The sequence below is a fragment of the Lethenteron reissneri genome, chromosome 37, assembly GCF_015708825.2.
Source record: "Lethenteron reissneri isolate LAM-NWPU_2019-01 chromosome 37, ASM1570882v1, whole genome shotgun sequence".
Classification (NCBI taxonomy): domain Eukaryota; kingdom Metazoa; phylum Chordata; class Hyperoartia; order Petromyzontiformes; family Petromyzontidae; genus Lethenteron; species Lethenteron reissneri.
Window position 1 is genome coordinate 11,125,479 of NC_083815.1, and position 288,358 is coordinate 11,413,836.

General features: G+C 50.2%; 2 protein-coding genes and 1 non-coding gene across 7 annotated transcripts; all 3 read left to right on the forward strand.

Annotated features, from left to right (window-relative positions):
* Window positions 1-2,797: 2,797 nt before the first annotated feature.
* LOC133351464 (inositol 1,4,5-triphosphate receptor associated 1-like) lies at window positions 2,798-122,988 on the forward strand. Of its 5 annotated transcripts, none has more exons than XR_009756180.1 (24): window positions 2,798-2,869; window positions 15,710-15,807; window positions 51,988-52,125; window positions 54,995-55,142; window positions 57,643-57,769; window positions 61,760-61,841; window positions 63,463-63,588; window positions 67,853-67,959; window positions 70,367-70,452; window positions 71,341-71,520; window positions 71,982-72,050; window positions 75,660-75,755; window positions 84,178-84,215; window positions 97,740-98,195; window positions 108,937-109,033; window positions 109,592-109,700; window positions 110,230-110,257; window positions 110,923-111,063; window positions 112,422-112,553; window positions 113,172-113,325; window positions 116,323-116,378; window positions 116,828-116,920; window positions 119,207-119,303; window positions 121,123-121,204. XR_009756180.1 is itself a non-coding variant. In XM_061566693.1 (24 exons), the coding sequence occupies exons 1-24, from the start codon at window positions 2,857-2,859 to the stop codon at window positions 121,274-121,276; spliced, it is 2,829 nt and encodes a 942-aa protein (XP_061422677.1). In that variant the 5' UTR covers window positions 2,798-2,856; the 3' UTR covers window positions 121,277-122,988. The 5 variants fall into 5 exon arrangements, 4 of the variants coding, with proteins under 4 accessions (XP_061422677.1, XP_061422679.1, XP_061422678.1 ...); XM_061566693.1 differs by having other exon boundaries at window positions 119,203-119,303; window positions 121,123-122,988; XM_061566695.1 differs by having other exon boundaries at window positions 70,367-70,440; window positions 119,203-119,303; window positions 121,123-122,988.
* Window positions 20,967-21,070, forward strand: LOC133351552 (U6 spliceosomal RNA). The gene has a single exon (XR_009756194.1). It is a non-coding gene; the product is annotated as a U6 spliceosomal RNA (small nuclear RNA).
* Window positions 122,989-137,604: 14,616 nt separating the features above from the next.
* Window positions 137,605-140,756, forward strand: LOC133351403 (achaete-scute homolog 2-like). The gene is made up of 2 exons (XM_061566570.1): window positions 137,605-138,542; window positions 139,333-140,756. The coding sequence occupies exon 1, from the start codon at window positions 137,655-137,657 to the stop codon at window positions 138,525-138,527; it is 873 nt and encodes a 290-aa protein (XP_061422554.1). The 5' UTR covers window positions 137,605-137,654; the 3' UTR covers window positions 138,528-138,542; window positions 139,333-140,756.
* The last annotated feature ends 147,602 nt before the right edge of the window (window positions 140,757-288,358 follow it).

The following is a 288,358-nucleotide window of genomic DNA, read 5'->3' on the forward strand; positions in this document are numbered from 1 at the left end:
CCGTGTGAGGCCGCTGCTAATGGCGGTGAAGTGTTTTCGGCCGGTGCAATTAGCCGCAGCTGAGAAGAAGCCATTAATTACAGACCCCTGCAATGAATGCCCTTCTTCCTCGGCGCTGTCGTTGACTACCACTGGTTACTGGGACGCTCCCATTGCATGCGAATATTCCAGCGATGTGTTTAGCAAACTAAGTAAGCAGACAGTGTCTCCTTCTAGATTTGAAGCTTTCGTGACTGCAAGGATTCATATTCTTAGGTTTTTTCGGTAAAGTCACGTAGGTAAAAAATTAAAGTTAATAAAAGTAAAATAAAAATAAAATACTTTTATTAACTTTAATTTTTTACCTACGTGACTTTACCGAAAAAACCTAAGAATATAGTGTCTCCTTCACGTATACTCTGGGTCGCGTAAGAAATCATCTTACATTGTTCATGTGCAGGCACTGGCATTGGAAGAAGACGGACGGCCCGTTTGTCTAGTTAGTTATATTCACCACAACTGACGCTCGTGATAATGCAGTTAGCTTACTTGACACCCTTTTAGACTTGGATTTTTTTAAAATAAATATAAATGAATGGAAGAATTGTGATGTATGCCCCTTGATAATACGTCAGTAATAACACCAAGTGTGTGAATGACAGTTAGCTGTAGGCTGATGTATATTTAACCGCTGATGTCCTGGTAGTTCTCGACTTACAAACACCCGCACTTACGAAGACCCGCACTTACGAACCAGCTACTATGAAGTTTGTGTTTTTGTGTTTTTTGAAACATGGACTTAAAATGCGAGCTCGCACTTGCAAAGTGAATCGTGGAACTATTTTGTTCAGTGGAGCGATCCTCAGTGTGATGTAATAAGTCAGCCTCGCGCTGGGAGTGTCTGTGTGTGTGAAAGTGAATGTGTGAAAGTGAGTGTGTGAGCGTGTGTGTGTGAACGTGTGTGTGTGTGAACGTGTGTGTGTGAGCGTGTGTGTGTGAAAGTGTGCGTGTGAAAGTGAGCGTGTGTGTGTGTGAAAGTGAGTGTGTGTGTGTGAAAGTGAGTGTGTGAAAGTGAGTGTGTGAAAGTGAGCGTGTGTGAAAGTGAGCGTGTGTGAAAGTGAGCGTGTGTGAAAGTGAGCGTGTGTGAAAGTGAGCGTGTGTGTGTGAAAGTGAGTGTGTGAGCGTGTGTGTGTGAAAGTGAGTGTGTGTGTGTGAAAGTGAGTGTGTGAAAGTGCGTGTGTGAAAGTGAGCGTGTGTGAAAGTGAGCGTGTGTGAAAGTGAGCGTGTGTGAAAGTGAGCGTGTGTGAAAGTGAGCGTGTGTGAAAGTGAGCGTGTGTGAAAGTGAGCGTGTGTGAAAGTGAGCGTGTGTGTGTGAAAGTGAGTGTGTGAGCGTGTGTGTGTGAAAGTGAGTGTGTGAAAGTGAGTGTGTGAGCGTGTGTGTGTGAAAGTGAGTGTGTGAGCGTGTGTGTGTGAAAGTGAGTGTGTGAGCGTGTGTGTGTGAAAGTGAGCGTGTGTGAAAGTGAACGTGTGTGAAAGTGAGCGTGTGTGAAAGTGAGCGTGTGTGAAAGTGAGCGTGTGTGAAAGTGAGCGTGTGTGTGTGAAAGTGAGCGTGTGTGTGTGAAAGTGAGCGTGTGAGCGTGTGTGTGTGAAAGTGAGTGTGTGAGCGTGTGTGTGTGAAAGTGAGTGTGTGAGCGTGTGTGTGTGAAAGTGATGGAGTGATGTGGTACAGGAGGACGTGGAGCTGAGTGGACTTGCCGATGACTGGTACCAGCGGTGTCAAGATCGGCCTCAGTGGAGGAGGCTCGTGAAGGACGCTACTGGGCAGTTGGAGGCAGTCGCCCTCCAACAACAACGGAGGGCGGAGGAGCGACGCTCACAACAACGAGCGGAGCGCCGGGTGGCTAAAGCACAGCAAGTTGGCACAGTAGGGGGCACAGGTGGTGCATCAGCCAGTCATCTCGGTCATCTCGGTCAGTCGACCAGTGGCACCTGGGTCTGCCCCGTGACCTCCTGCCAGCGGGCTTTCGACACTTCACGTGGCCTCAAGGTGCACTTGGCCTGGCACAAGCATCGTGGTGACGTCACCGCCACTTAGTGGCGAATGGCGGTTGTTGTTGTTGTTGTTGTTGTGTGAAAGTGAGTGTGTGAGCGTGTGTGTGTGAAAGTGAGTGTGTGTGAAAGTGAGCGTGTGTGAAAGTGAGTGTGTGTGAAAGTGAGCGTGTGTGAAAGTGAGCGTGTGTGAAAGTGAGCGTGTGTGAAAGTGAGCGTGTGTGAAAGTGAGCGTGTGTGTGTGAAAGTGAGCGTGTGAGCGTGTGTGTGTGAAAGTGAGTGTGTGAGCGTGTGTGTGTGAAAGTGAGTGTGTGAGCGTGTGTGTGTGAAAGTGAGTGTGTGAAAGTGAGTGTGTGAGCGTGTGTGTGTGAAAGTGAGTGTGTGAGCGTGTGTGTGTGAGCGTGTGTGTGTGAAAGTGAGGGTGTGAGCGTGTGTGTGTGAAAGTGAGTGTGTGAGCGTGTGTGTGTGAGCGTGTGTGTGTGAAAGTGAGTGTGTGAGCGTGTGTGTGTGAGCGTGTGTGTGTGAAAGTGAGTGTGTGAGCGTGGGGGGACACGGGGGGGAGGGAGAAAGAGGCTCGGGAGGGGGAGGGAGGTGGAGACGCGAGGGGGGAGATGGGGACACCGGGAGGAGGTTGTCGAGACGTGAGGAGGCACGAGGAGGGAGCGATGGAGACGTGAGGTGGGAGGGGGAGGAGGAGGAGACACGAGAGGGAGGAGGCGGAGTGCCCAGTGAGGAGCTGCTCCTGCTGCTGCTGCTCTGGGTGCGCCACTTATCGGCGCTGCTGCTGCTGAATCTGAGCGCTCCGCTCCGGGTGTCCGCGCCGCGTCCATGAACTCAGCAGGTACAGCGCCTGCTGCTGCTGCTGCTCCTGCTGCTGCTGCTGCTCCTGCCGCTGCTGCTGCTTCTGCTGCTGCTCCTGCCGCTGCTGCTCCTGCTGTTGCTCCTGCTGCTCCTGCTGTTGCTCCTGCTGCTGCTGCTGCTGCTTCTGCTGCTGCTGCTCCTGCTCCTGCTGTTGCTCCTTTGCTGCTCCTGCTGCTGCTGCTCCTGCTGTTGCTGCTGCTGCTGCTGCTCCTGCTGCTGCTGCTCCTGCTGTTGCTGCTGCTGCTCCTGCTGCTGCTGCTGCTACTGCTGCTGCTGCTCCTACTGCTGCTCCTGCTGTTGCTCCTGCTGCTCCTGCTGCTGCTCCTGCTACTGCTGCTGCTGCTCCTACTGCTGCTCCTGCTGTTGCTGCTGCTGCTCCTGCTGCTGCTGCTCCTGCTGCTGCTGCTACTGCTGCTGCTTCTACTGCTGCTGCTGTTGCTGCTGTTGCTGCTGCTACTGCTGCTGCTTCTGCTGCTGCTTCTCATGCAAGGCTATGGTGTGAACCTATTGGTGTGAAGGTCTGAAGGTATATAGTATATACAGTATATTGTATATACAGTATATAGTATATACAGTATATCGTATAAGGTTATGAAGTGAGGGTCTGAAGATAAAGGTGTGAAAGTATGAAGTGAGTGAAAGGGGTGCTATGTGAGTGTATGGCATGAGGGTGTGCTGTTGGATTATGGGGGTAAAAGTGAGACTCTATGACGCGAGTGAATGGGGTATTCGAGGGTAATAAATAACTAACAACTATTTATTTTAGCAGGTAATACCCACTGAGCTATATCGATCTTTTTCAGATTCTACCTGTCCACAGATGATAGCTCAACGAAGTGGCTTATCGCCGTGTGGAAATTTATAGCAGCAGAAAATACTCTAAACGCGTGGTGATGTCGATTCTAAATGTGGAGGGAAAAACTGGAGGACCCGGAGAAAAATACACACGACCACACGGGGAGAGAGAGACACGCAATCTCCAAATCTACAGCAGCAGGGGTCAGGGTAGGGATCGAACCCACGACCTCCTGCACACCAGGCGAGGTAGTCAACATCTCCTAGCCACCGTGACGCTTGTGAGGGTAATGTGTGAGTGTATGATGGTGTGATAGCGTGATGGGGGTGTGAGGATATGCTGTTAGGATATATGAGTGTGCTTGGTTCTTTCGGTAAAGTCACGTAGAATGGAAAAAATAAAATAAAAATAATAAAACAATGAAATGTTATTATTATATTATTTTATTTTATTATTATATTATTTTATTGGTTTATTTTTATTATTTCCATTCTATGTGACTTTACCGAAAGAACCAAGAAGATGAATCCCTGCAGTCACGAAAGCTTTAAATCGAGATATCTGAGTGATTGTTGTGATATCGTCACCACGATACGACGATTATCGCGATTATTGCGCGTGGCCCGTCAGCCTTGTAAGGGGGCAAGTGGTGTCCGGTGAAGACTCGGCACGCGAGGCTGTCGAGTGGCCGGCACCACGCCCGCCTTTGTCTGTCCCACCACAGACGTTTACGCACCAGGCACTGCGCTCGTTTAAGGCCGAGTCGACGTAGGGGAGGGCCCCCCAAGACCTTGTGCGGATGTTGGTCTCGGTGCCGTTGTTGGGGGTCGTGAGCGGGGATCGAACTCGGCTCGTCGGGGTTCGTGGCGCGCACGTGGTCACTGGTTTGAACGAGGGCTCTTTATCTTCTTGGTTCTTTCGGTAAAGTCACGTAGAAGGGAAATAATAAAATAATAAAAATAAAACATAATAAAATAATTCTCACGACGTTTCGGCCACAACGCAAGCAGCCGTCCTCAGGTGAAGAACAGGTCTGTCGGGAAGACAGCGTCTGAATGAGCTACTTTACTTGCATCGTGCGATTATAGCTTCACGTGATGTGTCTCGCCATTAGTCTGTGCAGGAAATCATGATACAAAGGGTTAACTTGATTGGTAATTAGTGCGCAGCTAACTGTACAAAACAATTGTATTTATAACACTATGTAACATGATTTTTGTCCCTGGGTAGTAAGTGTTATTTTTAAATTGCTTATGCCTAAAAAGGTATAGGCAATGGCGATTATTCCCCACATTTTTCCTGAAGAAGACGACGGCTTGTGTTGCGATCGAAACGTCGTAGTTTTTTATTATTTTTTTTGAACCTATCTACGTGACTTTACTGAAAGACTCAAAGAATATGAATTCATGCAGTCACGAAAGCTTTAAGTCAAGATTCCCCACATATTTAGCTTTTGTGTCCAGGACTTTATGTGAAGGAATGACACAAATGCACACCACGTTTTCTCATTGAAAATAGGTACATTTTAAAATATCAATGTCCTCCATAATAGAGGTTTTTGGGTTAGATCGCGTAAATATATGAATGTGTCGTTAAAACCCGCCACCACCCGACACAGCCAACTAGTAAGGGTTGTCACGTAAACAGAACGTGGCCAATTCTTCACTAGTACAGCACTAGTGTGTAGTGTATAGTGTAGTGCATAGTAGTGTATAGTGTAGTGCATAGTGTAGTGTACTAGTACAGCACACCAGTGTGTTGGGGAGCCAAGCCACAACATTTACAAACTGAGTACGACGTTTCGCCAGTAATTACAACGAGCTTCATCGGGCAACAGCCAGATTTGTGGAGAAGTCCACCTGTTTCGTTCCTTATATCAAGGCGTAGATATGTGGACCACCCTTCTGCGCTCTTGCGCAATGTGACAACCCTTACTAGTTGGCTGTGTCGGGTGGTGGCGGGTTTTAACGACACATTTATCTGTTTACGCGATCTAACCCAAAAATCTCTATTATGGATGATATTAGTTGCGAAAGTCCACGTATTAAATATCACTGTCCTGGTCACAAAAGCAAAGTTTGTGGGGAATAATAGCCATTTTCTGTATTTTAGAGGCATAAGCAATTAGGAAATAACACTTACTACCCAGGAACAAAAACTAATTTTGTTACAGTGTTATTAATATGAACTTTACGACTAATTCATGTTTCGGTCTCGATATAATGCTTCAACAAATTAAACGAGCGCGGATAATCGCGACGTTAGTTCACAAAGCGTACCCGTAGGATTCTCGTGGTCCCCGATCTTACGACGGTGTATTCCGTGGTGTCGCTGTATCGTGTAGAACCTCTCGTGGTGGTGGTGGCCGGAGGGAGGGAGGGGGGTGTTATAGGTGATGGTGCGATTCTTGATTCCGCGGGCTGCGTGATGTTCTATTAGCTACCATGTTTGTTTACATTTTAACCAGGTAAAGCCCACTGAGCAATATAATGATTTTATTCAGAAGCGACCTGGCCACAAATGATAGCTCAACAAAGTGGCTTAACGCGAGGTGGTTTATAGCAGTAGCCAAATACTCTCAATGGACGTTGATTCTAAATGTGCAGGGAAAAACTGGAAGACCTGGAGAAAAGTCCACGCGACTACGGGGAGAGAGAGAGAGACACGCAAACTCTTTAGGAGCACGCCGATTGAGGCGACATCCATCCTCCTGTAACCGCTCGATGGTGGCTGCCGACTGCCCGTGCGTAATCCAGAATTGGGGAGGCAGTGGAGGATTTTGGGTTGATGGCAGAAATGTTGTGACGCTCCCATTTCTGTGCGGGCGTCTCGGAGGTGCTTATTCTCTGGCTTGCCAAGAGGAAGGCAGTACAGCAAGTGGGAACTAGTCTCCATCTGTTCCGATCTGCATGGGATAGAGTGTTGCCCCCTTCCACGTGTGGGTGTTTTTGTTGTTGCCGGGTGCTCCGGATCCCTTCCAAATGTAGCGACATCGTTGGATGTCACTTTGTGAAGCCGACCTGGGAGAGGCACGGCGCGCGGTGAAGGTGGATGCACGCAGCCCGGGGTGTCAGCCCCTACAGGATAGAGTGGAGGTGTCAGCCCCTACAGGATAGAGTGGAGGTGTCAGCCCCTACAGGATAGAGTGGGAGGTGTCAGCCCCTACAGGATAGAGTGGGAGGTGTCAGCCCCTACAGGATAGAGTGGGGGGTGTCAGCCCCTACAGGATAGAGTGGGGGGTGTCAGCCCCTACAGGATAGAGTGGGGGGGTGTCAGCCCCTACAGGATAGAGTGGGAGGTGTCAGCCCCTACAGGATAGAGTGGAGGTGTCAGCCCCTACAGGATAGAGTGGGAGGTGTCAGCCCCTACAGGATAGAGTGGAGGTGTCAGCCCCTACAGGATAGAGTGGGAGGTGTCAGCCCCTACAGGATAGAGTGGGAGGTGTCAGCCCCTACAGGATAGAGTGGGGGGTGTCAGCCCCTACAGGATAGAGTGGGAGGTGTCAGCCCCTACAGGATAGAGTGGGGGGTGTCAGCCCCTACAGGATAGAGTGGGAGGTGTCAGCCCCTACAGGATAGAGTGGGAGGTGTCAGCCCCTACAGGATAGAGTGGGGGGTGTCAGCCCCTACAGGATAGAGTGGGAGGTGTCAGCCCCTACAGGATAGAGTGGGAGGTGTCAGCCCCTACAGGATAGAGTGGGAGGTGTCAGCCCCTACAGGATAGAGTGGGAGGTGTCAGCCCCTACAGGATAGAGTGGGAGGGTGTCAGCCCCTACAGGATAGAGTGGGAGGTGTCAGCCCCTACAGGATAGAGTGGGAGGTGTCAGCCCCTACAGGATAGAGTGGGAGGGTGTCAGCCCCTACAGGATAGAGTGGAGGGTGTCAGCCCCTACAGGATAGAGTGGGAGGTGTCAGCCCCTACAGGATAGAGTGGGAGGTGTCAGCCCCTACAGGATAGAGTGGGGGGGTGTCAGCCCCTACAGGATAGAGTGGAGGGTGTCAGCCCCTACAGGATAGTGTGGGAGGGTGTCAGCCCCTACAGGATAGAGTGGAGGGGGGGGGGTGGTGCCAGCCTCGGAACGGGGTTCCAAGAGGCCATGGCACTATGATTGACCCCGGAGGACACGTGACCGTAGGTGTCCACCCCGAGACCCCCAAAAGGGGGGTTGGGGGGACCACGTGTCCAGGTGGAGATCCTCCTCGAGGATTCCAGAAGGGGAGCGTGGCAAGGGGCGGGGCGAGCCCCGGCACGCAGGATATCAGCCGGGTCCCTGAGTGGGACCGGGTCGTTGTGATGGGATCCTGAAGAAGGCGTCATGCACGTCCCACGCGCTGCGTTCTACAAGACGGCGACTCGGACCCGAGTGAGAGTCGAATCCGCTATAGCTACGGTGGTTAGCGTCGAGAGCCTGGTGGCCCACCACCACCACAGCGTGTCATCTGGTAAAGGGGCAGTTCCCCCTCGTGTTAGCGTGTTAGTGTTGCCTCCACTAGAAGCCTGAGTCTCCGTTTGAGCTCACTACACAAATATAAACACTCGTTTCGATTTAAAGCTTTCGTGACTGCAGGGATTCATCTTCTTGGTTCTTTCGGTAAAGTCACGTAGAAGGGAAGTAATACAATAATAAAAATAAAACATAATAAAATAATTCTCACGACGTTTCGGCTACAACGCAAACAGCCGTCTTCAGGTGTTAAGTGGCCGATACCACCTTCACATGGAGGGGACCGCAAGAGCTTGGGCAAATGTTGGAAAGGCCGGCGACGCACCGCGTGGCTGCTGCTGCTGCCTTCCTGCTCGTGTGTGGTCCCTCCTTGCGCCTCTGAGTCGTCTTCCGTCTCGTCAAGAGTAGCCGAATACTGGCCAGTGGCACGGTGCGAGTTTAAATGATTGTTATTGTTATCATCATCAGCATCGTCACAGCGGCGATACACTCCGCTGCTGCTCCTGATGCAGTTGTTCTGGCTTGACCACTGCGTGGGCAATTGTAGTTGCTGCTTTGCATCTACATCAGCCGTACAGTAGAAGAAGAAACGTCGCCACGTATACATTACCCAAAATTAATGCATGATTAATCCTTATTCGCAAGTTACAAGCGAATCGGATTGCGTGACATTTATACACCTCGAACGGTACTTTAATAAACACAACACATGTTCAGAGAGAGATAGATATGCTGTCCTTTACATGATCCAGGTATTTAAATGGGTCACCGTTTAATGAGGTGGGCGCCACGGTAGTGAGATGTTAACAACCTCGCCTAGTATACAGGAGGTCGTGAGTCCGATCCCGACCCTGATGCCTCTATATTTGGAGTTTGCATATCCTCCTCATGGTCGCGTGTTTAAGAATATTTGGCCACTATAAATGTCCACTTGATAAGCCACTTCTTTGAACTATCATTCGTGATAGTTCAAAAGGAGCGATATGGAAGCTCAGTGGGCCTTACCTGGTTAAAATAAAATACATAGTTTTGTTTTTTTTGGTTTTGAGCGCATAATGTTTTTTTACAAGAATATTCCGTGCTGCTAAGCCACCAATGCAGTAGCCAGAGCTGCTCGTAATTGCTCCCTGTAAGAGCGGGGATGTTTATTATTACCCACACAGCAAGAACTCACTGACAGCCACGCTGCACAGGAAGGAGAGAGGGCGAGAGAGAGAGAGGGGGGGCAGCGCTGTACTTGCTGGTCACCACTTCTGCGTGCACTGAAACGACAACAACAACAACACAAATAACGCGGCACATTCATCAGTGTATGACAGGGCAACGTTTCGGGTGACGGCCCTTCTACACAGCACATAGGTCAGAGGGGAAGAGTCAAGGCTTACACGTTTAGAAGTCTACAAAACACCCATATCTGCAACCCCATAAGCTGCGTAGAGTATCAAAACTCAGTAAAACGCGTTGTTTTCACGTATATATTTTTAAAAGTGTACCGTCAATTAAGTTTTCTGAATGTTTCCAACATCAATCTTTTAAGGAGAGCCACTTGGCCACTTGCTACCCCCTGCGTGTCTATATTTTGTCGACATCAACTTGGGGGGGGTTCATGCCGCTTGGTTCCCACTCCTTCAAGGTACGCAGAGAGGCTTTGGTGGTTTTGTACTTTTCCCCAACGCGACCCTCCCCCCCCCCCCATTTGCGCCGCCCGGTGTCTGCGTTTGGCTCATGAAAATTTAGGCTGATGTAATGGTCAGCACAGAGGACTTGCAATCCAGAGGTCGCCGGTTCGATGTTATCTCCCGTAGTGGCAGTGAAAACAACGGGGCAAGTTTCTCTCATAACGACGTCTCTTCCCCACCCCCTGTCCCTGTCCACCCAGCAGCTGTATAAATGGGTTCGTTGCAGCCGATCGGCAGGCTGCGTGCGGTGGAGAGAAGCGTGGGCACTCCCACCACCTCCAAGGTGTGTCGAGCCAGTGTAGAAGAGTCGGCCAAAATATCCTCTCTGAGGGGCTCATCGGAGCTTCCCTTTGTGAAGGCCCTTCCGCCGGCAGTGGCGTGGGCTAGCAAGTGCAGGGCTGCCCCTTTATCTCATCAAGCTCGTAGCAGCTCTGTGGGAAGAAGGCATCCATATATGTGTTTGATCTCAAAATCTGGGGCAGCGTCATCATCCGACGCCTCCTTCATCCGACGCCTCCTTGGACGCCAGCTTCATTCTCGACCCTCCATGTCTCTGGCTGCGGCTGGGTGACACGCTACAGTTTTTGTCTCATTTCTTTTCGTGACCAACAAATGTGTCCCAACTCTCATAGCAGGAAGTGTGCACCGATCACACAAAGATCCTTCCTGCAGCACCATTGGGACGTTACTTTTCACAAGTTCACCTAAACAAAAGTAGTCCAGCCTGCTCTCCTCCACCTATACATTTGAATCGTTGTGATTCTGGTCCATCTGAAATCAAGTTCAAGTTCATTTATTAGGTATAGCCCTGTGAGCCATTCGGCTCTTGAATCGGGTGCAACCGCAACAAACAAACAAAAACAAGAAAACATCTTAAAGTGACTATGTAACCAAGTGCAAACAGAAAATCCAAGAAAAGACAGCAAAATATTTCTGAAAAAGCACCGTACACTAACGCTGTGTGCAAAAATCCCAGTGGGATGCAAGTCAAACAACAACAACAACAACAACCACAAGACAACTTAGATTAAGGCCATCAGTTAGGTCCCAGGTTCTGATAAACTCTTGTTGTCCCGCCGACATGTACCTCTCCATTTGTTTTGTGAACTCGTTGTGCGTGAGGTTTGCTCGTATTTATCCCGAGCCCAACTTTGCAGCCTTCTTTATTAAATTATTCGAACGTTTCCTGCAGTTTATTTCAAGTGGACGTCAGAGTAATGACTATGATTGTCACCTCTCTAAAAAAAGACGTGCGCAATTAAATTACAGCCGAGTAAAATCGAACGGCGGCAGTGAGAACCAAAGATCGAGCCGCTGGTCCTCAGAAGTTGAAAACTAAAATAAAGAGCCATGTTTTCCCAAGTTGTATTATTATTATTAATTCAGTAAAGTACATATACAGAGCTTTTCTCAATCCACTGCTGGATGACTTCCTCGCTACACTGTGCAGGTTGTAGGCAATATTAACCAAACTTTATCACGATGATCAGTGCGGATTGGTGAAAACAGGAAGCATAGAAGTACAGCACAACGATGTAATTATGCAGCCCTCTACTTCCTGCACACCGCTCAATCCTGCAACCTATAACACCTGTTATGCAGGGTGGCTGCCCATCGAAGCACTATGGCTCATTCCCGTTAGGCTCCCAGGATCTGGTGAGAGCTGTTGCATTCTGGGTGATTTGGTTGCAGTAATGTCAGCCACTTTTATTCACTTTTGCTGGCGAGTTATGATATTTTTGGCAAATTCAATTCAACTTCCAGACTGATGCATACACGGCGAGTCTGCGATCTCATGTGTTGGAACGCCGTGTTCCACTTGTTTTTATTGAGCCAGCTTCCTAAATCTTTATTTTAAGAAAACCACTTAATGTAATGAATACGCCTGCCACAGGAAACACTGCATACCACGGAGCAATCAGAATCCGGGTCTCATATCCTGAAGCTGATGTAGTCTGAAATGAAATCAACTAACCCATGACTTCACTGCCCAACTGTCTCTGAACTTAGCATTCTATGTAATATGGGTAGTCTATTAGTGGATGGCATGTTCATTAATCATTGTCATCATCATCATCAATAATTCATATTTTTATCTTGATTTTAATCACCACCATTATTATTACTACCACCATCATCATCATCATCCTCACCTTGCGGGTGCAGGGTGACTCAGAGGTCAGAGTGCTGATATGTTTGGGTTCGAATCCAGGCAGCTTCCCGTGATTAAGCCGAGTCATCAAGTGGAGTGACTTGCTGATCTCAGCACGGTTACCAAAGTCTGCAGCAAAAAAAAATAGTTTGATTATCATGCGATGAAATGTTTTCTCTGTAGCGGGATTAGTGGGGCAACTGCTGCCCTCTTAATGTGGTTAAGAGCTGACATGGAGATATTTCAGAAGCTTTCTGTGACGCCTCCTTCCACGAGCCCTTTCTGTGGATTTCTGCTGTCCCGTGGTCACATCAGGTAACACGTAACACCGAGACAAGATTAAACACCAAAAAAGTGCAATAAAAAGTCAAACAATAACACGGAGACAGAATTACATAACATCTCGATTACGATTATCTATTCCGGGCAACGGTTTTATTGCGTTTCGTGTCGCGGAGTTGTGGTCATGCGGAAGGCTTATGAGCAATGAGACGATTACATCGCTCGCGTGGAGGCGGCCGTATCTCATCCGTGACGGCTCAGGCCACGATCTGGCACGGGGCTTTATTTAAAGCTTCCCTTTCCCATAAACTCCGCGTGCATAATCAAGTTATGGCTCCACCTATGACGTACTAAGTAATTGCAGTGCCGTTGCCATTAAGCTTTGGCACACATGCACACACACACACAAAGAATTGGCCTTTAAATTTGCACTTAAAAGGGAAAATAAATAGAAGCCCAAGTCATTATCTTGCCAGAACACGAGGACGTATTGCACATGCGACGGGCGTGTTGACGTCTTCTTGTGTTCCTCGTGCAAATGCGAGATCGTTTTGCATCATTCTAATGAGTTGTAAAACAGGGGGGCAGGAACAAACCCCCCCCCCAAAAGACAAATTAATTTTTACCCGTGTGTGTGGAGACGAGCGCGGATCAGTGGAGATGTGCGCAGCGTGTGTGCGGTGTCTTTGTGCGCGTGTTTTCATCACGCAGCTTCGTTGCGGCACGGCAGCTGTGCCCGCCACTGGAAGTGTTCACTGAGGAGGGAACGAGGTTGCGCACTTGTGCATCATTCATTACGTCTACCAAGGCAGAGAGACTCGGCAGCGCTACGATTCCACACACAGGAGGCCGTCAATCCCCTCCGATAAGCACGGTTTTGGCTACATAGGGTGCGAAAGTAGTTTGCGCCGGATGCAGAACTTCATACACAGGTAACCAACCGTGCGAATTGGAGGTGCGACAAAATACAAAGTTCTAAAGGAACGAGTTTTCAACGTAGATTTCAAAGTGCGTAGCTCCGGTGGCTTCCCAACATCGGAAGGAAGAGCGTTCCAGACGACCGCATGAGCGCGTACATTCCCCGCGATTCTCACGGTGCAACGATTCTCCCCAAAACGACCACCGTTCACCTCTAACGTCGCCACCGCTGTAGACATGGGACCAAGAGGCGACTGGGGGCCCTTCTGTGCTTCCAGCTGTCCGCCTCTTCTCATCAGTCCACTGGGATTTTGGTTGCTGGGGCCTAAACATGACAATTTCCCGTAGTTTAAAAATAAACGATGCCAAAGTGGTTTCCCCACGTGGACGAGCGCAGGACGGCGCTCGGCCCATTCGTGCAGCCACCTCGAGGCAGTGGTGGAAATTCCACATTGCCGTGGTGGGGCTGAGTCGCGTGAGTTTGCCGAACACGTTTTTTTGTAACACGCCACGCGATGAGCCGCAGAGCCACGGCTTACGGGTCATCCCGCCGAGTATAAAACAAACAACAACAACAACTCTTTTGGGTCGAACTTACTCAGCCTGCGGGCGTTGTTGACTCGTGTCTTTAATGACGCCCCTTTGGGGGAGACAAAAGTTTAAACCCTTTCCGACCTCTTCTCGGCCTCGCCAGCAGAGTCAGCAGGCTACTCATGCTGCCTGAAGTTACGGGCCTAGGCAGAGTTTGACTTCTATATTTTGTGGGGGGTGGGAGGGGGGGTTCGCGTTGTCCCTCGCATTCGGAATCGCGGATGCATATAATTAACTAATTAAACAATCTTCATTGTAAACTACTGAAAATACATCAATGAAGGTGTCCAGTTTGGGAGGGGCGTTGTCCCCCCCCCCCCCTCGTGCTCCCCATGCAAACTCGGCTCATGGTTATGGGCCAGAGAGACAGGCACCTCAACGGTGGGGCCTGTCCGTGCAAATCGCGCTGCGAACAACAACAACAACGAAGCACCCTCGCTCGAGATGCTGTTAGCTCACGCCGGTGGGAGTACGCACACTTTGCACCACCGCGTGCAACCTACCGATCGATCGACTGGGTGGAAAAAGCACGCCGTTTTTATATTTGAAAAATATAGATTTTTTTTTGCGCTGTCGCAGAGCGTTGTCAGTATCAGCATGAACAAATAAATAATCATGTTTGTTCAGGCGGACATTTGCTTTTCATTTGTTGCCCAAAATGGTCTGCAACAGAGCGAGATGAGTTTTAAATGAGTTCGGGACGCGCACGTTCCATCGAAGATGCTGTTTATCGTGCCGAATAGGAGGCAAATCTAAAATTGTGAAACGTTGCAAAAAATACACTCCGATTGCATTGGAGTGGCAGCCGTCCCACAATAAACCAGAAACAGACGTTCGCTGTGGGCATGGCTTCAGACGGGAATTGTCGCGTGCTGCCACATTCGGTCTGCCGAAGTGAAATTCTCTGGAACGGCACCAGCTGTGGCTGCGTGCTGCGCCTGTGGACATTGGGGTGTGTGTGTGGGGGGGTGTAACACCAGTGACGATTAAAGTCTGGCTGTTGCCTGACGATGCTAATTGTAACTACTGGCGAAACGTCGTGCTCAGATTGTAAATGTTGTGGGTTTACTCTCCCACACAACGGCGTGCTGTACTAGTGACGAATTGGCACGTTCTGTTTACGTGACAAACCTTACTAATTGGCTGTGTCGGGTGGTGGAGGGTTTAACGATACATTTATATTTGTGTTATCTAATCCAAAAAGACCTATTATGGATAATATTGGTCACGAGAGCCTCCGTGTTCAACTGAGCAGTGGTTAGTGCACTGCGCTATGAACCTAACGACCCGAGTTCGATTCCCGCTGACGGCCTCGCGAGTTGGCACAGTGGGGAACACAGGTCGTGTATTTGCCAGTGATCTCAATTGGTCGACCCATGGCACCTCAGTCTGTCCTGTGACCTCCTGCCAGCAGGCCTTAGACACTTCACGTGGCCTCCAAGTGCACCAAGCATGGCACAAGCGCCTTGGTGACATCACTGCCACTTGGTGGCGAACGGCAGCACTTGTTGTTGTAACACCAATCAACTTCAAGGACAGTGCATATCATTATCAGAGTTGTTTATTTTTGTTTGCATTTTGACTGCTTGTGTTGTGATTATTGCAAACATGATGCCTTGTATAAAGGTGTCAGTTTGTGCATCAGTTGAAAGGGTAAAACCCTATTACTATATTTTGCCACTGGTAAATGAGGTCTCATAGTGTAACACCAGTGATTATTATTATTATTTGCACCAATCCTGGACATCCGCTCGTTCAACTCGGCCTTAAATGAGCCCCTGTTACGCTGTGTAGAACATGAGCACTGGGGAGAGGTGACAGCGGCCGGGGCGTGGTGCTGTCGCATCCACCCTCGCGTCTCTCCGTGCCTGCCTTCGCTGACAGCTCTTGTCCCCAGCAGTGTTGTGCGGCCATTCACGGGGGAATCTTTACCTTTGTTCCGTGGGGTGTCATTGCAGGTCCAGCAGCGAGATCAGCGAGGGTTTCGGTCGGGAGGCTGCGCGTCCCTCCAGCCATGGACGCAGCGGTTCCGGCTGCCCAGGAGGCTCCGCCGCAGGTGAGCAGCGACGCGGGCCTCTCGTGCCGCACCACGGGGCGACCTGCCCGCGGATTAGCGCGAGCTCACGGTACAAACCTGCGGAATCACCCTCACCGTGGACACGGGGGGCCATCCTCCTCGATCTGGCGCGAGATTAGTTCCGGAATTTCTTTCTCTGGTCGCACCCCCCCTGCCCCCCCGTGATCCGTGGATCAAAAAACGACCGAAGACGCCGGCGTACGGCAGCCAACAGCAGTTCATGTGAATGCCGTCGCAAGAGGTCAAACAACGTTTGACGCAACGGACCTTCGCTGACTGTGCGTGATGATTGAATGAATCCTTGCTCTTTCCCCCCGACAACTCGCGTCCCACAGTTTTTTTGTTGTCTTTAGTTTGTTGTCCTTCCCCCGCACCTCCGATTCGCAAGGACGGCTACGTACCGTGCGAAAGAAGTTCAACATCCGTGCAAATCACCATGAGGCTATGTCCTCTGCCTATGATCCAGGAGTGTCAAATCCACGATCACATGGTGGTTGTGAGTGCCGGTCTCCCACGGGGAAAGGCACATCTGTGTACTTCCGCTTGTAAATAGTTACATGCATATTTGCACGTGCACGAATGCACCCTCCATCTTTACAAGGCTGCTCGCTCATAGCTCTCTCGTCGAAGCCAGTGCGCAAGTCGCCTCTTGAGCCATCAAATAATTCCTTGGCTTTGTCCATTTTCATGATAAAAAAGAGTCGTTGATTTGTTTTGCCAATAGACCCTAGATGGCCATGTGGGAAAGGCTGCTTACAATACAAACTGTGCATTCACTGCTTCTCAGCGAGGTAGAAACGCAGTGATGTCCTCCAGGCGTCTCTCAGCCTGTGCCCAGGTGGCTGACTCCGAGTGTCAGCGGTTCACAGCGCGACAGGGCCGTTGCCGTGGGAGCTGCGGTACACGGCTGTGTGTGTGTATCTGTGTGTGTGTATCTGTGTGTGTGTGTGTGTCTGTGTGTGTGTATCTGTGTGTGTGTGTGTCTGTGTGTGTGTATCTGTGTGTGTGTGTATCTGTGTGTGTGTATCTGTGTGTGTGTGTGTGTATCTGTGTGTGTGTATCTGTGTGTGTGTATCTGTGTATGGATGTCCGCTGGGTTTCTTTCCCACCGTACGCAGCCAACCGTTCTAATCGGAGGTGCGGGCGGTTGTGCCTGCCTGGATCGCGTTTTGTCTGCAAACGTCCTCTCAGTTCCAGGGCAAAGGAGAAGAGAGTTGAGAGTTCTCTTCTCGTGCGTGCTTTTTGCGTGGTTTTTGTTTGTTTTTAAATTACGGTTGCCGAGCACAGGCTCGAACGTCGAGTGGTTGCACCGCTCCGCTCCTCCTGACCCAATGTTCTGGCTCGGCCGCCTCAGTGTAGAATGACGAGGGGGAGGAAGGGCAGGCCCAAAGGCCCCAAATATCGGTTCATCTATTTGGCCCGCGCCGACTCGACTCCCCACGCGCGCGGTGAGTGAGAGACTCGGGCAATTGCTGTACCACGTGCAGCACCGCGGTGGTGCGTGACGGATTCTGTGACTGTCCAGAGGACAGCGCAGGCAGAGGGTCAGGGGGCAGAATCGGACATGTGCAGTCTGGCTCATCATTGATTTTGGGGTCAGATCGCTATTTGAGTAAAACGTGTCGTACACCCTCCTGTACACAACAACAGCAGTAAACAACAGCAGCAGTGCCATACACAACAACATCAGTAAACAACAGCAGCGCCATACACATGCGCACCTAGGCTGTGGTCTGCGCTGCCAACACCAGACTAAAGTATTCCTCAATGAGAAAAAAAGACTGAAATCATGACCAACGTACGTAAATGTTTGTGTGTTGAACTTCTTTCGCACCGCATGTAGCCAACCGCGCTAATCGGAGGTGCGGGGGAAGGACAACAAACTAAGCACAAAAAGCAGTTATAAACAAACTAGTTTTAAATCTCGATGATTTAAAAGTGCGTAGCTCCAGTGGCTTCCAAATATCGGAAGGAAGAGCGTTCCAGACGGCCGCAGAAGCGCATCTGAAAGTGCGCGATGAGGTGACCGTCTTTGTTCGATGGTTAGCAGCCAAAAGCCGCCGTTGCTGTGAGGACGACTAGAGTTTGCGTGATGATTTATGCTCCTTGACGATTATCAGCACGTGATTGTGGTTCATTTGTGAAATATTGTGGTCCTTCGGCTGACACAGCCAATTGACAACGTCGTCACGTGATGAACAAACGTGGCCAATTCACCACTGCTTCAGCAGCAGCGCCACCGTTGTGTTGGAGAGCGATCCACAACACATTCAACAATTCTGGTACACAAACATGTGCACGCGGGCAGACACGTGCACCCAGCTGTACTATCGCAGGTCTCGCATGTTCGGGGTCCATCTGTGTGCCCCCTACCCTCACCGCGGCGGTGGTGATCCTTGCGCGTCGCGACGTATTGGTCTCCGCCACCCTGGCCCCGCGCCACCAGCTGTCGCTCTCGTGGAGGAATCATCGTGCCGAGCGGAAGATCATTCTTGAGAGACGTTTCTGGGGTTCAATCCCATGGAAACTCGTGAACAAAGCCCTTTATCTTTCGAGGGTTTTCAGTCAGGTGCGTGCCATTAACAGGGCGCAAACTCAACTCTTTTACGCCCCTATTGGTATTTTCCGTCGGCTGGCGTGCCAGCCACTGGTATGCCGTGCCAAGTCATTGACTCGACAAGAGGATTGAGGCTGTCGTGGAGAAGTCCATCTCGCTCCTGCGAGATCCAAATTTTAAAACACTTCCCCCGCAAATGTCCCACTTGCGATGGTACAGAGCGACCATCCTCCACCTGCTGCGAACATTTGGCAGGCACTCTTGAAAGAGCAGTCGTGAGACTGTGTAAACATGCCAATAATACATTTGGTGATCCAGTGGGGCGATGTTGAGTTTGCTTAAGCTCATAAATCTCTTACCCAGACGATTTGGTGGTTGGCACAGTTTATAGTTGCTATTTTTGGTCACATCGTGTAAATAAAATGCGTGTCGTAAACCCTCCTGCAACCAACACAGCCAATCAATCAAGATGAATGTATGTTGAACTTCTTTCGCACCGTAGCTAGCCAACCGCGCTAATCGGAAGTGCAGGAACGTTGTCACATGAATGTTTTGGGTTTACTCTCAAAGACACCGGTGTACTGAACTAGTAACGAATTGGCACATTTTTTTTACGTGACAAACCTTATTCATTGGCTGTATCGGGTGGTCGTGGGTTCAACGACACATTTCTATTTACGCGATCAAACCCAAGAAAGTCTGCGTGTTAAACTCTCACCACCAACTGTCCACTCACTCACAACCCATGTTATTAGTGAAGAGATCTGCAGCAGAGATTGTGAAGGGTCTGTCAGGAAGATCAGCCTATTTGTGGTATCATCCTTCCAAAGATAAAACTTACCATTTGTTCATTTGCACACATGAGTTAATACTGATCCATCAGCGTGGGATGACGTTTTGTACGTGGTAGGATTTGTGGTCGTGGTGCCACATAGATTCTGAGACATTTTGTAAACATTCGTTTTTAGCGTATACATTTTAAAATAAATATAAAAAGCAAAAAAAACTACTTTCTTTTAGCTTGGGGTCATCTACGGTTTCTTCCCAATGGAATTTTGTTGCATGCTGCAAAAACACCAGGGCTGCGTTGAGGCCCTGCTGCTCTCTGCTCATGTGACGCATCGCCAACAACCTAGCGGGTTGGACTGCGGTCGTGACGCACGACAATCGTCGCTCGCTGCTTGTTTCACTCGTACATGACGTCGTTCGCATTTGTGGATAAAGCGGAGTTCTTTTTCAAGCAGCACATTTACGCACGTGCATGTTCCCACAAAAGTTGAAGCTCGCAACGGTGGCCGTGTGCAAGGCCGCAGTCGTGACGTCCCTCACTCCAGAGTCTATTGGCCAAGCTGTAAAGAGACGGCACGGCACGCTGCACGGAGAGGCCAGTGACTGGTCGCGTGCAACGACGGGTGATGACTTCGCTTCACTCTTACGGCCGTCGACGATAAAGTAACGGGCCCCGAAGCAAACCGCTTGGCGACGCGGCAGCGTTAGCAGTGGTGGCGCGCGCGCACAAAGGGCAACAGACTCGACACGTTTGTCAACTTGCGCGCTGTGAAGCAGGCCCATTGCCCAAAACGTCGTCTGTGATACGCTCTTCCTTTTGAGGGACGACACACCAAACGCATTTTGTGTAACCGGATCCAGTCTCAACATGAAACTCTTTTTGTGCACGGAATCAAAGAGCGCCAACACACTTACGCATGCAGTGTTTTTATTTCACTAATCGCTGAGCATTCAGCTTTGCTGCAAGTCAATTTACTTGCCCTGATAGAGGAGATTGTTTTTCAAACCACGCCGTGCATCGGCAAGCGAATGAGCTGGCGGTCTCAAGAGCGGCGCCTGAGGAGGTGTCGTAGCGCCGCGCTCGGACGTTGGAGTCACATTCCATCCGTCTCCTCCCGCTTCTTCACCAAACATGGCCAGGCAGTGTCAACGATCCTTCCAGGCTGTTCTCACAGCAGCGTTTCTGCGATTTTATAAACACAGGTCGTATATATATATGTATCCGCGGTTTAGTTTAGATGAAGCCGAACACGCCCTCGTACTGGACCTGTAAGCCGACAGATGACGAGCTGAGAGCTGAGAGCTTGGCCTGGCGGCTATGCGGCGACACAGCGAGCGGCACAGAGAGAGGCACAGCGACAGAGGCACGATTGGGGTTTGGCAGATCGACAAAATTCACGGATAGGAGGAATGTTCAGGGTTGTTTTGCGTCTGTAATACAATCATCCTCTTTATCCACCGCATGAGGTGCCGAGTGTTTCTAATTTCTGATGATTTTTTTTCTCCCGATTATGCTACGGCTGTTTAATTGGGGATCATACGGCAAGGCCAGGCAATGTTTTATTGGGAATTCTTGCAGCCAGCAGTAGTGCTGTACCACCCTCGTGTCAGAGAGCGGCTCATGGAGAGGGCCCTCCCAAAGCGTTACAAGGGGCACGCATTGTCACAATTCCCTTTCTTCACGTGGCAATCATTGATTGGCAGGGTGTTTCTCAAGACAGATATGAAGGCAAATTCAGTGACAGGACGCATTACAGCACAGTCGTTGGCGACCGGGCGGAGACCATCAACTCACTGGACCGCAGCGCGTGTCCAACATTGACAACGATGCAGACGAGATTCGCGTGGCCCCTGCGCAAGGGTGAGACGCAAATTCGTGAAGCGTTCCAAACGTTTTACAGAGAGCGTTTAGTGAATTAGGAAGCCACTGGAGCTATGCACTTTCAAATGGTAATTGCAAACTTATTTATTGAGGGGACTGATTTTTGCGTGGAGGCTGTCGTCCCTCTACCGCAGCTCGGATTAGCATGTTTGACTATGTACGGTGTGAAAGAAGTTCAACATACAGACGTGCACACATACTCGAGGATCGGGGTGGATGATATCCGGATCCAAACCCAGGATCTCGGCGGCGCGGGCTCATTGTCCTCAGCTTGTTGATGCCACAGCATGCCGTGTCAACCCACGCGGTTTACGCGTATTCTTGTTGAGCGAAATTGAGTTTTCGTGTCCATACGGCGTGATAGGACTTTGTAGGACTTTGTAGGATGTGTAAGGGGCACGGGGGTGACCAATAAGGCGTGTAATAAGGTAGGCGACCCCTGGTAAGGGGTTGACAGGCGTGCCACCGCTTTGGCAGCGGTGCCACAAGCACAATTGACAAATAGCTCGACACGTTCGTCAGCGACACTGTGGCCTCATCGGCGGGGGCTTCTTCATAGCCCATAAATAGAAATGCTGGAGAGACAGATTGGATGATAATAAGGGTCGGAGACTGCACTTTACAATTTAAGAACTTGTCATCAGAAAACGATATAATGAGCGGTCTCCAACTCTGATTACCCACCCAATTTTTTCAGAACTGCTATTTGCGTTTTGTTTGTTGTCCTTTCCCCACACCGGTTGGCTACATGCGGAACAAAAGACGTTCAACACACACGCACGCATACGTTGGTCATGACTTTGGACTCTTTCTTTTTTTCTCACCGTGCACACGGGGCGTCTTCCTCGATCTGGCACGAGATTAGATTCGGCATCCTTGCTATGGTCGCCCTCCCCCCCCACCGTGATTCGTGGATCAAACAAATTACTCGAGACGCCGGTGTATGGCAGCCAAGAGCAGTTCATGCGAATGCTGTCGCCAGAGGTCACACGACGTTTGGCGCAACGGTCTTTCTCTGACTGTGCGTGATGAACGAACGAATCGTTGCTCTTTCCCCGTGACTACTCACGTCGACGTTAGGAGGCCACTGCAGCTATGCAGTTTTAAATCTAGCTACGAAAACTCTTTCATCTAGAAATTATTTTCGTGTTTAGTTTGTTGCCCTTCCCCCGCACCTCGGATAAGCACGTACGGTGCGAAAGAAGTTCAACACACGTACATATTCGTGTGCTCTGAAGAAAGGCCATTGACATTACATACGATTCCTTTAAAGGCGGTGAGATGTTAACTCCCTCTCCTGGCATACAGGAAGTCGTGGGTTCAGGTTCTCACATCGTTCAGGCTCTCACCTGGCCCTGCTTTCTACCATTCAGATGGTAACCTGCTGAGGCCCTTCCCCGTTCAGGCTTTCACCTGGTTCAGTATCTAACCTGGTTCAGGCTGTCACCAGGAGCAGGCTATCACCTGGTGCAGCTTCTCACCTGGTTCAGGCCCTCACCTGGTTCAGGGTGGCGTCCAAGGGACTTTGAGCTCTTGCTCCGCGCCTGATTCGCGAAATACATGGACGCGTCATAAATCGTCTTTATAATAATTTGTATTGTTCAATACGGTGTTTTTAATGTCATATTCGATTGCGCCAGCAGCATCACTGATGTCACTGCTGCAGTGCTCCGCAGGCAGGGAGCGGAGCCACTGAAGGCTTTTTCGCCCTTCCTGCATTTAAACGACTTCTCAGAACCACCGCAAGTTCAGCGCTCACCGAAACCATGGGCAACTGAGGCGCACACGTGCGCCGCGGTGGCGAGGAGATGTTAACTACCTCGCCTGGTGCACAGGAGGTCGTGGGTTCACTTCCGACCCTGACGCCTGCTGCTATATATTTGGAGTTTGCGTGTCTCTCTCTCTCTCATTATCATCACGGCGGTAGCTAGGAGATGTTAACTACCTCGCCTGGTATACAGGATGTCGTGGGTTCGATCCCGACCCTGACGCCTGCTGCTGTATATTTGGAGTTTGCGTGTCTTTCTCTCTCTCCATGGTCGGGTGGATTTTTCTCCGTGTCCTCCGGTTTTCCCCTGCACATTTAAAAAACGTGCGTTTAGAGTATTTGGCTGCTATACATTTCCACGTTACGATAAGCCACTTAGTTGAGCAATCATTTTTGGAAAGGTCGCTTCTGAAAAATAGCTACGGTGGCAAGATGTTGACTACCTCGCCTGGTATACCGGAAGTCGTGGGTTCGTTTCCGACCCTGACGCCTGCTGTATATTTGGAGTGTGCGTGTCTTTCTCTCTCCCCCGTGGTCGCGTGGGTTTTTCGCTGTTTCCCTCCACATTTAGAATCCACATGCCTTTAGAGTATTTGGCTGCTATAAATGTCCACGTGATAAGCCACTTCGTTGAACTATCATTTGTGGCCAGGTTGCTTCTGAAAAAGAGCCACATAGCTCAGTGGGCCATACCTTGTTAAATAAAAATATTAAAATCGTAATAGTTTTTGCGGTTGCGGTAAGTACGAAGGCCCATGTGTAGGCCGGAATAATTCTTAAGCGGACATTTTAAATCAATCCTGGATGTTCACAGGAAACCAGTGCGGTGATTTTAAGAGCGGAATAAATGTGGTGTGAGCAACAGCATGTGTATGCACCCTCGCTGCCGCATTTACAACCAGTTTCAGCCGACCGTCGCTTAGAATCAGGACGGTCAGCAAACAAAGAATGGCAGTAATATATAACTGAGAAGTAACAAAATCACTGATCACCATCGCAGAGATATCGCGGTCGCTACATTGGATTCTTGCATCCGCGGTAAGTGCATCGAGTTCAAGAAGCGATTTATTTAAGTCTCATAGTTTTGTTTTTGCTTTTATTCAAATCGCACCATGGCGGATTCCGCAGATGCACGCAACCGCACCATTGGGTCGAAACCAGGACCCCCAAAAGATCTTGGATTGGGGTGGGGGAATCGTTACATCCCAAACCCCGTGCCACTCTGGAGCCCTTTTGGAATTACACCGGATGCCTCGTAATTCTGCCGGTGCCAAATATGGAAGTTGGGGCCAAGTGGGTCACCGCCCGACTGGTGCAGGCCATGCCCAGAGCGCCGTAGCAACAAGGGGTTACAGTGCGCACGCGTGCCATCGCGATAGCGGCGCAAGAGGCGGTGAATGCTACGTTTAAGATGCACTGAATTGATAATTCCTCTAAGAACTGTACGGCGAGCCCCGCTTAACAAGCAAAGGCCTGGTCAGGATGTCAAACCGAGAGCGTGTCTCAAAGTGCATCGGTGCTTGAAACGGCAACATGTTTACAGGAGGGCATCGCATTTCCGACCGCCACATATCCGCCCGCCACATATAGGCCCTGCCCGATTATGGGTGGTAAGGGCAGCGCAGTTGTAACACCAGCGCCTCGCAGCAAGAAAGACCTGGGTTCGATTCCCAACTCGAGCACCTTTCAGTGTGCAGTTTGTATGTTCTCCCCCTGTTCTCCAGAGTGTGAGAGTGTGCAGTTTGTATGTTCTCCCCCTGTTCTCCAGAGTGTGAGAGTGTGCAGTTTGTATGTTCTCCCCCTGTTCTCCAGAGTGTGAGAGTGTGGAGGTTGTATGTTCTCCCCCTGCTCTGCATGGGTTTCCTCCGGCTCTTCCGTAGCTAATTAAGCACCCACAATGCCAGTGGTGACACCTCCAGGGATTGTGGCACGGAGTGAAACGGCTGTCCAGCAAGGGTGCAGCAAGCCTCCGCCACAGCAAAAGTACAGCCACACGACGGCTGTAGGTGTTGACCTGTCCCGCACCGTACGTAGCCAAGCGCGCTACTCGGAGGTGCGAATGTGCCAGCCGCGGCCGGTGCACGGCACGGCGGAGCGCGGCGGAGCCCCTGGACGCCGCCGAGCCGCATCTCGCCGGCGGTAGAGAAAGGCTCCAAGAAGCCGGGCGGCAGCCCGTCCCCGCCCCGGCGACGACGTCGCGGTTGCCGGCGACGGTGGGAAGCTGCGCTCCCTGGACGCGAGTTCACGGTCGCGTTGTGGGCCCGACGGACGGGGCGAGGCGTGCGTGGTGTTGTCCGGGTAGGACTTCTGCTGCGGACCTCCGCCGGCGAGCGCCCGCATTTCGCTTGACTGCGTGCCGTCCGTGTTTTTCATCTTGCCGCATGCTGGCGCGGGATGTCACGCGGCTGAGGGGACCGCTAGCTTCTCGATGCGCGATCGTACCACCGCGGCGTGATTGAGCTGCGCGAGTCGTGCCAGTTCGATGTGGGCAGTTGGTCCGGACCGCGGGCGCAGTGGCAGCCCGGCAGGCCCCGAGACGCGCGCCGTTTGTGATTTGGAGCCGGCCGCTTCGCTATACGAGACAACTTCTCCGCTCTTTATCTTCCGAGCTACTCTAGAGAGGAGGTGTCTGTGCTCGAGCGTGCGGCCTGGGGTTACCGCGAGCTACACTGGCAGAAGTGGAGTGGGCAGGAGATGCGGAGGTGGGCCGGGGGGACAGTGATGGGATGGGTTTTAAAATGGAGTGGTTTATTATTGTGTTTGGGCACATTCCGTTTAGTTTACATCGTATTTGGTCGAGTGCTGCTCGACCAAGTGAAGAAACGATGATTTTTGCTTCGCTAAAGAATATCTCCTTTGGTTTCCGATGTGCACGCACCGCGCTCCAAGTTGAGAGGTCGTTGGTGAGGGTACGGTCAGTGGTGGCTCAGAGCCAGCGTGACTGAAACTCCAAGTTGGATGGTAACTCAAACTATTTAAAACTTTCATCATTTAACAAAAATATTTTACCAGGTAAGGCTCACTGAGCTATGCAGCTCTTTTTCAGAAGCGACCTGGCCACAAATGATCGCTCAACAGAGTGGCTTATCGTGTGGACATTTATAGCAGCCAAATACTCGAAACACTTGATGTTGATTCTAAATCTGAAGGAAAAAACCGGAGTGCCCAGAGAAAAATCCACGCGAACTCGGGGAGAAAGAACACACAAACTCCAAATTTCCATGGGGTCAGGGTCGGGATCGAACCCACGCCCTCCTGCGTACCAGGCGAGGTAGTTAACATTTTGCCTCACCGGCATGGAAATCGACTCGCCTGTTTCACAGTGAAAGTTGCGTCTTGTGAGCTGTGCCGGGCTGGCTGGGCGTGACCTCGGTTGTACGGTAAAAAATACAAATATGCGATTAGACACCGAGATGCAAAATGGGCCGCGTGACTTACACGACTCGCAGTAACCTACTGTGAGGACGTTTAAAATACATGAAAGCCCAAAATTCCAGAGTGGCACGGGGCTTGGGATGTAACGATTGCCCCACCCCAATCCAACTCCAAATATACATGGCGTCAGGGCCGGGATCGAGCCCACGATCTCCTGCGTTCCAGGCAAGGTCGTTAACGTCTCGCCACCGGAGCGCCCAAGGTGGGCGGCTCCCAGTGGAGTGAACCGGGTTCTCAAGTGCAGCGAGTTCATGGTCTCATCCCGGTCACTAATCACTGCAAAACGTATCGTCTTGCATCCTAGCGTGTGCACTTCGTGTGGCTGAATTCCAGCTCCGAGTGAACACATCCCAATTTGTCTGTCATGTGGCAAATCGTGTCGCGGCAGAAGTACGCGGGAGAGTGAATTCCCTGCTGTGTAAAGCATAACACGACCACTTGAGACTCTTCGTCTGTTGATGCCGACAGCACAATTGAAATACATTGGGGGGGGGGAAGGACAAAAAGTGAATAACAACAAAAGAGAGGAGAGCGTAGCCCGAGGCATCATGAGCCGCCGTGTAAAATTCGGTTTAGCGGTGGCATGGGGATTGGGTACCTCATCTAGAAACACTGTTAACATCTTCTTATCCGTCACCCTCTTATCTGCGAAGCATCTCATCCCGGGGGGGTGTTTGCAAATCTTTTACGTTTGCAGGATAGCCCCAGCTTTTGCAAAAAATGGAGAGAGAAAAAAACCCCACTCCCAGTTTAAGCCTCTGATGGCACACCGCTCCATCTCTCTCTCAGTGCAACTTTTTTGATCGATGCGACGTCTAAAACGCGATCCCATCTTCAGCAGCGAACGAGGAGACGTGGCCCCTCGCCGGGGGAAATGTAATTCATTTGTACGTGAGCGGAGCAGCTGCCCCCAACGGCGGGGTGAATCGTTTCGGTTTCACTCCCTGCCGTCACCACCCTGTGACGCCGTTTGTCTCGCCCGCCGCCCATCGACTCCCCTCCGGCCGTCGCGGGCGTCCGGCCCAGGCCCACGCTGTGGCCTCTGAGCGCACACCTCGAAGGCGAGATGTGAACTACCTTGCCTAGTTTACTAGAGGTCGTGGGTCCGATCGCGACCCTGACGCCTGCTGCATATTTGGAGTTTGCGTGTCTTTCTCTCTCCCAGTGGTCGTGTGGATTTTTCTCCGGGTCCTCCAGTTTTGCCATTCACATTTAGAAACGTGCGTTTAGAGTATTTGGCTGCTATACATTTCCACGTTACGATAAGCCACTTCGTTGAGCGATCATTTTTGGAAAGGTCGCTTCTGAAAAATAGCTACGGTGGCAAGATGTTGACTACCTCGCCTGGTATACAGGAGGTCGTGGGTTCGCTTCCGACCCTGACGTCTGTACATTTGGAGTTTGCGTGTCTCTCCGCCGTGGTCGCGACGATTTTTCGCTGGGTCCCCTAGTGTTTCCCTCCACATTTAGAATCAACGTGTATTTAAAGTATTTGGCTGAAATAAATGTCCACATGATAAGCCACTTCGTTGAGCTATCATTTGTGGCCAGGTCGCTTCTGAAAAAGAGCCACATAGCTCAGTGGGCCCTTTCCTGGTAGAATAAAACATCGTTTAGTTTCAACTTCGTTTCGTTTTCACGCAGTATCTGCCAGCACGTGTGAGCGGGCAGGGGCCTCCTCAACCTGCACGCAAACGCGTGAAGCAAATGCGTTACCTTATTGACGGCGGTTTAATGCGGCAGTGGCGGCGGTTACAGAAACGTCTCTTTCATGGCGGGTAACGTCCCGATACGTTTGTAATGAGAACTCTTCGGCCGTTTCTGTTGTTATAAAACGCGTTAACAGAAACGCCTCCTTTGTACCGCAACCGACATTCGGAAAGCACGGTCGAGTGTTTCACGTTGAGTCGCCATGCGCGTTGTCAGACGGCGACTTATGGCGAGTTTTAGACGGTGATTAGATCCGCCGTTAATTAGACCGGCCGTACATTCCATAATGCACGCAGTGCATCACGTTCCCCGCCAAATATAGCCGTTCCTAGCAGCTCGGCTTCGTCTTGGCATCGGCGCCGCTTCAGCCTCACGCCCGCCTGGCAGCGTCCGGGGGCCCTCTCGCATTTCTAAAAATTATCCAGGTTGTGCAGCTATTGGGCATCGTGTCACGAGCCGCAGCATCCATTCGCATCTCTCGCAGAGCAGTCCACACCTGGTTGTTGGGAGAACGGCCCCTGGAAGTGGATGTCGCAGAACTACCTCTGGGATCTGGGCGAGCGACCTCTGTAACGAACAGCAGAAGGCAGAAATTCACCCCGCCCAAGACGAACGTGAGAGTATTGTTCATTGCGTGATAGTAAAAAACGACGTTTGAATTCTCGGAGCTGGAGTTTAGGCAAATTCAGTGCAGAACCTAATTGTATCTGATGGGTTTTTGTGTGTGTAGCCGTTGGTGAGCGGGCTGAGACCATCAACTGACATTTTATCACAGGCTGCTGAAACTCTTTTAAATGTTTAACCTTTATTTTACCAGGTAAGGCCCACTGAGCTATATAGCTGTTTTTCAGAAGTGAACTGGCCACAAATGATAGCTCAACGAAGCGGCTTCCCCTGTGGAAATTTACAGCAGCCAAATACTCTCAATGCACGTTCATTCTAAACGTGGAGGGAAAAATCGGAAGACCCGGATTCAAACCCAGGACCTCAGCGGTGCCGCTCAGCGCTCCGACTGCTGGAGCCACCGGGCCCCCTGGACAGCATCGCATGGAGCACATTTCAGTCAACAGCTCTTACAGAGAGACATCCTGCAGTCTGCAGCATGGGACGCACCAACACGTTTACCCCTCTGTATGTACGCCGACGTACCTTGAACCTCTTACGTACCGTACGTAGCCAAGCGTGCTAATCGGAGGTGCGGGAATCGGCCCCTCCGAAGGCTCCATCAGCATCCCTTGCCCAGCTAAAGATGACTGAGAAGGTTCGTAGATTCACGGGGAAAGAGACCATCTGCTAGCGAGCCGTGGCGCCGGCTGGTAACGTCCCAATAACGAATGTCGCCATTTTTTGTTCAAGAGACGATACATTTTTATGGAAGTGGAATGCTGCTAAAAAGTTATTCTCTCAAGCCAAGCGTATTTATTTTTATTCACAATCCAGCTTTTTGCCCGTTTGTGCACATTGCAAGTTGTTTTATTTTTATCGGCGGCTTTTTATAACTTTGAACGGGCACGAGGCACCGCGGGCATTTAGCTCTGCCTTCCGCGGCCCTGTTGTGATTGGCGTAACCTCAAGATCCCTGTTGTGAAAGCGAATTATTCACCAAGTTTGGTAAGTTCACCCGCGCACACGCGGAGAGCCAGGACTGGCTTGACGGTACCCCTGCAGCGAGAAGCGTGGACTGATTAAGCAATGATTTGTCCGCGCGTGCTCGCGCGTGCGTCTTGGCTATCCGGGCGAGTATGCGTGCGTGTCCGCTTGGGTGTCGGGTCACGCGCATTCGTTCTGCGCGCAGACATCTGAATTCGTTGTGTGCGTGTCGAGCTACCGCGTAGGCATGACGGGCAACGCAGCGGGCTTGCAATGCAGAGGTCGCCGGTTCAACCGTCGGACCGCGACGATTGTGAAACATTTCGATTTAAAGCTTTCGTGACTGCAGGGATTCAGCTTCTTGGTTCTTTCGGTAGAGTCAAGTAGAAGGGAAATAATAAAATAATTAAAATTAAACATAATAAAATAACATTCAGACGCTGTCTTTCCGACAGACCTGTTCTTCACCTGAGGACGGCTGCTTGCATTGTGGCCGAAACGTCGTGAGAATGATTTTATTATGTTTTGTTTTTATTATTTTATTATTTCCCTTCTACGTGACTTTACCGAAAGAACCAAGAAGATGATTGTGAAACAACGGTGGAAGTTATTTTTTTTATATCCCCCCCCCCCTCCTTGCCCAGCATGTGACAATTGGTACACTTCGTCGATCGGCCGGGAGCGTGCACTTACAAGCACAACACTTATTTTAAATTTACCAGGTATAGCTCATTGAGATATTTAGCCCTTATTCAGAAGCGACCTGGCCACAAATAATGTCTTAACTCAGGGGCTTATCGTGTGGAAATGCATACTCTGAAACGCACGTTGATTTTAAATGTGGAGGGAAAACCCGGAGAAGCCGGAGAAAAATCCACGTGACCACGGGAAGAGACATGGAAATTCAAAACATTACAGGTGTCGTCAGGGTCGGGATCGTCTAGCTAGCATGGAAGAGGAGACCAACGTACGCGTTACAGGGGCTGTCTAGCGCGCGCTGTGTTGGAGGCTCTATGGTGCAAGTATCTTAAATCCTCTCCCACCAACGCCCTCTCCACCCGGCAACATAACTGTGTACAGCTCAGTCGATCAGCAACTAGATGTGTGGCGGGGTAATTGGTGTGGATATTCCGGCCTCTTCTGCTCCGAGACGCCTGGGTTATGTCAGCATGGAAGAGAAGGGCACAAAAACTCCGCAGAGCCTCCCCCCAACGAGTGGAGCTTCTTCCTCCACCAAGTCGACATTTGACTTGGTAACTGCTGAGATTGGATTGGAACCCGGGCCCTCGGTGGCCCCTTGTGTCCGCACGTGACAGGAGCCCTCCTGCCACCACCCGGCCCATCTCCTGCATGCCTTGTTTTGAATTGCCCTGTGACTTTGATGTGTTCCACATGAAGTTCGTTGATTTTTTTTTTTGCTGGACGTTTGTCTCTCTGTTACCCGTTTGGTATAAAGACAATGTCATTGGCTAACCTAAGATGGCTATTGCTTATTCTCCTGTCTTCATTACTCCAAATCACCTTGCTGATTTAGTTTTCCAAACTTCCTTGCAGCAAACTCAGAGTGGATGATGTTTACTGCGTGACAGCTATATCATCCCGACAATCCACCGGCTCCCGCTCCAATCCTGAGTCAACCAGCAGAACACACGCTCAATCCTCAAGATCCTCCAGCCACACTCCTACCTCTCCCCTCTCATCTCACTCTACTCCCCTCCACGCACTCTCCTACCTCTCCCCTCTCATCTCACTCTACTCCCCTCCACGCACTCTCCTACCTCTCCCCTCTCATCTCACTCTACTCCCCTCCACGCACTCTCCTACCTCTCCCCTCTCATTTCACTCTACTCCCCTCCACACACTCTCCTACCTCTCCCCTCTCATCTCACTCTGCTCTCCTCCACACACTTTCCTACCTCTCCCCTCTCATCTCACTCTACTCCCCTCCACGCACTCTCCTACCTCTCCCCTCCCATCTCACTCTAATCCCCTCCACACACTCTCCTACCTCTCCCCTCTCATCTCACTCTACTCCCCTCCACGCACTCTCCTACTTCTCCCCTCTCATCTCACTCTACTCCCCTCCATGCACTCTTCTACCTCTCCCCTCTCATCTCACTCTACTCCCCTCTACACACTCTCCTACCTCTCCCCTCTCATCTCACTCTACTCCCCTCCACACACTCTCCTACCTCTCCCCTCTCATCTCACTCTGCTCTCCTCCACACACTATCCTACCTCTCCCCTCTCATCTCACTCTACCCCCCTCCACACACTATCCTACCTCTCCCCTCTCATCTCACTCTACTCTCCTCCACACACTATCCTACCTCTCCCCTCTCATCTCACTCTACTCCCCTCCACGCACTCTCCTACCTCTCCTCACTCTACACCCCTCCACGCACTCTCCTACCTCTCCCCTTTCCTCACTTTATTCCCCTCCACAACTCTCCTACCTTCCCCCCTCATCTCACTCCATTCACTCCCATCCACGCAAGTCAAAGCCTTCTCTCGGAACCCAGAGTCAATCTCCACTCAGATGTAGGTCGCTTCTTCTCTGCTGCTGCCCCAGAGGAGCTCAGACTCCCTCCTCCTGCCCTCCGTGCTGCCCACTCTATCCCCTCGTTGACGACTATGCAAGACACTTGCGTCTTTTCCTCTGCCCATGATGGACCAAACTCCATATGACAATGCGTGCAATCGGCGTGTTTCTGAATTGAGCGGCGTGAAGTATAAACCCAATACCACCAGAGCTTTTGGATTGGGCATATAGGTCTCTCCCGTGCCGTCTGCCCAGTCGTTGGAAGAGTAGGCCAAAGGACCGTTTAGAGGGGGCTTTCTAGGGCCCCCCACTCGTGGAGGCGCATTCCGCCAGCAGTGACGTGAGATAGGGGGGCCACGTGCTTACATTTGAACGAGACCCTCTGAAGTGTGTGCAGTCGGCCGGTGGAATAAAAAAACAAACCTCCGTTGTGCTCAGCGTTGCTCGCGTGGAGGATTGCCATCGGGAATGTGTGGCAATTTATTTCCTCCCCCTGTTCTTGAAAAAAAAAATAATCTTACGTAACAAAAAAAATAGAAAAAACTGCCAAACGATAACAAAAGTTATTTTCGTAGCGTAGCAGCGGAAGAAGAAGAAAAAAAATCGACGGGCAATTTGAACCACCCACCAATGCCCACCGTGGAAAGGTTCACTCTTTAGGGTTATCATCAGCACTGAACGGGCTCATGCCCACACACAGCGTCCCTGGCTCTGACAGTGGACCAGCCCTCCACACCGACTGCAGCCTCCGTAGTCGCAATGTCAGCCTGCAGTGCCGCATCTTACGTGCGTCTAATGTTGTGCCAATTCATCTTCTATTTTGGCTCCGGCGCACTCTCTCGGGGCTCTGACTGAAAGCAGTGGCAATTTGACGGAGTTTGGGATTCAATGACAAAAGCGCATTCCATACGCGCGCGCAGGGATAATGAGACAACGCGACGCTGTGCAGTCCCCAAGGGCCTCTTGGGGAAGGTAGCGTCAGCGCACGGCTATGGGGGAACCTTCCTGTGCTTAGACATGTACACGCTGGAGACATGTACACGCTGGAGACATGTACACGCTTAAGACATGTACACGCTGGAGACATGTACACGCTGGAGACATTTACACGCTTGAGACATGTACACGCTGGAGACATGTACACGCTTGAAACATGTACACGCTTGAGACATGTACACGCTTGAGACATGTACACGCTGGAGACATGTACACGCTGGAGACATGTACACGCTTAAGACATGTACATGCTGGAGACATGTACACGCTGGAGACATTTACACGCTTGAGACATGTACACGCTGGAGACATGTACACGCTTGAGACATGTACACGCTTGAGACATGTACACGCTGGAGACATGTACACGCTTGAGACATGTACACGCTGGAGACATGTACACGCTGGAGACATGTACACGCTGGAGACATGTACACGCTCGAGACACGTACACGCTGGAGACATGTACACGCTGGAGACATGTACACGCTGGAGACACGTACACGCTTGAGACAGGGGCCGAGGATGAGTGGCATAGTCACCGCGAAATTAGACGGGAGCCGGATTCGGAGGGGCGGAAAGAAAAAATGCTCGTTTAGGTCGCCTCTTATGTTTGTATTTTCTCTATATCAGGCGTGTTTAGGTTGTGTCCCTCTGTCTCTCCTTGTCACCCCTTCCCCCCTGACTTAAAATAATGTCACCCTTACCCCGTTCGGTGGGACCCCCCCCCCCGCCCGTATGGTGTGGGGCAGCGAATCCATTCCCCATCTATCTATATCCCCATCTTTCTATATCCCACTGCCTTTCCTAACCGGTTCGGCTTCTGTTGACCGTGCGTGCATGTGCGTCACAACGTGATGTATCGGGGCCGCACATTGCCTCAATAAAAATAAATATATAAAACATATATATATATATACGTACACACTCAGGTGGTTACGGGGTGTTGATTTATAGATACAATTATCCTGCGGGGGATGGCAACCGTAAGCCGTGCACGGTCTCACGGTAACGGCGGTGACCCGGGTGCTTGGGAGGTCAGAGGCGGCTGGGGCTGGCGCCGCCGGGTTCCAGAGCTCCGAGTCAGCCGGTGACGTTTGCCGACATTGATTTTGATGGGTGACTTTCAGGCAAGAGGAGAGCGATGCAATGTGCTTTAGGAACTGCCGACGGCTCTTTTCTTGGCACGCTGCGCCGAGGCGGAGTGTTTTGCTGCACGCTGTTTGACATCCGGGGAGTTGCTGGTGATTACACCGGGTTCTCGAGCGGCGATTTGACGATCTCAGCTCGCTCACCAATTATTATACACAAACCAACAACAACAACAGGAACGTTTACATTTGGTTCTAGGAATTGGAATGTCGGGTTTGTCTCGGTGGCAGAGCAGGTGGGCAAGTGCTGCTCCATCTCTGTGGAGCAGAGGGCGCTTGAAGGGGTTTCGGAGGAAGCTCTGTGACATCTGCTTCCGTGGGGCCGTTGTCTCGTGAGAAGCATTTGAGCTGCTCTCTGAGAGGTCCCAATGGATGCTACTTCGCCTTGCAACATCTAAATCGGAGTAACATTGGGACGTTTGAGAAAATAATATCAGAAGCTCCTGTGGTGTTTGCATGTAATGTGGACAGAGCTTGTGAGAGAGAATGTAGTAGTTTGGATAGTTCCATCCATGATGGGTGCCGTGGTGTCAAGATGTTAACTACCTCGCCTGGTGTGCAGGCGGTCGTGGGTTCGATTCCAACCCTGACGCCTGCTGCTGTGTATTTGGAGTTTGCATGTTCTCCACGTCGTTGTGTGGAATTTTCTCCGGGTCCTCCGGTTTTTTGCACCACATTTAGAAACGTCTGTTTTAGAGTAGCTGGCTGCTATAAATGTCCACGTGATGATGAGGAGCCACTTCGTTGACCTATCATTTGTGGTCAGGTTGCTTCTGAAAAAGAGCTACACAATGTAGTTCAGGGGGCCTTACCTGGCAAAATAAAACACAGTTCAGTTTTAATTCTTAAAGCTTTCGTGACTGCAGGAATTCATAATCTTTGGGTCTTTCGGTAAAATCACGTAGATAGAAAAATAATAACAATTAAATGATGAAACAAAATTGAAAATAAAGTGAATTAAAAATAATAAAAATATCACAACGTTTCGATCGCAACACAAGCAATCGTCATCAGGGGAAATAAGTATAACCCGTAAAAACAGTTTTTCACTATAAATCCTTTATATGCGTGGCGGCTAGAGTCCTCTCGTCCTCTGGCTTGAGATGGCTGCCACCTATGGGTCAGATGATTGTCTGCCAGTATTAAGCAATTGGTAATTAAATATTTAATTTGTTTTCCCTAAACAGTGTAAAATTTTGGAAAAAAATTTTCACGAACATTAATTGTCTCGCACAACGAGTCTGTGTGCAAAATGTCAGCTCGATTGGATCACGGGAAGTGGGTTAAAAAACGACCGGAAGATTTGCACGGTCGTAAGCAAGCAAGCAAGCACGCAAGCAAGCAAGCGAACTTAATATAAAGGATTTAAAAAGAGGGGGACAGCTGCTGAGGTAGGCTGTTTTAAAGGTTTGAAATGGGTGTAGCCCACGGGTCAGAAACGAAGTGGGCGGGGCTAGTTATGCTAAAGTAAAAAAATTGCATGTCAATGTAAGATCTGGGAGCTACATCCACGACGAGGGTGCGGAGGTGGCCATTGCATTGTGAGAGATTAGCATGTCAATGTAAGAGATTAGCATGTCAATGTAAGATCGCAGAGTCGCCTCCACATAGAGGACACGAGCAACGGCGGCTGTTAGTGTGAGACATTTACCCTGTTCATGTAAGATCAGAGAGTCTAAAATTACTGCTAACATCGGAAGGTGGTAGGATGGAAACATCACAGCCAGTTATGACTTAAACTGATTAATAACGTCCTTCAAATGATTGTTCAGTTTATACCCATCTTCTCGGTTGAAATTGTGTCTGTGTCTATATATCTGGATGGCTTCATGAACGAATCTTTGTTGATAGCCAGTGGGTTTGCAGAGCACCTTCATCTTGGAGAAATCAATTTCGCTGCCATGAACCGGCCACCTCGTGGCCGAGTGAGTTTGGGAGTTTGTCGCAAATCGATGTGGGTCCTCCAACCCTTGCATCCAACGAGCTGGGAGATTGAACCGGCGGCTTCTGCATTGCCGCTTGACCATTTACACCCACGGTAGCATCCTGTACACATAAAACAAAAACTCACTCCTCAGCAAATTGCTTCGAAAGAAAAAAAATAATTGGCGAAAGTTCAAGCAATGGTTTTGAATTGGCGACGTGTCTTCAGATATGTTTTTTTGTTAAGGCCACAGTGTTGCTGAGGAGTGAGTTTGTTTGTTTATCTGTGCACCCACTGCCAACGCAGCAGCGTCACCAAATAACTCGTTTAATGCTGCACATCTTGTGCGGATGGATAGAACTCAATGTTACATTTAAACGTGGCTATTATTCGGTTTCCTCTGGCCTACCTTGTGACACGTTGATGATGGTTTTGTACTTTGGCGTGTTAATATTTATGAGCGGCTCATTCATAGCGGTGCCATGTAAGGTCCGCTTGAAACTCGCTCGCCCGATAAATTAATAATAGTGTAATCAGTATATATATTTTCTTCCCTGCACTTTATTTAAGGTTCTACCTGATCCGTTTCAAGTGCTCGGTGTCCCTTTAAGGAAAGCTCCAACAATTGCACTCACGCAAGGAATTCACCGTTTGTTTGAAGCGGCAGGGTTGGCCAAGTGCCTCGCTGTGCCCTGCCGTGCTCACCAATGTCCTTACAAGGACATCATACATTGTCAAGACTCCCCGTGCCTTGCCCCGGGTTCTTGGGCATCCATCCGGGGACGTGTGTGTGTGTGTGCGCGCGCGTGCGTGTGTGTGTGTCAGTGTATCGCATCTCGAGGCTTGAGATCGACCGCGAGATAGTTGATTTTTTTTAATGACCTCATCCATAAATATTTTGTACGACCGTTTTGTTTTACCATTTGCTTTATCGACAGTTCTCCACGGCCCACCGCTATTTTTTGTTGACTTAGATGTAATCGCTCGCGGTTGTGGTGGCCGGGTGTGTCTCCAGTTCGTTTTGTTGCTCGTTGGTTAATCACTTTTTCTAGTAATTACCCCCCGCCCCCTCTCCGCGTGGCACTATGGCGTTCCGATTACAACATGCAGGGCGATCCACTTACAGATACCCCACTGGTTTCTAATGAGGCCCTCTCGTGTCGAGTGACCCTCAGCAGCTGAACTGATGCTGTAAGCAAAGCCACGCCGACTGTGTTTTGGGCAAAGTGTAATCAGGGGAGTGTTCAAAGGTTTCATTCATTTATTGTGATTTGTGGCAAACGTGTCGAGGCTTTAAAATAGACTGTTGTTTGCTCGATAATTTCCCTGTATTATTTCAGCGGGGAGTCCATAAATCGATCACCCTATTACCGCAACATAACCTCACTTAATGGAAACGCATAACAATAATAATAAAGGCGGTCCAGATGTCTTGTGACCTCCATTTAATTCTCTAAAACTTTACCTTTTTTGAAAAGTGAGGGTTTACTTAAAAGGAATTTGCAAAATAAAAACAATGTTGGGATCAATGAATTGTGGGTCACAAGACATCTGGAACAATCTTGTACCGAGGGTCACTGTGACCGTGGTGGAGTGGTCAGCATGCTGGACATGCAACCCCAGAAGTCGCCGGTTCAATTCTATCTCCCGGCGCGGCAGTTGAAACAATGGGGCCAGTTTCTGAAATCCTCCCCTCCCCGTGCCCCCTGCCGCCTGCCTCCTTTGTCCACCCAGCAGCTCAATAAATGGGTTCACCATCACAAGTCAGTGGATTGGCAGGTCACGTGTGGTGGGGTAAAGTGTGGGTACTGCCGCCACTCCCAAGATGTTTGGCCAGCATAGAAGATTCGGCCAGAAAATCCTCCAAGTGGGGCTCTCAGGAACACTCTCCCTTGGGCACACCGCGGTGGCGAGATGTTCATTCCCTCGCCTGGTGTGCAGGAGCTCTAGGGTTCAATTCTGGCCCCGATGCCTGCTGTATATATTTGGAGTTTGCGTGTCTTACTCTCCCCGTGGTCACGTGGATTTTTCTCTGGGTCCTCCGGTTTTTCCCGCCACATTTAGAATCGACATTACACGTTTATAGCATTTGGCTGCTTTATTAAATGTCCACGTGAAGATAAGCCACTTCGTTGAACTTTCGTTTGTGGCCAGGTCGCTCCTGAAAAGAGCCACATAGCTCAGTGGGCCCTTTCCTGGTAAAATAAAAAAAATAGTTGATAGTTTTAGTTTAGTGAGGACCCTTCTGTCAGCAGCGATGTGAGCAAGCAATTGCAGGGCTGCACCTTCGCTTTAAAAAAATATATTCCACGAAAAATATTTGACTTGACAATGTAATTATGGTGCTAATTTCCAAAAAAAACACGAACAGTAATGACAATGACGATTACCGTGAATTGTATTTTACCGCTGTGGTTTGGTTGGTAAATTGCATCGTTTATATTTTTCCAGCTTTCACAAACAGCCATCTGTCAGGCTCACCGGAAATGTGGCCGCAGAGGGGAAATTTTAAGGTGGGAGTGCACGTCTGAATTTGAGAATTTGTGATGAGATACAGGCGTGCTGTGGCTACAGAATGTATCTCTACGTGTGTATGCACCCCCCCCCCCCCCCCCCAAAAAAAAGTTTGCATGGCTGTGTTTAGTTGGCAAGCGGATGGACTCGGATAATTCAACGGTAGCATTTAATTTTTTTCTGTGCAAAATCGATTTGTCGCTTTTACCCATCGTGTTTCCGATTGTGCTATCGGTGTCATGCCGTCGGACCCCCGTATAGCCTGAACGAACTGTTGGGGCAAGTGCTTCTTAGCGAGTAGCACCTATTCAGGCCGGCACGGCACACGATGGGTTGGGTGGCCAGCGCCATGCCCGGCCGACCACCTTTGTCTCCCGAGGGCTGATGTTTTACACATCGCACCACGTACGCAGTCGTAAGAAAGATAGCGAGATGTATTCAGTCGAGTGCGATCAAAGGTATGATCATTTAATTAGCGTTGATTTGATGATGATGATCAGTATCATCACGACCCATGGGCAGAAAGCCCGTAGGTGTCCACTGCACATTTCATAATTTATATCCACTTTCCTCTCTGTCTCCTGTGCCAATACGCTCAGGTAGTGGCCACTACTTTCTGGCACCGATCTCTTGTGATGTCGTCGTCAAGCAATTCTCTCTCAGGTCTTCCTCACTTTCCAGTTCCTTCCATTTTCCCAAACAACAACAACACACTTTAAATGTTCCTGTTGTTGTCCATCCTCCATGTCTGTCCAAATAGTGCCAGTTTCCTTCTCATCATCGCCTGCATCATCATCATCATCAGGTTGTCTTCTTCGATGTACAACCTTTTTCTTAGGTAAAAAATGAAATAAAATAAATGCAAACAAATATTTTATGTTATTAAATTTCTTACCTACATGACTTTACCGAAAAAACCAAAGAGTATGAATCCTTGCAGTCACGAAAGCTTCAAATCTAGAACCTTTTTCTTGCTTCCACGTTGCTAACTCTTACGGTCCAGCTTAGATGCAGTCTCCTTCTGGAGCAATACATTTCGAGTGCCAGTATCTTACCTCTGTCAGTCTCGTTAATGTCCAAGTCTGCGTAGATGTGATAGGACATTTGAAAGAAAAGAGAGACATTTAGAAGAGCGCTATCATACACAGAGAAGAGAAATAATCCATAATACAGGTTTTTTGGGTTAGATCGTGTAAATATATAAATGTGTTGTTAACCCCGATCACCACCCGACACAGCCAATTAGTAAGGTTTGTCACGTAAACAGAACGTGCCAATTCGTTACTAGTACAGCACACCGGTGTGTTGGAGCATTAAATCCATGAACAATCTCATAACCATCGAGCAAAGACGGTCACCGCATCGCGCACCTTCAGATGCGCTTCTGCGGCCGTCTGGAACGCTCTTCCTTCCGATATTAGGAAGCCACTGGAGCTATGCACTTTTATATCATCTAGAGTGAAAACTCGTTTGTTTAGAACTGCTCTTTTGTGTTAAGTTTGTTGACCTTCCCCCGCACCTCCGATTAGCGCGGTTGGCTACGTACGGTACGAAAGAAGTGCAACGTACAAACGTTTACGTACGTTGGTCATGATTTCAGCCTTTTTTCTCATTGAGGAATACTTTAGTCTGGTGTTGGCAGCGCAGAACACAGCCTAGGTGTGCATGTGTATGGCACTGCTGTTGTTTACTGATGTTGTTGTGTATGGCACTGCTGTTGTTTACTGCTGTTTTTTACTGATGTTATGTATGTCACTGCTGTTTACTGATGTTGTTGTGTATGGCACTGCTGTTGGTGTGTATGGCACTGCTGTTGTTTACTGCTGTTGTTGTGTATGGCACCGCTGCTGCTGCTGTGTATGGCGCTGCTGTTGTTGTGGACAGAGCATGCTGAGTGCAAGAGAGTGTGTTGGCTGCCTTTTCATCTGCAGCTTCCACGGAGCGGAACGCACTCCCGCTCCATATCCGTCAACTTGAGTCCCATTCCACTGTTGAAGTCCCATTTGAAACCCGTGTTGTTGTTTACTTTCGCCCGTTAATTGAGTAGACCTTGGTTTTGCTGCGTCTCGCTATGTAGAATGTTATTTATCTGAATGCTTTTGTGCCTTGCACAGCGCTGTGAGATGCAGTTTTGCATGAACGACGCGATATAAATAACAATGATAATTAATACGTGTTGCTCTCTTTGATTTTTATGTGTTCAAAAATCACTCAATTATCGACAACATTAACTGAATTAATAAATACATCGTTAAATATTGACAACATATTCAATAATTTTCAAGGATTAACACTCACTTTCGTTGGACAAATTAAAATGATTAATAAATTATAAAGCGTTTGATAGCTAGTCGAAGACACATTCAATCAATAGATATTAAATATTCAATTATTAAACATATGCCGCATTTTAATGTTATCAAACATATATAAATATGCTAAATTTCAACCAATATCATGCCATACATATCTGATGTAATATTTTATTTATTTCCTCTGCGATTATTTTATTCTTGTTATGTATTCATTTTTTTACTTGCTAAGTAGTGGGGTTTTTGTAGTGTCTGTGTATGGAACTGGATAATTGATGTGCAGCGTTGTGCGATGAAATTATATGCGTGCCGCTCTATAAATGAAATTATTATTAGATCTGTTTGACCACAATGATTCAGAATAGATGTTTTTTTGGGTTCAGGCCGCGTGACCCCAAAATTAAGATCTGTTGTTTTTCAGGGAGTCACATCTCCATTTGAACAAGGCAAATCTCTCACGTAAGACAAACCTTCCTCTCACTGATCAAAAACCAAAGGAGTTACTCTTTGGCTCTTTCGGTAAAGTCACGTAGAAATTAGATTAAATAATAATAGAATTCGACGTTTCAATTGCAACACAAGCAACCATCATCAGTTACAAATGAATGAGAAAACAAACATAGTAAACTTGGAAATATAATGCGATACAACACAGAGAGTCGGCCAACACAACAGTCAACACCCCACCTGGTTGGTTACATTCTTCCAAAGATTGTCACGTAAAAAATGTCTACGTGACTTTACCGAAAGAACCACAGAGTCATTCCTGCAGTCACGAAAGCCTCGAATCTAGTTTGAACCAAAGGCGTGTTTATTCCCGGTGGCCAGCTGTGTTAGTACAGTACGCATGTCTTAATCGTTTCCACTTCATCGGATGCAAGCCATGTGATTATACATTCAGAGCTACGAGTTGTTTTAATGTTACCGAGCATTCTCCATTGCATTTTTTGCTAACTACTTCTCTCCCCTGATCAAATCAAATCCCATTAATTTTAGAGAAAAAACCCCTTTCCCAAAAATGGCCGTGAATCTGACAATTTATGCGAATTAAAAATATTCGGCCGCAACGGCTGACTTGCAGTCATCAGATTTTCTAAGAGGTGGTGGGTCAAGGGGGCGATGGGGGCTACTCCCCCCCCCCCCCCACCTTCCCTCACCATTGAGATCCCTAGAAATGCGTACTTATTTAATCGATATCTACAATAGGATCATAATACTAGCAATAATGTCTCTGGCACCGTGATGGCAAGCCATCTCTCATGGGAGAGTTCCAGAACCTGCCTCTGGAGTTGAGGCACATCGGGAGTATTACAGCAGAAGCCTTCCTTGTTTCATCCCCGGCATTGCCCCATGCCCTTCACGGCTCCAGTATTTGTGACCAGGCAATGAGCACGCTCCGATTTTGACCTCGCAGAGCAAAACAACTTCAACTTTGACCGAGTGTAACAAGGAGCCGCGTTTGTTGGGGGTAAGATGACGACCACCGCGGGAGATGGGGCCACGTGACGAGCTCATTCGCGCTGGGGCGAGCTGGATCGTGCCATCCCAGGCACCTTGGGGAATGGTGGCGATCGAGGGAGGCCTTCCTTCATCCAGCAGTGGGTTGATGAAGGCCCCTGCTGCTGCTGTTGATCTTTTCCACGATACATCCCAGTTTAAAATAAATGTAAAAAAATAAACCCCAGAGAAACTCCTGGGAAATGTTTGTCCTGCCGAACGGAAAAGTGCAGCGTGCACATTGACGCGCGTCGTGTAACAGCCCGCGGCTCTGGGTAGACCGTCGCAAAGATTCTAGGTTTGAAGTTTTCCTGACTGCAAGGATCCATACTCTTTGGTTCTTTCGGTAAAGTCACGTACGTAAAGAAATACAAATAAATTAACTCACGACGTTTCGGGGGCAACACAAGCGTCCGTCATCAGGTGGGACAACCACAGAAAAAAAACAATTGCTGAAGTAGGTCGTGATTAATTTCGTCGTGATTATTTTTTTTTACCGACGTCACTTTACCGAAAGAACCAAAGAGTTCGTCGCAAGGCTGTCGCGGAACGCGCGCGCTCCGTGCAGCGGCAGCTCCCGGCGAGGTCGCCAGCAACCCCCCCCCCCCCTCGAGTGATGTTGCCCTCGCTGGGGGACGGCAATGAAGACGATGTGGACATTGCCGTGGGTGGGTGGGCCCGTGCTGGAGCGATGGAGCAGGTCGTGTCCCTCCCGAGGAGCTCCCCCCCACACTGTTGACTTTGCCTGACGTTCAGACCAAGCTGCAGTGTTGGTTTATATCTGCGTAGCAAAGTAGCTACACATGTAGTAGCTACGTGTGTAGCTACTACATGTGTAGTAGCTACGGGCCATGCACTGTCAAGGGTCCCACGCTAAATGCTTTCAAGCTGTCAATTCCGGTTCAGTGATTCTGCACTTGCTCTACTACTATAGTACTATACTGCTTTCAACTTTTATGAACGACTGGGTGTTTAAGGTTAGCGATTTGTCGTATTATCTGGCTGTGTAGCAAATGAAAAAAAACAATTACTTTACTATGCATGTTAAACATTTGTGTTTTAATATTTACGTGTTTTTTTATTTAGGGCCCCTTCGTAACAGACGCTACAGGCCCCGCACTAGCTTAGTCCGGCACAGCCAAGCCGCATCCATTTCTTTTTTGTCGCGGTTGTTGCTCTTTAGCTCTCCGATGCGTTCACGGGGGTTTGTAAACTCGAGCTAAACTATCGTGTTTTTTTTTTTACCAAGTAAGGCCCCCGCTAAGCTTATATAGTTATCTTTCAGCAGCGACCTGGCGATCACAAATGACAGCTCAACCAAGTGGCTCGCCGTGTGGAAATGTACAGCGGCACAAATACTGTGTGGGCGTCGAGACGTTGATTCTAAATGTGGCGGGTAAAAAACCGGAGGACCCGGAGAAAAATCCACGCGACCACGGGGAGAGCATGCAAGCTCCAAATATACAGCCGTCAGGGTCGAGATCGAACCCACGACCTCCTGTATACCAGGCGAGGGCGTTAACATCTCCTAGCCACCGCGGCGCCCGCGGTGTAACCTCGCCTTGTTCGAACTTCACTGACCCGGACGATGTCCCAGCACGCGGGAGCGAAACGTCGGACCATCGCGTCCAACATCACGCCGGTGATGTTTTCTAGACTGTGGGTGCGCTTGTTTTCCCAGCGTAGGCCGCATACAGTAACCCATCTTTGTTTTACTTGTCCTCCCCACACACATCCCGAGGGAATCCCGTGTTCTCTTGGCTGCCACGACGCACAATTTAACGGACTGACGTATAGTTGCAAAAACCATCACTTACATTTGCACGCAAGGGCAAAAATATCTCTGTGTATTTTTCATGTGTGCCGAGTGTGATTAAGAGCTGCTGCTGCTTAGCGTCCAGTTGTGTCCAACTGGCGGGGTAAATCAATGCGCATGAAAGGTGCCATGAATTGTGACGTTTATCGCTTTATTTTTAAAATGTTAAATGGTTTTGATATACACGAGCTTTTCACTGTTACGAGGTTAGCTGAGGTATTTTTCGTAAATGCTGCGCGTCGTATAAAAAATGTAATTCTGGAGTACATTTTAGTTACAAAATAACATGGATATGCAGAGGATCTCTGGGTGTTTTATGGTTCCGAAGGCACGTTGTACCGGCAGGGAGTAAGTGGCCGGCTTATAAAAGGACTGGCGGCAGTTTGAAACTAGAGCCAATATCTGTGGGGTTGAAAGCAGTGTTAACTTTGATAATTGGTTTTTTACCCTTCTATCTGGCAACAAAACTGACACCTTTTTACAAGGAGTCATGTTTGCATTGACCGCAATACCTGCAGTCATAATACAAACAAAAGAACATAACTCTGATAATGTGCACTGTCCTTGAAGTTGATTGGTCCACACCCGAGACAGCTTTCCTTAGAGCCTAGTCTCACATGGGTTGGACCAGATGACGCCAAAAGGCGCACAACCACACTGGCCGTCGATGACCTATGTGTCTAGAGCGGTGGTTCTTAACCTTTACTGGAGTCTGCACCCATTTGATTCTCAGTTTGGGCAGGGGGTGCGTGCACTCCGGGTTAAGAACCACTGGTCTAGAGGCATGCTGCACGAGTCCTTGCTGAAACAGCGAAACGCCTGCACTCGGCTTCGAATTTTCACCGACTCAGAAGTCTGCATATAATAGAACTTGGAACTCATAATAATAGTAACAGTTTCAACTTGCAGCACGCTGCGCAGTATTTGCCCACTCTCGAGGAGAGAGGACTCGGAGGCGCGAGGAGGGACCACAGACGAGCGGGAAGGCAGCAGCCATGCGGTGAACTGGTGCCAGCAATTGCCCAAGCCTCAGCGGTGCTGTATATAGGAGGATGATTTCAGCAAATTAACAAACAAAAAAATGTTAAATGTTGTGGTTTCACGCTTCAACACACCGGTGGGCTAAAGCAGTGAACTATTTGTCTTTTGTCAACGTGACACTTTTTTACTGATTGGCCGTGTCGGGTGGTGGAGGGTTACGACACATTTATAAATAACGCGATCTTACCCAAAAACGTTGATTATGAATAATATTGGTCGCGAAAGCCTACGTGTTAAACCAAATAACAAGTGTCTGCATGTAGGAGGAAACCAGAGCACCAGGGATTAACCCACGCGTGCAATAGGGCAACACTCGATCCCATACGGATGTCAAAGGTCAAGCCGACATGTTGCCGTATCGCATTCTCTTGGTGAGTCACAGGGTATAGGGGTGCCACGGGGACGAGATGTTAACTGCCTCGCCTGGTATACAGGAGATCGTGGATTCGATCCTGACCTGATGCATGCTGTATATTGGGAATTTACGTGTCTCTCTCCCCGAAGTCGCGTGGATTTTTCTCCGGGTCCTCCGGCTTTTTCCCTCCTCATTTAAAAACATGCATTTAGAGTATTCGGCTGCTATGAATTTCCACGCGATAACCCACTTTGTTGAACGATCTTTTGTGGCCAGGTCACTCCTGTAGAATAACTACATGGCTGAGTGGGCCTTATCTGGTCAAATAAAAATAATTTAGTTTGAATAGTTTATGACACGGGAAGGGAGTTTCACAAACTGTGCATGATCTGCCAACCTTGGTTGCCTCCGCCATTTTCCGATTTTTTTTGTCGCCAATTCCACTTATTCAGTGAAGGCTAATTATATAGTGGGTGAAGTCTCACTTAAGATGTCTTCAACTGTCATTTTGCTGAATTGGAGGAAAGCCTTGGCTAATAATAACCTTCGTCAACTTTTCCTCTGCCTCGCCTTAAGGCGCTTGGCCTCTAACATCTTGAGGGCCTCGTTTTGTCACGTTGCGTTGTTCCGCCCTGGGGGGAAGAGAACGGGAGGGCTCAGGCTCGCTGAACCCAGCTACAGCTGAGAAATCCGATTGTCTGAGTAACCGATGACTGCTTCGCTTACTCGACCAATCGGATAACAGCAGAGTACAGCGGTCGGACAAAAAAAGTGTTCCCCAACCCCCACCCCCCCATGTGCCGCTGGATGTTATGAACTGGGCTTGGCGACATCATCATCAGCTGCATTGTGCCAGGCGTGGCTAGTTGAGGGTTTCCCACCTTCAAGGTGTGTAGTGGTGTGTGGGGGGGGGGGGCTGAAAAGTTTAAAGGCCCCCGAGAAATCACCCTCAATAAAAGTAGCCGATTTCAATTTTAAATGGATGAATCGACTCGGTTATCAGGCCCAGCCGTCTCATTCGGCTTTGCCTCGTGGCATGGCCACTGCTTCCCTCTAAAACACTCGGCGAACTCGTTTGCAAGCCCAGTCCGCCATCGTGTGAAGAATCTGTTAGTTTCTGTGCGTACGCATGTCTCTTACACAACCACTTTTAATAACGCCACTCTCTATCTCAACCGCTGTCACCTTGCGAACACTTTTTACTATTGCCGTGAAGTGCCTTTGGATAATATGGTGGTGCTATATCAGTCTCGATAAGAAGAGACAGCAACAAAGCGGTGAATGACCCACGGCAAAATATACAACTTTTGTTATCTGTCGACATTTTTTATAAAAGTTCACATACAAAACAAATTGGCTTGCATCTCTCATATGAAACGAAATGAGATCCTTTTCTACAAGTAAACAGGTTCATTGATCCGGGACACGTATTGACCACTAGTTCTACAATTGTGAACGATATTCACGGCTGTTTGATTCGAAACACAAACATACGCTTGGCTCGCCTTCACTGATTTGTCACAAGCGTTTTGGCACAGTTGAATGTCATATCTTAGCCTCCAAAAAAATTACTGGCAAGTTTTGTCCGCTTGATTGAATCTAGATATTAAACGCTCGCGTCACAGACGTCCGTCCCAAGTGCTGTGTGTTGTGTCCCGAGAGTGAAGGCTGAAGTTGGAAATTGTCCTTTGAACCGTGATGCCCGTAGTTCCATCACAACGTTGCGTCTCGGCTACAGCCACACAACTGGATCCTCCCAGTCAGCGTTTCATGGGCAATTGAACTCATTGCTTAAATATATGTGAACGCAAGTGCCTTTGGACCATAACTTGTCCCTCTTTTAAAATGTATTTCACTGGAATTTAAGTTCTGTTTTATGTACGCACGTTAAACTTCTTTCGCACCGTGCGTAGCCAACCGTGTTAATCGGTGGTGCGGGAAATGCTACACTGAGTATCATTTCATACGCTTGATTTTTTTGTCACGATAAGCTAATTTTTATAGTTTAATATTTTAAACCCAGTTTTTTTCTGTTGTGCCATCCCCACGTTACGTGCGCTGTTTTGTCCCTGTAAGCCGGGTCTCCCTTGACAACGAGACTCGGACTCTCAATCGGCTCACTCATCTGGCTTTAGTAAAGGGACAGCGTTCGGCTCGATATTAAAACCTCTCATTTGAGCTGAACGTTTGTTTTGCTGGCAAAGACAAAATCTGATTCGGTTTGCTGAGTGGAAAAGGTTTAGGCTGTGCCCAAGCTTGACGTCGCCGCTATTTCCTGTGTGGGTAATGGCCGTGGCACTTGGCACCGCTGCGGTTTTCTGGTCAGTAAAAGCCCCTTCATCCATATTAGAGGTTTTTTTGGGTTAGATTGCGTATATATAAATGTGTCGTTAAACCTGCCCACCACCCGACACAGCCGATCAGTAAGGTTCGTCATATAAACAGAACGTGCCAATTAGTTACCAGTTCAGCACACCAGCGTGTTAGAGAGTAAAACCCACAACATTTACAATTCGAGTACGGTGACGTTTCACCGGTAATTACAACCAGCATCATCAGGCGACAACCAGAATTGTTGAGAAATCCTCCTCCTGTTTCGGTCTTAAATAGAGGGGGTTAATGTGATGTCGTCACTGTGAGCCAATCAGGTGCAATGCCTAGAGGGTAGGGGGGTTATTGTAGTCCTATAAATTACAATGGATATGATACGTAATGTATGTTGATCAACTGTGACTAACCAAACTAATATATATATGTTTTGGTAATATACATATGTAGTGGTGATACGCGCTGGGGTAGGCATCGTGTGCCAGCGCGTAATGATTGGCTGTGTATGTGGTGACGCGCGCTGACGGTGGAGGATCAGGGGTCAGCGCGGGGTCGTGGGTTACGGGGTACTGATTGGCTGTGTGCCAGTGACGCGCTGAGAGGGAGTGATCGGGTGGCAGCGCGGTGTGAGTGGTGGAGTAGTATTAACACGCGCTGGGGAAAACGGATCGTAGAGAGAGCGCGTCGTGATTGGTTCACTAAGGAGCGATGCTCACGTCGACGTCCGCATCAGCTCCGTCTCCCGTGAGCAGGGGCTATAAAAGGGGATGCACACAGGCGCAAGGGCAGTATGTAACCAGCGAAGAATGAAGACGGGGATCGAAGAGATAGGGCCCTGCGGTACCTAGTCCCGCTGTCCTAACGGGACCGGGACTCTGTGTAACCCAGAGGCGAATGTATTGTGTGTAGCCAGAGGTATAGGGTCTACACGAGTCAAGTGTATTGTGTGTAGCCAGAGGTATAGGGTCTACACGAGTCAAGTGTATTGTGTGTAGCCAGAGGTATAGGGTCTACACGAGTCAAGTGTATTGTGTGTAGCCAGAGGCATAGGGTCTACACGAGGCGAGTGTATTGTGTGTAGCCAGAAGCAGATAGTCTACACGAGTTCAGTGGAGTGTATAGTCAAAAGAATAGAGACCACACGTTGTATTGTGATACGTCAAGATTTAATAAAAGTGTGTTACCCGTCAAGAAGTTCCTGCCGTCATTTCCAATACTTCACATACATAAACCTTACTAATTGGCCATGTCGGGCGGTGGCGAGTTTAATGACACATTTATATTGACGCGATATAACCCAAAATCAACTTTATTATAGATGACATTGCTCACGAAAGCTTACTACTACGTGTTAAAGCCCTTTGAGTTCTCCGATACCACCACGAAAGGGTTTGGGCGTTGCGCGTTGTTCGGCGTCATGTCCGACGTTTCACTTCCATGTTCCGGCAGCTTTGGGGGAGTTTCTCTTACCCCGGGAACTGAATTCAGTAATCGGAGAAGAGGCTCGCACAGTCGCACGCAGCGCGTCAAGTGAAACGTCGGAGATTCATTGTGGCGAGCATCCTGTACAAGGCCCGACGTGCTCGCACCTCAGCCAGCTGCACAGCACAACCGCGGAAACCTATGCAGTGCTAATACAACTGTAGTGAGTCCACCTGAGTCGGAGACGTTGTTCTTTAGAGGCAACACATTTATTATAACATCAACACGTTAACACGAAGGGGTAACTGCCCCTAAGGTGGTGACCACCCAGCTAACTAGACTATACGTAGGAGTTACAGCTGCCTAGGGTCGGGCCCTCACTCGGGTCCCCGACCACGTGTTGATGCCTCGTAGGACGTAGAGCTTCCAGCTTGTAGACGTAGAGCTTCCAGCTTGTAGAGGTGGGGCTTCCAGCTGTCGAACGAAGAACCCCGGTCTCTCTCAGGGACCCGCCTTATATCTCCCCCCCCCCCCGGGTCGGGGCCGCTTCGCCCTTGGCCCCGCCTGCCTTCTAGAGAGTTCTAGCTCCCTCTCCATCCCTCTCGAGAGCTCTCCCTGGACACGTGATCACCCCCTTGCCCCCCCCCCACCTGGGGCCCTCTCTATGGACACTCCAGATCACGTGTCTACGGGGTCAACCAGAGTGCCATGGCCCGGGGCAACCCTGCCCCTGGGCTGAGACTCTCCCCCTTGTGGGAGCCCGCACTACGCGCTGTGCATGGTGCCTGCGCTGTTCCAGCGCTCACCAAGCCCCGCTAGGGCTGGTACTACACCCGCCTACGGGGTGTACGCGATGACGGTGTATCGCACGCCTTGCTGTGCAATAGCTGACATCACACAGCAACCCACCCGGTGCTGTCCTCGATGTAGGGACATCACACGCCATGGCCCTCCCGAGCCGCCACCATACAGTGACATCCCCGATGTCACTACACAACTATTAATAATTATTCACTCACTTCCTTTTCTTTTACCAGGTAAGAGGCCCACTGAGCTCCTTTTCAGAGGCAACCTGGCCATCACGAATGATACCTCAACTAAGTTGCTTATGGTCACGTGGACATTTATAGCAGTCATATACTCTAACACTCTAACACTCTAACACACGTGGAGGGAAAAACCGGAGGACCCAGAGAAAAATCGACGCAACCACAGGGAGAGAGAGACATGCAAACTCCAAATATACAGCAGGCGTCAGGATCGGAATCGAATCTATGACCTCCCGCATACCAGGCGAGGTAGTTAACACTCCGTACCAGTGCGAAGTTTGCATCCCGCGTTTCTTCCACTTAATCGAGACCGATGGATATGTTTTCTTATCAAGGTTTCTTGTTTTCTGTCCAAAGATTCTCCTTGAACTCTGTTATCGCTCGGAGGCCGCGAATCTTTCAAGCCTTCATGCTGTCTGCAATGTAGATGTGTGTGTGGTTGTTTATTAACAAAAAACTTCACTTGGGTCGCTGTGAAGTTGCTGTGCGTGGCCTGAGACGCGCGTAAAGTTTCGTGGGGTGAAATGGTGGCGCAGTGGTTGGCAACGCTTCGCTATAAACCCATCGGTCCGAGTTCCATTCTCGGCCATGGCATACCATCACCGGCGAGTGATATTTGAACCGGTTCACGGGTTCCGCTCCCCTTCACGAGCCCAAACTCGCCAACGCGGGGAAGTATGGTCAAACCACCCCCATGCCTGGCACGACATGAGGAAGACTTCGTCCAGCATTGGATTGACCAAGGGTTGTTAATGACGCATTATGTTTCCGCTCGGGGTGCAACGATCCGCTCCCACCTCCTCCTCAAGATCCAGTGAATTGTCTCAATCCAGGGCCACAATTAAATCAAGAGTTAATTCGTGAAGGAAGTTATCCATTTACTGTAGCAGCCTCTTGAGACTGGACGAGCCGCACTAATCCATTACGTCAATTGATTGAAAAGCCAAATCCTCAAACGCACGTGTCCTGTGGGTCAGAGTTCGGGGCGCTGAGCTGACACCACTGAGGCCCCAATCCAGATTTCAGCCGCCTGTGATTCAACGCGGTTCTCAAGTGCAGTGAGTGGATGATGGCCACAGCGCGGTCACTAATGGCTGCGTACAAAAAAGATCAAGTTAAAATTGGTTCTGCACTTAATGTGGCAACATTTTAGCTCTGGGAATAAACATTTAGGTTCGACTGTTTTTTCAGTGAACATTACTCTCATATGCAGAGCGGGTAGCAAAGCGCAGCCCTCTACCGTGTGGACCCCAGGGGTCATTCGAAGTAATTTCAGAAGTAGCTCTGTGATATCCGTTTCTTCGGGCCGTTTCCTTAACACAAAAGGGTTGCGCTGCTCTGCGAACCATGAACTTCACCCAGAGACTGGGTCGACGCACCATCGCGCCGGTACCAGGAGAGCGTTGCCTGGGCATGAGGGTTCACCCTCCTCCTCCATCTCTTCTCTGATTGCTGAACGCTCCCTTCGCACCCACCGCCAGGCTGCCACCACCGCCGCATCATCGTCAGCCGCTGCCTCCGCGAAGAAGGCGGAGGGTGGAGCCGGATGGGAAGTGGCCACCGATAAGAGCTCCCTCAGCATTCAGCTGCAGAAGAGTCAGCCCGATGTCGTCCTGTCGGTGAGGCCCATCTATCCCCCTCCCCCCCCACCACCTCTCACATCCCCCGTGTGGCCGTGATTATGACGTTTACAATGCCGCCGACATCGCAGCTTTCGGCGGGAAGCTGGTCGCTGTACCCAGGCATCGCGCGACTTAACCCCCCCGCCCTACTCCGAGGTGTAAATTGTTAGAATGACGACGACGACGATGGCATTAATCACTCTACACGACACCGGGGGTGGATTTCTTTGTATTAAGGAACAATTCTGGTACGTTTACTCGACGTACACGGATAATTGTGTTTGAATAATCGGAGTTATTGATCACCCTTGTGAGTTGAGACGCAGCGTCGGTGACAAATTAGCATTTCCATTGTGAATGCGTTGCTTTCAGTAGCTCTTACGCAACCAATGATCAAGGTTGTCATGGTTAATACATGGGCACAGGATGTTCTACCTGAGTGTAGTGACTGGTTCCTGTGATCTTTTCTCTGCTTGCATCTGGCAATAGGTTCTGCGGCTTAATGCCAATGTCGAGGTATGTCAGCCATGACGATAGGGCTTCAGGAGAGAGTTTGTGTAGGTTTGGGTTGCATGCCCACAATTGCACTGCTCTGGCTTGCGTCTTTAATTTTCCATTCATGAAGGAGGTGTGCGAATCGGCCTGTCCACGATGTTCCGATGCCGCTGATGGTTGTGTGACATCGCATGCGCACTGTGGCGCAGTTGCGGAGCAAGGAAAGTGCAAGATTGTTGAAACATTAAGAATAGGGTTTACTCTTTCTCGCAATAAAGCCTATTCATATGTTTTCATACTTTAAATAGGCTTGAGACTGGTGTAATGATCTAAATTATGAGGCACTCACCCCAAGCCAATATGCAGCCAAACCGTAATTTTAAAAAGTAGACCAAGGCCTCCTATTGGCGGAGAGAGGCCTCCACGATGATTGGTCGGGAGGGAGGGCTTTGAAGAGGTTGGAGGGGAAAGGTTTAAACGGCGAAAAGGGCGAGAGAACAGAGCGGAGGCCGCAGGCGACGGTTGGGAAACCGTTGGAGGAGAAGGACGCGGATTGGCTGCGGTTACAAAAAGAGTGGGGAAAAATCTAGATTTGAAGTTTTCGTGATTGCAGGGATCCATACTCTTTGGTTTTTTCGGTAAAGTCACGTAGGTATAGAATCAAATAAATTCAATCACGACGTTTCGATCACAACACAAGCAATCATCATCAGGTGGGAAAACCACAGCAAAACAATGTTCTTGCTGTGGGTTTCCTACCTGATGATGATTGCTTGTGTTGCGATCGAAACGTCGTGATTGAATTTATTTGATACCTACGTGACTTTACCGAAAGGATCAAAGAGTAGTGAGGGAAAAGTTCGAGAGAGCGGGGCCCGACAAGGATCAAAGGGGACGAGTTTCAAGAAGAAGAAGAAGACAAACGAAGCTCGGGCCCAGTGTTGTGGTTGTGTCAAAAATAAAGAGGCTCCTGGTACGCAGCCGCCGGTGTCATTTCGCTGGCAATAAAAGGTTCCATTTTTAAAGATTGCTGTTCGTTTTGATGAATCAAGAATCGGACTCGCGAGACAGCCCATGACTGCTGCCTCTTTCGGCCTCCTAGTGATATCAAGGTTGGGCAGCGTAGGCCTGTTTGACAAAAACATAGATCCACCGTCTAGTCTTGACAGATTGTTGGGGCAAGTGCTGTAAGCGAGCACGTATGAAGACCGGAATGGCACACGACGGGGTGGGTGGCCAGTATCCCGAGTAGCGATGTTGATACAATGCACCACCAGGGACTCATTTGAGGCTGAGTCGACCTAGGGGAGGCCCAGTACCGCTGCACCACCACTCCCTGTCGGCCTGTTTTACCAGGCCTCGAGCCCACTCAGGCACAAATCTCCCTTTTTTAAGGATACCCTGAGGGAATATAAGAAAATGCAAGCAGAAGGGCGAATGAAATGAAATGCACGAACAAATAAACCTGTTAGTGTAAAAGCGTTAAGTAAACCTAAATAAAGGGTTAAGGAATAGTCCTTCGCATTGATTTCCGTTGCGTATTTATCTCACATAAAAATCAAAGTATTCCGTCGCGATATAAGATGAGATTTAAAATGTTTCCTCCCTGCTAAATTATTGTGGAACGCTTGCTCCACGAACTGTGGGGATGCTGATGCCTGGTCACCTCCTCACCCACCCCCCTGCTCACCCACCCCCTCCTCCCACTCCGCCCCCTCCTCCTCCCCCTGCTCACCCACCCCCTCCTCCCCCTGCTCACCCACCCTCCCCCTCCTCCTCACCCACCCCCCTCCTCCACCTCCTCCCCCTCCTCCTCACCCACCCCCCTCCTCCCCCTCCGCCCCCTCCTCATCCACCCCCTCCTCCCACTCCGCCCCCTCCTCCTCCCCCTGCTCACCCACCCCCTCCTCCCCCTCCTCACCCACCCTCCCCCTCCTCCTCACCCACCCCCCTCCTCCACCTCCTCCCCCTCCTCCTCACCCACCCCCCTCCTCCCCCTCCGCCCCCTCCTCACCCACCCCCTCCTCCCACTCCGCCCCCTCCTCCTCCCCCTGCTCACCCACCCCCTCCTCCCCCTGCTCACCCACCCCCTCCTCCCCCTCCTCACCCACCCTCCCCCTCCTCCTCACCCACCCCCCTCCTCCACCTCCTCCCCCTCCTCCTCACCCACCCCCCTCCTCCCCCTCCGCCCCCTCCTCACCCACCCCCCTCCTCCCTCTCCTCACCCACCCCCCTCCTCCTCCTCCTCCTCCCCCTCCCCCCCTCCTCACCCACCCCCCTCCTCCCCCTCTTCACCCACCCCCCCTCCCCTCCTCCCCCTCCTCACCCACCCCCCCCTCCCCCCCGCTACTCCTCCTCCCCTCCTCGCAAGCAGCTGCAGTCACGCTGCGTTGGGCCGGGCAGAGTGGAGGGCTTCGCCGCGGGCTGCTCCCATCATTCCTGCTGCCCGCTGGAGCTACGGGACTGCTCCGGCCTGGCCTCGCACGTCGGCCCGCGGCCCTGGGACACGCCGCTCATCGGTGCGTCTCCAGCGCGGGCGCGGCGCGGAACGTCGTGGGCACGTCGCGGACACGTCTCCCGCTGTGTGGTGGAGTCACCGACACGCCGATCAAACCCGCTGCCTCCTCTTCTCCGGGGCCCTGCGCCCACCATCACTCTCCCCGCGCAGCACTTCAAGATGCTGTCGCGTGACGCCGCTCATGCCTTCACCCCCATGCCGATTGTGAATCCAAAGGAGGATGGGTGGAGTAGGGGGCATGTGGTCTGAGTTCGATACCCGGCCACAGCTCACGTCGGTGACAAGTGGTATCTGAACCAATCCTCGACCACCCCCCACCCCCCGCTTTCACTAACCTCAGCGTGGTGAAGTATGGTCAAACAGCTGGCACGACTAACATTGCATGGAGAGGCCTTCATCCAACAGTGGAGTGACAAAGGGGCCGCAAATTGACGTGGCAACTGAATTGGCCGCAAGAGCACGGTGCCCCCTGCTGCCCCACACGCAGCGTGGCTCCGGTAAAGAGCCGAACGCTCGTGCCGGACAGCCCCCCCGGCACTCCAGGGCCTCGTTGTGCCTCGACTGAGTGACAGCGGTTGGCCTTCAGGCTGCAGCGTGCCGAAACTAAAGCCGTAGTCTGTGACCAACATCGATTTGCCTGTCGCGGCACTGTCCTGGCCCGGTGCCGCCGTGCATCATCCCAGAGCGTCCTTGGTGCACACGTACCCACGGGGTTTTCTCCGGGTGTCTGCCCACACGTGTCAATGCTCGTTAATTGGGCGATATCACCTTCGTAAGTAGAGGACCGCAGAGCTTGGGGGTGGAATTTGTCGAGGGCCCAATGCGTCGCTACTGCCTCCTTCCCCGCTCGTCCGTGGTTCCTCCTCGCGCCTCCGAATACTTCTCTCTCCCTTCGCGAGCGAGCAGAGAAGAAGACTGTGCAGCGGAGATCAATTATTATTCCCTCACCCTATGTGTTGAGAACTTGACATTTATGAGCCTCTTATCGCCACCATCCTTTAGTTGGCATCAAGACCGATCAATTGGTGAGGCCACAATCATCGCCTGCAGTTGGGGTTAGCGATAGCTGCTTGTCTTGGTCATTCTCCTGGCACTGCTTAGAGATGTAAAATATACTGGGAATGCGTGAAATTCATGAATTACCATTCCGAGCAGCGTCTTTCATTCTAGACCGATTCGCGACGCCACTTACGCACACAGCAGGTGTAGCAATTTGATCAGGTTTTAACATTTCATATCCATCACGGAATTAATCTTCGGTCTGAAAGGCCGTTTTTGTTGTTGTCAAATTCTCGTGAGCGCGGCGTGGCTTGCGTGGCGCACCCCAGGACGGTGCGAGTTCAACCCCTGCTCGGGGTCGACTCAGCCCACCACCCAGGTTGCAAGCAATGAAGAGATTGATCAAAGGAACGTGGGGTTAACCCCCACTGGCTCGGCTCAGTGGTGCTATGAGCATCGCACCTAACACTCATTCTAGCGGGGAGAATGTTTTTTTTTCAAGAAATAAACCAACGCTAACCTCGTCTATATAAACTATTTTTATTTTACCAGCTGAGGCCCACTGAGCTACGTAGCTCTTTTTAAGAAGCAACCTCGCCGCAAATGATAGCTCAACTAAGTGGCTTATTCACGTGGAAATTTATCGCAGCCAAAAATCCACGTGACCACCCATAGTCATTGTATACAAATGGAGCCTTCCCTTCTGTGTATGTCTGTATGTCTCTATGTGTGTGTGTGTGTGTATGTCTGTATGTCTCTATGTATGTGTGTGTGTATGTCTGTATGTCTCTATGTGTGTGTGTGTGTATGTCTGTATGTCTCTATGTATGTGTGTGTGTATGTCTGTATGTCTCTATGTATGTGTGTGTGTATGTCTGTATGTCTCTATGTATGTGTGTGTGTATGTCTGTATGTCTTAATGTATGTGTGTGTGTATGTATGTCTCTATGTATGTGTGTGTGTCTGTATGTTTCTATGTATGTGTGTATGTCTGTATGTCTCTATGTATGTGTGTGTGTCTGTATGTCTCTATGTATGTGTGTATGTCTGTATGTCTCTATGTATGTGTGTGTGTCTGTATGTCTCTATGTATGTGTGTATGTATGTATGTCTCTATGTATGTGTGTGTGTATGTATGTCTCTATGTATGTGTGTGTATGTCTGTCTGTATGTCTCTATGTATGTGTGTGTGTCTGTATGTCTCTATGTATGTGTGTATGTATGTCTCTATGTATGTGTGTGTGTATGTATGTCTCTATGTATGTGTGTGTATGTCTGTCTGTATGTCTCTATGTGTGTGTGTGTATGTATGTATGTCTCTATGTATGTGTGTATGTCTGTATGTCTCTATGTGTGTGTGTATGTCTCTATGTGTGTGTGTATGTATGTCTCTATGTGTGTGTGTATGTCTCTATGTGCACGTTGAACTTCTTTCGCACCCACCGTGCTCAGCCAGCCGTGCTAACCGACGGTGTCGCGTTCCCCCCGCCCGCCCCGCCCAGACGCGCTCACCCTGGAGTTGCTGCAGACGCACCCGCAGCTGCGGCCGTCTCACCCCCGCCGCCTGCACCCACGCCGGCCTCCCTCGCCGTGGGGCCGCCACGCGACGTCCCCCTGGCCCTACCAGCAGTAAGCAAGCCCCCTCCACCCCCACTCCCCAACCCCCCGCCCCGTCACCTCGTGCACCCCCCCCACCCCTCCAACCGCCCTACCCCCCCACTCCCCCCGCCCCCCACCCACCCCCCAACCCCCCACTCCCTCTGCCCCGTCACCTCCTGCACCCCCCGCAACCCCCCACCCCCCCGCCCTACCGCCCCCCGCCACTCCCCCCACCCCGTCACCTCCTGCACCCCCCCGCCCCTCCAACCACCCTAACCGCCCCCCCCACTCCCCCCCGCCTCCCCCACTCCCCCCGCCCCGTCACCTCCTGCACCCCCTGCCCCCCACCCCCCCACTCCCCCCGCCCCCCAACCCCCCACCCCGTCAACTCCTGCACCCCCTGCCCCCCCCACCCCCCCACTGCCCCCGTCCCCCAACCCCCCACCCCGTCACCTCCACCCCCCCGCCCCCCCGCCCCTCCAACCACCCTACCGCCCCCCCCACTCCCCCCACCCCGTCACCTCCTGCACCCCCTGCCCCCTCCACCCCCCCGCCCCCCCCGCCCCTCCAACCATCCTACCGCCCCCCCCACTCCTCGTGTCTTCTGACCCCGCGGTCTCCGCGTCACCGTGACGCCCCTCAGTGTGGCTCCTCTCGACAGACCCCTTCCCGTTACAGCGGCGGAGGAAAATAATTTTACCGCAAGAAAACAAAAAGCAGCCAAAGTATCCATGTTTAGTGTAAATTCCGTGCGGTGCCTGCCAAAGGTGTTTTGCATCTTGAAGAAAATAATGACAGTTCTATTTTTAAAGTGCTTATTCTACAATAAATATCCGCAGCACGCCAAGGAACACGAAACCCACTAACGAGCATGCGAAATGCGTCATTGGAAAATGATCGTAAAATCACACGGCAGCCGACAACCCAATGAAAGAAGGTCGTTGCCAGCCTCACTGAATCATGGATGTCCAGTGCGTACTGCAGGAGAAATACTCCAAATGTGTTGATCCAGTAGTGCGTAGAGACTGGTTAATAGGGATGGAGATGGTTGTTTTTTGTTGTTGCTGCAGCTCAGGTTTGCTGCTTGAGTCGCGTAATGTGTGTATGTTGAACGTCTTTCGCACTGTACGTAGCCAACCGTGCTAATCGGAGGTGCGGGGGAAGGACAACAAGCCGAAAACAAAAAGCAGTTCGAAAGAAATGAGTTTTCAATCTGGAATTAAAAGTTGCACACCTCCAGTAGCTTCCTAATGTTGGGAGGAAGAGCATTCCAGACGGCCGCAAGAGCGCATCTGAAAACGCGCGATGCGGTGGCCGTCTTTGTTCGACGGGCAGCCAAAAGCCGCCGCTGCTGCGAGGATGACCGAAGTCCACGTGATGGTTCATGCTGCTTGACGAGTCTTGCGGTCCACTTGTGGCCAATGAGTTTGTGTGTAACGAGTGTGACCTGGTAACGAATTCGTTCGGCAACTGGAAGCCAGTGCAGCTCGGTGAGCACCCGACGGGCACGGCCAATGAGGCAGAGGAACAGCATTCTGGGCGTTCCGTCGGTCCACAGAGGAACGCGTCGCATCACGGAGTTGCCGCCAAACTAAAGCGAACACTAGGGCTGGAACGACGGATGAATCGATTCGTTGATTAACGAGGCAGGTGCGGGGTTCGCGTGCGTGAGAATCAACGTTTTTTTATTTTGTGTTAACGGGTTTGCCTAGCCCCGTGCAGCTGATTCGATTCACCGCAGTGTAAACACAAACATTTTAAAGCCTAAATGTGCCGATCCATTTCATTGGATCACCAGGGGGAGTTGAATGCTCGAATCATGCCTGGGCCCTGTCAACCACGACCCCTTGCCTGTTTTGTAACACGTTTTCTTAATTGGCTTCTGCTTCAAAGTTTAGTGCGTGTTGTTTTTGGGTGCCACGGTGGCCAGATGTTAACTACCTCGCCTGGTATGCAGGAGGTCGTGGGTTCGATCCCGACCCTGATGCCTGCTGTATATTTGGAGTTTGCGTGTCTCTCTCTCCATGGCCGCCTGGATTGTTCTCTGGGTCCTCCGGTTTTTCCCTCCACATTTAGAATCAACAACGTGCGATTTTGGCTGCTATAAATTTCCACGTGATCAGCCACTTCGTTGAGCTGTCATTTGTGATGACCAGATCACTTCTGAAAAAGAGCGACATAGCTCAGTAGGCCTTACCTGCTAAAATAAAAATGTGTTATTTGTAGTCCTTGCCAGAACGATAGAAACATTGGGTCATTGCCTTCAGATTGCACCACTGAGGGTGGTCACGTTTTGGCCTCGGACACCCAGTGATGCTCAGGCAAGTGGCACACCGAGCGGCAGGATTTCTCCGCGCTAAGTAATCAACGATGTTATCTTTAAAAGTTGTCTCACGCGAGGCGACTAATACGGTTCTCACCTTAGTTCCGGGTTTTCATTTGCGGATTGTTAAGGCAGGTGTTCGTCCGTGCAATGCAATCGTTGACATAGTGACTCCAATGCACGCTGAGGCAGTCCAGCACAATCCGTGTGTGGCTGCGTACATGTGCGCGTCCTCGTCCATGCTACCCCCCTCCATCAACCGGCACTGACCACTGTGGTCAAATAACCCTCGTGACCTGAAGGCTTGGGGAGGCCATCGGCCACTGAAGAGCTGTTGACCCGCTGCCCTCACGATGTGGAGTCGAAACGACTCCACAGTGAATGGAGCAACACACCATCTCATCATCATCATCATCCCCCCGATTCCGGAAGTTTACGTCACAGAGCGACTTCAACATAGCGCACAATAATAGCCACTCGCTCACTTGATCCTCGTCACCAGCGCTATCACAGCCAATGAAACAACGAGGCCCTGTCTGCGTAAGGGAAGGTCCCACGAGGAATCCGAGTGTCCTTGTCCAGGGCCTCTGTCCAGCGCTCGCAATAAGTTGCGTACTGGACCTGTTCATCCGTTCATTTGGTGTCCATCGGCGTATTTGCACCGGTTTTAAAATCTCTCCATTGTCTGGCCCCAACGTATCATCTTCGCTTCCCTCATCTCGTCCTTGCGCTCCTTCTCGCCCTCTGTGTTCACAATCCCAGCTGTCTCTCCGTCTCTGTCCCCCCTCCTCCTCGTGCCCAATCACCATTCCGTTCTTTCTCGCTTCTGGCCACCTTACACTGGAACAAGCTGCCCCTTAACCTCAAACAATCAGCCTCACTCTTCATATTTTGTTCTTCCCTTAAAACTCTCTTACTTTCCCTCGCTTACCCCAACTCTCCTCCCCCCTCCCTTCTCCATCGTTAACACCGTCACCCCTCTTCCCAACTTCTCTACCCATTCATCGCACTCGCTCATCATCATGAACCACTCATTGTCACTTTCGTCATCGTCTATTTAATTTAGCATCATCATGTACTAGCATCCATCTCACCTCATCAGACACTATTCTGCTGTACAAAGAGCTAATGCTTTGTTCAGCGCATTGGTCGAGGTGCTATATAAATAAATAATAAGTTGAGATCAGTGACGACCGCCTGTGTGGGGCGCAGACCCGATGCACGGCACTGGTCGATTTACGCATTTAAAACATTCGGGTTTGGCAGAGTTTCTCTTGTGCAGTCGTTCAGCAGTTACAATGCAAGGCTCGAGTTGGCGCACCCCCCGTTACTTGTTGTGAAGGATTATGATAATAATTACAGCTTTTTATAATCTGAAGGTACTTGACATCATTGAAAATGGGGCGGTGAGGTTGCGAGAGAAGTTGCGAAGTTTAAATGGAAAATGCCTCCTGAAAGAGAAATGTCCGTTAGGCCGGGACTTCAAGATCGCCACCGAACGGGACTTCATGACACAGCCGTGGGCAGTCACGGAAGGAAGGCCCAGAGATCGCTGCCCATGGACTTCACCTTCAGCCCTTTACCAGCCCCCCCACCCCCCCTCCTGCCCGGGCGAACCGCGCCGCGACCGCGGCCGCGTTCGCAACGCGTCGCCCTTCTGCTTCCGTCGTGCCTAACGATGGACCGCTCTCGCCCAGTGTCGGCACGCAGACGGAGCACAGGGAGGGCCACCAGGCGCCCAAGACCCGGCGCGTCTCCGCGGCGACACAGACCAGCGAGGTGAGCGTGCTTCCCTTGTCGTCGTCGTTGGTAGTTGTCGGTGGGTCGCTCGCTCGCTCGTACCCGAGGCGTGGGAATTGTTTGCGAAGTCGCCACGGATCACGCTCCGCTGGCACGTGGCCCCGCCGCTAGCGAGCAAGCGCTGGGTAGACTATGAGACCGCAATGTCCACCACGTTGCCTCTTGGTGTGAAGGTAATGTAACTTTGTTCGTAATAAAGATTTGTTCGGTTAGGGGCCGTCCATAAATGACGTCACGCACCTGGGGTGGGGGGAGGGGGTCAGACATTTGTGACGATGTGTGACGAGGGGAGGGCGGTTGAGAAATGTGACGTCACATCAAAATGTGCAACTTTAAATAAATATAGACAACACGTTCTACTTAATTAAATAGACTTTTTAATAAATGTGTTCACATCAGAGTGCAGCGCCACATTAAATACGCACTACAATGATAATAGTTTAAAGCGAATTGAAGCATGTTTTTTTTTGGGGGGGGGGGGGTAGAGCTTTGTGACGTCATATTTGAGGGGGGTCTGACTTTTTGTGACGCCGTGTGACTAGGGGGGGGGGGGGGGTCAAAAATCGTCCAAAATCGCGTGACGTCATTCATGGACGGCCCCTTATAAATATAAATGTGTCGTTAACCCACCACCACCTGACACTGCCAATCAGTAAGGTTTGTCACGTAAACAAAATGTGCCAATTAGTTACTAATACAGCACACCGGTTCTGTGTTGGAGAGTAAACCCACAACGTTTACAATTGTTACCCAAAAACCCATTATTATGAATAATATTGGTGTCAAAAGGCAATGTGCTAAACCAAAATAACTTTGATAATTGGTTCTTTACCCTTCTATCTGGCAACAAAACTGACACCTTTTTGCAAGGAGTCATGTTTGCATAGACCGCAATACCTGCAGTCATAATGCAAACAAAAGAACATAACTCTGATAATGTGCACTGTCCTTGAAGTTGATTGGTCCACACCCGAGACAGCTTTCCTTAGAGCCTAGTCTCATATGGGTTGGACCAGATGACGCCAAAAGGCGCACAACTCAAGGACAATGCACCATCAGAGTATGAGAGCTCGGGGCAAGCATCTACACTATGGGAACCTCATTTGCCAGTAAAAATATGATAATTGGTTATTTACCCTTCTATCTGGCAACAAAAATAACTTTGTTTGTGGGAAGTATTTACATCAACAGACAATGCACATTGTTATTGAGGCCTTTTTTAACTGAGTAAGTGTTGTGGCCCCATAAAAAAACGACTCCACACATGTACACGACATAAGCATACAAATGCGCTGCAAATACTCGCTCATGTGCACGCACATAGGTACACAAGTCCACATGATAAGCCACTTCGTGGAGCTATCGCTTGTGGGCAGGTCGCTTATTAAAAAGAGCTACGTAGCTCAGTGGGCCTTACCTTGTACAATAAAAAATAAGTTAATATTTGTTGTTTAGTATTTTTTCCAGAAAGGGTAAAGCCTATTCTGCTCCCGTCATCTGATTGGTCGTCTCTGCACGGTTCTTTTTGCGGGGTTTGCGTATGGCATTGGAAGCGGGTCGCCGCGAGCGGAGCGAACGGTTTTGTTGCCAACTCCGGCAGGTGATGGACAAGCCCTGCTGTTGCCTCCACCCCGGCATGTGGCTGCCTCCGTTCCCGTCGTCCGGCGCCACCAGTGTGTCCCACAGCTCCGGCCTCGACAGGATCGACGGCGCAGAAGGCGCGGCGGTGAGTTTTCAATCCAGGCAGGGTGTGGGCCCTGCAATGATGCAGGCCGGTCCATCGTTGGTAAAGCGCAGGGCGTAGGGCGTTGCGTTGTCAGCGGCGCGCTGCCGGTTGGTAACGTTTGGGAGAGCCTCACCGAGTCTCGGGACTTTTTTGGGAGGATCGCTCGGGGTTTGTTTGAGCAGTCGTGCTCCATTTTTAAGGAGTGGGGTAGACAAGACAATGATTGAATTAACTTCATATGTATGGCGATGTTCCGTGAGTGGTCGTCAGCCCGCGTAGCCACACAGAGTCATGTGACAGCCTCCTCCTGCAGCACGTGCAGGGCAACAGCAACCAGTCCGCCCAGCACGCCCTGGCGCACTTCACAACCGGAGACGATTTGCTCCATGGTCTCCTGCTCCCCGCACTCACACAGCGCGGCTGTCACGTAGTACGCCCCATCGATGTTCGGAAGCGGCACACTACACCCTGCCCAGGTCACGCCAGGGTCACGTGATAACACCCACCAATACAAGCGGATAACAACTCAAAGATGCACACAGATGGGTTCACGAACCCACCGGCGGTAATCCCATCTCCTGTCCACGCCGCAGTCTCTGTGCGTTTGAGAGTTTCGCAAATGTGTGCCCAACTTTGAACGTACGTACAAGTGGTCACCACGACTTGGCTACACGTGGGGTTCCTCCCCACCACCCAAACTAGGAGGCTGTGAAATGGAAGTGTACGATAAAGAGTTGAGGCACACGCTCAGGACGAGGCGGTGATGTGAGAGGGCCGTGGGAGGCCGGGACGGTGGCCTCTCACTGCAGACCGCACCATCCCGCAGGTCTCACCGGCTGGAACATTTTTTCCGCAGAGTCCAGAATTCACGCTGCACATTCCATGATGCCGTCGTCCAGACACTCGCTGGTGTGTGTCATCTCAGGCTGGAAGTTAAAAGTGATTGTTGGCTCTGAATTCAGGAGGGGCAGTGCCTGGAATCAACACATTTAAGGAGGATGAGGATTTGCACGTGTTTGGTGCCAAAATGCCGAAGCTTCTCGGAGCGCTTTAGAGTGCACGCCATAAAACACGGAGCGCCGAGGGCAGGAAGGGAGAGGATGGTGGGAGAAGACGGAAAAAAGGGGCAACAAACGTGGGACATCACCAGGAAAGGAAATGATGACAAGCCTGGACACGCACACATGCGCACATGCACAGCTCCCACGTGCGTGCCTGCGCGCATGTGCGAGTCCGCACGCATGTGCGAGTCCTACGTAGCTCAGCGAACGGCCCCCCCCCCCCCTAATTTTAATCGTCGCTCTCCACGTCGCGTGAGACACGCCCATCAAGTAGCTGGGGCGTGCGGTGCGCGCAAAACTCGCAGAGACGCACGGCGGCTGCCGCGACGACGGCGATGGGGCCGCAAGCAGCGATCGGGGGCGGGGGGTGGCCCTGGGGACCGCCGAGGCAATGCTCGTGACCGCGCGTCATTTGCCAGGACCGCAGCCTGCGCGGCGAAAAATAGCACGGGGTTAATTGCCTGGTAAATGCACGTGCATCTCTAGATGGCGGCCACGGAGGGTACAATGTTTGTTTGTTTTCGATGTCAACGATGGTTCGAGCACAGGCAACGCGCGACAAAGGCCACAAAAGATTCGGAGGGGTAGAAATAATGAAGGCATTTTAGGTCGCCTCCTATGTTTTTATTTTTTTTATGTCAGTCGTGTTTCAGTTATCTCCCTCTCTCTCCCCTTGTCATCCCTTCCTCCTTACTTTAGACATTTTTTTTACCCTTTTCCGTGGGACCCCCCCCCCGTATTGTTTGTTGCAGCGAGTCCATTCCCCATCTTTCTATCTCTTGCTTTTCATAACCGGTTTAGCTTAAGTTGACGGTGTTGTCACGTGCGTCACAACGTGATGTAACAGGCTCGCACATTGCCTCAATAAATGTTTAAAAAGGCCACAAAACACGCCAAAACGGCACAATGCCGTCGAAGGTGTAGTAGAAAAGATTTGAAGGCGTTTCTTGAATTGAGCAAGGTCGTGAGAAACTCGGGTCAATGAAGAGACGACGGGAGGGAATTCAGAGTCGGGGCATTGGGAGGAGAGCAGCAAACAGAGCTGCAGTGTTGGTGGTTGGACGCAGGATTTGAAGTCGGGGGCGACATGAGCTGAGGTCACGCTGCCCGTCACAGCTGGCATCTTAAACTGCTCCACGCTGCTGCTCGGATTTTGATGTTGACATAATTTTCACAATTACAAACGCAATTGCGAGCCGGCCTTCGCCAGCACCTGTCCATTCTCCGTTGTCACAACAACAGCAACAACAAATTCCGCAGTATAAATGTTTTTGGGCTTTTATTTCTAGAACCCTCCGTTGGCACCACATTTGCGGTTATTAATGCTTTTCCAAAAGTCACTCCAATTAAACACACGTCCGAGCCAAGCCAAACCCCTGGCTAAATCAAACAAATTTCATGAGAAATGTTTATATCTAAATGTTTGGTGTTGCTTGTGTATCTGCCACAGCTAAATATGTAAACAGAGCCCATTTAAATGTTTCATGCGACTTCCCATGCTCTTCCTTGCCCCCCAGGGTAGACTTTCGCTCGCCTCCTCTGGCGGTCACCTCCACGGTTTCCTCCTCACGTCTCCACGCCCAGCTCCTGCGCTTATTATTATTATTATCCTTTCCCACCCTCCCATCATCCCCGACGCCCCATCTCTCACGCAGCCGACCCCTCTTTCCCACACCCTTCTCCACCATGTATCCTCCTCCTCCGCAGTACTTCCTGTCCCTACACCACCCCCGTCCCTTCGCCACCCCGTCTCCTGCCACCCCGTCTCCTGCCACCCCGTCTCCTGCCACCCCGTCCCCTGCCACCCCTCTCTCCTGCTACCCCTGTTCTGTCACCGCCTCACCCTTTGCGTGCCCTCACTCTAGGCCGGTAACATCACAGGGGCCATGTCAAATGGAACGTGTGTGCATTTTGGTCACGAATTTCACGGCCAACTTGAATCGTCTTAAGAGGGACTTTTAAATAACTTGGCGGGAATATGAGAACATTGCTACAAAATGGGACCTTTTTGTCAGTATTTGATAGTGCCAAAAAAGGCCCCATTTTGAAGCTGCTCACCCCGAGCTATCAATGCCCTGAGTGCATTGTCTTTGTGCTGTTCGCCTTTTGGCATTCTCTGGTCGAACACTGGTGATGAGACTAGACCCTAACGAAGGCTGTTTGTGGTGTAGGCCAATCAGTTTAAAAGACAATGCATCTTTTATCAAACCATGTTTGTTTGCATGTTCACCACAAGTACATGTGGTTAATGCAGACTTAATTCCTTGCAAAGAGTTTCTATTAGGTGTTTGAACATCTTCACACCTTTCGATTTAAAGATTTCGTGACTGCAGGGATTCATCTTCTTGGTTCTTTCGGTAAAGTCACGTAGAAGGGAAATAATAAAATAATAAAAATAAAACATAAGCAGCCGTCCTCAGGTGAAGAACATTCAGACACTGTCTTTCCGACAGACCTGTTCTTCACCTATAGATGGCTGCTTGCGTTGTGGCCGAAACGTCGTGAGAATTATTTTATTATGTTTTATCTTTATTATTTTATTATTTCCCTTCTACGTGACTTTACCGAAAGAACCAAGAAGATCTTCACACCTGTTTTATTGCCAGAAAGGGTAAAACCTATTCTTATTTTTTTCAAATCTGTCGAAGCTTCATCTCTAGTTTCGAGAATGTACCTCACGCTTGGGAGACAATTCCAGCTTGATATTACGCAATATTGAAAGTTACATTTAATTTTTAAAGCTTCGGGCTGAAAATAGAATTAGCCGTTCCTAACGTGACTGCCAATTGGCAATGCGTCTATTTTCTGTTTTTGTTTGTACTTGCCTACTATACTTTCTGTCGCAGTGGTAGAAGCAAACCACAAGAGAAGGAATATTTAGAGGAGACAGATTATGAAAGATTCTGATTCAAATCAATACACAACATTTACAAATGTATGAACGTGTGCGCGTGCCACGATCGGAAACTTGGGTTGTGGGAAAATAAAGTTGGCAGCCTCATTGCTGTGGCAGTGATTAACTCCAAACATTCTCGTGGACGAGCCTTCTGCCGGCTCGTACAGCTGCCCTCGCGAGCGCCGGGGCGGCTTGCGTTCAGCTAGAACGTGCGACGTTGCCTGCAGAGAGGTTCCTGTGCGTGCGAGGAACGAGCGTCTTACACCCCCCCCCCCCCCCCTTGCGTTGTTCCGCTGCCCCCGCGCAGTGTGGGGCCCGCAGCCGGCTGCCTCCAGGAACCGCGACGCCGTCCAGTCCATCGGACGCCTCCGATGCTTCGCCCGACATCGACACGAGCGGCAAGGCTCAAATAATGTGAGCGCATCCACCTCATGCCTTGCATGCGCTGGGTTTTTTTTACCTTCCCTCGCGGATTTGTTGAACGCGACTTCTGTTGACTCGGTTCGGCGCCCCGGATTAATTCCTGGCACTCTTTTTTAAAATCCAGCTCGCCTGTGTGTGTGTTTTTTTCCCCCTACTCACGGTTTAAACCTCACAAGAGCCGTAGTAAGTACAAAACAACAACTCTCTTCTGAAGCATATCGATTGAAATCGTAAATGAATTGTTTCGCCAAAAAGCCGTGCTCGCGGTGGAACGGTTTGCCGGCGCGAGAGTCGCCCGTGGACTAAGTAACAGCGTCGTGGCGGCGCAGCGATTCTGGGGTACGTGTTGTTACGATGTAAGCTCCGCGATAATTGCATCGTCCGTTTTCTTAAAATATCGCCTTATCTTGATTACCATTGGTCGTATCTCGTATTCCCCATCCCTTTCTTTCCTCACGACACATTTACAAAATCGAAAGCAAAAAAAGCACATGAATTAAAAGTTGTAAATAAATAACTACTGCCTTTGCCTATTCATTCGTCCTCAGCAAAAAAAAAATTCGGCGTAACTATAGGCTGTTATCGCCTACTTATTTCTCGCATAGCTGACTGCACGTGCGTTCTATACAAGTCACAGATTGTCTCATGCCAGACCCAAGTGGAGTGAACTCGAGTTGCAGGAGCTGACTTGCGATCTTTACTTGTGCCAGACTCGTACAGCAATGCACGAGCAAACGCTGGAAAACATTCGCGAAGTACAATCGCAGAGTTAATGGTAACTGGTATCGCAAAGACCAGGTCATGTCGCGAAAGTTCACATTGTTCTCGTATTACGTTGTGAAAGATTATATCGAAGCAATCCTCATTAAGACGATTCATCCTGTACCACGAGCAAATTTCAAGTAGCGACAGCTCTAGTGAGGATCAGAAACTTGCAAACTATCCTCTAGCAGCATGAAGACATGCAGTGTTCAACACGATTAACACTAGAGACTCAGTCAACGTGCAACGTTTACTGCACCGTACATAGCCAACCGTGCTAATCAGAGGTGCAGGGGAAAGACAGCAAACTAAACACAAAAAGCAGTTAAAAAGGAATGAGTTTTAAATCTAGTTGATTTACAAGTGCATAGCTCCAGTGGCTTCCTAATATCGGAAGGAAGAGCGTGCCAGACGGCCGCAGAAGCACATCTGAAAGCGCACGATGCGGTGACCGTCTTTGTTCGATAGTCAGCCAAAAGGCTCTGCTGCTGCGAGGATGACCTGCGTGATGGTTTATGGTCTTTGACGAGATCAGCGAGGTTATTGGTGGTTCAAACAAGGTAAATGTTGTGAGTTTACTTTCCAACACACCGGTGTGCTGTACTAGTAACGAAATGGCATGTTCTGTTTACGTGACAAACCTTACTAATTGGCTGTGTCGGCTAGTGGCTGGTTTAATGACACATTTATATTTACCCGATCTAATCCCCCCCAAAAAACCCCTCTATTATGAATGATATTGTGGTTCACGCTGGGCCAATCATGGCACGTGTGGTTGTAACCATTGGACCGGCATTGACGCAACGTTGGCCCAACGTTCCATGTTCACTGGGTAGAAGACTGGTGAGTAAGTTAGAGATCTATATCACACTATGTCAGAAACAACATTTGCTGGCTGACTGGTGGGAAGGTCGAGGGAGGGGAGTTAGGAGTGGTGGTGGTGGTTGAGGGACATGTCCAAAGGATGAGCAGGCTGCTATTTATGAGCACAACAACTTGTGCATGCTTGCAGAGTGATTGCGGTGTAATGTATGCAACGATTCTGTGATGTGAGCACACTTTTCTCTTAAGCAATTCCACGTGTGGAATGTACGCCTTACGATGGTATTGCCACCCCAAGTTATAAGATTTGGTAAACTTATCACGTATACAAGCTGCTCAAGCAACCTTAGAAAGGTGTGTTAGTTACAGTCGGTCAAAGGTTACGTAAAGTGACCTTCCACGTTCATGTCGAATAAACGGACCAGTTTACACATCGTTCGAAAGTCCATTTCAAGTCATTAGAAGTGGCCATCTCTCTCAGCTCTCTGCGTACAATAGGTCAGAGGTTACAGTCGTCAGCTCTAGGGCACACGACTTAGATCCATGTTGCACTTTTAACAGAAATGTGCATTTAATAAAGTGCTCACAACCTGGAGAGCTGACGTATAGTGTGTGGGCTCTTTCAGCGGCTGCTCTTTAATGGCTCTTGAAACAAAAAAACCAAAGCAATCAAGTTCAGCGGGAGCCGGGTGTTGATTTGCGTGTCACGACCCTGTCATACTTCTGCGAGCGATGGATGAAATGTTGTCGATAATGCCGCGGACACCGACCGTGAACGCTGCCTGCGAACTGCTCTTCCCCCTCTTCCCCGCAGGCCTCACAGCTTCAACCACAGGCGCTCCATCCGCCTGTCTCGTTCCTCGACGGCCAGCTCCATCACCTCTGTCGGTAAGACAGCAGGTACTTCAAAGCTCCTCGTTTCACGGCGGATACAATTCTCTCCCGTGCCTTTAGGGGCACTGCCAAATCACCCGAGGCAGTGTTCACCGCTCGTTTTCACTTGCGCCGATAAGACATCATCAGCGTGAGGGCGGCCACACATTTGAAACCATTGGGGGGTTTGGCAGCACCACGATGATGGGGGGGGGGGGGGGGGTGTTGACATGTTGTGTCGGGGGATGCACATCAGGGGCCGCCAGTGGCCCGCGGGTCTTGCAGTGAAGAGCGCTGACCTGGAGTCGACGGAACGCACAGCTAATAACGAGCAATATGCCGCAGCCTACACCACGAAACACTTGATACACAATGGCAAATATACCCCGTATAGCCTCTAACAGGCTGGTTCGACAAGTGCTCTAAGCGAGCACCTATTACGTCTTGCACGGGACACAACGGGGTTGGGTGGCCAGTGCTGATGCTTACACACCACACCCAGGCACTCATTTAAGGCTGAGACGGCCTAGGGGATGCTCAGCATCGATGCATATATTTGTCACTGTTTGGTGGTGAGTGGGAATTGAGCTCGGGTCGCTGGTTCCATAGCGCAGTGCGCTCACCACTGCGCCACCGCTCCCCACACTCGATATGCAAAGTTCACACACAGGGTCACAACGGTATTTGTGAAACGAAGCAATTCACAAATATTTGTTGTCTTTTTTTTGTTCTTCAGAGTTACTCATCATGCTCCACAGCTTGAATCTTCTTGCAAACGAAGAACACTTACAATGATCGGCTTCTGAAACCCGTACCTCCCGTTCGTTGATCGTGGCACGAGCGGCGATCGGCGCTCCCCCGTTTGACGCCCACACCCTCTCTGTCCACGAACCCCCCCCCCCCTCGCCGCGTGAGACGAGGATGGCCGAGTGCTGGACCTGCTCCGGGACGAGCTGCCCGAGCCGCTGCTCGCCGAGGAGGAGCATCGGCGTAACCTGCAGCTCCTGGAGGACGCGTCGCGTGCCAGCCAGCGCTTCCTGGCGCGCCCGGGCCGCCGATCACGGCACAGCCTCTCCGAGGCGGCGTCCTCGCCTGGTGCGTGACCGGGGGGCATGGGGACACGGGGGACATGGCACGAGGGCACAGGGGCATGGGCACACGGAGATGGGGGCATGGTGACACGGGGGCACACGAGGGCATGGGCACACGGAGATGGGGGCATGGGGACACGGGGGCACACGAGGGCAGGGGCACACGGAGATGGGGGCATGGGGACACGGGGGCACACGAGGGCATGGGCACACGGAGATGGGGGCATGGGGACACGGGGGACATGGCACGAGGGCATAGGGGCATGGGCACACGGAGATGGGGGCATGGGGACACGGGGGACATGGCACGAGGGCATAGGGGCATGGGCACACGGAGATGGGGGCATGGGGACACGGGGGAAGGGATGGGCAGAGAACCTCACCAGTCTCGCTGGCTCCCCGTCCGCATGACTTGACCTGCACCGTTGCTTTGCTTTGCCTGTAAAGAAGTCTGCTTCATTCCAGGTCTGTCCCCTCGGTCCACACCCTTTCCACTCCCGTCATGTGGCACGTCTCAGGCTGGCACACCACCAGGTAAGTTCACAACGTACACGGTGGCTAGGGTTGCCACCTGCCCTAGTTTTCCCAGGACCGTCCTCTGTTGTCGCTGTGCTCACGCAACACGGATCTCCCTTGTACAATAGCCGGCAACTGGCTAAACGGGATCATCCGTGTAACTTTTGTAAACACTGCTGTTATGGGAGATCTGTAAGCCTTTCCATGGACATTAAATTCCCAGTTTTGTCAGTTGTGTAATTCAAGTCAATGCGTGTTCATGTAGTTTTCTCCTTTTCTGATATTGTGAGATAACCTGCTTCCTATATGGCCAAGTTTTTGAACCTCAGAGGTGGTAATCTTCTTAATCCCGTGCCATGGCCACACCGGCATGCCTCAGTTAAACCTCGATTGCCACGGTCCACTAAATTGAAAGCTCATTTCTTTAGAACTGCTTCGTGTTTAGTTTGTTGTCCTTCCTCCGCACCTCCGACTAGCACGGTTGGCTACGTACGGTGCGAAAGAAGTTCAACAAACATACATACACACGTTTCATAGCCACATCAGCGTGCCATAGGCAGCCTGGTTTCTTGAGGTTTCGGCCAAGTTGAGAGCCTGAAGATGTTACGCCATTTGTTTGTCCATATGCGGCGACGGTACTCTCATCTCTCTCCCCCTAATCTCCCCCATTAACACAGCTGATGTGTCTTCTTGGTTCTTTCGGTAAAGTCACGTAGAAGGGAAGTAATAAAATAATAAAAATAAAACATAATAAAATAATTCTCACGACGTTTCGGCCACAACGCAAGCAGCCGAGACAGCGTCTCCCCGACAGACCTGGTCTTCACCTGTGGCCGAAACGTCGTGAGAATTATTTTACTATGTTTTATTTTTATTATTTTATTACTTCCCTTCTACGTGACTTTACCGAAAGAACCAAGAAGATGAATCCCTGCAGTCACGAAAGCTTTAAATCGAAACAGCTGATGTGCTTGCGTGCGGGGATGGGATTCCTTTCCAGCTTGGACCCCGCCTGCTTGCCCTTGGCCAACATATATAACCTCTTGTTGTAGCGGCTGTCTCGCTGTGTTCTTCCTGGTTCAGCAGTTCCACTGCTGGATTCTTTTTCCGCCTTCGGACGATCGCTTGTGTTGCGATCGAAACGTCGTGATACATTTATTTTTTCTTTCTACCTACGTGACTTTACCGAAAGAACCAAAGAGCATAATAGAGGTTATTTTGGGTTAGATCGCGTAAATATAAATGTCCCACCACCACCACCCGACATAGCCAATTAGTAAGGTTTGTCACGTAAACAGAACGTGCCAATTCGTTACTAGTTCAGCACTCACCGGTTCTGTGTTGGAGAGTAAACCCACGACGTTTACAATTCGAGTGCCGTGACATTTCGCCAGTAATTGCAACCAGCCTCATCAGGCGACAGGCAGCGACAAACATTGCGGAGAAAACCTGCATCGGCCAACGTAACTTCTCCACCCATGGCAGAGCCCGGCTGGCAGGGCAGATTGCACATGGGATGACTCAGCACGTGCAATGATTCTATTGGTAATCTCATTCACCCTGCTGTGTCTGTTTATGTTTGCAAATAGCATAAACAAGTGTCCCCGTTTCCAAGCGGTCACAGTTTACTGTGCGAGTCAGTTGGCGAGGAGAGAACTCATCCACAAATAGAAGACGTGGGGACGTGCACGAATACTTTGCCCCCTAATTGCCAGCGTCGTTCTTTCCAGAAGCAGGCAGGGAAGCAATTAGGTCACTTGGCGTGCGCAACGTACATCGCTGCTCTTGTCACTGAGCGGCACGCTGCACATGTAACGTTTTTGGGAATGTTATTCTCTTGGTTTTTCTTCTTCTTCCAAAGTAGACACTTGTGCGGGGTGGTCCTGGGGCTCAGGTGGTATCGATGGGGCGTTAACGTTACACTGAAGGGGGTGCCCACTTACATGGGGTGGAGGGGTGGAGCGGTGGCGAGATGTTAACTACCTCGCTTGGTATACAGAAGGTCGTGGGTTCGATCCCGATCCCGATCCTGACGCCTGTATATTTTGATAATAGAAAGGTTTTGGGTAGATGGCGTACATATAATTGTGTCGTTAAACCCACCACCCGACATAGCCAATTAGCAAGGTTTGTCACGTAAACAAAACATGCAGTTTGTGACTAGTTGGAGAGTAAACCCACAATATTTACAATTCAAGTACCATGACGTTTCGCCGGTAATTACAACCAGCCTCATCAGATCACAGCCAGAGTTCTGGGGAAAAATCCTCCTGATCAAACCCAAAAAACTCTTATTTATAATATTAGTCGTGGAAGCCCATGTGTTAAGCTGTATATTTAGGCTTAAAGCTTTCGTGACTGCAGGAATTCATATTCTTTGGGTCTTTCGGTAAAGCCACTTCAGGTGAAGACGATTGCTTGTATTGCGATCGAAATGTCGTGATTTAGATTTTTGTTATTTTTTCGATCTACGTGGCTTTACCGAAAGACGCAAAGAATGTGAATATTTAGGGTTTTCATGTCTATCTCCCTGCGGTTGCACGAATTATTTTCCGAGTCCTCCGGTTTTTCCCTCCACATTTACAAACACGAATTAAGAGTATTTGGCTGCTATAAGATTTTCACGCGATAAGCCACTTCGTTGAGCTATCATTTGTGGCCAGGTCGCTTCTGAAAAAGAGCTGTGTAGTTCAATGGCCCTTAGGTGGCACTACAAGCCCGGTGACCCGAGTTAAATCCCTGGCAAGCGGCTAACGTCGGTGGTGAGTGATGTTTGAGCCCGGTCGCATCACCAACCTTGCACTGACCGGGATGGTGAAGTATGGTCAAACAAACGCTATGACCGATAAGCGTGGGAACGCCACGATTCTGCAGTGGGCGATAAATGTCTGCAAATGTACACGACTGTTAAGTTGATTATCGCACGGTGCAATTACGACATTCACTTTGCCATTAGCAACTTGCGAAGTGACAACTTGGCTGGCATTCAGATGATGCGAGCTTATTCCCTGTCATCCTTCAAAAGTGTCTGATTTAAACATGAAAGCCGCAGACATTTGTCAGTCGCGTGGGACTTGAGCTGAAGCTGGCAAACCCACAGTTAGAAGGTGTCACATTCTGCTCCGATAGGATAGTAAATTGAATCTGCAGAGATTGGTATCAAGAGAGCAACCACTCGTCAGAAAGAAATCAAATCGCCTATCTAGGGGCTGCTTTGGCAGCAGTGTTTAAAGGGCCAAGCCAAAGCCACTCGCCACCTTGTCATTATCGCCACATAATAGCGGGAAAATCAACAGCAGGATAAAGGTGCTGGGCAGCAGTGGCCCTGCAGAGCAGAGAGAGAGAGTTGCAGAGAGATTGATTGACTCGTTTGTAATTGCACTGTGGGGGGAGCGATCTGTAACTGTGCATCTGTCAGCCGGTCTATTGGGTTCAACTTTACACCCTGCCCGAATAAAGGACCCTTGGCCTGACAGAGACTCGAGCATAATTAAGTCTCCATTAAACAGCAGCGCTAACGATGAAGCTGGCGAGTTTTCGAACGCATCGCACCCTTTGACGTGTGCCGGGTGTGCGGAGGGCCGCCTCTTGTAACTTCTCGCCCTGCCGCCGTTTTTTTGTTGCCAGCGCTCTCGCCGCCGCTGCCCGCTCGGGTGGCCCCTCTGCGCGCTCCCACGGCCTGCCTCGACAGCGCCGCGAGCGCCGCGGGGGCCTCCGCCGAAGGTGAGCGGTTTGGCTCCGAGCGGCGCCACGCGACACCCGGAGCTTGGAGCGTCGCTCGCCGCGGTTCTGGTTTTTTGCTCGGGCTTAGTTTGAATTCAGATCGGCGCAATGTATGTCAGAATCAGGATCTGTATTTACAGCGAAGGAATCTGACGAGCCATGAAGCTCTTTGTTGCTCATGTCCAGTGTGGGGCAGGTAATAACGTTACAATAACAGTACAAACACACGGTAGCAGTGCAAAGTACAGTAAAGGTAAACAAATCACCCAAACACGTTAAACATTTGAACAAAACTATTCCCATCCTACCAGGTAATGCCGACTAAGGTATTAACTTATTTCTCAGAAGCAACCGGACTACAAATGATAACTCAACAAAGTGGAGTATTACGCTGAAATTCATAGCAGCAAAGTAATCTCAATCATCTTAATGCATGTTTGTAGAACTTTTTTCGCACCATATGTAGCCAACCGTGCTAACCGGAGGTGCAATGTATGCTGCACGTTCCGTTTTTCCTCGGTTTACCTCAATTGTGCTACGGGCATCGCGTCACGAGGTGAAGAATTGACGTGGAAACTCTTTGGGAGCAGCACACCCCGTATGTCAGAGAGTGACTGTGGAAGAGATCTCACGGAACTTTTCCAGAATAATCCATCAAGCGCGGCAACTTTTATCCGTCACAGAGTATGAGGCCTGCATCGCCACACACCCTGCCATGAGATTAAAAGCACGGCATTGAAACCGTTTTTTTATTTCTCATATCTGCAATTCTTTCCAGATTGAGTGCAAAACCAAACTTTGAATATGATGATGTTTTTTTGGTGTGCAGTCACCAACTCGCTACACTATGCTGAGGAACCCAGTTTATAATCAAGTCCAGATTCTAATTCAGGATGTCAACGGTGCTGGCTCAATGTTCAACATTCGCTACCTCGCAACGTACATTGTATTTGTTTGGTGGGAAATGATTCGCTTTCTCTTGTCATTGATTAAATAGTCAGGCTTTAGCATTGCGTTTCAATTCAAGAATTGCTTCTGTTTTATTTCGTTTTTACCGTCTCGTTAGGATGGTGAGATGTTAGCTACCTTGCCTGCTATACAGGAGGTTGTGGGTTCGATCCCGACCCTCACGCCTGTATATTTGGTCGCTATACATTTTTCCCGTGATAAGTCACTTTGCCGAGCTATCATTTGTGGCCTTCTGAAATAGATCAGCGGGCCTTAGCTGGTAAAATTAAAATAAGTTGAGTTTTAGTTGTTAGTTTTTAGTTTTGTGCTGTGTCGCTTGCACCGTCTCGTTTGCTCAGTTCGCCTGTGGGTGACACAATGTAACATCTGAATATTTATTGCATGTGATTTGCGTAAAATAAAATACAGGCAGTCTATATCACGCAAACCATGGATCGATTTACGGAGCATCTTCCGACACGACTCTGAACGTATTTGAACAGTCGGTCTGGTTTCCGATGTGACTTGGTGTGGAGCTTTTATTATTCTCCGAGGGTTGTTGTAGATGTATGCCTATTAAACCCTGTTAAATACGGCTGATAAAAGGAAGAACACAGGGCAAGTGACGATTCTCCAGTTTCTACCGTCTATGGGAAAATAGGGGTCCGATTTTTGACGGCGGGGTTTACAGAAATGCATTGCATCGTAAAATCGGGGACCAAATGAACACGTAGGTTTTAGCGACCACAATCCTGGCAAATCGCCTGAAGAAGCTTGTTGTTAATCACCAGCTAAACGTCGTGCTCAATTGTAAATGTTGTTGGTTCTAGTCGCCGTCACACCGATGTGCTGAAGTGATAGCTGATCGGCATGTTTGTTCACGTGCCAAACCTTACTAATTGGCTGTGTCGGGTGGCAGTGGGTTAATGACACATTTATATGTACGCTCTCTAAGCCAAAACCTTTATCGTGAATATGTTATGAGAGCGGGGACCGCCTGCAGTGGATTCTTGCGCATTATGAGCCGATGCCATGTTATGGGCTTAGCATGTAATTATTTTTGAATGAAAACATGTTTTCACCGTGGTAACTTTAAGATAAACATTTTCTCACACCAACACATTGAATGTTACCCAAGTCAGAGAACTTAAGTCTCTCTGTGTGAAGTCACATTTGGCAAATCCTTCGGTGACGAACTTCTCACGAGTAAAACTAATTATTTGGCGAATATGTGTTGGCAGTATTGATAATTCACATTTGTAAGTCGCATTTCATTCGTAGATTCGCAATGCGCCAGCTTGTTTGGAAAGCAGGAAATAAACAGAACCTGCAGGGTAAATGGCCAGAACTATCGTGTGAAGGCCAGTCTACAGAGGTGAGTTTTCAAGACGGACTTAAATATCTATAACGACTCTGATTGTCTTTACTACCAAAAGGAAAGCGTTGTCCCATCGTCTGGGAGCTGCACTGGCAAAAGCCCCATCACCCCAGGGACAGAGCCTTGACCGCGGTGTACTTAGAAGAAGGCGATCCGCAGATCTCAGGAACCTCGTTGGAGCGTCAACACGGATCAGTTCCTGCAATTATTGTGGGGCTAACCCATTGAGAGCCTTCAAGGGGAAGCGCAGCGGGTTGTGATCTGGATATCGTGCGCTGTGACAGATGGGACCATTGCCTGAAGGCCTTGCCTGTTAAGGCAGCGGTGTTGTTTGACTACGGGCGTTTGAGTTTTTGTTTTTGTTATTTCTTCACGAAGCGCTTTCGTGAGAAGACGTGAAGGTCGTGCTCGCTAACAGGGATCGTTCGATCGTCCAAACGACCCTGCCAAGTTGACACGCCATTCTCGTTGTCTAACCGCGCCTCCCCCCATTGGATGGAATGTATCGCAGCATTCAGTTTTGGAGAAAGAGTTTAATGTTTAGCGGTTTTAAAGAATAAGAAAAAAAATCGCGTGCTTCGCATTCCACCCTAGAATATATTTGTACCGTAGCGAATGATGTTGACAATATTGCACAATGCCCAAGTGATGCTTCAAAGTTAACCAAATTAGTTGTTGACATGCATCTTTGTGCTACGCAGAAAGGGCCATTACCCAAAAGGGTCTCACCTATTGTCTACACTTTTCTTTTTCAGGCCACACAAAGTGTTGCTGTCGAATGCATTGAGTTTGTGTGTTTTAAGCAACCCTCACTAGTTGGCTGTGTCGGGTGGTGGCGGGTTTTAACGACACATTTATATATTTACGCGATCTAACCCAAAAAAACCCTCTATTATGCTCTTTGTTTTTTTCGGTAAAGTCACGTAGGTAGAAAAAATATATATATCACGACGTTTCGATCGCAACACAAGCGATCGTCCTAAGGCGGAAAAAATAATCCATCAGTAGAACTGGCGGTACACCGGTGCAGCATAAAACAGTCTAATCAAAATTTGAACCGACATTCGCCTTCCGACTGCTTCGACATCACGAGATCTGATTTTGATGCACCCCCACCGCCCCGTAAATCGCGGGGAAACTAAATAATGGTTGCTAAAAATGTGCTTTTTTTTATACCGCGCATTATCGCTGTACCGCCAATACGTCCAAACGCTTAGCCTTTGAAGACAATTTCGCACCCACTTTTATTCAAAATGGTCGTAACTGGACAAGTTTAGAAGTCGCTTAGCCACCTTTTAGGATGATCGGTTGACCTGGAGCTCACTGCATTGCGAAAGGCTGTTTTTTAAGGACACGTTTGTGGATAGAAGTGTGTTTTGGTCTGAGCTTCGTTTGTATCAACAGACGGCAACGGTAACATTCCTGTCCTGTCGTCGGGCAGTTAAACAAAAAGGGCCTGCACTACTGCACTGCTACGTGATCTTGACAAGCGTTATAAATAACTGAACTCACTTGAGTAGGTTGGTACGTGGGGAAAACACCTCGTTTATTACATCTTAATCGCAACTTTAAAAAATGCAAGGAAAACGCACATTGTTAATTAATTCGTGTACTACATTATCTTCTTCCAGTCCCTGGAGGTCCGTGCTGTGCCCTGCTATGGACTTGCCCTCATTTGCAAGCAACAAAATAGATAAGCAGACAAATACGTCGTCTTCGTATACCCGCCTCTCCACGTAGAAAATAACAAATTACAGAACCCATTGGCCGCACGCTCTTCTGCAGTGATTCCGTACAAACAGCACTACATCAACGCGGCTGACGTGATGCACTCCCAGATGGCCGTGGGACCTTGATGGGTTGTGCAACAAAAAAAACGTTTCATTTTTTTCTTACATAGAGAGACCGATAACATGAAAGAGACATATTGTCTGCTTATATATTTTGTTATTTATGTTCTCCACAATAACTCTGATGACTATTCTTTTGGTTCTGCGTCCCATGGGCCCTAATGTGTCTCTGCCCAAAGACGGCCTTTGTCAGTCGTGAAGTCCGAAAGGGATTACCCAACCACGGAGTGATCAGGAGGGGCATTGCTCAGCATTAGGCATGGAATGAGGCATGATCACTGATCTCGTCAAGGAGCATGAACCATCACTGCCAACTCCGGTCATCCTCGCAGTTGCGACTTTTGGCTGCTGGCCTTCGAACAAAGACGGTCACTGCACCGTGCACTTTCAGACGCGCTTCTGTGGCCGTCTAGAATGCTCTTCCTTCCGATATTAGGAAGCCACTGGAGATTGAAAACTAATTTCTTTAGCGCTGCTTTTTTGTGTTTCGTTTGTTGTTCTTCCCCCGTACCTCTGATTAGTACGTTTGGCTACGTACGGTGTGAAGGAAGTTCAACACACACACATACATACTTGCTTACATTGATTTGTTGAAATTGATTCGAGAGGTGGCACATTGGCCCAGAGTTCAGAGCGCTGAGCCGACACTGCTGAGATCCTGCGTTGGAATCCAGATCCAGGCAATTCGCCAGGGATCCGACCGGGTCATCGAACGGAGTGGATAAGACTCGGCCTGGTCACCAATATACTCTTAGTTCTTTCGGTAAAGTCACATAGGTAAAAAATGAAATAAAAATTAATACAAAATAAAATAATGTTTATTACTTGATTTTATTTTTTTATTAATTTAAATTTAATTTTTGTACCTACGTGACTTAAAATTAATAAGAAATAAAATAATGTTTATTACTTTCTTTTATTTTTTATTAATTTAATTTCATTTTTTACCTACGTGACTTTACCGAAAGAACTAAGAGTATGAATCCTTGCAGTCACGAAAGCTTTAAATCTGGTCACCAATGACTGCAACAAAACCCCATCACATTAACATGATGATTCTGCATTGAATTTTTTTCTAAGTTTCAGCTGGAAGAGTTAAATATGAAATCTCCCTTTGGCCATGTAGACCAGGTCACATGACGAGATGTCAGCAGTAGCTCTGCGATATCTGCTTACGTGGGCCGGTCTCTAGCACGAATGGTTGCACTGCTCTGCGAGAACTACAAATGGATTAAATTTTGATTGAAAGCTTTCGTGACTGCAGGGATTCATATTCCTGGTTATTTCGGTAAAGTCACGTAGAAAGGAAATAATAAAATAATATTAATATAAAAAATATTATATAAATATTATTTTATTATTTCCCTTCTACGTGACTTTACCGAAAGAACCAAGAATACAAATGTATTCTTTATCCCCCGACTTGACACACAGAGCACAATTGAGCATTTGAGAGGGATTACCCAACCACTCGCAGTGCATGAATCAAATCACGCGCTGAGGAATCCATTGCTTTAAACTCATGCAGTCGCTTTCCTTCGTGCTAAATAGAATGAACGAGATGGAATAAATGATACAAAACAGAAAGTCTAAATTGAGACAGAGTAAACGACAAGGGCAGACAGAAGACCGGACTGTGTGTGCGGTACAGATTAAACAATACAAATGAGTTTCGATATAAAGCTTTCGTGACTGCAGGGATTCATCTTCTTGGTTCTTTCGGTAAAGTCACGTAGAAGGGAAGTAATTAAATAATAAAAATAAAACATAATAAAATAATTTTCACGACGTTTCGGCCACAACGCAAGCAGCCGTCCTCAGGTGAAACGCTGTCTCCCCGACAGACCTGGTCTTCACCTGAGGACGGCTGCTTGCGTTGTGGCCGAAACGTCGTGAGAATTATTTTATTATGTTTTATTTTTATTATTGTATTAGTTCCCTTCTACGTGACTTTACCGAAAGAACCAAGAAGATGAATACAAACGCGATCACGGCAGACAAAACGGGCGAGGTGAGACGAGGTGTACAAACAGGATTGGCTCAATCGCTTGAGACGGACTCCACGGACGAGGAGAGACGGCACACACGTGACTGGGCAAGTGACATCGGGCAGTTCAGATGTGAGGAGCAAATACACATGAGGCAGCGAGTCGAGGCGAGGCTCTTAAAGCCTCGCCTCTTTTCTGGATTCCCATTCTCCTCATCTGCCCCCTCCCACTGCGTACCACCTCAATCATTCTTATTTTGTCTCCGGCTTGTTTCCCTTGGTTAGACACCTCGGGCGAAGGCACTCTGTAAATATAAAACGAGATGCCGTACAAAACGGTCGACACAAATTGGTATGCCGTGGACCATCGTTAAAATCGTGTCCTTGTGTTTGAAAGTCATCGCCACGGACTTCTGACACTGAAACTTTGTAGTCGGCACCTGACGACCGTTGCTCCGAGGGAGAAAATAACAAAGATGCACCCAGACATCGCGCTTACGTTACTTTATTTCCTGTTTCATTTCCTTACATTATCCCCCCACCCCTTCCCTCACGCATGTGTGTCGAACTTCTTTCGCACCGTACGTAGCCAAACGTGGCAATCGGGGGGGGGTGCGTTCCTGTCGTCATTGTCGTATCTCATCGCAGGGTGTGCGCTGGTGTCATACAAAGATCCCCCGTGTAGCCTTCACACACCGTTGGGGCAAATACTGTTTGTTCCCCTTCCACGTGAATCTGCTGCTCCCGATCGTGAACCCCGTTCTGTGGTAGCGCCATCGAGGCCGAGTGCCACCAGACGGACACGTGCTCGTGACTTGCACCGCCCTCGGCGACGTCCGTGTTCCTATGGAATAATAATAACGCAGCGAAACATTGCGATCGCCAAATCGTGACAATCAGTCCCACCTCACGGAGGGCGAGCCGACGATGCGTGTGCGCGCCTATCGTGGTGTTTGGTTTCTGCGGTAATGACCGCGCGTGTCCAATCTGCCACGCGCGTGCCGGATGGTAACAACAGCGTCTTCACCGGGGCCAACAGCGGCAAGAGAGGCTCTGTGCGCTTGATAGGCAGTGCTGGCGGGGGGGGGGAGGAGCTGAGCGCGAGGCATAACCGTTGAGGGTTGCAAGAGAATGATCCGTGGCATTTGCTGCTAAATCTCAATTTCGTTCAGTATCCATCCTCGCAGAGTGCGAGGAGAAGTCGTGAGAGCTGTGAAGTCTCTCTCGCGGTGAAAACGAGACATCCGAGGGAGCTGAGAGGCACGGAGAGCCAATGGTCGTGTCAGGGACAGCCTACTGCTGAGATCCGGGATAGCACTCTCCTGAGCTGCCTGAGATTAGCCCACGGGCTATCATTGCCTCTTGCCCTGACCGATGGTGCGATTGAGCTGGGGCCGTGGTCGCTGCACAAGCCTCTGGCCCAGCACCGTGGCGGCAGCGAGGGTCGGTGGATCGCACAAACGTCGTGGAACTCCCCTCCCCTCCCGTGCGCGGACAGCAACAAAACGTGCCCCTCCACCAGTTCCATCTGTTTGCTTCTCACTCGCGTGGGTTTTTCTCCAGGTGCTCCGGTTTCCTGCCCACATGTAAACGCTCATTAATTCGCCAATAACACCTCGACATATATAGAGGACTGCAGAGCTTGGGCAGTTGTTGGCAATGGCTCGTCGCACGGCTGCCTTCCTGCGTGTCTGTGGCAGAGGTCGCAAACGGGTTTTGATTTCTTACCCGTACCCGTACCCTGCCGTACCAGGGTCGCAAATGGGTACCCGTACTCGGCCGGGTACGGGTAGCCGGGTATCGGGTAGGGTACGGGTATCGGGTACCCGGTTGCGACCTCTGGTCTGTGGTTCCTCCTCGCACCTCTGCGTCGTCCTCTCTGTCTCTTCGAGTGAGCGAATGCTGTGTGGCGACGCGTTCCAGATAAAAATATCTATATAATTATTGTAACCACGTGACAATACGTACAAGCCTTTGTCAATCGGCTGCTGCACAAAGGCCACTCCACGCAATGTTAGCCGTGGCGGTTGTTTGACCATACTTCACCGCGCTGTTAAGTCGAGGTTCGTGAAGGGGTGGGGGAGTCCAGGACTGGTTCAGATACCACTCGCCACCGATGCGAGTCGTCGCCGCGCTCGTCACACACAAAGTGCTCGCCACAAATGAGCCACGATACCTCGCTGATGAGATGGCGAGAGCCGTTCTTCCTCCTCCCCCCCCCTGGTGGTGTTAATGCGACGTCTCTATCTCCTCCTGCAGGTGGAATCAAGAAAGGCCCCAAGCCCCTGGTCGAGACGGTGAGTAGCATCTTGTATGTATGTTGGACTTCTTTTGCACCATACGTAGCCAGCCGCGCTCATCGGAGGCGCTGTGGTTGTATGTATGTTGAACTTTTTTCGCACCGTACGTAGCCAGCTGTGCTAATTGGAGGTGCGCAATGATGTAAATCTCCCCAACGTGTGATCCGTGTACCCCAGCAGCTTGGGGAAACGGTCCGGGAAAACTCTGCAGATGCTTTAATCTTTTGTCACAAAGCACCGGACGTTTCACTCCCCAGTCGCACTCTTTTGTTTACTTGACGTTTTACGGCGCTCCTGGAGAAGTTTTCGTTTCGAACGATCTGTCGTCGTTGGTGCTGGGCCGTGGTTGTCCACGTGAAAAAAAAAAACCTCGACGGTGTGAGACGGTGGTCGGGGGAAGCCACGGGGGCTGGAGATGGAGTGGTTGTTGTTCCATCTCACGTGGGGGGCGTCTCGCCTTCGAAAGTGAATTTGTTTTGGGTCAGACGAGTGAAATGCCAACTTTAAAGTGACTTCCAGAAGCGTGGCTTCGTTAAATTACCACGCAGTGTCGATTGCCTGACCAGGAGTTACTCTGCGTTGACCACTGATGGTGTGGAATGATTGAACCTGTCCTATTGCGTTATCTCCTATGGCCAAATGAAGAGCGACGATTAGAGATTCGTTTCTAAGTGATTTAGCCATTTAATTGTTCAATATAAGGGTTGGTGAATTGCTGATCCATCCACCCACTCACGCACCCTCCCACATACCCACAACCGCAGAGCCACCGTCCCCCACATGAATAGTAGCACACACACGCGCGCTTACTCATGCACTCACCCACTTACTCAATCATCTACACACCCACTCACTCACCTACAACACTCACTCATTTGCCAACTCACTCACTCACCCATACAACCATCTACTCACCCAATCAACCACTTACCCACTCACTCGCCGACACAGACAAAGATCCCCCCCCCCCCCCATATACCTTTAACTGACAGTTGGAGCAAGTGTTGTTAACGAGCACCTATGATTCCGGAACGGCACACGAGGGGGTGGGTAGCAAGAACCACACCCGACACACCCACCCACTCGCCAACATGCTCCCTCAACAACAACCGCCATTCGCCACTAAGTGGCGGTGACGTCTCCACGACGCTTGTGCCAGGCTATGTGCACCTTGAGGCCACGTGAAGAGTCGAACGCCCGCTGGCAGGAGGTCACGGGGCAGAACCAGGTGCCACGGGTCGACTGGCTGATGCACCACCTGTGCCCCCTACTGTGCCAACTTGCTGTGCTTTAGCCACCCGGCGCTCCGCTCGTTGTTGTGAGAGTCGCTCCTCCGCCCTCCGTTGTTGTTGGAGGGCGACTTCCTCCAACTGCCCAGTAGCGGCCTTCACGAGCCTCCTCCACTGAGGCCGATCTTGACGCCGCTTGTACCAGTCATCAGCAAGTCCACTCAGCTCCACATCCTCCTGTACCACATCACTCCATCTCTTCTCTAGCCCGTGTCGCGCCCGTTTAGCCCCCTCGATCCAGCGAAACAAAAGCTGTTTAGGCATGTGGAGGCTGGGCATGCGGGCTACATGGCCCAGCCAACGCAGCCTTGCTTGCCGGAGGAGCTCACCGATGGGACTTTCAAGGATATGTGAGCTCCTCACACAATCCATCCTGGTTAAACCCAAGATAGATCGTAGGCAGGTCAGCCTAAATGTTTCTAACCGGCGAAGATGTTCAATTAGGGGGGTCCAGGTTTCGCAAGCGTAGAGAAGGGAGGGAATGACCGTGGCCGAGAAGACCTGAAGCTTCGTAGGTGGATGGGTGAGTGCTCCCCCATTCACCCATCCATCTACACACCCAACCATTCAGTCACTCACCCATTTGCCCACTCACCTACCCACTAATTTACTCACCCACCCACTAATTTACTCACCCACCCACTAATTTACTCACCCACCCACTAATTTACTCACCCACCCACTAATTTACTCACCCACCCACTAATTTACTCACCCACCCACTAATTTACTCACCCACCCACTAATTTACTCACCCACCCACCCATTAATTTACTCACCCACCCACCCACTAATTTACTCACCCACCCACCCACTAATTTATTCACCCACCCACTAATTTACTCACCCACCCACTAATTTACTCACCCACTAATTTACTCACCCACCCACCCACTAATTTACTCACCCACCCACCCACTAATTTACTCACCCACCCACCCACTAATTTATTCACCCACCCACTAATTTACTCACCCACCCACTAATTTATTCACCCACCCACTAATTTACTCACCCACCCACTAATTTACTCACCCACCCACTAATTTACTCACCCACCTATACACTCGCCCATCGACCGACTCACCACCTTCAAATCTATATTTGTTTTGCATTGCGAAGTTATCTTGGCCTTGGTTTAGTGTTCGTATTCACAGTGGCACATAGACAGCAGAGAGAGTCTTGTAGTCTCCACTTGTACACACCAAGTGCCTATATCTTCCGTGGTTTGTGCTGAAGCGGTTAAGCGCTGCCCATTTTTTTCCATGGGGGATGTTTTGACAACGCCTTCACTTAGACAGAACACCGAGTACCCCATTCATCATTTTACCTTTTCAATGTACGATTCGTCAAACACACAACATGATTTAAATATATTACGTGTTTAAACATGAGGGTATTATAACATTAGTGAACTACCTATCGGTTTTCAGTTGCATTGTCATTGAAGCCGTATCAAAGAAATGTTCTTAAACAAAAAACGAAAGTTTAAGTTGTAATGGTCCACGTATATTTTTGTTGTTGTTTTGAAGCTATTAAAAAAAATATGGATATATTATTTATTCCATTTTTCGTTCCTGGCTATGAATTTAAATAGTTTGGAAAACAATATATATTCCATAATACAGTTTTTTGGGTTAGATCACGTAAATATATAAATGTGTCGTTAAAACACGCCACCACCCGACACAGCCAACTAGTAAGGGTTGTCACGTAAACAGAACATGCCAGACAGAAGCGAGTACAGCACACCGGTGTGTTGGGGAGCAAAGCCACAGCATTTACAATATGAGTACGACGTTTCGCCAGTAATTACAACCAGCTTCATCAAATAATATATATTATTATTTCCACGTGTTGTTGCCCACTTACCGTGCGTACAATTTCACTGCAGTGAAGAGAGGTATCACGTGTACAACGTCACGTGACCAACAAATGGTGACACTTCTACATCCACTCGTGGACTTAAAGCTTCTTGTTTTAAATAAAATTTGAGTTCTGAAAATGAGGCACCGGTTAGCTAGTGGACATTCAGCAGAAAGTTATGTAGATTGTGATAAACTGATAATAATGCGTCTCATTGGGTTAAACAGGTAAAATTAACGGTTAGAAATCCACATATTTTGCTGCGGCAAAAGTTACATGTAAAACTTAGTTGTGTATTCTAAAATTCCTGCGCAAGGATGATCATTCACAGGTTCCCGACTGGTGGCCGTGTCGTGCTCTTTCCTCGCAAGAGAGTCTGCTCAGTATGAATCCCACAGTTTATGAACTTGTCGAGGCACTGTAAAACACACCTCGTTTTTTTGTACAAATGGAATTTCAAAGAATTCTCGAGAAGCTTAAAAAACACCAACGGGCTCTACGATAAAATAACCATTGCATTTTTTTTTAGATTTTAGTTTAATGCAGTACACGTCCTCTTACCCATGAGGCTATTGCCCATAACTCAATTATCACCAGAGCCTATAGGATACGTGAAAACTCCTATTATCCGAGTCCCTATTATCTGCAATTATCCTTAGATTTTTTCATGGATGTATCGAGTAAATTTGCAGACAACACGGATAATATGATCTGCGATGTTTGTAACCAACATCAGCTTGGGTAAGATGCGTTGTTTGTTTAAAGCACTCTGCCTTATTGGTCCTGCTTTTTAGTGTCGTGTTATATTTTTGCGAGATGAAGATAGATTGATTTTAAGTCATTAAATCATTTTCTCCAGAGGGATTGCTTACTGGGGCCTCTCGTGGGGCCTCCGTGTTGTTGCCAGGCTTTACCCTCATGATCACAGGGCTGTCCCTCTGCCATCCATCGACACGCACCTTTCACCGTTGAACCTTGTAGCAAGATGTTAACTCCCTCGCCTGGTATACAGGAGGTCATGGGTTCGATCCCGACTCTTGACGCCTGTTGTATATTTGGAGTTTTTATGGTTTTTCTCCACCCTGCTTGCGTGGATGTTTCTCCGGGTCCTCCGGGTTTCCCCTCCACGCTAAGAAACGTGCGTTTAGAGTTCTTCGCTGTTGTAAATTTCCACACAATGAGAAGCCACTTTGTTGAGTTATCATTTGTGATGGTCAGGTTGCTTCCGAAAAAGAGCTACATAGCTCAGTGGGCCTCACCTGGTAAAAAAAAATATTAAAAAATAGAAAGAGAACTTAACTCACAAACAACAAATTGACCCCACTTGAAGCTAATTTTCCTGACCCAGGATGTGAGCGTGAACTCGGGAGTTGGCCTTCGGGCTGCTGTTCAGGATCATCGTCTCGAGCGGATTCATCGCTGATCTCGTGGGAGGGGAGGAGGAGGGGGTGGATTTTATCGCTGATTTTACATCGCATTCTGTTCGAGTCCTTTTTGTGCTTGTCTGCTTGTGGGAGTTGGATTTCCCGTGTGGGATATCCAATCCGAGATCGGTCAGAGATGTCGGTGGAACTGGCAGAATACTATTTTAGTCTCCCCATATCTGATTGCAAAAGAGGAATACTTGCGTGTGTGTGTTTTATTTTTATAAAGACTGCATCGAGTTCCTGTTGAGAGGCGTTTCAGGTAGAACAAACGGATTAATTTACCGTCGTTCTGCAAATTCCAGTATGTAGTACACTGCATAAATCAGCACTTTAGATATGAAAATGTTAAACATACACAGTATGTACGACGTTAATAATGTTTAGTCATGACAACTATATGACGTTAATTGATTTTAAAAAAATATAACTTTTTTTATACAAGCGCGTACAGCTAAGGTTGCAATACACATTTCGCTGATAAGTTCTCCTTGGAGTGAACGTTGCCAAGTGTATATCTGCTGCTGTGTACCACCGTGTGATGTGAGGCAGGGATACGATAGTCATTGGCGTTTACAACAAAAAAACAAGCGACCTGCGGCTGAAATGGCCGTTGAGGCAGTGTTCATTTCCCATTTACAGCCCCGAGCCACTGGTAGAATTTTATCGACCATGGAGAGGATGATGGGTAGAATCTCCACATTCCTATGGGGGGTGGACGACTCTATCCAATCGACAACTGCGGTTGACTTCCTCACAAAGTGATACCTCATTGGAACCTCATTTGCTAGTAAAAAATATGATAATTGTTTTTTCACCCTTCTATCTGGCAAACAAAACTGACACCTTTTTTACAAGGAGGCATGTTTGCATAGACCACAATACCTGCAGTCATAATGCAAACAAAAAACATAACTCTGATAATGTGCACTGTCCTTGAAGTTGATTGGTGCGCCTTTTGGCGTCGTCTGGTCCAACCCATGTGAGACTAGGCTCTAAGGAAAGCTGTCTTGGGTGTGGACCAATCAACTTCAAGGACAGTGCATACATTATCTGAGTTATGTTTTTTGTTTGCATTATGACTGCAGGTATTGTGGTCTATGCAAACATGACTCCTTGTAAAAAAAGGTGTCAGTTTTGTTGCCAGATAGAAGGGTAAAAACCAATTATCAAAGTGATACCTATTTTATCGACCACGGAGAGGATGATGGGTTGAATCGAGTTTCACCGCCCCACCACTGAACCCTTTGGTCAGATTGGGTGGTGGCTCCGCGTTTGCTGTACGCATGTACAGTACCTATGTTGAACTTCTTTCGCGCCGTACGTAGAAAGTTCTAAATAAATTCGTTTTCAGTCTTCATTTTAAAGTGCATAGCTCCAGTGGCTTCTTAATATCGGAAGGAAGAGCGTTCCAGACGGCCGCAGAAGCGGTTCTGAAAACGTGCGAGGCAGTGACCATCTTTGTTCAATGGCTGGCCAAAACCGCTGCTGTGATGATGACTGGAGTTCACGCGATGTTTTATGTTCCTTTACGAGATCAGAATAGTATTGTGGTCAATTTGTGGCAAGCACGTTGCCTGTAAGGAGTGAGAACTTAGAATGTACTCGTGCGGCAACCAGAAGCCCAATGCAGCTCAGCGAGCACTGGGCGGACACGGTCGATGAAGCGTTTCTGAACCACTATTTTAGTTGTTTTGTTGTTGATAGCTTGTAGGCCAGGGGAGAGGGCTTAGTGAGGACACTGGGCAAAAGCATGGAAATTCAGGAGACAAAAAAACTGCATTCCGGTTTTGTGCAAATAAACATGTAACTTGTAAGATTTCCAAATATCTAGATGTTTAAATAAAAAAAAAATGTTACGTGTAAAGGGTAATTTTAAACCAGCGTTTCCTCTCGTAAACATTATTTTTGCGTCAGATAGTTTGTTTGTGTTTCCGAGTTTAACACCGTGTTATGTTTACCGTGTCCCAGAGAGTTGAAGGCATAATCCTAGAATAAATAGATTTGCGCGATAATATTTAACGTCACTTTTTAAAAGTCACATTTGTGGTGGTTATGTTTTTGAAATATAATTTGAGAAAATATATAAACTAAAGACCCTAACACAGTAACCAAACTAAAACTAAACTTCATATTTTACCGGGTAAGGCCCACTGAGCTCTATAGCTCTTTTTCAGAATCGACCGATGAAGTGGCTTACCACGTGGAAATGTAAAGCAGCCAAATATTATAAACGCACGTTTCTAAATGTGGAGGGAAAAACCGGAGGACCCGGAGAAAAATCCACGCGGCACAGAAAGAACATACAAACTCAAAATATACAGGCTTCAATTTCGGAATAAAACCCACGACCTCTACCAGGCGATGAAGTTAACATCTCGCCACTGTAGCACCCACTACTATTTACAATTCACTTATTATTTTGTAAATAGTTGTATCACTTATTTTCTATAAAAAAACACACCCAAGATAATTCCTGTGAACAGCCCCTCTTGTGTTTTCGTGTAGCACCCTGCCTTGTTCTGCACGCGTTGTCCAATGGTTATCTCCGCAATTGAATTCCTGAAGGAGCTACCGGTGCATGGGAGCGAAACGTCAGACATCACGCGGAGGAACGCACGGGAACAACTCGAAGAACACGACGGAGCCGTACGGCACCGCCGCACAAAACCTACGCAGTCACGCTCCCACAATTTGAGGTGGACAATTTATTATAAATACTGCCAGTGCCACTGACGTCACAGGAAGTTATAGGGCCGCTTTGTTACCAAGACAAATGTCTTGTTTATGGGTTTACGGGACACGGTGCTGCTCAATAGTCTGAGTGGGTGGCCGACCTATTGGGAACCCAACCCGACGGTGACTCAGTGTTTGGGAAGTGTGATGTAATGGATGGCTGTTAATCGTTTGTTTAAAGTGTGCGGCGGGAACACGGGCAGTGGATTTACGCGCAAAAGTGAACGCCCGCACTCTTGTGAAATGCAAAAAATAGACCCGCAGAGGTCATCTCCGAGTGCACTGGTCGGAGTGCACGATCATTTTGCTTTTTTGGGTTTCACGAGGGCCATGAAACTCACCGAATTTCACGGTGAATTTAATGCAAATTCCACACGTGTGAAGTGGTGAAGCTCCTGCAGTCTTCTTGCTTCCTCCTTCTGCCACCGAGCAGAGAATTCGATCTTCATTTTCAATCTATGCCCAAGAGCAGGTCCATCGCTCAGGCGCCTTGCATCTTTCCTCCTATATAACACTCCACCAACACGAGGTTACTTGAGAACACCGCAAGGTACGGCGGTTGAGACGACTTCCTCGGTGGTGTTTGTTTTACGTGACTGCATCGCCGCCGCTTGCAGTTGGAGCGTCGCACGTGCAGGACGGGTTTATGTTGCTTGTCAATCCACGTTGTCACTTTGCACACACGCGGCTCGCGGCCACCTGTAGCGAGCTCCTGTTGGTGGTGGTCACCTGTGGACACTCGTCACGTTGTTCTGCTCGAAAACCGCCGTCGGACGCATCCTTACTCCGAAGGTCACCAGCGCAGACTTGCCCGGTGTTGCTCCAGGGCCCTGTGTGTGCCCGTTACAGAGAAAGGTCGGGCGTGACGAGCAGCTCTACCTTGTGAACCGAATCCGTCACCACTCTCTAAACGAAACTAAAAAATATATTTTTATTTACCAGGTAAAGCCCACTGAGCTATGTAGCTCTTTTTTTTTTAGAAGAGACCGGGCTACCAATGATAGCTCAACGAATTGGCTTATCGCGTGGATATTTATAGCAGCCAAATACTCTAAAAGCATGTTTCTAAATATGGAGGGGAAAACTGGAGGAACTGCAGAGAGAGACACGCAAACTCCAATATACAGGCCTCAGGGTCGGGATCGAACCCACGACTTCCTCCATACCAGGCGAGGTAGTTAACATCTTGCTGCCACCTGACGATGGCCTGAAACTGCAGCCTTGTAATTGCTTGCACCGGAAAGCCCCTTCTGGAGGGTATTTGGCCTCCTCTTCCACGGTGGCCAGACATCTTAATCGGAAGAAGGGAGTACCTACACTTTACCCCTCCACACGCGACCTACCCACCAACTCTATATATGGTGTGTACATATATAGAGCACGATGTACTGCCGGGTGGACAGAGATGGCAACGGGGGCGGATTTATGAAACTTGCACCGTTGGTTCAATTGCTACGCCGGGAGATCGCAAGTCCAGTGAGCAGCGCACCCGCTCTTCGTATCAAAATGTGCAAATAACTGCATGAACAAAACTAATTAAAGTAAAATACGAGTTCAATATACGGTATCAGAATTTTACTGAATTGCTCCTATGTGTGGGCTAATTATCTCAATGTTTATAACATCTCGCCGCGGTGGCACGGACAGGTTATCTCCCTCGACTGCTACGCACGGAGTTCGTGGGTTCGACCCCAGAACCTGATGGTGCCTGTTATATATTTGGAGTCTGCGTTTTCTTTTTCTCCCCGTGGCGGTTGCGTGGATTTTTCGCCGGTTTTGTCCCCTCAACATTTAGAAACGTGTATTCAGACTATTTGGCTGCGACTATTCCCACGTGTGATGATGATGTGTGTGGCCGGGTAGCCTCAGAAAAACATATCTAATAGCTCAGTGGGCTCTACCTGGTAAAATAGAATCGTTTTTAGTTATAGTTAAAAACTAATTTAATATTATTTTACTCTGCAATTGTATTTAAGATGATCATCCTTCAATATGAAGGTCCTCTTTGGGATGCTTGGCTTATTATTTCTGGATTTGAAGCTTTCGTGACTGCAAGGATTCATATTCTTAGGTTTTTTTTAGGTTTTTTTTCGGTAAAGTTACGTGACTTTACCGAAAAAAACCTAAGAATATTATTATTATTCTGCTTCTTATTTCGAGTACGTTTGCGTGTGAGAGGAAGCAAGTCCCAGGAACTTGAGGGCGATGAACACTGAAACTTTGCCCGCGGGGAGCTTCGTTGCAGAACCCTGCCGCCTCTGCTGCCCCCTAAAGGCGGCTCCACTGCCCTGCAGCAGGCGGCTGCTTCACACGTGACAGCCTCACACCTCTTGATCCACCGTGTGGTTGATCATAGCAAATCGTGAAAATAGTCCATTGATTTGGTGATATATAATGTTGCGTCAAAATAGGACCCTCGTATCTTTAAGAGGGGCGTCCTTGCCTATGGACGTGGTAATTTACCGGCATTGGTTTTGGACGAGCTTGACTGCTGATGAGACACCAAATGTGAAAACCGGTCCAGAGTTTTGCCCTTGCATTTAACCAATTGCTGATGAAAAGTATGCATTCCCAGAATGCATTGTGACTGATTGGATGTATAAACAAATATTTTGTTTTATGTGGACGGACAGATGCGTGAAGGAGGCGTTAGGTGTTGCTTCTTAATTTTGTTCCCAACAGTAGTTTAATATCGACTTGTGAGTCAGGAGCTATACCCTGGCTTGCCAGGAGAAGACAATACAGTCGAAATGTGGACTCCGCCACTTTCATCCGTATGGAATAGAGTGTTTCTCCCTCGCAAGCATGGGGTTTTTTCCGGGTGCTCCGGTTTCATTCCCGCATGTATAAATACTCAGGGTGTGGGTGTCCCGTTTACTGCTCAATCTCGGAACGCGCAAGCGGTTCAGCTATCATTTTATATTAGAGAGGTGTAGCGCTGTTGTTTTTTTAAAGACATGGGACTCACCGCAGAGAAACGTAGCGACACGACCGCCGCACTTTATGATAGCTGGCGCAAAACTGTGCCACACGCCCTCCCACGTGCTCTTTCACTTCCGATTCGGTTCCGACGATGTACGCATACGAATTCACCGATAACACCTTCATATATAGAGGCCCGCAGAGTTCGGGCAGTTATTGGCACGGCTCACTGCATGGCTGCCTTCCCGCTTATCTGTGGTTCCTCACGTGTGAGTCGTTCTCTGAGACAGTGAGCGAACACTGTGCTTTGATGCACGTGTGAATTATTACAAAGGCGTGAGAAGATCGTTTGCTGTAAGCATCTGGCTAAAGCAATTTGTGAAGCGCTAAATGTTCATGCCTATTGGTTGTGGGATCGAAGAAGCTGATCAGTAAAGGATGTTTGTGAGTGTACAATCTTGGTCAGAGTGCAGGTTTGAAAAGTTTGGAGTCATTTTCCGTCTTTAAATAAGATGCAAAATAAACAATACGGGCCCCAATATAGAGCCGTGTGGGATCGCAGTGAAAAATTTCCACTTCGTACGTAGAATCCCACCTGAGTACACAAGCAGAACATCTGTCCAAACATATAATGATCATTAAGCGTCACTGTGGAAAACACAAGTAACAAAATAAGCAGACGCAACGCCCTTTCCCGTATTTATCTCTTGGCATTAAAACATTTGTCGTTTTTCTTTCATCGCGTCAGCTGCACAGACTTCTGGGAGTGATTTTTTTTGTAAGCAGCGTAGATTCACGACAAGCGAACTCTGGGCCAGCTTTGATATTCATTGTCTCATGAGCAAAGTCAGAATTGCTCAAATCGATGCCGGTGACCTGCCAGATGTGTAAAGGAAGGTCGTGCTCTGCTAGCAATGGGTCCGAGTTTAATGCAATCCGATATGACACTTAACACAATAAACATTTTGTGTCGAACTAGGACCCACTTAGGTCGATTTTTCCCCCAATAAAATAATCGTGCAGAATACGTAGGAACCTCCGACACGCATTCATCACCGCATCCTCATCGGAAACCACATCGAACCACGTGAAATTATTTGCCTGCCAGTTAATTTGATTGACGCAAAGTCGGTGATGTAAACACACTGGGATGCAATGGAATGATTATATGGTGCGATTACACTGGTCAACACACTTTTTCTGGCATAAGGTATTCCAACGGTTTTAAGGTAATTTTGGGGTGCTGATTCAGTTTTTGTCTATCACATCAGGCTTTTGAGATACCAAATATTGCATTTTCAATAAAAACTGCAGAAGAAAAATATTGAATAAATGTGGATATCTACATAAAATGATATTATAAACACACTATCCTAAAAATACAGCACCATATTTTAACACTAAAGCGGTCACTGACTCGCAACAACTTACAATCATAAGTGACAGAGTTAATTTCGGGTAAAATCAATGAAAATGGGGTATGTCGATAGCATAAAATGAAATGTGATAGAGCAAATCTGAGATCAGATTTGGAATCAGCGCCCTAAAATTAGTCTAAAACAGCTGCAAAAGTCCAGGCCAGAATTTTTTTTTTGTTGACCAGTGTTAGCGGAGCCCGGAAAGCACGAGCAGGCGAGAGAGTGAGGCGCGAGCGAGCCGGAGCCCCCCGCCGTGGCGAGTCTACGACAAGGCTGACGTCAGCGCGCTCTCGCCTGACGGCACGTTGGGATGCCGAGCGCCTCGCGGCGGCGGGTGTGATGTCACGCGCCCGCTCGGCTAATGAGAGCGCGCGCGTCGCATCACGTGTCGTTTGCACAAACGAGATGCCGCTTAATCCAGAAAAAATTAACCCGTAAAAACAAAGTTTTTCACTATAAATCCTTTATATGCGTGGCATCGGGGCGGCTAGAGTCCTCTCGTCCTCTGGCTTGAGATGGCTGCCATCTATGGGTCAGATGATTGTCTGGCAGCATTAAACAATTGGTAATTAAATATTTAAAAAAATTTCCCTAAACAGTGTAAAATTTTGGAAATTTTCTCACGAAAATGCATTGTCACGCACAACGAGCCTGTGTGCAAAATGTCAGCTCGATTGGATCACGGGAAGTGGGTAAAAAACGACCGAAAGATTTGCACGGTCCTAAGCAAGCAAGCGAACTTAATATAAAGGATTTAAAAAGCGGAGGTTCTGCTGGTGGGCACTCGGGCTCAGACAAAACAATGTGTGGGAGGATCAGGTGTGGCGGTCGCAGACTCTAGGATTCAGTACCCTACTCATCTAAAGAGCCTCAGCACCATACGCTACCAGAATATGTCGTTTGATTACCACGTGCAAACTATAGTCAGGTCGTGCCATTTTTATATCAGGGCTCTACGACACATTCGACCATTGTTGAGTCGTGACAAAAGTTCAAGAAAGGAGTGTTGTAACAAGTCTAGTAGAAGCTGTTTATAAGCAGACGATACATAAGTGTAGTTCTGATAAAAGCAACACATTCTTAACATTCCACTGGTAGCGGGATGGTGAAAGGCAACTTCTGATACAAGCACACTTCAGCGGATGTAAGCGCACGAGGTCTTGCTGTTAATGGCTGTGCTTATATATGCAACCCTTGATGATGACATTCCGTAGGGTTTATTTTGAGCAGAAAAATAAACTCTGGGCGAGAACGAATCTCTCACCGTGATCCTTATCGTTCGACGTCACGTGTGTGTCTTGTCTTATAGGCACTCTAGGTCGACTCAGCCTCAAAAGAGTACCTGGTGTGATATGTAAACATCACCGTTGGGTAGTCGAAGGCGGTTGAACGTGGTGCTGGCCACCCAGCCCCTCGTGTGTCGTGCCGGCCTTCATGGGTGCTTGCTTACAGCACTTGCCCCAAAAGTCATCTGAGGCTATATGGGGGATTTTTTTTACTATTTTTTATTTTACCAGGTAAGGCCCACTGAGCTATACAGCTCTTTTTCAGAAACGACCAGGCCACAAATGACAGCCTAACAAAGTGGCTTATCACGTGGAGGGAAAGGACAAACATCCACATGACCACGGGGAGAATATGCAAATTTCAAAATACAGGTGTCATCGGGGTTGGAATCGAACCCACGACCTCCTGCACACCAGGCGAGGTAGTTAACATCTCCTAGCCACCGTGATGATGATGAGAGACACGCAAACTCCAAATATACAGAAGCAGGCGTCAGGGGTCGGGAACGAACCCACGACCTCCTGCACACCAGGCGAGGTAGTTAACATCTCCGAGCCACCGTGTCTTGTTGTCTTCCAGGGAGGCGACAAGGAAGGCAACGTGCCTCATGCAACAGCAAACGTGGAGCCTTCCCTGGCAGCAGATAAGTCGCCCGGCCCCGGCCCCTCGGCGCAGCCAAGGTGCCCCGGCGAGGACGCGGCCCCTCAAACCGCCGCTCGCGTGGGAGGCGGCGCCGGCCAGGGTCCCGCAGATGGCGGCCCCGATGGTGGCCCCGGCTCCACGGCCGCGGGGAGGGCCCGCGAGTCGGCCGCCCAGGGCGCCAAGCAGCTGACGGCCGATCCGCCCACGCCGGGGAACCTGAAGCCGTCCAGCAGCCCCCGGCAGCACAAGCCTTTGCTCAAGAGCAACTCCGTTACCTTCAAGTTCCCCGAGAGTTCGGTGTCGTCCTCGAACGGAGACTCGCAAGCCACCAACGGGCTAAATGACGGCCCGTTACTGTCCATCAAGCAGCACAAGCTGATCAAACTCAGAGAGGTAATGGTTTCCGAATCGTCGTCTACCGCTTGCTTGAGCAAGTCTCGAGAAGCCGGGTGATGCTGAATTTGTGTATTGAAAGTATCTGAAAGCGCTGACAGAATATATCTAATGTACGTGTGCATGCTGCACTTCTTTTGCACCGTACACAGCCAACCATGCTAATCGGAGGTGTGGGGGTGGGGGGGAAAGGCAAACACAAAAAGCAGTTCTAAACAAATGAGTTTTCAATATAGATTTTAAAAGTGCATAGCTCCAGTGGCTTCCTAATATTGGAAGGAAGAGCATTCCAGACGGCCACAGGAGCGCATCTGAAAGCACGTGATGCGGTTTCTTTCTTTGTTCGATGACGAGCCAAATTCTCAAGCAGGGAAGATTGAAGCGAATTTTAGTTTTCTCTCTGAATTATTGAGTAGACGAGCTCGCACCCGATGATTAATTATTTAAATTTTAACTTCAGTCTAGAAAATGTTTACTTTTACAGCAGCAAGGAGATGATTTATATATTTAGTGACACCTCCAGAAAACTATAAGAGTACAAAATAAATACATCGTAGCAAGCAAGAAAAAAAGCAAACCAAGAGCAAGCTATCAGGAACCAGACAAAACACGTGATGAAAAAGGCAAGCTATGAAAATGAAAAAAATACAACGAATTCCCCGTGTGTCATGAGTAGGAAAAGGATGAGAATAGAAATCGAAGAACACGGAACATGGCAAGATGTCACAAGCCTGCAATGGGAGCACGACAGCAGCGGAGACCAGGGTGATGAGTGGTAATCCACAGGTGACAGTGCTCAGATGGCAGGGTGATGAGTGGTAATCCACAGGTGACAGTGCTCAGATGGCAGGGTGATGAGTGGTAATCCACAGGTGACAGTGCTCAGATGGCAGGGTGATGAGTGGTAATCCACAGGTGACAGTGCTCAGATGGCAGGGTGATGAGTGGTAATCCACAGGTGACAGTGCTCAGATGGCAGGGTGACGAGTGGTAACCCACGGGTGATAGTGCTCAGATGGCAGGGTGATGAGTGGTAATCCACAGGTGATAGTGCTCAGATGGCAGGGTGACGAGTGGTAATCCACAGGTGACAGTGCTCAGATGGCAGGGTGACGAGTGGTAATCCACAGGTGACAGTGCTCAGATGGCAGGGTGATGAGCGGTAATCTACAGGTGATAGTGCTCAGATGGCAGGGTGATGAGTGGTAATCCACAGGTGATAGTGCTCAGATGGCAGGGTGATGAGTGGTAATCCACAGGTGATAGTGCTCAGATGGCAGGGTGATGAGTGGTAATCCACAGGTGATAGTGCTCAGATGGCAGGGTGATGAGCGGTAATCCACAGGTGATAGTGCTCAGATGGCAGGGTGATGAGTGGTAATCCACAGGTGACAGTGCTCAGATGGCAGGGTGATGAGTGGTAATCCACAGGTGACAGTGCTCAGATGGCAGGGTGACGAGTGGTAATCCACAGGTGATAGTGCTCAGATGGCAGGGTGACGAGTGGTAATCCACAGGTGATAGTGCTCAGATGGCAGGGTGATGAGTGGTAATCCACAGGTGATAGTGCTCAGATGGCAGGGTGATGAGCGGTAATCCACAGGTGACAGTGCTCAGATGGCAGGGTGACGAGTGGTAATCCACAGGTGACAGTGCTCAGATGGCAGGGTGATGAGCGGTAATCCACAGGTGACAGTGCTCAGATGGCTGGGTGATGAGTGGTAATCCACAGGTGATAGTGCTCAGATGGCAGGGTGATGAGCGGTAATCCACAGGTGATAGTGCTCAGATGGCAGGGTGATGAGTGGTAATCCACAGGTGACAGTGCTCAGATGGCAGGGTGACGAGTGGTAATCCACAGGTGACAGTGCTCAGATGTCAGGGTGATGAGTGGTAATCCACAGGTGACAGTGCTCAGATGGCAGGGTGATGAGTGGTAATGCACAGGTGACAGTGCTCAGATGGCAGGGTGATGAGTGGTAATCCACAGGTGACAGTGCTCAGATGGCAGGGTGATGAGTGGTAATCCACAGGTGACAGTGCTCAGATGGCAGGGTGATGAGTGGTAATCCACAGGTGACAGTGCTCAGATGGCAGGGTGACGAGTGGTAATCCACAGGTGACAGTGCTCAGATGGCAGGGTGATGAGTGGTAATCCACAGGTGACAGTGCTCAGATGGCAGGGTGATGAGTGGTAATGCACAGGTGACAGTGCTCAGATGGCAGGGTGATGAGTGGTAATCCACAGGTGACAGTGCTCAGATGGCAGGGTGACGAGTGGTAATCCACAGGTGACAGTGCTCAGATGGCAGGGTGATGAGTGGTAATCCACAGGTGACAGTGCTCAGATGGCAGGGTGATGAGTGGTAATCCACAGGTGATAGTGCTCAGATGGCAGGGTGATGAGCGGTAATCCACAGGTGATAGTGCTCAGATGGCAGGGTGATGAGCGGTAATCCACAGGTGACAGTGCTCAGATGGCAGGGTGATGAGTGGTGATGCACAGGTGACAGTGCTCAGATGGCAGGGTGACGAGTGGTAATCCACAGGTGACAGTGCTCAGATGGCAGGGTGATGAGTGGTAATCCACAGGTGATAGTGCTCAGATGGCAGGGTGATGAGTGGTAATCCACAGGTGATAGTGCTCAGATGGCAGGGTGATGAGCGGTAATCCACAGGTGACAGTGCTCAGATGGCAGGGTGATGAGTGGTAATGCACAGGTGACAGTGCTCAGATGGCAGGGTGATGAGCGGTAATCCACAGGTGATAGTGCTCAGATGGCAGGGTGATGAGTGGTAATCCACAGGTGATAGTGCTCAGATGGCAGGGTGACGAGTGGTAATCCACAGGTGATAGTGCTCAGATGGCAGGGTGACGAGTGGTAATCCACAGGTGACAGTGCTCAGATGGCAGGGTGATGAGTGGTAATCCACAGGTGATAGTGCTCAGATGGCAGGGTGACGAGTGGTAATCCACAGGTGATAGTGCTCAGATGGCAGGGTGACGAGTGGTAATCCACAGGTGATAGTGCTCAGATGGCAGGGTGATGAGTGGTAATCCACAGGTGACAGTGCTCAGATGGCAGGGTGATGAGCGGTAATCCACAGGCGACAGTGCTCAGATGGCAGGGTGACGAGTGGTAATCCACAGGTGACAGTGCTCAGATGGCAGGGTGATGAGTGGTAATCCACAGGTGATAGTGCTCAGATGGCAGGGTGATGAGCGGTAATCCACAGGTGACAGTGCTCAGATGGCAGGGTGATGAGTGGTAATCCACAGGTGACAGTGCTCAGATGGCAGGGTGATGAGCGGTAATCCACAGGTGATAGTGCTCAGATGGCAGGGTGATGAGTGGTAATCCACAGGTGATAGTGCTCAGATGGCAGGGTGATGAGTGGTAATCCACAGGTGACAGTGCTCAGATGGCAGGGTGATGAGTGGTAATCCACAGGTGACAGTGCTCAGATGGCAGGGTGATGAGTGGTAATCCACAGGTGATAGTGCTCAGATGGCAGGGTGATGAGTGGTAATCCACAGGTGATAGTGCTCAGATGGCAGGGTGATGGGTGGTAATCCACAGGTGATAGTGCTCAGATGGCAGGGTGACGAGTGGTAATCCACAGGTGATAGTGCTCAGATGGCAGGGTGATGAGTGGTAATCCACAGGTGATAGTGCTCAGATGGCAGGGTGACGAGTGGTAATCCACAGGTGACAGTGCTCAGATGGCAGGGTGACGAGCGGTAATCCACAGGTGACAGTGCTCAGATGGCAGGGTGACGAGTGGTAATCCACAGGTGACAGTGCTCAGATGGCAGGGTGATGAGTGGTAATCCACAGGTGATAGTGCTCAGATGGCAGGGTGACGAGTGGTAATCCACAGGTGACAGTGCTCAGATGGCAGGGTGATGAGTGGTAATCCACAGGTGACAGTGCTCAGATGACAGGGTGACGAGTGGTAATCCACAGGTGATAGTGCTCAGATGGCAGGGTGACGAGTGGTAATCCACAGGTGACAGTGCTCAGATGGCAGGGTGACGAGTGGTAATCCACAGGTGACAGTGCTCAGATGGCAGGGTGACGAGTGGTAATCCACAGGCGACAGCGCTCAGATGGCAGGGTGATGAGTGGTAATCCACAGGTGACAGTGCTCAGATGGCAGGGTGACGAGTGGTAATCCACAGGTGACAGTGCTCAGATGGCAGGGTGACGAGTGGTAATCCACAGGTGATAGTGCTCAGATGGCAGGGTGACGAGTGGTAATCCACAGGTGATAGTGCTCAGATGGCAGGGTGATGAGTGGTAATCCATAGGTGATAGTGCTCAGATGGCAGGGTGACGAGTGGTAATCCACAGGTGATAGTGCTCAGATGGCAGGGTGACGAGTGGTAATCCACAGGTGATAGTGCTCAGATGGCAGGGTGACGAGTGGTAATCCATAGGTGATAGTGCTCAGATGGCAGGGTGACGAGTGGTAATCCACAGGTGATAGTGCTCAGATGGCAGGGTGATGAGCGGTAATCCACAGGCGACAGCGCTCAGATGGCAGGGTGATGAGTGGTAATCCACAGGTGATAGTGCTCAGATGGCAGGGTGATGAGTGGTAATCCATAGGTGATAGTGCTCAGATGGCAGGGTGATGAGTGGTAATCCACAGGTTACAGTGCTCAGATGGCAGGGTGACGAGTGGTAATCCACAGGTGACAGTGCTCAGATGGCAGGGTGATGAGTGGTAATCCACAGGTGATAGTGCTCAGATGGCAGGGTGACGGGTGGTAATCCACAGGTGATAGTGCTCAGATGGCAGGGTGATGAGTGGTAATCCACAGGTGATAGGGCTCAGATGGCAGGGTGATGAGTGGTAATCCACAGGTGATAGTGCTCAGATGGCAGGGTGATGAGCGGTAATCCACAGGCGACAGCGCTCAGATGGCAGGGTGATGAGTGGTAATCCACAGGTGATAGTGCTCAGATGGCAGGGTGATGAGTGGTAATCCACAGGTGATAGTGCTCAGATGGCAGGGTGATGAGCGGTAATCCACAGGTGATAGTGCTCAGATGGCAGGGTGACGAGCGGTAATCCACAGGTGATAGTGCTCAGATGGCAGGGTGATGAGTGGTAATCCACAGGTGATAGTGCTCAGATGGCAGGGTGACGAGTGGTAATCCACAGGTGATAGTGCTCAGATGGCAGGGTGACGTGGTAATCCACAGGTGACAGTGCTCAGATGGCAGGGTGATGAGTGGTAATCCACAGGTGATAGTGCTCAGATGGCAGGGTGACGAGTGGTAATCCACAGGTGACAGTGCTCAGATGGCAGGGTGATGAGTGGTAATCCACAGGTGACAGTGCTCAGATGGCAGGGTGACGAGTGGTAATCCACAGGTGATAGTGCTCAGATGGCAGGGTGATGAGTGGTAATCCACAGGTGATAGTGCTCAGATGGCAGGGTGACGAGCGGTAATCCACAGGAGACAGTGCTCAGATGGCAGGGTGATGAGTGGTAATCCACAGGTGATAGTGCTCAGATGGCAGGGTGACGAGCGGTAATCCACAGGTGATAGTGCTCAGATGGCAGGGTGACGAGTGGTAATCCACAGGTGATAGTGCTCAGATGGCAGGGTGACGAGTGGTAATCCACAGGTGATAGTGCTCAGATGGCAGGGTGACGAGTGGTAATCCACAGGTGATAGTGCTCAGATGGCAGGGTGACGAGTGGTAATCCACAGGTGACAGTGCTCAGATGGCAGGGTGACGAGTGGTAATCCACAGGTGATAGTGCTCAGATGGCAGGGTGATGAGTGGTAATCCACAGGTGATAGTGCTCAGATGGCAGGGTGATGAGCGGTAATCCACAGGTGACAGTGCTCAGATGGCAGGGTGATGAGTGGTAATCCACAGGTGACAGTGCTCAGATGGCAGGGTGATGAGCGGTAATCCACAGGTGATAGTGCTCAGATGGCAGGGTGATGAGTGGTAATCCACAGGTGATAGTGCTCAGATGGCAGGGTGATGAGTGGTAATCCACAGGTGACAGTGCTCAGATGGCAGGGTGATGAGTGGTAATCCACAGGTGACAGTGCTCAGATGGCAGGGTGATGAGTGGTAATCCACAGGTGATAGTGCTCAGATGGCAGGGTGATGAGTGGTAATCCACAGGTGATAGTGCTCAGATGGCAGGGTGATGGGTGGTAATCCACAGGTGATAGTGCTCAGATGGCAGGGTGACGAGTGGTAATCCACAGGTGATAGTGCTCAGATGGCAGGGTGATGAGTGGTAATCCACAGGTGATAGTGCTCAGATGGCAGGGTGACGAGTGGTAATCCACAGGTGACAGTGCTCAGATGGCAGGGTGACGAGCGGTAATCCACAGGTGACAGTGCTCAGATGGCAGGGTGACGAGTGGTAATCCACAGGTGACAGTGCTCAGATGGCAGGGTGATGAGTGGTAATCCACAGGTGATAGTGCTCAGATGGCAGGGTGACGAGTGGTAATCCACAGGTGACAGTGCTCAGATGGCAGGGTGATGAGTGGTAATCCACAGGTGACAGTGCTCAGATGACAGGGTGACGAGTGGTAATCCACAGGTGATAGTGCTCAGATGGCAGGGTGACGAGTGGTAATCCACAGGTGACAGTGCTCAGATGGCAGGGTGACGAGTGGTAATCCACAGGTGACAGTGCTCAGATGGCAGGGTGACGAGTGGTAATCCACAGGCGACAGCGCTCAGATGGCAGGGTGATGAGTGGTAATCCACAGGTGACAGTGCTCAGATGGCAGGGTGATGAGCGGTAATCCACAGGTGATAGTGCTCAGATGGCAGGGTGATGAGTGGTAATCCACAGGTGATAGTGCTCAGATGGCAGGGTGATGAGTGGTAATCCACAGGTGACAGTGCTCAGATGGCAGGGTGATGAGTGGTAATCCACAGGTGACAGTGCTCAGATGGCAGGGTGATGAGTGGTAATCCACAGGTGATAGTGCTCAGATGGCAGGGTGATGAGTGGTAATCCACAGGTGATAGTGCTCAGATGGCAGGGTGATGGGTGGTAATCCACAGGTGATAGTGCTCAGATGGCAGGGTGACGAGTGGTAATCCACAGGTGATAGTGCTCAGATGGCAGGGTGATGAGTGGTAATCCACAGGTGATAGTGCTCAGATGGCAGGGTGACGAGTGGTAATCCACAGGTGACAGTGCTCAGATGGCAGGGTGACGAGCGGTAATCCACAGGTGACAGTGCTCAGATGGCAGGGTGACGAGTGGTAATCCACAGGTGACAGTGCTCAGATGGCAGGGTGATGAGTGGTAATCCACAGGTGATAGTGCTCAGATAGCAGGGTGACGAGTGGTAATCCACAGGTGACAGTGCTCAGATGGCAGGGTGATGAGTGGTAATCCACAGGTGACAGTGCTCAGATGACAGGGTGACGAGTGGTAATCCACAGGTGATAGTGCTCAGATGGCAGGGTGACGAGTGGTAATCCACAGGTGACAGTGCTCAGATGGCAGGGTGACGAGTGGTAATCCACAGGTGACAGTGCTCAGATGGCAGGGTGACGAGTGGTAATCCACAGGCGACAGCGCTCAGATGGCAGGGTGATGAGTGGTAATCCACAGGTGACAGTGCTCAGATGGCAGGGTGACGAGTGGTAATCCACAGGTGACAGTGCTCAGATGGCAGGGTGACGAGTGGTAATCCACAGGTGATAGTGCTCAGATGGCAGGGTGACGAGTGGTAATCCACAGGTGATAGTGCTCAGATGGCAGGGTGATGAGTGGTAATCCATAGGTGATAGTGCTCAGATGGCAGGGTGACGAGTGGTAATCCACAGGTGATAGTGCTCAGATGGCAGGGTGACGAGTGGTAATCCACAGGTGATAGTGCTCAGATGGCAGGGTGACGAGTGGTAATCCATAGGTGATAGTGCTCAGATGGCAGGGTGACGAGTGGTAATCCACAGGTGATAGTGCTCAGATGGCAGGGTGATGAGCGGTAATCCACAGGCGACAGCGCTCAGATGGCAGGGTGATGAGTGGTAATCCACAGGTGATAGTGCTCAGATGGCAGGGTGATGAGTGGTAATCCATAGGTGATAGTGCTCAGATGGCAGGGTGATGAGTGGTAATCCACAGGTTACAGTGCTCAGATGGCAGGGTGACGAGTGGTAATCCACAGGTGACAGTGCTCAGATGGCAGGGTGATGAGTGGTAATCCACAGGTGATAGTGCTCAGATGGCAGGGTGACGGGTGGTAATCCACAGGTGATAGTGCTCAGATGGCAGGGTGATGAGTGGTAATCCACAGGTGATAGGGCTCAGATGGCAGGGTGATGAGTGGTAATCCACAGGTGATAGTGCTCAGATGGCAGGGTGATGAGCGGTAATCCACAGGCGACAGCGCTCAGATGGCAGGGTGATGAGTGGTAATCCACAGGTGATAGTGCTCAGATGGCAGGGTGATGAGTGGTAATCCACAGGTGATAGTGCTCAGATGGCAGGGTGATGAGCGGTAATCCACAGGTGATAGTGCTCAGATGGCAGGGTGACGAGCGGTAATCCACAGGTGATAGTGCTCAGATGGCAGGGTGATGAGTGGTAATCCACAGGTGATAGTGCTCAGATGGCAGGGTGACGAGTGGTAATCCACAGGTGATAGTGCTCAGATGGCAGGGTGACGTGGTAATCCACAGGTGACAGTGCTCAGATGGCAGGGTGATGAGTGGTAATCCACAGGTGATAGTGCTCAGATGGCAGGGTGACGAGTGGTAATCCACAGGTGACAGTGCTCAGATGGCAGGGTGATGAGTGGTAATCCACAGGTGACAGTGCTCAGATGGCAGGGTGACGAGTGGTAATCCACAGGTGATAGTGCTCAGATGGCAGGGTGATGAGTGGTAATCCACAGGTGATAGTGCTCAGATGGCAGGGTGACGAGCGGTAATCCACAGGAGACAGTGCTCAGATGGCAGGGTGATGAGTGGTAATCCACAGGTGATAGTGCTCAGATGGCAGGGTGACGAGCGGTAATCCACAGGTGATAGTGCTCAGATGGCAGGGTGACGAGTGGTAATCCACAGGTGATAGTGCTCAGATGGCAGGGTGACGAGTGGTAATCCACAGGTGATAGTGCTCAGATGGCAGGGTGACGAGTGGTAATCCACAGGTGATAGTGCTCAGATGGCAGGGTGACGAGTGGTAATCCACAGGTGACAGTGCTCAGATGGCAGGGTGACGAGTGGTAATCCACAGGTGATAGTGCTCAGATGGCAGGGTGATGAGTGGTAATCCACAGGTGATAGTGCTCAGATGGCAGGGTGATGAGTGGTAATCCACAGGTGATAGTGCTCAGATGGCAGGGTGACGAGCGGTAATCCACAGGTGATAGTGCTCAGATGGCAGGGTGACGAGTGGTAATCCACAGGTGATAGTGCTCAGATGGCAGGGTGACGAGTGGTAATCCACAGGTGATAGTGCTCAGATGGCAGGGTGATGAGTGGTAATCCACAGGTGATAGTGCTCAGATGGCAGGGTGACGAGTGGTAATCCACAGGTGATAGTGCTCAGATGGCAGGGTGACGAGTGGTAATCCACAGGTGATAGTGCTCAGATGGCAGGGTGACGAGTGGTAATCCACAGGTGATAGTGCTCAGATGGCAGGGTGATGAGTGGTAATCCACAGGTGATAGTGCTCAGATGGCAGGGTGATGAGTGGTAATCCACAGGTGATAGTGCTCAGATGGCAGGGTGACGAGTGGTAATCCACAGGTGATAGTGCTCAGATGGCAGGGTGATGAGTGGTAATCCACAGGTGACAGTGCTCAGATGGCAGGGTGACGAGTGGTAATCCACAGGTGATAGTGCTCAGATGGCAGGGTGATGAGTGGTAATCCACAGGTGATAGTGCTCAGATGGCAGGGTGGAAGCACAACACGCGACGGAATCGTAACATTAATGGAGTCGCTTTCCCACTGCACTGCTGGAGGAAGGACCTCCACTCGAGGGAGCTCCGGTGAGCTTTGTAGAGCCCCTCGAGCGTCGAGAGCAGGGGTCGGCAACCTTTCAAAAAAGAGCCATTGCTTTTTGTCTTTGATAAAAAATTGTTCGAGAGCCACATCACGCGCAGAACTACTTGTACACAAACGCAGCAGCTGGTATACAGCAGATGACAATAACAACAGCACATTCTGACTTAAACGAAATAGGTGATGGAATAAACTGCATCTATTCAGTTTTTGTCTCCCTTTAGTAAGAAAAATTACGATTTTTTTACATTTTGCTGTCACTAAGACCATCGTGAACCATTCCCTCTCACGTTTAATACTTTTGATAATTATCTTTGCGTGAAGATTTACGTCTTTTTTCTTTAAAATAAACGGCTGCCCGCAATGGGGGCAGCCGAAGAGTCATCGCATGCGGCTCTGGAGCGGCAAGTTTGCCGACCCCTAGTCTAGAGGGTATTTTGGTCTACTCTTCAACGCTTGCAAGGACAGAGGTGATGGGAGGATTTAATAAACTTGCCCCAATGTTACAGCTGCCGCACCGGAAGATCGGACCGGCAAAACCTCTGGATCGCAAGCCCGGCGTCGAACCATTACAGCACGGCAGTGTCTTTCATTTTGTAAATGCAATCATTTAACTGAGGCAAGCAGAGTAATTGCTCCTCCTTAGAATTGGAAACCCGAGAGATTTTTATCGCGAAACAAATGCCACCATGATGTCTCTGCTTGCTGTGGGCAGGGAAAGAAGCAAACCTGGTGCAGGACGGTGGGCGACCAGAAGATGCCCGAGCTGGCCGAGGCTGCCGAGAGGAAGAGCGACACCGAGGACGACAATGGTACGAGCACACACACTCAGGGACAGACTGGGGCGGCGGTGGTGGAGTTGAGGACGAGCGAGTTCAGTTCCCAGTCATGGTGTGAGTCTGAGGCTGGAGCGTTATTTAACTAAACTTTTTATTTCACCAGGTAAGGCCCATTGAGCTGTATAGCTCTTTTTCAGAATCTACCTGGCCACAAATGATAGCTCAAAGAAGTGGCTTATCACGTGGAAATCTATAGCAGCCAAGTACTCATAGGTGTGTTACGCTACAGGAAGGGATATACTAGCATGGCGTGGAGCGGTGGCACAGTAGTTAGCACGTTGCACTCCAAAGCTTGCGACCTGATTTCAATTCCTAACAACGGTTAATGTTGGAGGAAAGCGATTTCTGAACTATTTCTGGTCCTTTCACTCATCCACACTCACCAACATGGTGAAGTATGGGAAGACAACCCCCATGACAGCCCCTTGATCTGGTGGTGGTAATTCCACCTTTCTACCGCAAAGACCAGTTTCACCATTGAACATCGGCTTCGCTGTGCATTGGCGTGTGTCCCTCTTGCCTGTGAGTCAGAAGGTGAAGTCGTGGCAGCAAGCACGGATGCCCAGAAGCCTCCGGCCAAGCCAGTGGTGTCGGACAAGCTCCTTCACAGTCTGCAGCTCCACCGCTCTCAAGCCTCCAGGTACAGCGGCCTTTCATTGGACCTGTGTCTGAGCTCAGAGGCCTCCCACATACAGTGGCCTTGCATTGGGCCTTTATCTGGGCTTACAGGCCTCCAGGTACAGCGGCCTTGCATTGGGTCTGTGTCTGAGCTCAGAGGCCTCCCACATACAGCGGCCTTGCATTGGGCCTGTATCTGGGCTTACAGGCCTCCAGGTACAGCGGCCTTGCATTGGGTCTGTGTCTGAGCTCAGAGGCCTCCCACATACAGCGGCCTTGCATTGGGCCTGTATCTGGGCTTACAGGCCTCCAGGTACAGCGGCCTTGCATTGGGTCTGTGTCTGAGCTCAGAGGCCTCCCACATACAGCGGCCTTGCATTGGGCCTATATCTGGTCTTACAGGCCTCCAGGTCTAGTATTGCATGAGGCCTGGTCATTGACTCACAATTTTGGTTGCCAGCTGTGACTCAATGTGGCTTTGATGGGTAGAGGATATTTTTTTACCGTATAACTCTTCTTTGTTGTTTTATGTCTCCCCAATTTCTCTTTAGACCTTCCCTCAGTGAACAAGAAGTCGAGGTAAGATTTAATTGCAGTTCGTGGCCCAGGAACTGCTCAGCAACTCTGTGTAGAAAACGTTTCCACAAAGAGCACTCATTGTAACTGTTACATTTTAAACTAATACTACAATATAAGCTGTAGCATCATATTTTGGTGTTTAAATATTTTTTGGGTTTCAAAAACGCAAATCACTTAGAAGCTTGATATAAGCACACCCGACACAAGCACAGTGTTTCTCACGACGGAGACGCGCGTTCGTTACACTCGCAGGTGACACAAGCAGCACACTGCTGCGGATACAATCACACCTGGAGCTGCTGTGCTTACATGCAGCTTCTGTTGGTATGGAAGACCGTCTGACGTGGCACCTGTGCCATCTAAATTGCCCCATCTCCAGCGTTGCCCCAATCGTGCTTTAATAGCATCGTGTTTGTGCACGTGGTTTTCCACGTGCGTGCGTGTGTGCGTGTGTGTGTGCGTGTGTGTGTGTGCGTGCGTGCGTGTGTGTGTGCGTGTGTGCGTGTGTGCGTGCGTGTGTGCGTGCGTGTGTGCGTGCGTGTGTGTGTGCGTGCGTGTGTGTGTGCGTGCGTACGTGCGTGCGTGCGTGTGTGCGTGCGTACGTACGTGCGTGCGTGTGTGCGTGCGTGTGTGTGTGCGTGCGTACGTACGTGCGTGCGTGGCAGACGGCGTTCGTGCGCCTCTCGCTGGCGTTCCGCAACGACATGTTCTCGCTGGAGAAGCGCCTGCGTCTGGAGGAGCGCGCGAGGAACCTCGCCGAGGAGAACGTCTCCTGCGAGATCGACGCCGTCTCCAGCACAGTGCAGGCACGGCCCTCGCTCACGGGGGGGGGGGGGGGGTCTCTGTCACTCACTCACGGGGGGGGGGGGGGGCTGTTTTGGTTGTCTTGGTGATATTAAAGTGCCAATGATTGACACTTCCTCTATTTTCAAAGCATTCCCTGCTATATATATTCTTGGTTCTTTCGGTAAAGTCACGTAGAAGGGAAATAATAACATCATAAAAATGTAAAACAATAAGCTTTAAATCAAAATCCATTCTCTGCTACTCGCACGCACTGCGTCGCAAGCTCACGCGAGCACTGTAACGCATTCACACCCCAAGTGTAGAATGATTGGGAGCAGCTCCGCACGCGGCCATTCAGTACGCTCCCTTTCACACCCGCATCACCTTTTGCGCCACTCATGCCTGCGCTCCTGAGTGAGAGACCCGTATCACCAAAACGATTCGTGCAGCGTTCCTGTACATGTCAGAATTCACGACTAAAACGATAAAAATCGTCTTGTTAAATTGCTTGTACAAGTGAGAATTTGTATTGCTCGGGCCATGATGGGTGGTGGAGGGTCTTCACGACACACATTTTGCCAGATCATTGCTTGGCCTCCCACAAAAATGAACCATGTACCTTTAATGAGTTCATATTGACATGTTGGCCATACACGTGAAAAATTGTACTTTCACGTGTGAACTCCATGGTGGAATAACATAATGATTTTACGCGCGAATACAAGGAAAGTATTCTTGCCGCTGCCTTATTGGCACTGGTGCCACGGACACAGATAAAATAAAAAATAATATAAAAACTAGGCGAAGGTTTTAGCCAATGGCCCATGTGCTATGAAGAAGGCCCGTTGCCCAAAACGTCGCCTACTAGAGATATCTTGTCCATTGCCAATTGAGTTTTCTGTCACCTGCAAATCTGCTGCTAGAGGGCCCTGTCTGCCTGCAGTAGTTTAAACTTAAAAACGACTTCTACTACTTTTATTTTACCAGGTAAGGCCCACTGAGCTGTGCAGCTCTCTTTCAGAAGCGGCCTGGCCACAAATGATAGTTCCACAAAGTGGCTTATCACGTGGAAGTGTATAGGAGGCAAATAAGGGAAAAGCCGAAGGACCCGGAAAGAATCCACGCGACCACGGGGAGAGAAAGAAATGCAAACTACAAATATACGGGCATCAGGGTCGGGATTTAACCCACGACACCCTGAATACTAGGCAAGAGAGTTAACATTTCTCCACTGTAGTGCACCCCTGTTACCGTGCAGCCAACGATGTCAACGCCGCGCGCAGACGTTTCCCTTTGCTCTGCTGAATGATTTATCTGATGATCGCCGCTGCCGTTGCTCCCGCCGCTGCGGCCGCTGCCACTGCCCGTGCCGTCGCAGATGTTCGCGCCGCTGTGCCAGGACTCCCAGACGCGGGACACATACCAGCAGCTGCAGCAGAACCTGCAGGTGCTTCGCAAGGCCACCATGAGGGCCTCCAGCTGCTCGGAGAAGCTGGGAGCCGTGAACCAGGTGAGCGCCACCTCCAGCGCCCTTCATCTGCGCCTCAAATGAGGACCCTTTTTGAGGCTGCCATGGTCCCTTCTGAAGCACCCTCAGATCTGAGGCCACCACAGATCTAACTTTTTTTTATTTTACCAGGTAAGGTCTACTGAGCTGTATAACTCTTTTTCAGAAGCCACCTGGCCACTAATGATAGCTCAACAAAGTGGCTTGTTGTGCGGGCATTTATAGCAGTTTCTACATTTTTAAATTTGGAGGGAAAAACCGGAGGACCTGGACGAAAAAATCCACGCGACCATGGGGAGAGAGACACACAAACTCTAAATAGGCAGGCGTCAGGGTCGGGATCACCCTAACTGAGTCTGCACCGCCCCCCCCCCCGCCCCCCTTTGCCGAAGGCTCATCCCCTCTTCAAAACTTTGCTTGACATTACCTGGGCCGTGCCCTTCCCCTCCTAAATTCGTGTGTGCCCCCTTTACACGAGGTCATATCGCAAGCGTTCCAGAGAGTGAATCAAGACGTGAGTTTCGTCTCAGCCTGTGCAGTGTTCAGCCTCTGTGGCCGCCCGGCGGCTCCGCCCCGCGGCGTGGCGGCGGGTGACCTCGGCGCGTTGCTGCTGTGCCGTAGGAGGGGCGCCTGTGCCGGGCCATGGAGGTGATGGTGCAGCACGTGGAGAACCTGAAGCGGCTGTACGCGCGCGAGCACGCCGAGCTGGAGGACGTGCGCAAGCTGCTGCAGCACAACTCTCGCTCCGTGCACAGTGGCTCCGGGGACAGCAGTGGTACACACGGCGTCACCATTGTCTCTAGACAGTGGTACACACAGCATCACCATTGTCTCTAGACAGTGCTACACACAGCGTCACCATTGTCTCTAGACAGTGGTACACACGGCATCATCATTGTCTCTAGACAGTAGTACACACAGCATCACCATTGTCTCCAGACAGTGGTACACACAGCATCACCATTGTCTCTAGACAGTGGTACACACAGCGTCACCATTGTCTCTAGACAGTGCTACACACAGCGTCACCATTGTCTCTAGACAGTAGTACACACAGCATCACCATTGTCTCTAGACAGTGGTACACACGACGTCACCATTGTCTCTAGACAGTGGTACACACGGCGTCACCATTGTCTCTAGACAGTAGTACACACGGCGTCACCATTGTCTCTAGACAGTGATACACACAGCGTCACCATTGTCTCTAGACAGTGGTACACACGGCGTCACCATTGTCTCTAGACAGTGGTACACACAGCATCACCATTGTCTCTAGACAGTGGTACACACAGCATCACCATTGTCTCTAGAGAGTAGTACACACAGTGTCACCATTGTCTCTAGACAGTGGTACACACAGCGTCACCATTGTCTCTAGACAGTGGTACACACGGCGTCACCATTGTCTCTAGACAGTGGTACACACGGCGTCACCATTGTCTCTAGACAGTGGTACACACGGCGTCACCATTGTCTCTAGACAGTGGTACACACGGCGTCACCATTGTCTCTAGACAGTGGTACACACGGCGTCACCATTGTCTCTAGACAGTGGTACACACGGCGTCACCATTGTCTCTAGACAGTGGTACACACAGCGTCACCATTGTCTCTAGAGAGTGGTACACACGGCGTCACCATTGTCTCTAGACAGTGATACACACAGCGTCACCATTGTCTCTAGACAGTGGTACACACGGCGTCACCATTGTCTCTAGACAGTGGTACACACAGCGTCACCATTGTCTCTAGACAGTGGTACACACAGCGTCACCATTGTCTCTAGACAGTGGTACACACGGCATCACCATTGTCTCTAGACAGTGGTACACACAGCGTCACCATTGTCTCTAGACAGTGGTACACACGGCGTCACCATTGTCTCCAGACAGTAGTACACACGGCGTCACCATTGTCTCTAGACAGTGGTACACACAGCGTCACCATTGTCTCTAGACAGTGGTACACACAGCGTCACCATTGTCTCTAGACAGTGGTACACACGGCATCACCATTGTCTCTAGACAGTGGTACACACAGCGTCACCATTGTCTCTAGACAGTGGTACACACAGCATCACCATTGTCTCTAGACAGTGGTACACACAGTGTCACCATTGTCTCTAGACAGTGGTACACACAGCGTCACCATTGTCTCTAGACAGTGGTACACACGGCATCACCATTGTCTCTAGACAGTGCTACACACAGCGTCACCATTGTCTCTAGACAGTGGTACACACAGCGTCACCATTGTCTCTAGACAGTGGTACACACAGCGTCACCATTGTCTCTAGACAGTGGTACACACAGCGTCACCATTGTCTCTAGACAGTGGTACACACAGCGTCACCATTGTCTCTAGACAGTGGTACACACGGCATCACCATTGTCTCTAGACAGTGGTACACACAGCGTCACCATTGTCTCTAGACAGTGGTACACACAGCATCACCATTGTCTCCAGACAGTGGTACACACAGCGTCACCATTGTCTCTAGACAGTGCTACACACAGCGTCACCGTTGTCTCTAGACAGTGGTACACACAGCGTCACCATTGTCTCTAGACAGTGGTACACACAGCGTCACCATTGTCTCTAGACAGTGCTACACACAGCGTCACCATTGTCTCTAGACAGTGGTACACACAGCGTCACCATTGTCTCTAGACAGTGGTACACACGGCGTCACCATTGTCTCTAGACAGTGGTACACACAGCGTCACCATTGTCTCTAGACAGTGGTACACACGGCGTCACCATTGTCTCTAGACAGTGGTACACACAGCGTCACCATTGTCTCTAGACAGTGCTACACACAGCGTCACCATTGTCTCTAGACAGTGGTACACACAGCGTCACCATTGTCTCTAGACAGTGGTACACACGGCGTCACCATTGTCTCTAGACAGTGGTACACACAGCGTCACCATTGTCTCTAGACAGTGGTACACACGGCGTCACCATTGTCTCTAGACAGTGGTACACACAGCGTCACCATTGTCTCTAGACAGTGGTACACACAGCGTCACCATTGTCTCTAGACAGTGCTACACACAGCGTCACCATTGTCTCTAGACAGTGGTACACACAGCGTCACCATTGTCTCTAGACAGTGGTACACACAGCGTCACCATTGTCTCTAGACAGTGGTACACACAGCGTCACCATTGTCTCTAGACAGTGGTACACACAGCGTCACCATTGTCTCTAGACAGTGGTACACACAGCGTCACCATTGTCTCTAGACAGTGGTACACACAGCGTCACCATTGTCTCTAGACAGTGCTACACACAGCGTCACCATTGTCTCTAGACAGTGGTACACACAGCGTCACCATTGTCTCTAGACAGTGGTACACACAGCATCACCATTGTCTCTAGACAGTGGTACACACAGCGTCACCATTGTCTATAGAGAGCGGTGGTCCACACAGACTTAGCTGTGTACTGTTGTTATGACGTGGGGCACCCAGAACTTGTTTTCATATTACTCTCCACTCATGTTCGCCGTGGCTGAGAATCAAAGTCCAGGTGTCTGGGTCGACAGTTCAGTGCGCTAACCACTCTGCCACCGCTCTACCGTGCACTGCTGCAGCAGCCAAATCATTTAACAATGGAGTTATTAAATATGAATAACCGTCCAATGTAAATATTCGCCCCTATGCCTTCCTTAGGGAACGCACGTCTCAGCACTCCGTCACTCATTGACAATTCACAACACAACGAGAAGTGGCTTAATGCGATTTGTCGCGCGCGTGTGTCTCAGACGAGGGCATGGCACGTGGGAACCGCTCCATGTCTATCATCGGATCGCTCGGCAAGGTAAAGAACTTCGAGGAAACGTCGTTAACTCGCCGTCGAACCCACAGCGGCGTTGTATTCGCGAGCGCAGTCGGTGACGAAGATATTTGTCGGCGAAGATTTTTGTCGTCGTAATTATTTTTTGTCAAAATATATGGAGATGACAAAGTGTTACAACGGTTGCGACTTGCCACGTAAGCCCTCCGCGTGGCTGTGATGAGGCGAATGTAGCGAGTCTGTACGTAGAAGGTTTAGTTTACCTCGTGGCCGAGCTGATAACGATGGGGGGAAGGGGGGAGTGAGAGATTTCACGCCCCTCACACCAACATATCATAGCCAAGAGTGACCTCTGTTTTTGGATGCTTCGGCGACTACGTCGTGTATGTATGTTGAACTTTCGCACCGTACGTAGCCAATCGGAGGTGCGCGAGTTAACAAATGTCTCGTTGATTTCTTTACGACTTTGCAGCCCGACTGCTCGCCGAAGAGTCAGCGTCTCCGTCATCCCAAAGTTCTTTAACTTCCCCAGTGGAGGAGGCAACCAGCTGGCCAGTCCCATCTTGGTGAGTCCCACCCTCTGGGTTCGTGCGCAAACTCCTCTGGACGACGATCCTCGCGAGGCATAAAACTAAACTTTGTTTCACTTACCGGGTAAGGCCCACTGAGCTGCGTAGCTCTTTGTCACAAGCGGCCTGGTCACCGATGATAGCTCGACAAAGTGGCTTATCACGTGAAAAATATATCGCAGCCAAGTACTCTTAAACACCTGTTTTTTAAATGTGAAGGGATAAACGGGAGGACCCGGAGAAAAATCCACGCGACCACGCAGAGAAATATACAGGCGTCAGGGTTGGGATCAATCCCACAACCTCCTGGATAACAGGCGAGGTCGTTCACATCTCGCCACTGTGGCAGTCAAGTTTATTTGTTTAACCAGGTGAGAACCAGAGAAACCGTGACAGTGACATTCGCAACGACAACAGCAAAACGAATCAAGTATCGCAATGCAGCAAATATAAATCAGTCCAAAAGTAACTTGGTTATACGAGCCTTCGCAAATCTTGCACACATTTCTATGTGAAATGGTAAATTCCCGTAAGCGTTATTCAGCTCGAGCAGATTATTTTTACACTGATCATAGCACAATCACAATTAAGTTAGAGAAGCGTTAATCAGAAATCGGGTGACTTAGCATACTGATATCTCAGCTCGAGTGTTGTTCAAGGAAGGAAGGTGAAATGGGTCTGTTGCAACGAATTATTTGGCGACTGCTGCTGCTGCTGCGTTGAAAGTGGTGCACAACAGAGCACTCAACCTTTTCTTTAATAACACTTCAATAGAGAGACCAGTGAGGTGGGCTGGATAATTAGTGTTGGGGACTGCATTTACACCAAACTAAACTGGTCATCATAAAACATCTTTCATTATAATTTCCATCAGGCCCCATAGTCTAAAGTGCAGTCTCCAACACTATCACCTCTAACTCTCTGGCCTTTCTATTTATGTGCTATGAATGAAGTGCCATTACCCGACAGATGGCCTGTTACATATGTGTGTGTATGTTGAACTTTTTTACCACTGCACGTAGCCAACCGTGCTAATTGGAGGTGCGGGGAAGGACAACAAACTAAACACAAAAAGCAGTTATACATTTATGTAATTTCCCTTTAAGGCCGCATGTGTTATGGATGGATGCGTTGAGTTGTTCACTTCTGTGTTAGGAGGGCAGCCTCTTTCTGTGCTGTGTGAAGACTGATGATTGCAATGCAGGATCATTGTCCGGCACCCTCGTGAAATGTTCGTCCCGGGTTGGCTCTGGCTATCCTAGGCGCACGCCGTTTTCCCCACGTGGCTTTGCCTTGCTGAAACTGATGGGCAGGGGTTGTGCTCAGCTCATCTCCTCGTGCGGCTGCCCCCGGCCCCCCCCACCTCGCTTGATTCAAATCGCGATTGAAGACGCCACTTATTTTTTAGGGCTTTTTTTCTTTTCCTTGCATCCTTTGTTTTGGGGTTGTATCTGATTTGGTGTGAGCCTGCCTGCGTGCATGCGCCGTGTGATCTCTGGGTGAAAGGCACTTTGTAAGTGTTAATTATTGTTAAATGATTTCTATATAAAACCCTGAGAGGGGTCATCATAATTGAACACGGAAAACGGGAGTTTATTTCTCTGAAAATGATGTCCTGATTATTAAACGCTGCTTTTACCATTCACAGCAGAAGCGTGTGTTACTAGCCAAGCTAATACATCGTTGGCCTATAATGAGTTGAGTTTCACGTGTTTTGCCATCGCTGATTTGACCATTTGCACATGATTTCTGTCGGTATAGTTCGCCGAACGTGCTCCTGTGCTTTGACCATCCACGGTTGACCACGAGGTTCCTGTAGCTATCGTAATCAAGTACTGTACTCTCAACTGGCACTGCTCGCAATGATGCTGCCACGGAAGAATACAGACACCATCTTGTCTCCCCCAAGCAGCCCATCGCGGGTCTCCTGTTCACGGATTCCCAGCAGGCAGCGAGGCAGTGTCGTTCAGGCTTATTTTTCCATGTATTTTTTTCATTCCATAGATTTACTGTACAAGTTACATTTGGCACTACAGAAAATATGAATCACATTTTACACTGAACATGCTTCCTGTTTCACATTTGGAATCACGTCGGATGACATAAAACAAAGGGGGGTGGGTGTCGTATTACGAATCGTGAACCAAACCATATTTTTCCCAGAATGCCTTTTGAGTTTGCAGATCGCGGATTTGTCGACTGCGGCTCTTTCCAAGGACGTCGTGACCAGACAAAGTCTGGGCGTGTGTTCTAATTGTTGGTGTCTGTGCTCTTCTCAGGAAGCGAGGATAAACGAGGTGAAAAAGCAAGAAGCATCAATCATCGCTCCAGAGAAAATCATCCCGGCTTTCCTAGCCCCAAAGGAAACGAGCCAGCCCAGGTGGTTGACCTGCATACAAACACGCACCCACCAAGGAGAAGGATTTGCATGCACAGGGCGCTTTCTTCAATTCATATGAATCTCCAAGGCACCTTGGATATTCATAGCCTTGTGGCAGTCAAATTCAGGGGTCGGCAACCACAATAACAAGAAGAGTAATTTTTTTTTCGAATTCGGTCCAAAAAACCCTCAATATTTTAATATCCACAATGCACTGTGCGGTGGATACGAGATGGTGGTCCTTCATGAATAGCGTCACGAAGCAGCAGGCCTTAAAGAGCCTCATGCGGCTCCGGAGCCGCAGGTTGCTGACCCCCAGTCTAGTCAAAGAGACCCTCAGTGGCAGCTGTCCCTGCGTGCCACAAGGTGAATGGCTATTCCAAATTTGGTATTTTGAGAGTAATTTATGAAATGTGGCTCATTTGGGCCATGACTCCAGCAGACACGGCCCATTTTTTATTCTAATAACGTCACGGGATGTTTGACATCCACTGTGCAACAGATGGTGCATATTTAAGGTGAATTAATCCGCAGCATTAAACATGACGGCCGCTGGGCTCAAACTGGGAACCTCTGCAGTAAGTTGGCGATTGCGCTACCGCTCAGGCATTGTCGCATCGAGTGAGAAATCCGAGGTAATCGAGTGCAGGAAACTCCAATAACCGCACTTTTGCTGGGCCTCGATCAACACCCCACCCAGAGATGCCGCGAGCATTCCAGGCGCTGCGCTGTGAGAAGGGGACGACCCCTCGTGGCTGCAACCCTGGCCCCAGGAGACTCAGAATGATGTCTTTGGTGTAAACATTCAGAGGCTCCTGCATGGCCTCATACGAGACGTTACATTGCGCAGAGCAAACCAAGGACTCGTTTTTTTCGTCGAGACCCAACCGCTGTAACAGTGTGGAATATCTCATGGCTGCATACTTTGGGTTAAAATCACTTGAATGTCAATACTAATTTCTAATACAATCAAAATGCATGTTTACCTGAATTGGTGGTGCAGTGGGGTTGATACTTGTGCTTCACAGCAAGTAGGACCTGGGTTCAATTCCTGCCTCAGGTGTGCCTTTGTGCATGGAGTTTGTATGTTCTTCCCCTGTTCTGCACAAGTTTCCTCTGGATTCTCCAGGTTTCCTTCTATAGCTACAAAAAAATTACGATGTAAATGCCCCATGGACCAAATATCACAATGCTGAAAAAATACCTACATATGACTCAATTGGCATTACACGTCATAACATCAGCCCGCTACTGTACATCCGTGGCAGTATGTATGCTGAACGTCTTTTCGCACCATACGTAGCCAACCGTGCTCACCTTCAGGAGGCAGAACGCTCCTGAAGAAGAATCTTGAGACTCAGGCTTTCCTGGATAAACAAGCAGAATAAGTAAATCGGTGAGTCGAGTGAAGTGTCGGGTGCTGGCTGTGGATGTACGTGGGTGGGGAGCGGTAGTGCAGCAGTTAGCGCATTGCACTATGAACCCAGCGACCCGAGTTCAATTCCCGCTCACGGCCAACACCATTGAGGATTATCTGAACCGGCCCTGGGCTTCCCCTAGGTTGACTCAGCCTTAAAATAGTACCTGGTGCGATGTGCAAAAACATCGCCACTGGGGAGACAAAGGTGGCCGGGCGTGGTGTTCGCCACCCACCCCCTCGTGTGGCGTAGCGTCCTTCATAGGTGCTCGCTTAACAGCACTTGCCCCAACAATCTGTTAAGGCCATACGGGGGATCTTTGTCTTTGTGTCTTTGTTGTTGAACGCGGGGTGATGACCCGGCGTGTGCCCTCTCCGTGTCCGCGCGCTATCGGATCGCAGCGGACACATGCTCATGGGACTGACGCGGGCAGCGCTGAAGGAGAGTCCTCCGCTCATCCCGCAAGGGGCACAAGGCGTCAAGATCGTGGGTGCGAGGCCGCTCAACCCCTTGGCCCAGGACAACGTGGAGGAGGAGACCCTCGTCAGCAGTTGACTTTGCCCGCAGCCGTTGCCTTGTGTTGTCAGTGGCCATTGCTGTCGTCCTCGATGCTAAACAGGCCTGCAGACGCACCACGTGATTTTGCCAAGTCCTGTTCGATTGCCATGAAGGCTGGCTTAGAAACTAAGCTATTTTTTGGTTTCACCAGGCTAAGGCCCCACTGAGCTATACGGCTGTTTCTTCAGAAGCGACGAGGCTATCACAAGTGTTAGCTGGACGACGCGGCTTATCGTCACGTGGACATTTATTAGCAGCAGCCAAATACTCTCGCCGCAAGTCGATTCTAAATGTGGAGGGAGAGACCTGGAGGACCCGGAGAAAAATCCACACGACGACGGGGAGAGCACACAGACTACAAATATACAACAGGCGTCAGGGTCGGGATCGAACCCACGACCTCCTGTATACCAGGCAATGTACTTAACATCTCGCCATTGTAGCGCATTGTGCATTATGACGGCCTACGACTTTTATCACCACAAATGTATTGAAGCATTACCCAGTATTCATCCTTTCTACGGTTAGGAAAACTAATTTTATCTCTTGGGCACCACTCATGTAACGTTGAATAATATTGACCGTTGTTACTGGCGATGGGTATTGTGGCAGGTTTACAGCAATATAACAGATCGAGGTACAGTCCTGAAATGGCTTGCTCACATCACTGCTGGCAGAACGACCTCCACTCAGAGGGAGCTCTACATTGTTGGTAACAAAGGTACATTTATACAAAAAATATTTCCAAAGATTTTCTGCGTTCGCGTTTTTAGACCTTAAAAGGGATTTATGCAGTGAAGTAATATAAATTATTGTTAAGTTATACAACTTTACATATTCATCACTGTATTCTTAACGTGTGACCTCCTGCTTGAAATCATGTGTGAATGCATGCACGTGTAAGCGTTACACTGAACGCGCGTGTGTTTTAATACGGCTTGTATTATTTTTAAATAACTATTCGCGCTGCCACAGGAGAGGGTCATTTGGTGAACTCCAGAGGGACATTGGTGGCGGTGCGCCCACAACCTTGCGTGGGGCTTCCCCCTGGCATCGCGCAACGTTGGCATGGCGTACTGGCCTCCTGGCACCGGCGGATGTAGACTCCGAACGGGTTTCGACGCGCGCACTCACGTGCATCCTCTATCACCGACGTGTCAGCCCGCAGCAGTGACCGCGGGTCGCTTCGTGCGCGCGGACACTTGCACAGGCACGGGCCGTCGCATTCGCACGAATGTACGTTGAAGGGCAAACTGGGTTTAGCGCGGGTTAATAAATGAAAGTGCTGCAGATGTTTGCGACTCGTCAAGGAAAATCTGTCCGGTACATTTGTGGATTTTGCGTAATTCCAAGCGATGTGGCACTGGATATGCAAGCGTGTGAGTGCATAACAGTGCAGATCTGTGGAATGTTGCGTGCATCTTTGAGGTCGTATGCATTAAATCCAGTTTGCTGATGGTTTCTGGGCTTGATCTGCAGACTTTGTCCGTTCTATTTCTGTGGAGTATCTTTTATTGTTATGAACGAAAGCCTTTTCCATAATAAGAGTTGTTTTTGGGTTAGATCCCGTAAATATGTGTCGTTAAACCCGCCACCACCCGACACAGCCAATTAATAAGGTTTGTCACGTAAACAGAACGTGCCAGTTCGTCACTAGTTCATTAATCCTCCCGCACTTCGCTCAAGAAGGGCTTCCAAGTGACGTCATCACATCTACCCCTCTATTTAAGGAACGAAACAGGAGGATTTCTCCACAAATCTGGCTGTCGCCTGATGATGCTGGTTGTAATTATTGGCGAAACGTCGTACTCGAATTGTAAATGTTGTGGATTTGCTCTCCAGCACACCGGTGAGTGCTGTACTAGTAACGAATTGGCACGTTCTGTGACAAACCTGGTTTAACGACACATTTATATTTACACGATCTAAACAAAAGAAACGATTGTGGATAATATTGGTCACGAATGCAAAAAGAAGTTCAACAATATACCAATAGCAAGCCCCCCCTGCCATTCGCCATTTAAGTGACGCTGACGTCACCACGGCGCCTGTGCCAGGCCAGGTGCACTTTGAGGCCACGCGAAGTGTCGAAGGCTCGCTGCTGACACGATGTCTCGGGACAGACCCAGCAGGTGCCGTGGGTTGAATGACTGAGATGACCGGTAGATGCACCACCAGCTGAACCCCCCCCCCCCAACCCACTGTGCCAACTTGCTGAATTTTATCCGCCCGGCGCTCGTTGTTGTGAGCGTCGCTCTCTCCGTTGTTGCTGGAAGGCGACTGCCTCCAACTGCCCAGCCACGTCCCCTTCACGAGCCTTCCCTGCGATTGTGACCCCCCCCCCCACCCTTTAAAAAAGACACAAACCACGTTTTGTGAATGGCACCGCGTAAACCAGCTGTGTTTACAGGGCCGCGGGGAGGGACCATTGTGTCCGCATGAACCCACCCCAAGCAGCAATCACACGGCTGGGGATAATCGCCCTCCCTCGAAACTCACACTCGCTCACACCAGACACGGGGGGGTGGGAGGAGGGGGGATACCCGGGGGTCTGGGCACGAGCCGCTAAGTGTTGGGGGGTGGCGGCTCGGTTAAAGGTGGCCACCAGCCATGCGGCTGACGGCACGCCGCGCACGCGTTGTCTACGAGGGGCGATGAACGGCACGTGGCCCCATCGGCCCGGCTCGGCGTGGGGGCTCTAAAGGTCGCAGACTCGCAGGTGCACATTCACTTGTTGTTGTTGTTGAGGAAGAGGTTGCCAGAGGGTGAAGGCTTCCCAAATTGACTCTTAATGAGCCAACTACACCTGCTCAGAGGGGCTTCCAGATCAACCGAATTGGAGACGAATATTTTCTCCGGTGTCGCCTCTCTCGGGGGCCATGCCAGAACACGCCTCCAAAACTATGCCTTGCGCTCTAAGTGACACGTTTACGATGATTGACGTAGGAGAATGTTTTATCTCGAAAAGACAGTGGTAAATAGTACGTAATTAGTACATGAATCGTACATAATTTTAATGGGAAAAGGGGCCTGTCCATAAATGACGTCACGCGATTATGGACGATTTTTGACCCCCCCCCCCTCGTCACACGGCGTCACAAAAAGTCAGTCTCCCCCCTCAAATATGACGTCACAAAGCTCTGCCCCCCCAAACCATATTTCCATTTTTAAAATAAAACATGCTTCAAAACATGCTTTAAACTATTGTCATTGTAGTGCGTATTTAATGTGGCGCTGCTCTCTAATGTTGTAGGAGTGTTGTTTTAACAATTAGTGTTGTTATAACAAATTCTATATTTATTAAAAGTTACGTATTTGATGTGACGTCACATTTCTCAACCCCCCCCCTCGTCACAAATGTCTGACCCCCCCCTAGGTGCGTGACGTCATTTATGGACGGCCCCAAACACGCGTAGACTCACGTAAACCGGTGCATCAAATTTGGGCGTCATTAGCATCTGCATTTCAAGATGAGGCGTGCCTTGTGTTCCCCTCCAAGATGTTTCATTTGCAATTTTCTTTTCGAGTGCGTTTCGTGCACCTCCAGCGAGTTGACGAGAGTCGATGACACTCGAAGGGAGTTCTTTTGGAATATCTGGAGCATGGCCACATTTCCTCAGCTCGCTTTAGTTGGTGTTCTTCTGTGGAAGACATGGCCCCTCGTTCAGTTATTTTTGAGCTGGTGGTCTGGGTAAGGCTGAGAGCTTTTGTGAATAACTGGACATGCTGGGGGGTTATCTACATAGCAGGAGGGCAAATAGTAACTCTTCAGGTGTATATTGCCTTTACACAATCTAAATAATGTCATCGTTGAGATGCTATTTTGTATACCCAAATCAAATACGAACCGATTCACGTCTCGGTGATGGGCTCTCTCAAGTTCTGTGTCCAAGGCTGGATCCACGGCTCAAGCTGCCTCCATCACAATCATGATGGGATGGAGGCAACAAGAGACGATGCGGATGGAGGGATGACAATTATATATCATCATGGTGCAGGAGTGCAGAAAATACTGTCATGGACCAAGCAAGAATGCTTTCAGACGTTGTCAACATCGCCACTGCTTCTGCGGTCGTGATGGTAGTAAGAGTAACTGATAAGGGTGGTAGCAGATGTTAACTACCTCGTCTGCTATACAGGAGGTCGTGGATTCAATCCCAACCCGAGCGCGTGCTGCATATTTGGAGTTTGCATGTCTCCCCGTAGTCGCGTGGACTTTTCTCCGGGTCCTCCGGTTTTCCCCTCCACAGAAGCACGCGTTTAGAGTATTTGGCTGCTATACGTTTCCACTTGATAAGCCACTTGCTTGAGCTATCATTTGTCGCCAGGTCGCAAGCTCCAAGTATACAGCATGCGTCAGGGGTGGGGATCGAACCCACGGACCTCCTGTCTGCCAGGCGAGGGAGATAAGATCGCGCTACAATTGAACAGGACATTACTGCCACTCTGTGAAACGATTTCGCTCTCGAGGAGTCTCAAGTGTAGGTGGCAGTATCGGATTGAAGATCGGCCCTTTGTGCATTGGACGTTAGGCTAAACACGGCGCAGACTTACATACCTCCTCTTATCAGCGGCCCTATTACCTGCGCCAGCTGTAGGGTCCGCAAAAACTCATATTACGCGGCCCAATTTCTATCTGTGGCCCGCTGTTATCCGCACTTTGACCCACAACGCACAGGGAAGCGGCTTTCTAATAATATTCGCGATTTTTCTGCAGATAACAGGAGTTGCGCGACACATTATTTCTCATATCCGCGGTTGTTCGCGATGGATTTAAAATACATAGATGGCCGTGACCAAACAGGTGCACGGACGCCAGCTGCTTTGAATATGAAATAGACACGAACAGAGGGACAGGCACGGGCACGGACGCACAGACAAAAGCGAGGAGACACACAAGACACAGAGTAAGAACACAGTTTTAGTATATTTGGTATAGCCCTGTGAGCCATTCGGCCCCTGAGCCACTCACCTCGATTGATAATGATCACTCGTGAGCCCTCATCTGCATGTCAGCAATGTGATTGATGCACGCGGCGAGATGTTAACCACCTCGCCTGGTGCACAGGAGGTCGTGGATTCGATCCCGACCCTGACGCCTGCTGCTGTATTTTGGAGTTTGCGGCGTTTCTAATCTTTCTCCGTGGTCGGCTGGATTTTCCTCTGGGTCTTCACCCTCCGCATTTAGGAACGTGCGTTGTGAGTTTTTGGCCGCTATAAATTTGCACGCGATAAGCCACTTCGTAGAGCGATCATTTTTGGCCATGTCGCTTCCAAAATAGAGCCACATAGCTCAGTGGGCCTTGCCTGGTAAGATACAAATAGTTCATAGTCCATCACTATCACATCCCACTCCAGTGTTGATATCGAATCCGCACTCACTCACCTGCCCACTTTCCTACTCACCAATCACTCACGTGCTCACCAATCGATACTCGCGTGATCACCAATCGATACTCACGTGCTCACCAATCGATACTCACGTGAGCACCAATCGATACTCACGTGATCACCAATCAATACGCGCGTGCTCACCAATCACTCACGTGCTCACCAATCACTCACGTGCGGTTACCAAGCGGTCGACGACGAGCTACTTTCTTGAGAAGCGCGCCTGAGTGGAGGGATACACTGCGCGGAATGATACAGTAAGGCGACGGGGTACCCTCAGGGACGTATCCCGCCGTCTCACTGTGCGGTTGTGCCGGAGCACATCGCATGTCGCCAAACGGCACCGTTGCTTTGTTGACGGGGAAATTGTGTTCGCTTAACGCGGAAATTTTCAGGAACGCCATCTACCGCGTTAAGCGAGGACTCGCTGTTTAAGGAAGACTTTGTCTTTGAAAATAGCGAGCAATATATTCCCCCAAATTCGGTTTGCATGGACACGGCATGAAAAGAATGCTAAAGTTAATCACGAAGCCGAATGTAAATTGTGTGCGTGCCGTTGTCAACGATCAGTAGATTTGAGCACGGGTAAAATAATGGTACAACCTTGGGGCTATCCAAGAAATAGAATCGCAGATAACCCCGCGGATAACAGCTACTGCGATATTGGTCCCCAAAATCACGTGGAACACATTCCTGCTGCGGAGGGAGCTGGTAGGAACGTTGGGTTGCTCGGTCAATGGCCAGGGTCAACGGCGGCGTGGTGGAATTCAGCAAATATGCCCGACTGTGAGGGCGGGCACAGGCCGGCGTTTTTAGGTTAAACGTTGAGTTTTATAAGGGCATCACGGGGTGACCAGCCCCTCCCCACCCAGCCCCACCCCTCCCACCCAGCCCCTCCCCACCCAGCCCCTCCCCTCCCCACCCAGCCCCACCCCTCCCATCCCCCACCCAGCCCCACCCTCCCCACCCAGCCCGTCCCCACCCAGCCCCTCCCCTCCCCACCCAGCCCCACCCCTCCCATCCCCCACGCAGCCCCACCCTCCCCACCCAGCCCGTCCCCACCCAACCCCTCCCCATCCTCCCCTCTCCACCCAGCCCCACCCAGCCCCTCCCCACCCTCCCCTCCCCACCCAGCCCCTCCCTCCCCACCCAGCCCCTCCCTGCACGACGGACGGACACAATAAGCCCTTGTGGGCTAGTGTAACCAGGAGGTTCCTACCAGTATAAGAGTTCTCTTACGTGACGAGAACTCCACGATGCCTTTAATTTCAACCAAACAGCACCATCTGCTGTACCACAGGCGCGTTGGCATCCGCGAGCGCCTGGGAAACACCCAAGACGTGTTGGTATCCGAAATGAATGAATGTTTACATTTCGATTTAAAGCTTTCGTGACTGCAGTGATTCATCTTCTTGGTTCTTTCGGTAAAGTCACGTAGAATGGAAATAACAAAATAATGAAAATAAAACATAATAAAATAATTGCCATGGTTGACTTGGCTCACCGAGTTGGTGGAACACTGAATGGTTCTAAAGTGCGCGGGCCGGACACTTACAACTAGAGATCGACACAAGTTAAGCAAGTCGCTTGATACTAAAAAGGATGGAAGTGCAAAGGGGCCGTCCATAAATGACGTCACGCACCTAGGGGGGGGGGGTCAGACAATTGTGACGATGTGTGACGAGGGGGTGGGTTGAGAAATGTGACGTCACATCAAAATGCGCAAATTTAAATAAATATAAACACGTTCTACTTAATTAAGTAGACTTTTTAGAAAATGTTTTACATCAGAGTGCAGCGCCACATTAAATACGCACTACAATGACAATAGCTGAAAGCGATTTGAAGCATGTTTTTTTTTGGGGGGGGGGGGCAGAGCTTTATGACGTCATATTTGAGGGGGGTCTGACTTTTTGTGACGCCGTGTGACGAGGAGGGGGGGGGGGTCAAAAATCGTCCATAATCGCGTGACGTCATTTATGGACGACCCCAAATTGCTCTTGTGCATACATTCTTGCAGATTTGTCAAGGCCACCTTTGCAAGCTTGGGCAAGGCCGCCTATAGGAGACACGGGGCGTAACGCGCGCCTGTCAAAATGATCTGTGTGGTGCGTTAAACACAAGCACAGGTCGCACATGAAGGTCACGTCATACATTCGTGGAGACAACGTCATTAGGCTAACGCAGAAATGTGTTTGGGTAGACCGTAATCTTTTTTTTTTGCATTGGAACCTGAGAAAGTTGGCTCCATTAGAGCCTTCAAAGTGCACTTCAGGACGTGATTGTCCCCTCATGGGTTTGCTGCGTTGACGGTCGGAGCGAAAACAGCCCCGAGGCCTCGTGAAAAGTTGACATCAAAGTGCAGCGATCATTGAGTGAGAGAGGGGCCCTTCGTGTTGACTCCGTGACCCTGAAAGATAAAAGTGCAGCCCCGCGATTAGTTGCTCACACCACAAGGCCTCCGCCAAAGGATGGTCCGGTATTGGGCCTACTCTTCCATACTCGCCACATACCACACGCCACCTGCCGATGTTCTTCTGCGCACATCATATTAGCACGGTTGGCGACGTACGGTGCGAAAGAAGCATCCGGGGCGCCGTGATGACGATATGTGATCTCGCTCGCCTGCTATACAGGAGGTCGTGGGCATCGATCCAGACCCTGACGATGCTTGCTGCTGTATAATTGGAGTCTGCGTCTCTCTATCATCATCATCACGGTGGCTATGATATGTTAACTACCTCGCCTAGTTTTCATGAGGTCGTGGGTTCGATCCAGACCCTGACGATGCTTGCTGCTGTATAATTTGAGTCTGCGTCTCTCTCTCTCATCATCATCACGGTGGCTAGGAGATGTTGACTACCTCGCCTGGTATACAGGAGGTCGTGGGCATCGATCCCGACCCTGACGATGCCTGCTGCTGTATATTTGGAGTCTGCGTCTCTCTCTCATCATCATCACGGTGGCTAGGAGATGTTGACTACCTCGCCTGCTATACAGGAGGTCGTGGGCATCGATCCCGACCCTGACGATGCCTGCTGCTGTATATTTGGAGTATGCGTGTTCCCCCTGTGGCAGTGTGGGGGTTTTCTCCGGACCCTCTAAATTCACAAACTCGCTTTTAGTTTAATTGGCTGCTCTACGTTGCCGCCACGTGACAAGCCACTTCGTTGAGCTGTCATTCGTGATGGGCAGGTCGCTTCGGAAAAAGAGCTATATAGCTCAGTGGGCCTTGCCTGGTGAAATAAACATTGTAAATGTAATAAAAAAGAGATTATAGATGGGTTTTTTTGGTGCGTGTGCTTTTTCGCGGGACAATGTGACACAGTCGTACTTATATTCTTAGGTTTTTTTCGGTAAAGTCACGTAGGTAAAAAATTAAAATTAATAAAAGTATAATAAAAATAAAATAAAAATCACGACGTTTCGGAGGCAACACAAGCCTCCGTCTTCAGGTGGAACCGTCACAGCACGATAGCTGTATACACAGTCGTACGTTGGCGCGATGCCTTGAGCCGTCCACGCGTTGAGAGCGGTTGTCGTGCGGCCGCTTCAGGTGGCGAATCGTGAACGTTGAAGCGGCTTGTCGGGGCCTAGCCTCGAGCTGGGAACTCAGTGTCACTGGCGAGCGTTGTGCGCACTTGCAGGCGCGTTGAACTTCTTTCGCACCGTACGTAGCATCAAGGTGAAATTCAAAAATAATGTGCGCAGTGCACACACGCACGAAATTGAGAGCCATTCAGAATCTGTTATTACAATAACAAGGGCGGAAATATTTTAGAATTGGTTAAAGGAGGGCGTAATGATGTCGGATGCAGGAACGCAACCCTAGTTTCTCCATGAGCTCTCTTATCTGTCGAACGCCCTTTTTTTCCAAACACGGCATTGTCCAGGAACGTAACCCCCGCGTTCGGCGAGGTCTGCCTCTGGTTACACGCCAACAGCTACAAGTTGGCATCTTCCTGCATTCGCACGAACGAGTGAAGTACACGTGGGCTCACAGCAGGGGGCGCTGTGCCCCCAGAGACGGGACGACCGACCAGGACCTGGAAAGGACTTCAAAGGGACGAGCAGTGAATGAGCGCAGCACACGAGCCAGCCCCACTCCACCCCTACCCCTCACTAACTACCAGTCTCACCTTACCCCTACCACTCACTAACAGTTAGTGCGCTGCGCTATGAACCCAGCAACACGGGTTCGATTTCCGCTCACGGCCAACACCAGTGACGATTATCTGAACCGGTCCCTGGCCTCCCCTAGGTCGACTCAGCCTCAAATGAGTACCTGGTGCGGTGTGTAACTATTGCCACTAGGGAGACAAAGGCGGTCGGGCGTGGTGCTGGCCACCCACCCCCTCGTGTACCGTTCCGGCCTTCACAGGTGCTCGCTAACAGCACTTGCCCCTACAGTTTGTTAAGGCTATATGGGGGATCTTTGTGTGTGAGTGAGTGTGTGAGTGTCTGTGTGTGAGTATCTGTTTGTGAGTGTCTGTGCGTGAGTGTCTGTGTGTGTGTGAGTGTGTGTCTGTGTGTGTGAGTGTCTGTGTGTGAGTGTCTGTGTGTGTGTGAGTGTGTGTGTGTTGGAAACATTTAGGCTGGCCTGCCTACGATCCATCCTGGGTTTAACCAGGCTGGATTGTGTGAGGAGCTCACAAATCATTGAAAGATCTGGGCAAAGTCCCATCGGTGAGCTCCTCCGGCAGGCAAGGCTGCGTTGGCTGGGTCATGTAACCCGCATGCCCAGCCACCGCATGCCTAAACAGCTTTTGTTCGGCCGGGTGCGAGGGGGCTAAACGGGCGCGGCACGGGCTAGAGAAGAGATGGAGTGATGTGGTACAGGAGGACGTGGAGCTGAGTGGACTTGCCGATGACTGGTACCAGCGGTGTCAAGATCGGCCTCTGTGGAGGAGGCTCATGAAGGACGCTACTGGGCAGTTGGAGGCAGTCGCCCTCCAACAACAACGGAGGGCGGAGGAGCGACGCTCACAACAACGAGCGGAGCGCCGGGTGACTAAAGCACAGCAAGTTGGTTCAGTAGGGGGCACAGGTGGTGCATCAGCGAGTCATCTCGGTCATCTCGGTCAGTCGACCCGTGGCACCTGGGTCGGCCCCGTGACCTCAATGCCATCGGGCGTTCGACACTTCACGTGGCCTCAAGGTGCACTTGGCCTGGCACAAGCGTCGTGGTGACGTCACCGCCACTTAGTGGCGAATGGCGGTTGTTGTTGTGTCTGTGTGTCTGCGTGAGTGTCTGTGTGTGTGTCTGTGTGTGAGTGTCTGTGTGTGTGTGTGTGAGTGTCTGTGTGTGTGAGTGTCTGTGTGAGTGTCTGTGTGTGAGTGTGTGTGTGTCTGTGTGTGTGAGTGTCTGTGTGTGAGTGTCTGTGTATGAGTGTGTGTGTGTCTGTGTGTGTGAGTGTCTGTGTGAGTGTCTGTGTGAGTGTCTGTGTGTGTGAGTGTCTGTGTGTGTGAGTGTCTGTGTGTGTGAGTGTCTGTGTGTGAGTGTCTGTGTGTGAGTGTGTGTGAGTGTCTGTGTGTGAGTGTCTGTGTGAGTGTCTGTGTGTGTGAGTGTGTGTGTGTGAGTGTCTGTGTGTGTGAGTGTCTGTGTGTGTGAGTGTCTGTGTGTGAGTGTCTGTGTGTGAGTGTGTGAGTGTCTGTGTGTGTGAGTGTCTGTGTGTGTGAGTGTCTGTGTGAGTGTCTGTGTGTGAGTGTCTGTGTGTCTGTGTGTGTGAGTGTCTGTGTGAGTGTCTGTGTGTGAGTGTCTGTGTGTGTGAGTGTCTGTGTGTGAGTGTCTGTGTGTGAGTGTGAGTGTCTGTGTGTGAGAGTGTCTGTGTGAGTGTCTGTGTGTGAGTGTCTGTGTGTGAGTGTCTGTGTGAGTGTGTGAGTGTCTGTGTGTGTGAGTGTCTGTGTGTGAGTGTGTGAGTGTCTGTGTGTGTGAGTCTCTGTGTGAGTGTCTGTGTGTGAGTGTCTGTGTGTGAGTGTCTTTGTGTGTGAGGCTCTGTGTGAGTGTCTGTGTGTATATGTGAGTGTCTGTGTGTGAGTGTGTGAGTGTCTGTGTGTGTGAGTGTCTGTGTGTGTGAGTGTCTGTGTGTGAGTGCCTGTGTGTGAGTGTCTGTGTGTGAGTGTGTGAGTGTCTGTGTGTGTGAGTGTCTGTGTGAGTGTCTGTGTGAGTGTCTGTGTGTGAGTGTGTGAGTGTCTGTGTGAGTGAGTGTCTGTGTGAGTGAGTGTCTGTGTGTGTGAGTGTCTGTGTGTGTGAGTGTCTGTGTGTGAGTGTCTGTGTGAGTGTCTGTGTGAGTGTCTGTGTGTGAACCTCGACGGAGGAGACGGGGGCCGCGTGTGGAGCGCGCCTCCAGAGCCACGCGGCCGCCGCCGCCGCTGCGGCGCACGTTGCCTCGAGTCCCAGCGCCGTGCGGATGGCAGCGGCAGCGGCGGGGGCGGGTGGGGGGTGGTTGGATCGCGCGCGGACGTCGCGAAGCGCCCTGTCCCGCGGCCTGTGAAGGCGGTGCCGCACTCTGGCTCGCCAGGAGAGAGCGGTGCAGCAGCAGCAGCACGTGGACTCCATCGGTTCCGTGCGTATGGGGACAAAGTGGTGTCCCGTCGCACGCGCAGGGTTTCTCGCGGTGCTCCGGCTTTCTCTTTCTACGTGGACACTGGTTGTTAACCTCAATATATGGAGGCCCACGGAGCTTGGAGGGAAGAGTTGGGAATTTGACGCCGGCTCACCGCTCGTCCGTTGTTTCCTCCTCCCGGTGCCTCTGAGTCGTCCTCTCTCTTCGAGAGCGAGGAGCCAACACCGTGCAGAGGTTACGCGTTGCGAGTTTAAATAAAATATATATTGTTATGAAACCTGTGGATATGTCACACTCTACTCATTCTGTTGGGACGGTGTCTCTCGTCGCTTACAGATTTGAAGATGGATGTCGCGCACCCCGTGGAACTGAAGACGATCCCACGGGAACGCCGCGCATTCTCTCAAAGCCGTGCGTCGGTGTGATCTGACACCTCTGCCTGGATGAAGGCCTCGATTCGTGGTGGTTTTTTGGTTAACCATACTTCACCACTGTGGTCAGCGCGGGTTGGTGAAGAGGTTGGATGGGGGGGCAGGAGTGGTTCAGAGATCACTCGCCACTGATGTTAGCCGTGGTTTGGAGTTTAACTTGGTCAGCCGGGTTTTAATAAAAGTTATTATTCACGAGACACACATATGGTGTGTCGCTTCGTACGTCTGCTTGGGCAAGAGTGCGCATGCAGACGTTTACACAGCCACCACGTCAATCATCATCATCTATTCAGACTCTCAAATATTCAGCACAACACATTGGGGCGCCACGGTGGCGAGATGTTATCGCCCTCGCCTGCTATACAGGAGGTTGTGGGTTCGATGCCTGCTGTATGTTTAGAGTTTGCATGTTCCCTCTCCCCGCGGTCGCGTGGATTTGTCCCCGGGTCTTCCGGTATTTCACTCCACATTTGGAATCAACATCACGCGTTTGTAAGTCTGTGTGTTGAACCTTTTCCGCACCGTACGTAGCCAACCGGCTGCTATAAATGCCCACGTGATGATAAGCCACTTCGTTGAGCTATCAACTGTGGCCAGGTCGCTTCTGAAAAAAAAATCTGTATAGCTCAGTGGGTCTTACCTGCTAAAATAAAACGTGTATAGTTTCACCGATTCATACACAGCCTTAGGAGTGCACGTATTGTCGTTCACAAAGAAACCAATTCATTTTGGCCTGAACCATTCCCATTCACAGTCACCCACTCACACATGACCATTCACAAAATGTCATTCACAATTTCATGCACTCACGTCTGCCCCATGCGACCTCAAGCATATACGCGATTGCTCGCATCTCATGTATTCATGAAGTCGCTTAAACCACATCACCATTCACCAAACCACTTCACGCTCTCATTACATACTCAGGCTCACATTGCAAGTCTTGGCGGTCCATGTGCACGCCGCCTTACACATGAACAAGGCTTATCCGTACACAGAGTCACAATCTCATACGCAGTCTTAGCCATTCACACATTCGCTGCACGCTCATATTTCTTCGCACTTGGCGACGCATTCACAACGCATCACGCTCGATCTCGTTCGTATCGACAGCTTCGATACCTGGTCCCGAAAGTGGAAGTCTTAGCCCCCGGGGGCCGGCTACCAAAGCAACAACAACAACAAAAGGTAAACAAAAACTCGAATTCGGTCAAAAACCCCGTGCGGTGAATACGAGAGACGGTGGTGATCCTTAATGAGTGACGTCACGGAGCGAGTCCTTAATGAGTGACGTCACGGAGTGAGTCCTTAATGAGTGACGTCACGGAGAGAGTCCTTAAAAGAGCCGCAGGTTGCCGACTCCCTTGTCGGCGGCTCATCGCATTCACTCAGTCCATCACCCATTGGCACGTCCCAGGTGGGGCACTCTCTCTTCTCTCTCTGCCGTCTTCACCACGTCTCGCCCGTCCACCGTCTCACAATTCACCGCCACGCAGGAGCCGGGCCGGCTCAAGGCGTGGGGGGCTTTAGGGGGCTGCAGCCCAGGGGTTCTCCGCCAGCCGGAGTGCCTCCAGAGATGAAGTGAAACGTTATTTCGTTCGTGAACGCCGAATTCTATTTGTTGTTAGCCTTGTGATTATTATTTTTCTTTAACTTTGTTCTTCTTTTGAAAGTATTACCGGGGGGGGGGGGGGTGGAGGGGGCTCACAGTACCTGTAGCCCAGGGGCCTACAACATCTTCATCTGTCCCTGCACAGGAGATATTCACAGTCTCCGCCGCACGCGCGGCACACGCACAGTCCTCGCTGGCCGCCAAACAAAGACAAATCTCCCTCTCTCCCCTCCCTCTCTCCCCGGCCTGCGTGTGCTCGCTGCTCTCTTTCTCTCTCTCGCCCTGCCGCTCCCTCTCGGCTGGGAACACGCGAAGTCGACAAAATCGCCGCTGGCGGCGCGGCGCGTGCGGCAGTGGCGGCTCGCGACGGGGAGCGGCGCACGCAAAGACAAAGAGGCCCCGTATAGCCTCGACAGGCGTTTGGGGGCAAGTGCGGTTAGCGAGTAGCACCTGTGAAGGCCGGGACGCCACACGAGAGAATGGGGTGGCTCGCGCCACACCCGGCCGCCTTTGTCTTCCCAGTGGCGATGTTTACATGACGCACCGGGTACTAATTTGAGGTTGAGTCGACCTAGGGGACGCCCATGACCGATTTAGATAATCGCTACTGGTGTTGGAGTGTCATGAGCAGGAATCGAACTCGGGTGGTCGGGTTTGTAGCGCAGCGCGCTAACCATCACACCCATCGCGACACACGCACACACACACACTTAACAAAAACACAGACACACACCCACACCGACACACGCACACATACACACGTAACAAAAACACAGACACACACACCGACACACGCACACACACACACATAACAAAAACACAGACACACACACGCGTAGCCACGCGCGTGTGCGCGCTCGCGCGCTCACACACCGACACAGCCACCGACACGCACACCGACACGCACACCGACACACACACACCGACACACGCACCGACACACGCACCGACACACACACACCGACACACACACCGACACACACACACCGACACGCACACCGACACACACACACCGACACACACACACCGACACGCGCACCGACAACAACAACCGCCATTCGCCACTAAGTGGCGGTGACGTCACCACGACGCTTGTGCCAGGCCATGTGCACCTTGAGGCCACGTGAAGTGTCGAACGCCCGCTGGCAGGAGGTCACGGGGCAGACCCAGGTGCCACGGGTCGACTGACTGAGATGACCGAGATGACTGGCTGATGCACCACCTGTGCCCCCTACTGTGCCAACTTGCTGTGCTTTAGCCACCCGGCGCTCCGCTCGTTGTTGTGAGCGTCGCTCCTCCGCCCTCCGTTGTTGTTGGAGGGTGACTGCCTACAACTGCCCAGTAGCGTCCTTCACGAGCCTCCTCCACAGAGGCCGATCTTGACACCGCTGCTACCAGTCATCGGCAAGTCCACTCAGCTCCACGTCCTCCTGTACCACATCACTCCATCTATTCTCTAGCCCGTGCCGCGCCCGTTCAGCCCCTCGATCCGGCCGAACAAAAGCTGTTTAGGCATGCGGTGGCTGGGCACGCGGGCTACATTACCCAGCCAATGCAGCCTTGCCTGCCGGAGGAGCTCACCGATGGGACTTTGCCCAGATCTTTCAAGGATTTGTGAGCTCCTCACACAATCCAGCCTGGTTAAACCCAGGATGGATCGTAGGCAGGCCAGCCTAAATGTTTCCAACCGGCGCACCGACACACACACCGACACACACACACCGACACACACACACCGACACGCGCACCGACACACACACACCGACACGCGCACCGACACACACACACCGACACACGCACCGACACACACACACCGACACGCGCACCGACACGCGCACCGACACCCGCACCGACACACACACACCGACACGCGCACTGACACGCGCTCCGATACGCGCACCGACACACACACACACCGACACGCGCACCGACTCACACACACACCGACACGCGCACCGACTCACACACACACCGACACGCGCACCGACACGCGTACGCGCCGCCTTAGGGACGGGGGTGAGTGTGGAGGTGGTGCAGGGGAAGGAGGAACAGGGGGAGGGGTGAGCCCAGCCTGGGGAGGGGCGGGTGAGGAGGGGGGGCCGCGCCCGCAGCGGCACGCGCCCGACCGCGCCTCATTTGCATAACAAGAGGCGAGTGTCAATAGAGGAGCGTGGTGGGGGGGGGGGTAGAGGCTGGGTGGGTGGGGAGGGTCGCACGCGCACGCACGCGCGCGGCCCCGGGCCACGGGCGCGCGCCGCGGAGTCGCCGCCGCCGCCTTTATAAGAGGCGCACGCGCGCGGCACGAGCCACACGCCGCTCCCTCCTCCTCCTCCTGCTCCTCCTGCTGTTCCTAGCGAGGAGCCGCTCCGCGAGCCATGATGAGCCCCGTCCTGAGTCGCGCGCCCTTCTCTCCCCACGCCGCATGCCTCTTCGTGTGCGGCGGCGGCGGCCCGAAGGCGTGCCAGCTCAGCAGCCCCGCGCCCATCGACGTCCTCGGTGGCATCGGCAGCTTCAAGCAGGAGCAGCAGCAGCAGCTCGCGGCGTCCCCGCAGCAGCAGCCGCAGCAACAGCAGCAGCCGCGCTCCCCGTCCCCGGAGTTGCTGCGCTGCCGCCGTCGCCTTGGGCTGGCAGCGGCCGCTGCCGCCGCGGGTGGCGGTGTCGTCCCGCACCACCACCACAACCACCACCACCACAACCACCACCACCACAACAACAACCACCAGCAGCAGCACCGCGCTCCGCCCGTGGCGGTGGCGCGGCGCAACGAGCGCGAGCGCAACCGCGTGCGCCTCGTGAACATGGGCTTCGCGGCTCTGCGCGAGCGCGTGCCGCCCGCGGGCACCGCCGCAGCCGCCAGCGCCGCGGCCGCGGCCGCAGCCGCCACCGCGAGCCGCCGCGTGAGCAAAGTGGAGACGCTGCGCGCCGCCGTGGAGTACATCCGCGCCCTGCAGGCGCTGCTCCGCGAGCACGACTCGGCCATGGCACCGTCGCTGCGAGCCGCCGCCTCCCCCGCGACGCTGCTGATGGGGGTCGGCGGCGGTTCCGCGCCCGGCGGCTCCTCCTCGTGCTCTTCCTCGTGCTCCTTGGCGTGCTCCGTGTCGGGGGGTGGCGCCGCGGCGTCTCTGGCGTCGTGCTCGCCAGGCGGCAGCTCCCTGTCGGACGAGACCTCCTCCTCGTCCTCCTCTTCGTCCGACGAGCCGCTGAGCCCCGAGGAGCAGGAGCTGCTCGACTTCGCCAGCTGGTTCTAGGGCGCCAGCACGGCGGTGAGTGCCGCCGAGTTCGCCGCGTGGGGTGCGTCGCGGCGGCTCCGAGCAGGCTGCGTGCGGCTCGGGCGAGGTGCTCCTCCAGGCGGGATTGGGTTGCCACGCGCATCGCGGAGTTCGCGTCGGGGTGGTGACTCCAGCCGGGGTCATCGTTGGGCCCAGCGCAGTCGGTGCCATAGAGTCGGTCGATGACTCGGCCACACTCGGTGGAGAACGATCAACTCCAATGAGTTTAATCCAATGAGTTTGGCGATGTGCTCACGTAAGAGTTTCTAATGAAGCATATTTTAGATGCGCGCGTGTGTGTGTACCAATTCAGCTCGTGATGGATTCTTCACTAAAGGTCGCGGCGGCTCGTTACTAATTAATCAGGGCGCCTGCTCGATGTAACAACGCCAAGGGAATGTAAATAGGAATACGAAAGGGGGGTCCAGGGAGGGGATAGGGGCACGCGGTCGATGAATCCGATGCCAGGGCCACAAATCGCGCAGAGGCAGCGGCAGGGCTCACGTCGCGTGCCCAGATCATCCGCGCTGCGCTCACGCGGAATGCTTCACCTGGAGCTGCGCACTCTTAAATCGCCTCGATGGAAAACTCATTTCTGAGCTTGTTTGTGTTTCGTTTGTTATTCTCCCCACCCACACCGCCCCCACCCCCCGGCCGCGTACGGTGCGAACTAAGTTCGACATCGACGAGTGCAGCTCGGTTCACTCTGTGTGACGCGCGAGCGAGTCGGAGGGCCGTGCGTCTCTTTGACCGTGCCGCCCCCCTCTCTCCCTTCGTCCCGCAGGATTCCTCCGAGCTCGCCGCTTCACGTCGCCCGCGTCTGGCACTTGAGCATGGAGAGAGCGAGCGAGCCGTGCTCCCCATCCGAGAAATTGCACTGACCCTTGGAGACGACACTCAGAGATGCCCTCCACCCCGAGACCTCGTTTTTACTCCTCGACTCAAGACCACGGACTCCCCCTGCCTCTATCCGGCTGTGGGACACCGCCGCCGCTGCCTTAATGAACATTAGCACCCCACCCATCCCTGCACCGCCCCACCAACCCCCAACCCACCCCTGGCGTGGCGAAGGGAGCTTAAAGTGACTCGCAGGCAGCCAATAATTGGCCGTAGCACGGTGACGCAATGCTACGGAGGAGCTCGACACTGCACCGTGACGCTTGTCTGCGTGGTCGTGCTGGAGAATTTGAAGCGAGTTGTGGCTTTTTTTTGCGACCGAAGCTGTCGTCCCACAGTCGCCCACGGTTGTGCGCGACTGTGGGCGACTGTGTGTGTGTGTCGGCTTGGAACGCGGCAAATGCCGAATGGGTCCGTCGAAAATACGGCACTTCGAATGCCCCACGCTCAGTTAAGACGACGGTCGGTTTGCCCGTTCGAGCAATTTCCAAAGTGTGGCGTTAATTTGTTGTTGAGCCCATAGGCCATAGTTCAACGTCACGGCATTCCGCCGCGTGTGGTGTCATCTCTGACCCGGGGTTGTTCGTGATCATTGCCCATCGGCGACAGCGAGCGAGGGAGGGAGGGCGGAGAGAGATGCTACGGAGCTCAGCAGCTGGACAGCTCCGGCTGAAATCAAGTCCTGCGTATGAACCACTTTGGCAGTCTTCACCACTGCCCTTGTTAAGAATTTCACTCCGAAACAAATGTGCCGTGTTAGAACGCTGCCCATGGAGGGCAGGGGGACGGGGGGGGGGTATTTTGTAATATGATACAATAGATTGTGCTCTAATTTTGGATGCGTATTTTATTTTGTACATAAGAGAATTTATATTTTGTAAATTGTGTACGTTCTGTAATTATTTTTGTTTGTTTAAACAATGAGCCGTTGCCAGCTGTGACACTGCCAGCTCTGTGGTCCAGAAGCATTTCACGCGATAAAGTCCCCAGATAGTCGGCGCCCGGTGCCACTGTCTACGCGGTCTGGTGATCCCAAACCTCTCACGGCTTTTGGTTGGGTTACGCGGTGCTTTCCTTAGGTCGGTTTGTGCGTTACTACTACTATTATTATGGGTCTCGTCTAAGGAGCTGTTAAATTATAGAGCACATTAAAAATGTGTAGACGTGAAACTAGGGCTTATTATTTAAATCGTGATAGAAACACAACGTTTGTACAATTTCAGGGTTTTGATATGTTTGTATAAATTCAGCACATACTATGCAGAAATCGTCTCTGGTGTATTGCCGGAAGGGGCTATTTTTGGAAATAAAATAAAGACATTTTTATATATATATTTGAACGTTGCTTTGGGCTGTTTATCCGTCCGTTCGTGTACAGCACGCACACAATGTCCCCTTGACGAAGGTACAGGGGCGCAGCGCCCGCCAAAGTCTCGCTCACGCCACTGCTACTCGCGCAGGGCCTCCGCTCTGTCCCGACGTCTTTGGCGCAGAGGGCAGTCCCCACACTTTACCCCACGACAACGACCACCTCCGTTGACCGCATAACCGGTGCACCCATTTGTATTTTGTGACTGACAGAGGCGGGGCCGGTGTACGATCATACCACACTGCACTCGCTCTCATCCACTTGATTTTGACACAGTGTGCCAAGTCAACTCAAATGTTACATTTGACCAGGTGAAGCCCACTGAGCTATTGGCTATGTTTTAGCGGCGACCTGGCCACACGCTCGTCGAAGTGGCTTTTATCCATCATCATCATCACACGTGGGAATCGTCGCAGCAGCCAAAACAAACTAAACGCACGTTTCTAAAGGTGGAGGGCAAAACTGGAGGACCCGGACTAAAAGCCACGCGACCACCACGGGGAGAGAGAACACTCCAAATGTACAATAACAGACATCGTCAGGGTCGGGATTAAACGCACAACCTCCTGCATGGCAGGCAAGGGAGACGGTATCTCGCCGTCGCGTGATGAATGGATGGCCGGAGTGGATTTGGAGTGACGAGACCCTGCCAGGAGAGAATTGTGGTACACCACAGAACCTGTCAGGAGAGAATTGTTGAAACACCACAATGGTAGACCACAGAACACCACCGCTACAAACACAACGCGGTTACAAGTGAAACATTGTTTAAACAGTTATAGTCCCTTTGATTACCGCACTCTTCCGCACGGGAAAGGGAATTATCTAAAAAAAAAATGTAATCCACCCATGCTTGGCCATTTGACATCGTGTTGCGATCCCCCCGCATCGCCGATTAGCACGGTTGGCTACGTAAGGCGCGAAAGAAGTTCAGCATACACACATTAAGGAGTTCATAAAGATGTTCATTTTTGCAAATCGTTCTTTACAATAGACTTGCTTTCCATCGCCTCCCCCCCCCCACTTGGTTTCCCAAGGAAAGTTGTGTCGCATGATATTTTGCTTGCACACAAATGTAAAGTAGAGTTTTAATAAGTTAATCATCTACAAAATGATGTTCCAGAATATACATTTTAATGTATGTATCTTGTTTATTTCAGCAGGAAGAGCCCGATGAGCTATTAGGCTCCATTTAATGGGCGTCCTGCGAATGAAACAAGCCACAGTGGCATCAATTGCATTGCCCTCGGTGACCACCCGATGTGGACAACCTCATGTCGACTTAAACTCACAAACCCTCGAGCTCTGAGCACCTCAAAGCGCAGCCACAACCTGCGGCCTCGGACCCGCGTGCCGCTCTTCAAGGATTGCGTCACCGTGACGTCATGTATCAGGCACAACCATCGAGTCTGATTCACCACGAAGTGCGTTGCGGATCTTGAAATTCTAGATTTGAAGCTTTCGTGACTGCAAGGATTCATATTCTTAGGTTTTTTCGGTAAAGTCACGTAAGTAAAATAAATAAATTAATAAAAGTAAAATAAAAATAAAATAAAAATCACGACGTTTCGGAGGCAACACAAGCTTCCGTCTTCAGATGGAACCGTCACAGCACGCTTGCTGTATCAAGTAAATGAGAAATTCCAAGAGATACTACCCCGTAAATATACTGGTTGAGGTGGGGGATGAGCCAGGACAGGCACCCTTTTTATTATTATGGTAAGGTTGGTGACTTTTCCGAAAAAACCTAAGAATAAGGATCTTGAAATATTGAGGTATTTATTTTTCAGAATTCGAACAAAATGGCTCTTCTTGTTTATGTTACCCAATAAGCGAGTTCAGCAGAATTGTCATGGTCATTGACTGAATCCTTCATGACATCGATCTACTGACCACCTTACATCACCTGTACCCTGCTCAAGGGAGAGCTGTGGTGCAGTGGTTAGCACACACTGCGGGATGATTCCAGAGACCCGAGTTCGATTCTCAGCGATGGCATCAGTCATGACAACCTCCCCCTTTCACTTCATTGCACCAACCCACACATATACCAGCACGGTCAAGTATGGTCAAACAACCCCCACAACCAACAGGACATGGAGAGGATGTTATTCGGTAATTGATTGACAAAAGGATGTACATTATATATATATATGTGGTGTATGTTTTATACTGTTTTATCTATCTTCTGAAAATTAATCAGCTGGACATAAATGGTCAATTAAATTATTGATACGTGCACCGTGAAATCATTATTTATTGCCACTTTGTGCTGCAACTTTCAATACACTGACCATGTAAAGCCTCGACCCTGTGTCCAATCGGGGTCAGTAGCCACTGAAAAACCGAGTCCCTGATTGACTTGAAAAGTGAACACCACTGTTTGTGTAGAAGCACACTAAACTATAAACGAAACATGTTTTTTTCTTTACCACGTAATGCCCACTGAGCTATTCGTTACTTTTCACAAGCGACCTGGCCACAAATGATAGCATAACGAAGTGGCTTATCACGTGGACATTTATCGCAGCCGCCAGATAACTGCCCCAACTGACAGCCTCATGGGTGCCCGCCGATCCCCCTGAACCTCACAGCCACGAGATATCGGAGCGGGGCTCTGTTCACTCAGTGGTGCTGATAACGTTCACATTCAGCACCACAAGTCGGAAGTCTCATCCTTGCAGGTCCCCGTTGTGGTGTCATCTCCCTTCATCACATCGCCTCTCAATTCCGTTATACATAAGGATTGTGTTTCACCGCACTTGTGTCAGAAGTTGCCCTTTGCCTTCGCACCACCAGGGTGATGTAAGCACGTGTTGTTTATATCAAAACTGTGCTTTTTTAAGGTGTGTTTATATCCGGCGTCAACTGCATTTTTGACATCCATCAGGCACCTTTTATGCAAGTCATTGAAGGTGCACAGGTTTTATCATATTAATAACAATTTAGGGGCGCCGTGGTGGCGAGATGTTATCTCCATCGCCTGGTATGCAGGAGAGCGTGAGGTCGATCCCAACCCTATGTGGAGTTTGCATGTCTCTCTCCCCGTGGTGGCGTGGATTTCTCTCCTGCTTCTTCGGGTTTTTTCCTTTCCAAACTTAGAAACATGCGTTTAGAGTATTTAGCTGCTCTACATTTCCACAAGATGTCACTTCGTTGAACTATAATTTGCGGCCAGGTCGCTTCTGAAAAAGAGATATACAGCTCAGGGGGCTTACCTGGTAAAATGACAATAGTTTATCGTGTTCTATTAGCGTCATCCATCGTGAAAATGCACAATCGCTGAGCAAATATAGAAAAGCTGTCAGCCAGTCAGGCAATGAATCGGCGTCAACAATTTCCCAAGCTCTGCGGTCCTCCGCATATCAAGGTGATTTCAGGCAATTATTGAGTGTTTTATAAATTTGGTAGGAAATTGGAGCGCACGGAGAAAACGCACACGTGCCAGGGTGCAACACTCTATCCCATACACAAGCGACACAATATTAGTCTGCACGTTGCTGTACCGACCTTGCCTGTTAAGCCAGGGCACAGCACGTGGACTCCCACGAGTGCTGGATTACGAAACCACCATCGCCCGGCTAATGGTGGGTTTGATGGGCACCCCTGCAGGTCCGAGGGCTCACAGATAAGATGATAATGCGCGCGAGGTCTGCTCTGTGATGAGCAGGAGCCTTTCTTTAACCATTTGGGCCGATGTAATTAGTTGGAACATTGTGCGGCGTACGCACAAAAACATATTATTCTGCTTCTGGACATTAACGGTATGAGCATCTCCACGCACACGTGACCGCGGAAGTCTAGAAGAGTGGCTCTTCATTCCAAGGCCCGAGGCCCACTGGCGGCCCCTGGTGGCCTTTAGTGCGGCTCCTGACGTGCGGCCTTCTGACAACACACAACGAGTGACAACAACCCCCATCATCATCATCGTGCTGCTGTCCAATTCCAATGATTTCAAATGTGTGTCGGCCCTCACACTGATGATGTCCCATCGGCGAAAGTGAATTGTGAAGAACACTTCTCTGGCATGTATTTGGCCATCTTTCCCCGCTCCCTCTAGATTCTAGAGGCGGCCCCTGGTGGCGTCTAGATTCTAAAGGGAGCCTCTCTACAGCTCTCCGCGAGAGAGCTCCCTCCAGTGGCGACCCTTCCGTCAGCAGTGGCACCAGGGAGAAATTGCAGGACTGCGCTTTTACCGTTAATTGGTGAACACCCAAGTAGGATGCGTGCTGCATGCGATGGGGCTGTGAAGGGAGCGGTGGTGGAGCGGTTAGCGCTACGCTGCGCTACGAACCCGGCGACCCGAGTTCGCTTCCCGCTCACAACCAACACCAGTGACGATTATCTGAACTGGTCCCGGGCCTTCCCTAGGTCGACTCAGCCTCAAATGAATACCTGGTGTAGTGCGTGAACATTGCCACTGGGGAGACTGAAGCGGCCGGGTGTGGTGCTGTCCACCCACCCCCACGAGTGCCGCGCCTCCCTTCATAGGTGCTCGCTCACAGCACTTGCCCCTACAGTCTGTGACCGCTATACGGATGACCTTTGTCTTTGGATTATTTGCAGACAAATGCCCGGCTTAGCACCCCGTGGGAGGGTGCTACGCCAGTATGGAGGATCACATTCCCAACAGTTACCTGTGTGAGGAAACAATAAGAATAGGCTGTACCCCTTCTGGCAATCTCACCTACAAAAGGCATTTTTTGTCTGTACGTCTGTCTGTCTGTCTGCGCACGCTTGCGAGGGAATTGGCTCTCAAACGGTGGGGTTTTCGCAGAATTTTTTTGTCAGACAGCACGCCATAAGCCCCGCGGTGGGCAAGCGCTGTGCCGTTTCCCGTCACTCACCTTGAAAATAGTAAAAATTGTTTTTTGGCGATTTTTCTTTCTTTATTTAGTTAGCACGCAATTGCGCATGCGCGAAACGCTGACAGGAGTTGCCCCAAGCAACGCACACACGATCGCGTTAACAATGCTTAAAACATATACACATAACGCTGAGGTTCATTCTTCACAGTCTTATGTCCTTTCCCCCGCCACCCCAATGCGTGCAGTTACTGATATAAAGTCCGTAGATATTAATATTATAGCACTTACCATTATTGCAGCGCGTGTGGGGAGAGCGGCCCAGCCTGGCAATGTGTCATCTCCTCCGGCTGGGAAATCTAGGCGAGGCCGCGGGCTCTGCACGGGACTAGGCCTCACCACAGCAATGTAAAGTACAATTTTATTGAATCTTTCTCTAAGAACTCAGGTTCATTGTTTACTATTATGAAACTAATAAGTTGGCAAATATTACAATAATAATGTTTGTGTGCAGAAAACTAATATTTAATTATTAGGTTGCTAAATATTTCCTTATTTAGGTGTTTTTTTTATGACGCTGCGACGGTGTACTGCCAGTCTGTGCTGTGGCCTGCTGCCTGCTTATTAATTAACGTCAGTGCACTGCCACTCTATTATGAGTGTATGCCAGTCTATAATCTGTTGCCTGCTTCTTTACCTCACTCAGCGTACTGCCAGCCTTTCATGTCGACTGCATCCTGCTTTTTCAGCTGCTGACCGTATTGCCAGCTTTTTATGTCGACTGTAGCAATGCTTATGTCATTGAGTCGGTGTACTGGCAGTCTATAATCTAGACTATAGCCTGCTTCTCAACTTACCTGTGCGTACTGCTGCTCTTTAATTTACACTTATTTCTGCTTATTTCTTCAATGCATTTCTATTGTTTCTATTGCTCACGTCATGATATTTACTGATACGTAGTACTGTGATGCTGATTAATATGTTATCCTGATAAATACGTTGGTCTTTCTTAGCTACAGCCCATTGCATTTCGTCTATCGTTTTGTTACATTCGTGGGAACATCACCCATTTAAATTTTGCCGTACCGCACCTTTACTTTCCACCAAAGCGGGGAACACACAGGGAGGTTCAATGCCCCAAATATTGTTGACCTTGCTTTCTTATGGTGGGTGAGGAACATTGTGAGAGAGACATTGTTCTTCCATACCAAGAAAATACCATCCAACGATATCCTGACACTAACAGAGCATACGATGCCCTACAATAACACATTTTCCTGTCGCAAGGCCAAGATGGGTACCACGTCAACATTCCTCCAATTAGAAAGCTGCAGGACTAAGACATCCTCACAAAACTGTCTCCTCTAAAAAACTTCTATTCCTTCGTGATCATGGACAGAGGAGGAAACCACATATTGTGGTGCGCCAACCTCTTTCACCAGTATGTTGTCAATGAGTATGCCAACATTGAGAGTGAGCGCCTTCTTTACATCCAACTGAATCAAAACCGCCTGCGTGTGAACAGTATGCTCATCTCTGGGACGCCATCATTGCCGAAGGAGATGCAAACGGTTACAATGTGGGCTGATTAGTTATTTTGCCTTCACAGCTCCACCAAGATACGTGCATGAGAAGACTCAGGATGCCATGATGTACATCAGCCAATATGCCACGACCCATCTCTTCATCACCTTCACTTGCAATCCCAAATGAAAGGAGATCCAAGTTTACCTTTATCCAAACCAAAAGCATCCAGACAGACATGACATCTTAGCGAGGGTCTTAAAATTCAAAGTTTATGACCTCATTATGCTTATTACGACCAACGAAGGCGGCGTCTTTGGATAGACAAGCAGTAGCTTGCACACCATTGGGTGGCAAAAACGTTGTTTTCCTCATGCTCACATTTCGTTATGGATGAGGGAAACAATTCATGCAATTCATATATCGTCACAGAAATACTGAGCATGGTGGATTTCAAACAATGCTCAGACCTGCCACTAACTCGGAAATTAAGGTTGACAACCGGTGGATCGTTCCCTACTGCCCTCTTCTGTGCAAGATCTTCAAGGCCCACTTTAATGTGAAATTCTGCTATTCTACAAAAATCCATCAAATATGTTTACCAATACATCTTACAAAACAGAGGGGCAAAGTGTGCATTAGCTAAAACTTTTTTTCCAAGGAAGATACAACAATGAGGCCATTTGCAGAATTCGTCTCATCCATGACCGTTCCCCCACAGTTGTCCATTTGGCACTTCACCTCCAAAATGGTCAACGCATCTACTTCAGCGAAGGAAATGCCCAACAACAGACCCTGGCACCACAATATACCACCCTTATGGTGTTCTTTGTTTAGTGCCCAAGTGACCCATTTGCTGCCAACCTGCTCTACCATTAAGTTCCGTCCTACTATACATGGACTGCTAAAAAATAATGGAAGCGACGTGCTGCTGATGGTGAATCTGATGCCTTAGGACGAGTCTACACAGTTCATCCCAACAATCAGCAGTGGTACTTTCTCCCAATGCTACTCCATGTTGCGAAAGAGCACAAATCTTTCCAAGACCTCTAAACAGTGGAAGGAGTTGTCTGTCAAACAGCTTGCAACCTTTGTGCAATTCTTGCACATGATCACCATCTTCATAAAGCTATGACAGAAGCTTCTGTTGGTCAGTCCCCTTTCCAAACGACATTGCTCTTCTGCATAAATCTTCAAGTTTGCAACCCATCTAACCCCATGGGACTACAAAGAGGGCATGAGTGAGGACATCCTCCACGGAGCTCAATGACAAAATACAACCTCGACGTCAACTTTTCTGATGTCATCTTCAAACAGGCCCTCATCCTCCTTCAGGACAAACTGCACTCCATTGATGGAAAAGACCTCACGTCTATGGGACTACCAACACCCTACAGGGACAACTTGCATGCCCTTGCTCAAGAGATCCTACGTTCAATATGCTATTATGCTGTATAGCACTCTTAAATTTAATTAGGAAAATTCACCATAGCTGATAGATGCACAAATAGAAGCCTACACGAAAATCTTGGAAGACATTGAGACTACAAGTCGAGTCTTTTTTTTCGTTGATGCACCTGCCAGTACCGGGAAGACCTTGGTTTTCAAACTGCTCCTCGCTAAGGCTCGCCAGAGAGAGAACATTTCTGTAGCTGTGCCATCTTCGGGGCTTGCTGTATAAGTCGATGTGTGTGTGTGTGAGTCGATGTGTGTGTGTGTCTTTTTTGCCCAGGCAACGCCAGATGTATGTGTGTGTACGTCGATGTGTGTGTTAGTCCAAGTGTGCGTGTCAGTCGATGTGTGTGTGTCAGTCGTTCTGTGTGTGTTAGTCGATGTGTGTGTGTGTCAGTCGCTCTGTGTGTGTTAGTCGATGTGTGTGTCAGTCGATGTGTGTGTGTGTCAGTCGCTCTGTGTGTGTTCGTCGATGTGTGTGTCAGTCGATGTGTGTGTCAGTCGTTCTGTGTGTGTTAGTCGATGTGTGTGTGTGTTAGTCGTTCTGTGTGTGTGTTAGTTGATGTGTGTGTGTGTTAGTCGATGTGTGTGTCAGTCGTTCTGTGTGTGTTAGTCGATGTGTGTGTGTGTTAGTCGATGTGTGTGTGTGTTAGTCGATGTGTGTGTGTCAGTCGCTCTGTGTGTTAGTCGATGTGTGTGTCAGTCGTTCTGTGTGTGTTAGTCGATGTGTGTGTGTGTTAGTCGATGTGTGTGTGTCAGTCGATGTGTGTGTGTGTTAGTCGATGTGTGTGTGTGTTAGTCGATGTGTGTGTGTCAGTCGATGTGTGTGTGTGTTAGTCGATGTGTGTGTGTTAGTCGATGTGTGTGTGTTAGTCGATGTGTGTGTGTCAGTCGATGTGTGTGTGTGTTAGTCGATGTGTGTGTGTCAGTCGATGTGTGTGTGTGTTAGTCGATGTGTGTGTGTGTTAGTCGATGTGTGTGTGTGTTAGTCGATGTGTGTGTGTTAGTCGATGTGTGTGTGTCAGTCGATGTGTGTGTGTTAGTCGATGTGTGTGTGTGTTAGTCGATGTGTGTGTGTGTCAGTCGATGTGTGTGTGTCAGTCGATGTGTGTGTGTGTTAGTCGATGTGTGTGTGTGTTAGTCGATGTGTGTGTGTGTTAGTCGATGTGTGTGTGTGTTAGTCGATGTGTGTGTGTGTTAGTCGATGTGTGTGTGTGTTAGTCGATGTATATGCATGGCTCCATGTGAGTGTGCAAATCACTGTGTGTCTGTGTCTATGTGTGTCTGTGTCAGTCGATGTGTGTGTGTACGTCGATGTTTACGTGTGTGTGAGTCCATATGTGTGTGTTAGTCCATATATGTGTGTAAGTCCATATGGGTGTGTGTCAGTCGATGTGTGTGTGAGTCGATATGTGTGTAACTCCATGTGTGTGTAACTAAAGTCCATGTCTGTGTGTGTGAGTCCATATGTGTATGTGTGTGTAGGCCAATGTGTGTGAGTCTATGTGTGTGTGTGAGTGGCCTGGCACAAGCGTCGTGGTGACGTCACCGCCACTTAGTGGCGAATGGCGGTTGTTGTTGTGTGTGAGTTCATGTGTGTGTGTGTAAGTCGATGTGTGTGCGTGGGTCTATGTGTGTGTCTCTTAGTCGATATGTGTGTGTGTGCAATTCCATATATGTGCTTAGGTTGATGTGTGTGTGAGTCTACGTATGTGTGTGTGTGAGTAGCTGTATGTGTGTACGTCGATTTGTGTGTTAACTCTATGTGTGTGTATCTACAGTCTATATCTGTGTGTGTGTGAGTCCATGTGTGTGTGTGTGTAAGTCGATGTTTTTGTGTGTATGGGTCAATGTCTGTGTGTGTAGGTCGATGTGTGTATCTGTCTTTTTCGCCCTGGCAAAGCCGGGTACTTACCGCTCGTAAAACATTAAAGCAGGTGTTATGTTAAGATGTTCCAACGTCAAATAGATACCTTTTGCAAGGCATCAGGTCTGCAGTAACCACACAGGGTACTTGTGGCAAAACATGCAAACGAGCTCGCTTTGACAAGTATATGCATTGTCTGTGAAGCAGATTGGTCTACACCACACAGCCTTCTTCATAGCCTGAGTCTCACCACCAGTGTGAGATCAGAAAACGCCAAAAGGCGAACAAGCGCAAAGACAATGCACGTATCAGAGCACTTATAGGTCGGATTGAACCGTATTCCCGTGTACCAGCTACAGGGTAGTATACACAACTCATCCAAGTGGTCTGCCACTGTTGATTAAATGACACAACGTAATGTGTCCATAGAGGCGGAGCCAGGCAACGGGGAGCAAGCAAGAAGGCTGTCTTCACTGAATGGAAGGAAAGCAGAAACCAATAAAGCGACTTCAACAATGCCCAAGTGTTAACGCAACTAGTGATACTGAGACAATGTACAACACCGTTTGTCAATGTGCTGCTGGATGAGGTCCCCCCCCCCGCCCCACGCTGTGTGGGTCTCCGGTGGTTATCTGACCATACTTCACCACGCTGGTCAGTGCAGCTTAGCGATAGATGAGTTCCAACACCCGTGGGCGGATGTATTTATTAATTTATGTATTCATCACCGCCACCCCCTTGCCCCCTTCGCCCCCGTCGGTGAGAGTGGAGCTTGGCTCGCCGTGCCGGGTTGGCTGTGAGGGGGGGGGGGGGGGGGGGCCGGGGCGCTCTAACCGCTGCGCCACCGCTCGATCCATCCAGGATTGTGGTGGTGGTGGTTCTCGTGTTTGTCGTCGCTTGCTTGCCTTGCTTGCTTATACGGAATGACTTCAATGAATGTGAGAGTGTATGGGACTCAGGGATAAGCTACTAAAAGGACGTGGAGGGGGGGGGGCTAAGAGGGGCTACGGGGGGGGGGGCTAGGGGGAGGATACGGGGGGGGGGGGGTGCACGCGTCTCGGGCACGATGGCGTTCCGTGGGCTCCACGTGTAAGAGGTGACGGCGTTTCGTGGCGACGTTGATAGATCGTCACCGACGCCTGTACGGGGAATCGTTCGAAGGCTGAATGCCCTCAAGCCCCTCCCGCCCCTCCCAGGGCCTTGCAAGGCTGCGAAATAAATGCTCAAAAGTGGGGATGGGACGGAGGGGGGGATGACGGCGGACGGCCTTTTTGTAAACAGTTGCAAGAGAGGGAGAGAGAGAGAATGTCTCTTTTATGAGGCGTCACAATGCCGCGGGTCAGCGCCGCGTGACCCCAGCCATAGATCGGCGTTGTGTCGGAAACACAAAGACGGACGGAAGGAAGATGGAGATTGAGGGAAGAAAGTTGGGTCGGCGTGGGTCGGCTGGGTGGGTGGGGGGGTATCTACCGCTGCCCGCCGATGCCGTGATGATGGGGACGTGGCAGGGGAATGCGATGACGACGACGGTGGTGGTGATGGTGATGATCGTTGGCGGAGACGGGGAGCGGACGGAGTGGGAGGGGAGACGCCAATTCTGGCCGGCGCGTAGCGAATTGCATTTGCGGCAGCCATATGGCAAAGCGATGGCCTCATTTGTCTTCGTGTCAGGGGTGGGCACAATGCGCAGGTCGGGGAATATGACGGCGCTGCTGGTAGTAGCGCCTGCCGCTTGCAGCGTGAAGCGGCTCATCATCACCATCATCACCATGCACGGTGTGGTCAGTGTGACGTCACCATCACCATGCATGGTGTGGGCAGTGTGATGTTTCGGCATTGCCCGGCTCCCACACGCCCGCATGGGGATGCGGGAGCCTCCATCCCGTTGAGGGGAACGTGCGGGACAGGGTTTCAGTCGTCACGAAATGTTTTCCGGAGCTCAGCACCGGACAGTTCCGGATGAGATCCAACACTGAGTCGGGGTGTCCCCTGCTGACAGCGCAGCGCTGCCAAGTGTCTGGCAGTGCCGGGTCCGTCCTGCACGGGACGTGTCGAGCGGAGCCAAACAACAACAACCACCACAACAGAGCGTGGGCAGACATTGCAATGAGCTCCGCTGTGTGCGTCTCTCATCATGAGGGGCGCCGCGGTGGCTAGGAGACTACCTCGCCTGGTACACAGGAGGGCGTGGGTTCGTTCCCGACCCCTGACGCCTGCTGTTGTATTTGGAGTTTGCGTGTCTCTCTCTCATCATCATCACCACGGTGGCTAGGAGATGTTAACTACCTCGCCTGGTACACAGGAGGTCGTGGGTTCTGACCCCGACCCTTGACGCCTGCTGTATATTTGGAGTCTGCGTGTCTCTCTCTCACCATCATCACGGTGGCTAGGATATGTTAACTACCTCGCCTGGTGTACAGGAGGGCGTGGGTTCGATCACGGCCCTTGACACCTGCTGCTGTATATTTGGAGTCTGCGTGTCTCTCTCTCACCATCATCACGGTGGCTAGGATATGTTAACTACCTCGCCTGGTGTACAGGAGGTCGTGGGTTCGATCCCGACCCTTGACGCCTGCTGCTGTATATTTGGACTTTGCGTTTCTCTCTCTCCCCCCCCCCCCGTGTTTGCGTCGATTTTTCTCCGGATCCCCCGGTTTTGCCCTCCACATTTAGAAACATGATATCAGACTATTTGACTGCGATACATTTCCACTTGATACGCCGTTTCGTTGAGCTTTCATTTGTAGCCAGCTAAAAGAGCGAGATAGCTCAGCGCACCTGACCTGGTAAAATATTAAAATAATACAACGCGGATATCGCTGCATCATGCAAAGTGCAGTTCAGCAGTATATCGTCAATAGCATATCAATAGTACATCATCCATAGTGTACGTATTGAGCTTGTTTAAAAAAAGTACGCGTGCCTAAGCAAAGTCACCGAATGCACTGCAAACGCGTGGCCGATGTGCACACATCATTCCCACCGCTCGTGGTTGCTCTACTGCTGGATAAAGGCCTCTTCAATCCTCCACATCGATCGTGATCCTGCCATGCAATCATCCGCAAAGTTCGTGTATTTTTATATTTTTTGCATGGTGTACAGTCTGGAAAGTACCCACATGGGAAATTTCAACTTTGTTGCATGTCGCGAAGTACGCTAAACATTTTGAACAGACATACATATTCACAACTTTGCCTTTTATATATATGGAGATATATCTACGTTGCGCGACGAGACATAAAACATGCACGCTGAGCGAAGTATTCATAAACATGTGAGATGATGGCATATTGAGTGCTTAGCCTTGCTCTGGCAATGAGTTTGGCACTCCACTTCCATCTGGCCGCGTTATTTTATCCTCGCTTGTATGTTGAACTTCTTTCGCACCGTACCATGTTACTCACTAGTATGAATAATACACAATTCATATGGACAGGCATACCTTGCGCACTAGTGGTAGTGCCTTACGCCGACAATCCCTACTCCAAGCCCATGCTTATAAGCAAGCAGCGTGTGGGAAAATGTCGAGTGAGAAACGAAGCCCTGGCTACAGTTACATAGAGGATTGGCCAGCAAACGCGTGGCCTGCGTGCACATTGAGTCGCTCTGCAACAAAACAACATCAACAACAACACAAAGCAATAATAAAAACAACAACAAAACACCGACAAAATAAACACAACTACGAAAACCAACAACCAAAAACAACCAAAACAACAACAAAACCACAAACAACATAGAACAAGAACAAAACAACAACAACCCAAAATAACAACCACAACAAAACTACAAACACAAAAACAAAACTACAACAACCAATAAAATAACAACAAAAATAATGACAAACACAAATGCAAAAAACAGCAAGTAACCAACGGCCCGTGACCAATTTGCGAGAAATGCGAATGACCTCGGAGTGAAACGCGCAAAGGGGCCGGACAGCGCTAATGAAATTAACCAGTCCGGACTCCTCCACCCGTGCCCCTGCACGCCGCTTGCATCCTCCGGGGGGTGGGGGGAGGACACGGGGGGGGGGCACGTGGGGGGGGGGGGGGGGGGGGGGGGGGCACGGGGGGACGACGACACGGGGTGGGGGGGGGGGCACGCGCGCGCGCTGCCGGCGGCTCCCCCTCGCCCCCCAACAGGGCGCCTGGCCCACAAAGCCGCCGGTGACCTTTGGCGGGCAGGAATTAGCCATTGACTCCCCAGCTTCATTCATCATCGTCATCGTCGTCAGTTGCAGCAGCAGCAGCAGCAGCACCGTCGTCAGCCATTGGTCAATCCACTGCTGGATGAAGGCCTCCTCGAGCCTGCGCCCACCTCTCGCGATGCTGCCGAAGTGATGAAACCACCAAGCGCCTGCAGACATGCCGGTTGGATCATCGCCCCATTTCCAACGGTTGCCGTGCTCTCGGTAGCGTTTCATTCCTTGACCGCGACTCCGTCGTTGTTGCCGTTGTTATTATCATTATGATTGATCATCGGCCGCCATTGCTTCATTGTTCACAACGATACAATAAACTCTGGTAACGTTGACAACATTGCTGCCGCTCAACTCTGGGTTAAATTTCACGGAGGTGGACGCAATCGGCGTCAGCGGACGAGGGTGTCCGCCTCATCACGCGCGGACGTCGCCCCTCTATCGCTGACAAGAAGTGCAGTTGCAGCAGCAGTGGTGGCCGTTGAAATTGGCGCCAAAATCCTCGGTTGCAGCCGATTGGTCGGTGGAGTGATTACGTCATAAACAGCAACTCCTGCGTCACGTCCGTACGCGGAAGACTCGATTATCCACGTGCGGTTATATCCGATTTGCCGATTAACCGCGCACCTGAGATTTTGACGTGAATTCATAACTCATGGATTTTCCCTTAAGCCCAAATTAATCATCTAAACACAGGCAACGTTGTTATTCTTGGAAATGTTTATTACAAGTCGCATGCTTAAACCGAACAAATATGTTGCTCCGATTAATCTGACATCCACGTGATCGCCTCTACAGAATGGTAAATGTTGTGTGGTTAATTCTCCAACACATCGGTGTGCTGAACTAGTAATGGATTGTTTTGTTTACGTGACAAACCTTACTAATTGGCTGTGTCGGTGGTGTCGGGTTTAACAACGCATTTATACTTACGCGATAACTTAAACATAATTTACACCTATTTTCGTGTTTTTAGTTGGCAAATGGATGTGTTTGGATTATCCGCGATATTTTGAATTATCCGCAGGCGTCCTCCTCGTCATTACAATCGAGAGCATCCTGGATTACGACGCGGCCGTGAGGCTCCCAGGAAGTTTGCGTTTCCCACTTCGCGAGTTCGTAGCATTCGCCAATCGTTTGCTACGAAGATTTACGCAATATTGCTGTGCTCAGGCCCCAGGTACTAATTTTACGGCTGAACCGACCTGCGGGAGGCCCAGGACCAGCTCATATATTGGCAACTGTTATCGGTCAGGATCGGAAATCGAACATTGGTCGCGGGGTTTTCGTAGGTCGGTGCGTTAATCACTTTCACCACCGCTCCCCTATCACAATGACAAGACAAAGGTCCCCAGTATAGCCTGAACAGACTGTTGGGGCAAGTGCTGTTAGCAAGCACCTATGAAGGCCGGTACTGGCACACGAGGGCGTGGGCGGGAAACACCACGCTCGGCCGCCTTTGTCTCCCCAGTGGTGATGCTTTACACACCGCACCAGGTACTCATTTAATGCTGAGACGACCTAGGGGAGGCCCAGGACCGGTTCAGATAATAATCGCCACCGGTGTTGGCCGTGAGCGGGAATCGAACTCGGGTCGCCGGGTTCGTAGCGCAGCGCGCTAACCGCTACAATACAACTCCGCATGGGACACATTATCTCTGTAATTGTTAACAATTACAGAGATAGGTCCACAAACACAACACAGTCCCAGCTCTCCCTCCACCGCACACTCCCCGCCTCATTCCCCCACCTCCCACGGTGGTTACACGACAATGCATGCGGATGCTGCCCATGTCCGTGGTTTAATTATTAAACGCTTTCAACTGCAGTTGAAAGCGCTCTCGTGCGTTCGCCCCTGCTGCCTTCTCCGTCTGCACAAGGAGGGCGAGGTCACAACGGTTCAACAGCGAGCATCATGCAGCACGAATTCAAATGGCAATTGGACGTTGCGTTGCTGCGCCAGGGACTGACGCTGGGGAACACGCGGGCACGTGCTTCATCCTGTGCTACACGTGGCCGGTTTGGTGATTGCATTAAAATCCCAGCACGAATCGGATGTTGCCGTGTGAGCCGGGGCGATGACGTCGCAACTCTTTTGCACGCCGCCTCGCCTCTTCCCTATGATGTCACGACGTGACGTCATCTCGTGAGGTCGACTTTCAATCACAGCCTACAGAGTGATGATCATATGTCGTCATTGTCATTGTTATCGCTGACTAAACACCACCCAGCGGATGCGCGTGCTAAAAAAATCGGGTTACATGATCCACACGCGGTGCACGACGATTTCGTGTCAATGCACTTGTCACGCAAACAGTCACATCCCTTTAACAAAGTATTTGGTGACGCTGGGGCTGCTGCTGTGTTGGCAGTGGCGTACACACAACATTAAATAACCAGTCAACACTAAACTATATATTTTTATTTTAATAGGTAAGGCCTACTGAGCTCCAAAGCTCTTTTTCAGAAGGGACGTGGCGATCGCAAATGATGAACTCAACGAAGTGGCTTATCGCGTGGAAATGTAAAGTAGCCAATTACTTTAAATGCGTGATTCTAAAGGTGTCGGGAAACACCAGAGGAAAATCCACGGGGAGAGAGACACGCAAATGACAAATATACAGCAGGCGTCAAGGGTACGGATCGAAACAACAACATCCTGCACACCAGGCGAGGTAGTGAACATCTCGCCACCACGGCGTCCCATAGGCGACGTTTTAGGCGATGGTCCTTATTTATAGGACAAAGGCCAGAAAGATCGAGTGGCTAATGAGGGTTGTAGACTGCACTCTAGACCACCGGGCCTCTTGAGAACTGCATTTTTAAAAATAAAATCGTATGGCGTTTGAAAAAAACAGCAGGCTTCACTTGCAATCATTATTTTGTAAAGGCACTGCACGGCATGCAATACCACTCAGAATGCCTCGCAAGACAAAACAACTAAATAATAAATACGTCGTTCCGAATGGGCCGCCTTAGGATTAACGTGAGCCATCAGCCGTCTGGGTGTGGCTTGTGGTTACAGAGTAGACGGGGATACACCGATATGCACACGTGTGTTCATAGCGCCGGTCCCTCAACAAGCGGTGTGTCTGTATGTATGTTGAACTTCTTTCGCACCGTACGTAGCCAACCGTGCTAATCGGAGGTTTACCCTCCTACAGGATAATACGAGGCTCTTGACTGTAAGACGCAAGCCAAACTCGTGCCCGGTGTTATTGAAGTCATACAAGGCAAAGATCCCCCGTATAGCCTTAACATACTTTTGGGGCAAGTGCTGTTAGCGAGCACCTATGAAGGCCGGCAGGGCACACGAGGGGGTGGGTGGCCAGCACGACGCACGGCCGCCTTTGTCTCCCTAGTGGCAATGTTTACACACCGCACCGGCTACTCATTTGAGGCTGAGTCGACCTAGGGGAGGCCCAGGACCGGTTGAGATAATCGTCACTAGTGTTGGCCGACACTGGTGTTCGCATCTAAACCGGGTCGCTGAGTTCGTAGCAAAGCACGCAAACCGCTGCACCACCGCTCCCAACACATCTGGTACACACACATATGTCGTCACACGCACACTCAGCTACCAGATTACAAGACGGACCATTACATTTGTCTTTCAAATACTGTGCGGTAAAGAAAAAAAGGTACATCTTGTGATCCAGAGATTAGGGCGATAGCCTGTAGAGCAGAGAGATGAGACGTCCTGGGACCTCTGCAGCGTTAAAGTATCACATTACCGTGTCAGTATCAACATCGGTGCGTTGTTTGACATTGTTCAAGTGTGTCCTGCTTCACGAGGACACTTCCATACCAACAACAAGCCTGGCAATTGGCGCAGAGATTCCGGTTGCTGATGATTTGATAACGGGCCCTGTCTTGTCGACAGTGCTGCCAACGATGACTTTAGCAGCACAGCAGGCTTTCGCGACCAATATTATCCGTAATAAATTGTACATTTCGTGGGTTTACTCTCCAACACACCGCTGTGCTGAAGCAGTAACGAATTGGCACGTTTTGTCTTCGTGATAATCCTTCCCAATTGGCTGTGTCGGGTGTGATGGCGGGTTTAACAACACGTTTATATTTAGGCGATCTAACCCAACAAACACCTTTAACATCTAGCACAGTGTCTGTTTAACAAGCCTGCCTCTGCTGATGAGCTGGAAGTTCGACACCTGCCAGAAGTTACGTGGATAATGAATTGTAAACGAGCAACCCTGCAATGGCTTGCTGATGCCATCCCTCGCGAAATGACTCCGACTAGAGGGAGCTCTAGAGAGCACCTCTAAAGGATATTAAAATATTAGTCCCATGATATTAACGCCTATTGTTATTATTTTATTTGACCAGGTAAGGCCCACTGGCTATCACAAATGATAGCTCAACGAAGTGGCTTAGGTTGCCGTCCATAAATGACGTCACGCACCTAGGGGGAGGGGGGGGGTCAGACATTTGCGACGATGTGGGACGAGGGGGGGGGGGGTTGAGAAATGTGACGTCACGTAAAAATGAGCAATTTTAAATAAATATAGACAACACGTTTTACTTAATTAAATAAACGTCACTCATTAAGGACCCGCTTCGTGACGTCACTCATTAAGGACCCGCTTCGTGACGTCACTCATCAAGGACCCGTTTCGTGACGTCACTCATCAAGGACCCGCTTCGTGACGTCACTCATCAAGGACCATCACCGTCTCGTATTCACCACACAGTGCATTGAGGCTCTTGAAACATTGAGTCGTGTTTTTATTTTCTTTTACCGAATTCGAAACAAATAGGCCCTTCTTGTTATTTCCGTTGCCCACCCCTGGAACTAGAAAACACAAACAACAACACAACAACAACACAAACAACAACAAACATCCCATGAAACTTGTATGTGGATGAACGAAACGGAATTCTGTTAAATTTCGATTTAAAGCTTTCGTAACTGCAGGGATTTATCTTCTTGGTTCTTTCAGTAAAGTCACGTAGAAGGGAAATAATAAAATAATAAAAATAAAACATAATAAAATACAATTCTCACGACGTTTCGACCACAATGCAAGCAGCCGTCCTCAGGTGAAGAACAGGTCTGTCGGAAAGACAGCGTCTGACCTGTTCTTCACCTGAGGACGGCTGCTTGCGTTGTGGCCGAAACGTCGTGAGAATTGTATTTTATTATGTTTGATTTGTTTTATTTTATTATTTCCCTTCTACGTGATTTTACCGAAAGAGCAAAGAAGAGGAATTCTGTTAGTTTCGTCACAAAGTACGGGTGGCGAAAGAAGACCAACATACACGCAGCACCCAAACCGCTCCCCAAACACGCTCAAATTCCCTTCAATTAGTGAACCATAATTATAAAAAGATTTACATTTATTTAATTTCACGAAGCGGTGGCAGCTCTGCCCGTGTCCCTCGTGGCGCAGCCTCGTGGCATCCTCGCGGCGCGGATGAACAACAATCACCACGTGGTGCAGCAGGAGGAGGAGGAGTGGTGTGGGGGGGGTCACCGTGTGGGTGCCGCGCGTCAACGTTCATCAGCGTTTTGATATTAATCAAAGGCGGCTCTCCTTCTTCATCAACTCCCTTTAAACCATTACTTTCATTGACATGCAGATTTCTCCACCACCACCACCCCCCCCCCCCCCCGTGGCCCGGGGTGACCTGAATGCAACGCAGGTGCTCGGAGCCAGCGAGCGCCCCGTGCTTTAAACACCCCTTCGCTAAAAAAAAAACTTAGTTTTTTTTGTTATCCTTCTTTCTCTCTTTTCAGACACTGGGGCGTTTTCTTCCAGACCAGAAATCCCATTTAGGGTTAACATAAAGACGTAATGCGAATGGGCACGAGTGCGAAAGCACTCTGGCAAAAAAAAAGTTTTTCAAGAACTGAGTTCAATGCTATTGCTATTTATAGGTCTTCCCTTTGAATAAATTAGCCAGTGAATGCAGTATCTTGCACAACTGCAGTCAGCTGAAGTTTCTTACGCTCCAGAGCTTTGGCATTCAAAACAGGCGGCAAATGGATACTGTGTCTTTGTGTGTGTTAGTTATCGGGGATTATCTCGAGTTGTCAGGGGTGTTGCCCAAGCCAACAAGCCCAGTTAAAGCCATTTTGTTTCTGCCAATGACGATTAATAATGGATGGCGGGAATGATGACTGGCGTCCTCACACCCGGGGGGGGGGGGGGGGGGGGCAGCCACCACCCACGTGAGTGGTCGCCTCCGCGGTGATGATGAGAGGGCCACCGTGCAGCAGCAGGAGCAGCAGCAGTAGCAGCAGCAGCAGTAGGAGCAGCAGCAGCAGTAGGAGCAGCAGGAGGCAGCAGCAGTAGGAGCAGCAGCAGGAGCAGCAGCAGCAGGAGCAGCAGCAGTAGCAGCAGCAGCAGTAGGAGCAGCAGCAGCAGTAGGAGCAGCAGGAGCAGCAGCAGTAGGAGCAGCAGCAGGAGCAGCAGCAGGAGCAGCAGCAGTAGCAGCAGCAGCAGCAGTAGGAGCAGCAGGAGCAGCAGCAGTAGGAGCAGCAGCAGGAGCAGCAGCAGCAGGAGCAGCAGGAGTCAGCAGCAGTAGCAGGAGCAGCAGTAGTAGCAGTAGCAGAAGCAGCAGCAGTAACAGCAGCAGCAGGAGCAGCAGCAGGAGCAGCAGTAGCAGCAGCAGTATGAGCAGCAGCAGCAGGAGCAGGAGCAGCAGGAGCAGCAGCAGCAGGAGCAGCAGCACGTCTCTGCTGCTGCAGCCGCCTGCACCGCGCACTGCACAATGGGAGGGCCTTGAGGAGTGATGCGACGGCTTTGGACGAAATTGTTCACATTTCTCCCAGATATCACAAACGGATTAATTACACAATAAGAAACTCCCAAACTCAACACGTTCGTCAACAATAACAGTGTGTGTGGCCGTCAACTACATATATAATAGGTGACACTCCCGTCAGGGGCTCTTCTTCACAGAGACAGGGAGTGGATCATAATAATAATAGTTTTTGGCGACTGCTTTTGTTTACACCATGGGGCTTGAACTCAAAGCGCGCTGCGCTCCGAACCTGGTGGCCCGAGTCCGATTCCCGCTCACGAGGATATTGTTCTTATTACTCGCTTTCTTTTAACTCGCACTGTCTGTTGTCGTTGTTGTCGTTGTTGTATCCTCAAAGCTTGTAACTCAATTTTAACCCACTTCCCAACTGTGGTATCGACTGCAAACTTGGTATACTTGTGTCATACTAATGACAACACTATATTCTATGATTACAAATTATTATTTTTTTATGTTATGTTTCGGCTTGGGTGTAATTGTCCACGGTCAATTGACGTTGGCTGTTATTGGTCACGTCCCCTTACGTTATGGCAAGCTTCGGGGCCACTTACTGGAGTCGTGGAGTTCTGCAATTACGAGTACATTTAATAAAAGCGTGTTTTAAAAAAAAAAGGTTGGATATTGATGTATGTTGAACTTCTTTCGCACCGTACATTGCCAACCGTGCTAATCGGAGGTGCTGCGGGTTGTGGCATCGCAGCGATGTTTTCACACCACACCAGGTTCTCATTTGAGGCTGAGTCGACCTAGGGAAGGCCCAGGACGAGTTCAGATAATTATTCACTGGTATTGGCCGTGAGAGGGAATTGAACTCGGGTTACCGGGTTCGTAGAGCAGCGCGCTAACCACTGCACTACCGCTCCCTGCAGGAGCTAGGCCAGAGAGCACGTGCACACACAAGCCGATGTCATCACTCCATCTCCTCCGTCATCAACCTTTCAGGTGTGGTGCATCCATTGGCTGCCTTTCCATCGTTACTGGGCCATTACTCATCCAGGGACCCATCATAACTCAACTAAACTCTGTATTTTACCAGGTAAGGCCCACTGAGCTATATAGCTACAGTATCTTTCAGAGGCGACCTGGCTATCACAAATGACAGCTCAACGAAGTGGCTTGTCGCGTGTAAATGTATCGCAGGCAAATGCTCTATAAACGCACGTTGATGCTAAATGTGGAGACAATACACCGGAGGACCCGGAGAAGAATCCACGCGACCACGAGGAGAGGCACCGAACCCACGGCCTACTCTATGCCAGGCGAGGGAGTTCACATTTACCCACCGTGGCGCCAGGTTATGTTTGAGGGCAGCATCATCGTTGAATATGGCCACATGATGGCCTTGACATGACCGTATCAATACAATTGCACAACACGATTAATGCAATGCATGCGTCAAAATCATTGTGTTAAACCACTGTGTCGTATCTCACGTACAAAGAGAGAGAGGGATCATGGGGATGTAGCCGGGTGGCACTGAAACGATCGTAGGATTAATTCATATCGGGTGATATTAAATTAAGTGTCGTTTTTATTTGGGCGGCAGGGTGGTGGCGCGGTGGTAACGTCTGTGCTTCACAGCAAGAACAACCTGGGTTCGACTCCAGACTTAGGCGCTGTTAATTGTGGAGTTTGTAAGTTCTCCCCTTGCTCGGAATGGGTCTCCTCTGATGCAAAAACTTGGCAGGACTCTCCTGAAAAGACTTGGCAAGGCTTGCCTGGATTAACAAGCGGTGAAGTCATCACACGACAGTGGCTCGGAGATGTAAACTACCTCGCCTGGTATACAGGAGGTCCTGGGTTCGATCCCGACCCTGACGCCTGCTGTATATTTGCATGCTCTTCCCGTGGTTGTGGATTTTTCTCCGGGTCCTCCGGGTTTCCCCTCCACATTTAGAATCAACACGCATTTAGAGTATTTGGCTGCTATAAATTTGCACGCGATACGCCACTTTTTTGAGCTATCATTTGTGATCACCAGGTCGCCTCTGAAAAATAGCTATATAGGTCAGTGGGCCTTACCTGGTAAAATAACAATAGTTTAAATAGTGTATTGGTTTGCATGCCACGTGGTAGTTTTATCGCAATGTGTCTTGCAAAGGGCAACCCCAACTGGTTTAGGATAAATATGCCCTACTTGAAGGATTTTTAGGAAGATGTGATTTTAAAAAGATCTCCTCCGCACTGCTCTGCAAGATTTATTTGTCTCATGACATGATGCCAATGGCACAACGGGAATTATCAGAATACAATAAAAAATAAGAATTGTAACAATGGTGATGACTGTCCGCAAAGAAGCAAGGAAGAGAAGCATCATTACTGGGACAGAGAGTGGAGCACGTGGATTCGACGACATACACAAATTGAAGGCATAATTAATCAACTTTTAGGGAAAGTTAGTGTGCTTGGGCAGGGCAACATCTCTGGAAGGAACGATGACCGGCGGTCGAGAATAATGACGGAGTTGGAGTCAAGGATTGGAATGTGTCCCAGGGGTTGGGCACCACCGAGGAGATGGAACGATGAAATGTATTGTTACATCACAGAACCAGGAGGTGACTGCTGGGGAAGGCCTTCACCCAGCAGCGGATTGATCATGGCTCATGAATTATGTTCTCGACTATAAATTTCCACGCGACGACGAGCCACTTCGTTGAGCTATCGTTCGTGATTGCCAGGTCGCTTCTGACAAATAAGCTAATAGCTCAGTGGTCTTTGCCTGGTAAAATATGTTTTTTTGTTGTTTTTGTGATTTGCTCACCGTGCACTCCTATAGTGTGTTTGTATTGTTTGCTGTTGTAACGATCTGACAGGCAAAAAGAGGTTTGTAGCTCATCAGATTCCTCCAGCATGAATCGATATTCCTGATTCTGCGCTGTGTTTTCACTTTGATTCCTGCACACCCATGGAGGATGGCTGCTGAAAGGATTGTTTTTTTTTCAAGCAACGTGCAATTTGTGACATTATTTACGCACCCTCTCTCTGAAATGTGAAACAGCAGGCGAGTGAAGGAGGGCCGCGCTGTCGTGGCGTGCGCTGCTTCGCGTCGCGTCGTTGCGTTCGACGCCGTTTAGCCGCGAGCGGTTTCTATTCTCCTCTTTTTTGCCGTCTAAATGTATCGCTCGCAATCTCTGGCGACGACAAATGGGGGTTCGGAATCACGGAAGGCACGATCGAGTGAGCACACCGAATGGAGGCCGCGTTTCACACTGCGGGGAGGGGTGGGTGGATGGGTGGGGTTGCCTTCGATGCAAATCGGCTGCACACTTGAGCGGTCACATTTTCCTTATCTCCAAAGGAGCAGGCCACGCAACGCTCCGCCGTGCCTCAGAGGCCCGCGCTGTTTGCTTTTCGCGACCCCAACAAACGCGACTCCCCGTTCGGGGTTTTGGAACTCTCATCTTCACCACGCCGCGGCTCCCTCACCACCCCCGGCAACTGATCACCAAAGGAGGACACAGAGACCTTTTTGAATAGTGCACGAGTTTGACGAGCGATCCCTTCTGACAGCCGTAATTAAAAAGAAAACGTAATTAACGCGCGCACACGACGGCTCCGCTTGGCTTCCTGCGACTTCGCGCACCACGGGCGCTCCGGTCTAATCGTCGTTTAAACAGCGGTTTCGCGTTTGTACATAATTTATTCGGAGTCCAAACAGATTTGATCGGCCGTCAACATCTTCCTCGTCAAAGGGCCATCGTCCACCCGCTGCCGGATGGAGCTCTGCTGCCCATGCTGTCACCAGCCCCGCAGGGCCGCGGCTGCCCATGCTGTCACGCAGGGCCCCGCAGGGCCCCGGCTGCCCATGCTGTCACCAGCCCCGCAGGGCCCCGGCTGCCCATGCTGTCACGCAGGGCCCCACAGGGCCCCGGCTGCCTGAGATCATCTCGTGCCGAGTGGTGGCGCAGCGGTTAGCGCGCTGCACTCTGAACACAGCGGGCGACTTGAGCTCGAATCGCGGGCTCGGCTAGCACAAGTGGCGAGTGATACCCCCCCCCCCAACCCCCTCCCCCGACCACGCACACCACCAACCCACACTGACCAGCGTGGTGAAGTATGGTCGAGCAACCGACATGACTGACGATGCTTAATGCTAGGGGAGGCCCTCAGGTAGCAGCGGAATTATTATTCTTGTTATTATTGATTCTGCGCACAGTCGAATGCGTCATCAGCCAATTTTAGGATAGTTTCACACTCGAGGATGATCTCATTATGGTAAATAAAAAACAGCAACCCTTCATAATCAACGTTTTTGGTTTAGATCGCGTTATTTAACAGCAACCCTGATCACAATAGCCTGAAGCTGCGTGAGGTTCGAGAGGGCGTGCGTGTCTGTGTGTGTGTCTGTGTGTGTGTCTGTGTGTGTGTGTGTCTGTGTGTGTGTGTCTGTGTGTCTGTGTGTGTGTCTGTGTGTGTGTCTGTGTGTGTGTCTGTCTGTGTGTGTGTCTGTGTGTCTGTGTGTGTCTGTGTGTGTGTGTCTGTGTGTGTCTGTGTGTGTATCTGTGTGTGTGTCTGTGTGTGTGTGTCTGTGTGTGCCTGTGTGTGTGTCTGTGTGTGTCTGTGTGTGCGTGTCTGTGTGTGTCTGTGTGTGTCTGTGTGTGTCTCTGTGTGTGTCTGTGTGTGTGTGTCTGTGTGTGTGTGTCTGTGTGTCTCTGTGTGTGTCTGTGCGAGTGGGGAGCGGTAGTGTAGTGGTTGCGCACTGCGCTACGAACCCGGCGACCCGAATTCGATTCTCGTTCACAGTAAACACCAGTGACGATTATCCGAACCGGTACTGGGCCTCCCCTAGGTCGACTCAGCCTCAAATGAGTATCTGGTGCGGTGTGTAAACATCGCCATTGGGGAGACAAAGGCTGTCGGGCGTGGTCCTGGCCACCCACTCCCCGTGTACCGTTCCGGCCTTCGTAGGTGCTCGCTAACAGCACTTGTCCCTACATTCCGTTAAGGCTATACGGGGATCTTTGTTTCTGTATGTGCACCCTCCCCTAGCTGTTGGTGCAAGTGCTGATGGCCAGCACCTATGAAGATTTCTACGGCGCACGAAGGGGTGTGTGGCGAGCACCACGCACGACCACCGCCTTTGTCTCCCCAGTGCCGATTCTTGCACAGCGCACCAGGCACTTATTTGAGGCTAAGTCGACTTAGGGCAGGCCCAGGATGGGTTCGGATGTATTCGTCACTGATGTTGGCTGTGAGCGGGGAATGAACTTGGATTGCCGGATTCGTGGCGCACTGGTAATGTGCGTCCCTAAAGCCACTCACACACTGCGCTTATCTGCTGCATGGACCCGTGCACTTCATGACAAATTAATCCACTCACTTTACTAGGGCTCTCTCGGTGACGAGATGTTCACTACCTCGCCTGGGATGCATGAGGACGTGGGTTCGATCCCGACCCTGACGCCCTGTACATTTAAAGTTTGCAAGTTTTTCCCGTGGTCGTGTGGATTTTTCTACGGGTCCTCCAATTTTTCCCATCCACATTTAGAATGGATGTGCATTCAATAGTATTTTTTCCTGCTATAAATGTCCACGTGATGATAAGCTACTTTGTTGAGCTATAAATTTGTGGCCACTTCTGATTAAAGAGATGTGTAGCTCAGTGGGGCCTTACCTGCTAACATTTAAATTGCTTATTTTAATTCCATAGTCTCTCAATTTACAAAACGCAGAATATCAGAGTACGGATCTATACTGGAGGAATCCGATGAGCTATGAAGATCTTCTCACTCATCCAACCGTTGAGAACCAATTGGCTCCTTGGCACTCAGAATCAGCCTTCCACCTCTGCTTCAGGCTCATGCTAAAGGACTCTGAAGACGCACTGCAGTGGTCATTCGTTATTGTGTTATCGAATTATACATATCCAATCTCAAGCGTGTTGTTACTTGTTATTAAGCGTTAATGAAAATAGTTTGGTGCGGCATTACGTGTAAATGTAATTGAACCATGACAATGCCGCGTGGATTAACGATTTGAATGGAGATATTCTTCCCCAGGTGGTCCAGCTTCAGCAGCTGCTACTGATGTACCCCTCAGCACTGCTGCCTTTAAATGTATAGATGAAGGCCCTATTCAACGTCTATTATGTGGCAGACGGCAAAGTTTCCACGATGGCAACTTTACTTTTGTTTACGAATTCCATGAATGGATCTTTATTTAAGCCATAGATTTTTATATTTTCTTCATATTTAATTTGTTTTACATTACTTTAACCCGGAGATAGTGATGCTTGTGCCATCCTTTGTAATTTGTACCGCTGTCATCATTCTACATTTGCATTTGGGAATTCCTCGTGCCTTTCAGTCCATCGGGGTTGTTTGAGGGGTTGTTTGACCATACTTCACCATGCAGGTATGGCAATTGGGCGCCCCAGGAGTGAATCAGATGTAACTTGACACTCAGGTTAGCCCTGGCCGAGAATCGAACTCACCGGGTTCACGGCCCAACGCACGAACCACTGCACCATCGCTCTACGTATGTTGCATGTGGACTTCTTTCGCACCGTACGTAGCCAACCGTGCTACTCGGAGCTGGAAAATGGCCTCTGACATCTCAATTTCACGTAAAAAAAACTCCAGTTTCTGTTGTCGACACCTCCACAGGCCAACCAGTGTGGACCTTCTGGGAGGTTCTCTCTCAAGACGGAGTGGGTGGTGGGTTCGCGGTGAGGATGCGTGGCATGATCACCGCGTACGATCACTCACCCGCTGACGGGCAAACTTCGTCATGTCGATCACGAACCGATCCGCTGCACATTGTTCCGTAGGTTTTTTTTTCACACAAGTACCTCGGCTCAATATCAACACATCTTCGGATAAATTACGGGGAACCTGCCGCAAATGTCTGCGACGTGTCTGGGCGAGTCTACTTACGTGATGACGGTGCCGCACGCGCGTGTACTTTGCGTGTGCAAACCCGCATCCTTTTTTTGTGGCGAGATGCAAAAAAGTGAATGCAAAATTCTCCACGTTTTTCAGACTTAACGGCCTTACAGGCAACTGAGAGGGAACACTTCCAGTGAGAAGATTTCTGTCGGTTGCAATTTATTTTTTCATCAAAGCATCCGTATGCTCCGTGATAAAACATGCATCAAAGTGCATTAATTTAGCCCCGTGTTTGTCCTCTCCTACACGTGAGTATGTTTTTTCTTCTTCTTATATATTTCCCATCGAACGTCAATGTGTAAATAACCTTATCCGACGCAGTCGATAGCTGGGTTTGAGTTTGGCCGCTTCGTTCGCTCCGAGAGACGTCTCACATTCTCAGTAAAACTATTTTTTGTTATTTCACCAGGCAAGGCCCACTGAGCTATGTAGCTCTTTTTCAGAAGCGACCTGGCCATCACGAATGACAGCTCAAAGAAGTGGTTTGTCGTCATGTGGAAATGTACAGCGGCCAAATAACTCTAAACGCGTGATGTTGATTCGAAATGTGGAGGGGAAAACCGGAAGACCCGGAGAAAAATCCACACAACCACAGGGAGAGAGACACCGCAAACCCCAAATATATAGCAGACGTCGGGATCGTGATCGAACCCACGACCTCGTGTATACCAGGCGAGGTCGTTAACATTTCGCCACCAGCCCTGTAGATTAATCTTGTTCAGAAACGGGGGGGGCATCCAAAACCCAGCGGTGGCACGATGCACTCACGGTGAAACTAACTTGAAATGCTAAGAATGTGAAGGGGGCTGAGTCACTTCAGCACAGGAGGAGTGCTCGGCTCCCCTCTGGAGCCTCCGACCACACTCGGGATGCTGCAGCAAGGCCACTTCCAGTGGCCCGAGTGTGGTGCGGAGGTGGCTACGACCGCCAACACGCGGGGCTCTGTCTGTCCCGGCACCTTTGGACGCTCTCGCAAGTCGTTAGGCGACCGGCGCTAAATGATGTGCACCCGCGATGATTTTATAAGCGCGGAATAATTAGCGTCGCGCGTAAGAAAATCAAACCATAAAATGCAGTGGAACCAATTTGCATCGGTTCTTAGTGGGGGGTGGATGGGTGGGTGGGGGGTGGTGGTCGGGTGGTAAAATGTAAGAATTACTTTTTTTTGTCGCGCACAAAGAGGCGGGCCGATTGCCGCTGCAGAGCGGCGATAAAGGGGACCTCGGGCCTCGGTCCCCGGCCACCGCGGCTGGGTACAAAAGCCAGATTTTGTTTGCGCTCTGAACGGGACAAAAATAATTTAACACAAAAAGAAGGGGGAGCGTTTAAAGGATCGGACGTGAATTGTGCAAATCCGGCAGCCGTCACCAGCTGCCCCCCCCCCCCCCCCCCCATCTTGGCATTATCTCTCCCGTCGGCCCCGACACTCGGGCGAGTCGGTGCCCGAGATGCTCCGGCTACATCCACGCAGATTATCCGGCTCCGTCGCTACGTTCCGCATGGCTTGACGCCTTATCAATTAAGGGGCGCTGTGGATGCGATTAAAATCTGGCGCTAGCAAATAAAAAAGAAATAGGCCCGCTAACCCTCCCTCCCTCCAAAATGTTATTAATAACAACAATAATAATGAAATAAATAACCTGCAGATAGCGTCATTTTGCATCGAGACAAAATGCAAAATATTATCATGAGCAATATTGGATGTCATATTAAGAAAACAAATTAGATAGCCATAACACATACATTGAGCTCGTATGCGTATCATGTGCAGCTTCTCGTAGTCTTTACATGAGTCCTGCTCGGAAGAGTCGCGTGTGTGAGGCAGCTGCTGTGGCTTTCAAGCGAGAGATGTCTCAGCTCCTTAAGGCAAGAGACACGTGGCGTCTCTGCTCATTAAGCCATGAGACGTCTCTGCTCCTTCAGACAACGTCACTGTGGCACAGACTGAACTCTTGATGCACTGTGAAAATTTTCTCAAAACGTCTTCATGGCATTTGCGATGTCACCGTAAGACAGAGGTGGGACAAAGTCATTGTTATGCAAGTCCAAGTCGAGTCTCAAGTCATCAAATTCATGACTCGAGTCTGACTCGAGTCCAAGTCACATGACTCGAGTCCACACCTCAGAGGTGGGACAAAGTCATTGTTATGCAAGTCCAAGTCGAGTCTCAAGTCATCAAATTCATGACTCGAGTCTGACTCGAGTCCAAGTCACATGACTCGAGTCCACACCTCAGAGGTGGGACAAAGTCATTGTTATGCAAGTCCAAGTCGAGTCTCAAGTCATCAAATTCATGACTCGAGTCTGACTCGAGTCCAAGTCACATGACTCGAGTCCACACCTCTGCCGTAAGATATCCCAAACACGAAGCGAAGTGGATATTGTATTCGCGGACTTTTAGATACACCGCTCCATGGCTATTGTCGGTGGTGATATCTAAACCTACCCTGAGTATATGGGTAAACTTACCCTGGGTGTATGGGTAAACCTACCCTGAGTATATGGGTAAACCTACCCTGGTATATGGGTAAACCTACCCTGAGTATATGGGTAAACTTACCCTGGGTGTATGGGTAAACCTACCCTGAGTATATGGGTAAACCTACCCTGGTATATGGGTAAACCTACCCTGGGTATATGGGTAAACCTACCCTGGGTATATGGGTAAACCTACCCTGAGTATATGGGTAAACCTACCCTGAGTATATGGGTAAACCTACTCTGGTATATGGGTAAACCTACCCTGGGTATATGGGTAAACCTACCCTGGGTGTATGGGTAAACCTACCCTGAGTATATGGGTAAACCTACCCTGAGTATATGGGTAAACCTACCCTGAGTATATGGGTAAACTTACCCTGGTATATGGGTAAACCTACCCTGAGTATATGGGTAAACTTACCCTGGTATATGGGTAAACCTACCCTGGGTGCATGGGTAAACCTACCCTGGGTGCATGGGTAAACCTACCCTGAGTATATGGGTAAACCTACCCTGGGTGCATGGGTAAACCTACCCTGAGTATATGGGTAAACCTACCCTGGTATATGGGTAAACCTACCCTGAGTATATGGGTAAGCTTACCCTGAATATATGGGTAAACCTACCCTAGTATATGGGTAAACACACCCTGGGCATATGGGTAAACCTACCCTGAGTATATGGGTAAACACACCCTGGGCATATGGGTAAACCTACCCTGAGTATATGGGTAAACACACCCTGGGCATATGGGTAAACCTACCCTGAGTATATGGGTAAACACACCCTGGGCATATGGGTAAACCTACCCTGAGTATATGGGTAAACCTACCCTGAGTATATGGGTAAACCTACACTGAGTATATGGGTAGACGTACCCTGGGTATATAGCTATACCTTTCCCCCTTTAATAACTATTTAAGATATTTAAAATATATTTCTATTTTATTTTACCTGGTAAGGTCCACTGAGCTGTGTATCTTTTCCAGAAGCGACCTGGCTATCACAAATGACATCTCAAATAAGTGGATGATCACGTGGACATGTTGAGCAACAGCCATATATTCTAAGCGCACGCCAATTCTAAATGTGGAGGGAAATACAGAGGACCCGGAGAAAAATCCACGGCGAGAGAGACATCGCAAATTCTGTATATACAGCAGGCGTCAGGGTCAGGATTGAACCCACGACCTCCTGTATACCAGGCGAGGTAGTTAACATCTCGCCACCAACATTTCGAAGACATCCAACGTGCAGTGACAAATGTGTTTTTCTATGTATAGTATAACAAGGTGAGCCCTTCGCTCGGACACCAAAGGCATCGCGTTGACCCTCGGGGACAGTGAGGAGGGCTTGGGGATGACGCCGTCGTGGCCGCAAGGGCTGGCGGACGAGATTGTGGGACGCACGCCGTGGAGATGGAGCGTCGGGATCGGTACACACGCACCCAGTTGCACCACTGGACGGCGGGCAATTCCGAGCGTGTGCTGCAGGCCGTCATCTAGCAGTGGATTGATCATGGCCAACGGCGATGATGGTGATGGTGATAAACTTACATGTTTTTGGAGAGAAACGCCCATGAGTTATCGTTTGACAAAATGACGAACGCGGATGTGAAATAGCCGGTAGAAGCATTTTCTGTTGGTTTTAGAAGTCACAAAATATTATACTCCACCAAAGTATATTTTAGTTAACTGCATAATTCTTTTTTTTTAAACGCATCACTTACGAAACATTGGTTCACTGTTAGACGTGAACTTTAGATTGAAGGACAAAGGTAATATTAATTTTAGCGTGAATGCAATTTCATTCCGTGTGGCTGAGCCATCTCACACAAATGACTTTAAAGCAACATTTGCATTAACTTTCTGGATGTGGCATACAAGCTCAGTCACATCTCAGATTGCGCGGATTAGCCGGTGGCCCGAGAATCTTTTGTAAATGTATTCATAAGGATTTAGCGTAAGCCACATAGAAATCCTGGCCAGCGCATTTTTTTAAGGGCACAATAATGAAAAGCCAGCATAGGCAAATACATCGGAGTGATAAACACAGCGATTGAGATCGTAGATGTTGCAAATCGGATCTTGGCCAAAGGTTATGCTAATTTTCAAAAGCGAAATCAGAATATGTGTTTGTTCTGGAGGAATCCGATGAGCTATAAAGCTCTTTTCACAGATGTTCAGTGTGGGACGGGTTAAGAACGTTACAACAACAGCACCAAAACACGATATCAGTGCAAAGTATAAGAAAGCAAAGCAAATCACACATACAAACAAAACTAAACTATATTTTTTTTTTACCACGTAAAGCCCACTGAGTTATTAGCCTCTTTTTCAGAAGCGACTTGGCCACATTTGATAGTTTAAACGAAGTGGCTTATCACGTGGACATTTTTAGCAGCCAACTAATCTCAACAATCTGTGTGAATACTGAGGCGACTGGTCTGTTGCAGGCAAAAGTGGCGAGTTGTCAACTCCCTCGCCTCGTTTCCAGGAGGACGTGGGTTCGAACCCGACCCTGAAGCCTGTGTGTGTATATCTTGAGTTGACACGTTCTCCCCGTGGTCGAGTGGAGTTTTGTTCGGGTAACTTCATTGGACTATTATTTGTGATAGCCAGGTCTAAGGCCGTAATTATAATATATATTATATTCAAATATGCTCAAAATGTCCCCCCCCAATATGTATGATTGTGGTTATACTTTATTAATCCCTAATCTCTGCCATTACATACAATGAAACAAGAAAAGGTAAAAAAATAATAAAACATAGCAATGTAATACATACGTACGGTACGAAAGAAGTTCGACATAATACGTACACACAACGTGTGTGTGTGTGTGATTCGCTAACTCTCGCTGCCTCCGTTCCTCCATGATAGACCACAAGTGTCGCCACTGCCGCCTGACAGAATCGTCACGGTATTTGTATCGTCTGTTTAGAAACATGTCGTCATATTGTGATGATCGTCGCTCGTTCATGTTTTCTTAAATATTTCCCGACAAAATATTCCCGGAGTAGCAATAACGTTCACAATTAATAGTTATAATAAAAGGGATTTAAAAAAAACATGTGCTGTTACTCATTACGTAATTCTAGATTTGAAGCTTTCGTGACTGCAAGGATTCATATTCTTAGGTTTTTTCGGTAAAGTCACGTAGGTAAAACATCAAAATTTATGAAAATAAAATAATTTTTTTTTGATGTTTTACCTACGTGACTTTACCGAAAAAACCTAAGAATACTCATTACTTACTTTTAGTGTTTAGTTTTTGTTGTCCTTCCCCGCACCTCCGATTAGCACGGTTGGTTACGTACGGTGCAATAGAAGTTCAACATACGTACATTAAACCAGTGCTTTGTAATGTGTTTTCCGGAGTAATTGGTGGCATAGCAATTATGTGACAACATCATTTTCTGAGAGCGTCTCTGTTATACGCGGTACAAACTCTAAAGTTGCAATGACTGGAACACACATCTGCACAGGCTTATGTTGAGTGAACCGTAGTTGAATTTCTTGTAAGCGGTCTATATTTCCACTTAAAGTACACAGCTAAGCACGCGGACAAAACTATACAAATGTGAAATACAGTTGCGAGCTTCAGGCAAAGTGTCATCACGGTGATCGTCACATGACGAAAAATCATGGGTGCCATGGTGGCGAGATGTTAACAACCTCGCCAGGTATACAGAAGAACGTTGGTTCAACCCCGACCCTGACGCATGCATATTTAGAGTTTACATCTCTCCCCGTGGTGGCGTGGATATTTTTCCGCGTCCTCCGGGTTTTCCCTCCACGTTTAGAATCGATGTGCCTTGAGCGTATTTGTCTGCTCTACATTTCCACGTGATACGCCACTTCGTTGCGCTATCATTTGTGGCAGCCAGGTCGTTTCTGAAAAATAGCCACATAGCTCAATGGGCCTCACCTGTTAAAACAATAATAATTGTTGAATAGTTTATTTATCTCGCGGAATCCCTCGTTGCCAGGTTCAGGGAGGCCACAGCAAGGCTTGGGTGCCACCACCACTCATTGCCCCACGCACGGCAGCGCAAGGCCACACGGGCAAAGCACAACACGAGTGAAACATCGACTGCAGCGGTGGCACACGTTTGCAACAACAACGAAAACTTGCTAAGTTGTACTGACAAGTTTATCTAGCGAGTGGGATGGTTCGACTACACCAAAAGGAGATCTTTCCCGGTCATCGGTCTGAAATTGCCACGCCGTGCGGTGGAATCGAGCAGCGCAGGACCCATTGAGGGGAGGGATTTGAGGAAGAGGCTTGAACAGCTTTTGGCGACGGCTCAACTATCTCCCAAGTGTGGTCTTCGCGTCGAACGGCTTCCTCTCTACAAGCGTTCACCGCGCAGCACCACCACGGCAACCTTCCGTATGGTGAAATTGAGATTGAAGGTGCCCTTAGTTGTGCCCGGCGACAGCTCGAGGCAAGAATACGCTCTCGCACGCTGCCCGGCACGAAAGACCGCGCGCTTGGATCACGAGTATCTGTGAGAGCTGAGGTACGAAAGCTCAATAAATAATCCTACTCAAGGCCATAAGCACATTCCTGTCACCTGTCTGCAGTCACCAATGTGCCTCATTATGGCTATTATCACAGTCGGGGTCTGACAGGTGCTAACACAATGGAGCAATGAAGGTGAATGTTTAACTTTCCATTCATAAAAGCCCCAACTTGGAGACGTCCCTGTCAAGCTGCTTCGAGCCCCGGAGCCACGGCTCAGGGATTGTCTGGAGCATTGTGGGGGCCACTGAAGTGACGGTCGAACGTTGGTTTAATTCTCAGATTTAAACTCAGAAAACAACATTTAAAAGCAAAGCTCCTGATATATGTATTGTATGTACTCTCTTTTTTTTTACTAAAATATTTTAACCGAGATAATCCTCTGAGATGGAACGTCTCGTTTGCAGAGGGTGTCCAGGATGTCCAGTAACTTTAGAAGTAATGAGAAGGGAAGTTGGATTGTGTTAACATTTTTGAGCGTCATTAGTATAGGGGGGGGGGGGGGGGGGGGTTGGTCCCACCACCGTAGAATGAGTTCGGCGTCAACATCCGGTGACTTTCTGCGGCACACCTTGTTACGCTCGACTCGTCGTTGCAAATAGAACCGGACGTCCATTGCTTCTGTCGCACGCTGAGGTGTGCCTTGCCTAGGCCTCAGTTTATCCACTGCCTCTGCAAAGGCCTCTGCTGCTCTCAGTCGCTGACATTTCCTCGAATTAATGTCGATGGTGAAGATCGCAGATGAGAAGACCGCAGCCAGGCCCGGATGGGCGACAGGGCAGCAGTCTGCAGGGCAAATGTCCGGTGGGGCCGGTCCATTCCGAGGGCCGGTGGGCCGGTCTGTGTGGCGATTATTGCAAATGTAATCAGAGTAATAAAATAATTCTAGATTTGAAGCTTTCGTGACTGCAATGATTCATAATCCGTCGTCACATCGCAACGTCATTTACTTGATACAGCTGTCGTGGCTGTGACGGTACCACCTGAAGACGGAAGCTTGTGTTGCCTCCGAAACGTCGTGATTTTTATTTATTTTATTTATTTTTTATTTTATTTTATTTTACTTTTTAATGTTTTTTACCTACGTGACTTTACCGAAAAAAACCTAAGAATATAGTAATAAAATAGAAATATATTTTTGTACATTAAAACATTTTAATAACTTTAATGTGTACGCTTCATTGCTTATCTGTGCTCTCAGCTGGCATTAAGTCCCCATATTCTGCAGCCCCAAAGATTCCTCCTCACCGGCCCCCATTTAGTTTGCTGGACACAGACCCAAATGGGCCAATGTAATTGCACGAGAAAATCACGTGAATCCGTCGTCACATCGCAACGTCCAGCCAGTCTACACTTTGTCTCACACAAACCATTTACAAAAAATACCCACAGCCAGAATTTGGGACGGTTGTGTTTACAAAACTCTGGGGCCGATTTTTTGTCCCAGTCCGTCACTGACCACAGTGCACCTCTTCGGGAAATGAATTGGTGCATTTGCATTCGCACAAGAAGCCGCGTGCTCTTTACACGATTTTGCATCTTCTTTGAAACTCATGGCATGACAGCCTGCTCTATAATTCTGTTATGATGTGGTTTTTCTTGCCATTTACAGATGTGATTTTGTTGGCATTAGTCAAGCCAATGGTCCCCCACTTGCGTCCGTAGTGTTGATGTGGGGATTTCACATATATGGTTCCCAGAGGGAGACTTTGCAGCAGTGAGCATTGGTGGCTAGACTGTGCTGATGAGTCGTAATTATGACGAAACCAGTCCATGGGTTTCTCTCACTGCATCACCGCTGCTCAGAGGAGCACAATGCACAAATGGCTGTGTGCCTTTGACACAAGTCGTTTGAAACCTAAGGGCCCTCAAAAGTTGTGCTGAATGCTCAAGATGCTCGCTGAGGCGAGTTTAATTCTCAAAGGTGAGATAGACATACTGCAAATATTCCTTGAGGTAAACATCAGGAAATAGCAGGGCTCAAATCATTAAGATGCCAGAACGTTCGAGTGCCACGTGTCACCAACATTCACGTGAAGAAGAGAGGGGACAGGACGCGTGCTTACGCTTGACCGTGGACAGTGGTGGGCTGACACGGCGGGAAGCAACTGCGGTTGTTAAATCGGCAAACCGGTTAACCGTTTCCAGAATCGGTTACCGGTTTACGTAAGTCAGAAAGCGGTAACCGCTTACGGCGGAATGTTAGCAACGGATGCACTGATTGGCAACGCAAACGCACGCGAATGTTCCAGCGGCACGGCGGCCCGAGTCACCGCGTGGTTGCGTGTGCCCTCAGTTTGACACGTTGTAGGCTTTCGCGACCAATGTTATTCATAATTACGTTTCGTTTGGTTGGGTTAGATCGCGCCCGATGATGCTGGATGTAATTACCAGCGAAACGTCGTACTCAAATTGTAAAAGCCGTGGATTTACTCTCCAACACACCGGTGGGCTGAAGTAGTAGTTAATTGGCACGTTTGGTTTACGTAGACAACCCTTATTAATTGTCTGTGTCGGTGGGGTGGCGGGTTAACATTTACATTTAAGTGATTTAACCCATGAACGTTTGCCCTCAGTTTGTCAGTGATCAGGTGAAGGCCCAGCCTCGCTAAATGCTCGCCGCTCGCACCACTGCTGGCGGTACAGCCCTGCAGGGTATGTTGGCCTACTCTTCCACGCTTGGGCAGATGCGTTGGAAGACATGGGCGTACCCACGCTTGACCCCACCGCCCGCGGCCTGCCGATCAACTGTGGTGAACCCATATGTGGTGATCCCATTTATACTGCGGGGTGGACAAAGGCGCTGTGGCGATTTAAAAATCTGGTTTTACTGAGGAGGCCATAAAAAGGAGTGAAAGACGTGCAGATGGAAGGCACAACAACACTAAAGTTCGAGTGTATGATTGTTATTTTTTTTATGTAATAAAAGTGTGGTAAACGAGGTCCACTTAAGAATCTTTAGACTGGAAGAATCCGATGAGCTATGAAGCTGATTTTCACAGATGTCAAAACTAAACGAAACTATTTTTTTTATTTCACCAGGTAAAGCCCACCGAGCTACATAGCCCTTTCTCAGAAGCGACCTGGCAACATGATAGCTCAACTAAGTGGCCTATCGTGTGGAAATGTATAGCAGCCAAACACTCTAAATGCGTGTTGATTCTAAATGTGGATGGAAAAACCGAAGGACCCGGATACAAATCCACGCAAAAACGTGGAGGGAGACACGCAAACTCAAAATATACAGCAGGCATCAGGGTTGGGATCGAACCCACGGCCTCATACATACCAGGCGAGGTAGTTTACATATTGCCACCGTGGCGCCCTAGGTAGTAATACGTTGACCTCACAACTCTACCGCATCCCCCCACCCCTCCTTCTAATTCACACCCCAACCGAGACGAGCCAGAGCCGGGGCCCTCTGTGGACCAGGCCCATTGTGGACTAGGCCCATTGTGGACTAGGCCCATTGTGGACTAGGCCCTCTGTGGACTAGGCCCATTGTGGACTAGGCCCATTGTGGACTAGGCCCATTGTGGACTAGGCCCATTGTGGACCAGGCCCTCTGTGGACCAGGCCCTCTGTGGACCAGGCCCTCTGTGGACTAGGCTCGCTGTGGACTAGGCCCTCTGTGGACTAGGCCCTCTGTGGACTAGGCTCGCTGTGGACTAGGCCCTCTGTGGACTAGGCCCATTGTGGACTAGGCCCTCTGTGGACTAGGCTCGCTGTGGACTAGACCCTCTGTGGACTAGGCCCGCTGTGGACTAGGCTCGCTGTGGACTAGGCCCTCTGTGGACTAGGCCCATTGTGGACTAGGCCCTCTGTGGACTAGGCCCGCTGTGGACTAGGCCCGCTGTGGACTAGACTCTCTGTGGACTAGGCCCGCTGTGGACTAGACTCTCTGTGGACTAGGCCCGCTGTGGACTAGATTCTCTGTGGACTAGGCCCATTGTGGACTAGGCCCTCTGTGGACTAGGCCCGCTGTGGACTAGGCTGGCTGTGGACTAGGCCCATTGTGGACTAGGCCCGCTGTGGACTAGGCCCATTGTGGACTAGGCCCTCTGTGGACTAGGCCCTCTGTGGACTAGGCCCATTGTGGACTAGGCCCATTGTGGACTAGGCCCGCTGTGGACTAGGCCCATTGTGGACTAGGCCCATTGTGGACTAGGCCCTCTGTGGACTAGGCCCATTGTGGACTAGGCCCTCTGTGGACTAGGCCCGCTGTGGACTAGGCCCGCTGTGGACTAGGCCCATTGTGGACTAGACCCATTGTGGACTAGGTCCTCTGTGGACTAGACCGATTGTGGACTAGGCCCTCTGTGAACTAGACCCATTGTGGACTAGGTCCTCTGTGGACTAGGCTCGCTGTAGACTAGGCCCTCTGTGGACTAGGCCCGCTGTGGACTAGGCCCATTGTGGACTAGGTCCTCTGTGGACTAGGCCCGCTGTGGACTAGGCCCATTGTGGACTAGGCCCGCTGTGGACTAGGCCCATTGTGGACTAGGTCCTCTGTGGACTAGGCCCGCTGTGGACTAGGCCCATTGTGGACTAGGTCCTCTGTGGACTAGGCCCGCTGTGGACTAGGCCCATTGTGGACTAGGTCCTCTGTGGACTAGGCCCGCTGTGGACTAGGCCCATTGTGGACTAGGCCCGCTGTGGACTAGACCCGCTGTGGACTAGACCCGCTGTGGACTAGACTCTCTGTGGACTAGGCTCATTGTGGACTAGGCCCTCTGTGGACTAGGCCCACGACCAAGAGGGTGGACGACGAGATGGGGGGAGGAAGCTCTACACGGCGTGACCCGTGGCTGGGCGAGGAGGTCTTTAGTTTGTTGTCCTTTTCCCCCGCGCCACCGATTTGTGGCACGGTTGGCTACATACGGCGCGAAAGAAGTTCAACGGACAGGTGATGACGGCACAGCTGGAATCCACCTCTTTGTACCTCTTTGCAAGCCGTGGGCTTGATGGATGCGCAGTCATCAGTCACTGTGTACGCCAAATGTACGCTTTCAGAGGTGTAAGGACATAGAAATTGCAAGTCAGGAGAGCAAGTAGGTTGTTGAATTAAAGGAGTGTGATGGCGTTAAGTGAAAAGATGATATTCTGGTTTCCTAACACTTTCCTTAAACTAAAACTAAACTATTTTTTATTTATTTTACCAGAAAAGGCCCACTGAGCAATATAACTCTTTTTCAGAAGCGACCTGGTCACAAACGATATGAAATGGCTTATCGCGTGGAAATTTATAGCAGCCAAATACTCTAAACGCGTGATGTTGATTCTACATGTGGAGGAAAACCCAGAGGACCCAGAGAAAAATTCACGCGACCACGGGGAGAACATGCAAACTCCAAAGATACAGGCGTCAGGGTCGAACTCGCACTCACAACCTCCTGAGTAACAGGCGAGGTAGTTAACACCTCACCACCCATACTTTCCTACCTCAAAGGCATTGGCCAGACGTCCCACGCAGAGCTGGCGTGAGAGCCGTGAGATCCACTTGGGGCTCTTCAGGGCAGAATTCTCACTTTTCTGCTGCTTTGTAAAACTGGAGACAATAACCCAGCGGATTGGTCAATGACTTACAATAAATAAATCAATAGATATTTTAAAGATATATGTTGTCTTCCATTAATTACACTTAAAATAAACAAAGTCACGTTAGACATGCGACGTCATTAAAGCTGTCTGTTTCAGCTACGAAGCTTGAGTGCAAATAAAGACAAAGATCCCCCGTGTAGTCTTGACAGACTATTGGGGCAATAGTCGGTTAAGTCACTTAAGTCACTTTTCGGTTAAGTCACTTACGTGACTTAACCGAAAAAACCTAAGAATATTGGGGCAAGTGCTGTCAGGTAAGAACCTATGAAGTCCGGCACGGCACACGAGGGTAGCGGTGTGACCAGCACCACGCCCGGCCGTCTTTGTCTCCCTCGTCGCGATGTGTCCACACCTTACCAGCTACTCATTTAAGGCCGAGTCGACCTAGGGGAGGCCCAGAAACTCTTCAGATAAGCGCCCAAACCAAGTTTTATGAATGCATAGCTAGGTATCCGGCAGGCACGTTTTTTTTGCAAAGGCGTACAAATAGCATTCGTCACAGACCCACGGACAACATCAGCGCCCTGATAGTTGTCAATGTCCAGCTGTATGACGAGTCTGAGCGCGCGTGAATCAGAATCTGTATTCATCCAGGAGCAATCCGATAAGCTATAAAGCTCGTTTTCACAGATGTCCATTCGGGGCGAGTTAAAACGTTACAACAACAAACAATACCAACGAACACGATAGGAGTACGACGTATAGGAAAGGTAAACAAATCACCTAAAATACAAACAAATTAAACGAATATTTGTGTTTGATCTCACCAGGTAAGGCCCACTGAGCTGCCAAGCTTTTTTGTTTTTACAGAAGCGAACCGCCCGCAAATGAGAGCTCAACAAAGCGGCTCGTCACGTGGACATTTCTAGCAGGCACATGTTTTTTAAATCCTTTATATTAAGTTCGCTTGCTTGCTTGCGTGCTTGCTTGCTTGCTTACGACCGTGCAAATCTTTCGGTCGTTTTTTAACCCACTTCCCGTGATCCAATCGAGCTGACATTTTGCACACATACTCGTTGTGCGAGACAATTAATGTTCGTGAAAATTTTTTTTCCAAAATTTTACACTGTTTAGGGAAAACAAATTAAATATTTAATTACCAATTGCTTAATACTGGCAGACAATCATCTGACCCATAGGTGGCAGCCATCTCAAGCCAGAGGACGAGAGGACTCTAGCCGCCACGCATATAAAGGATTTATAGTGAAAAACTTTGTTTTTACGGGTTATACTTATTTTCTCTCGAAACAACCAAAACGATCTGAAGGCGCGCGTGGATGCCGAGGCGGATGGTCCGTTGCGGGCGACTGGAGGCGGAGAACGATCCACACCGCGGCGTGGCTTTATCCGCCGCAGCTCCACTTCCACCGCGGCGTGGACATTGATCGCAGCACAAGAAAAAAAGTAATCGTCAAAGAAAAATCTAAACGCGTGTTTCTTCAATGCACGGCGGCATGGGTGGGAGGAGGAGCAGAGGGGAGGGAGGTGGAGGGATGGAGGAGGAGGAGGAGGGAGCCGTGGAGGGAGGCTAAGGAGTTAAATGAAGCGATGCGGGCTTTGTGTACGCGGCGTGCGGCTCCCAGCGGGGGGGTGGGGGGGGGGGCAGCCGACGGAGGTGACGGCCACTCAGGGGCGGGAGGCGACGGCGAGGGTGGCGGTGGTGGTGGCGCAGGGGCCGGTGGAGGTTTGGCTACGACCGGGAGAAGCTGCTGCTGCTGCTGGTGCTGCTGGTGCTGGAGGTGATGGCGGACGAGCTGGTGGAGATGGTGCTGGGGCTGGAGGAGGTGGTGTTGAAGGGGCTGGTGTAGACGTGGGTGGGAGAGACGGTGGTGGTGGTGGTGGTGGTGCTGAAGGGGGTTGTGAAGAGAGCGTGTGGAGGAGTTCGCTGTCCTCTGCCGACCGTCATAGGCGCTCGCGAACGGCACTTGCCCCACTAGCCTGTGAAGGGTATACGGGGGATGTTTGTCTCTATTAGAGAGGGAGGGAGAGCTGGTGGTGGTCGGGGTGGTGCTGGTGGTGGCCCGTCAGGGGCTGCCCGCCCCGTCCGCCCCACAATGCCCCCGGGGGGGGGGCGGCTCGAGCCCCGCTCCGCCGGGGACGACTCGCGATTCTCCACGGGCATCTGCAGCCGTCAGCGGCGCGCCTGCCTCCTTTATCCTCGCGTTTGACGCCGCTCGAAACAATTCCCCCAAATTTTGAGGGGCCTTTGTCGCGAACGTCATCATCGTCCTCGTCGTCGTTATTTTTTAAATTAAACAATCCGGCCACTTAGAGCCATCCGCTCACTCCCTTTTACCCCATAAATGTCGCTTGCGGAATTGCTGCTACCGAACTAGAATGGAGGGGGAGGAGGAGGAAGGGGGTTGGGTGAATTCCTTCTGATTCGGCGGCACGTCGTGTTGGTGTTGTTGTTTAAACTGGGCCAGCGCGGCGATGAATGGTGGTAGTGGGGGGGAGCTGGGAATCCTGGCGTCAGCCATATGCTGCAAATTAGAGGCGTTGGCCGGCCAATTGCCGCCCCTGGCACGGGGCGCGTCTCGCAGCCGCGCGGTCAGAGTCACACATGGGGAGAAGGGAAGTTGCCGCTAAAACCCATTAAGCACGAAGATGAGCCGTGTAGCCTGAACAGACTGGTGGGGAAAGTGCTGTTGACGGGCACCTATGAAGGCCGCCACGGCACACGAGGGGGTGGGTGAACAACGCAACGCCCGAACGCCTTTCTCTCCCCAGTGGCGGTGTTTACACATCATTTGAGGCTGAGTCGATCCAGGGGAGGCCCAGGACCGGTTCAGATAAGCGTCAAAGCGTCACTGGTCTTGGCCGTGAGCAGGAATCAAACCCGGGTCGCCGGGTTCGTAGCGCAGCGCGCTAACCGCTACACCACCGCTCCCCACACGCGCGCGCACTGAACAAGGGTAGCCTATCGCGGTCCTGGCGCGTGTTAGCAATGAGACGACAGCCTTCTTAACGCTGGCTGCTGAAATAAATACGGGGGGGGGGATGTGGACATCCACCACTGCGTACGTGTCAATTAAACGTGGTGTCACTATTCAATCAAAGGAAATGAAGAGGAATTGGGTGGCGCACGGCATGCGAACAGCTGCCGGGAGATGAAAACAGCGACTCCGTGAGTGGAGAGCGAGAGAAGCGGAGGAGGAGGTTGTGGTGGTGGCATTGAGATGGAGTCACAGAGCTCGTAGGCCACTACTGGACAACAACAACAACAACCAAGCAAAGACAATAATTGATGAAGATGGAGGAGCACTTTGCCTATTTGAGGTCCTGTGTTCACTTCACAGGCTGACTACAACAACCACTCATTGCGGTCATGCATCTACACCTATATGTTTACCGGCTTCACCGGCACGCACTGACCAGCGTGGTGAAGTATGGTCAAAAGACATCCATGACTCACGGTGGCCTGGGAGGGGGGGGGGCCTCGTCCAAATCGACCTGCTGCGCCTGCCCCCCACTCAGTGTGTGACAGGACGAGGCGCTTTCTCGACAACACGCACCGAAGACGACACCAGACACGAACCACCAACGAGATCAATATTATTCTTGGTTCTTTCGGTGTAGTAACGTAGAAGGGAAATAATAAAATAATATAAATATTAAACAATACAAATTCTCACGACGTTTCGACTGCAACACAAGCAATCATCATCAGGTGTGAAATCCACGGCAAGAAAGTTTGAAAAAAGATCCACACTCTTTGGTTCTTTCGGTGAAGTAACGTAGGTATAAAATAAAAAAAAATCACGACGTTTCGATTGCAATACAAGCAATCATCATCAGGTGGGAAAACTACAGCAAGATAGTGTTGTTGCTGAAGTGGGAGAGAGAGTTGCTGTGGTAAGAGGTTATACAGGTAAGGAAGGGGGAGGAGCAAGGGGTGAGAGGGAGGGGTGGGGGTGTAGGGTAGCGGTAGTGGGAGTGCTGAGTGGTGTAGTAGTACCTGGCAGATATGATATTCGATAACCACTACAAAGCAGTTCGGGTTTTACCTGATTAATAACATCCTTATCTAGAGTCAACGAGATACTTTTCCCGTCGCCTTTGCAGGGCCCGCTCCAGCTTACATCTAAAGGCGCGGGGCGTCTCGAACGCGCAAGTTCAAAGTTCACCACAATCCGTTGCCCCTTGGGGTTTTGTTCTGAAACCGGCTGCAAGGTTGGGTAAAACAGCAAACCCCACCATGAACTTGCGAAAAGAGTGGCACAAAGTCCTACAGGATGGTATTACCAAAAAAAAAGAAAACCTGCTTGTTTTTATAGGTTAAGAGTGTAGGTCAAAAAAAAGCGTCAGCACGTAAACACACACCGTGGGATTAACGCCGGCGTACCGGGCTTGTAAAGTGGGACTCGCCCGTCTCTGCACTTAGGGTTGGTGGTGATGGTGGTGGCTGTGTTGTGGAGGCGCGCGCCTCGTGCATTCGGCCCTTGCAGCGGTGTGCCATTGTTCAAAGAGGGGGCCGGGGGAGGGAGTGGGGGAGGGAGGGAGGCACAATCAGTGTTGAACAAACGTTAGACCCTCAACTGACCGGGTGGCAAGATGGATTTGCTTTCTGTTGACTCTCGATGGGGTTCGATGTTGATGGCGGCGTCACAAGTCGCGGCACGGACACGCGCAGAGACCGAGCAAGGAGTCGCATGCCTCTCAGTCGGCGGCAGTGTGGAGCGAGTCGGTGTCTCTGCCTGTGGGTTGCGAGTTGGCGGTCACGGGTTTCTGCTGCCGTAGCTTTGTCGGCGATGCTATTCTTGAAAAGGTTGAAATGTTGGTGGACAACAGGCGTCTAACCAATCAACGAATTCTTGCAATTCGGTCCCGATTCAATTTAAATAATCTTTCTTTGTCCGTTCGTTTCTCAGTTCGCTCGTCCTGGTGATGGTCGCGGCGGCAGCAGCGCGTTCAGTCGTGGCGGTCCACACCTCACCACTATACACTACACTATACACTACACTATACACTACACTATACACTACACTATACACTACACTATACACTACACTATACACTACACTATACACTACTATACACTACACTATACACTACACTATATACTACACTATACACTACACTATACACTACACTATACACTACACTATACACTACACTATACACTACACTATACACTACACTATACACTACACTATATACTACACTATACACTACACTATACACTACACTATACACTACACTATACACTGCACTATATACTACACTATACACTACACTATACACTACACTATACACTACACTATACACTACACTATACACTACACTATACACTACACTATACACTACACTATATACTACACTATACACTACACTATACACGACTATACACTACACTATACACTGCACTATACACTACACTATACACTACACTATATACTACACTATACACTACACTATACACGTCTATACACTACACTATACACTGCACTATACACTACACTACTATACACTACACTATACACTACTATACACAGACTCTAGCTCTTCCTGGGGAATTCCCAGGCGAGAAGAACGACGTCGTCCCGCTCCTGTGTCCTGGGCCCTTGTTGAATTCGAGCATGCCAGGGACAATTATTCGGTTTAAATACGGGGCAGATTTTAACTCCAATGCTGTGCACACACAGAGTGGTGGCATCCCCCCCCCCGCTCGTTGTGGAGGTTCGCGATTCGGATTCCAGCGGCCGCACTGGTTAATACTGCGGGAGTATTAAACATGCTCCCAACTGCTTCTCACTGGATGTCGCTTGTTGCCGAGGCCTCAAGTGGCCCGTGGGTTAAGTGCCCCTTGAACAACAACAACAAGGACATTTTTCCTGCACCTAATACTCGACCCCATGTATCGCGAGCTTGAGAATCGATATGAATCGACGCATCGATACACTGCCGTTCGATTTCCCCGATACCCTGCGTAACGCGCTCGACTGTTTTGTTTTCAAACCGGCGACCTCCGACTCGTGCGATGGAATTGTCTACGTAACCCAAAAACACGGATCCACGTGCCACATGACTGAGACTTTGCTATTAACCTGGCCCTTCAACAATAACAACAACAATCGTAGACTCCCGTAAGCACGTAAAGTCAAGGGGAGAGTATCTACAGTGTGTAATGCGGTTGTAAACGGCCCTTCTGAGGTGCCGTCAGGGGGGGAGGAGTTAGGTCACGTGGGGGGAGAGGGGTTGAGTATAGAAGGAGGGGAACCGGAAGAGCAGAGGGAGTGACGGGGAACCAGGAACAGAGGAAGGCCACGAAGGGCGAAGCGGGGTGTGGCGAGATCGCCACGAACACGGGGGAAGCGAGGATCGGCACCGTTGGCCAGCGGTGACCGACCCGAAGCAGCAAGGAGGCTGCAGTCAGCAGCGGGGCTGCACAGAGAGAGTGGGCAGCGGGTCTGCATACAGTGACAGCCAGACGGTCTGCACATAGGGGTAGCAGCGAGTCTGCAGGGAGGAGGTTACAGTAGATGAAGCAGAGAGTCAGAGGGGTGAGGAAGCTATAATAGCAGTGAATAGCCGGGGGCTACAAATACAGGAGTTATAACAGAGTGCCGTGTGGGTAAAGACGTGAACCTGAATAAAGACACGAAGACAGAAAGAAGTGTTCGAGTCCTTTTATTACACTGGAGTCAGAAGTGAAACGGCATGGCGAAACAACTGAGGAAGAAGAATATCCCATTTCCGGCGTCGGCTTCATCATCGGACGACGACGATCTTCCTCCTGAGGTCGGCTTCACTTCGGCGGAGGGAGAGATCCGTGAGGGCCCGGGTGTGGAGGAGGTTGCCGCTGCGCCCGACCCATCTGCGTTGAAGGACGAAGATTTAAGATGGACCCGGATGGCGGAGCAACTGGCGACCCTAAAAACCGTCATCACGGAGTTGTGTGACCTTGTCACGCCAAGGGCGGCGTTGGAAGGTGATGGTGGTGATCGGCAGGAGCCCGGGTCGTCTTCGATGGCGCCGCCATCGACCACGCGGCGTGAAGACGCCATCTTGGGCGTGGCGCACCACGGAAGGCGGGAAGCCGCCATCTTGGGGCCGCCACGAAGATCGTCCGCCATCTTGGCGACACCGCGTTGCGACGCCTTGCTGAACTTGCCGCCGGAAGAGTCGGTGACGGACGGAAGCAGGCCAAGGAGCCGCAGTCGTCACCTTACAACTGTTAAGGAGTTCTCCATCGGGGGCGATTGGAGTGCGTTCGCTTGTCGATTTTTGGCGGCGGTACGAACGGCAAGGTGGACGGACGCCGAGGCGCTGGAGGTGCTTCCGACTCTCCTTGACGATGAGTCTGTTCGTTTTTTTCGCTCTATAAAAGCTGCGAAGAAGAAAACATTGCGTGGAGTGTTCGACGAAATGGCGGACGCGTACGAGCCACCGGATGACGCCCATCGCCGCTTCGTGCAGCGGCAACGCGCACCGGAGGAGTCGCCTGTAGCGTACAGGGGCGCCGTGCTGGAACTCGCGATGGCCGCTTACCCGGAGACGGAGCCTGACCTGCTGGAACCTCTCATCTTGGGGAAGATGTTGGAGTTATCCCGGGATCTGGGCATTCCTATGCCGGCTTGCGGTCACGAGAAACTCACGTCCCGGACCGCGGCTAAGTGTTTGGACGCCCAGTTCAATCTCCGCCGCTGGAAACAAGTCACGGCGTGGACGGGCGGTCCTGTCGTCGATGGGGGGGCCGTAGGGTGGGACCCTACAAAGGCCGTGTACGTGCCGGATGCGACCGGCCCAAAGGAGCTGTCGGCCGCCTCCACTCCGTGGCCGGCTCGAAGCGAGCCGGGGCCGCGGGCTCCGCCGCCGGCGCGGCCACGTCGGGACGGGGTGCCTGCTGCGCGCCGACCCGACGTCGACTGTTTCCGCTGCGGCCGTCGGGGCCACTATGCCAGGGACTGCTGGGCCCGGGTTCCGGGGCCGCCCCAGCAGGAGGCCTCGATCGCGGACGTCCCAAAGAAAGACCCTCCGGCACAGGCAAGTCGGTGCGCACCAGACACCCGGCAAGGCCTGACACCTCACTCATCGCCGTTGTTGTGCGACGCGGATGTTCTAAAATATGGGAGGCCAGTATCTGCGCCTTGTCGCTCGATAACGCAGTGGCGTAAGTTGGCTCGGCGGGTTGTCGCGGCCGCTACAGGTTCGTCCACTGTACCGGGGTCGATCCAAGGGGTGGACGTGCGTATTTTGGTGGATTCCGGGGCGTCCGCGACCATTATTTCGGATGTCATATTCCATCTTTTGAACATCCCACCGGGGGCCGTGAGGCCGGCTTACGCTTCCTGCGTCGCTGCGAACGGGGGTAGTATGGGCATCGTGGGACAGGTGGACGCTAATATTTCTATCGGGGGGGTCTCGGCCTCGGGCGTTGTGTTAATTTCGAGGTCCCTGGCGGTTCCTTGCTTGTTGGGCACGGATTTTTTGGCTAAGATGCCCATTTTAATTAGAATCAATGAAAATTGCATTGAACTGCCAGGGGGCCGCAAATTGGCGTTTTTACAGTCCACCTGGGGGCGACCGGCTCCGGTTGCCCAGGTGCAGGCGTTATCGGAAGTTTCAGTTGATATTCCACCTGGCTCGCAGATGCTCATTCCCCTACGATACCGGAAGCCGGTTCCGGGTCGGCAGAGTGCTTGTGGAATTTTGCTGTCGCCGTCCGCCGCTGTTACGGGCGGATTGGCACTGGTGGGGGCGCAAACCATTGTCCGTCCGGATCAGCGCCCGTTTTTGCAGGTGTTAAATGCGACTTCTGAAAGCGTGTGTGTGCCGGCTGGTACCGTTGTGGCACACGCCACTACGGCGTTTACGGCTCAGAGTGACATTCCGGACGGGGGGCTGGTGGGTGGTGTTTCACACGACGGAGGGGTGGACGATCGTTGGATCGCCGAATTATGTGCGGAAAATTCGGCCCTTTCCGCTGAGCAGCGTTGTGCGATTCATAAATTATTAGCGAGCTATTCTGATGTGTTTAGCTCGGACGATTTGGACTTGGGACGCACCTCGCTGCTCTCTCATCACATCGAAACGGGGGACGCGGCCCCTATCCGCTTGAACTCGCGTCGGATGAGTCCGGCTGAGCGTGAGCACGTTCGAGGGGCAGTGGAAGACATGTTGAAAGCGGATATTATATCTCCGTCTAATAGCCCGTGGGGTGCGCCTGTCGTGTTGGTTAAAAAGAAAGATGGTAAATTACGATTTTGTGTGGATTTTCGGAAGTTAAATAAAGTGTCGGTGGCAGATGCGTATCCCCTGCCGCGTATGGACGATTCTCTCGACGCCTTGTCAGGGGCTAAGTTTTTTTCAACGCTAGATCTCTCTTCGGGCTTCTGGCAGCTTCCCCTTGACGAGCCCTCGCGGGAAAAGACAGCGTTCCGTACGCCGCAGGGGTTGTTCCAATTTAACTGTCTGCCGATGGGGTTGAATGCAGCCCCTGCCACCTTTCAGAGATTGATGGAGTTGGTATTGACGGGGTTGCAGTGGGAGACATGTCTCATTTATTTAGATGATATTATTGTCTTCAGCCGCACATTTGATGAGCATTTATTGCGGTTGGAGGCCGTTTTTGCCAGAATGCGTTCTGCTAATTTGAAATTCAAGCCTAAGAAATGTCATCTACTGCAACGTTCCGTTCGATACTTGGGACATATTGTTAGTGCGGACGGGGTGGCCACGGATCCAGAGAAAACTGCGTGTGTCCGGGATTGGGCAACCCCCGCCACGGTGGGTGATGTGCGTCGGTTTTTGGGGTTCGCCTCATATTACCGGAGGTTTGTTCCGAATTTCGCTACTATCGCCAGGCCTTTGCATCTCCTTACTGGGAAGGGGCACAAATTTGTGTGGGGACCGCCGGAGGAGGCGGCGTTTCGGAGCCTGCGCGACTTACTGGCTACTGCGCCGACGTTGGATTATCCGGATTTTGAACATCCCTTCATTCTGGATACTGATGCGAGTGACACCGGGATTGGGGCGGTGTTGTCCCAGTCAAAAGGTGGTGTTGAGCGTGTGGTGGCGTACGGGAGTCGGGTTTTGTCTCCCGCGGAAACTCGTTACTGCGTCACTCGCAGGGAACTTTTGGCTATTGTGTATTTTCTCCGCCAATTTCGACCGTATCTGTACGGTCGGTCGTTTATTGTCCGAACGGACCATGCGGCCTTGCAGTACGCTCTTAAGATGGACCAGCCATCCGGACAATTGGCGAGATGGCTGGACACGTTGCAAGAATTCTCCTTCCAAATTCACCATCGGAAGGGTGTGCGTCACGCTAACGCGGACGCACTGTCCAGGTTGCCGCAACAATCCCCTTGTGCGTGTGCGTCGGGGACGCATAGGTGTGGACCGGCTCAGCCCCCCCCTCAACCTGTCGCGCGGGCAGTGGATGTTCTCGAACCTCCGCTTACACCGGGACCGGTTGAAGGGGGACCGGCTGACGGGATTTTGCGTCTTCCAAGGTCTGTGTGGATTCGGGAGCAAATGTTGGACGATTCTTTGGTGTCGTTACGGAAACGAACGGAGAAGGCGGGTAAGGAAGTCGGTGCGGGTGGTAATTCGGAAACTGCTCTCCGAGATGGGTTACTGATGTGGAGGGAAGGGATACAGGAACACTGGCGTCTCGTTGTGCCTGCGTCATTGCGCTATGAGTTGATTCGATCTTTGCACTGTGACACACTTTTACACCTGGGGGTGCAGAAAACCCTATTGACGCTGCAACGAGACTATTATTGGCACGGCATGACGACGGATGTCGTCGGTCACGTTCGCGCGTGTCCCGATTGTGCCCGCCGTAAGCCGCCTAAACATCCATATGTTCCGCCGATACAATCGATTAAAGTATCTCGGGTTAATGAGTTGGTGGCGTTAGATATTTTGGGACCCTTTCCGCCATCAGCTAAAGGGAATAAGTATTTACTGGTGGGGGTGGAGTACCTCTCTCGCTGGCCGATGGCCTGGCCCTTGCCTGACCAGTCAGCGGCGTCTATCACGGACGCCTTTCTATTTGGGTATGTAATGGACAAAGGGGCTCCGGAGAGGCTCCTTACGGATCAGGGACGTAACTTTTCGTCTAAATTGTTGGGGGAGGTGTGTGCGGCTCTTGGAACTAAAAAGATACGGACGTCCCCCTACCACCCGCAAACGGATGGTATGGTGGAACGGTTGAATCGGACTCTGTCCGCCATGCTGTGCCATACAGTCGGGGAAAACCAATCTGATTGGGATTTGCATATCCCTGGGGTGCTTTCGGCGTATCGCATGACGCCGCACGCGGCTACTGGATACTCGCCGTTTTTCCTTATGTACGGCCGTGAGAACGTGCCGCCGATTCATGACCAGTTGGGAACCGGTGCGAGGGGGCCTGTTAAGCCTCTTCCTGAGTATATTAAGGACAACGTTCGGCGTGTCGCTGAGGCGAGGGAAAATGCCCGCATGGCTACTGCCAAGGCTCAGGCCAGGAATGAGCGGTGTGCCCGACGTTCAAAGGGGGAGTGTCCCTGGAAAAAGGGGGACCTGGCCTGGCTTCATTGCCCACAGGTGCGGCCAGGTACATCTCCTAAATTACATCGACCTTGGCAGGGTCCGGTCCGCCTCATTGAGGTTCCCAACCCACAGTCGGCGCGTGTTCAGGTTGGTGCACGGCGTTGGTTCGTGCACACGTCCCGGTTGAAGCCATACATTGCCCCACGGCCGGATGCGTCATCTCCCCAAGTTGCCTTGCCGGGGTCTGTTGCTGCCGACTCGCCCTTGCCTGTGTCTGCTGACCTTGCGAGAGCGCCTGTCGTACCCTTCACAGACAAGCCGGCCGTGACAGCGCAGGGAGGAGGACCTTCCGCTTGTGGGACGCCGACCGGAGCCGCAGAACCCACGGGACCTGCAGCTCTTCCTATCCCTCCGCGGACGCGAGTACGGGATGTTTCTGGACGCGAGCGGGACAGTGGCGGGCCTCCAATGGCGACGGAAGAACTTGCGCCCGTCGCCCCTAAAACCCTTCCACGTTCCCGCTCGGCGGGTGGGCCGCCGACCGTCCGGGACGGCCCGGCTACCCGTACTCGCTCGAAATCCCTCACGTTTCGTTAGATTGTGTTGTGTTGTGTTATTGTTATAATGTTCTTCAATGCTTCGTGTCTTTTTGCGTGTTGGCCCTTTACACCCGCATTGCTTTTCAGGTTGCAATTCAGCCGAGGTCGGCTGGATTTTCTTTAGGGGGGAGGGTGATGTAATGCGGTTGTAAACGGCCCTTCTGAGGTGCCGTCAGGGGGGGAGGAGTTAGGTCACGTGGGGGGAGAGGGGTTGAGTATAGAAGGAGGGGAACCGGAAGAGCAGAGGGAGTGACGGGGAACCAGGAACAGAGGAAGGCCACGAAGGGCGAAGCGGGGTGTGGCGAGATCGCCACGAACACGGGGGAAGCGAGGATCGGCACCGTTGGCCAGCGGTGACCGACCCGAAGCAGCAAGGAGGCTGCAGTCAGCAGCGGGGCTGCACAGAGAGAGTGGGCAGCGGGTCTGCATACAGTGACAGCCAGAGGGTCTGCACATAGGGGTAGCAGCGAGTCTGCAGGGAGGAGGTTACAGTAGATGAAGCAGAGAGTCAGAGGGGTGAGGAAGCTATAATAGCAGTGAATAGCCGGGGGCTACAAATACAGGAGTTATAACAGAGTGCCGTGTGGGTAAAGACGTGAACCTGAATAAAGACACGAAGACAGAAAGAAGTGTTCGAGTCCTTTTATTACAAGTGTAATAATACATGTATGCTTTTACAACGAGCTTTCAAGTTTAATGATCGAGTTATAGGTGTGCACTTTGTGTGTTAGTTCACTTACAATAACTTATAATGATGAGAATAAGAACGACTTCAACTTGCAACAGTGCCAGATTAAGTTAGTGCGAGGCCTGTAGCATATGTTATAAAGGGACCAAAAATAAATAAATAAACCCACAAATGTTTTACTTGCATAGTAAAGTAATTTTATTTTTTCATTTGATACACAGCCAGATAATACGACAAATAGCTAACCTTAAACACCCAGTCGAAGGCAGTATAGTACTATAGTAATAGAAAAAGTGCAGAATCACTGAACCAGAATTCATAGCTTGAAAACATTTAGCGCGGGGCCCTTGAAAGTGCTGGGCCCGTAGCTACTACACGTGTAGCTACTACACGTGTAGCTACTACACGTGTAGCTACTACAAGTGTAGCTACTACACGTGTAGCTACTACACGTGTAGCTACTTTGCTACTAGGAGAATCCAGCACTGGGGCTCCTGCCACCGCACGGAGTTTGCTCGCTCTCGCAGAGAGAGAGACAGAGGAGAGAGAGCGAGCGACTCGGAGGGGGGAACAACAGACGAGTGGGGAAGGATGCGGCCAAGCGTGGAGGCGAAGCAAGTGAAATGTAATCTAATCTCTCGCGTATGATCTCAGAGTGTATCACGCATGCGTTTGGATCGCACTGCATTGTCAAGAAACAGATGCATCTGCTTTGGCAACACTCGCACTGCTTCGGGGTGTCACGCGGTTGAATAAAGTTGCATTCCTCTTTACAATTGCGTTGACTTTGTACATTGGTATATTACAGCTTAAACATCAATTCTGTAAAAAAAATCCTTTTAAGTTATTTGCCAAATGCTCACCACTGGTGGATATGATCTTTGCAAGAGTGATAGATCCTCAAAGCCTATGGGCTAACCCGTGGGCTATTAAAGACACCTGGAATAAAACAGCGCAGGGCTCCGTCGGTTGTGCGATTTCGTGCTCTATATGCGGCTCACCGACAGCTGCCCTAAAATTCTCGATTTGCGTTTTTTATTTATTCATAGGTGGATATGCAGTCGTACGTGGGACAACATTGCGTGTGTACTGTGTGTGTATTGCGTGTGTACTGCATGTGTACTGGGTGTGTACTGTATGTGTACTGGGTGTGTACTGTGTGTGTACTGCGTGTGTACTGTGTGTGTGTATTGCGTGTACTGCGTGTGTACTGTGTATACTGTGAGTTTACTGTGTGTGTACTGTGTGTACTGTGAGTTTACTGTGTGTGTATTGTGTGTACTGTGTGTGTACTATATGTACTGTGAGTTTACTGTGTGCGTATTGTGTGTACTGTGTGTGTAATGTGTGTACTGTGAGTTTACTGTGTGTGTACTGCGTGTGTACTGTGTGTGTACTGTGTGTACTGTGTGTGTATTGTGTGTACTGTGTGTGTACTGTGTGTTTACTGTGTGTACTGTGTGTGTACTGTGTGTACTGCGTGTGTACTGTGTGTGTACTGTGTGTGTACTGTGTGTACTGTGCGTGTATTGTGTGTACTGTGTGTGTACTGTGTGTTTACTGTGTGTACTGTGTGTGTACTGTGTGTACTGCGTGTGTACTGTGTGTGTACTGTGTGTGTACTGTGTGCACTGTGTGTGTACTGCGTGTGTACTGCGTGTGTACTGTGTGTGTACGGTGAGTTTACTGTGTGTGTATTGTGTGTACTGTGTGTGTACTGCGTGTGTACTGTGTGTACTGTGAGTTTACTGCGTGTGTACTGTGTGTGTACTGCGTGTGTACTGCGTGTGTACTGTGTGCGCTACTCGGCAGGCAGCTGTCTTCTCGTGCGGTTTCACTTTGTGCGCAATCATTTTATGTGATGGATACCTTCTGCCCAGTGCTCACTTCACCCAGCTCCAGACATCACATTGTTGAAAAAAGTGACGGTGCTTGGGTAAGGCCCCACTAAGCTGCGTAGCCCTTTTTCATAAGCGACCTGGCCACCAACGATAGCTGGACGAAGTGGCTCATATTGGGTCATGTACAGCAGCGAAGTAACTCTAAACGCGTGTGTTCTAAATGTGGTGGGAAAAAACTGGAGAACCCGGCGAAAAATCCACAACCACGGGAAGAGCATGCAAAGTCCAAATATACAGCAGCAGGCGTCAGGGTCGGGATCGAACCCACGACCTCCTTTATACCAGGAGAGGTAGTCAACATCTCGACGACCGTGTCTGCTGGTCGAGACCGGAGTGGCAGCCGAGTGAGAGGAACACGCCGAGGAGATGGACCTGGCAGGCGTTTGATGAATGGCGGCATCTCAAGACTGTGAGAGACGGCGACGGCCTGGGAATGCCCTCATCCAGCAGTGGATTTGATCATGGCGGATGATGTGCTGGTCTGAGAAGCACAGAATGGCCAAATGTCGCGTAAGAGTTTAATCATGGGGGTGGGGGGGGGGCTCCCAGTGACGATGTTTAAATCCCAATAATCGTTAAGATGCTACGATTGTTGCGCTGGACGACTGATGCTCGACGGGAGAGAGAGAGAAGTGTGGCTCTGTCATGTCACGGGTGTTCCCTGCGTTCCCTTCAACACAACTGCGCTCACATTCAAGCTTATTTGATAATCAGTTTAACACGTAAATGTGATTTTTTTTACTGATTGGCCGTGTCAGGTGGTGGAGGGTTACGACACAGTTATAAATAAACGCGATTTAACCCAAAAACGTTTATTATGAATTATTTGAGAATGTCAAAAATTCAAAATAATCACGTTCAACCCTTTGGCTATCCACTGCTATTTGATCTCACAAACAGCGCATTAACAGGCGAATTGCAGAGCACGTAACATATTTTTGATATAACTCAGCACTGATGCGGAGTGATGTCTAAACTGGCCGGGAATCACATTCAGGTCAAAATAAAAATTATATATCACAAGGATATATTATTTTTATTTTGTTTTACCGAAAGAACCAAAGAGTATGGATCCCTGCAGTCACGAAAGCTTCAAATCCAAAGAGAACAATTATTCCACTGCTTCACTCCCGTGATATTAATTATATTAAATTGTTCAAACGATGAATTGTACAATACAGTTTGCAAACATTGAGACATGACAAACGGAAACCACGCACGTACATGATCAGAGTTGCATAGCTGCGGCCAAGTCTTATGGTAAAGCAAGTCAATTGGAAATAATTTCAAAGCACTAAATGCAAAGGGTTTTGACAATGCTTGTGAAGGTATGGGGCGTGCCATGTGTCTATGTGCACTTGTGCTTCTGAAACACTTGAGCTGATTATTCATGGACAAATTAGTTGAAGTAATTTGAACGTAGGAACAGCCAATGCTAATAGACATATTTTAAAAATGATTGTCCAGATTTGCCATCCGAAACTTGCATTGCCCCTTACTCGCCACAAGCTGATGAACAGCATCCCAGTAAACATGGAACGTTAGGCCGAGGTTGGGTCAACGTTGGTCCAACCGTTCCAACTACATTCCAAGGTTGGCCTAACGTCGCCCCAACGTTGGCTCAACCTTGAACGTTGGGTCAACGTGAGCTCAACGTTAGCTCAACGTTGCCAAGTTTACTGGCGTGTCGGCTCTTGGTGGGGATGTGACCACCGGCCACCGCGTCGTGCCCGTGCAGGGCTCGGGAGGGAGGGGGGTGGTGGGATTACGCACGTGGTCCGCCCTCACGCGCACTCTAATTAAGCTCCCCCCATTGCCCGCCCTGCTTGTGGGCTCCCATTGTGGAAGGGTAAGTTTACATTCATGGCGGGGGCTGCCAGCCCTACTCATCTTAGCTGAACTGTGCGGCTCCATTGTATGGTCTGGAGGAGTTGGCGACTATTATGGCAAAGGGCTGGCCGGCCTAATGAGCCATCTGTTGGGGTAAGATATGGATGGGGCTGTGCGCAGAAACTCTATCCCAAAGCTAAGGGCGGTTTTGGAGCAACTGGAGAAAGTGGTTGATGTGCAACGCCGTACAAGGGACTTAAGGTTTAACTGCGGGTTTCCCCTCGGTGTTGCGTTGTCCAAGAACCGGTGGTTTTCAGCTATTGGGTGAAAGCACGGCCTCCCGTGGAGAATGGTCGAGGGGACAAGGAGGGATAGCGGTCGTCCCGCTCACGGCCAACACCCATTGACGATTATCTGAACCGGTCCTGGGCCTCCCCTAGGTCGACTCAGCCTCAAATGAGTACCTGGCGCGGTGTGTAAACATCGCCACTGGGGAGACAAAGGCGGTCTGGCGTGGTGCTGGCCACCCACCCCTCCGTGTACCGTTCTGGCTTTTATAGGTGCTCGCTAACAGCACTTGCCCCTACAGTCTGTTAAGGCTACACGGGGGATCTTTGTCTTTGTGTGTCTGCGTGTGCGGTGGGGAGCGGTGGTGTAGCGGTTAGCGCGCGGTGCCGCAAATCCCGGCGATTATGCAATTCGATTCTGGGCTTCCTCTAGGTCGACTCAGCCTAAAATGGGTACCTGGTGCGGCGTGTAAGGGGCCGTCCATAAATGACGCCACGCACCTGGGGGGGGGGGGGGGTCAGACATTTGTGACGATGTGTGACGAGGGAGTGAGAAATGTGATGTCACATCAAAAATGCGCAACTTTAAATAAATATCGACAACACGTTCTACTTAATTAAATTGACGTTTTAATACGTGTTTTCTCCTACAACATCAGAGTGCAGCGCCACATGAAATACGCACTACAATGACAATAGTTTTAAGCGATTTGAAGCATGTTTTATTTTCAAAATGGAAATAAGCATCGCTACTGGGGACACAAAGATGGCCGGGCGTGGTGCTGGCCACCCACCCACCCGTGTGCCGTGCCGGTCTTCATCAGTGCTCGCTAACGGCACTTGCCCCCGCAGTCTGTTACACGGGGGATCTTTGTCTGTGCGTGTATTTCACTGACAACTGGAAGTGATGGAGGGTTTCAGCTGTAAAGGGGTGGGGAGAATGTGGGGGGTGGGGGGGGTCCAATTATTCAGATGTTGAGCGTGAGCTAAATGCGGTCGAGAACTAAACGTGTCAATTAAAGATGACAACAACAATGGTTTACATCACGGGTCCCATGGTAGAACGAGCGCTGGAGTAAATTAGTCTTCGTGCATTATTGCAACGCATCGTGCTTAAAAGTGACCAATAAATTACCCATCATTATGGGGCGGTGGCGGGGGCACCCATCAATATATGAAACGTGTTATATAAAAGGGCCATTCCTCGAAACATCGCTTTTTGTATCTTTTTTTCCTTTGAAGGCCACACAATGTTATTGCCGAATGTGTTACGTTTATTGTTAAATGTGCTTGTGCACCACTGCCAACGCAGCAACATCATCACAAACTCTTTAGTTTAATCATTGTCAAGAACTACGAATTACAGCCCCGGACAAATTGACCCACGTGTTGCATGCATCATATGGTGAGTCGCTCCTTGAGACGAGCTTTCATTTACGATGACCGCCTGGCGTCACATAAGGCGCATGGCCGCGATACAGGACAAAGACAAATATAAACCATTTCGATTTAAAGCTTTCGTGACTGCAGGGATTCATCTTTTTGGTTCTTTCGGTAAAGTCACGTAGAAGGGAAGTAATATTTATTATTTTATTACTTCCCTTCTACGTGACTTTACTGAAAGAACCAAGAAGAGAAATATAAACCATATAGCCTTTAACAAACTGTTGGGGCAAGTGCTGTTCGCAAGCACCTATGAAGGCCGGCACGGCACACGAGGGGGTGGGTGGCCAACACCACGCCCGGCCGCCTTTGTCTCCCCAGCGGCAATATTCACACATTGCACCAGGTACTTATTTGGGGCTGAGTCGACACAGGGGAGGTCCAGAACCTGTTCGGATAATCGTCACTTGTGTTGGTCGCGAGCGGGAATCGAACTTCTAGTACAGCGCGTTAACCTCTACACTACCGTGTCTTCACACACACACAATATAACCGACCTATTTGTATTTTACGACTTAAAGCCCATTGAGCCATGTATCTCTCTTCAGAAGCGACCTGGCCACAAGTAATAGCCCACCGAAGTGGCTATTACTTGTGGAAATGTACATCGACTAAATACTCTAAACGCGTGATCTTGATTCTAAATGTGCAGGGAAAAACCGGAGGACCCTAAGAAAAATCCAAGCGACCACGGGGAGAAGACGCAAACTCCGAATATACAGCAGGCGTCAGGGTCGGGATCGAATCCACGACCTCCTGTATACCAGGCGAGGTAGTTAACATCTCGTCACCGCGGCGGCTGTTGTAAATCTATTTTCAGAAGATGCTCGCTGCATTTGGTTATTATTTGAAGATGTTTGAGCTCATTAATGAGTGGTTGTATTTATTATACACGTGGGGATCAATCCGGAGCACCCGGAGAAAACCCACGCACGCAAGGGGACAACGCTCCATTCCCGTACAGATTAGTTCACCTGCTGTCCTGCCTTCTCCTGGCGAGCCAGGAAGGCGGCTTCTGTCACTTGGACGCCCAACCGGAAGGCGGTTTTACAGCATTCGTGCGATCCGCCAAACCCTCGCTGCTACCTCCACAGTTCCGGATTAAGGCTCCGCACCTCCGCTTAGCACGGCGCGAAGTAAGTTCAACATCCACACGCACGCCATCGCCACGGGCAGTGATATCGGGTGCGCAAGCAGTGCGAGTCTAGATTTGCCGACAGGCCGAGTGATGGAGTCCTCACTCCGCGTTGCAGCTGCTCGAGACTCATCGTCAGCACGAGCTCAGCAGGGAGCCCCCCGTGTCTTCCTCCTCACCCCCTCCCCACCTCCGCCCTCTATTTAGCGGTGACATCTCCAGCATTTCTGGCGTCACATTCGCGGCGACGCGCATCGAGAGACGCGTGCGCGACACCGCGCTCTGCTCGGCGTTACAGACAACAAGGTGAGCCGGCCATCGGCTCCGGGGTCAGGGGCGCACAAAGACTCACGCTGGGCCACGTCAGCGTCGAGTCGTGAGCGATGGACGCTGCCCGCCCCTTTCTCAATCGCGACAATAGAGTGGAGGGGTGCAGACTTCGTGGGGCCGCGGTGGCGGTGGCGGGGGGGGGCACTCAGAATGCACTCCTCACGTATCTGATTAGCACGGTTGGCTACGTACGGTGCGAAATAAGTTCAACACACAGTACCATCGATCATCCGAAGGAAAAGCAAGCACTGCCGCGTTTGCACTCGTCGCGCTCGTAAAGCCTCTCTTAGAGACGACGACGACGACGATGTCGATGTTGTCGTTAAGTAATTCATCATCTCATTTGCGGCGCACGATTCTGTGTCGGCGCGTGCATGGGTCGTCTGGTGACGCTGCCGCCGCTGCCGCCGCATTGGCAGTGGCTGCGCAAGGACACGTGACCCCACACAGACTGAACGCGTTCGTCAGCAACGCCGCGTTCATTTGATACATATGTAATGGGTTCAATTTAGGCGCACACACTTCTTGGGAGGCAACACTCATTTATTAATTAACACAACGTTTACTCAACAGTTACTCTTACTCTACACATAGGGTGGTGACCACCGACCTACACTAGCTAACACACCGTTGTATTTTAGCCGCTCCAGCGTGACCCAGCCAGGTGGCTGCTGGCAGTCCGCTCACTGTAGGTCTTCTCTTCTGGCATCTTCACGAGGTGTCTTCATTCTTCTCAGGAACAGCCCTGCTCTGCCTTCACACCACCCTTATATCTCGTCTCTCTGGCGTGGCCGGCTCCGCCCAGGCCACGCCTCCCTTCCCAGGCCACGCCTCACTTCCCAGGCCACGCCTCACTTCCCCCACCTCTGGGAAGGTCCGGATCCCTCCAGCACGTGACCCCCCAGGCACCCCCTTGGGGCCCCCAGCCCTCGTACGGGCCAACACAGTAGTGACCGTTCTGTCACTACATCACCCCCTCCTGTATAAACACACAGCCGTCCCCGGCTGTAACACAACTGTGAACATCGAAAAGGTGTGCCTCCGAACCAGCAACATCAATAAATGACCGGCGACCGATAAGAAATACCATCACGTAATATATACAGAATCGACGAGGGTAAAAGGGAACCGCATAGAAAACGGGGAATTAACAACAAATATACATGAAAACCGGCTAACCCACTTACGCTCCATCACAGCCCCCCCACCGTTAGAATCACGCATGCAATGACAGTCACCCGTTAGCACCCCCCTCGCCTTTCCGATGTGGCGTCACAACCAGTAGCACGCGTCGGCCATATCGGGGGGGGAATTTCCATGTTACCACCCCACCGCCTTTCCGACGTGGCGTCACAACCAGTAGCACGCGTCGGCCATATCGGGGGGGGGAATTTCCATGTTACCCCCCCACCGCCTTTCCGACGCGGCGTCACAACCAGTAGCACACGTCGGCCATATCGGTGGGATTTTAACCCAGTCTCTCTCCAAGACTCGCATCGCAGCATATAGCTGTACCGACCGAGCTGAGACGACCCAGTCTCTCTCCCAGACTCGCATCGCAGCATATAGCTGTACCGACCGAGCTGAGACGACCCATCGTTCACTCACTGCACAACATGCACCCTAACAACTGAGGGAAACAGTCTCAACGTAACAGGCCAACTCCACCCGAACCTTACGAATCTCCAGCCCACTGTTTCAACGCGCCTCAGAGGGTCTCAACCTCCGAGCCGTCAGGTCAAGCTGTCAGCCATAGCATGACGGGACCACCCTCCCTGAGCCATGTGAGCGCACAGCCCACAAGGCTAGACAAGCCACAGAGTGTCTCGCTCTCCGGGCTGTAAGGTCAAGCCGTCAGCCATTGCATGACGGGACCACACACTCCTAGCCATGTGAGCACACAGCCCACTAGGCTAGACATACCACGGAGTGTTTCAAGCTCCGGGCTGTCAGGTCCAGCCGTCAGCCATAGCATGACGGGACCACACTCTCCGAGCCATGTGAGCGCACAGCCCACTAGGCTAGACATACCACGGAGTGTTTCAAGCTCCGGGCTGTCAGGTCAAGCCGTCAGCCATAGCATGACGGGACCACACTCTCCGAGCCATGTGAGCGCACAGCCCACTAGGCTAGACATACCACGGAGTGTTTCAAGCTCCGGGCTGTCAGGTCAAGCCGTCAGCCATAGCATGACGGGACCACAACGTTCATGTTAGATACGCAACACTCACTGGGCCATCCTGGTCAGGACCTGCGCCCCAAGATAGTGACAGCCAGCAGCACAATGCCAAATCCCTGGCAGCATGTCACCATCGCAATTTAACACCATCACAACACATACAATTTGAATTATGATCCCCCACAGAACTAATCCAATGCCGAACAGGTACGCACAATTTTTTTTTTTTGACGATCCCGAATATTCAATGGTCACAACAATACACCTCACATCCCGTATCCGTACACATCATCTCCGAGACTCGCATTGCAGCAATGCAGCTGTACCAACCGAGTGGAGAGAGCAATGCAATTTGACGGCAATTAACGGAAACGCACCCCCGATCCATGTAGAACACAAAGAGCATTCCCGCACAAAAGACATCATCTGTGCAACAACGGACAGGAACCAACCAGTGAGTTTGAAACAAACCGAACCTGTCACTTCAAAATCCCCTTCAACATTAACCATGGGACTCAGGGCATTCGAATTTTGAGAGAAAAAAACTGTACACAAACCCCAAGAATCGCCGAATTGATTAATACAGTATATGTGGTATACGAAGTTCGTACAGTCAATCATTTGGCACAATGCACCATCCAGTCCCCACATGGCAACACACACAATCAATACTCCAGATAATCCGTACATAGTAAATAATCACAAGCAAGTACCCAACATTCCATACACTGTTAACAATGACGATCAAAGTTTCTGACAGTTGCAAGTGACAATCACGAGCGAAACTCCATACAGTATACACAATAACAATGGTGATTTCGCAACACAACGATGTAACAACACGAGTCATTAACACGGCAACATACAGGATATCCACGGAACTCGGGACACCAACAACGAATTAATCATTAACTACACGCAGAAGATACCGATCTCGACGCCGTAATTAACAACAAACACTGGTCGCCGCGTCAATTTCTCACGCACACAACCGGACGAACACGCTCCGCAACCCAGCGAGTAAAAAAAAAAACGATCGCAACCCGGCACACGCAAGATGGGTGAAAATTATTATTATTTTTCTTGGGGCCGGGTGCTTGTCATGTCATGACTCGCCTTGAAAACTGTGCATAGCAGAGGGCGGCAAGGTGGAGCACTGGGACGGCCCGAAGAATCTTCCATGGTGAACACGGCCTGCTCTTGCGAACGAACTCCCCCTCTGCAGGCGTTGATGTCGGCGGGAGCGGCATTTCGGCAGCAGCAGCGGCGTTTTGGTGGGAACAGCGCACCGACCTGCCGCCGAAATGGCGGGAACGGCGTTTTGGCGGGAACAGCGCCCCGACCAGCCGCCGAAATGGCGGGAACGGTGTTTTGGCGGGAACAGCACCCCGACCAGCCGCCGAAATGGCGGGAACGGTGTTTTGGCGGGAACAGCGCCCCGACCAGCCGCCGAAATGGCGGGAACGGCGTTTTGGCGGGAACAGCACCCCGACCAGCCGCCGAAATGGCGGGAACGGCGTTTTGGCGGGAACAGCGCCCCGACCAGCCGCCGAAATGGCGGGCCCACCGCGTGGCCCGAATGCTCGGGCCTCCCCCGCCAGCCACCGCAGCGACGATGGTGTCCTCTCGCCGCGGCTCCGTCGCTCCGTTCCCGATGGCGGCGAAGCAGCAGTGCGATGCAAGTCCCGCCGCTCCGCGTGCAGCGCCATCTCTCTCTCTCTCTGTCACCGGGGCTGCCATCCCCGGGGCTGTCCGAAGGACGGTCGTCACACCATCCCCGTCGTACGAAGACGTCCAGATGAGTTTTGTATGTTTTTCGTGTGCCCATTTTACTTCCCTAGGATAACACCTAGCAATATTTATTTTTCCACAACTTCTGACACCAAATGTAGTGGGTTCAATTTAGGCGCACACACTTCTTGGGAGGCAACACTCATTTATTAATTAACACAACGTTTACTCAACAGTTACTCTTACTCTACACATAGGGTGGTGACCACCGACCTACACTAGCTAACACACCGTTGTATTTTAGCCGCTCCAGCGTGACTCAGCCAGGTTGCTGCTGGCAGTCCGCTCACTGTAGGTCTTCTCTTCTGGCATCTTCACGAGGTGTCTTCATTCTTCTCAGGAACAGCCCTGCTCTGCCTTCACACCACCCTTATATCTCGTCTCTCTGGCGTGGCCGGCTCCGCCCAGGCCACGCCTCCCTTCCCAGGCCACGCCTCACTTCCCAGGCCACGCCTCACTTCCCCCACCTCTGGGAAGGTCCGGATCCCTCCAGCACGTGACCCCCCAGGCACCCCCTTGGGGCCCCCAGCCCTCGTACGGGCCAACACAGTAGTGACCGTTCTGTCACTACACATACGCGCCGCCACGTGTTGCGCAATGGCCCTTCTCCAGAGCACGCACATCGAAAGATGGGCAAGTAGTACGGATTATGTTGGACTTCTTTCGCGCCGTACCTAGTCAACCGTGCTAATCGGAGCTGCGGGGGGAGGACAACAAGCTAAACACACGAAGCAAGTTCTTAAGAAATTGGCGAATGTGCCGAGTTTCTTGTTGTATGCGTGCGCGCACACCTGTGCGATTTATGTAATTTCCGCATTTGTGGAAGCAATAATAAGCACCTAGTGCTGCGTTCTGGCCGCTTTGGTCAGAGCTCATCAGCTCTGCGGAAGTTAACAACAACAACATGAACCTCGTCACATTCAGCAACGACGTTTCAGGCAATTGTTCTGCCTCTTGCGCTATGAATAAGTGCCATTGTCCCAAACGTCACCTATGACGCATTATTCCTAATAAAGCCACACTGTGTTATTGATGAATGTGTTGAGTCTGTTGTGAACCACTAACAGCAACCTAAAGCACCAAATACACGCGTTTAATAATGCACAAGCTCAGCAGATGTTCAGACTGAATAGGCAACAACGATGCACACCACGTTGTTATAGCCCCTGAGTCTATGGTTCAGGCAGTCCAGGGAAGTGGATTAAAATCCGCTGTTGCACCATACTGCTATGCTCCCGCCTATATGCTCCAGCGTGGTGAAGTATGGTCAAACAATCCTCACGAAGCGCGTGGCCTGAGAAGGCCCTCGTCCAGCAGTGGAGTGACACAAGGACTGCGCGTGTCGGTGGGCACACGTCCTGCGCGCTGTCTCCGTAGCTGCTGGCACCACGTCATGCAGTCGCGCCACGCGTACACATGTACGCGTACACATGTACACGGGTACACATGTGTAATAAAAGGACTCGAACACTTCTCTCTGTCTTCGTGTCTTTATTCAGGTTCACCTCTTTACCCACACGGCACTCTGTTATAACTCCTGTATTTGTAGCCCCCGGCTATTCACTGCTATTATAGCTTCCTCTCCCCTCTGACTCTCTGCTTCATCTACTGTAACCTCCTCCCTGCAGACTCGCTGCTACCCCTATGCAGACTCCCGCTGCTACCCCTATGTGCAGACCCTCTGGCTGTCACTGTATGCAGACCCGCTGCCCACCCTCTCTGTGCAGCCCCGCTGCTGACTGCAGCCTCCTCGCTGCTTCGGGTCGGTCACCGCTGGCCAACGGTGCCGATCCTCGCTCCCCCCGTGTTCGTGGCGATCTCGCCACACCCCGCTTCGCCCTTCGTGGCCTTCCTCTGTTCCTGGTTCCCCGTCTCTCCCCCTGCTCTTCCGGTTCCCCTCCTTCTATACTCAACCCCTCTCCCCCCACGTGACCTAACTCCTCCCCCCCTGACGGCACCTCAGAAGGGCCGTTTACAACCGCATTACATCACCCTCCCCCCTAAAGAAAATCCAGCCGACCTCGGCTGAATTGCAACCTGAAAAGCAATGCGGGTGTAAAGGGCCAACACGCAAAAAGACACGAAGCATTGAAGAACATTATAACAATAACACAACACAACACAATCTAACGAAACGTGAGGGATTTCGAGCGAGTACGGGTAGCCGGGCCGTCCCGGACGGTCGGCGGCCCACCCGCCGAGCGGGAACGTGGAAGGGTTTTAGGGGCGACGGGCGCAAGTTCTTCCGTCGCCATTGGAGGCCCGCCACTGTCCCGCTCGCGTCCAGAAACATCCCGTACTCGCGTCCGCGGAGGGATAGGAAGAGCTGCAGGTCCCGTGGGTTCTGCGGCTCCGGTCGGCGTCCCACAAGCGGAAGGTCCTCCTCCCTGCGCTGTCACGGCCGGCTTGTCTGTGCCGGAGGGTCTTTCTTTGGGACGTCCGCGATCGAGGCCTCCTGCTGGGGCGGCCCCGGAACCCGGGCCCAGCAGTCCCTGGCATAGTGGCCCCGACGGCCGCAGCGGAAACAGTCGACGTCGGGTCGGCGCGCAGCAGGCACCCCGTCCCGACGTGGCCGCGCCGGCGGCGGAGCCCGCAGCCCCGGCCCGCTTCGAGCCGGCCACGGAGTGGAGGCGGCCGACAGCTCCTTTGGGCCGGTCGCATCCGGCACGTACACGGCCTTTGTAGGGTCCCACCCTACGGCCCCCCCATCGACGACAGGACCCCCCGTCCACGCCGTGACTTGTTTCCAGCGGCGGAGATTGAACTGGGCGTCCAAACACTTGGCCGCGGTCCGGGACGTGAGTTTCTCGTGACCGCACGCCGGCATAGGAATGCCCAGATCCCGGGATAACTCCAACATCTTCCCCAAGATGAGAGGTTCCAGCAGGTCAGGCTCCGTCTCCGGGTAAGCGGCCATCGCGAGTTCCAGCACGGCGCCCCTGTACGCTACAGGCGACTCCTCCGGTGCGCGTTGCCGCTGCACGAAGCGGCGATGGGCGTCATCCGGTGGCTCGTACGCGTCCGCCATTTCGTCGAACACTCCACGCAATGTTTTCTTCTTCGCAGCTTTTATAGAGCGAAAAAAACGAACAGACTCATCGTCAAGGAGAGTCGGAAGCACCTCCAGCGCCTCGGCGTCCGTCCACCTTGCCGTTCGTACCGCCGCCAAAAATCGACAAGCGAACGCACTCCAATCGCCCCCGATGGAGAACTCCTTAACAGTTGTAAGGTGACGACTGCGGCTCCTTGGCCTGCTTCCGTCCGTCACCGACTCTTCCGGCGGCAAGTTCAGCAAGGCGTCGCAACGCGGTGTCGCCAAGATGGCGGACGATCTTCGTGGCGGCCCCAAGATGGCGGCTTCCCGCCTTCCGTGGTGCGCCACGCCCAAGATGGCGTCTTCACGCCGCGTGGTCGATGGCGGCGCCATCGAAGACGACCCGGGCTCCTGCCGATCACCACCATCACCTTCCAACGCCGCCCTTGGCGTGACAAGGTCACACAACTCCGTGATGACGGTTTTTAGGGTCGCCAGTTGCTCCGCCATCCGGGTCCATCTTAAATCTTCGTCCTTCAACGCAGATGGGTCGGGCGCAGCGGCAACCTCCTCCACACCCGGGCCCTCACGGATCTCTCCCTCCGCCGAAGTGAAGCCGACCTCAGGAGGAAGATCGTCGTCGTCCGATGATGAAGCCGACGCCGGAGATGGGATATTCTTCTTCCTCAGTTGTTTCGCCATGCCGTTTCACTTCTGACTCCAGTGTAATAAAAGGACTCGAACACTTCTCTCTGTCTTCGTGTCTTTATTCAGGTTCACCTCTTTACCCACACGGCACTCTGTTATAACTCCTGTATTTGTAGCCCCCGGCTATTCACTGCTATTATAGCTTCCTCTCCCCTCTGACTCTCTGCTTCATCTACTGTAACCTCCTCCCTGCAGACTCGCTGCTACCCCTATGCAGACTCCCGCTGCTACCCCTATGTGCAGACCCTCTGGCTGTCACTGTATGCAGACCCGCTGCCCACCCTCTCTGTGCAGCCCCGCTGCTGACTGCAGCCTCCTCGCTGCTTCGGGTCGGTCACCGCTGGCCAACGGTGCCGATCCTCGCTCCCCCCGTGTTCGTGGCGATCTCGCCACACCCCGCTTCGCCCTTCGTGGCCTTCCTCTGTTCCTGGTTCCCCGTCTCTCCCCCTGCTCTTCCGGTTCCCCTCCTTCTATACTCAACCCCTCTCCCCCCACGTGACCTAACTCCTCCCCCCCTGACGGCACCTCAGAAGGGCCGTTTACAACCGCATTACACATGTACACGGGTACACGGTTCTGTATCTGTGCATCACTGCCTTGTAGAATTCGTTGACGACGTTGCAGCCGAACATGAGGAGGGTGGGAGTGGCTGGGGAGCTACATTCGCGAGGAGCCGGGGGGCAGCCCAGAGGGGGGCTCTGCTCCATCGGGAGATTACAAAATGAAACTTTATTTTTTATTTTCCCAGGTAAGGACCACTGATCTATCTGGAACGATCTTCCTTCCGATATGAAGAAGTCACATGGAGCTATGCACTTTTAAATCTAAATTGAAAACTACTTTTAAAGAACAGTTTTTGTGCTTAGTTTGTTGTCCTCCCGCTGCACCTCTAATTTGCACGGTTGGCTACCTACGGTGCGAAATAAGTTCAACATACAGCGATTAAACGATATTTATTTCACCAGATGAGGCCCATTGACCTCCTTGGATCATGTGTCGGGCGCAACACAAGCGTCCGTCATCAGGTGACTTTACCGAAATAACCAAAGTGTATGGATCCTTGGATCCTTGCAGTCACGAAAACTTCAAATGTAAAATTAGGCTGAATGTCCTCTAGAGAGGCTATCTCTTGAGCTCCCTCTCATGACGACCCATCCGCTAGCGTTTGCCTGAGCGCGAGTAATTGCTGTACCGTTAAAACTAAACTCAACAGTTGTTATTATTTTACCAGGTAAGGCGCGCTGAGCTCTGCAGCCTCTGTTCTTTCAGATGCCACTTGACCACAAAGTGACAGCTCTACGAAGTGGCGTATCACGTGGAAATGTAGAGCGGCCAAATACTCGAAAAGGCGTGATGTTACTTTGAAATGTGTTGGGTGGAGAAACCGGTGGACCCGGAGAAAATACACCACGTGACCGCGCTGAGGAAGTGGTCATCTCGCCACCGTGGCTCCCGTTTTACCCTGATGCCTTTTAGGGGCCGTCCATAAATGACGTCACGCGATTTTGGACGATTTTGACCCCCCCCCCCTCGTCACACCGCGTCACAAAAAGTCAGACCTCCCCCCCCTCAAATATGACGTCGCAAAGCTCTGCCCCCCCACAATTTTGTTTATGAAACATGCTTCAAATCGCTTTAAACTATTGTCATTGTAGTGCGTATTTAATGTGGCGCTGCACTCTCATATTGTAGGATAAACATTTATTAAAACGTCTATTTAATTAAGTAGAACGTTTCGATTTAAAGCTTTCGTGACTGCAGGGATTAATATTCTTGGTTCTTTCGGTAAAGTCACGTAGAAGAGAAATAATAAAATAATAAAACAATGAAATTCTCACGACGTTTGGATTGCAACACAAGCAATCATCATCGGGTGTGAAAATCAGGTGTGGTTTTCAAAGCCAGGTGTGGTTTTCACACCTGATGATGATTGCTTGTGTTGCAATCCAAACGTCGTGATAATTGTTTTGTTTTATTTTTATTATTTTATTATTTCCTTTCTTCGTGACTTTACCGAAAGAACCAAGAATAAGTAGAACGTGTTGTCTATATTTATTTAAAGTTGCGCATTTTGATGTGACGTCACATTTCTCAACCCCCCGCCCCTCGTCACAAATATCTGACCCCCCCTCTACCCCAGGTACGTGACGTCATTTATGGACGGCCCCTTATACAAGACACAACAAAAACAACAACCCATCGTGGTGAACGCGAGAGGAGCCCCCCCCCCCCACCCACAGCGGCAGTCCCGTTTAGTTTCCATTACAGCCGCGTGCCGCGTGTGCGGCGCTGCGGTCAACGCTACGAGCCCCATTGTGGCGGCAAAGACAAAGATCCCCCGTGTAGCCTGTAGGGGCAAGTGCTGTTAGCCAGAACCTATGAAGGCCGGCACGGCACACGAGGGGGTGGGTGGCCAGCACCGCACCCGGCCGCCTTTGTCTCCCCGGTGGCGATGTTTACTACACACCGCACCAGGTAATCTTGTGAGGCTGAGTCGACCTAGGGGAGGCCCAGGACCGGTTCAGATAATCGCCACTGGTGGTGTTGTCCGTGAGCGGGAATCGGACTTAACAGCGGACAGGTATGGCTCTAGATTGTATACAGCGGATAGGCGCGTGGCTCTAGATTTCGCACAACGTACAAGTACATGTCTTTAGATTCCGTACATCAGACAGGAATAGGGCTTTAGAATTCGCAGAGCGGCAACGGGCGCGGTCCTCGTTCGGCAACGTCGCCCCGATTGCCGTTCAGTGCGTGGCGAGCGGGGTGATAATTGCGTGCGAGTTTGCCCTCGGCCCCCCCCCCTCCCCGTTAACCCCCCCCCCCCACTCTTCAACACCCCCGCAACGTCGATGAAAAGTGGGGGCACATTTTTACCAGGGTGGTGGTGGTGGCGGCGGTGGTGGTGGATTACAAAAAAAAAATTTGCCCAACCCCTTGAAAATAACTTGAACTTGAAAATAGGGTGGTGAATGGAGGTGGCAGCCATTGAGCGCGCGAGAGAAAAGCTCCCGGAGTGTGGAGCTATTCAGGGGACACCAGCCCGCCTCGGTATACACGGGGCCATTCAGCGCAGCTGTGAATCCATCTTAAAGGGGGCCTCGTTGTGAAACGTCCGCAGATTTAAACTGCGCAATGTCGCCTCCGGGCACTTTGTGTACCGCGCGCTCATTTCTTTTTTTGGCCGTCCGCTTTCCCCGTCTCTTAGAAGTCTCAGACTCCCAGGGGGGGTCTGGGGGTGGGGGTTGAACTGCATATTTTTTCCCCCCTGTCGAAATACTCTTCTTCAATGCATTTATTCCAATGTCGTTTTAAACAAATGGGGCGATTCCACTTTTTGTTGATTGGTTGGTTGGTTTAAAAGCCTTTGCAACGAATCGTGACCGGAAAAAAAATATCGCATCGAAAGTAATTGACTTAACATGAATGTTTGTACAACTGTGGCCCACGCGTGAGATGTACTCAACCTGCTACAACAAGATCTCGTTTTGTGTACATGACGCCAAAGGATAATGGTCTACGGTGTCTTTAAAGTGTGTAGGCTTTCACCCATTGTTGTTGATAGTATACAGAGGCTGTTGCAAACTTATGGGAGGGCATACGATCTTGCACACGCCATTTCTTTAAGTGTATATGTGAAGTCAATGTGGATTATTTTTCGTGTTTCAAAGTCATTTAATGAATGGTACGTGTGAAATTGTGTACACGCCTTTCGGAATGCTGACTGCCGCTTCGGTTGAATGGCAAATCAAGCTTGTAATATACACAACAGAGGTTGGTTGGGTTAGATTGCGTAAATATAAATGTGTCGTTAAACCCGCCAATACCCGATACAGACAATTAGTAAGGGTTGTCACGTTAACAGAACATGCCGATTAGCTACTAGTACAGCACACCGGTGTGTTGGAAAGTAAAGACGCGACATTTACAATTCGAGTACGACGTTTCGCTGGTAATTACAACCAGCTTCATCAGGCTTGTAATATTTGGTTCGCTCTTATGTTAGTGAAACGTTTATATGGGAATCACAACACTGATGAGAGATTACAGTAATTTGTGGATCTGCAAGTTGCCTCTTATACTGACAAAGACAAAGCAATGTTATACGGTCCCCTTGATATCCAGTGTGGAAATGAAACATTTATTTTGGGAAAAATGGATCAACCATCTAATCCAATTGGAAAAGTTACACCAATTTAAAACCATATATATGTCAGGTCGGTGACTCAATAATCACCAACGCACTCACGTTCAAGCGGATTCAGGGAAATGCCTGCTGCCGATTGGGTCAGACATTTGGAAACATTTGGTAAAGTGGATTAGGGCGAGGACAGACTTTGGAATTCGGATAAATCACACGTGCCCGTTCATATTCAAATCCATAATCTCGCCTGCAATATTAGCCGCTGCTCTCGAGGGTATTTAACCTTATATATAAACGCTGTATTAGCCCACTGGCTTGGCCATTCGCTGTAAAGAGTAAATATATTTGTGTTTATGTAGGAGAGTGACTTTTTTGTTTAAAACGTACACTGCTGGTACTGTATGAGGACCATTTCAAAGCAGTGCATGTGTCTGCCACACTGCAGGGATAGAGTTGTTATTCTTTTCTTTACGTGTTACTATAACAGTAAAACATTCACCGACGAACTAGACGCATACCTGCTTTAAGAAAGGCTTAAAATGTAAGGTCAACGCTTGGCATGGTGTGCAGCACAATCTTGCGCGTCCTGCTTGCTAAAGTACACAACACTAAAGTCTCCCCAATACGAAGGGAAGTGAAATGTCACCCTTTTATACGCCACAAGTGGTCGGAATTGAAGGGAAAGTGGTGGCGAATGAACCCGCTAAAGAACACACACTCGGCGGGTCGGGCGGGGGGTGCCTGCCCGCTGACATGCAGTGTCCGGTTGTGCAAAGGTGCCAGTGGGACTCTCGCTCGCTCTCTCTCCAAAAAAACAACCCCGTGTACATTGAACACATCACACAAGAGCAGCCGAGTTCCGTTATTGCATCTAAAGTGTCCGCTTTGAACGCTGCAGTTGTATTGGACGCGCATCATTATTAATAATGTTTAATAGATACGTAATACAAGGTATTCATTTGGTGTTTTAACAACTTTACACCTGTTTTATTGCCAGAAAGGGGAAAGCCCTGTTCTTGTTTGTCATCATATTTGATACTGGCAAAAAGTTACCATAGATAAAACTGCTCGACCCGAGCTATAAGTATTCGTATTGTCTTTGTATTCGAACCCTCGAACCCACGAACCCATGCTCAAATCCATACTCGAACCCATGCTTGAACCCGTGCCCGACCCCAAACTCGAACCCATTTTCAAACCCACGAACCTGGTTAGGATTAGGAGCATGGATTCTATTATGGGTTCAAACATGGGGTTGAGCATGGGTTTGACCTTAGCTTTGAGTGCAATTGTTCTTGTTAGTCTCAATTAACGCTCCACCACTCCTTATATGGGCAATCACACGCCCCCAGGGTATCCTTGTTTCGCCATGATACCCCTTCGCATCATAATAATAATGATGTATTGTTCCATATATCGCAAGTTAGTATCTTCACTTTACAGCGCCACTACCGCTTGGCCACACGACCATTGTGGATCCCTTCACAAGGACCCGTGCATGTACCTATGTTGAACTTCGTTCGCACTGTTCGTAGCCAAACGTGCTAATCGGAGGTACGGGGAAGGACAACAAACTAAACACAAAAATCAGTTTTAAAGAAATTAGATTTCATACAAGATGATCTACAAGTGCATAGCTCCAGCGGCTTCCTAATATCGGAAGGAAGAGCGTTCCAGACGTCCGCAGAAGCGCATTTTGAAAGCGCCGCATGATGCGGTGGCCGTCTTTGTTCGACGGTACAGCAGCCGAAACCCGCTGCTGTGAGGATGACCTTGCATCTAACAGCGAATGGAGCGCCTTGAGGCCCTGTAAGGAGTGACCGTCTATGACAAACCATAATGTTCACTTCATCGTGGTTATTGGAAGTGTAATGACGCATCAATGAATATCGATCATTCAACTGGTAGACACGAACCAAATTACGTGCATATGAATAAATATTGTTCGATTCGTGTATCTTGTGTGCAAGTGGTTCACCGAGCACTGCAGCCACTAGTGGCCGCTACATTAACCACAATTGTTTAAAATAATCATTTAAAATCTAATCATGACCACGAACAGCAGGAATGCAATGGAGTGATGCATTTATTCATTACTTGAAATGCATTCTTATGGTCACGATACATGCATCGGTTATTTCTGAATTGTAAAATTAAACACAAATTATATCCACGTTTTATCCGTAGGCCAGTAGAATGAACACAACTGTAAAACGATAGCTAAAAAAAGAGGTTACGAACAACACGGTATACAAACAAAACAAAGAGTCAATTCTTGGCCATTATTGCAGATCCAATAACATCCTCAATAGGATTTGTGTACAAAGTAAGCTACCTAAGTAAGTTACGCCGTATTAAGATATTCAAGATTGCTATTTCCATAAGCGTGGAAGAGAATATTGTAAAAAAAAAGGTGTTTGTGTCTCTCTGATGTCTTGACGGCACCAATATTTTCTTTGATTTTCATGCCCATTTACAGGAATTGATTCGTGCAACGGCGGTCGTTTCTTCAAAGCGGTAATCAGATCTGCTCGCCGTCTGGGAAGCTGTGGCAGTGAAAGCCACCTGCACAGGTACAGCGGCACTCCTGCTCGCCTGTTCTCACACCTTATCCAAGCGGCAATGTAATTGTCCACACAATGACAAAGCCAGACCGCCGCCCCCATGGACCGCGCACTCACCCAACAGGGCATAGAGCTAACGCTGCTTCGCTTCTCTTCGTTGGCGGTGATGATGATGATGATTTCGTTCGGCCAATTGGAGCGCCACGTATTAAAGCTCCAGTTCCAGGTGATTTAGCCAATTCAAATGCTTTGTCGAAGAGTCGGCGAGTGACTGACACGCCGCCATCAAAGTTGCATTGGGGGGCCGTGCGAAGTTACGCGTTCAATGGCTTTTAGTGTTCGTAGCCGCAGGCACACACAGGAGAGAGAGAGAGGGGGGGAGCAGCCTTTTCTTCTCCACTTGCGCGTCAGGTGTCCACATCTTTCGTGGGGGGGGGGGGGGGGGAGTTTTTGTGCGAGCCCGGCTAAGCGGTGCCCATTGTTTTAGTGGAAGCTGTAAGCCGGGCAGTGCGGCCGTGATGGCGTCGGGGCCGCTGATCTCTTCACGAGAGTGAGCGGAGCGGAGGAGCAGATGCGGAGAGCGGCGCGGACGTCTGCGGGCCCGGTGCGATTGTGAACGATTCGAGTGGCTTCCCGGCCCACGTGAGAGCACGCGGCTCCTCCGGGGACTGGGCGAGTGGGAGCGCAGAGGTCGCATCCGGGTGGCACAGCAGGCACCACCAGGCCAGCGCTACTGCTCAGCGCGTTGCAAACTCAACAAGAAAAGTTCCACGAAAGTGCAGCGCAGTCTGTTCTCCTCTAACGCCGCGTGTCATACTACATTGAAAGTTATCGCACTTGCTTTTTATTACAAAAGGGTCTCCTTGGTAGTGGCTGTAGATGAGATGTGATCCTTATACGTATCAATTGTGCAGCGTTATGGGATGCTATTAGCGTGAATAACGCCATGTGCAATGAAAGTATTATTTTTGAAGCAAAATTTCCTGCTTGGATTCCTGTCTGCCTGGGCGCGGTGGTGACGTCACCGGGTTGGTGCGTCGCGCGGACTTCACCCGTCCCCTACCCATCCTCCACCGCGGCAAACTTGATTGAGGAGAGAAATACAGGGTGTTTCATGAATATGGTCCCAATTTCAAAGCAGTATATTTCACGATGGCAACATGTTACAACTACACAAAACGTTACAAACGGTTTAATGAGTTATTAAGTTGTACTAACCAATTTATTCATGCTCTATGTGCCCTCCACCTGCTGTACGGACAACATCGAGACGATAGTTGAATTCGTCCCAAACGTCTCTCAAAGTGTCTTCTTCCACTGAAGTCACCGCTGCCGTGATTCTGTTTTTGAGGTCATCCAGATTAGTCACTAATTGTGGCACAAAAACACGGTCTTTGACGTATCCCCACAAGAAAAAGTCGCAGGGTGTGACGAAACGCACGCTGCACCGCAATTACGGATTCAGTCTTGCTGAACTGCAGAACGCAAAACGCTCCTTGTGTGTTGCGGGGTCGCCGTCTTGCGAATGACTGAGGCTAGGGGCTGTTTGTGCGCTGGGAGAGGCTCCGAGCGGTCATAATTTGAACTCTATGCCCCACCCCTTCAAGTGGTAAGAGTTTCATTCATGGGCGGTTCGTGGTTGCAGAGATATAGCGATTTCAAATCGGGTGCACTAATTGTAAACACCATGTAGAGTAGAGGGTGAGGGAGAGGAGACAGAGGAGCGAGATTGGGAGGATTATTTCGAGGCAAGCGATAACGAGATGGGAACGGGAGAGGGAAGAAATTAGCAGCGTATGAGTGAGTGGTGAGAGAGAGAAACAGGGAGAGAGATAGGGGGGGGCACGAGGATGAGAGGCATGTCGAGTGGAAGCAGAGGTCGAAGAGCGGACAGAGACACAGAGACGAAGCGAGAAATCGAGATCAATTCAGATACACAGCTCAGAGAACGGTGGGAAGAGAAAGGGCCCTATGTAAGATTACAAGTTTTGCTGGCTGGCTGGGAGTGATGGCAGGACGTACGGTTGGTCACGTCTAAAGGACGAGCGGGTTTCTGGGATGAATGCAAAAAAATCAATTTTAGTCGATTATTTTATATTTGGTGACCTTTGCCCCCCCCCCTTCTGATATTGATGGTGTTTTCGTACTCAGATGAACATTGGCCAGTGTTTATTTGTGTTGGTGGTCACGACTCGGAGAAATGACACCTTCACTTGGCAGGGGAAAATTCTCGACGGGGAATCCCACCGCAGTGTCTCGCGAATACGGTGGGCGAGCGGATAAACCCGCGTCCAGCGAATAATGGGACGGTTTCTAAAATCCCTCGCGAAACTTAAAAACGCGCCCCAAAGCTCACGCAGAGCACTGCTGCCCGGTGACCAGCCGCATTTCCACGCCGCACGGACAATGCCCCGCGCCAGGCAGTCCCAGTACCAACATCCGTGGCGCGCTGTCACTCCTGCACGGCACTGGATGTGTGTGTTCGCCGGCAGGCGAGTGATTTTCGGCGGTTTCAGTGGGGGCTTCGTTTGCCTTCACGCGTTGATTTCTCTGTTTTTCCGTTCGATGCGAAGCGAGATGTAGATAACGCAACCAGCTTCAAACGGACCCACACTTGCTCTTCGTGGAAATAAGAAGGGGTCTTGTTAAGAAAAACTGTAATTTTTAAAAGCAAAAAAATATTTATATATATTTAACTTTTTTTTTTACAGATTATTGACCATTATCTTCAGAGAAATTGAAACAGATGAACGTTTTAAATGGACGCAGGGTGTACAATTACCCCACACATAAAGAATGAAGTTCTTATCAGGTATAAAGGCATCAAAATAGTAGTCCTCAACACAACAACGTCAACAAAACTGCACCGGGCATACTAATAATATTAATAAAACGCTTTGCGACTGCGACAAGTGAATGTGGAAGAGTCTGCTTTTGCCAAACAAAACAAAGAGATTTAAAGAAAAAATAATATGTTGGGATACTCCATCCATCTGCTGCGGGTAGAAGCGGGCGCATTGTGCAGCGTTGTTCAATTGCGGTGAGACACATGCACCTCGCTCACTCACTCATCCTCTCACTCACTCACCCACTCACCCACTCACCTCGTTCACTCACTCATCCTCTCGTTCATTCATCCTCGCACTTACTCACCCTCTCACTCAGCCTGTCAATCACTCACCCTCTCACTCACTCGCCTTCTCATTCACTCACTCACCCTCTCGTTCACTCACTCACTCTCTCACTCACTCACCCTCTCGTTTACTCACTCACCCTCTCACTCACTCACCCACTCACCTTCTCGCTCACTCACTCACTCACCCTCTCACTCACTCTCCCACTCACCTTCTCGCTCACTCGCTCACCCTCTCACTCACCCTCTCACTCACTCACCCACTAACCCTCTCGCTCACTCACTCACCCTCTCGCACACTCACTCACTCACTCACCCTCTCGCTCACTCACTCACCCTCTCACTTCTCATTCACTCACCCTCTTGGTAACCCTCTCGCACACTCACTCACCCTTTCGCTCACTCACTCACCCTCTCGCTCACTCACTCACTCACCCACTCACTCACCCTCCCGCTCACTCACTCACCCTCTTGTACACTCACTCACTCACCCACCCTCTCGCTCAATCACCCTCTCACTCTTTCATTCACTCACCCTCTCGGTCACCCTCTCACTCACTCACCCTCTCGCTCACTCACTCACCCTCTCGCTTACTCACCCCCTCGCACACTCACTCACCCTCTCGCTCACTCACCCTTTCGCTCACCCACCCACCCTCTCGATCACTCACCCTCTCACTCACTCTCTCATTCACTCACCCTCTCGGTCACCCACTCACCCTCTCACTCACTTACTCACCCACTCACTCACCCTCTCGCTCACTCACTCACCCTCTCGCACACTCACTCACTCACTCACTCCACCCACCCACCCTCTCGCTCACTCACCCTCTCACTCACTCTCTCATTCACTCACCCTCTCGGTCACCCTCTCGCTCACCCACTCGCGCGCCGCGCAAGCCTCCCGTGCAAGTGCGCGCGAGCTGCTGCTGCTGCTTATTGGATTAAATTGGAAGCGACAAAACAAAACCAGCGGCGAGGCAAGTCCCACTCTAAAGTGCCACTCCAAAGTTTTTCTTTCTTTTTTTTCTTCCCTGTAACAACAACAACAAAAAACCCCCCAGCAGTCCCTCCCTGGTTCTTTGACTCGCATGGAACACGAAACAAACAAAAAAGAAACGCGAGCAGGTGTGTGTGTGTGTGCGTGCGACACAAAAAAACCGCATTCGTCCACCTTCTAAGTCGTCGTCTCCCCCAGCCCTCTCTCACAAAGTCGCGCGCTCCCGGCTGGCGGTCTTCAAGTGCTTCGGTTTGCTCGCGAGCTGCTGGAAGACGGGCGCGTGTGTTGTTGTTTTTCGTTGTTGCTGTTGTTGTCGTTGTTTTTCGTTGTTGTTGTTTTTCGTTGTTGTTGTTGTTGAACTACGAGCCGCCGTACCCGAACAAAAAGCCACGCGCGTTCAGCCGCCGACGCGCGGACCTCACTCCCAGCTCCATGTTGAGGGCCGCCGCAAATTGTTCGGCAGTGTCGCATCGCCAAGAAGAAACAATAACAACAACCACAACAATAAGCAACACACACACAGAGTCGAGGCGCGGCCCTGCAATCGCTTTGCTCACGGCCCCCTCCCCCAACTGCCCCCCCCCCAGGAATGATGCCTCCACCGAGAGCCCCCTTCCTCCTCTACCAACGCTGCAGAGGATGCATACCGGACCTGCTTAAACAAAAAAAACAAAACCCGAGATGTGAATTTGTATTTTACTTCGGGAATGCAAAGTCCCTAAGCCAAGCGGTTGCTTCTGGTCCTGCCGTGTTGAGGCTGAGTAGGCATCCTCTGCGTTCGTGGATCTGTTGAGGGTGGACCCACTCCTTCCTGGGGAGGCTGTTGTGTGGCGGTAGTAATGAGGTGGTTAATTTGCCTGGTCCAGTGACTCCCATTCTTGTGTCCAGGTGAGGTTTGTGTTGATGTCGTGAGTGGGTGGCTGGGTGAGTGGGTGGCTGGGTGAGTGGGTGGCTGGGTGAGTGGGTGGGTGAGTGAATGAGTGGGTGAGTGAATGAGTGGGTGAGTGAGTGAGTGGGTGAGTGAGTGGGTGAGTGAGTGAGTGGGTGAGTGAGTGAATGGGTGATTGATTGGGTGGGTGGGTGAGTGAGTGGGTGAGTGGGTGAGTGAATGAGTGAGTGAGTGAATGAGTAAATGAGTGGGTGAGTGGGTGGCTGGGTGAGTGGGTGGCTGGGTGGGTGGCTGGGTGGGTGGCTGGGTGAGTGAGTGGGTGGGTGAGTGAATGAGTGAGTGAGTGAATGAGTAAATGAGTGGGTGAGTGGATGGCTGGGCGAGTGGGTGGCTGGGTCTTTCAAAATCGGCTTTCTTGAGGGGAAGGCGTCATCTTTGGTGCGTTGAAGAGGTCCTCGTGGAGCGGCAGGTGCGGCCCGTTGCGGACTTTTTCAATAATTTGTGGATTATTGCGAGTCTCCGGATATGTGTGTGCGTGGGGGGAGGGGGGGGGGTGTTTGCCAGGACAGGGAGCCAGGGAATCAGGGTGGATCGTGGTGTAGCAGCGGCGATGCGCACGGTGGCGTGTAGCTGTGCGTCGACTCTGTGTGTGCGCGTGACGACCCTGACCACCTTGACCAGACGGGTGCACGCTGCTGTGCTGCTGACAATGAGAGTGGCCGGCGCTGTGGTACGGAGGGTGGTGGTGGTGGTGGTGGGAGCGGCGCCCCACGTTGAGCCGGCTGGTTTGGAGATGAGGTTTTTCCTGGTTTTGACCTTGGCTGCTGTTGTCCTCAGGTGCTCCCGGGAAGGTGAGTGACCTGTCCAGGGTCATCCCGAGGAATGTGGGGGTGGTGCTGTAGCTTGTGGTTGTCCACATGGATATTGTGCTCATTATTGGCCTTTGCGTTGTGAAGGTGGAATGCACTGGGCACAGTGTTTTTGCAGGGCTTGGTTTGAGTCGCCATGTGTTGCATAACACTGGTCAACACACTTTTTCTGGCATAAGGTATTCCAACGGTTTTAAGGTAATTTTGGGGTGCTGATTCCAAATCTGGCATCAGTTTTTGTCTATCACATCAGGTGTTTAGATATCAAATATTGCATTTTCAATAAAAACTGCAGAAGAAAAATATTAAATAAATGTGGATATCTACATAAAATCATATTATAAACACACTATCCTAAAAATACAGCACCATATTTTAACACCTAAGCAGTCACTGACTCGCACCAACTTGCAATCATAAGTGACAGAGTTAATTTCTGGTAAAATCAATGAAAATGGGGTATGCCGATAGGATAAAAAAAAATGAGATGTGATAGAGCAAATCTGAAATCAGATTTGGAATCAGCACCCTGAAATTAGTCTAAAACAGCTGCAAAGTCCAGGCCAGAAAAAAAAGTTTTTTTTGTTGTTGACCAGCGTAATTAGTGTTCGACTTTCGCTGCATCCTCGTTGGGGGTCTTATCCAGGGTGTCGGAGTTGGGAGCTTGCGTTTGACAGGCAGATGTCGTCAGCGTGTATGGATTTTCGGGAGGTGGTTTCTGGGAGGTCATTTGTGTCGAGGTTGCAGAGAGTGACGGGGGGGGGGGGCACTGGAGTCTTGAGGGAGACCGCTGGTCCGTCCCTTCCCTGGGTTCTTTGCCACTCCGAGGTGAACTCTCTCTCTGAAACGTCTCTTGCTCAATAGTGTGGTGATGATTTTCGTTGTCCGGTTGGGGCGGGACCATGGCAGCTATAAGAGGAGCCCAGTGCGCCAGACGGTTTCACAGGCAGCTGTGAGGTTGAGGAAGACAGCGCCTGTTGTCAGGTTTTTGTCTTTCTGGAAGACATTTGCGATGTGAGTGCTGAGGGCCAGAACCTGTCCCGCTGTGCTGCGTCCCGCGCGGAAGCGAAGCCTGTTCCACGCTGAGGACGTTTTCAGCGGCAGGGGATATGCGATGGAGAATGAGGCGTTTGAGGACTGATAGGAGAGAGATTGGGCCGTAGCTGGCTGCAAGTGTGAATGCTTTGGACATTTGCATCGTCCTCTGTACTATTCACCTTTCGGTGTGTGTCTCTGGTGCAGGCCGATCAGTTTCCAGGGCAATGCACGCGTTGTTATCAAAGCACGTTTGCGTGCACGTTTTACCATAAGCATCTGTGGTAAATGCAGACTTGATGATGACTTGCAATAGGCGTGTCTTAACACCTCCTGTATTATCGCCGGGAAGGGTAACCCCTTTTCTTGTTCCATCATCTTTGTACCGGCGACATGGATCTCACAGCCCCTGTAAGAGGATATTGACCGAACCTTCCATGCAGCCCGCGCACCCTGAACGAGGTAGGCGTAAGGAGCACACCCACACTTTACCCCGCCACCCTCACTGCCGCTGAACTAACTGCAGTGCACCCATTAACGCTGCTGGGTTGACACGGGCGACAAGTGTCTATGAGGTGGTGGGGGTGGTGATTTAAGAAATTAGCCAATTGTTTACACTGCCGCGCCGTGAGATGAAATCGAATCGGCGACCCTCTGGATTGCAAGGCCAGTGCGCCGCTCGCTGCTACGCCCAGGAGAAACCTGCGGCACACAGAGTGAAGAGGCTCACTCTGCACGCACTCACACCGGCCACATCGCCGTGAGAGCATCGGGGTAAAGGTGGCTCTTCGGAGCGCTCACCTGCAACAGCTCCTCGCTAATAATCCCGTATCATCTTGGCACGCTCCGAGTCTCTTGGGCACGCATGACCCATTGTGATTGATGCGTTTCCTCCTGCGTGGTGGTTCATGTCCTAACCTACGAGCCTGGTCGCTGGAGTTGGATCTCCAGCTTATTGGTTACATCAGCGGTGAGTCATAGCTGAACCAGTCCCAAGTCCCACCTTCACCAACCTGCTGTGACCGTTTTCGTAAAAATATTGCCAAATAAACCCCCCATTTCTGTACCAGCTTGATCAAGCGGCAAACTGACAAAGCGCTGTAAATCGTTATTCATCATCATCATCATCATCACGATCCATGGGCAGATATCCCGCAGGTCTCCACCGCACATCTCGTCATTTGTTTCCACTTCCCTCTCTCTCTCTACGCCACGTCTTTCTGCCAGCAATCTGTGATGGTGTCGTCGTCAAGCCATCCTCTGTTGGGTCCTCCTCTCTTTCTGGTTCCTTCCATTTGTCCAAACGACGCACTGTTAATTATCCTCCTGTTGTCCATCCAACACGTGTGTCCAAATAGTGCCAGTTTCCTGCTCATCGCTGCCTGCATCGTCATTCGCAGCCGTTTTCTCACTTCGACTGTAAATGGTCACTGAGCCAGTATTAACTATCAATTGTTTTCGCGAATACATTTAAGCACGCCATTAACAACAACACGGGAGAGACAAAACGCATCCCTTAGCCCAGACCATTGCAATTTGTCTCGTAATCCTTCGCGAGCCTGTGGCCCAGCGTGCGAGGAGCCGGGCACGGTGGTGGCGCGCAACTCTGGCGGACCACGCAGATTCGTGACACGTAGAGACGTCAATGTGCTGCAAGTTGGCCACGAAATGGCAGTACAGCAGCAGTTGGGGATCGTGAACCCATCTGTGTGGACTTTTGAGAGTTATGCCCTCGTATATGTTAGGGAGTCTCAAGGTGGCCCTCCACGTGGCCAACGGTTGGCTGCCTACGGTGCAAACAGAACCTCAACATACCGACGCACACGCACTCACTGACAATGGAATTGGCCAATCATTCCAATGCAGGAATGTCCTGAAAAGGTCTTCCGGCTCAGTGAGGCTTTGCTGGAGATACAAATCCCGCACTTCCGATGAGTACGGTTGGCTACGTACGGGTGCGGAAGTTCAGTTTACAGAATTTGGCTGCTTTACATTTCCACGCGATAAGCCACAGCGTCGAGCTATTATTTGTGGCCAGTTCGCTTCTCAAAAACGGCGATGTCGCTCGGTGAACCTTACCTGGTAAAATAACAAGTTTAGTTAAATATGACATACATGCAAATCACAGGAGCGTTATATTTTCTTCGAACATCATGACATCTTTAAGTTGCCATTGCCAGTCCCTCCAAACGCATCGTGTCTATAAAACAAAATGTCATCTCCGGGTATTCCCTCTTCTCTTCTCTATTAACTGCCATCGTGTTTCACGCATTCTCTACACACCAGGATGCAAGTCAAATCGATTCACTTAGGGTGGCAGGGTAGTGCATTGGTAACCGTTGTGCCTCACATCAAGAATATCCTGGGTTCAGATCCCAACTTTGGTGCCGCTCTGTTTGGCGTTTTGTATGCTCTGCCTCTGTTCTGCACGGGGTTTTGTCCAAGTTATCAGGTTTCCTCCCGTAGCTAAAACCCGCACAATGGAACTGGTTTTGGCCAAAACATCCCAATGCTGAAAAATGACCTGCAAATTACTCAATTGGGGGATTACACACAGCAGCAGCGGCATCGTGAGCCACCCACCCCCATCCGCTAACGCGAAAAACTTGGCAGGACCCTCTTGTATTCTTGGTTCTTTCGGTAAAGTCACGTAGAAGGAAAATAATAAAATAAAATAAATATCAAACAATAAAAATGCTCACGACGTTTCGACTGCAACACAAGCAATCATCATCAGGTGTGACATTTTCTTGCTGTGGATTTCACACCTGATGATGATTGCTTGTGTTGCAGTCGAAACGTCGTGAGAATTTTTATTGTTTTATATCTATATTATTTTATTATTTACGTGACTTTACCGAAAGAACCAAGAATATGAATCCCTGTAGTACCGCAAGCTTTAAATCAAAATTAGGACCCTCTTGAACAAGTATAAATAAATTGAATAACAATAAAAACAAATAACCTATATAGTATACACATGCACACATTGATGGAATAACTGCAGTCCCTCAACAGCCATAGAGAGAGAAAAGACACAACAACGACTGTGCCTCTCCATTGAGGGCCACACGTGGTGTTAAATCTGGGGTCAAGGTTCAGCGTGCGTCGTCCATGACCCCAGACCGGGTGCGTCACTTCACGTCGGCACCACGGGAGGCGGCGTCACCTTCGCGGTTCCAAGTTGATCACGTGGCAGGTAACAGTGAATACACAATGCGGTAATGAATTGACAAGATTGAGCTCATCGAGTATTTCACTCTCGTTTGCCACGTCAGTAAGTGGGCACGACCGACGTTTCGGCACCTTAGGGCGGTAGGTACCGAGGTCTGCTCTGGCCCATGGGCTACCAACTGCACGGAGCAGTGACAGCGGTGAGAGAGACGAGTTCCCTTCGCCACGGACAGCCGGGAAGCGTGGGGTGAGCCCGGAGGAGAGGTGAAGCTGGGCACCGCGGTGGCTATGAGATGTTGACTACCTCGCCTGGTATGCAGGAGGTCGTGAGTTCTATCTCGACCCTGACGCCTGCTGCTGCTGTGTATTTGGAGTTTGCGCGGCTCTCTTCCCGTAGCCATGCGGATTTTTATTGGGATCCTCCAGTTTCCCCCTCCTATTTAGAAACATGCTTTTAGAGTATTTGGCTGCTATACATTTCCACATGATAAGCCACTTCGTTGAGCTATCATTTGTGGCCAGGCTGCTTCTTTAAAAAGTTATATAGCTCAGTGGGCCTTACCTGGTGAAATAAAAAAGAGTTTAGTTTATCGAGAGGAGAGGCACTTAATTGGTTCACATAGACACACGTAGGCTGCATTGTCCGTTGCAAGAGTAATTTTAATTGAAATAAGGAATTGAAATGTGGGTATCATGGAGCCAAATAATAAGAAAAGGTTAAGAATATAATTGATATAATTCCACGTGAATACAATAATGGGAATGATAATAAGAGGAGGCGATGACACATCGTCGTTCACGCACTTCGCTCTGAAGTCGGTGACTTTAGTTCGATTCCCAGGATCGGCAACTTGACCGGTTCTTACTCTGATGAAGCTGCACTGACCAGCATAGCGAAGTATGATCAACAACAACAAGTGCCATTCGACACTAAGTGGCGGTGACGTCACCTTGGCGCTTGTGCCAGGCTAGGTGCACATTGAGGCCGCCACGTGAAGTGTGAAAAGCTTGCTCGCACTGCTGGCAATGAGTAGATTAAACTATATATTTTAATAACTATTTTTATTTTACCAGGTAAGGCCCACTGAGCCATATAGCTCTTTTTCAGAAGCAACCTTCCCACAAATGACAGTTCAACGAAGTGGCTTATGATTTGGAAATGTATAGCAGGAAAATACTCTAACGCGTGATGTTGATTCTAAATGTGGACGGAAAAACCAGAGGCCCCGGAGAAAAATCATGGAAAACAGTCAGGTTCTATGGATTAACTGACCGAGATGACTGCCAGATGCAACACTTCCTGAGTGATGTAAACACCCCCCGCGACTAAGAGGGCATGGGGAGACATTCATCCAGCAGCGGATCGACTGGGGGGGAGGGGAAATCCATGAAACCTGAACCCAGTGGAGCCTTTAGACTCCCTGCCTCCCTCACTACACATTCGGTTCGTCAAATCGGTTTGGGATGGGGGGCTTGGATGGGGGGCCCTGGTGATTGCCACGCGGGAGGGGGGGGGGGCTCTCTGGGGTGTCGGCTACTTCCTGTAGGTCTCCCACAATGAGCCATCTCTCTGCCTCACCCACGAACCAAGTACCGGCCCCCACACACGCGGGGAGGATTTTGGATGTTTCTTCAACAAGTTAGCTAGGTAACACCTGCTTTATTGCCGGAAAGGGTGAAACCTATTCTTATGTTTTATACTTTGATACTGGCAAAAATGTCCCATGACATTGCACTCTCTGATTGCATCGCATTATAAAATGCGCTGGAAAGTGAGACACACCCAAAATCTTGTGCCCGTTGACAATAAAGTGACACACACCTGGTTCACACACACACACACACCCGCCTACCGGATGATGAGACTTAGCCACAACTTTGCTTCTTAAAATGCAGGGGGAGAAAGTTCGTCTCCTAATCCGCAGAATACGGCGTCTAGATTTCTGTTCATGGTAGGAAGAGCAAAAAAAAATCGCCAAACGTATCGAGACGTTTCCCTCTCAATGACAGACAATTCTTGCATCTATTGTTCGGGGTATCTATAACCGCTTGTCTATAACTGTCATATCTGCGGTGTCTATGAATGCCTCTGGTTGCAAGGGCTCCCATTGACTGCAGTTGCTGCTGTTTGTGAATGAATGCAGCCATGCGCAGAGAGTTTCGGCTGCACGTGGAGTGAGCACACAGCGGCAACACGACGCCGCATCACGCTGCCCCGCTCACAGCGTGGCTTTGTGCGCTCTCATAGACGTTGCGGAGCCACAGCCACTGACGGACTGGGACTACACATCGGCCCAGGCATTGTAAACACAGCGGGCCCAAATTGCGTGCAATCTCATTGGCCCATTTGGGGCTGGGTCCAACACAAAATAAATGGGTCGGTGAGGAAGACTCTTTGGGGCTGCCGAGTATGGGGACTTAATTCCAATCGAGAGCGTAAATAAGCAATGAAACGTAGACACAGGTAATATAATATTTTGCATTTTGTAACAATTTCTTTTACTCTAACCACGTGTGCTATTTTCCCACACCGACCGGCCCTCAGAATGTCCCGGCCAGGACTGCTTAGCCGGTGGCTAGTCCGGGCCTGGCCACAGAAGCCCAGAGAGATATCCGCCTGGGCTGTGTGGCCCAGGGCTGCCCGATGCGAGTCAGAAGCGTTGATAACGAGAAAATAAAGGAGTCGGAGGGGCTCTCTGATGGACTTGAGGGAAGTCCTCGCGGTGGCGTGCGACTGAGGTTGCGACAACCACGCAGGTGCGACAGCGAGCGGCAAAACACACACACCTCGATGTGCAGCCCACGAGGCAAAAGACACAGGTCGGTTTGCATCGCCTGCTTTGTCTCACCCGGCGAAATGATGGCAACAGTGTAAAGGCGCGGCCCTGCAATTGCCCGCTCACGCCACTGCTTACGGGAGCTCGAGAAAGCCCCCATGCCTCTCGGGCAGGGGCCGGTGACCTGCGCGACTCCGGGGCCGCGTGCTTCGTGACTTTAACCAGAATTAGAAAACGAAGGTCTCTTTTTGTTATTTTGTATTTGTGTATGTTTAACTTATTTCGCACCATACGTAGCCAACTGTGCTAATCGCAGGTGCGGGGGAAGGACAACAAACTAAACACAAAAAGCAGTTTTGAATTTTTTTTTTCACTTAAAAGTACATCGCTGCAGTGTCTTACCAATACCGGGAAGAAGAGCGTTCCAGACGGCCGCATAAGCGCATCCGAAAGCGCGCGATGCGGTGACCGTCTTTGTTCGATGGCGAGCCAAAATCCGCTGCGAGGATGAGCGGAGTTCGCGCGATGATGGTTCATGTTCCTTGACGAGGGGGATATAGGGCTGCCCCTCCACACATGCCACACGTCTTGAGAGAGGTGGGAGCACGCACACTTTACCCCGCCGCACACGCCTTGCTGCTGCTGATCGACCCACTGTGAACCCACCTACACTGCTCAGTGGACAGAAGCGGTGGGGGCGGATTTAAGAAACTTACCCCATTGTTTCAGGTATTTTATTCCATCTGGTTTAGGTATTTTATTCCATATATTCAGGTATTTTATTCTATATATTCAGGTATTTAATTCCATATGTTCAAGTATGTTCAGGTATTTTATTGCATATGTTCAGGTATTTTAGTCCATATGTTCGGATATTTCATTTAATATGTTTAGGTATTTATTCCATATGTTCAGATATTCTATGCCATATGTTCAGATATTTTGTGCCATATGTTCAGATATTTTGTGCCATATGTTCAGGTATTTATTCCATATGTTCAGGAGCTAAACGCCAATGTCGAGCTCTGCTCCAGCCACGAGAGGGCTTCAGGAGAGGGTTGTGTGGTTTTGCTCCTCTTCCGTTCAAGGAGCGCAGACTGCAGTGTTTTACTAATACGGTCCATACTTTTTGGGTTGCATGGCCAAAGTCGCATTGTGGCTTGCCTTTCAATTTCCATTCATGGAGGGGATGTGCACAACAGCCTGCTGTTGATGTTCTGATGCAGTTGATGGTTACACCGAGGAGGAATGTCAAAGCCAGGAAGGTGTGTGTCGATGTCTCGTCTCGAATAATGAATTCATTCCCGACGTCCGCGTGTGTTCCGCTCTGATCGCCGGCGTGCCTCCGGATCTGGATGTGATTCTCGGGTGGCGAGAGCGGCGCGATCGCACGAGGGGAGTCGGGGCCTGAACCGGTGGCGCGGTGCACTGCTGAGGGCTTGGTTGATGTGTCGATCGTTGTTGGCACGTGCACACCCCCCCGCCCCCGTAGTGTGCGCGGTGCCTCTGCGGATATTTGGCGGCAGGATGGTCGCCGCGGCCAGGAGCTACGGGATCGGCGTCGGTTTTTAGAGTTCCGGTGTTGATGCACATCGCGTGCCGAATTGTGCACCTGGCAGGTTGGTGAACGAGCTCCCGGACGAGCACAACACTCTGCCCCCCGACTAAGAGGATCGTCGTCTCAAATGCCGTGCCGGGAGATCGAACCGGTGAGCCTCCGCATCGTAAGTCCAGTTCGTGCTGAGCATCATTCTAGCGCGGCAGTGCTGCCTGACACCGCACCGCGTTTAAAGCGATCACTCTGCGTGACGCTCGACGCATTCATTAGTTTGTGTAATGCGGGCGTAAACGGCCCTCCGGAGGTGACGTCAGGAGGGGAGGAGTTAGGTCACGTGGGGGGGTGAGGGGTTAAGCTATAGAAGGAGGGGAACCGGAAGAGGAAGGGGAGTGACGGGGAACCAGGAACAGAGAGAGGCCACGAAGGGCGAAGCGGAGGGTGGCGAGATCGCCACGAACACGGGGGAGCGAGGATCGGCACCGTTGGCCAGCGGTGACCGACCCGAAGCAGCGAGGAGGCTGCAGCCAGCAGCGGGGCTGCACAGAGAGTCAGCAGCGGGGCTGCATACAGAGTCAGCAGCGGGTCTGCATACAGTAGCAGCCAGAGGGTCTGCACATAGGGGTGGCAGCGAGAGTCTGCATAGGGGTAGCAGCGAGTCTGCAGGGAGGAGGTTACGGTAGATGAAGCAGAGAGTCGGCGGGAAGAGAAAGGAAGCTATAAGAGAGTCAACAGCCGGGGGCTATAAATACAGAGTTATAACAGAGTGCCGTGTGGGAGAAGACATGAACCCAATAAAGGACACGAAGACAGAAAGAAGTGTCTGAGTCCTTTTATTACACTGGAGTCAGAAGTGAAACGGCATGGCGAAACAATTGAGGAAAAAGAATATTCCATCTCCGGCGTCGGCTTCATCTTCGGACGACGACGATCTTCCTCCTGCGGTCGGCTTGACTTCGGCGGAAGGAGAGATCCGTGAGGAGCCCGGGTCGTCTTCGATGGCGCCGCCATCGGCCACGCTGGCGTGAAGACGCCATCTTGGGCGTGGCGCACCACGGAAAGCGGGAAGCCGCCATTTTGGGACCGCCGCGACGGTCGTCCGCCATCTTGTCGACATCGCGTTGCGACGCCTTGTTGAATTTACCACCGGAGGAGTCAGCGGCGGACGGAAGCAAGCCAAGGAGTCGCAGTCGTCACCTTACTACCGTCAAAGAATTCTCCATCGGGGGCGATTGGAGTGCGTTCGCCTGTAGATTTTCGGCGGCGGTACGTACAGCAAGGTGGACGGACGCGGAGGCACTGGAGGTGCTTCCGACTCTTCTTGATGATGAGTCCGTTCGTTTTTTCCGCTCTATAAAAGCTGCGAAGAAGAAGACTCTGCGAGGGGTGTTCGATGAAATGGCGGACGCGTACGAGCCACCGGATGACGCCCATCGCCGATTTGTGCAACGGCAACGCGCACCTGAGGAGTCACCTGTGGCGTATAGGGGCACCGTGTTGGAACTCGCTATGGCCGCTTACCCGGAGACGGAGCCTGACCTGCTGGAACCTCTCATCTTGGGGAAGATGTTGGAGTTGTCCCGAGATCTGGGCATTCCTATGCCGGCGTGCGGTCACGAAAAACTCACGTCCCGGACCGCGGCCAAGTGTTTGGACGCCCAGTTCAATCTCCGCCGCTGGAAACAGGTCACGGCGTGGACGGGCGGTCCTGTCGTCGATGGGGGGGCCGTAGGGTGGGACCCTACAAAGGCCGTGTACGTGCCGGATGCGACCGGCCAGAAGGAGTTGTCGGCTGCCTCTACTCCGTGGCCGGCCCGGAGCGGGCCGGGGCCGCGGGCTCCGCCACCGGTGCGGCCGCGTCGGGACGGGGTGCCCGCTGCGCGCCGCCCCGACGTCGACTGCTTCCGCTGCGGCCGTCGGGGCCACTATGCCAGAGACTGCTGGGCCCGGGTTCCGGGGCCGCCCCAGCAGGAGGCCTCGACAGCGGACGCCCCAAAGAAAGACCCTCCAGCACAGGCAAGTCGGTGCGCACCAGACACCCGGCAAGGCCTGACACCTCACTCATCGCCGTTGTTATGCGACTCGGATGTTGTTAAATGCGGGAGGCCAGTATCTGAGCCTTGTCGCTCGATAACGCAGTGGCGTAAGCTGGCTCGGCGGGTTGTCGCGGCCGCTACCGGTTCGTCCACTGTACCTGGGTCCATCCAAGGGGTGGACGTACGTATTTTGGTGGATTCCGGTGCGTCCGCGACCATTATTTCGGATGTGATATTCCATCTTTTGAACATCCCACCGGGGGCCGTGAGGCCGGCTTACGCTTCCTGCATCGCTGCGAACGGGGGTAGTATGGGCATCGTGGGACAGGTGGACGCTAACATTTCTATCGGGGGTGTCTCGGCCTCGGGCGTTGTGTTGATTTCGAGGTCCCTGGCGGTTCCTTGCCTGTTGGGTACGGATTTTTTGGCTAAGATGCCCATTCTAATTAGAATCAATGAAAATTGCATAGAACTACCGGGGGGCCGGAAATTGGCATTTTTACAGTCCGCCTGGGGGCGACCGGCTCCTGTCGCCCAGGTGCAGGCGCTATCGGAAGTTTCGGTTGATATTCCACCTGGCTCTCAGATGCTCATTCCCTTACGATACCGGAAGCCGGTTCCGGGTCGGCAGGGTGCTTTTGGGATTTTGCTGTCGCCGTCCGCCGCGGTTACGGGCGGCTTAGCGCTGGTAGGGGCGCAAACTATTGTCCGTCCAGATCAGCGCCCGTTTTTGCAGGTGTTAAATGCGAGTGCTGAAAGCGTGTGTGTGCCGGCTGGTACCGTTGTGGCACATGCCACTACGGCGTTTACGGCTCAGAGTGACCTGCCGGACGGGGGGCTGGTGGGTGGTGTTTCACACGATGGAGGGGTTGATGATCGTTGGATCGCCGAATTATGTGGGGAAAATTCGGCCCTTTCCGCCGAGCAGCGTTGTGCGATTCATAAATTATTATCGAGCTATTCCGATGTGTTTAGCTCGGACGATTTGGACTTGGGACGCACCTCGCTGCTCTCTCATCATATCGACACGGGGGACGCTGCCCCTATCCGTTTGAACTCGTGTCGGATGAGTCCGGCTGAGCGTGAGCATGTTCGAGGGGCAGTGGAAGACATGTTGAAAGCGGATATTATATCTCCGTCTAATAGCCCGTGGGGCGCGCCTGTTGTGTTGGTTAAAAAGAAGGATGGTAAATTGCGATTTTGTGTGGATTTTCGGAAGTTGAATAAAGTGTCGGTGGCAGATGCGTATCCCCTGCCGCGTATGGACGATTCTCTCGACGCCTTGTCAGGGGCTAAGTTTTTTTCAACGCTAGATCTTTATTCGGGCTTCTGGCAGCTCCCCCTTGACGAGCCCTCGCGAGAAAAGACAGCTTTCCGTACGCCGCAGGGGTTATTCCAATTTAACTGTCTTCCGATGGGGTTGAATGCTGCCCCTGCCACTTTTCAGAGGTTGATGGAGTTGGTATTGACGGGGTTGCAGTGGGAGACATGTCTCATTTATTTAGATGATATTATAGTCTTCAGCCGCACATTTGATGAGCATTTACTGCGGTTGGAGGCTGTATTCGCCAGAATGCGTTCTGCTAATTTGAAATTCAAGCCTAAGAAATGTCACCTACTGCAACGCTCCGTTCGATACTTGGGACATATTGTTAGTGCGGACGGGGTGGCCACGGATCCAGAGAAAACTGCGTGTGTCCGGGATTGGGCAACCCCGGCCACGGTGGGTGATGTGCGTCGGTTTTTGGGGTTCGCCTCATATTATCGGAGGTTTGTTCCGAATTTCGCTACTATCGCCAGGCCTTTGCATCTCCTTACTGGGAAGGGGCATAAATTTGTGTGGGGACCGCCGGAGGAGGCGGCGTTTCGGAGCCTGCGCGATTTACTGGCTACTGCACCGACGTTGGATTATCCGGATTTTGGACATCCCTTCATTCTGGATACTGATGCGAGTGACACTGGTATTGGGGCGGTGTTGTCCCAGTCAAAAGGTGGTGTTGAGCGTGTGGTGGCGTATGGGAGTCGAGTTTTGTCTCCCGCGGAAACCCGTTACTGCGTCACTCGCAGGGAACTTTTAGCCATTGTTTTTTTTCTCCGCCAATTTCGACCGTATCTGTACGGTCGGTCGTTTATTGTCCGCACGGACCATGCGGCCTTGCAGTATGCTCTTAAGATGGACCAGCCATCCGGACAATTGGCGAGGTGGCTGGACACGCTGCAAGAATTTTCCTTCCAAATTCACCATCGGAAGGGTGTGCGTCACGCTAACGCGGACGCACTTTCCAGGTTGCCGCAACAATCCCCTTGTGCGTGTGCGTCGGGGACGCATAGGTGTGGACCGATTCAGCTCCCCCCTCAGCCTGTCGCGCTGGCGGTGGATGTTCTCGAAACTCTGCTTACACCGGGACCGGTTGATGGGGGACCGGCTGACGGGATTTTGCGTCTTCCGAGGTCTGTGTGGATTCGGGAGCAAATGTTGGACGATTCTTTGGTGTCGTTACGGAAACGAACGGAGAAGGCGGGTAAGGAACTCGGTGCGGGTGGTATTTCGGAAACTGCTCTCCGAGACGGGTTACTGATGTGGAGGGAAGGGATACAGGAACACTGGCGTCTCGTTGTACCTGCGTCATTGCGGTACGAGTTGATCAGATCTTTGCACTGTGACACACTTTTACATCTGGGGGTGCAGAAAACCCTATTGACGCTGCAACGAGACTATTATTGGCACGGCATGACGACAGATGTCGTCGGTTACGTTCGCGCGTGTCCCGATTGTGCCCGCCGTAAGCCGCCTAAACAACCATATGTTCCGCCGATACAATCGATTCAAGTATCTCGGGTTAATGAGCTGGTGGCGTTAGATATTTTGGGACCCTTTCCGCCATCCGCTAAGGGAAATAAGTATTTACTGGTGGGGGTGGAGTACCTCTCCCGCTGGCCGATGGCCTGGCCTTTGCCTGACCAGTCAGCGGCGTCTATCACTGACGCCTTTCTATTTGGGTATGTAATGGACAAGGGGGCGCCGGAGAGGCTCCTTACAGATCAGGGGCGTAACTTTTCGTCCAAATTGTTGGGGGAGGTGTGTGCGGCTCTTGGAACTAAAAAGATACGGACATCCCCCTACCACCCACAAACGGATGGTATGGTGGAACGGTTGAATCGGACTCTGTCCGCCATGCTGTGCCATACAGTCGGGGAAAATCAATCTGATTGGGATTTGCATATCCCTGGGGTGCTTTCGGCGTATCGCATGACGCCGCACGCGGCTACTGGATACTCGCCGTTCTTTCTTATGTACGGCCGTGAAAATGTGCCGCCGATTAATGAGCAGTTGGGAACCGGTGCGAGGGGACCTGTTAAGCCTCTTCCTGAGTATATTCAGGACAACGTTCGCCGTGTCACTGAGGCAAGGGAAAGAGCCCGCATGGCTACGGCCAAAGCCCAGGCCAGGAATGAACGGTGTGCCCGATGTTCGAAGGGAGAGTGCCCCTGGAAAAAGGGGGACCTGGCCTGGCTTCATTGCCCACAGGTGCGGCCAGGTACCTCTCCTAAATTACACAAACCGTGGCAAGGTCCGGTCCGCCTCATTGAGGTTCCCAACCCACAGTCGGCGCGTGTTCAGGTTGGTTCGCGGCGCTGGTTCGTGCATACATCCCGGTTGAAGCCATTCATTGCCCCGCGGCCGGATGCGTCATCTCCCGAAGTTGCCTTGCCGGGGTCTGTTGCTGCCGACTCGCCCTTGCCTGTGTCTGCTGACCTTGCGAGAGCGCCTGTCGTACCCTTTACAGACAAGCCGGCCGTGACGCAGCAGGAAGGAGGATGTTCCGCTCGTGGGATGCCGACCAGAGCCGCGGAACCAACGGGACCTGCAGCTCTTCCTATCCCTCCGCGGACGCGATTACGGGATGTTTCTGGGCGCGACCGGGACAGTGGCGGGCCTCCAATGACGACGGATGAACTCACTCCCGTCGCCCTTAAAACCCTTCCACGTTCCCGCTCGGCGGGTGGGCTGCCGACCGTCCGGGACGGCCCGGCCACCCGTACTCGCTCGAAATCCCTCACGTTTCGTTAAAATTGTATTGTGTTGTGTTCTTGTTATATTGTTGTTGCATGCTTCGTGTCTTTTTACGTGTTGGCCCTTTACACCCGCATTTCTTGTCAGGTTGCAATTCAGCCGAGGTCGGCTGGATTTTCTTTATGGGGGAGGGTGATGTAATGCGGGCGTAAACGGCCCTCCGGAGGTGACGTCAGGAGGGGAGGAGTTAGGTCACGTGGGGGGGTGAGGGGTTAAGCTATAGAAGGAGGGGAACCGGAAGAGGAAAGGGAGTGACGGGGAACCAGGAACAGAGAGAGGCCACGAAGGGCGAAGCGGAGGGTGGCGAGATCGCCACGAACACGGGGGAGCGAGGATCGGCACCGTTGGCCAGCGGTGACCGACCCGAAGCAGCGAGGAGGCTGCAGCCAGCAGCGGGGCTGCACAGAGAGTCAGCAGCGGGGCTGCATACAGAGTCAGCAGCGGGTCTGCATACAGTAGCAGCCAGAGGGTCTGCACATAGGGGTGGCAGCGAGAGTCTGCATAGGGGTAGCAGCGAGTCTGCAGGGAGGAGGTTACGGTAGATGAAGCAGAGAGTCTGCGGGAAGAGAAAGGAAGCTATAAGAGAGTCAACAGCCGGGGGCTATAAATACAGAGTTATAACAGAGTGCCGTGTGGGAGAAGACATGAACCCAATAAAGGACACGAAGACAGAAAGAAGTGTCTGAGTCCTTTTATTACATTTGCATAATCCACGGAGGCCCGCTTGACTCGGCCGCTCCGGGGCATTCATTCATTATTCTGCGCTGGGCGTTCATAAGTTGGGACCGCCGCTCGCTCCGTGCGTCTCTCTGTGTGTGTCCGTGCGTCTCTCTGTGTGTCTGTGCGTCTCTATGTGTGTGTCCGTGCGTCTCTCTGTGTGTCCGTGCGTCTCTATGTGTGTGTCCGTGCGTCTCTCTGTGTGTGTCCGTGCGTCTCTCTGTGTGTCTGTGCGTCTCTCTGTGTGTCCGTGCGTCTCTCTCTGTGTGTCCGTGCGTCTCTCTGTGTGTCCGTGCGTCTCTCTGTGTGTCCGTGCGTCTCTCTGTGTGTGTCCGTGCGTCTCTCTGTGTGTGTCCGTGCGTCTCTCTGTGTGTCCGTGCGTCTCTCTGTGTGTCCGTGCGTCTCTCTGTGTGTCCGTGCGTCTCTCTGTGTGTCCGTGCGTCTCTCTGTGTGTCCGTGCGTCTCTCTGTGTGTCCGTGCGTCTCTCTGTGTGTCCGTGCGTCTCTCTGTGTGTCCGTGCGTCTCTCTGTGTGTGTCCGTGCGTCTCTCTGTGTGTCCGTGCGTCTCTCTGTGTGTCCGTGCGTCTCTCTGTGTGTCCGTGCGTCTCTCTGTGTGTCCGTGCGTCTCTCTGTGCGTGAGCGAGTGTGGGGGGCTCGCTAGCGGCACTTGCCCCCACGGTATGTTAATGCTATGAGGTGCATTTTTGGGTTTGTGGGGAGAGGAGGCGCAGCGGTTAGCGCACTGCGCTACGAAAACCCGGCGACACGAGTTCAAGTCCCACTGACGGCCACCAACTCCAGTGACGATTATCTGAACCGGTCTTCGACCTCCCCTAGGGTCGACTCAGCCTAAAACGAGTACCCAGCGCAGTGTGTAAGCATCGCTACTGGGGAGACAAAGGCGGTCGGTCGTGGTGCTGGCCACCCACCCCCTCGTGTGCGGTGCCGGCCTTCATAGGCGCTCGCTAACAGCACTTGCCCCTACAGTCTGTTAGAGGCTACACGGGAGGGGGGGGGGGGGCTTTGTCTTTGAGTGAGTGTGCAGAAGCTGCAGTAGTTGAGGGTGGGGGGGAGGTTAGGAAGATGGGGTGGTGGTTGGAGGGGGGCGCGAGGGCTGCTTGGGGCGGGGGGGGGGCTGCTAGGGTTGGGGGGCTTCTAGATGTGGGGGGGGGGGGGCTGGGGGGGCTGCAAGAGGTGGGGGGGGGCTGCTAGAGGTGGGGGGGGCTGCTAGAGGTGGGGGGGGGGGGGCTGCTGGGGGGTGGGGAGGGGGGTGGGCAGGGGGTTGGCCACGTGCAGCGCTGTCAGCGCCATTCACGTCGCTGCGGGGTGTCGGGGAGGGGAGGGCTCTTCCACACCGGCTTAAAGAACGAGCACAAAGCAAGCGGGGGGGGGGGGGGGGGGGGGCAGCTTCAGCTGAGCGTGTGTCCCGTCTGATTATGTCCTTGTTTATCATTAGAAAAGGCCCCCCCCACCCCCACTCTCAATTGTGCCCGGGGTCTCGAACCTGCTGATGATGGCCTTGGCAGGTATGCTGCTGGACGTGTCTCAGTGAGTGTGGTGAGAGTGGGTGTAGGTCATGTTCGCTGTGGCGGAGTGCGCTGGCTGCCGGCAGCTGTTGAGTGCTGTGCTTTGAAGGAACACGGCGGACGGGCTGAACAAAAGGGAGCGAAGAGAGTGCGCGGTTTCTTACTCCGCGACCAGGCAACCTCACGGGTCTGTGTTCACGGGGCCTGAGTTAACGGGATTGTTCACCAGGCTGTGTTGATGGGGCAGTGTTCACGGCAGTGGTCACGGGGCAATGTTCACGGGACTGTACTCACGCCACTGTGCATGGCTTTGTTCCGTTCCATATTCCGCAGGGTGACCTTGCAGCCGGTTTATGAACTTTTTATGTTTTACTTGCCATGTAAGACCAACTGAGCTGTATCGCTCTTCTCAGAAGCGACGCGACCATCACAAATGATAGCTCCAACGAAGTGGCTCATTGTCGCGTGGAAATGTATTGCAGCCCAAACACACCTTTAAGTGCATGCAGGTTGAAAAATGTGGAGGGAAAAAGATTGGAGGACCCGGAGAAGAAAATCCACGCGAGCACGAGGAGCGAGAGAGTGAGAGAGAGAGAGACTCCGCAAACTCCAAATGCACAGGGGTCAGGGTCGGGAGCGGCTTTTGGCTGCGAGCCATCGAACAAAGACGGCCCCCGCTCTCTCTGGTGTGGACCAATCAGTTTCAAAGACATTGCCTATGCTAGCAGAACATGTCTTTTTGTTTGCATGTTCACCACAAGCATCTGTGGTTCATGCAGACAGGATTCCTTGCAAAAGGTTTCAGTTTGGTGTTTTAACATCTTAACACAACTGTTTTATTGCCAGAATGGGTAAGACCTATTCTTATACGGTCACCGCATCGCACACTTTCCGATGCGCCGTCTGGAACGCTCTGCCTCTCGATATTAGGACGCCACTGGAGCGGTGTACGTTAACATTGAGATAAAAAAAAGACAAATATCTCTAGAACTCCTGTTTTTGTTTCGTTTGTTGTCCATCCTCGCGCACCTCCGATTAACACGGTTGGCGACGTACGGTGCGAAAGAAGTGCAACACACGTACACACACAAATGCACGACCTCCTGCGCAACATGCGAGGGAGACAACCTTTCCCCAATGCGAGGCGTGGGCGATTCCGCACATTGATTCGCGCCGCCTCTCGACGCGTTCGGATTCAAGTAAACGCGCACACGCAGAGAGAGAAAGAGAGATTCAACATCACCACGTTCCGTGGAACTCGTCGACTGCCATTGAGGGCTTTGCCCAATTGCCCCGAGTCTTACTCATCTATAATAACGGTGATATACTGACCAATGTGATTGTTTCTTTACAGGCAGAAAAGCGTGACCCAGCCTCAGGAGTGTCTTGCATTTGGATAGGTTGGCCTATCATAATGAAGCCACGTGTGAAATTGCAAATCCCCGTGATAGGATCTGATTAACGCTTGGTCTTCCGTAAGCCGCCATATTCTCTCGATCAAACTTCAAGTCAGATAATTCTAGATTTGAAGCTTTCGTGACTGCAAGGATTCATATTCTTAGGTTTTTTCAGTAAAGTCACGTAGGGAAAAAAATAAAATTAATTATTAATGTAATGTTTTCACCTACGTGACTTTAATTAATTATTAATTATTATTATTTTTTTACCTACGTGACTTTACCGAAAAAACCTAAGAATATTTCAAGTCAGATACCCAAATACAGAACCGCACTGGGGTGTTGGAGAGGGTTGGCAAAGGGAAACGTGGCAGTGGGAATTCGCAGCTTGAGTCCATCTGTACGGCGGAGAACACTTCTGTTGGGTGAGATGAGGAGCTGCACCACGATAATTCACCATTGCAACTTGTTTCAAAGAGTTTAACTCAATCGAGATTAAACTATATGAAGTCTGTTCTAATGTAACGCGTGTTGGCATGACGCGAATTGTATTCTTAGATTTTTTCGGTAAAGTCACGTAGGTAAAAAAGTATTAAAATTATTAAAATTAATAAATTAATAAAAGTAAAATAAAATAAAAATGTGGTTTCTTTTTAACTTTTATTAATTTGAATAATTTTTTACCTACGTGACTTTACCGAAAAAACCTAAGAATATGAATCCTTGCAGTCACAAACGCTTCAAATCTATAGCGTGACGCGAATTGATTATAACGCGATCGAGCGAACAGAACTACGCCGCGCGAGTAGGAATATGCGGCCGTACGGCTGCCGCACGAGGCAGTGGGATGCTGCTGGATGCTTATAGACGCTACCCAAGCGCCTCGGTCTTTGTTCAGCCCACATACGCATCTCACGCATTATCGTGGACTGTGCCTTACCCTATATTAATTATTATCACGCGATTTTACCATAACGCGGTGTTCTTCAGGAATGCAACTACTACCGCGTGACAAGAGAACGGACATCATCACAAGCTGGGCCATTGCTGTAAACGTGTCCCGCCATATATAATGTTTACATTACAAAGCAGTGTACATTTTTTTATCGTCACTCATTGTTCAGCATTTTCAGCCTCTTCTCTCGAGGCAGATGGTAAAACTGGCGGCTCACTTGATGATGACAAGAAATCATCACGTTTTCACAGTCGCGAGCTTATACTTACTCCCATTCATCCGCTATGGGACGTAATGCTACAACGAGCTCTCTCCATCTTTCCTGTCCTTGGCTGCAGCCGTGCCTCTCCCCATGGGAGCTTCATCTGACCAAGTTCTTGGGTGCTATTTCTTCGCCACCTGGTTGTTGCCCCCCCCCCCCCGGTTTTATTTTGCCCGCAGGCGTTCATCTCAGGGCATTTTTAGGGATGCGGTTTTGTTCCATTCACGAGCAATGCAAGCATTGCCCGGCAGACTGTGATCGCGACAAACTTGTGTCCTGTCTCCACGTTGACCGGGGGATGCTGCGGTCACTTCTGTCGAGAGAAACATTGGCGTCCCAGGAGATAACAACAACAACAATAATTCAGTTGGCTGGAGGCCTATCCCTATCCTGTCCTGCTTCTCCATTGTTAAAGGGAGCAATTTGGCTTAGGCTGCCCCCATTGCAGCGTTTGCACATTTAACCTGGGATGGAAAAACAGATGAAAGTGCTTTTCACACGTGAAATGTGTGGCTGAGCTATTATACACAAAATGACATCTCCAATTACCCTACATTCAGTATTTACCAAACGAATCGATTCGATTATTTTCTTTAAAAAATATTCCTCATTGTGTGTTGAGGACATCATTTTGTTTGTATGTGTATATATTGAACTTCTTTTGCACTGTACATAGCCAACCGTGCTAATCGGAGGTGCGGGGGCAGGAGAACAAACTTAACAGAAAAATCTATTTTAAACAAATGAGTTTTCACTCGAGATTAATCAAAAGTGCATCATAGCTCCAGTGGCTTCCTAATATCGTAAGGAAGACCGTTCCAGACGGCCGCAGAAGCAGCACATCTGAAAGTGCGCGATTGACTGAATGTCCCCACGACCTTTGGGCGTGGGGGCCCTGTTAGAGCCCTGCCCCGGACCCCCCGTGCCGTCGCGCCTGGCTCTGCTTGACGGTGACGCTTCCCGCAGCTTACGCGAGCTGCAGGATGTCCCCTGTGCGGCAGAGGGGAAAACAACCCGCCGCTTTATTTCGTCCCGCTCACCTCGTCTTGACGTTCCTAAAGCGGCCGTGACAGACGCAAACAAACATCACCACCCACTGCTCCTGCTCCCCGCGAAGTCGTTCGCCGGGCTGTCAGCGGCTCTTCCTTTCAGCCCATTGTGCGCGCGTCAATATTGTTTGGTTAAAATAATATACCTCCAAGCAAGGTGATGGGCACAAACTTATCTTCTTTTAAAGACACAAAGATCTCGCCAGCTGCAGCAGACGTCTGTTGTAGGTTTGTTTTACGGGACTTGCTTTTACAGCAAAGGAAAGCGTCGTGTCTCTTGCAATTCCAGCTGACTTCTTGAGCAGCATTTCATTGGCCCTTTAACTTCTGATTAGTCGTCACAATACGTGGATTAAGCCACTAATAAGTAATATTTAAAACAACTTTTTTTAAAAACACGCTTTTATGAAATGTACTAGTAATGGAAGAATTCCACGACTCCAGTAAGTGGCCCCGAAGTTTGCCATAACGTAAGGGGTCGTGGTGATTTACAGACAACGTTGAGCATGGACAATTAGACCCAAGTCGAAACATAACTTATAAAAAAAATGATTTAAATTTTAAATTTTTTATGATAGAATATAGTATTGTCATCAGTATGACATAAGTATACCAAGTTTGCAGTCGATACCACATTGGGAAGTGGGTTGAAATTGAGTTACAAGATTTGAGGATACAACAACAACAGACAGTGAGTTAATAAAAAAGCGTGTAATAATAAAATTGTAAACGAGCATTGTTCTTGCGGCATGTAACTCAGGCCCCATTGAAATACGGCAGCTGCCTCAACATTCTGGCTTCCTGAAGGCAGGAAACCCCCTACAAGCCACACCCAGCACGACTAAGCTGATCATGCCGATGACATCACCAAGCCCCGCCCATCACCTCACGTCCAGGGGCACAGGTGGGAAGAGAGGTGTGTGAATTTAAAAAAATATATATTTCGGTATTATTTGATGCGTTCAATAATCTATATCGATGATCGTGAGAGTAATCGATGACATAATCGCGTCTTCGAGGTGAACTTCCCATATAAATGAAGGCGCTTGCTTTCGTGAAGTGTTTCAAAACTTACTTTGGGTTTTGGTAAATTTTGCACTTCATGAAACTTGTAATAAACATGTTAAACAAAAATACACCAGTCAATCAGAGGTGGTGGGGGGGGGGGGGGGGGGGGGCGCAGTGCTTGTCCTATCAAAATGTTACCTGGACTGGGTGGGCCAGATGTCTTGTGACCCCCATTTAATTATCCGAAACGCGACACTTGTTAAGTGAGGTTTATTTATAAGGGAAGAACATATGCAAAGGAACACAAATGTTGTGGGTCAATTAATTTGTGATCGCGAGACATCTGGACCCACCCTGGAGGTGAGGCACCGCCTTCAAGGCAATCGCGGTTGTTACGTGCGTCGGTCATGGAGCGGGACGGTGCTGTGAAGAAGGGCCATTGCCCGAAACGTCAACGATTTTCATTTATTTTGTCCCTTTCGAGCCGGTGTTATTGACGAACGTGTTGACGTTCTCCTTGCTGTTTGGCCTTTCGCGCCTTCAGCCACCACAGAAGCAGCAGCAGCTTCGCGGAATGCTTTCATGAAATTCCCACGACACTGGCCAATGCGGATGGGTGAAGGGCGGTCGACTTCGGTCCCAGTTCCCACCGCGGAGTAGCCGGCCAACTACGGGTGGCCCCATCTCGTACACGTCATGGTTGCAGATGATGACTGCGATGATGACGAGAATGATGATGATCATGGATAGTTTTGAATGTCCGGTGCATTGTAGAATTCCTGCCAGTGTGTAGACGACGCTATTACACAGTCTGCACAGCGGCACCAACCTGCACAAGAGGTCCCCCCCCACCCCTGCTCCCCCTTCCTCCCCCCAAATCGTATTTCTGTTGTCTCTGCATGAAGGTCTAGGCCAGTGGTTCTCAACCCCGGGGGTACGCAGACCCCTGGACCACCGTGGCAGTGTTCCCAGGTGAGACGTGAGGTGATTTACGCGTGAAGGTTTATCATGCATGAGAGTCATTGGTGAATAACCACGTATGAATTGCCATTATAAAATAATAACCACGATAGCATGTAAATCCATATGGTAGCCTAGAACGATATTGAAGACCAAACTAGATTCGAAGCTTTTGTGACTGCAGGAATTACTCTTTGGTTATTTCGGTGAAGTCACGTAGAAAATAAAATCACAATAATAATAGAATACGACGTTTCGGTTGCAACACAAGCAACCATCATCAGGTAAGAATGAATGATAAAACACAGACACGGAAACAACACAGGCAGACACACATGCAGAGAGAGGCACACAAAGACACACCGAGCGTGACACACACCAAGGAAACACAGACACGGAAACAACACAGGCAGACACACATGCAGAGAGAGGCACACAGAGACACGCCGAGCGTGACACACACCAAGGAAACACGGAAACAACATTGGCAGACAACATGCATCCGAAACGCGTTGAGCGCCTCTCGACCTAGTGGTCTGTGCAAGGCGCGCCTTCCCATAACATCTAAACTAAACACACGTATTTCTTCAGTTAGTATTTATTTTATTTACTTTATGTACGAGTTTTCTTATGCTACTCGGTCGGTGTTAGCCGCTGAAGTCGTGACGGGTCTCCGTCTTCATTCCTGTTGCTGCTCCCACGGCCCTGTACCGCTCCCGTTCCGCTATGATGTGCGCCAATGCCGACTTTATTGAGAGCGATATTGGCACGTGAAATAAAGAATGATTGATCGATATTAATAATGTATTTTGCTCGTCAGTTTCGCGTTGAAAACAAGGTTTTGGAGCAAGTTACGAAGAATCCGAATATATTTTTGCTTGATGTTCATATCATCTGGAATGCGCCACGAGACCGTGGTGCGCATTCTAGTCGATATGAAGATCAGGCATAACACATGTTTTGTTCAAACTGCTTTGCCTCTAGCGGTGTTCGGATTCTTCGCAACTTGCTCCAAACCCTGATCCCGCACATAATCCTTCACTTGTGTTCGCAACGCGATTGCACTGAGCAGGACAACAACTCTGTCCCCTTCTGTCCCCTCTACCCGGCTTCTTTCGGCTTCCCCTTTCAAAGCTAAGCAGGGTTTTGAGCCTGGAGAGTGCTTGGATGAGTGACAACCCAGCCAATACCAACACTCGTCATTCGCCACGAAGTGACGGTGACGTCACCAGGGAGCCTGTGCCAGGCCAGGTGCACTTTGAGGCTGCCACGTGAAGTGTCGAAGGCTCGTTGAGAGGAGGTCACGGGACAGACCCAGCAGGTGTCATGGGTGGACTGACTGAGATGACCGGCAGATGCACCAGCTGTACCCCCTTACTGTGCCAACTTGCTCCATTTTATCCGCTCGGCGCCTCCGCTCGTTGTTGTGAGCGTCGCTGCTCTGCCCTCTGTTGTTGTTGTTGTTGGAGAGCGACTGCCTCCAACTGACCACTCAGTAGAGTCCTTCACGAGCCTCCACCCAGAAGCTACTAGCACACGCAGTGTTTCCTCTGGGATGTGAATACAGAAACAGGATTAAGTGGAGTTGAATGAAATAGACCCCGACCTTGTCTCCTTGTGGCTTCGTGTCGATGTTCGTCGCGTTCCTACACATTTGTTCAACTACAGAACGTGAAAGAATGCAGATCCCTCATCAGCGCACGAGGGCTCTGGCAGAGAGAAGGGGGCGATGGCACGGTGTGTGGCAGCAGCATCATCATCATCAGCAGCGGCAGCGATGACCTCTTGACTTGAAGGAATTCGATGTTGCGGCACATAAACCGTTATCTGACAAGAGTGCAGGAAGATAATCTTTAATTGGTTTAATTGCAAAACACAGTTATATTTTATTATTTCCACCCAAAAGGTCCCTATTCACTATATGAAATTGAAACTTTGGTGTCGTCTAACATAATTTACCGATGAGCATTTGGATACAGATTTAGAGTCATGACTAAGCTTTGTGTTTGGGATACCTTGGCCAAGTCCACGCGGAGTTTTGCGGCTAGAAAAAATAAAATGATACAACCAACGTGGACGTGAAATCACTGAAGTTCATGCCCGTAGTGAATATGTGAAATGTGTGGAGTTTGTGAATGAACGTAAACATGCCAGGCAAAACATCATTCCTATGCTCCGATTTCACCGCAGTTACACAAATTCAGAATCACAAGATGTATTTACACTGCAGGAGGAATCCGATGAGCTAAAGAGCTCTTTTCCACAGACGTCCAGTAGGGGTAGGTCAGAACGTAACAACAAACAAGACAAAAACACGATAGGAGTGCAAAGTATACGAAAGGTAAACAAATCACTTTAAAAATGTCCACATACAATTTAACTTTGTATTTGTATCTTACCAGGTAAGCCCCCACTGAGCTGTACAGCTCTTCTTCAGAAGCGACCTGGCCACAAATGGTAGCACAACGAAGCGGCTCATCACGTGGGACAGTATCGCAGCCAAATATTCTGAACAACATCGACGCAAGTTTCTCTATGTGGAGGGAAAAACCGGAAAACCCGGGAGAAAAAAAATCCACATGACCACGGGGAGAGACACACCGCAAACTTCAAATATACCAGAGGCGGTCGTCGAGGTGTCGGGATCGAACCCCCGACCTCCCGCATACCGGGCGAGGAAGACAACATCACAGCACCGTGGCGCCCCTTAAATAGATAAATAAATACACGTGCAGGCTGCCGTGGTGTCGCCGTCGTCACGCTGGGCTCGCCATCCAGCAGTCCCTGGATCGGTCTCCAGACGCGGCGGTTGAAACGACGGGGCAGGTTTCTTAACCCCCCCCCCCCCACCACCACCGCCTTTGTCCACGCAGCGGTGTTAATCGGTGCACCACGCTCGGAAGGTCACGTGTGGGGTACTGCCTCATCTTCTAAAAAGTCTGGTCGGCGAGGAAGAGTAGGCCAAATACCTGTACAGTACAGCCACCCCCAAACCAAGAACACTGTCCATAAACCTGCTTGGGTATTTAATTCTGAACGCATTTTTTCCCTAGACTCTTTCAATGCGATTTAGTGCATGGAACGCAAAACATTGGTCCAAAAAACTCGAGTCAAATTAGGGCATTCCATCATGCTCGAAAATGTAATTGGATCCAAGACGATGCATGAATGATCGTCATCATCATCATCATTATTTATAATGAACTATCCACAAACATTGGTCTCAGTACACCGCCTCCAAAACACACTCAGGGAGTCATTTACCGTATGACTTGAGGAGCGGTGGCACGGTGGTTAGCGCACTGCTGCTATAAACGCAGGCGTCTGTGCCCTGGGTTTGATTCCTGGCCAGGGACAACAGTAGCGGTGTCTGAATGGATCCTGGGTGCTTTCCACCCCTTTAACCAACCCGCACTGACCAGCGTGGTGAAGAATAGTGAAACGGTTTAACACGTGGTAGGATTTCGCGACCAATATCCATAATAGAGGGGTTTTTTTTTTGGGGGGGGGGGGGGGGGGGGGGTTAGATCACAATTATGGCTATTGCCTGATGATGCTGGTTGTAATTACCGGCATGAATTGGTACTCGAGTTGTAAATGTTGTGGGTTTACTCTCCAACACGCCGGTGTGCTGAGCTAGTAACTAATTGGCGCGTTTTGTTCACGTGCCAAACCTTGAACCTGTGTATTATTGAGAAAATATTGTAATAAATAACTTTTCTTTTTTAAAGGCACGTATGCTAATCACCCGATTTTGCGTCTCCCCCTTTTAACGTCGTTTCGGAAATACGTCGTCACTTCATTATTGACGCCGGCTGCCAGATTTGCGTCGCCTCGACCGCCGCCCTTTCTCAGCCTTCGCCTCCACCTCCGTGCCGCGTAGATCGCTTTGGACTTTCTGATTGACCTCGTTTCGATATTATTAGTTGTCGCAACTTTCAGGAACGCATCCCCCCCCCCCCCCCACTGACGTAAGCCGGGATATTGCCGTTATGGCTTGCAATACGTAACGCTCTGCTGTCGCTGTTCTTTCTTCCCCTGGCCAAGGCCACCTTGACACAGAGCCGCGCAGCTCAAATGGGCTTCACTCGAGCAACGAAACCTCTGATTCTGATTCCGTGGTGGATTGGCGAGAGCCGTGAGTCAAGGAGGTCGTTCTCGCGCGACTGTGAGTGGCGGCTTGGGGAGGCCCCCATCCGTTAGCGGACAGATCATGGCCGACGAGGAAGCGTTGCGAAGGGGCATTCCGCTTTAGACCACTGCAGGGACGATTACCCCGATGGGCGCACCAAAGTGGGATAGCGAGGCCATTTAAAAATGTCCCACAAATTTAGCATTTAAAACAAGCTTGTCAAGACAGATTTTCTGTTTAAACGTTTCAATATGTTTTGTTATGCATAAGGGGATTAAAAAAAACACCTTCAGTGTATATTCATGGTCCTGATAGTACTGTATTCGGATGACGTAACGAATGATATCATCTTGATAGCAACCCCTGACTGAAAAGCGAGCGGAGGCCTTCATCCAGCAGTGCACTGAAGGGATGCACATTACATTCCAGATGTAATACCAGACGTTGTATTTAAGCAGGGAAGTTCCCGATATTTCAAATGCACGAACATAATTCGACTTTTTTACAAAATGCTGGGACAAACAGCTGAACGCTTTATCTGAGCTATGTACGCAGTTTTGTAACGTTGCCAGGGTGGTTATCTTCCATCCGAGGTGGGTAGAGCTCGTGTGGGCAACTTTTGATTGCGGGGCGTGCGGTGAGGTATGACGAACACCCAAACACCTGGCTTCAACCAGAGGAATCTACCCCACATGCCGAAAGACATTTCTCCCTCGGGCACCTGGTACAGGGCTGGCTTTCCCTTCTGTGTACAATAAACCTAAGGTATGTCCCAAGATCCCAAACCAAATTGCCTTCATATAAAGCTCTAAACTGAACTATTTTTATTTCACAGGTAAGGCCCACTGTGGCTACGCAGCTCTTTTCCAGAAACGACCTGGCCACAAATGAGAGCTCAACGAAGTGGACATTTATAGCAGCCAAATACTCTAAACGTACATTGATTCTAAATGTGGAGGGAAAAACCGGAGGACCCGGAGAAAAATCCACATGACCACGGGGAGAGAGACATTTCAACTCCAAATATACAAGCGTCTGGGTTGGGATTGAACCCACGCCCTTTTGTATACCAGGCGAGGGAGTTAACATCTCTGCGGGGAAAAAAATTACCCAGCCATAAAAAATTGATCGCCAGCTTGGGTATTTAACCTTGATTAGGATTAAAGAAAGGGCAGGCTTATAGTGAATGTGAATATGATGGAAGTGGATATAGCATGGACAGGTTTAGGCCAAATATGACTTTTGTGATGATTGAAATTCCAAAACCATATTTTCTTCGATTTAAAATGACGTCGGCTGTGCACAGAAGTAAACAGAACTAGCCGTTCATTTTAATAACTACAGCAATTGATCGGGAAAGCTCAATAAGATAATTTTTTAACTCTCATTTGTAACTTTGCTTTATCTTTAAATTTCCAGACGTTCGTTCACAACTGAGAAAAATCACGCCATACTTCATGCACTTGTACTTCACTGCATTGTTTTAAATGTCCCGGGGCCATCCTTGAAGAAGATTAATCGTGCAAATGTATGGATTCTACATCATTAAACCTCCTTTGCCAGTACCAAAATATAATAATAGGGTTTTTCCCCTTTTTTCTGGCGACAAAACTGAAACCTTTTTGCAAGGAATCATGTCTGCATTAACCACAATGCTTGAGGTAAAAATTCAAACAAAAAAACACACTCTGATAATATAGTTTTGTTGCCAGAATAAAGGGGAAAAAACCTATTATTATATTTTGGTACTGGCAAAGGAGATCTAATGATGTCGATGCTCACCCCGAGCCCTCATTACTCTGATAGTGCATTGTCTTTGAGCTGTACGCCTTCTGGCGTCCTCTGGTCTAGCACCAATTGAGACGAGGCTCAAAAGAAAGCCGTCTCTGGTGTGGACCAATCCGTTTCAAGGACAATGCATATATATTATCAGTGTGTTTTTTGTTTGCATTTTTACCACAAGTGTCGTGGTTAATGCATATATGATTCCTTGTAAAAAGGTTTCAGTTTTGTTGCCAGAAAAAAGGGTAAAAGCCCTATTATTGTATGGATTCTGTAACTCTTCCAAGCAGCAGTGTTTGTGCTCGGAAGTGTTTACATTATTAAAAAAGAAAACTCATACTATTGCTGCTATCCATACGGATCAGAAATACGGACGCTGCGATGTCGGTAGTAATGAGGGGAGCGATTCAATAAGACGGACAGCCCTCTTCATTTCACGCTCCGCCAGTTTCGGATGCAGATATGGGCCCCTCGGCTCGCCAGCCTCTCTCATCTCGACCGCGGAGCTCCCCAAGCCCCGCGTGAGATGCCTATCTCCGCCTCGCGTGCTGCTCCTGCTGCTGCTGCTGACTGCTGCTCCTGACTGCTGCTGCTGACTGCTGCTGACTACTGCTGCTGCTGCTGCTGACTGCTGACTGCTGCTGCTGACTGCTGCTGGCTGCCGCTGACTGCTGACTGCTGCTGCCGACTGCTGCTCCTGACTGCTGCTGACTGCTGCTGCTGACTGCTGCTGACTGCTGACTGCTGCTGCTGCTGACTGCTGACTGCTGGTGTCTGCTGCTGCTGACTGCTGCTGCTGACTGCTGCTGACTGCTGCTGCTGACTGCTGCTGCTGACTGCTGCTGGTTGCTGCTGCTGACTGCTGCTGACTACTGCTGCTGCTGGCGGCATGTGATTGCTGCTGCTCCTGCTGCTGGCTACTGCTGGCTGCTGCTGGCTGCTGTTGCTGGCTGCTGCTGCTGACTGCTGCTGCTGCTCCTGCTGCTGCTGGCTGCTGGCTGAGCTACATAGCTCTTCTTGAGAAGCGACCTGGCCATTTATAGCAGCCAAATACTCTTAACGCACGTCGATTCTAAATCTGGAGGGAAAACCCGAAGGTCCCTGAGAAAAATCCACGCGACCACGGAGAGAGAGAAACACGCAAACTACAAATATGCAGCAGCAGGCGTCTGGGTCGGGACCGAACCCACAACCTCCTGCGTACCAGGCGAGGTAGTTAACATCTCATAGCCACCGTGGCGCCCCTTCGCCACCGTGGACGGCAACCAGACCCGTGGTACCGCTGCGGGAGATTGGTGGTCCGATAGAGGCTGCTGCTGCTGCTGCCGCTGCCTCTTTATCTGCTGAAACACCACACTGCTTCAGCTATTTGCCCGCAGCAATGTTAAATGCTGTCACTCTCATCTCTTGCTAATGCATACCGTTCCGCTCCACCCCGGGCCCTCCCCCTTTCCCCTGAGCGGGTATAACGCCCTTGGCTAACAGGAGTAAAAAAGAAACATTGGGCTGGATCTCAACAAACGTAACAGACCGCTGTAACGGCAGAGTTGTACCCAGGATGCGATGTCGAACACAAACGCTGCACTGAAAAGCTGGAGGAGTTTGGGAATAGCGAGCTCGTTGCTGGTTCCCATTGGACTTCCCGTCATCTGTTGACGCTTTGGAACCGACGGGCGTTTGCGGTATTTTGGCAGCGATACATTTCCACGCGAGGCGCCACTTCGTCGTTACGTGTGGCCCGGTCGCTTCTGAAAACGAGCTTTATACAAATTGCTGCAAAAAAATGTTAACACTTATTATCGGACTCTTCATTTGGAATGGAAAAAAAACTTATAATACCACTGTAACATGATGACAAATGTAATGTTAATAGCTTCAAAAAGTCAAAGAGTCTCCTTCACTTGTTCGCCATCATTGTCAACACGTGGCTGGAATCTTCTCCAGGTGGTCTCCAGAGGCCGGAGGCAGATTTCTCGTGGTATTGTTGCATATTCTCGGAAGTGTTAACATGTTTTTGAAGCACTCTATAGGAGCTCCATGGCCCTTACCTGGCGGCGTTTATACCCGACGTGAGTGGGGACATTTCAGGAAAAAAAATATGAAGACTGCTAAATATCAAACCTCATGTTAATTGTTGGTATCCCAACTGTGGAGACCCGTTAATCTGCAAAGAGGCTGAATACTAACACAGGGAAACCACGTGGCTTCCGTCAACATGTGTTTGTCAATCAGAAGGACATTTCTGTTCAAGAGACAACGGATTTGCGTTGTGCCTCTGGCCATCAAACACCAAATGTTGCCCACTTCACAAGATATATCTCCCACACTGTGTCCGCGAGGCCTTTAGTAATAGCCAGGGGAGCGTCCTCAGTGGTCACATTATCTGTTTGTATTATTCAGGGTGGCCTACAGCATTTCATCACGTGAATTCATTCGCCACTGTATTAAGAGTTGATTTATAACTGGAACGATTTTGCTGTCGCCGTTAAATTGATATTTAAACGTACAGTATATATATATACTCTCATGGAAAGATCTCGTCTTCTTGGAACTGCTTGAAGCGCAATTCTGCTCAATGTGTAGAGTTGCTCTAACAGTGAGGGATTGTAAAATACCTGATGCGGCAATGAGTAGGGGCAAGGATTGCTGGGAGGGGAGGGGGAGCATTAATCCAATTACCCGAGACAGAGCGGGACGCTGATGCCACGGCTGAGTCTGCCTTTGAGACGGTCTTAATTCTTCCCGAGCAGAGAGGCCATTTAATAGCTTCTCTCATCTGCTCACCATCACTTTGCATCGAAAGGACTTATGTGTGCGCAGTAGATTAGTTAAAGGCACACTCTATCAATGCTTTTAGATTTCAGCATGTGCCACCACGGTCAATGTGCTGCTATGCTTTGTAAATCTGGCCGTGCATGAGAGCTATGGGGACATTTCCTTATCCCTGTTTCTCCAACTGGCCATTTGTCGCTACGAGCAGACATTACTGTGCCGCGGTGGCGAGATGTTAACTACATCGCTTAGTATACAGGAAGTCGTAAGTTCCATCCCGACCCTGACGCCTATATACTAGTTTGCGTGTCTCTCTCCCCGTGGTGGCATGGATTTTCTCCGAGTCCTCTGGGTTTTCCCTCCACATTTAGAAACGTGCACTTAGACTATTTAAGTGCGATACATTTGCACATGATACGCCACTTCGTTGAGATATCATTTGTGTCCAATATAATTTTTTTTACTGTTTCAATGCTGTCCTATGAAGAAGGGTGATCGCCTAAAACGTCACCAAATGTATATCTTTCTTTTTAAGGCCATGGTGTTTTTGACGAATGTGTTGAATTTGTTGTTGTTGTTGTCCATTGCACTTGGAGCCAATCGCAGCAGCATCCAGCTTCACTAAATGATGTGTTTCCTGTGTTCGGAGAGTCCGGACTAAACTCATCAACGATTTTAGCGAACATTTATTATAACTTCTGTTCATATCTTCTTGGTTCTTTCGGTAAAGTCACGTAGAAGGGAAATAAAAAAAATAAAAAAAATAAAAATAATAAAATTATTCTCACGACGTTTCGGCCACAATGCAAGTAGCCGTCCTCAGGTGAAAACCAGGTCTGTCGAGGCGACAGCGTCTGAATGAAACAGCGCACGCGCTTGGAGCATGTATATAAGCTGGGTTGTAAAGGGGGAAGAAAGGGGGAGCCTTGAAAAAAGAATATGCATATCAAGAGGAATTTAGCATATTTATGGGAAATGCAGGTATGTGATTAGTACTACTTGTGTCCGTGCATTATGCAGGATTAGCAGCATCAAAAGGAGGGGATAGGGGTAGCATTAATGAAGGGAAGGAGTGTTAATAGTATGTAGCTGCAGTAACTAAAACCACCACGTAAACAACTAAAGTATAAACTACAAATTATCATCAGTATACTAAATATACTCTACAATAAGCTGAGTTACTAACAATAAGTAATACATTGCAATTCTACGTCGTAATAAAAAAAAATACATAATATGCTTCCATCTAAACTTTATTCTCTTACATCACACGAGTCTACACCGTACTATATACTGCCATAGACAAACCCAACATTAAATTATATACTGTATTGCTATAAACCACCTTATACATTGTAATATTACACTATGTATTATTCTACCCACCTTAATGTATATCACACTGCTGTATATTCACTATACAATTACGATACTATATATTACTTTGTACATTGTATTAAGCATATAAATGTTATACTATTTGTTATTATACACTGTACCATTGACCGTCGTGTGAAAGATACTAAGAGGAAGAGTAGTGGGAGGAAACTTGCAGCGGAGCAAAGAATCCATTCTCTGCGGAGTATACAATGCCGGTGAGTGGAACGCGGTCTGAAAGTCACCGTAAACGTGAACACAATCAGTTAAGATCCGAAATGGTTTATTATGTCCTTCCAATGATTGCTAAGCCAGAATCCATCTTCTCGGTTGAAATTGTCTCTGTGTTTGTATATGTGGATCGCCTCATGAACGAATCTCTCATGGTAGCCAGATGGCTTGCAGAAAACCTCTGTCTTGGAGAAGTCAATATCATGTGAGCCCACTGAATTGTAACAGTGATCTGCCACGGCTGAGGTGTTTGTCCTACCGTGTTTCAAGTCTGCTTTATGTTCACGGATGCGGTCCGAGACATGTCGTTTGGTTTCTCCAATGTAACTGCTACCACAGAGGCAACTTAGTTTGTAGACGCCAGGGTACTGTATGTCTGGAACCACATCTTTTACAGGCGGGACCAGATCACGGATTTTATGTACTGTGTTGAATCGGACCTGGATCTTGTGTTTAATCAGGATTTTGGAGATCTTTTTTGTGACCCCAGCAATGTAGGGTAAGGTGATGGTCTTGAGAGGCTCCTCAACAGGATCCTTCTTGATGGTTGGAGTGATGGCTTTGCGGATTGTGTAGTCGGAGTAACCATTAGCCTTAAGAGCTTGGCGTATGTGTTTGAGTTCACTGGCAATGTGTTCCTGGTCGGAAATGCATTGGGCTCTATGGTATAGAGTCTTGATGAGGGAATTCTTCTGGGATGGATGGTGGTGGGAATCCGGTTTTAGGTAAGCATCCGTATGGGTGGCTTTCCTGTAGACAGAGTGGCTCATTGAACCATCAGGTCTTCTTTTAATTAGGACATCCAAAAAGGGTAGCTTGCCATCTTTTTCGACTTTCACGGTGAATCTAATGGCTGGGTGTATGGAATTGATGTGGATCGTGAAATTGGTCCAGAGCAGGCTGGCCATGTGGCCAGATGACAAAAGTGTCATCTACGTACCTCTTCCATAAGGTCGGGCGTAGAGTGGCAGTCTGGATGGCGTCAGTCTCAAATTTCTCCATGAAGACGTTGGCTACAACTGGAGAGAGGGGGGAGCCCATTGGGGTGCCCTCAGTTTGCTTGTAGAAAGTTCCATTCCAGGTGAAGTATGTATTGGTTAAGCAGTGTTTCACCAGGGGGGGTATCCCAGCATTCAGTCCTTGATGAACCAAGTCTTCAATGATTGCGATGGTGTCAGGTACAGTAAAACATCACTGAAATGAAAGCAAAAAACCTATTTAGAATCCGTTTTTTTGTTGTGAAGTCATTGTTGTTAAATCGTTGCTTTAAAAAATAAAATTGGCCAAACATCCAAATTCAAGAACCTGGAAAATAAGAGTCTGTTTAAGGATTAATAATAAAGTTTTTTTTTCAGTTGCATCGCGTAAATATGAATGTGTCGTTAAATCCGCCACCACCCGACAGCCAATTAGCAAGGTTTGTCAGGTAAACCAAACATGCGATTAGTTACTAGTTTAGCACACCTGTGTGTTAGAGGGTAAACCCACAACATTTACAATTCGAGTACGACGTTTCGCCAGCAATTACAACTAGCATCATCAGGCGACAGCCAGATTTTGGGATTTCTTCGAAGATTTCCTGGCTCAATCAACACATTCCTGCGGATGGAGCTGGTATGAACGTTGGGTTGCTCGGTCAATGGCCAGGGTCAACGGCGGCGTGGTGTATTCAGCAAATATGGCCGACTGTGAGGGCGAGCACAAGGTTAAACGTTGAGTTTTATAAGGGCACCACGGGTGACCAGCCCCTCCCCACCCAGCCCCACCCCTCCCCACCCAACCCCTCCCCACCCTCCCCTCCCCACCTTCCCCACCCTCCCCTCTCCACCCGACCCCACCCCTCCCATTTTTGGATGCACGACGGACGGACACAATAATCCCCTGTGGGCTGGTAGGAACCAGGTGGTTCCTACCAGTATTATTGTTATTATCATTATTCTTGTTCTGGGGAGCGGCAGTGCAGCGGTTAGCGTGCTGCCTTACGAAATCGGCGAGCCGCGTTGGACTCCCGCTCACGCGCAATACCAGTGACGTTTTTATGAACCGGTCCTGGGCCTCGCCTAGGTCGACTCAGCCTCAAATGAGTACCTGGTTTGCGATGTGTAAACATCGCCACTCGGGAGACAGGCAGTCGGGCGACATTCCGGCCATCCACCCCCTTAGTGTACCGTGTCGGCATTCATAGGCGGTGGCTTACAGCACAAAGACGAGGGGGCACCGTTGTCTGTGTTGTTGGGAATGGGCTACTCCTGGGGATGTGCACAGTGGGGGTGGGAGGGGGGTGTAGGAGCGAGCGGTCGGCGCTCTGAGCGAGTCTCACACACCTCCTGTGGTGCAGCAGCGGCACTGCTCAGTTGCGAGCACGCGTGGGGTCACCGAGCCACGCGCAGACTCCTGACGGGTCAACAGATCGAAGTTGGCCTCGGGCAGGATCCGTCGCCAGAAGGGGGAATGGCAGTCAGGTGAAGCATCTCAGAGCACGTCCAGCGCGGAGATGGAGTGAAGAAACGAGCTCGTGTGCAGGTGCCAGGTGGATTATTTACATCCCAGTAGTCCACACAGTAGCAAGGGCACAGGTCAGGGTGCATCCGCCAGTCATCTCAGTCAGTCAACCCATGGCACCTGCTGGGTCTGTCCTGTGACCTCGTGCCAGCAGCGAGCCTTCGACACTTCACGTGATCGTAAAGTGCACATCACCTGGCACAAGCGCCGTGGAGAAGTCACCGCGAGTCAGTGGTATTATTATATCCCAGGATCATGAAAGCTTGCGGAGGTTTGGGGAGACTTTCATCCAGCAGTGTATTGACCATGGTTGATGATAATATTGCACTTAGTTCTTCTTCTTTTTTTAAAAACGTAAATCAGTTGTGTTCTGCACTGTCTGCATTGGAGTGCAATGATGAATATAGTGTATCGAATGGTGGCGCAGTGGTTAGCGCTCTGCATTGTGAATCTGGCGACCAGTACCCTATTTGATTCTTGGCCACTGCTCACGTGAGTGGCGGTGGTAACTGAAACAGTCCTGGACAGCCCTTCCCTAACCCGCACTGACCAGCGTGGTGAAGTATGGCGAAACAACCCCGATGGCCGAATTTCAGCGTGAAGGGGATGCCTTCCCTTCATCAGTGGGATGACAACAGGGCTGGGATGTGATTGTCACGGTGAACTCTTAATGTTGAATCCTCAAAGCAGCCTGAACAGTAACTGTCAACAGCCACTTGCGTAACTCTGATGCGAAGAGTGTTTTGTATACAAGCAGAAGTTTAGAACATAATACCATCGTACAACAATCTCCTTGGAACTTTCAATGTTTACCATTCAAACATAAATACAGGATGAAATTACTATACAACCACCGTCATGAACAAGAACCTGCCTTTGGACTGAAAACAGTACAGACTACAATGTTCCAGCCAATGATGATCTTCTTTTCTGTTCTCAATGCGTGACACCTTCAAGAAAGTTATATACAGGACTGTATGTTTTGGTTAAAAAGGCGGTCTTTGTTAAATGATGGCAGTAGATAATACCATTCTACGCCTCGTGTCAAGGCGGCATTTAAAAATGGCACCTGCAGTTGAAAATAAAACACCATGGCGGACGTTCCTTAGAGTCACTTTGAAAAGCACACGTCATTGTATATATGTAGTTATTTCAAGATTGCTCAGAAGCTAAATGCCAATGTCGAGGTTCTGCTGCTGGCCACGACGGGAGAGTTTCAGGAGAGAGAGATAGTCCGTGTCGTTTTTGCTCTCCCTCCGCCGTTGAAGAATCTCAACTGAAATAAGTGTTGCACTTATGCGGTAACAACCCCGGTTGACGTCGGGGATGCGTTCCTGAAAGGTGCGACGACGAATATCGAAACGACGTCAAATCAAAGCGATTGTTTTTCTCAAATCATTATAAATCTCGGCCTGTGTGCGTCTCGAGAGACAATTCCCTTGCACCTTACGAGGTCAGCTGTGGGTTTTACAGCGCCTAGAATGACTCAGTAGGCCAATTCTTGAGTTGCAATCCTTGCCACAGCCATTGCAAGTGAATGCGGTGCCGTACATTTCTTTACGCGCGACGCAAAGTGCTTGGGATACGGGGTAGGTGGTGGTGGTGAAGTAGTTGGGGTGCGGAGTAGGTGGTGGTGGTGTAGTTGTGGTGCAGGGTAGGTGGTGAAGTAGTTGTGGTGCGGGGTAGGTGGTGGTGGTGGTGTAGTTGTGGTGTGGGGTAGGTGGTGGTGGTGTAGTTGTGGTGCGGGGTAGGTGGTGGTGGAGTAGTTGTGGTGTGGGGTAGGTGGTGGTGGAGTAGTAGTTGTGGTGTGAGGTAGGTGGTGGTGGTGTAGTTGTGGTGTGGGGTAGGTGGTGGTGGTGTAGTTGTGGTGTGGGGTAGGTGGTGGTGGAGTAGTAGTTGTGGTGTGGGGTAGGTGGTGGTGGTGTAGTTGTGGTGTTCGGTAGGTGGTGGTGGTGTAGTTGTGGTGCGAGGTAGGTGGTGGTGGGGTAGTTGTCGTGCGGGGTAGGTGGTGGTGGTGGCGAAGGCTGAGAGGGGACGGACAACCAGATAGGACGACAGTTCCGGACTAAGCTAGTGTGGGGCCTGTAGCATATGTTAGAAAGGGGCCCTAAATAAAAAAAAACACGTAAATATTAGAACACACGTAATGTTTTACTTGCATAGTAAAGTAATTGTATTTTTTCACTTGCTATTCAGCCAGATAATAAGACAAATCGCTAACCTTAAACATCCAGTCATTCATAAAAGTTGAAGGCAGTATAGTACTATTGTAATGCGGGCGCGGGCGACCTCCCGGATGTGACGTCACGGAGAGGTGGAGTTAGGTGACGTGGGAGCAAGGTTGTGGTTCTTAAGGGATGAAACCGGAAGGAGAAAGAAGAGAGTGAGAGACTGGACAAGGGTAAGGCCACGTTGGGCGAAGCCAGGGAGAGTGGCACCGTCGGCCAGCGGTGACCAGCTAAGGGAGCAGCCAGCGGAGCTGCGGGAAAAGACAGCAGTGGGGCTGCTGGAGAGAGAGAGCGGTTGAGGAACTGCGGCGAGCACAGCCGGTGAGGCTGTGTGTGGGAGACAGCAGCAAAGCTGCTAAGAACTACGGGAGCGACGGAGGAACAGCCGCGAGGCTGTCAGAGGCTACGAGAGCGACGGAAGGGGGAACTGCAGCGAGTGCAGCCAGTGGGGCTGCGTGAGGGTAACAGCCGGCGAGGCTGCTAGAAGGCTACGGGAACGACGGAGACCAACAGCGGAGCTGTTGGCGTGACGAGGGAAACAGCAGTATCAGCGCCTGTGGTTTTGGTCAAGAAAAAGGATGGCACATTGCGATTTTGTGTTGATTTTCGCAAATTGAATAAGATATCAGTGGCAGATGCGTATCCCCTGCCGCGTATGGACGACTCCCTCGATGCATTGTCGGGGGCGAAGTTCTTTTCTACACTGGACCTCTCTTCGGGATTTTGGCAGCTTCCCCTTGACGAGCCCTCGCGGGAGAAAACCGCATTCCGTACGCCGCAGGGGTTGTTTCAATTCAACTGCCTTCCGATGGGGCTGAACGCGGCCCCTGCCACATTTCAAAGGCTGATGGAGCTCGTGTTGACGGGGTTGCAGTGGGAGACATGTCTCATATATTTGGACGATATTATTGTCTTCAGCCGCACATTTGACGAACATTTAAGGCGGCTGGAGACGGTGTTCACGAGGATGCGCTCCGCGAATTTGAAATTCAAACCAAAGAAATGTCACCTACTGCAACGGTCCGTCCGTTATTTGGGGCACATCGTGAGTGCTGAGGGGGTGTCCACGGACCCGGAAAAAACGGCGTGCGTCCGGGATTGGCCGAATCCGGCCACCGTGGGGGATGTACGTCGATTTTTGGGATTTGCCTCATATTATCGAAGGTTTGTGCCGAATTTTGCGACGATTGTGAGGCCCTTGCACCTCCTTACGGGTAAGGGACGTAAGTTTGCGTGGGGACCGCCGGAGGAGGCGGCCTTTCAGAGTCTGCGCGATCTGTTGGCTACGGCCCCAACATTGGATTATCCCGATTTCGATCGCCCATTTATTCTTGATACGGACGCGAGTGATACAGGTATTGGCGCGGTATTATCCCAGTCTAGAGGGGGCATAGAGCGCGTCGTGGCGTATGGTAGCCGGGTCTTGTCTCCCGCGGAAACCCGCTACTGTGTCACTCGCAGGGAACTCCTAGCCGTTGTTTTTTTCCTACGTCAGTTTCGACCGTACCTGTACGGCCGTTCCTTTATCGTGCGTACGGATCATGCGGCCTTGCAATATGCCCTTAAAATGGATCAACCTTCCGGCCAGTTGGCACGTTGGTTGGACACGCTACAGGAATTTTCATTTCAAATTCACCATCGCAAAGGGGTGCGCCATGCGAACGCGGACGCACTTTCCAGATTGCCACAGCGCTCCCTTTGCAAATGTGCGTCGGGGACGCATAGATGTACGCCCAGCCTATCCCCCCCTCAGCCGCTGGTGTTGGCTGTTGAGGAGTCGGATGCTCCTGTGGAACCGGGGCCGACTGATGGGGTTTTGAATCTGCCACGGTCTGTTTGGATTCGAGAGCAGATGATGGATGAGTCGTTAGTGTCCTTGCGGAAGCGATCTAAAGTGGAGATTGGGAGTCCGGTTACGGAGGGTGTACCGGAAACCGCGATCCGAGATGGTCTGCTCATGTGGAGAGAAAGTCTCCAGGAGCGCTGGCGTCTGGTAGTGCCTGCGTCCCTGCGATACGAGTTGATTAGAACTCTCCATTGTGACACGCTATTACATCTGGGTGTGCAAAAGACCTTGTTGACGTTGCAACGTCATTACTTTTGGCACGGCATGGCGACGGATGTCGTGGGGCATGTCCGCGCGTGCCCTGATTGTGCCCGACGTAAGCCACCTAAACATCCTTATGTGCCGCCTTTACAGTCAATTCAGGTGTCTCGGGTTAATGAATTGGTGGCACTGGACATTTTGGGACCTTTCCCACCATCGGCGAGGGGTAATAAATATTTGCTGGTCGGGGTTGAGTACCTCTCCCATTGGCCGATGGCCTGGCCGTTGCCCGACCAATCGGCCGTGGCCATTACCGACGCCTTTTTGTTCAGATACGTTATGGACAAGGGTGCGCCGGAGAGACTCCTCACGGACCAGGGCCGAAATTTCTCTTCTAAATTATTGGCGGAAGTGTGCGCGGGCCTAGGGACTAAGAAAGTCCGGACATCCCCATACCATCCGCAAACGGATGGTATGGTTGAACAGCTAAACCGGACATTGTCTGCCATGCTGTGCCATACGGTGAGTGAACAACAATCGGATTGGAACCTGCACATCCCGGGGGTGCTTTCGGCGTACAGGATGACTCCTCATGCGGCTACAGGTTATTCGCCGTTTTACCTTATGTATGGTCGGGAAAACGTGCCGCCGATGGATGTGCAGCTGGGAACCGGTGTGAGGGGACCTTGTAAACCACTCCCTGATTACATTCGGGACACTGTTCGCCGGGTCTCGGAGGCGCGGGAGAGTGCCCGCGTGGCTACGGCCAAAGCCCAAGCCCGGAACGAGAGGTATGCGCGGCGTTCCAAGGGGGAATGCCCCTGGAAGGTTGGGGACCTGGCCTGGCTCCATTGCCCGCAGGTGCGGCCGGGTACCTCTCCCAAATTTCACAAACCTTGGCAAGGGCCCGTCCGCCTCATTGAGGTTCCTAACCCTCAGTCGGCGCGTGTTCAGATTGGTTCTCGCCGCTGGTTTGTTCACACGTCGCGCTTGAAACCATATGTTGCTCCCCTACATGATGCGTCATCTCCCAATGTTGCCTTGCCGGGGTCTGTTGCTGCCGACTCTCCCCCGCCTGCGTCCATTGATCTTGCTAGAGCGCCTGTCGTACCTGTTCCAGGCAGACCGGCCGTGACACCGGGGGGGACGAGGGGCCCTGCTCGGAGGGTGCCTGCCAGGTCTGCGGGAACTTCGAGCCCTGCAGCCCTTCCGACCCCGCTGCAGACACATCCGCGGGACACGCCCGAGACTAATCCTTCAGGGACACGGGACGTTGGTGGACTTCCAACAGCGACAGGAGGATTACGCCCTGTCACTCCTCAAACTCCATCACGTTCCCGTTCCGCGGGTGGGCCGCCGACCGTCCGGGACGGGCCGGCGACCCGCACACGTTCTAAATCCCTTGTGTTTCGTTGATTGTTACATTGCATTATTGCTCTTTCTGTGTATTTATTGCCTGCTTCTTGTACGTTGATTGTTATGTTGTGTTGATTGTTCTTACTGTTATATTGCATGCTTGGTGTCCTTTGGTGTGTCAAGGTCGGTTTCGCCCGCATTACTGTTGGTATTGTTCAGCCGAGGTCGGCTGGGTTTTTCTCCACGGGGGAGGGTGGTGTAATGCGGGCGCGGGCGACCTCCCGGATGTGACGTCACAGAGAGGTGGAGTTAGGTGACGTGGGAGCAAGGTTGTGGTTCTTAAGGGATGAAACCGGAAGGAGAAAGAAGAGAGTGAGAGACTGGACAAGGGTAAGGCCACGTTGGGCGAAGCCAGGGAGAGTGGCACCGTCGGCCAGCGGTGACCAGCTAAGGGAGCAGCCAGCGGAGCTGCGGGAAAAGACAGCAGTGGGGCTGCTGGAGAGAGAGAGCGGTTGAGGAACTGCGGCGAGCACAGCCGGCGAGGCTGTGTGTGGGAGACAGCAGCAAAGCTGCTAAGAACTACGGGAGCGACGGAGGAACAGCCGCGAGGCTGTCAGAGGCTACGAGAGCGACGGCAGGGGGAACTGCAGCGAGTGCAGCCAGTGGGGCTGCGTGAGGGTAACAGCCGGCGAGGCTGCTAGAAGGCTACGGGAACGACGGAGACCAACAGCGGAGCTGTTGGCGTGACGAGGGAAACAGCAGTATCAGCGCTGTGCGGAAAGCCTCATAGAAGGACAGCCGTGTGGGAACCGAGTACGAACCGAATAAAGGACACCAAGCCAGACTTCGTGGTCGAGTCCTTTATTACACTATAGTAATATAGCAAGTGCAGAACCACTTAACCGGAATTGATATATTGAAACCATTTAGCGCCTGGCCCTTGAAAGTGCGGGGCCCGTAGCTACATATGTAGCTACTTATGCTACTCGGATAACACTATGTAACACGAATTACATAGTCTGATGAAGACCGCTTGTGTTGCGATCGAAACGTCGTGGGTTTTTTGGTTAAATTTTTTATTTATTTTAAATTGTAACTTTTTTTTATCTACGTGACTTTACCGAAAGAACCAAGAATATAACTACGTAACACGATTTTTTTTTCCTGGGTAGTAAGTGTTATTTTATAATTGCTTATGCCTCAAAAGTATAGAAAATGGCTATTATACCCCACAAACTTTGCTTTTGTGACCAGGACTTTATGTGAACGAAAGACACAAATGCACACTTTTTCTCATTGAAAATAGGTACATTTCAAAATATCACTGTCCTGGTCACAAGCAAAGTTTGTGGGGAATAATAGCCATTTTCTGTACTTTTGAGGCATACGCAATTAGAAGATAACACTTACTACCCAGGAACTAAAAATATAAATACTTTTGATTTAAAGCTTTCGTGACTGCAGGGATTCATATTCTTGGTTCTTTCGGTAAAGTCGCGTAGAAGGGAAATAATAAAACAAAAAATCTCACGACGTTTTGACTGCAACACAAGCAATCATCATCATCAGGTGTGTTGCAGTCGAAACGTCGTGAGAATTTGTATTTATTAATATTATTTTATTATTTCCCTTCTGCGTGACTTTACCGAACGAACTAAAAATATGAATACGTTTGTCACACAGTGTATAATCCGGCACAGGAGGACGCTGTCAGCGACGTAACATCGTAGCAGCCGCGTCGGCGCGACGTATTTGCGAAACGACGTTAAAAGAAAGTACGGGGAGCAGAGGGGGGGGGGTGTGACGGTAACGCGGCCAAGTCGCGCCGCGTTGTGAAGCGATCAGCGAGAGGGCCCAGCGGGGTCGTCCCTGCGCTGCCGTCCGAGTGGAGGGCGACGTCGTGGCGCGTGGGCGTGGGTGCGTGTTTACTGTCAACAGCAGCTGTAATCACCCGACGACATTACTCACTCCCCAATCCCACAAACAGCACGGATTTATGGGGAGGGGAGGACGCATCCTCGAGGCGTCCCGGCTCTGTAATCACCGCTCTCTCTCGCTGTGCCTGACAAGTTACGGCGATTGTAAGGAGGGAAGGGGGGTGGGGGAAGAGGAACACGCGAAATGTCAACAACGATGATCAGAGAGGCCTTGTCTTGTCTAACTCAAGAGCACAACACCCAGACAAGGCACTGCCCGTCCAAAACCCCACATTCTACAAACCGCCAGTGTACATATCCAGATACGTGATCCGCCCGATGTCTTGGACTCAGCCAGCACTAACTTGCTCTGGATGTGAGAATCGTAGGACTTGTGAACGCAATCGGTGGAGTCGGTGGACTACTCAGTGCCTCGGAATTGCCAAGAAAACAACTTTCCCTGCAGCAGCGTCTTGTTCGCTGTTGTCGGTGCCTGCCGCCGAGATATGGCGACGCCACTGTCACCTAAGTGAGATCCAAAATCATCGCTATCTTGCATATTTCAAAATATAGGAATGTGTTGCCCCCCCCCCCCGCTCGCTTTAACGTCGTTTTGCAGATACGTCCTCGCTTTATGATGAATACCACCACCGGATTTGTGTGGCCTCAACCTCGCACACTCTCACGTCGCTGGCAGCATCATTGGCAGTCCTTTCTCGATATCCGTCACCTCTCCACCGTCGCCTCCGCCACCCATCACCAACTCCTACTGCCACCACCACCACCACACTGTAAAAGCGCTTTAGCTTCACGTAGTTTCGATATTCGTCGTCGTCGCACCGATCAGGAGCGCATCCCCCGACGTGAAAAGGGGTATTACCGTTTCATTGTCGCCAGTAAACACGCCCAACGTTGACACGTGGTTGGGAACCGTTGGGCCCAACGTTGACCCAACGTTGACCCAACGGTGGCTCATCGGGGTGTTCTGATTATTGTATCTGGTAGAAAAAAATTCCGATGTATTTCATGTCCAGGTAAAGTTTTTCCGTACAATGTTTACATTTATAGCAAAAATGTAAGTTCAATTACAAATAATGAAAGTTTTAAGAAAATATCGTTCACACATTCAATTGGTGCTTTGTAAAAAAAAACTTTTCTGAACTGCCTGCCTGATGGTCAGGTGACATCATAAATTCCTTAGTTCACTTGATTCATTTGTGATTGTTATGTGCAACTGATGGTATATTCATTGAAACGTGGTGCAGATTATATAAAGATGCAAAGAATAGAGGACTTATGAAACTTAAACTGGTATTGGGGAGTATTACCATTGCGTACGTTTGTGCGGCTGAGCTCTCTGTTTTCGGGTTGTACCGCTGACGGGAGCTCCTAGCACACGGAGCGAAACGTCGGACATCAATCCGGAACATCACGCAGCGCAACCCCTAAACGCACGCCGGAGTGCGAATGAATGGGAATCAACAACAACTATCGTTCGAAGGCAGGTGCGCTTTTTTCCCTGCACACAATTCAGGTCTCGACCGGCCATCGCCGTCCATCGTGGCCAACGACGACTGCGTGGGGGCCTCTGGGCTGCCGGCGCTTCTGTGGCACGAGGCCGAGCGAGCAGCCCCAATCCTCAACCGCATCCACAGTGACACGAGAGCCAGGGGAGTGGTAAGACACGTGAGCCCGTCGGCAGAGCCTCTTAACGGCCAACGTAAACTATAAACTAAACTATTAAAACAATTACTGTGTTTTTTTATTTTATTAGGTAAGGCCCCCTGAGCTATTATATAGCTCTTTTCAGAATCGACATGGACACAAATTATAGCTCAGCGAATTGGAAATGTGTATTAGCCAGATACTCTAAACGCATGATTCAAAATGTGGAGGTAAAAACCGGGGACACATCCACGCGACCACGCGGAGAGAGACACGCAAACTCTAAATATACAGACGTCAGTGCCGGGATCGAACCCACGGCTCCTGCATAGCAGGCGATGTAGTTAACATCTCCTAGCCACCATGATGACGATGAGAGAGAGAGAGACACGCAAACTCTAAATATACAGACGTCAGTGCCGGGATCGAACCCACGACCTCCTGCATAGCAGGCGAGGTAGTAGACATCTCCTAGCCACCGTGATGACGATGAGAGAGAGAGAGACACGCAAACTCTAAATATACAGACGTCATCGCCGGGATCGAACCCACGACCTCCTGCATAGCAGGCGAGGTAGTTAACATCTCCTAGCCACCGTGATGATGATGAGAGAGAGAGACACGCAAACTCTAAATGTACAGACGTTATCGCCGGGACCCAACCCACGACCTCCTGTACAGCAGGCGAGGTAGTTAACATCTCCGAGCCACCGTGATGATGATGATGAGAGAGAGAGAGACACGCAAACTCTAAATATACAGACATCATCGCCGAGATCGAACCCACGACCTCCTGCATAGCAGGCGAGGTATTTAACATCTCATAGCCACCGTGATGATGAGAGAGATAGAGAGACACACGCAAACTCTAAATATACAGACGTCATCGCCGGGACCGAACCCACGACCTCCTGCATAGCAGGCGAGGTAGTTAACATCTCGCGAACGCGGAGACATCTCAGTGGGGGCGTCTAACAGACGCGTGCACTGCGCGCGCCCGGCCAGTCGCCTCCGGCAGAGCAGCGGCTGCTGCTGCTGCAACTGGTCGTGATGGTTTGTGTGTGGGGGGTGGGAGTGAGGGGGGGTGGGGGGGTCCACGGGAACGCCAGAGCCTCTGGCACGTGCCTGAAATACCTTTGTGTTAATCCCTCTGACCACGTGTGTGTGTGTTCGCGTGTGTGGCGACGTGCACGTCACCATAACCGTGGATATGCGGTAATCGTTATTTTTTTGTTATGTATAATGATCTTTTATTGTTTTACTTCGCTGTAGCTGAGTCTGAAGAAACGTTGGTGAATGGGTTTGATGTGAACGTTTGGATTGCGTTTCCCACCTGCCTAAGCCATTCTTGTAAATGTTGTGGGTTTACTCTCCAACACACCGGTGTGTTGGGGTAGTAACTAATTGGCACATTTTGGTTACGTGACAAACCTTACTAATTGGCTGGGTCGGGTGGTTGGTGGGTTAATGCCACATTTATTTTCATGCGATCTAACCCCCCAAAGAAACAATGTATTACGTGCCATTCTTGTGTTGATAATTTGATCACATTTCGTGTAATGTTGTTCATTACCCCTACTTGCTACATCCAGGCACCTTCCTTTCCAAAAGTTGCATAATATGTAAAAAAATGTATACAGTACCGTAATTTTGAACTGACCTTACGTTTTAATTCCTTGGCCTTATTCACATTGCTCTGTATGAATTCTAACATTTAGTCTCCGTGTGTTACATTTATATATTTTTATACAGATTAAATTGTTTTTAATGTAACCAGGTCGCCCTCGCAAAAGAGGCATTTTCTGGTTACATTAAGGGACACGCGCAGGACAAACTTTATCCGCATTCACGAAACTAATTGTGCCCACAGCATGCGCTACGATACATTCCCTTGCCGTCAAAACCCCGGTTTGCTCCGACTGTACTTTTCACAGCGTAGCAACGGTTCATTATTTTTGTTTAAATCCGGTTAAAAACCCCACCGCATATCAAGGAGAAGGGAACCCCCTGGTCACGTGCTCCGTTGTCTCATTGTTGCGGCCGAGATTATCCGCAGACTAAAGTGAACAATATCCGCATTGAATCCCGAATGACCGAACTTAGCGCATTTCAGAACATCTGCCTCTGCCGCTGGGCTGCCGCATTGTCCGCGTCGTTGTCTGGGGCTCATTGCAGCCCCTTGGGCCGCGGCAGTGTTCACCTGCTCTCGCTGACATCCCACAAAACGGTCCATCCTGCCGAGGCCTATCTCTAAATGTATCTTCGTCTTCTCCTCTTAATAAACCCGAGGCCGCTGCTTTAACGAAATTAATGCAATATTTCCCATGACAGGCTGACTAATGTGGGCCTTGTGTTGAGGACCGCCACGGCACTGAGACCCTTGGCACCCACAAGGGGCAAGGGACGAAGACAGAGCAATGGTCGTGGGTCGCCAACCTGCAATCGTCCAGTTGAGCAGCTCGTTTGGAAGACGTTGAAGAGAGCGCTTAATTGACACTAATTGCAAACGGTTAGTCTGAATTCATTCATTCATTCATACCTTCCTGATATAAAAAAATAGTGGTTGAACGGGATGCTTAACTCCACATTGTTTACAATAAATATTGCAATACTTGTGATTGCTTGCTCACCACGTCACCGTGTGGCACCGGTCCTACGCTGGTGATGGAGACCTTCCCATTGCTGCGGAGATGGCATTATGAGATCAGCTCATGCGCAGGAGTGAGACGGATGCAATAATAACGCCGCAAATCACTCAATGGGGATCATACATAGCAATAATCACCCCCGACTGGCAGATTAATGCCGCGCGTTCACAATTGAGACAGACCTGCTCTCTCGATTTCTCATCTGGTTAAACTAAACTGGAAACGTCTTCTCTGGTTCTTTCGGTAAAGTCACGTGACTTTACCGAAAGAACCAAGAAGATGAATCCCTGCAGTCACGAAAGCTTTAAATCGAAATTTAAACTGGAAACTGTTCTGCTTGGGTGTCGATTCTGGTTCCCGCTCATCACTAAACAGATGCACGATATGTAACCGGTGTCGGCCAAACATCGCAGTGCTGAGAAATCACTCCATTTGGATGACACGCAAGCAGCTTACTGGGAACACGTGGCAGGACCCTCCTGAAAAAAATTATTGGGACACGGGGAGCCTTTTTTATATTATCAAATAGTGACGATAATAATAAATGAGTGCATGCACACAAGCGTTACATGGGTTTGCCGTGATATGGGAAGATGCATTATGGATACTTGATGTGTTCATGGAATTTTGCCTTTGTAATTATTTATTCTTTCCATATATAAAAGGCAAAGTTGTGATTATGTGTGTCTGTTCAAAATGTTTAGCGTACTTCCCGACATGCAACAAACGTTAAATTTGCCATGTGGGTACTTTCCAGACTGTACACCATGCAAAAAATATTCAAATACACTTTTGTGTTTTTTTTTGGGGGGGGGAGCTCAATAATGCATCTATTTTTTGCACGGAAAGTGAGCTGTGACGTCACATCTGTCATGTGACCCGCACATGTAGAAGCGTAACGCATTGTAGTGTAGTGGTTAGCGCGCTGCGCTACGAACCCGGCGACCCGAGTTCGATTCCCGCTCACGGCCACCACCGGTGACGATTATTTGATCTGGTCCTGGGCCCTCCCCTAGGTCGACTCACCCTCAAACGAGTAACTGCTGTGGTGTGTGAACATCGCCACTGGGGACACAAATGCGGCCGGGCGTGGTGAATCCAAGTCCTGGGCGAAGCCGGGTAGTAAAGCTAGTCTTTCATAATTGGTTTATTCACGCTCTGCATTTTGTGTGATAGAAATTTAACAATTCACATTATTACTGCCTTCTTCTTTGTCGTATGGCTGATGGTCACGTAGAGCTATTAAAACGTTGCCACTATTGTTGATTTGTTTTACCAGGTAGGGCCTACTGAGCTATGTAGCTCTTTTTAAGAAGCAACCTGGCCACAAATGATAGCTCCACAAAGTGGCTTATCGTGTGGACATTTATAGCGGATGAGGACTCTAAACGCGTGATGCTGATTCAAAATGTGGAGGGAAAAACCGGAGGACCCGGAGAAAAATCCACGCGACAATGGAGAGAGAACACGCAACCTCCAACTACACAGTCAGCGTAAGGTTCGGGATCGAACCCACGACCTCCTGTATACCAGGCGAGGGAGTTAACATCTCGGCACCGTGGCGAGATGCTAACCTGTTGTTCTAAACTGAGGTCGTTGAGCCAGATGATTGTGTCAGGCATAGTGGAGTGGATCACTGTTATGATGACTCCTTCGTATTTTGTGAATTGGGCGTTGAGCCGTTCTGTTCTGGCTGACCACAGTCACCACACATTGCCTGTAGGGTTCTTAACCCTTTCCCGCTCTGAGACGTCAGCAAGTTGCGGGGTGGGGTCCCATTCACAGCTGAATCTCGGAACATGCAAGTGGTTAGAAAGGCGTAGCGCCGTCGTTTTTAAAAACATTGGACTCACTGTAGAGAACCGCTGGTGCCAAACTGTGACACACGCCCTCCCGCATGGCCTTGTGGGAGCCTTTGTACGTCTTCCGACCTGAAGACTTACTGATAAAGTTATTTTATTGATGTACGTGTACGTCATCAGAGCGGAAACAGAAGAAAAACGGATGATGTACACGTACGTACATGTACGTCATCGGAATAGGAAAGGGTTCATTGTTAATTTTTGCATTAAGTATCCCGCATCCGCCTCGCAAAAGTATCCCATCCACCTCCTGCGACAGTGAAATCCACACTGAGGATCAGGTATCCAACCCCTCCACTGTTTCCTGTCCCACACGTAGAAGCATTTGCCCCCCACCCCCACCCCGACATATCTTCATTTTGCTTTAAATTGTGGCCACTGTCAATTTTGGTGCTTCTACAATGGCACCTATTTGGGGCTTTTGAGGATTAATTAATACGTGTTTTTCGGGTTGTCGGCATGATGTCCGACGTTTTGCTCCACGTGCCGAGGGCCTCTTGATCACATCAGAGAGCAAACAACTTCGCGGCAGTAATTCACACGCGGGCAGATATTGGAAAAAACAATCTTCCAAATTGCCATTCTCCGAAACACGATTCGGGCCCTTTAAGCGGTGGATGTCTCGGCAACAACTCAAACCAACAATCTGGATCATTTAGTTTTGTTGTTGTACCACATGAGACCTGCTCTAATCACCCAGCAATGTCTGTCATTAATGCTCGTGACGTCACTTCACATCGACCAGTCCCCCGCTCATGAATATTCATGAGCAGGTGACATCCTCCAAATGGACACCCCCCCACCACTCCTCATTAATAATCATGAGCGGGTGATGTCACTCAATATGGAGTCCCCCCCCCCCTCACTAATCATGCGCAAGTGACGTCACTCCACATCCAACAGCCCCCCTCATTAATACTCATGAGCAGGTGACGTCCTCCAAATGGACACGCCCCCCCCCCCCCCATTATTATTACTACCTACTACAATAAGTCAAGAATGTCTGTGTGCAACGCTCGTGACGTCACTCCACGTCGACCAGCCCCTCTCATTAATTATCATGAACATATTACGTCCTCCACATGGACATGCCCTGTTTAATAATCATTATAAGGTGACGTCCTCCAAATGGACACGCCTGCCATTCATAATAATTAGCGGCTGACGTCACTCCACAAGGGGGGCCGAGGCGCCTCCTCCCCCCTCCTCGCTACAAAGGCAGAACCCTCACGTCACGCGATCTCCGTAACGCTGTTGAGACATCAAAGTAAAAAGGACGTCATGATGAACAAAAGAGTTAAACATTAAAATGAAATATGTCTGTGTCACCGCGCCCTTACAAATTGCACACGCATTGATGCGATGCATATCACGTCGCGGTCTGCTTTTCGCTTGCAAGTTTCAGATTTACTGCAATACACCCGTCCTTGGACGGACAAAAGGCGAGTTCAAAATAAGTTTTGGAGAATCAAAGCTGAGAATGCCGCATCAGAACCTGCGCCAAGATGCAAGGCAGCGAGCGGCAATCGTCTGTAATGGATATCTGTATCGCGACGCCTCGAGGGCCTTGAAACACGGAGAGATGAGCGGCACCACAACAACACAATGCCCTTTAAAGCCACGGACGCGGCAGTCCGACGTGCGGCCGCTTGCTCTCGCTCAGCTGACACCAGGTTCGGCTACTCAACATCACCGAGGGCGACTATTACTTGCAACTTAGACCCATCATTACGCGGCTTTGAAAGCGCGTGTTTGTGTACATTAAGTGGGAAGATATTGTACGGTTGAAATGTTGTCGGGGGTTTATTTCTTTTTTATTCTGGCTTGTGTTTATGTTTTCACAGGTATTCGCAGGTATGATATTTTTCCATGTCAACAGACTTTCCTTTCTTGCCAAGGAGCAATGGCAATTGAACAAAAAACGAATTTACACAACACGACCGAAACATCCCAAGTTGCTTCCTCCCTACACCCCCCCTCCGCACTCCCCCGGCCTGCCATCAGGAGCCCCCCTCCTCCTCCCTCCCAAGGCACACATTTCTGTGGCCAGGTTTCGCCCACTTTAGGAATGTTGGCCTTGCGTGATGCATTATTTACAGACTAAAAATAAAAGGAAGTTGTCAATCTCCAGTGGAGAAAAAAACTCACTTTTTATGATTTTAAAAAACAGCCCACTTTTTATTTATTTATCAGGTAATGCCCCCACTTAGCTATATAACTATTATGCAGAAGCGAACTGGCTATCACAAATGATAACCTAAACGCGTGATGTTGAGGAGAAAACCAGAGGACCCGGAGAAAAATCCACGCGATCACGGGGAGAAAGCCACATGCAAACTCCAAATATGCAGCAGCAGGCGTCAGAGTCGGAATCGAACCCACGACTTCCTGCGTACCTAGCGAGGTAGTCAACATCTCACCAACGTAGACAGGACGCGCGTACCGCGCCCGGGTTAGCCGCCTTCTAGAGGGAGGTCTGGAGAGCTCTCGCGAGCTCCCGCTCGAGTCTAGCGGGTATTTGGCCTACTCCTCCACACTAGACGGATGTCTCCGTCGAGGCGAGAGTACCCACACTTGACTCCACCACACGCGGCCTGCTGATCACCTCATCGCACTGTGCCCATTTGTACGCAGCCCTTTGTCAATCCACTGCTGAATGAGCTTCTCCCCACGCTGTACGATTCGTCAGTGCATATTGGTGAAAGCACACGCGCACACATGTACGTTAAAGCAGCAGGGTCACAGCTGTTGAAGTTTCGCGACGATGCCATCCCCTAACAATGCAGCAGCAAGAGCAGCAGCCCACGGCGCCTGTGCTAATGCAAGGCGGTCGCCCACCCGTGCACTGGCCAGGCTTCAACCTGCTTCGCTTCCGAGATCTGACAAGTTCGAGTGCATGCAACATGCATTCATCTTTCGGAATAATCTTTGGAATTATGGGGTTACATTGAGGAAAACAATTATTTGATCCCCTGCTGATTTTGTACGTTTGCCCACTGACAAAGAAATGATCAGTCTATAATTTTAATGGTAGGTTTATTTGAACAGTGAGAGGCAGAATAACAACAACAAAATATAGAAAAACGCATGTCAAAAATGTTATAAATTGATTGGCATTTTAATGATGGAAATAAGTATTTGACCCCTCTGCAAAACATGACTTAGTACTTGGTGGCAAAACCCTTGTTGGCAACCTTAAAGTCACGTAGATAGGTTGAACCTATCTACGTGACTTTAAGGTTGAACCTATCTACGTGACTTTACCGAAAGACCCAAGAATATGAATTCCTGCAGTCACGAAAGCTTTGAGTCAAGATTTATATGACTATTATTGTACGGTTACAGTCGTGTTTGTACGAGAATGTAAATACTCCTCTACCCCAACCGAGGCGAGTCCTTGCGCCCCAGACCGGAAATTTCACTTTTCAAAACTACCCGAGGTGAAGAAACGTGGTTGTGTTATTAAACGACTCTCAAGCTCCACGGATGATATTCGGATGCCATTATTTTGTCCGTTTAAAGCGATACATGCCACGAAAGTATTTGCCACCTCTGCTGGTAGAAATGTTTGCCCTGGCCCCAAAATTATGTCAACCCACTGCCGGATGAAGGCCACCCCATGCCGTGACGGTTGTGGGGGTTGTTTGATCATAATTCACCGCGCTGGTCAGTTCGGGTTGCTACGGCCAGGATTCGAACTCAGGTTAAATTGTTCAAAGGACAATGAGCTAACTGCTGCACCGCCGCTCACTTGTGCCTCCCCCCCCCCCAAGTTGTGCTGCCAGTCCCTCCCTGTGATACGTTTATGTGTCGGTGACTTATTCGATGGTTGTTGCCGATGACTGGTACATCGGTGTCAAGATCGGCCTCTGTGACACCACTGCTGCCACGTGCTCCTCCACATGCCATCAGTGACAACACCGCTGCTGAACGTCACCTTTCCGGGGAACGAAGGCACTGAGCGAATAGAAATTAAGAATGTCAAACTATTTTCATATCACCTCGACTGGCATTGGCCCTTTGGGTTCCTTGCCTTTTAGCAACTCACATTTCGCCGGGTGTTCAAGTACGGTCAAATGCCCCCTGCTCGATCGAAATATAAATATTGTACTCGAACACTTTTGCACGCACTGGTAAATATGTATCCTACGTTCATTCTCACAAGAAAAACAGCTGCTATAGCCCTAGGGTACGGCGAATCGGGGCGACTGTCCCGGGCCCCGCGCTTTGGGGGGCCCCCGCGCCTTCACATCACGGTGTCAGATGTAATACTTCCGTATTAGTTTGAAGGCGTCCGGGGGGCCCACACAGTGGGACTCTCCCGGGTCCCGCACCCCCCCCCCCCCTACCTATGTACGGCCCTGGCTATAACAATACATTGCCTAACTTGACGCGTGTTTTGAAAGGTGTATTGTTGCTAAAAAAATAGAAAGTTACCATCCGTATATTGTGTCATGGTGTAAATTCCAATTGGTCTCGGTGCACGAGCTATACGCACACGCGCCAACTGACAACGGCGGGTTGCTTTCGCCAGTGCCGATCTCTCGCGTCGGAACGCGGTGAACATCGCGCACTCGGGGCGCGCTGCGACTTCCACTGCGCACTCCCGTGACTGCTGCTGCCGGTGGCGCGATGTCACCCGGCCGTGTTGTGGATGTGTTGTCAGCCCCGCGACGAGACGACGCGAGAGGGACCACACTGGAGTGGGGGTGGGAGGGGGACGGGGAGGAACGGCGTGAGGTCAAGTGGTGGGGATGAGCGGTTGTGACGTCGAAAAGTCTGGCACGTGGCTGCTTTGGTAGATAAAGAGTGTGTAGACTGTGCGTGTTGTTCTGGCCTTAGAGTGCACTTAGCCTGGCACAAACGCCGTGGTGACGTCACCATCACTTAGTGGCGAATGGAGGTTGTTGTTGTTGATCTGGAGACTGGGAGATCGATGATCGATGAGACGTGGGGTGGACTTCAGGCAGAGGTGGAATTTGTATTTTATCTGCATGTGTTTTTATTAGCATTTGTAATAACACAAACAAGATATACATTCAATGTCAGAATAAAGGTTTTAAAATATTTGGTTCAATAACAATAAGTGTATGAGGCTGTGGGAATACGTTGAAACGCAATCAGATTAGTGAAGTTAAAGACGTTTCTCAGACCGGGGGATAATGACTGGAAGAGAAAAAACCCCCACGCAAAATCTGCACTTAATGTGGCCAAATCTCAGCTCTCAGATTTAAAATATTGAATTGGCCGTCATACAACGAATATATATTCATCTCATATGCAGTGGAAATGAAATGTGCTGCCCTCTGCGATGTGGACCAGAGGTCGCTGCGAAAAAAAACTATTAAGGATAACAATAATAATACAATGTATCAATCTTGATTTGAAGTTTTCGTGACTGCAGGAATCCATACTCTTTGGTTCTTTCGGTAAATTCAAGTAGGTAGAATAATAAATAATGAATCACGACGTTTCGATCGCAACACAAGCAATCGTCATCAGGTGAAAATATACAGCAGTAGACCTGCTGAACAGGAAATGGCTGCTGCAATAAGAGGTTATATATTTAGGTTTGAGGTGGGCGTCACCCAAGGGTGAGTAGGCGGGGTTAGAGATGGAAAGGAGTCCCGTTGCCGCACGCACACACAACAGCTGCGCTAAAGGGAGAGATTGGCACGTTAATGTCAACGAGTGTAAAGGACGCAATTCCGAGGCGCGTAACTGAGCTGAGTGTTAGATCGCGTCGCGCGGTTTCAGGGAGATTCGGTGGTGAAATGTGGAGCTGAAGAGGCGCGCCTTGAGATTGGGTTGAGAACGAAGACAGCGGTCGATCGTTGTGGATGTGAATGGGGGATGGCGTTCCAGGTGACGGGGGCCTCAGAAGGTAACTGTCGATTTCCGTGGCCACGCTCGAACACGAAGGGTCGCAAGCGCTCTGCAGGAGAGATCCGAGTGGATTCTTCATCTCGTGGCACGACACCAATGGCACGGGTGAGGGGAGGGGGGGGTGACAACGCATGAAAAACTAAAATAACTCGTTTTAGAAAAAATGAGCTCACTTAAAATGCCTTGAACCAGCATTAACGTGCTGAGTAATACTTTTGAATCTTGAAGGGTTTGTCTGTTATACAATAGTTGATTTGAAGCTTTCGTGGCTGCAGGAATCCATACTCTTTGGTTCATTAGGTAAAGTCACGTAGGTAGAAAATAAAATAAATCACGACGTTTCAGGCGCAACACAAGCGTCCGTCATCAGGTGGGAAAGCATGGTCTGCTGCTGAGGCAGACTGTTTAAAAAGGTTTTAAATGGCAATCTTATTGAAAAACAGCAAGGCCCTTCTGTTATATAAATGTCCACACGATAAGCCACTTCGTTGAGCCATCATTTCTGGCCAGCTCGCTTCTGAAAAGAGAGCGATATAGCTCGGTGGACCCTACCTCGTAAAAAAGTAAAAATGTCAAAGCCACCACGCTCACCTTCATTTCGATCACGAACTGTGCACGACAGCGTTGAGCCACGTGATGCAGTGGCAGCAGCCACTGATCCCCAACAGAGCCACGCTGGGGTGAACGGCTTAGCCCTAAGTCTGGAGCACACGTGGCCAGTGGGCATGAGCCGTGGCATCAGATTTGGTGACCGCCGCTCTTGTGGCGGCGGTCACCCCCTCATCCTCTCGTCACATGCCGCCCTTTCATTCCAACCCCCCCCCGCCTGCTCCCACTTGTCGCTAGATTATCACATCCCCCCCTCCACCCCCGCCTCTACCCCGTGCTCTCGTCATTAGCAGACGATTAGAAGGCCGAGCTCAGGCCCGGCTATCTGCTCTGCTAATGCTTCATGTGCGCGTGGCGAGCGCCCTCGCGACAATCTGACTCGTCGTGTAATCGCATTGCCACGCTTCTGGTCCGAGGCAATGAGACAAATCATCTGGCGGTGCCGATTACTGCGTCGGCACTGGGGCACGAGCACACGTGACAATGCATTCCTCAATAACACTTCTTCTTCGTCTTCCGTCGTACGGCTGCTCATGTCGATGCACTGCAACGGCTACACTTTCACATTCAGGCGGCCAGGTGAAGAGCAGTGGCGGAGTTGTGTAATCATCGCTGTGCTGTCTCCTTCGTTTTCGTGGATCGGGGCATTGCGCCCTTGTGTGTTGTACTGCGGTCTCTGTTCTGGATGAGCACAGTCGCACACTGCTGGAGATGTTTTACATTTTCCACGTGTGCATCGTCAGGCATCCGCATCTGCCAAGGTGTGATGTCAGTAACATTGTGGTCTCATAGTGAAACTGTCCATCTAATATGTAACGTATTGGATAAGACTTCTTTATTAATGTGCTATGAAAAGGGTCATTGCCTAAAACGTCACCTAAACTATTTCGCGGGTGATTTAAATGTTTAATGAAAAAAATTGGGATATGGCTGTGACAGACTGACACAATGGGGGAGCTACTCTTGGTAACCGTGACAACGACGGGTGTTGAATATCTCTTCCAGAGCAGACGCGTGAGGCCGGGACGCCCCGTATACGTCTCCGCGCAGCCCCCGGGAATTAGCGACCAACTGTGCAAACATGGGGCGGCCCGCAAGGCCCCAGCTTGCCAAACAACCTCGTTCCAGACGGGCCACGCGCTCACGATTGGAACCACTTTCACGTCCACAAACTTCTTATCCGCAGACGCACATCCGTGAAAACCCCCCAACATCATTATCGGCGCGTTCTGGGAATGCAACACTTTCTACCAATGGAAAACATTAAAGATATATAACAGCAAGGCCCTTCTGTTATAGCACGAACGATGCGGTGCCGCTGCCGCGTTGGCAGTCGTGCACAACCACGTTGAATCATATATAATATTGGGGTAGAACAGAGTCTGCGATACCGCGTGAGATGCGTACGCCGGCTGAACAAAGACTGAGGCGCGTGGATGGCATCTAGAGCAGTGGTTCGTCTCACCCTGGGGTGCATGCACCACCTGGGGGTGCGAGATGCCCTTACTGGGGGTGCGAGCCACGGCCAGATTATTTTTTCAACGGTAAATCATCGAAACTCAAATTAAACACGGGAACGCCAGTACAACTACTTTGTTTCACCAAACCTACGCGTGTATTCACATCATACACGTTTTACGATTGAGAACCAAAGGGGTGCAAGGCTGCAGTCAAGGTTAAGAACCACGATCTAGAGGCATCCAGCAGCATCCCAACGCCTCGTGCGATGCTACGCCGAGGCAGCCGGACAACGACGCGTTGTATCCAAATTCGCATCCGCGTTATAGAGAATGCGTTCTCTAATATATCCATGGCATTGTATCCAATACGCGTTATGAAGACAGCGTGCGGCGTTCTAGGAGAACAAACCGTACTCTCAAAGCATTCGCCAATACACTGAACTGAACCATATTTTATTTTACCTGGTAAGGCCCACTGAACGATAAAGCTCTTTTTCAGAAGCGATCTAACACCGTGTGACCTTAAAAGGGAAAACAGATGCACAAGGGTCTGACGTTTCGGGCAAGGGGCCTTTCTCCATAGCACATTGTTACGAAGATGTTGAGTCTTCTGTTGTCGGTGGGTTTCCTGGTGCCGTACTCCGTGATCGCCTACGCCAGTAGTGCTCAACCGAGGGTACGAGGCAGACCTCTCGGTGTACGAGACAGTGTCCCAGGGGGTACGTAACGTGACGTATAAATGTGTGAAATTATAATCAATGTATATTTGAAGTTTTCGTGACTGCAGGGATCCATACTCTTTGGTTCTTTCGGTAAAGTCACGTAGGTATAAAATGAAATAAATTAAATCACGACGTTTCGATTGCAACACAAGCAATCATCGTCAGGTGGGAAAACCACAGCAAACAGAAATATCGCTGTGGTTTTCCCACCTGATGATGATTGCTTATGTTGCGATCGAAACGTCGTGATTTAATTTATTTTACACCTACGTGACTTTACCGAAAGAACCGCAGAGAGTGTGAAAGTACATCATACGTGACACTCGTTGGTGAATAATCACGCACGAATCTGCCAATATAAAATAACTCCGATAACATTTTCATTAATATCGCAACGTACATCGATATAAAATACCTTTCTAAACTCGTTGATTGTAAACAATTTGGTTTCCGCGTGGAGAGCGTCCGTTCAATTTGTTTTAAATCGCTTCCAGTTACAGTGCTAGCTGTAATGTTGCACTTGTTTCGCACCGTACGTAGCGAGGTACTTAATGGACAATTGGTAAACAAACATTGATGTTCATTATTCATACATTTATTTCTCAGAACCATGTTGGGTGAGGCAAGGGGGGGGGGTATTCTCGGTTGAAACCAAAGTCAACAAGGTGGGGTGGTGTAGTTGCCAAAACAGCGTTAGTGCCACTGGACTATGCAGTGGATCGCCGCGGCCCCAGGAGAGTTGTAGGGGGCTGAGCCCCCCCCCCCCCCACGAACTCTGCTGAACGCTCAGCAATGGGAATCACAGAGCTGGAGAATAATGCACGATGGACAAGACTCAGAGGAGCATTGCTTACTCATTCTGTCGAGTGTTTAACGTTTCGATTCAAAGCTTTCGTGACTGCAGGGATTCATATTATTGGTTCTTTCGGTAAAGTCACGTAGAAGGGAAATAATAAAATAATAAAAATAAAAAATACAATTATCACGACGTTTCGATTGCAACACAAGCAATCGTCATCAGGTGTGAACCCCACTCTATTGTAGCGTCAAATGAACGTTCCTGTAGAATCAATGGCACGGTACTAAAGAGGATCATTGCACATCTAACCATTGCGTAACTGTGTTCTAGAGTACGCACGCAAACACCGCCACTCGATATACGATGGTGGCGTTGCACACCAACACCAACAACATTGCCTGGCTAAACCGCGATGAACATCAGCACGACTTGGTGTCAGCCAAAACAAAACTCACCTGGAATTCGCCCAAGCCTCGCCACATCTCAGGAGCTTGGTAAACGGATTAATGCTCGGATATGCGACCATAATGCATTATAAACTAAATGATGAATTAAAAGTGTGTTTTTTATTTTACCAGGTAAGGTCCCACTGAATTATATAAGCAGCTCTTTTTTACAGAAGCAGCCTGGCTATCACAAATGATAGCTCATCAAAGTTGGCGTATCATCGTGTGGAAATGTACAGCACCCAGATACTCTGCATGTCTGATGTTGATTCTAAAAGTGGAGGGAAAAACCGGAGGACCCGGAGAAAAATCCACGCGACCACGGGGAGAGACACGCAAACTACATATACACAGTAGGCGTCAGGGCCGGGATCGAACCCACGACCTCCTGCGTACCAGGCGAGGGAGTTAACATCTCGCCACGAGGTGAGAGAAAGAGACACGCAGACTCCAAATATACAGCAGGCATTGTCAGGGTCGGGATCGAACCCACGACCTCCTGCGTATCAGGCGAGGGAGTTTACATCTCGCCACGAGGAGAGAGAAAGAGACACGCTGACTCCAAATATACAGCAGGCATTGTCAGGGTCGGGATCGAACCCAAGTCCTCCTGCGTAACTGGCGAGGGAGTTAACATCTCCTAGCCACCGGTGCTCCACGCTTGCTTGCAGCGAGGGGCATTTCTGTACCGTCCCCCCTAAAATCTATGCTCCCCTATCTTCACCCACCCGGACTGACTGGCGTGGAGAATTATGGTCAAATATCCCGCGTGACCTGCACGACATCGGGAGGCTCTCATCCCGTAGTCATCTGCCAAGAGGACTGACGATTCGTTTTTACGTTTTTGTTAAACTTGGAATTCTGCTTCTGTGTCTTCCGATGGTGACTACTGACATTTCTGACTATTTATAGATTTGACCTTTGTCTTTCGTGTGTGGGTTTACACCGCCCCCCTCCCACCAGCGCAATTTACAGTGACAGAGAAAATTGAAAATAAATTGGCGTGAACTTTCCCCGAACCACCTGTCCCAAGAGATTGTGGCGTAGCAGTGGAATGAGAGAGCCCGGAGCCCTCTCAGAGCTCCGTGAGAGAGCCTGTGAGCCCTCTCAGAGCTCCGTTAGAGAGTTCGGATCTCTTTCGGAGCTCCATGAGAAAGCCCAGAGCCATCTCAGAGCTCCATGAGAGAGCCCGGAGTCCTAGCGGAGCTCCGTGAGAGAGCCCGGAGTCCTCTCGGAGCTCCGTGAGAGAGCCTGGGAGCCCTCTCAGAGCTCCGTGAGAGAGCCCAGAGCCATCTCGGAGCTCCATGCACGCCAATTTCCACGTGTTCCCAAACCCCTCCACCTACACCTCCACCGTCAGTTCACATGAGAAATCAACAACACTGTCAGTAATCTATAGGCCCTTTGAAATGCTGCAATACCGCAAGTTATAAATCGATTTAGACCGTGTTTCAGGAGGTGATGTTTTAAATAACACGCACACAACACAGTTCTCTTACCAGGCAGCTATGGAAAAAATGCTTTAGAGTTAATCGAATTCCTCCAATATAAATCAACATTCTGATTATGATTCTATATTCATGACGATTGTGTTTGGAATCGTTGAAACAACGTTCCAGGTTTACTGGGCAGGCGCTTAGCCAATGCCAACAATTGTCCAAGCTCCGCGGCCCTCCATGTATTAAGATGTTTTCAACCAAACCATGAGTGTTAAATACATGTGCGAGGAAACCAGATCACTCTGATAAATAAAAAAAAGACGTGCAAGGAGGCAAAACACTCTATCCCGCACAGAAGAGACAGATGATATCAGTCGGTACTTTGCTGTGTCACCTACTGGCAAGCCAGAGTATAGCTTTACACGTAGGCTTTCGCAATCAATATCTAAAATTGAAGTTTTTGGGTTATATCGCATAAATTTAAATGTGTCGGTAAACCCGTCACCACCCGACAGCCAATTAGTAAGGTTTGTCACGTAAACAAAACATGCCAATTCTTTACTAGTTCAGCACCTTCGTGTGTTGGAGAGTAAATCCACATATAATACCAACCAGCATCATCAGGTGACAGCCAGAGTTATGGCTAAATCCTCCTATTTCGGTCTAAAATAGAGGGATAAATGTGATGTCACTTGTTCTGATAGCTACAGGCTTAGTGCTGTTTGGAAGCGTATTATCAAGTAAAAGACTCTTTCACTGCATGCCTATTCAGGTCACCACAAGTCGATGGTGATTGACTTTTGAGCAGCCAATGACAGGTATTGCAATTTCCCCCACCCAAAGACAGCAGGATGTGCATGCGTGGTGTGCGTGCATAATGTGCATGCATAATGGATGTTGATTGCCCTATGAATAACCCAATCGGTAATACATATGTAAATGACAGTAGAGTCTGCATGCGGTGTGAGTGGCTAGTGGCCACGGGAGATAATGACAGGGGGACTCAGCCTGCAGTGCTAAGTGGACTAGTGACCACTGGGAGGTAATGACAGGGGTATCAGTTGTGATCTCGAAGGGACTGGTGGCTATGGGAATTATCAATAAGGGAGCGTGGTCAGGTGATGGAAGAGGAAGGGTAGAGTCGGCTGGTGGAGCGAGTGCTCAGAGTCAGCGAGACGGTTTGGGAAGGGGGGTGTGGGTTCGGTCGGTATAAAAGGGGGAGATGCGTTTGAGACTCGGGGCTGTTGCAGTGGGGGTCTCCGCCTGATGTCAAGTGAACGCGTCTTCAATAAAGTGCCATCTCAAGAGAAGTGTGTTACGTCGTCATTACACATATCCATTGTAATATCCATGCACACATTAACTCCCCTTCCTCTGGTCTTCGCATCTGATTGGCTTACAAGTGACGACATCACACTTATCTCTATATTTAAAACAGGATTTATCCATAACTCTGGCTGTCGGCTGATGATGCTGGTTATAATTACCGGCGAAACGTCGTACTCGAATTGTAAATGTTGTGGGTTTACTCTCCACCACACTGGTGTGCTGTTCTGTTTACGTGACAAACCTTACTAATGGGCTGTGTCGGGTGGTGGTGGGTTAACGACACATTTTTATTTACAGAATCTAACCCAAAAACCTCTTTTGTGGACAGGGCATAGCACCTGCGTGCTCAAAGGAAGGAGTTCTGCAGCATTCTCTGTGATCCACCAATCCCCGTCTGCCTCGACAGTGCTGGATTACAGGCGCGTGTGTAGCCACCACTATCCGGCAAATCATTTTCATAAAATAAAGCACAGTTCAACAAACCACAAGGCGAACTAAATTTCCCGCAACTGACTATATGTTGGTCAATAAATCTGATATACAGGAGATTATTTGATATATAAAACCTCAACGCTTGTAGGCTTTCAGATACGTGCAACATTCCTTCTGAAATATTGACTTATTTCCAGCCAGAGTTAAAGGTCAACGCTCCCCATCAGCTGGTAAAAAAATGTGCACAGGCCAGGACAAGAGTCAACGACTCTACTACACCTCGAGGTGAACGGTGTTTTAACCAACATGGATGAATGGGGGGGGGGGGGGACTTGCGTTTGTCTGCAAGTCCACCAAGAGGCGTTTTTGTAATTTCTAATGGCCATGTAGCCGATAATGTCCAAATCGCCCCGGTTTCTTTCCCACGTGATGCCGTGGAGCTCAAAACATCACTGACACGAGTATGTACGAACGTACCCATATGTATGTTTGAACTTCTATCGCACCCTACATAGCCAGCCCTGCTAATCGAAGGTGCAGGGGAAGGGACAAACGGGTCATTCGTGAGAGTGAAACTTGGCATTGGTTGAGCATCTCTCTGACTATCGCCCCCCTCCGGCGTGAACGCTGCGCTACTGGCTGCCTTGCGGCGGCCCTGCTGCCCCATCGCATCGCAGGCCACGTCCGTGCCCTCCGGGCGCCAGACCCCTTCCAATGCACGAAATCAACAACACAGAGAGAGGCGGCGGAGGTAATTTCAAAGAAAGCATTGGTGGGGGTGGGGGGGGGCTCACCAGCACTTCCAAGTGCACCTGGCCTAAGATAGAATTTAAAAAGGAGGGAGGTAAGGAAGGGGCAGTTCACTCTAAGGAGGGAACGGGGGGGGGGGCACAAGAAATGTTGCAAGAAAAGTGATGAGGAGAGACGGCGAGAGGGGTTGGGGTGGCTAGTGCAAGGGACTGGTGGGGGCTGGAGGGGGGTACATGAGTGATGCATTGGGTTTGGGTGAGGAGGTCGCAGACGGGAGGCGACTGAATCACAAAAGGAATTGGGGGGGGGGGTCCCGGGGGGGGTCCCCGTGGCCCATGGGTGTCTCCTGGGTCCCCCTTCAATGCCAAAGTGTCCCCTGGTCGCAAGGTTCCGTGGGGGGCCACGTGACTGCCGACCACACAAAGTGGCGGGATCTAAATAAAGTCAAACTGAGCGGCAGCGTTGCCGGCCGAGTACAAAGCACGGATTTTAATTACTCGCCACGTTTGTCGTTCGCACTGCCTTGCAACGAAAACAAACAGGAGGCCATCGCTAATGAAGGGTTATATTTCCCAGCACGTTAGTGTCCTGTTTAGTTTCATATGACAATGTTAATGCCTACCGTGGTGCGTTTTGTGTTTTGTAATATGCAATAGTTTTAAATACTACGTAGCCTAACAACATTCCTAAATTAACGAACGAGATTTCTAGATGTATATTTACTATAGTTTCCCATACAATGGTATCCTGTTTGAGCTTCCAGTGTCATTTCGTTAGACTATGAATCCATTCTGAACTCTCGCTTAGCAGTTCAACCCCCCCCCCTCCCCACCATGTGAGAGAATGGTCCTCAGAAGCAGATATTACAAAACTACTTCTGAGATCCCCTTCAAGTGACCTCTTCACCACACTGTGGGTGGCACTTTCCCACCCGCCCTTCGAAAAAGAGAGGCGTTTATTGCATGACAGTCAAATAAAAATTAAAAATGTTGTCAGAGCTAAAATTAAGCCAAATAAAGTACAAAACCAAAGAGAATGTTGTTGTTGTTGATCCTACAGTCATCGTTAACTGGGCCGACACCATCAACTCACTACACTTAAGCACTCAGGTTCATCGTGGGCGCGCTGCCTGACTTTAACCCAATAACTCAGCGGTGTCTCTTGTTGGCAAGTGGATCCCCTTCTCCTTGCAGATGCTGCTTCATCGCGGAACCATTTTTCAACATTTTCAGAACTAACTCGCCGTTTCGGTCGTGGACGTGGAAAGTGAACGCGAGTCAGTCTGTAAGCGAAACCTAAAATAATTATCGCCGGCAGAATTTTCATGGAGCATGATAGGCAGTAATGTTCTAATTATAATAATGATGGCGGTAATGGCAATATCATATTTCAGGCGGTTTCACCGGAGCTCGAGGAATACTTGTTCTTGTATTAAAGCTCGTGGAAACAAATATCGGAACGGTAGTATTTTCTCTCATACGGATCTACATCAATTAGTTTATTTTTAGTTAAAGTATTCGCCGTCATCACGTTACCCGTTATAATTAATGCGATAACAATCAGCTGTGACAACAACACACGCATTACGTTAACACCGCTGAGCCCTTCGCACAGGAAACGGTGACCGGCAATGTCTCTTCTCTGATGCACAATGCTCCATTGATCATTCTGGCGAATTGCCCGATGATGCTGGATGTAATTACCAGCGAAACGTCGTACTCAAAAGCTGTAAATGTTGTGGATTCACTCTTCAACACACCGGTGGGCTAAAGTAGTGAACTATTTATCTTTTGTCAACAGTGACACTTTTTTGCTGATTGGCCGTGTCTGGTGGTTGAGGGTTACGACACATTTATAAATAACGCAATCTAACCCAAAAACGTTTATTATGAATAATATTAGTCGCGAAAGCCTACGTGTTAAACTGCTGTATTGATGTTTGCAAACTCGACTTTTGCAAGTTGTACACGTATTAAATCAGGCCACTGATTTTATTTGAAATAGCGATCTGTAACGGTAAAAGTGAAGGGTGAATTGGGCACAATGCGTAACTGGCCCCGGACTCCTGCACAATTAAACAAAGGATTACGGTAAACTCTCATGAACGCAATTTTTGAGACAATTTTCTCCGGATGAAGACCCCACGTGTCACATTTGTCATCGCGATACATTCCAGCGCACGACGAGAGATGTTGTGTTTATTCCATCACACACGTCCCGGCTCTCGCGGCCGAGCCTCCATTGATATGCACAGGAGACCCCGATCCTGACAAGCCAAGCCCAGTCGAACAATGTGGATTCCTGCTGCGCGGCAGGACCGAGCTTGTCCCCACGTCGTTATCATTCTTTCCTTACCGGCAGCGCTATGTGAGTAGTCACTGACGGTGGTATGCGCGACAATTTTGATTTGACATTTCGAATTTTGGAGAGAGCCTCCTCGTGTTCATAACTGCGTAAGTGGTGAGTTTGTCATTCACCAAACCTGGAAAACATTTCTTTAAAGAGCAATAAACTACAGTTGATACACACATATCTTTGCTTGACTGTTTAGAATATCTGTAATGAAATTGGGAAAACTAAAACTCTGGAACTACATACATTCCTGTATTTTTTGTTATGTAGTACCATGTGTATTTCATATTTAAAATGTACATTTAGGGGCTGTGTCAAATTAAGATAACGTTACCACTATGAGGGAACACGTTTCTGGGACCGATATTAGAAAATGCTATTAAATAAAATAAAAATTACCCTTGAGTTAAAATGATAATATAATTTCCGGATGTGACGTAACGCTGGCTGCTTTAAAAGTAAGTCTCTGCCAGAGTTATCGTTCTGAATGAAAAAAACCTAGATTTCAATTTTTCTTTCCAAGAGATGTGGCAAAGACATCAACCGAGTATGCGATCCCGCTGTGAGGGAACACGCTCCCAGTAAATCCGTACAGACAAGGAACGAAAGACGAAAATAAAGCAGCGCTGCTGGGTGCATCGCTCTGTACAAAGCAACCTCAGTGTCATCCCTTGGGGGATTATACAGCCGTAGCATCAAAAGCCCGACGACACGTACTCTTTTCCTCCATGAGCCAAAGTGCATGTGTGAGATAGTTGTGTGACGACTTCACACACCTCTTGTGCAAAATACGTTCAACATACATACAGCATACGTACAACATGCATACAGAAAAACGTTAAACATCATAAGAAATAAAACATGAATTGTACTTTGAAAAATATCAATACGTGGAGGATCCTGTTGTGAAACGCACGAAATGATATCTCTCCCCAGTATTATTTGCGTCCGTTTTTGAATCTCTGTGCAAAAAAAAAAACCAGCCATGCACATATCCACCATCATCATGAACACATGTATTATCACATTATGGAACAAAATACATATATACAATTTTTTGGCTAGTGTTTTGCACGATGCTCTTCGTTAGAACAAACAGGGTAGTAGGCTCATGTGACTCTTTAACCCAGTCAGAGTTTTACAATGGAAAAAAAGCGATTTCCTTTCAGCCTTTTTTTTTTGTAGACCACTCTGCCATTGCAGTCCCATGAGTTTGTCTTGGTGTTATACAACAATCTACCAGCTACATTCTAATCATATTAAGCGTACCGGCTCCTGCCATTGGAATGTGGAGTTTCCTCTGTTGACTCGGAGATTCCACTGGAGGCAAGCAACGGCCCCTGCTTGTCTGCGCACGGAGAAATGTTGAATGGTTTTGACTTCGAGGCAGCGCGTGTTGGTAATTCAAACGCGTTCCAAGAATGAGCTCAGCTATAAGCTTCCCTATTCAACGAAACCACACACACACGCACACACGTGGAAGGAACCAGGAGGAGAGACAGACAGAGAGTCAAACGGAGAGACGGTGGAGTAAACAAACCCACAAGAACAACAAGTGAGATGAAGCAAAACACCGGTAGCAGGGATGAAGCGAGCAGTGATGCTCGAGAAAGAAACACGTGGCAGAAACTAATTCGATCCTATCGTCGCTGATGAGCTGACAAAAAGGACATGATGACGATGATGACGATGATGATTCAAATTCAAAAACACAAATGTGCTTTACTGGGTAAGAAATATAAACTAAACACAGTCACGTGATATGTAAATAATTGCTGAGTTTTACATAATGTTTCACCCATTTGATTCAGAGTGTAGGCGAATGAGGGTACACAGGACTATTCCCCCTCCACATTCACTTGAATGATAAATCCCTCTGTCAGTGGCATATTCCAAGAAATATTAAAGACTCATCCCCACAGGACACTTATGACACCCTCCGCCACTCCGTGATCCTGCAACTCCCATAGTGATGGGCAAACTGGTTAGAGTCCCTCTCCCTTTCATCTCCTGAACATTCGTAACAGACATTTCATTCATGATTTAAAAAATGACTGCAACGATGACGCCGATTTGGAGTTTGCATGTCTCTCTCCCCGTGGTCGCTTGGATTTTTCTCTGGGTCCTCCAGTGTTTCC

What these genes read in the sequence shown, in the direction of transcription:
- LOC133351403 (XM_061566570.1), top strand. Translation starts at nt 137,655, where the DNA reads ATGATGAGCCCCGTCCTGAGTCGCGCGCCCTTCTCTCCCCACGCCGCA.
- LOC133351464 (XM_061566693.1), top strand. An exon ending in CTCTGTCGGTAAGACAGCAG is followed by an intron (nt 70,453 to 71,340) that starts GTACTTCAAAGC and finishes TCGCCGCGTGAG; the next exon opens with ACGAGGATGGCCGAGTGCTG. An exon ending in AGCTGGCCAGTCCCATCTTG is followed by an intron (nt 116,921 to 119,202) that starts GTGAGTCCCACC and finishes TGCTCTTCTCAG; the next exon opens with GAAGCGAGGATAAACGAGGT.